At 44.1% G+C, this 288,358-nt stretch overlaps 1 protein-coding gene across 1 annotated transcript; it reads left to right on the top strand.

Moving 5' to 3' along the window:
- Positions 1–66,014: 66,014 nt before the first annotated feature.
- LOC124716938 (alpha-(1,6)-fucosyltransferase) lies at positions 66,015–280,999 on the top strand. Its single transcript, XM_047243520.1, has 14 exons — positions 66,015–66,086; positions 148,295–148,355; positions 185,737–185,880; positions 185,956–186,056; positions 208,958–209,103; positions 211,127–211,334; positions 216,461–216,626; positions 220,597–220,783; positions 235,261–235,498; positions 246,273–246,452; positions 247,210–247,360; positions 260,251–260,361; positions 270,856–271,011; positions 277,136–280,999. The coding sequence occupies exons 2-14, from the start codon at positions 148,335–148,337 to the stop codon at positions 277,211–277,213; spliced, it is 1,887 nt and encodes a 628-aa protein (XP_047099476.1). The 5' UTR covers positions 66,015–66,086; positions 148,295–148,334; the 3' UTR covers positions 277,214–280,999.
- Positions 281,000–288,358: the final 7,359 nt, after the last annotated feature.

Raw genomic sequence — 288,358 nt, 5'->3', positions numbered from 1 at the left:
GAGACGTTTTATCTTTGTCGGCAATTGGTGGCACGCGCACGAGGCTTTTGATGCGTCTGATAGTGGGTTCCGTGTAATTGCGTCCGATCGCACGCGCACAGAAGCAGTGCGTGGTCTCGCTTGAGTTTAGTGCGCGTGTGCCTCGATTGTCCTTGCTGTTCCTCACATTCACAAGCTTCCACTGGCTCAGGATAACTTGCAAAATCGCAGTTTGTCGTGCCAAAGCTGTTGTCGGTTCCACTCCTCTGTCAGTTCGTTCAATTTCTGCGCAATCTTGCCAATCGCTCTTGCGTTGTGGCAGGTTGGTTTACACTGTTTTTAGTTTCTGTTGTAAGAAACAACAGACACCACATATAAATACGCGTTATGAGCCAAAACATTATGACTACCTGCTTAACTCCTAGGCTGTTTGTCTTTCGAACGAAATACATCACTCGTTCTGCGATCATGGGTCCACCAGTTTGTTGGTAGGTTTGTGGAGGTATGTGGCATTAGACGTCTACGCACAGGTCGTGTAGTTCGCGTAAATAACGGACCGCTGCTTTGCGTGCGCGCTGATGGCGCCCGTTGGCGACGCAGATGGGTTCCATAGGATTTACGTCAGGCGTATTTGGTCGCCGAAACGTCAACGTGAGTTGACTGTAATGCTCCTCAAATCACTGTAGCACAGTTCTGGCTCCGAGACAGGAATGCTGCCGAAGGATGACATCGTTGTGCGGGAAGACATCGAGCGTGAAGAGATGCAGGTGGTTCGCAGCTGTCCGCGTGTCTTCAATTACTACCACAGGTCCCATAGCGGCAAGCGCAGGAGAATGTCTCCCATAGCACAGTACTGCTCCCACCGGCGTGCGTCCGTGGCGAGCTGCACGTTTCGAGCCGGCCGGAGTGGCCGAGCTGTTCTAGGCGCTACAGTCTGGAACCGCGCGACCGCTACGGTCGCAGGTTCCAATCCTGCCTCGGGCATGGATGTGTGTGTTGTCCTTAGGTTAGTTAGGTTTAAGTAGTTCTAAGTTCTAGGGGACTGATGACCTCAGATGTTAAGTCCCATAGTGCTCGGAGCCATTAAAAAAAATTAAAACCCCACATTCTATGACGATCCGTGGACGCCCCACCATTTAGAGGGTAGTGGTAGTTCCACTGTCCCCCTACCTCTCTCCGTACATGCTCACGACATTAGCACTTGATCGTTCGACCAGCGTCGCCGTCGCTCGTTCACATGCTCTGGGTAGTAATAACCTGCCCTTTGTCACAGTCGCTTACCTCAGTAGGTTTTCCGAGCTGCAGCCCGTACCTTCGCTAGGGTGATCCCCCGCCTGTGTACTTTCGTTACCGCTTCACGTGCCTAGAACGCTACCTGGTGACATCCAGAGTGACGCTGGGCAGAGCTCATGTAACGTTTTGGCTAATCAGTGTATATGCGCCTTGACGGCAATTAATGATCCTTCAGTTCAGATGCATTCTTCGCCCAACCTCTGGTGGGAATCAGCTTGAGACTGCTAGCCTGGAGGGCACTAAATGTGAAGGGACACTGCGTCAGTAGCGCGCGACAACCTGGGAATTTGGGTTGGTCGTGAGGCGTGCTCGGATAGCCAAGAGGGCGAAGCGACCGGGAAATGCAGTTTAGAGTCCCGGTCCGGCGTCAATTTTCACTTGTCATTGAACTTATTTAAGTGCTCGATTGCCGCTGAGGTCAGAATTTTAATTTCGCCTCATATATATATATATATATATATATATATATATATATATATATGGTGAGTCACCTAACATTACCGCTGGATATATTTCGTAAACCACATCAAATACTGACGAATCGATTCCACAGACCGAACGTGAGGAGAGGGGCTAGTGTAATTGGTTAATACAAACCATAAAAAAATGCACGGAAGTATGTTTTTTAACACAAAAATGGAACCCCGTTAGTTTTGTTAGCACATCTGAACATATAAACAAATACCTAATCAGTGCTGTTTGTTGCATTGTAAAATGTTAATTACATCTGGAGATATTGTAACCTAAAGTTGACGCTTGAGTACCACTCCTCCGCTGTTCGATCGTGTGTATCGGATAGCACCGAATTACGTAGGGATCCAAAGGGAACGGTGATGGACCTTAGGTACAGAAGAGACTGGAACAGCACATTACGTCCACATGCTAACACCTTTTTATTGGTCTTTTTCACTGACGCACATGTACATTACCATGAGGGGTGAGGTACACATACACACATGGTTTCCGTTTTCAATTACGGAGTGGAATAGAGTGTGTCCCGACATGTCAGGCCAATAGATGTTCAATGTGGTGGCCATCATTTGCTGCACACAATTGCAATCTCTGGCGTAATGAATGTCGTACACGCCGCAGTACATCTGGTGTAATGTCGCCGCAGGCTGCCACAATACGTTGTTTCATATCCTCTGGGGTTGTAGGCACATCACGGTACACATTCTCCTTTAACGTAACCCACAGAAAGAAGTCCAGAGGTGTAAGATCAGGAGAACGGGCTGGCCAATTTATGCGTCCTACACTTCCTATGAAACACCCGTCGAACATCCTGTCAAGGGTCAGTCTAGTGTTAATTGCGGAATGTGCAGGTGCACCATCATGCTGATACCACATACGTCGACGCGTTTCCAGTGGGACATTTTCGAGCAACGTTGGCAGATCAGTCTGTAGAAACGCGATGTATGTTGCAGCTGTTTGTTACAACACGCAACTGAACGTCGGAGGTTTCAAGCGTCAACTTTAGGTTACAATATCTCCGGATGTAATTAACATTTTACAGTGCAACAAACGGCACTGACTACGTATTTGTTTATATGTTCAGATGTGCTAACAGAACTAACGGGGTTCCATTTAAAAAACGTAGGTTTGTTTTAAAAAAACATACTTCCGTGCATTTTTGTATGGTTTGGGTTAAACAATTCACTAGCCCCTCTCCTCACGTTCGGTCTGTGGAATCGGTTCGTCAGTATTTGATGTCGTTTGCGAAATATATCCAGCGGTAACGTTAGGTGACTCACCCTGTATAAACGGCTGTCCCCAAGAACAGGCATCGCACACGCAAATACACGCAGTAGAAACGAAAGGTCACCGTTATACAGTGCCAGTGAAGAACGGCTGTAGCCTCTACCTTGACATTTCTCCGCTTGCGCCCAGTTGTGCAGCCAGGTCGCCGCCGCGAGTCTGCAGCAGGCCGACCCGACACCGGGGTTGCCGGCAGACTCCTCTGCTGGTCGCCGGCGCACCCAAGTCTGTACCCGAAGAGAGCCCTCTCTCAACACAAAATTTCCAGAGGCGCTCCCAATTCGGATTGTATCCACTTCCAGATATTTTTCTACAATAGATAACTGTTTGAATAACACTCTGTTCGAATCTTGATTCTCTGTTCCATTCAATACATTGTACGCTTTTCTGAGCGTAACTTTTGAGTCGTCCTTAGTCGTTCCAAGTGAGCTTTCCGTCGCTGCTGCATCATTTAATGGTACATTAATTTCCTCGAAATTTGGCAGACCTGTGTGATTCTACAGCCAGAATATAGTGCTCCAGTGTATAAGTCCTACCTTCAGCTACACCGACATCTGCATCATACGCCGCAAGCCACCTAATGATGTGTGGCAGTGGGTACTTTCGGTACCACTATCTGATCCCTCCAACCCTGTTCCACTCGCGAATAGTGCGTGGGAAGAATAAGTGTCGGTAAGCCTCTGTATTGGCTCTAATTTCTCGAATTTTCTCCTCGTGGTCAACACGCGAGATGTATGTGGGGGGAAAGTAATATATTGTCCGACTCCTGAAAAGTGCTGTCCCGAAATTTCAATAGCAAATGTCTCCATGATGCACAACGCCTGTCTTGTAACGTCTGCCAGTGGAGTTTCTGTAGCATCTCTGCAACGCTCTCTCGCCAGCTAAACGATCCCGTGACGAAACGCGCCGCTCTTCGTTGGGTCTTCTCTGTCTCCTCTATCAGTCCTATCTGATAGGGATCCCAAATACATGAACAATACTCAAGAGTGGGGCGAACAAGCGCCTTATAACCGACTTCTTTCGTGGATGAGTTACATTTCCTTAAGATTCTTCCGATGAATCTTAGTGTGGTATCTGCTTTTCCCACTATCTGTTTTATACGATCATTCCGCTTAAGGTCGCTCTGGATAGTTACGCCTTGATGTTTTACTGCAGACTCTGTCTCCAGCTGTTTGTCATCAATAGTGTAGCTGTACAGTAGTGGATTTCTTTTCTTATGTATGCGCAATGTGTTACATTTATTTACGTTCAGCGTCAACTGCCAGAGACTGTACCGATCACCAATTCTCCGTCGGTCGTTGTGTAAATTGTTACTATCTTCTGGCGTTGCTACTTTGGTATAAACAACTGCATCATCTGCGAATAGCCTTAAAGAGCGTCCGACGCTTTCTACTCGATCATTTCTTTAAATATTAAACAGAAACGGTCGTACCACGCGTCCCTCTGGTACTCCGGACGTTACCTTTACATGTATCGATTTAGTTCCCTCAAGAGCGACGTGTCGAGTTCTGTCGGCAAGAAAGTCTTGTATCCAATCGCAAGTCTGCTCCGATACTACGTAAGCTCGTGTTTTTCTCATTAAACGGCCATGCGGGACGGAGTCAAATGCCTTACCACCAACCTGAGCGCCGTTGTCCACTGCGCTGTGAGTCTCATGGAGGAACAGAGCGAGCTGAGTTTCATAGCACCTCTGTTTGCGGAATCCATGTTGATTTTTATAGGGGAGACGCTCATTTTCGAAAAAAGTAATTCTTGAGCATAAAATATGTTCCATAATTCTAAAACAGATTGACGTCAACGATACAGGCGTATAATTGTGTGGATCTGTCTGACGGGCTTTCTTAAAAACGGGAATGACCTGCGCAGTCGTTTGGTACCTTTCGTTGCTCAAGCGACCTTGTCCCTAAAGGGCTGATAATTTGTTAAATTTTCCATGTTCTTTGTTAAATTTCCAATGTTCTAGAGCAGAATTTACAATTGATCGAAAAACTTGAAACATACGACTTCGTAACTCTAAATATGAGCACATCTAAATTTTTTTTGTAAAGTATCGATTTGTGTGGAAACTGTTGATCTGCAGTAATTACTTTACCACGTTTCTGAATCATTTTAGGAAGAAATTAATTTTAAATCGTAAGAATTCAAGGGAGGGAGGAGGAAGTATCTCTCTCTCTCTCTCTCTCTCTCTCTCTCTCTCTCCTGCACTTGGTGCTGACTTGCCGTAGCTGACCAGCTATCCAACTCACTTGTTTCTCTCACAACCTGATTACTTCTCGAGCCTCGCAGGATCCTAGAGTTGGGGCAATACTCAAGAATCGGTCGAACATGGATTTTGTTAGCTAATTGTTTCGTGGATGAATTACGGTCGTTAGATGTGTTCGGCCTACCATCAGCTTTTCCTGCATTTGTTTTATGTGGTATTTCACCATACGTCGTTGACCCCAGGCGGTTACCCCTAGAAACTTTTTTCATTAATTTGTCGCCAGTAATTTAATGAAACAGTACTGCAATGTTTGACGTATTCATGCTCGGCACGTTACATTTGTGTACGCTTAGGGCCAATGCGAGTCCCTGACCTGCAGATATCTCATTGTTTTACTACAGTCCTGTGGCGTCGTAGATTTCGGACAGGCCATTGGCACCTGTCGAATTGATCCAGTTGAGGACGACATATCGATTAGTATGCGCAGGAGCAGGCGGCGTGGTTCGGGAGTTGTTGTGCACGCTGAATGGGGGGCTCAGTGTTACAGCCGAGCAGCTGTTGCCCCCCCTCCCCCGTGTGCAGCCATGGCCTGCCTGTTGAGCACGCAGCTCGCGTCCCGCCTGGCCCCGGAACAGGCGGCGACACACACACACACACACACACACACACACAGAGATAGAAGGCGAGAGCGCGGCCGACTTACACACAGTCTAGTCACGCGGCGCGGCGGCTGTGTGTGTGTGTGTGTGTGTGTGTGTGTGTCAGCGAGGCCTTCCAAGGCCTTGCCCGCGTAATTACGTGCTTAGACCATACATGACACAGGCCGCGCGTGACGTCATTGGGTTGAAACCGACGCGCGTGCGTCACGAGGGTAGGCCTCAGCTCAACATTCGAACTGCGTTTCTGAACCTCCTGACTTTTAACTCGGTATTAACGTACAAACGAGATCACATGTTCTACTGGATTCAGTTATTATGTAGTCTTACTGTTTATTAAACCTACGGTAATGGGAAGTCCATAGGGTTACTAATGATCCGTTACGACTGGACTGGGGTAAAATTAAATTAAAATTGTCCTAAACTGAGGTTCGGTTGCACGAGGCACCACATGTACGAAGTGAGTACGGTTAAACAGAAGAGCCGTTATACCATTTATGTCGGGCTTATACCTTAAAATACAGCATATTGCAATCAGTAAGAGTTCATAATAACAGATTCCAATAGAAGATGTAATTATGGTTAGTATGTTAACACCCTGTTCAGAGTTAACAGGTCCAGAAACGCCAGCTGACCGAGGTCAGGCCTAGCTTCGTGACGTACGCGACGCGGCCCGCCTTTCTCGTGGGCCTCGACTCAACAAACGTGTCCACGAGTGCCCACGAGACCGAGGATTTTTCACTGTGCGTTCTAACCTAGCCCTCATTTCTCGACGATGTGAGCAGTCGCCAGAAACTACACGTGGTTGGAATTTCGCGTTAGGCTGTATGTCGACATTACCCGGTTGGTTAACTGGGGTGGGTGAGCGACATGCAAATCGCCGAAGTGGTGTCCAGTAGAAGGACGTGCAACAGGTACGTGATCCACACGAAATCATAATCATTATCATTATTATTATTATTATTATTATTATTGTTATTATCATCATCATCAGCTGGCTGGTGGCAGCACCCATGAGCAGGCGACTTCTATAATGCCGTTCGACTTACCTTAATTGTTGTGTTTTCATTACTGTACGGCGAAGTCTTATGCAGCGTTTGGTTGCAGGTGAAGATCTGTCAAAAGAAGTAGCAATTCGTTCCACTGGTAAAGTTGTTTTAAAACGAGGCAACGGTTAAGGACTGGTGTAGTTAACAAACAAATGCGAATGGTGTTCTATTTGAGAGAACTTATTTTTGTGTAAATATATAAGGATAAAATGTGTCTCGTAAAAATACGTGCATATTTTTACGTGATATTTATTGCAGGAGCTCTCTTTTTACACGCAAAACCTTTTTTACCTAATGACAAATCTGGTTGTACGAAGGGCTGTTCGGACTGTCGATTTGAAATGAAATTGCGAAAAAAAACAAAAAAAAACTTAATCAGATGTATGGTGCAGACATTTTTTGCCTCAGTGTTTGAACCCCGTGGCGTTTGCTACCGGAACAACGAACATAAAATCAGACGGTATGCCATAAGTTTTGGATTTCTACCGCACCGAGCGCGTAAAGAAAAAAAGAAAGGGGGACCACGAAACTACAAGCATGTTGCCGAACTGGTATTTGTTCTTCTAGTTCTGTGGACACGGTGAACTGAATGAATCATAGTGGCACAGAACATGTATTCACTGAATAAATGTAAGTCTGTCACTGGTTTGAAAGTGTTTGTTAAAACTACCACGTTGCGAAATGTGAAAACGTTAACAATGCCATTAATGTTGGGAATTTGGGGGAATTGAGGTTAACTGCATAAGCACATCTTTGACACTAATGCAACTAATCGTTCAGTTGTTCAAATTACTGATTGATTTCAGATATAAGGAAGGAAAAGTAGAACTTTCGGCTTCGCAGAGCACATGAAAAACGATAGAAAGTTGGCATCTTGCCCTGCGTCACCCAGACTAGATTTCGATTTCAAACCGTGACATGCAGGGGATAGATCGGTGTGTGTGTGTGTGTGTGTGTGTGTGTGTGTGTGTGTGTGTGTGTGTATTGTAAGGTAACTGCAGACACTGACACTCGCTGAGGCTAGAACTCTCCCCGCATATGTATTTTTTCATTTACGTATTTGTCTATTCACTTGCCGCGCGGGATTAGGCGGGCAGTCTGGGGCGTTGCAGTCATGGACTGGGCGGCCGGTGCCGGCGGAGGTTCGAATCCTCCCTCGGGCATGGGTGTGTGTGTTTCTCCTTAGGATAATTTAGGTTAAGTAGTGTGTAAACTTAGGGACTGATGATCCCAGCAGTTAAGTCCCATAAGATTTCACACACATTTGAACATTTTTTTCTATTGACTTACTCTGTAGTGTAGTCTGTTACCTAGTGATCTAAAGTATACCGTATTTTCTGTGTTCAGTTACATTGTACATTGACTTAAAGTTAAATAAGAACGACGCTGCAATTTAAAGATAAAATATTACTGGTCGTATTACTGTCACTACTTTAATGCTGCCACCATCAGCATTGTTAACACCACATCTACTGCTAGCACCACCACCTGTGTGTGCCTCCGCCATTGCTATTTGCACCAGTCACCGAGGTGCCTGTCACCACAAAACTGCCTGCATAACAGCTTGTGCCTGAGGTCCTCCGCAGAGTGGCTGAGTGCGTGGGCTGCCGACCCGCACCGTCCCCTCACGGGGCGCACCGGGGGCGAGCCCGAGTCCGTCGTCCGCCAGCAGTCGGGCGTCAGATGGCCGCGTGTGGCCGCTCTCTGGGACTCCGGCACGCTGCAGAGCCGCGCCGCCGTGGCGCTAAGAGGGCAGCGTGGCGTGCCCCACCCCACGTGCCGCTTCGGCTGTCTGTCTGCCTGCCTCGACTTGTACCTCCGTGCTGGGTCGGTTACCTCCAGACTACACCCTGCGCAGCCCTTTCGCTTCCCCCTCCTCACCTGGCCTTCTGAACGGCAGCTCTTCGCACACTAGGTCACACCTCTCGAGTGGTGCAGGTGTCGTTTGAGGCTCGGCATGATGCGTTGTAGATTCGTCTTCCTTCTGCGGTGTCGTCGCAGCGTATTAGCAAGATTGGGAGATCTCGGTTCCTTTCTTTTTTCTGCTTTGTAGTCTATATCCCCGTGAGAAGATTCTTGACTTCGCGGCAGTCGTTGCTACTCAACCAGTACTTTGCTGTCAGGTGGACACGTTACGAACATTTCCCGAAGTTCCTTCGCAGATACGGTGGCAAAAGCTGGAGACGGCCTGTGCAGTAGCCACGGTTCTAATCTTTCTCAGTTCCGTCGCCGTCCCACCGGCACAGCCAGTGGCCGCAGTACATAGACTTGTGCGCGGCTGAGCGAAATGCGATCCCCAAACTAACAGACCTCTGACGCGCCCCCTCGGGCTCGACGCTTTGCACTAGTGCCGTAATAACGCAGCTGTCACGGCCACCTATTTGTGTGCGTCTTCGCTATGCGCTGTGCAGCCTTTCTACACTACTGGCCATTAAAATTGCTACACCACGGAGATGACGTGCTACAGACGCGAAATTGAACCGACAGGAAGAAGATGCTGTGATATGCTAATGATTAGCTTTTTAGAGCATTCACACAAGGTTGGCGCCGGTGGCGACACCTACAACGTGCTGACATGAAGAAAGTTTCCAACCGATTTCTCATACACAAACAGCAGTTGACCGGCGTTGCCTGCTGAAACGTTGTTGTGATGTCTCGTGTAAGGAGGAGAAATGCGTACCATCACGTTTCCGACTTTGATAAAGGTGGGATTGTAGCCTATCGCGATTGCGGTTTATCGTATCGTGACATTGCTGCTCCCGTTGGTCGAGATCCGATGACTGTTAGCAGAATATGGAATCGGTGGGTTCAGGAGGGTAATACGGAACGCCGTGCTGGATCCCAACGGCCTCGTATCACTAGCAGTCGAGATGACAGGCATCTTATCCGCATGACTGTAACGGATCGTGCAGCCATGTCTCGATCCCTGAGTCAGCAGATGGGGACGTTTGCAAGACAACAACCATCTACACGAACAGTTCGACGACGTTTGCAGCAGCATGGACTATCAGCTCGGATACCATGGCTGCGTTTACCCTTGACGCTGCATCACAGACGGGAGCGCCTGCGATGGTGTAGTCAACGACGAACTTGGGTGCACGAATGGCAAAACGTCATTTTTTCTGATGATGCCAGGTTCTGTTTACAGCATCATGATGGTCGCATTAGCGTTTGGCGACATTGCGGTGAACGCACATTGGAAGCGTGTATTCGTCATCGCCATATTGGCTTATCACCCGGCATGATGGTATGGGGTGCCATTGGTTACACGTCTCGGTCACCTCTTGTTCGCATTGACGGCACTTTGAACAGTGGACGTTACATTCCAGATGTGGTACGACCCGTGGCTCTACCCTTCATTCGATCCCTGCGAAACTCTACATTTCAGCAGGATAATGCAGGACCGCATTTTGCAGGTCCTGTACGGGCCTTTCTAGATACAGAAAATGTTCGGCTGCTGCCCTGGGCAGCACATTCTCCAGATCTCTCACCAATTGAAAACGTCTGGTCAATGGTGGCCGAGCAATTGGCTCGTCACAATATTCCAGTCACTACTCTTAATGAACTGTGGTATCGTGTTGAAGCTGCATGGGCAGCTGTACCTGTACACGCCATCCAAGCTCTGTTTGACTCAATTCCCAGGCGTGTCAAGGGCGTTATTACGGCCAGAGGTGGTTGTTCTTGGTACTGATTTCTCAGGATCTACGGACCCAAACTGCGTGAAAATGTAATCACACATCTGTTATAGTATAATATATTTGTCCAATGAATAGCCGTTTGTCATCTGCATTTATTCTTCGTGTAGCAATTTTATTGGCGAGTAGTGTAGTTCTGAGGCCGCCACCGGGCTAGGTTGCATCGCGCGTGCCGAGACGAATTTCTTTTTTGAGCAAGTACGGAACCTCACACCAGCAATCAGACTGATGACGGGTGACCAGTATATGTGTTCATAGTCCGAAATATACTTACATCTTAACCGTGGTGCACCCAGGAGGGGGAAGCGGGCAGCGATACTGCCCCTCATTCCTCACCCAGCTTCGATCACGGACACGCGTTACAGTTTGAAGAGGGCCACAGTAGGTGCTGACCAGCAGCGAGTGAACACAGAAGAGCCGTTTATCGCGGAACCCCAGCAAGTGTTCCGCCGTCGACCGAGAAACTAACCTGAACCGCCGCCGCCGCCGCCGCCTGCTGCTCTTCCTTTCACCGTGCTCAGTTTCTGCCTACACCCTCGGATCTCGAACGTGACACCTTCAGGCAACGGGGCGAGTTCCAAATCGTCCGCTCCAGTCCTGTGCACGGTATTTCGGTGGGCGACCCAGCCGTTTTCGTCGGGTGCTGCGAAGTGCTGTTCACTGTACTCGGTGTCTGGCGCCCGAGCAGACTCTTTGGACTCCGGGTACCGACTACGAGTAACAGCACACGGGGAAGACGGCTGAGTCACTCGTCGAAATAGTGTGCGGAACGGTGGAGCTAACAAGTTGCCTGATCGCCCGGTAGTTAAGCGAAGAAAACTTAAGCGCGAGCTCGTGCGAGTAACAGATCCCATATTTTTCGATGCTTCTTCCTCAATTTATTGCATTGGTGACATGCTCCGGCCACTGCCGTAATCAGATCCGAAATTCGGAACTTGTATCAGTTGCAGTAAAATATTCAAGTGCTTGTATTAGCAAGGTACACATGTCACATTCGATCCACGTCGCATTGATACACGCTGTTACGCGACATCCTTAGCGGTAGCAACTATCAGTACAGCACAGACTGGGTGGACTGTCCGGGAAAGCCCTCAGAAGCCGTCCACCGTGCTCTGGTGGACGGCACACGTGCCGATGCTGCACGGCGCCGTTACCTCGCAGTCTGCAGTTAATGGCGATGCGTGTGTCTGCTGATCCTCCTCTGCGAAATGACATCCTACAGCTCTTGTTCTGCGATTAGTTACGTAATTGTACGTAGCGTGGCGAAATATCTTCGCTAGTTAAGATTGTGTCTCCTGTACGAGAGGAGTTTTCTTTTCACTTTTCATATCCGACAGAACGGCGAGACATCACAGGGTCGTAAAATGAGGAAAGCGTTGACGCCAGAACTTGTGTTTAAACTATTGTCTCGCCAAATCAATCGTCAACATTCGGGCAGTAAATCATTTTGGCGGAAGCACATTTGCGTTTTGCTGACCGCACGTGTCTTTATGAGTAAGGAAAGAAAAAGTTGCTGTAGACGTCATTCAGCAGCCGGACACCGTGGGCTTTGTGTGGCGTGTCTCTCACGGCCACTACAAGCCCAGCGCCCCATTAGCCGGCCGGCACACGAGAGAGCCGCCCACCCTTGTGACCCGCCGACCCCGGCCCCTGAGCTCCCACCCACATCTGCACTCGGGCCGGCTCCTTCAGTGCGTGCCGCAAATCGGCGGAGTTTCGAGCTCCGTCCGCGAATCCAGGGCTGTGGGCCAGAGATGCGACGCGACGGGCTTCACCAGTTGTGGCCGGCTCTCGTCTCGGCGAAAGTACTGTGTACAGTGCGTCCTTCATAGGCACTGTTGTATTCTAGTACATTTTTGAGTTTTGAAACACACTTATATCGTGGAGATGAAGTAAGTATGGACGATAGTAGCGAGAACGCAGTGGCAATTTTGTACAGTAGGGACTCACATTTGGTTCGAAATAAAAGTAGCACAATATGGGCGAAGAAGTGGATTGCGGAAACACAACTTTCCAGCCGTACGGCTGTGATTCACAATCGTGGGCAGAGAATCGTGAAAGATCGACATTGTAGGAAGGGGGCGTTGTCGATCCTTCGTAAAACAATGAACGTAACACTGTTACGGGTAATATAATAATGAAGGTAGTACATGCCGCTTTTTATTGACACGCATCGTAGCGTTGTTTCGTACAGTTACTCGCCCTCCCCCTCTTCCCCCCCCCCCCTTTTGCTTCCTTTTTCGGTTCTTTCGGAGAGTTGCAACTCTGTCTGCTATTTTCTGAAACTTGATTTGAAATTTTGTAGCTCGCTTTGTATTACATGTGGGTCTGTAGCTGGGATACCGTTTAGAAATATTTCAACCACCTGTTCGTGCGACCATCCTTTCTTTTTCTTCCTTTTTACATTCTTTTTCGTTTTACGGTCGGTGGTCAGTTCCCACAAAGACGATGATTTGCAGTGTAACTGTAAGTTCTTCGGGGTTGCTATTGGTCCAGTCTATGTGACCACATTTTAAGCAAGTGACAGTTGCTGTCACGTGAATGGCACAGGGAAACTAGCGGATTTCATCACCGCGGCGCAGGGCAGGAATGAGCTGGTGTGTGTGTGTGTGTGTGTGTGTGTGTGTGTGTGTGTGTGTGTCGAGAGGTGGGGCTGGTTCCCCAGACCCCTGGCCGAAGCAGCGCAGCGCAGTCAGCGGCCGCGAGAGGCGGTGGGCGCACTCGAAAGTCAGCGATCGCTCTGGTGCGAATATTAAAGTGCCGTTATGAAAAGCTTTGTGTCTCCGATGATGTCTCTAGTAGTTAGGAAGAGAATGCACGTCTGAAGGACATTTCCATCGAACTATACAGAGACTGTCAAATACACACACCGCCGCTACAGTCTGGAACCGAGCGACCGCTACGATCGCAGGTTCGAATCCTGCCTCGAGCATGGATGTGTGTGATGTCCTTAGGTTAGTTAGGTTTAAGTAGTTCTAAGTTCTAGGGGACTAATGACCTCAGAAGTTGAGTCACATAGTGCTCAGAGCCAAATACACGCACCGTACCAACTTTATTTAGTGCCAGAGGAAGGCAAACTGAGGAGAAAAACATTGCAGGAAACAGTAGGGGATGTAGATAGAATGACATACGGAGGTTCGGATCGATCCGAGAGCCGTGCGCCGATAGCCGAAGTGGTGGAGGCGGCCGCTCGCCATAAGTGCGGAATCTGGGTTCGACTCCCGGTCTGGTACAAATTTCCGTGTCTCTGTAGTAAACTGTACAACTCATGTAATGTGGTATTCGAGATTTGCGAATACATTTCGTAAATAAATGACCACGTTTTGTTATAGCTACCTGAAGTAACTGTAACCGGCCTGGCAAATACTTCCCGCGCTGCTGCTCGTGTGTCGCTCACGGCGTGCCGGGGTCAGCCGTGTAGGGAGACCGTGTGTGTACGCGTGGCCGCCTCAGCCCCCGCTGCCACACACACACACACACACACACACACACACACACACACACACACACACACACACACACACACACACACACACACGCGCGCGCGCGCGCGCGCCGGTCTCTCACAGTACGCCACGCTCTGCACTCTCCAGAATCTCCTACAGCCGCAGCGTAGCCAGGCCGTACTTGTTGCGAAATGTTCCGATAAAATGAGCACAGGGCGTGTGGGGTGCTCGGTGATTTAGATAAGCGAGTGCGCATTCGGTGGTGGACAGCTGTCACCGAGCCGAGCCTCGGCCCTAACACGACACTGGTCCCTGCTGTGTGTACGCTAGTCCCCCTGCAGCCAGTTGACAGCGGGACGGGCAGTACTCGCAACCACGGGAACCATTCGTCATTCTTCACGTCGGCAACTCATTCCCTGTGATCACCAGTTTGAGGACAGTTAAAAGATGGTACTCGGTCACTCGACTGTAACTGTCTGCTTCTACCAGCTCGTCGTTTCCATTTCCAGGAATGACGCATTGGGCTCCCAGCTGTGATACGTCTTCCGTCGAGTCTTATACGCTCGTGGACTGACGCCTCGTCGGCTGTAGAGGTAGCTCAGTCGTCCAGACACTGGCTGCGGTCGCCCGGGGTATCGTCCTGATCAGCCAGGCACACCTGCCGTTGCCGTTAACTGCCTCGCCGGCGTCACCTCCCTGTTCCTGTCACAGCTGCGCACAATCGCATCTTCCTTCTTCGAATCACCGATCGCACTAACCTTTTCCTTCAACATGTAAAGTTTTTACATGCGACATTCTGCTTCCCTACTGCCATCTGACGTTTGTTGAAATCACGTTTCTGCATTTGGGAATAGATGAGAAGCTGCTATGTGAGGCAACTGTTGGTAAAATCCTTCATTTGTGTCACGCTCTTACTCATTTTACAATTACTACAAGTATTCAAAATACACCGTGTTCAAACGTTGTGAAATACCTCGAAGAAAATGGTCTATTGACATATACTCAGCACGGACGCGGAAGATGTCGTTCTTGTTAAACACCCCGTAGTTCTTTTTTTTTCCAGGAAGTAACGAGTGCTATCGACAGGAAATGTCAAATTCATTTCGTGCTTGTAGATATCCAGAAGGCTGTTGACACCGTTCCTCCCAAAAGACTTATAATTAAATTGGGTACCTATCGCTTCACTTGTGCGACTGAATTCGGAATTTCCTGTCAGAAAGGTCACAGTTTGAAATAACTGACGGAAAGTTACCGAGTATAACAGAAGTAAAACCTGGCGTTCCCCAAGGAAGTTTTGTAGACCCGCCTTGCGCTGCTCCCTCTCTATATAAACCACATAGGAGACAGTCTGGCTAGCCCTCCTACATTGTTTACAGATGATGCCGTCATTTGCAATGTAATAAAGTCATCAGAAGGCCAAAACTAATTGAAAAAATCATTTTCACAAGATATATGTATAGTGAGAAAAGTGGCTATTGAACGTAAATTATGAAAAGTGTGAAGTGATCCACATGAGTGCTAAAGGTATCCTCAAAATTGGTCTTTCACCATAAATCACAACCTGAAGGCTGTGAATTCTGGAGATTACGATTACGAATAACTTAAATTGGTACGATTACATAGATAATGTTGTGGGGAAAGCTAAACAAAGACACAATGTTATCGGCAGAACACTTATAAGAGGCAACAAATCTGCTAAAGTAGTGGTTCCCAAACTGGTAGTGGTTTGTTTTGACCTCTCAGAAAAGAAAAAAGGGTCCACTTGTGTTTGGGTCACGAAACTAAATTATTTTTAAAAGATCTATGTTTCTTAAGAGTGTAATATAGATAAATAGGTCATTAATAATTACATAGGCTTCTTTCAAATAGTGGTATTAATACCTAGCACGATGTAGTGGGAGGTAGTAGCTGGTGAAACGAATGTGTAAACAGTATCGGGGCAAAGTGGGTTCTGCCCCACTTACCATTGTTACCAGATGTATCCTAGATGGCGGCGTTGACGTCATCCAAGATGGCGGCGTGTAGACTTGGCAACAGCACATGACATCATCCAAGATGGCGGCTGTGAAGTCATCCAAGATGGCGAATTTTGGCGGGAGGTTTGAATTTTTTAGGTCAATCGGGCTTCTTTCACTAACCTAACCTCCATTTCCTCCCCACTCTCAAAAAAAATGGCGGTAAGTTCAAATTCCAACAAGATAATGCATCACACCAGTTATCCCTTCTAACATAAAAAAATAGCGGAAAGATATGTCAATTGGGCTACCTCCACAAATCTGTCACCCGATTGCCACCTCTTCCTACGGATTGGTGAGAAAAGGACTCAGCCTGCACTGGGCTGGTGGAGAGAGGAAGGAGTGTACTTTATTTATATTCGAACAATTTATTTAGGGAGGGACTATATTTATTACACTGATACAAAACACACGCTCTGACATCCTTACGGTCACATCACACAGTCTGCAGACCTGCAAACTACTCGTAAATGACGCAACAGACACACTTGCTAATGTAGACTGTTTATGTAATGCATTCCAGAGTCTACACTCATGCAAACTACTACACCGAAATAACTTCAGTACAGACCTGCAAACTGCTCCTAAATAATGCAACACAACGATGTGTAGACATGCTCAGTAATCGTAAACTGTCCAAATAGCACATAGCACAGCCTACAGAACCGCTTGCAAAATAATGCAACAAATATGCGCAGGCACCGCCCGCCGCCCCTGTGCATTAGACCGCAGATGCTCCCAGAAGTCGGGGTGCACCGACAGCCCTGCGAAGCGATGCGGCCGTCAGCTGTCAAACCACACAGAGGTGCCCCTTCGGGTCCCGCACACGTGAGGTGGCGGCATCCCTTTCATACTCAACACCTGAGAAATTCCTCTCAAAATACGTGTTCACCTAGGCACCGTTGATGACCCTAGCGGATGTGAGCAAAGATCTTTATACAAAGTGCAGACACTTCAAGATGCGTGTTCACCACTGCTGGCATGAACGCTCCCTCTACCTGCAGTCTTTATGGAAAGATGATGTTGAACAGTCAAACAAGGCACTGCTAGAGTGCAGAGTGACCCCTTAGCAGCAGCCAGCCGCGGCCCAAGTTGAGGACATGGCGCGAAACACGAGCCAGCCCGACACTCAACGGCGAGAGGGGACGTGGCGGTGTAATCGCGCACCCTTAAGCTTCCTTTAGGATTCTCCAGTTAAAACTGGGTCTCGCAACCTTCCCTACAGCCAAATTTCTGTCAGAGGATTTTTTTCTAGTTTAAATCGCTTCGGAGAGAAACTCCTACTTACAGGAAGGTTCTCACAGATTCCTGTCATTAGTCACCATAAGCACAGCCAACACGACATGGCACGTCTTAAGCGCATTAAGTTATATTTTATAGACTTTTAGAATGTCGTATTTTACGGACATGAGTTTAGATGAAGAAAGCTGGTCACCCAGGGTTATTAAATTTCTCTTTTGGGTCATGTTGGAATATATGTATTCATACTCAAATTTAAAATAGCAAAGTGCGTTTATACACGTACCACACCTGTAAACCTGAAAATGATTTATGATATTTCGCAAGTTAAAACTGTGCATGTGAGCAACATTGGATCCTAGATCCCTGTCTTCTGTGAGAAGTGTACTGTAAATAAGGATATCTAGTATCTACGTTGGTCGAGTTTCGCACTGAAAATGTAGAAAGTCAGGGTCTCCACTGTTAGCCAATAGCATAATTGTTGTGTGTGTGGCATAACGCTGCGATTGTGATTGGAGGTCTTTTCCGCCCTCCCCCCTCCCCTCTCTCTCCCGTCCCTGGCGAAAGGCATGTAGCAGATACACGTTTCTCTTAGTGATGTAGGGATTTTACTCAACAACTTTACTATTTATAATTGACCCTGTTTCGATGGACAAAGACTGTCATGCTGAAGGGTAATACTTGATAATTTTCGACCTTTCGTTTCTTTTTCTTCTTCTTCTTCTTTTTTGTTTTTTCACGCAATGAAAACGTATCTTGTATCTCTTGCCGTTAGTCCGCTATGTTCACTTTAAGCACTGTCTCGTACGTCTATTCGATGAAGCTCACAGGACAACGATTATATGTCGTGCTGATTAAGGGTATAGTAATTATTTTCCCTATTATTTTTGTTAACTGTGTAGATCGACCACTTCGATGGAATGTTGGTCTGTAGTTGCCCATAATATTTCCCTTTCCTAAGTATTGACCCACGATAGTCGAATTTCCATTCATCTGCTTTACGGTACAGTCTTTACGTATCATGGGGTACCACGTTTAACTACATCCATGTATATAGCTGGGTGAGTGCGTTACTTCGGGCTCATAAGGAAAGCAAGGCGCAACACTGCTGATTGGCTCGTACTATTAAAACTAATCTTTGGCCAATTGCTAATTTGCTAAATTGAACTACAGGTTTAAGACGATTTGTTTTGATGTATCTGTACACTGGAAGGTCCGGTTTGCAATAATTATCCGGTCAAGACAGAGATAAGGCTTAGGTGTGTGCTTGGAAATTGTTGTGACATCGCCAGGCCGTCCTCTGCTGATAGTCCGAAGCGTCGTTGGTGGTGTCGGAGTCTAACGTTGGCGGAATAATTACTCGTCTGTGGGTTTGTCCGTAAGGGGCCCCTGACAGGTTGAAAGAAACTTTCAAAGATTTATCAGATGTAAGACTTCAAGAAATGTCTTCATGACCGCACCCAGAATTCTAATGAGTCCATCAACAGCGCAGACTGGGCCAGAGTTCCCACGGCAGTCATTGTGTCAATTAGTACACTACATTTTGGTGTCTTTGATGCAGAGGCAATGTTCACTAAAGAAAGTGTTGCCAAGTGTGAAATCCTGAAAGACTACTGCAAACTGTTGGTTGTTCGACAGTGAAATAAATGTTAAATTTAGATAGAAAAAGAGTAACAGCATCAGAGGCAGCTATTACAGACCTTAAAACCGAGGCAAGAGGGCGCAGACAAACTGTAAAATTGAAACTGCGAGGTAAGATGAAAGAACCTGCAAACAAGCCATCATATGGAGCCGGGACGCATTGACGTCTCTTTTCCGGAAGTTGTATTTTGTAAGAATAAATTGTAATTTTTCTTACCTCGTAGTAGCTAAAATTTGTTCAAAATTGTAGGGAGTGTTGTTCATATTTTAAGACAGGTGTTCTTATTTTTTAAATCTCGAAGTTACAGACATATATGCATAGAAAACTATAGACAATTTTTTTGTTTTTATGTCCACTTTTTACATGGATAATAGTTACCTTACAACTAGTCAGCACTTCTAGAAATCTTTCTGTTAAAGTGGTTAAAATGTGTAACCTAAAAGACATATTCTTTTCAAAATTTTGCTCCCAATAGTTGCTGAGAATGGGTACCTTTTGCATGAATAAATTTTACGGTGTTGAAGATGGGGATTTTTCCAACCTGTCCGGAGCCCCTTAAGATTGACACCGCCGGCGCGATTTTGTAGTAGCCTAGCGTTTAGTTAACACTTCCTCGTTGGAGCTGGTTTCCACCTATGAGAGTGCCCAACGTCGCCGTTGCCAAACTGCCAGAACACACGGTCAGAGCACTTGAGCACTTCCAATTCCTTATCCGGCATTCTTTCTTGATTTGTGTGGCTACTATATCGTGGCTCTGCGATTTATAGTCACGTATACAGTTTCCATAATCACAGAGATAGACTTACATTAAATAAGCTTCGTATGGCATTCAGTGAAGCTGACTTTTTTGAGGCTCCAATTCATCACTCAAATGGGTCACCAAAGACGTAAGTGTAACTGACTTAACATTGTCATGTGGCATAGCGCAATCGTTAGCGTAATAGTCTGCTGTGTTGGAGATCGTAGGTTCGAACCTCATCAACTGTTGAGGAATTTTTTATTTCTAAATCTGACCAAAAGATTTATTATTTTTATTCACTTAATTGGTTTAAATGCATTTTTTTAAATTTTGTGCTGCTTTACTTTTCATCATTTGCATTTTTATTTGCTCTTTTTTTTCTTCGTATCATTCTTTTTCGTTTGGAATCTGCCAGTGTTGCCTATTATCTGCAACAAAGTGCCAGACGAGACTGCTGATCTGTCGATAAAGCAGCGGTTCGTGTAGCCAGTGCAGGGATAGTTTGTGATAACGAAAGTGAGCGACAAATTACGGTTTGCTTTTAGCGCAGAAACTTATTTTTTTCTTTCTTGCGTTTGCTGTTAAAGGTGAGCTTTAATCACCGTGAACAAAGTGACAGTGATTTTGGTTCCGCCACAGATTGTTGACCGTCGTTTTCTGGACATGAGTTTAAATTCATGGCTACAAAACGCGTCGTCTGCCGCAGTTCAGCCATTGGTCACTTTAGATCAGCAGTCGACAGAGCATGTCGCATTTGCGACGTACCTCGCGGCGGCCGCTTCCGGCACTGCTCCACATTACACACTGACGGCATTCGTGAAGTACGCGGCGCGTTTGAGTGTCGCCAATAACCGAGCGGTAGCCGGCAGCCGATGTGGCAACACTGCAAGCAGCGAGCGACACGTCAGCTGTCAAGTAATTTTAATCGGCCTATAGTGGATAACAGACAAATTTCTTGGCGAAAAAGAGTTGTTGGAGTCAGTGCAGTCGCACTACCCTCTATGTCCTCAGTGGCTCTCAGCGTCTGCCATGTAAGCAGGAGATCGTGGGTTCGAGTCCCGGTTGGGGCACACATTTTCAGCTGTCCCCGTTGACTTATATCAACGCCTGTATGCAGCTAAAGGCATTCATTTCATTGTAAAAATTCGTTTAATTTAAAGTGTATTCAGTGATTTAATTGTACTTTTAAGCATTTAATCTGCGTTGCATTGCGTGACGGGTGTGGTGTTACTGCAGGATAGTCAGTCAGTGTGTGGTGTGAGGAGATGGCGGTATACCAGACATGGCCTACATGTGAATAAGAGAAGAAACGTAGATCGGCTGAGCTTCTTGTAGAAAATGTACGAGGGGACCATCACCGTGCTAAGCAAAAACCCCTGTGGCTGCGGCTGTTAGACAGGGCAGAAGCAGAATTCAGGCACCCTGTTATGAAGGAGGTTAATAATAACGGAAGAACCCCATAAAATGCTTAGGAACGCAGCAGGACGCCCAACAACTATCAGTCAATATCACGCCAAATAATCGGCTGCCTAAGGGACAGAAGTGGACCAGCGCGTTATGGTTCAAATGGCTCTGAGCACTATGGGACTCAACTGCTGAGGTCATTAGTCCCCTAGAACTAGTTAAACCTAACTAACCTAAGGACATCACAAACATCCATGCCCGAGGCAGGATTCGAACCTGCGACCGTAACGGTCTTGCGGTTCCAGACTGCAGCCCCTTTAACCACACGGCCACTTCGGCCGGCCCGAGCGCGTTATGACGTGATCAGTTTCTTGTTTAAATCAGGCAGTTTTTCTGAAGTTGTAATCATTTGTTTGTTTGTACGCGTACATGACGTCTTAAGATTTCCGTCGCTTCGTTCTTTATCTTCTTTTTTAAATTAATTATTCTCTCAAAAACTCATTTCAGTTTAACGGGATTTCCAACAGAGTACTAAAGACTTGTTCCCATACGATAATTCCTTTTCTGTAATATGTTGTGGATCATTAATCAGTGCATGTTGCCGGAGAGATTCAAATATGCCCTTTTCAAATCCCTGTATAAGAAAAGCTATAGGAGATGTGTTGCCAACTACTGACCTGCTTCACTTCTGACATTTTCCAAAAATTTTGAAAATGTGGGTATATTCTAGAAGTAATAACCTCAGTAAGTCACAAGTTTGATTTCATAAGAGTTGATCAACTGAGAATGCCATTTATACATTCACTCCACAAATTTTACAAACAGTAAATAGCAAAATTTTCTGTCGTCTGTGTAAGGTATTTGACTGTGTAACAATTTTCTACTAGATAAGCTGAGGTTTGTGGAACTGATGGTATAGTCAAACCGAGGATATCATACCAAACTAAAAGAACGAAAAAGTTATACTTCATAATACAGAGAATGTAAACAGGGAAGATGTTTCTGACGGGGAGAAATCGTATGTGGGATTCCGCAAGGATTAATCTTGGGTCCAATATTGTTCCTCATATGTGAACGGCCTTCCGCCTAATATACAGCAAGCATACTTCGTTCTTTTTGCGGATGGCACTAGTATCGTAATCAATCCAAGCATACATAAAGCAACAGAAGGAACAGTAAATAAAGTTCGTCAAAGTACTATTCAGGGGTTTTTTTGTTTTCAGAAAGACAGTATATTCAGTTCTGCACATCTAGAAGTACTGCACCAATGATACCTGTTACCACATGGTCGAGGAACAATAAGTAAGGTGGAAACTTCAACATTTTTAGATGTCAATATTGATGAGAATTTAAACTTTAAAACGCACATTTTCGAACTCCTAAGAACACGTAATTCATCAATATTTTTACACTTCGAATCATTGCAAACCTTGGGAAGAGACAACAGTAAGATGACGTATTTCGCGTATTTTCATTCAAAAATGTCGTATGCAATAATGTTCTGAGGTAACTGAATATTGAGGAAGTAAGTGTTAACTGCTCAAAAACAAGCTGTAAGAATATTATGTGATGCTCACCCATGATATCTGATTAACGAGTTTGGCGTTTTGACTATTGCTTCACTGTGTGTTTATTCCCTCATGAAATTTGTTCTGAATAATCCACTACAGTTCAGAAGAAACAATAATGTACATAATTACAGTATCAGAAGAAAAATGGCATTAATTTGCCACATTAAGGTTGTCTTTGGCACAAAAAGGGCTGCAAAATTCTGCAGCGATAGTTTTTGAACACTTACCCAGTGATATCAAATGTGTGACAGACAGAAACTTAAAGACAAACTGCCAAATGAATACGAACTGAAAAAGCTTCTCCTTGACAATTCTTTTTGTTCCGTAGAAGAATTTCTATATTTGTAATCTCTGGAAGGTAGTGGCTAGGAATTGCTGACGCAAATCCGCATTTAAAGAGTGTCATTACGATTAATCTTACAAATTATATATGAAACTGTCTTTGTAATTCTGTCAGAAACCGAAAAGGACTGGAAGAGGAGTTAAACCGAATGATAGTGGTAATAAAGTGTAGTCGAATTAAATCAGGCATCAATTAGATTGGGAACTAAGGCACTATGATGATGATTTTTGCCATTTCGGCAGCAAAAGAAATGACTGAGAGTAGTAGAGGAGGATATACAGACTGGCTATAGCAAGGATATCATTTCTAAAAAAGGGGTGTTTATTAACATTAGATATAAACTTAAGTGTCAGGAAGTTATCTCCGAAGGTATTTGTCTGGAGTGTAGTCTTGTACGGAAGGATGATAGGCACTTCACATAACAAGAACATGTCAGCTTTAGAAATATGATGTGCTGTATAAGAATGGCGAAGATAATTAGACGCGTAGTCAGAATAACCAATAAGGAGGCACTTGAATCGAATTGGTGTGAAAAAAAAGAAATTTATGGTACAAAAAAAATGTAAATAAGCGTATGGAATCGTTGGCTGGGAGGCCCCAGTCGGGAAGTTCGGTCGCCAGGTGCAAGTCCCATTTCATTCGACGCCACACTGGGCGACTTGCGCGCCGGTGATGACGATGAAACGATGATGAGGACAACACAACGCCCTGTCCCCGAGCGGAGGAAATCTCCAACCCGGCCGGGAATCGAACCCGGGCCCGCTTGCGTAGCATGGGAGGCAAATTTATGGCACAATTTCTGTAAAAGAAGGGGTCAGTTGGATACACGTCCCGAGCCATCAAGGAACCGTAAAGTTGATGAAAGGAGGGGGGAGGGCAAAATGGCGAGAGACCAAGGCTCTCGGATACACAGAGCGGGCTCAGATGAATGCAGGCTGAAGAGACGATGGAACAGCGCGGAGAGCTGCTTCAAGCCCTGAGGTGTAACACCGCTACACCGGCTACTACTTTAGACACTCTTATAAAGATATTGTCAGTGGATGTTTCGGAGCGGTTAGCTGCCCTAGTTGGAAAATATACAGAAGGAATTAACTCTTCAACTAACACTGGTAAATAGATGTATAGATGCCACTGGAATTACAACGTATAATTGTTTTACCCCTGATTTATGGGGTGGTAAATATACATACCAATAAGTCATGGTATACTTGAACTACATAATAAATTCAGCAGGTTTATCCATTTTATTCCCAAAGAGCACATACTGACATATATTTCTTTGGTATGGTGGATAAAAAAAAGCCTTTCGTCACTTAGAGAGTTAAATTGGATGTTAATGGCAGTGACAGCAGTAAATCGTTACTGAAATAATTTGTAAGGAACATATCGTTCCAGCGCGGAAGTGCTGTAACAAAAACGTATTGTTGCGGCCACATGTAGTAAGTGTTGCTTCGTGCAGTGGAGAATGGGGTAACAGAGGCACGCCGGCGACCGAGGCGTTGCGAAGTAGGCAGGCACAGATAGCCTTGCTGACAGCTGCAGTCTACCAATAGACTGACGCTAGGACGCACACAGACAGAGTGCCGAGCGAAGCCTGGAGACTGCCGAGTAAGGGGAAGTGAGGCCTACACGCTAAGTTACACTGCAATATACTGCGGGAGTAATAACAAAGAGCTACCACCGAGGGTAAAAAACGCCCTCCTGCCGGATATAAATAGTGGAGCGCAGGCAGCAACGAACAGAAGCCATTAGGAAGCAGTTCGGATCTGAGAACGGACGTGGTCCATGTCCGAATGTTCAGTCTTCGTAGGTGACGATTCCGGAAGTCTGTTCCAGCTCACAGGAGTCATCCGTACACCGTCATATGTCAACTTCAGCTCTGGGGGTCGGCCCGAGTTAGGTAGGCACCACGGCTGACTGACTACAGCGAGAACTTCCAGCCGGACCGGCCACAGCGCGGTCTCGGTCACAGGCGCCGCCGGGGACTGACGTCCGGACTTCACGGCAACCCGGCCCCACGGCGCGTGGTCCGTGCGTGACGGGACCTCGCAGACATCGCGACTGGCGGCTTCCCAGCCGCCGGTGCAGCAGGCGTCGGCAGCTGGCCCCACGGCGCGTGGACGAGTTCATCTCAGCCACAGGGCATCCTGGCTTCAGCGGAGCACTGGTGGCTTGAGGCTCCGAGTGCGATCAGCGGCGCCCGTTGCGCGCATTGTCGGAGAATCTACACAGCAGCAGCCAGGCGGAGGGATCCGCAGGGCTGGGCAGCGACGACGAGGGAGAAATTGTAATGAAAGTTCAATAAATACCTGTAAAACTCCACGCCGTCTCAGTCTTTGGCGCAGCCACTGTGTCTGCTGCTAACAATCGGTGCAGAAGGCGTAACAGTAGGAGTAGGGGGCGCGCAGAATGGTGGTTTGGGGGGGAGGGGGGGGGGGGAGGGTCGTTGTGGTCGATTCCTATTTGAGCAAGGAACATGGGGTCAAATGTTTTTGATTTAGGCTGGACCAACGACCATTTGCAAAGGCATTCGTACATCTATCTGCCTGTGTCACAGTACATCAAGCACTGTTCGAACGACGAACCGGAGCCGGCGCCTAGACAAATTGTGCGAGTCGAGTAATTCCTTTTGCAAGAGATTTTATTTGGGCTGAAATTAATGCTTAACCAGTAGTACCATTTGTAGGCACACGGTTCGGATTTTACGTGTAAAAACGTGCAAAAAACGCGTTTTCTGGGTTGTTTTTTAAGTGCGCCACTTGTATATATTACTTGCATATGGACACTTGTTTGCAGTGGGCAGTTTCAGTTCTCATCTACATGGATACTCTGCAAATCTAATTCAAGTGCCTGGCAGAGGGTCCTTCGAACCACCTTCACAATTCTCTGTTATTCCAATCTCGTACAGCGCGCGGAAAGAATGAACACGTATATCTTTCCGTACGAGTTCTGATTTCCCTTATTTTAACTTGGTGATCGTTTCTCCCTCTGTAGGTCGGCGTCTACAAAATATTTCAGTGCTTCTTTTCTGCTCACGAAGCATCCTCTGTTGATCTAAGACATTCTCTAGAGTTGTTTGTTTGGAAATTGCGGTGTTGTAAAGTCAGCAGGTCGAGAGTTACCGAACGTCTTCTGACTGTCGTGAGATCGTGTGTCTGTTTTCGTTCGTGTATTTCTCGCATTCGCGCTCCTATTTTTGTGTGAAAGGAGAGGCGAAGCGTCTCCCGTGTGTTTTACGAACACAGTCTCTTATTGACGGTTTGCGAATGTGTGGCTGTCTTGCAAGTCTCTGGCTTTCTGTGCTGCCAGCTGTCTGGTGCGTCTTGTCAGCCAAAACACATCCACATTTACGATATTTGCTCGGTAACTGAGTACGTGTTTATCTGGGCCGCGACTTTCCAATCGTGGAAGTGTTTTTGATAAACAATCCGTTCAAACTTGCTGCTTCCTCAGGGATTGGAGTGTGTTGTCTATTATTTTTTTTATTTGTGGCTGTGGCCATTAATCATGTAAGTGGGTATGGAAAAGATAGTATCAGCCAGGTTATTTCTTTGTATTTATACCGTTCTGCGAACGTCTTGGCCACCATCCATCTGTTGGTCGGTGGAGATATCACGTAAAAGTTGATGGATGACAGATTTTTGTAAAATATGTTCGCCTGAGTGACTTAGTCCGTGTAAACATGAAATCTGACCAGGGGTAAACTATAGATACACAAATTGCAGGCTGAATTAGCAAGAAAATCATTTCTGAAGAAAACAAAATTATTGATATCGAGTATAAATTTAAGTGTTGGGAAGTCTTTTCTGAAGAAACGTATAAAGAGTGTAGCCTTGCACAGCTGTATGTGAAGACAGACGCAGGCCCCGTACAGAACAGTGTAAACGGTGGGAAGAGTACTTTAACAGTAGCTACTGTAGTAATGTTCGGTGCGAAAGTATCATCACGCTACGCGGTTTATTTTAGGAGGCACTGATTTTAACTCAAATAAGAAAATCGCGTTTTGTTCTAAATTCGTCATTGCGCAAATTGTGAACGGCGTTTCAAACTTTGTTTGAGAAAGTTTATGAAATTTGTGAAGAATGACAGTTTCATTTCTGAGTTTCTCGTTTAGTGTTTTCTTGTAATTTTTCAGGGTGTATAAGCAAATCATCGAATGTAAATTAACAGCTTTCGCGTAATGGCAGACCACAGTTGTACGGAAATCAAAATAACGTTCTGTCCGTGTATGAAAGTGAGTGACATGCATTAGCACATCCAGACGCAATTGTGGATTCTTCGATGGGCATTTGTGTGTTTCTTTTCAAAATATAAAGGGTGGCAATTCAGTGAATTTGAAATACGCGGGCGCTACCTTACTGGTTTATATCAGGTTTGTTTGATCGTGTTTTACCATTCGATCACCGTCTTTCCCGCGCGTCTGTATCCATTGCACCCACAGATCTGTACGAAATGTCCAGAACATGTTAACTACAACAATAGCTAATGTCAAAGTAGACTTATACTGACGTTTCTTGTCGCAATGCATTTTTTTTTCTCAAACTGCAGCAGCAGCGTCGTAACTGTTGCCAGATCCAGAGACGCGATTTCGACTAATCGTTCCACGGTTGTAAGAAAGCGGAATGTCACATCGTTTTGGGTGTACATGTTGATGACAACCTGAACTGGAAGAAGCGTATTTCTCAGCTTTTCAAACTACACTCCTGGAAATGGAAAAAAGAACACATTGACACCGGTGTGTCAGACCCACCATACTTGCTCCGGACACTGCGAGAGGGCTGTACAAGCAATGATCACACGCACGGCATAGCGGACACACCAGGAACCGCGGTGTTGGCCGTCGAATGGCGCTAGCTGCGCAGCATTTGCGCACCGCCGCCGTCAGTGTCAGCCAGTTTGCCGTGGCATACGGAGCTCCATCGCAGCCTTTAACACTGGTAGTATGCCGCGACAGCGTGGACGTGAATCGTATGTGCAGTTGATGGACTTTGAGCGAGGACGTATAGCGGGCATGCGGGAGGCCGGGTGGACGTACCGCCGAATTGCTCAACACGTGGGGCGTGAGGTCTCCACAGTACATCGATGTTGTCGCCAGTGGTCGGCGGAAGGTGCACGTGCCCGTCGACCTGGGACCGGACCGCAGCGACGCACGGATGCACGCCAAGACCGTAGGATCCTACGCAGTGCCGTAGGGGACCGCACCGCCACTTCCCAGCAAATTAGGGACACTGTTGCTCCTGGGGTATCGGCGAGGACCATTCGCAACCGTCTCCATGAAGCTGGGCTACGGTCCCGCACACCGTTAGGCCGTCTTCCGGTCACGCCCCAACATCGTGCAGCCCGCCTCCAGTGGTGTCGCGACAGGCGTGAATGGAGGGACGAATGGAGACGTGTCGTCTTCAGCGATGAGAGTCGCTTCTGCCTTGGTGCCAATGATGGTCGTTTGCGTGTTTGGCGCCGTGCAGGTGAGCGCCACAATCAGGACTGCATACGACCGAGGCACACAGGGCCAACACCCGGCATCATGGTGTGGGGAGCGATCTCCTACACTGGCCGTACACCACTGGTGATCGTCGAGGGGACACTGAATAGTGCACGGTACATCCAAACCGTCATCGAACCCATCGTTCTACCATTCCTAGACCGGCAAGGGAACTTGCTCTTTCAACAGGACAATGCACGTCCGAATGTATCCCGTGCCACCCAACGTGCTCTAGAAGGTGTAAGTCAACTACCCTGGCCAGCAAGATCTCCGGATCTGTCCCCCATTGAGCATGTTTGGGACTGGATGAAGCGTCGTCTCACGCGGTCTGCACGTCCAGCACGAACGCTGGTCCAACTGAGGCGCCAGGTGGAAATGGCATGGCAAGCCGTTCCACAGGACTACATCCAGCATCTCTACGATCGTCTCCATGGGAGAATAGCAGCCTGCATTGCTGCGAAAGGTGGATATACACTGTACTAGTGCCGACATTGTGCATGCTCTGTTGCCTGTGTCTATGTGCCTGTGGTTGTGTCAGTGTGATCATGTGATGTATCTGACCCCAGGAATGTGTCAATAAAGTTTCCCCTTCCTGGGACAATGAATTCACGGTGTTCTTATTTCAATTTCCAGGAGTGTATTTTTTAGTCCACCGGTGGAACACCTCGTTGTCAGTTCATTAACATACCAGCTAGCATAAAGAAAAGGCTTGCGACACAGATTTGACGAATACAGTTGTCTAGCTCAGCAGGCCTCGGTTGTAGAATTCATTACAAGGTTCCCTATGTTTATTTACAAGCCAGAAAATGCATCCGGTACACAAGCGATGGGGTTCAGTGAAGTAACAGTAAATTGGTATTAAGCATTTAAAAAGTGTACAGTTTTCAAAATTGCATTGAAATATTTTCTTACTGTTCACGATCTTATAGTGATTCCATATTACTTATTTTTAATTGTTTAGTAAACAACTTGGGTTTAAGATGATATTCATAATAACTACAAAGTTACGGAATAATTTCACAAAAATTAAGTTATCCCGTTCTGTCCAGTGGAGTATATGAAAGTGTTTCTTCGAAAAAAATGTAAAAAATAACGTATAGTTTTTAGTGGTTTTCGTGTAAAGTCCGCTAACTTAGACGGCGAGGTGATTTTTTTTTTTTATTCCTTTAAGAAGTGTTATCTTGTGTTCGTTTATTTTAGGAAGATTGTTAAACGGGAAGTGTCGCGTTGCGCCCCCTAGTTCCCCTATCCGTCTAACACTACGAGAACCGTTACATTGGAATCACTGTTTCCTTCCACGGACTTGGTTGCATGTGGGAAGGGGTAAAATTTTGAGGGTGAGGATGGGAAACTGTTCTGGATCGGCTGTTCAATTATTCGTGGTGACGTGCCTGCTGTATTTCTTATGTCAACCCTTACTTCGGCATCTTCCTCCATGTCGCCACTGATGGGTCATGATAATCCGCTACGTTGTGTTCTCTCGTGCTTATGCTAAACGTCATTAACCAAACATTCCATATTTATGATAGAACGTGTGTGTGTGTGTGTGTGTGTGTGTGTGTGTGTGTGTGTGTGTGTGTGTGTGTGTTTTAGTCATTGGAAAACTCTCTCCTAACACACATGGCTTTACAATAAATACTCTCTCCAAACGCACTCTGAAGTGATTTAGAAAGCACGTGTGGTCAGGAAGTGAGCCTTGTTGCGGTGTCGCGCCGGCGGCCGCCACCGACCACGGGAGGCGCGCCGCTTTCCCGGCTGGGCGGGCTGTACGCGGGCCACACGAACGGAACGCACCACTTTCAGCAGCACCTGCAGGCTGTTATCCTGTCACCCCCTGTCCAGCATCGTCGCAGCCAAAGTACGACGAATGCAGTGGATACTGCCGGAACTAGTTTTTCAGATTCCTCAGTTTTCCCATCGCTACAGCGGCTCTACAAGCGGGCGCTGTGCCCTGCCCTGACCCGATGAAAAACGACCCTTCTTTTATTTCAGTACGTAGAGCTCTTTCCACGTATTTGCTTCATCCAGCTCCGTCTTAAAGACGCACTGGTTCAAATGGCTCTGAGCACTATGGGACTTAACATCTATGGTCATCAGTCCCCTAGAACTTAGAACTACTTAAACCTAACTAACCTAAGGACATCACACAACACCCAGCCATCACGAGGCAGAGAAAATCCCTGACCCCGCCGGGAATCGAACCCGGGAACCCGGGCGTGGGAAGCGAGAACGCTACCGCACGACCACGAGATGTGGGCAAGACGCACTGTATTCGAAAATAAGCTTCCGTGCCAATAGAGTGTAGCCAGCCTTTAACGGTACAGCGACAGCTGCTTCCTCTCTTGGCTGCGCCTACACTGGACACACGCGTCTCCCCCGCTGCACACGATGAATTAAAATTCCTCCAGAATTCTGAGAAATTAGTTTGCGCCGTTGGTTTTCGTCGCACGACGGTTGCTTATGAGTACATGTCTTGTGACGGCCCCCAGCAGCAGCTGCAACTGCTGCTGCGTGGACTTCCTCCTCGCTGTTTTCTACCACGGAAGTTGCAGTTTCGGTAAGTCCTCCGCGTGGATCATCTCCCTCTATACATTTATTAAGCCTCTGCCTTTTACGAGTACTTCGAGACAAGCCATGCGACACAATCCGTCGGCGGCTCTCTCGCTGCTGTTCGAGAACACTAGGCCGTGTGCCGGCACCGGGGTTCGCCCCGTCCTTTGTCTCATCAGCATCACACACACGCACACACACACACACACACACACACACACACACACACACACACACACAGTCAACTACACCATGTGATCGAAAGTATCCGGACACCGGGCTGAAAAAGACTTAAAAGTTAGTGGCGCCCTCCATCGGTAATGCTGGAATTCAATTTGGTGTTGACCCACCGTTAGCCTTGATGACAGCTTCCACTCTCGCAGGCATTCGTTAAATCAGGTCCTGCAAGACTTCTTCGAGAATGGCAGCCCATTTTTCACGGAGTGCTGCACTGAGAAGAGGTATCGATGTCGGTCGGCAAGGCCTGGCATGAAGTCGGCGTCCCAAAACATCCCAAAGGTGTTCTATCGCATTCAGGTCAGGACTCTGTGCAGGCCAGTCCATTACAGGGACGCTACTGTCATGTAACCACTCCGCCACAGGCTGTGCGTTATGAACAGGTGCTCGATCGTGTTGAAAGATGCAATCGCCATCCCCGAATTGCTCTTTAACAGTGGCAAGCAAGAAGATGCTTCAGACATCAATATACGCCTGTGTTTTTATAGTGCCACGCCAAACAACAAAAGGGCTGTAAGTTCCCCCCATGAAAAACACCACCACACCATAACACCACCGCCTCCAAATTTTACTGTTGGCACTACACACGCTGGCAGATGACGTTCACCGGACATTCGCCATACCCACACCCTGCCATCGGATCGCCACATCGTCACTCCAGACGACGGTTTTCCAATGTTCCATCGTCCAGTATTCCTCTCCTTACACCAAGCGAGGCGTCGTTTGGCATTTACTGGCGTGATGTGTGGCTTATGAGCAGCCGCTCGACCATGAAATCCAAGTTTTCTCACTTCCCGCCTAACTGTTATAGTACTTGCAGTGGATCCGGATGCAGTATGGAATTCCTGTGTGATGGTCTGGATAGATGTCTTCCTATTACACATTACGACCCTCTTCAACTGTCGACGGCCTCTGTCAGTCAACAGAGGAGGTCGGTCAGTACGCTTTTGTGCTGTACGTGTCCCTTCACGTTTCCACTTCACTGTCACATCGGAAACAGTGGACCTAGCGATGTTTAGTAGTGTGGAAATCTCACGTACATATGTATGACGCAAGTAACACCTAATCACCTGACCACGTCCGAAGTCCGTGAGATCCGCGTACGCCCCATTCTGCTCTCTCACGATGCTAATTACTACTGAGGTCGCTGATACGGAGTACCTGGCAGTAGGTGGCAGCACAGTGCACCTAATATGAAAAACTTAACGTTTTTGAGGGTGTGCGGACACTTTTGATCACATAGTGTACACTCAACACGTACCCACACAGTTCTGATACATCGCGGAGGATACGGAAAATCGTTTGAGTCAGGCGGCTGAACCTGCCCTTCGGGGTCTCCCAGGTATTCATGTGACACGACTTTGCTTCGGTTACTTCTACGTGGTTACTCTATTCGCAATAAAGTGCATGGCACTTTCGAACGGCGCGCGGGAAAAACGAGCACTTAATTTTTTTGTGCGAGCCCTGATCTCTCTTATTTTATCGTGATGATCATTTCTCCCTGTGTAGGTGGGTGCCAACAGAATGTCTTCGCAATCGGAGTAGAAAACTGGTGATTGAAATTTCATGAGAAGATCCCGCCGCAACGGAAAACGCCTTTGTTTTAATGGTAGCCACTCCAATCCACGCATCATGTCTGCGGCACTCTCTGCCCTATTTCGCGATAATACAAAACGAGCCGTCCTTCTTTGTATTTTTCGATGTCATCCGTCAGTCCCACCTGATGCGGATCCCACACCGCACAGCAGTACTCCAGAATAGGGCGGACAAGCGTAGTGTAAGCAGTCTCTTCAGTAGACCTGTTGCACCTTCTAAGTGTTCTGCCAGTGAATCGCAGTCTTTGGTTTGCTCTACCCACAACATTATCTATGTGATCGTTCCAGTTTAGGTTATTTGTAACTGTCTCGTATTTAGTTGAATTTACAGCCTTAAGAATTAGGTGACTTATCGCGTAATCGAAATTTAGAGGATGTCTTTTGGTACTCGTGTGAAAAACTTCAGACTTTTGTTTATTCAGGGTAATTGGCACTTTTCGCACCATTGTTGTATTACGACGCAAGTTTCTGCCTAATGTATAAACTTGCCAGCAATTTTCTACAGGTTTCTTTCTTCACCAGTTCTGCGGGCAACTTCTTCGAATCGTATCAGTGCACGTAATCAACATCTTTGTGTAGCAGCACATCAGAAACGCTTCGATTCTCTTTTTCTCCTGTTTTCCAAGAGTCTGTCATCCAGTTACATGCTATTTTGCCTCGCAGACATTTTTAGAATTTTTTAGTAAATTTAACGCCTACAATAATAACAGAATTAGTGTAGCGATTAGTTCCCTTATTGGGCATTCTTCTCAGCGCATTCTCTCTTTCTTGCTCCGTCCGCCTTGGGTTAGAGTGCCTGGAGGTAGCAGAACTGCATCTCTAGTACTAGAAATAAAAGTACCGCCACTACCACAGAGAGCATACGCGGTTAGGGGAAGGCAGGGACAGGTATCATCCTCTACAAACTTTAATAAAAAAAGAAAAAAAAGTCATCCTCCCCGTACCCACAGACGGACGTATCTGCTCGGTATTAGTTGCCGATCGTTAGCAAGTGCGCGCAGAGCCTCTTGTCGCGAAGTCTGAAAACTACTTGGACGTTCACCGCGAGTCTAATGTGAGTCGAGTCCCCGCTCAGTTCTCGTTTCGTGTTCGGAGCGCCCTCCGGTAGAGCACATCCTCGAATGCGAGTATTGAGGTAGCCGTTTTAAAGAAACAGAGGCCACCGTACAACAGTTTATTCGTTTGACGAAACGCAACACGATATCTTAGAAAAGAAACATAGGAACGCAGACACTTTACACCCGAGTTAAGTTGTAGGACATAATAAAAAATGGAATCAGAGATCTCTACGACTACCTTGTACTGTAACCTCCCGCCGTGGGTGTCGGTAACAGAGAACGGTGCGTACGTTTGGAGAGACTCTACTATGACAGTGCCTAACTGCTTCTGAAAACTAGAGTCAGTCTCTCTCCCTCTCCCTCTCCCTCCCTCCCTCCCTCCCCGACATTCCTGAGCAGCAGCCTCCTCTCTGAGCCGGCAGCCAGATGCGGCCGGATAAGAATAGCAGGCGACGCGCCCAGCTGGCAGCAGGTGCGAGCTCACTGGCTGGCCGGAGAGAACAGCGGCGACCAGTGGTGTGGTCAGGTCAGGTCAGGTCAGGTCAGGTCAGGTCGACTGCACTTCGGCCTGCATCTGGCTCACTGGATTTGCTGTCATCCCGGTCGTAGCCGAAGACTTGACACGTTCACTGCTCGATGCCGGGGATCTATCCTTGTTTGGCTGTCCTAGATAGACCTGAAAGACACGAGAAGATTCTGCCTGACAAAGAGCACGTTGTTCCAGCGGCGTTGTAGAGCTGCAGCCAGGATGCCGTGAGTCGATTCTGTGACGTGCCGCACTTCTCGGACAAGTTACCGCGTCTAATCGGCTGTAAGCCTGTACGTGACAGATGGAATCTCCTCTGGTGTAGCAGCATTCGGGCCTGCCCAGATTCTGCTGCCGCGTGAGCGAGCCTGCAGCATAGGTGGCGTGCGTAGTACAGGAAGCTCCGATGGTAGCTGTGTGCAACAGTCGCGGCCAGTGAGTCCGGCTGCAGGCGGCGTGGCGAGCGAGATCCCGTGTATAAACACCGTGCAGGTGGGAAGGTCGGGACACACAGCAGCCGGCCGGCCGGCCGGAACTTGGACACGCGGGTGGTGGTCACTGTAGTGAGACTGCGTGCGCTCTGCTGGAACGTGGCGAACTGTGAACTCAGCGCTGATGTCATCTCTGAAGAAGACCTGATCACCATTACTCTGTTATGCTGGTGAAGACTAGCGGACAGAAGTAGGAAAACCGTTGATCGGCCAAGTGTCACTCATCGCGCGGTTTGCATTTTCAGTAATGTGGCACGTGTAGTTTGGAAGTTAGCTCGCAACCTTGTTTTGTCACACTGGAGTCGCATTCGGGAGGACGACGGTTCAATCCCGCGTCCGGCCATCGTGATTTAGGTTTTCCGTGATTTCCCTAAATCGCTCCAGGCAAATGCCGGGATGGTTCCTTCGAAAGGGCACGGCCGATTTCCTTCCCCATCCTTCCCTAATCCGATGAGACCGGTGACCTCGCAGTTTGGTCTCTTTCCCCAAACAACCCAACCCCCTCTTGTTTTGTCGCAGTAGACTGTCCTATGCCTTCTAATTTCGACAGCAAAATAACTCAAACATTTTTTTCTAATCAAAGCGGGAGAAAGTTTACACCGCACATCCGTAGGCCAAATGAAAGCTGATAGCATTGTGGGAGGTAAACATAAAATATACCTACATTTCCCAGAGCGGTGTTACAGGTCTAACTGTCAACGTAACAGTGAAGCGAAACATGTGGTATGTGTCAGCTACTAAGTAGCTGAGTGCCTGGCGTTACTCCGCTTCGTATTTGTTCCAGTCCATCTCCTCCTCGTCCCCCCTCCACTGTCTGCCCATCTACTGCTCCCTGTGTTGTCTCTGCCCATCTCCTCCTCCTCTTCCCTTTCTCTGTCCGTTTCACCGTCTCCCCCCCCCCCCCCTCTCTCTCTCTCTGTCCATCTCAGCATCCTCCATATTTGTGTCCATTTCCTCCTTCCCCGTCTCTGGCTGGCTGTCTTCCCACCCCCTCCCCCCCCCCCCCCCCACCTCCCGTTCTCTCTCCACTTTATCGGCCCCACACCATAAGGAGATTGCTGGATCTTATCCCCACAATATTTCTTTCTATATAGTCAGTGATATCTGTACCAGACTTTGTTGAAATGTACCCAGGCGCCTAAGAGTAGTTTTTTTTTTTTTTTTTGTGTGTAGCTTACCCCGCATACGCACAGATTACATATACGTATTTCGCACGTATTTGTACACATATTTCACCTTCCGTGTCTAGCGAATTTTCCCGTGCGGTTTCGTTTTCATACAGTTCGATTTTTGTGACGTCATATCTGCTGAAATACGTGTCATACAATGATATAATTTTGCTCGTACATTATGCGGCATTTGTGGTAACCGTCTCCGAAACGTGTTGCGAATTATGTTAGGAGCAAAGATATAACAACGGAACAGCGAAAATGAAGTAAACGATCAACTTTTTTCCTTTCCACATTTTGTGGGGACTGTCAGCCAGCAAAAGTTTTCTCAAAATTTGAAATTACGTGTAAATGTAAAGTCTGTTGCAAGTAACTAAGTGCTCTGAGTCTCAAATACTGGATGAATCAAGTGCTGGCATTCGCGCATTGTGGCTTACACCCCTTCTTCGCCCTCACACCTTCCACAGGCAGGACTTTCTGAAACCCGGTCTGCAGTCATCGCATCGCTTATACTCTGAAGAACTAGATTTCGCTATCGTACTGACAACCAACCTGCTCGACATTCGATAGTTACACTCGACGGTTCGGTTCTCTTGCGCAAACAACATTCGTTAACTTTCCATAATAAGAAATTATTATACAATGAACATTGGACTACGATGTAAGTTTCGAAAGAATAATTATTATACAGACTAAAACTGTGGTGATCATATTGTTGAGACATTAAGAAGCAGGGAATCTCGGGGCAAAAATCGCAGAGGGAGTGGGATGCGTGAGCGCGGCAGGTGGTGCAGTACAGTACAGTACAGTACAGTACAGTAGAGTACAGGTGGCGGGCGGGGCGTGCTCTGTCTCGTGTCTGACTCAGCGCTCTGCCCGTAACAGCCTCTCATGACGCACTGTGACGGTGTGCGTCAGGGACCGCGTGTGTTTGCCGTCCGGAGTATTTCTCCTCTACTGCTCACGTTTGTCTTTGTTTCTGTACTCAAGTCGGCTCGTGGAAACAGAGCACAATATCCCATACGCAGCGTTGCATTCGAGGTTAGTCTTTTGTGTTCGGGAAATTGTTAATACGTTGCGGTACTATCAGTTTCGATACTTCCTTTGCGACAGCATCGTCGTATCGATACAGTTATAAGTGTTGTATCCATTCCAAAAACTGTACCGGATCTCGTTAATGGAACGACGCTTTTGATTGTCCGGAATGTCAGCTGTTGGAGGCTGTCTCTAGTCATACAGCCGACGGGCGCTGATGAGCGCGCAGTGGCGAGCCCCACAAACCAATCATCATCATCATAATCATCATCATCAACCGGCCGACCCCGGAAGCTGTGGACCAGGCGGGACAGCTTCAGGGCTACCGTCTTGAGTCAGTCTCAGTGCAGTACGAGCCATGGGATGCGGTGCCAGCCTGTCCGGTGGACCTGGCAACCTCCAACCTCTGCTAGGCGATGACACTGTTCTCCGTACATTGGGGATGCAGAGCCCGTGCAAAGGATTGCCAAGTTCATGAGCTCAGCACGGGTCTCCGGTGTACACGCACACACACTTACTCTCTCTCGTGTGTGTGTGTGTGTGTGTGTGTGTGTGTGTGTGTGTGTGTAAGGAGGGAAGGGGGTTGATTTCTGTTTGTTGTGAGGTCACTGTCGAATCACAGGACGGTGCATCATTGCAAGATCGAGTGACGTACTGACGAAAGTCGATCGGCATTGAAGAAACGTTCGCAAGCGAAACACTATTCAAGTTGAAAAACTCCAAGTAGAGGAACAGCTTGACAGCTTGAAATTAGTACCTAACCAGTACGTATATCGGGACAACGAGTCAATAGTAGACACAGTAGGAAAAAGGACAAACTTTTTTCGCATATAGTACGAGGGACCGCCTGCTGAAACTAATATTCGAGTGATTATGAAAAACATAATACGAAGAACAACTATTTTAAAGACATCGAGGAAGATTTGGAAGAGTTAAAGTAAGAGACTGCAAACAGGAAAGAAAAGAAGATCGTAAGGAACAGACACACGACACACGAAGTAGAATTCTTTAAACGAAAAGAATACGTCATAACGTGGGGAATAATAGCAAAGTTTTGGCAGCAAAACTTGAAACTGGAAAAATCAAACCTGTTCTTGCAAGACTTAAGTGTGTAGCTATTGATTCATGCGCTTCATCGTGGGTCCAAACTAATGTATTTAACGGCGATGCTTCACTGCCTGGAAAAAAAAAAGAAGCTCGTGGAAGGGGAGGAGGGAACGAAACGAAACTCGACGGCTTGAGAGGAGAGGGTCTAGGAAGAAATCGAATACAATTTGCAAAGAAGTTGGCCGTATCGCTCCACCTGGCTTGGGTCCAGACACTGCTTCGGCTATGGGAAGCGTGTCATAAAAGTGTCGTTTCCTCATCTGAGAGACAAGGGTTGTAACTAGTCCTCGACATTGCGAATACTGGCGCCAGGACGGAGCTGACGCTATAGCTGATTGGACAGAACGTCTATCACACACACGCGGGCACGGCGTTGGCCGCGGGAACGCACGGGCGTCACACAGGTGCTTGATAGAGACACGTCCAGTGTTTGGACGAGAATTGTGCTGTTGAAACATGGCAGCAAAGGTGTTTTCCACGACGACGCAGGCTGCCTGCGACGTCGCAGTTTCCTCAGTCACCACCAGCCGTGACCTGGAGTCAGACCCGCTGCCTTCCGACACCACTGTGGCTCTGCAGAATATGGGAAGAGTGGGACCTGTGCCGAGGTCGCCGGCGGCAGGCATCCGGGGCGGTGCAGAAGCGCGATTCGTCTCTGAACAGAGTCCCGCGCCATTCGGCAGCAGTGCAAACGCACTTGTTGGTTTTGTCGTGCCGACGGCAGCCTAACGCGTGCTGGAGAGGGATGACAGAACGCTGCAGGGAGTCCGAGTTACGGTGTGCTCGGTGCGCTATACGGCGGTCCCCCCTTGTGGTGGCCACGCCTTCACGACGAGCACGACTGCCCTCACATTCCCGTCCAGTCGGACGCCTCGCTGCCGTCACGCTCGAGTGCGGACATCGCACGATTTCAAAGTGTTAGGCGCTGGTACAGCTGTCTCACACTAGTACGTGTCTTACCGTCACGACTCAGTACCTTTCGCTGTTAACGCACCATAACGAGGGCCGATAACAACAGTGAACTGCAACTGTAATCGTACAGATACCTGGCGACGGTGTGTACGTGTGCCAGGTTAACACTCACTCCTGGATGGTCGGCTCCTGCTGTGCTGGAGTGGTCCGGCAGGTGCCTGCTGCTGCTGCGCTGCCCCTCCTCCCCTCCACCCCCTCCACTCGCGCCTGCTGCGGCAGCTGCTCCGCTCCGCTCCGCCCCGCCCCGCCCCGCCGTGCTGTACAGGAATGCCGCCCAAGGCCGCCGCAGCCACAGCCGGGCCTCCCCCGCGAGGTCAACGCACGGCCCGACAGCGCTGTACAAACACCTCTCACCCACCACCGGCACGACAAGTAACGCCGACTCCGCTTGTCGCGATAGGCCAATTCTCGCTGTTCTTTCCCTGTCTGAAACGTACCTGTGCACCGATAATCACGTCGGATATTCATTCTGTTGTCAGCTGTCGGAAAGGTAACACGTATTCTGCGACCGTCGACGATTACTTATTTTGTATGAAAGTGGGTCAGTTAACCTGTACAAAATTTTACTACAGGAAGAGAATAAAGTGCAGCAAAGTTTTATAAATGTTAAATATTGCTTTTGCGGAGTCCGCTACGACCAAAACACGGCTTCACGGGTGCTGTAGGCGTCTCGAGGAGGACTGTGAATACTCTGGTGCGGCGTCATCCGATGAAACGTGGACAGAGTGAAAGAAGCGATTACGGGCGATCGCAGAATGGCACGGTATTGCCGCATCGATCGGGTGAGACCGTGGAATTCCTTATCACGTGTGGGGTGGGAAATGCTTGACGGCAAATTTTGTCCGAAAACTGACAAGTCGCTCACGGGTTCCCAAATGAAGTCAGAAACGACGCACAACTACCGAAACGTGTCACAACGGCTGATCAGACACGGATTTACGTACTCAGTTGCCCGAGTGAAAACATTCTCATTCGAGTCTGGCCAAATGTGAACGTCGTACTCACCGCTTTATTGGATTTTAACGGCAGACTGCACGCCGGCTGCTGCCACGAAGTCGATCGCTGAAGCCGTCCGCGCACGGGACGAGGCAGTCGACGTTCAAGTAGGCCGACTTCACCACACCGAGCACCGTCAGCACGAGGGGACGAGATTAGCGCTCTCCAGCTCTATTAAGACGCACGTTTCTTCCTCCACTGTCCAAATACTAGCCCCGTTTCTCTGCCTGTAGTATACATTAATAAAAATTTCGGTGTCCGTGAACACGTTATAAACCAAAACGGAAAGTTCAATGTTCAGTCAGTAAGAACATCAGCTCGTAAAACTTAGCAAAATCGGAAAAACTCGTGAGAGACGCGTTTTTGGTGAATTTTCAGTATGCAACTGTCTTAAAAACTTCGTACTTTCATAACACGCGAGTTCCAACACAACTAAATACGAAAATTCTTATATCACGACTGTGACGTTTCCCGTCATTTTATTAAAATCAGTAGCGACGCATTTTCGGCACATCCTCAACGTGCTGACGTTTACAAACCGCGTATATTCATAGGACGTAAGTTATAACGCCCACCAAATATGGGCTTCAGCAGGTGCCGATCGCGTCTCGCAAGTTCTGCCTGTGACGTACAGGGAGAGTGCTCTTGCTGCTTCTTGGCTCTGCTGTATGTCGCACGTTGCCGAAATATCGCAGAACTTAACTTTGTGTTTCAAGAGACGAAATGGCTCCTCAATGTGAAATAACGGGAGGTGACGTCTCTCAAGTCGTAGATCGCAAAGTCAGCGTTTGTAGCTGACTTTTCCCTTGTGAGGACAGCTTAAGGAGTTCTGTTTAAAAGTTAAACACCGTTTGTATGAAGCAATCCGAAAGAAAAAAACGGCGCGTTCTCCAATTCCGTGGTTATGTGCTCGTGATAGTCTACAGGCTCACACTTTGTTCCTTGTTTGTCAGTTTTTGGCCAAAAACAAGAATGAAATGTTGCTCCCGTCTCCATATTCTCCCGACACGAACCAAAGTGACATTTTTCTGTTTCCATAAAATAAAGAAAAGTTTAGAGGCCTGCGTTTTGTTAAATATACACTAGATAAAGAACGCATTGCCAGAGAACAAAAAGACGAAAGAATTCCTGAAGTGACAAGGGATTGTGAAAAGCGCTGGCGTAAGTTCAGAAGACGTTATGAGGACTATTTTGAATGGAGTAACGTCGATGTAGACAAATAATATTTTAATTTTTAAAAATAAGCTAGTACGATTCGCACTCTGAGGGTTACGAACAAATGTAATTACGTATGTATGTAGATGATGGTGATGGTGGTAGTTTCGAGTGGCTCAGGGGCTTTGCTAAAAGGAAGACTGAAACTTCCTCCAGCCGTCTGAGATTCGATGACGCGACCCCTCCGTGTCGCGGGACGCGCTCCAGCGCTAGACCACCAGGCGTGCGTAGGTGGTTCATATGTGGTGGTTTGCGATTATCAAAATATGTGACACAAATTGCCGCATCTTTTGATTGCACTGACATCGTAAAATTTTCACATCGGCAAGGGAACGCAGGTCGTAGTATGTGACATAAATTTCGGCTCGAGACGTCTGTCTGCTCCTGACAAAAAGGGACTCAGCAGTCGGATAGGCAGACAGACGAACAAAGAAACGCTTCTACGAGAGTTCCGTTTTTACCGACTGAGGCAGTGTGGTCTTAGCGCGCCCCTGTTTGTATCCTTACCACTCGGTATGTGGCCGCGGCCCCGTGACCTTTTACTGCCAGTGTTCAGCTCGGGTCGCTGTATTCCCTTGGAGGCGGCGACGTGTGTCGTCCACCGCTGTCTGGGACGTGAGGCGCGAGTCCAGCAGCAGTTCCCCAGCGTTTGTTTTCCGGACTGAGCGGAGCGATCGGCAGATGATCGGACCCTACGCCCGTCACTCGAGTATTACGTTTACTTGCGACGAGCTCCACCGTTTGCGTTCTTCTGGGAAAAGTGGAAAGTTGTGGACAGCCCTGGTGCAGGGAAATTAACTGGCGACAGCCGTCCAACTCGACAGCTTGCTGTAGCAGTGTGTGGTCACACTCCTGCACGGAGGCGGACGTCGGAATATCCTCTCCCTCCGGTGGTCGCCGTGCTGGCCGGGGGCCGCTTGTCGCCGTCGCTCGTAGTGTTGGAAGCAGTGCCGCTGCTTGCTCCAGCGGCCCAGTACCGGCACAAGTGTTTGTGGGGCCTTTACATTATGACGCTACTGCGTGTATTCTTCCGCTGTGGAGGTCGCACTGGTAAAAACGGCCGTCCTCGTACCGCCATACCGGGAAAACGAACGGCGTAAAACCCTCGTGCCAAAATCTGTGCACAGCGGTTGGAAGAAAGCACAGGTGAGACGTGACTGCCACAAGGGTGGCCGCCGTCATCTGTGATATACGCCTACTGTGTAATATCATAACATATTGAGAGTTAAAGTGCAGTAAGGTGTCTAGAACAGAATAAGCTGCTCCACACCGACTAGCGTGTCCGCGTGAAACGGAACTCGCACGTGTATTGCACGACCTCCCGAAATGCGTGGCTGGAGGGAGTCTGGTGGCTGCGTATCTCGCGGCTTCAGAAAAGAGTTTGACGCGGTACAACGGCAACGATAATCGACGATACGACGGTCACACGGGGTGCCAAACCGAGTTTGTGAGTGGTACGGAGGACGCAGCGTGTCATCTGGGGTGACAAGTAACCACAGACAGCTCCGAGAGTTTACACAGACCTGTCCCTGGCACCTGTGTTGGGACCATTGCTGTTTGTGTTCTGTTTTAACGACGTACTGCTAGGCCATATTAGTAATATCTGCAGATTACAGAGTTACACTGCATAAGTATCAAATCCGATCTTAGCACATTTCGAACTGGTTGGAAGACTGGCAGGTCGCTTTAAATAATGAAAAGTATAAAATTGTGCACTTCACAAACGGCACTGTCAGTGAGACGCAAGTGGAAACAATCGACTCGTACTAATACGTGCGCGTATACGAGGGCTATCCACAAAGTACATTGCGTTTTGGAATTTAAAATAAAGTATTGGAATTTTTTTATTATATACAGATGAAAGCCACACTTAAATACTACTTTTCTACAGAGTTGCCATTTAAATTAAGGCACTTATCGTAGCGATTGACGAGCTTGGAAATTCCTTCGTCTTAAAATTCGGCCGCCTGCGCCTTCAACCACGTGGTTAATTAGTAACCCGGTAGAAATACGATTTTTGTGGATTTCCTGGAAAGAGGCACTACAATAAACTCTCAAAGGTATTGCCAAACTCTGCACAACCTCAGAAGAACAATACAAAACAAGCGCAGGGGAAAGTTGGGCTCAAAGATCTTGCCGATTCACGACAACGCCCGGGCCCACACGGCAAATGCCACTCGTGAAGTTCTCGAATCTTTTAAGTGGGAGTTGTTTGCTCGTCCGCCGTACAGTCCCGACCTGGCTCCGAGCGACTTCCACTTATTCCCAGCAATGAAGAAGTGTTTGGCTATGCAGCGTTTTGATGACGACGCACAGCTTCAAGAAGAGGTAACCACGTGGTTGAAGGCGCAGGCGGCCGAATTTTACGACGAAGGAATTTCCAAGCTCGTCAATCGCTACGATAAGTGCCTTAATTTAAATGGCAACTATGTAGAAAAGTAGTATTTAAGTGTGGCTTTCATCTGTATATAATGAAAAAAATTTCCAATACTTTATTTATTTTTAATTCCAAAACGAAATGTACTTTGTGGATAGCCCTCGTAAAATGGAACGACCACTTGAACTTAGTTGCATGTAAAGCAGTTGGCAGACTTTGGTCGATTGGTAGGACGCTGGCAGCGCTCTACCGGGGAGACTGCGCGCAAAGCAGTCGTGCGCCCAGTACGAGAATATTGCTCGAGTGTGCGGGACCGCCGGCTAATAGGACTAACAGGGGATACGGAGAGAGGCACTCCAGACGGTTGCGGGTTCGTGTGTCCCGTGTCAGACTGCCTCAGAGTTGGGGAACGAACTGAACAGGCAGGCGCTTGAAGCGTGACAGGCTGCTCGGTAAGTTTGGAGAACCAGCTTCTAAGTGAGGAGTGCAGCGAGGTACTGCGGCCCGTCTCTCCCGCGCACACGGAGGCGTTCAGCCGGTCGCCGCCCTCGCGCTCCCCGTGTGGGTGGAACGACAAGCAGGCTGTGTGCCACGCCGCCTCGCGTGCTCCTGGCAGTGTTTCTTCGGGCTGTAACGTATATCTTGATGATGCATCAGTGCTTTTATGCCCGCAGCCACACTGTCATCGACGTCGGGGCATTCCGCCGACGACAGACATCGGCCGAAGACGGCCGTTCTTTTCAGATCAGTGCGCCAGTTGTTGTGCCGTCTCTGTGCAGAATCGGCGGAATTCAAATCAGTTTATTTTCTTCGGTCGAGTCGGCCGGCGTCTCCTCGCAAAGTATGCACATTTTTTGGTTTAGTTCAAGAAAGGCGAAGTTTGTGCCATCCTGAGAGAGAGAATACAAACCTTAAGATTGGAAGGAGATAAAAAAAATTAAATAACGATTGTGGCTCAGAAGAGACAGGTGGCGTATGTCAATCTTTATGCTTAAAGTTACTGTAGTTCGTTATTTGGGTTGTGGTCGGTCGCCATTAGCTGTCTACGAATTGTTACTACTGCTTAATGCCAGTAGAACGGTGACTGTTCTCGTAAGAGGGCGTTCGCAAATGTGATCTGCGTTTGTACTGTTCAGTGCTTTGCTATTCAGAGTATCTTATTCTAAAATTTATGTCTGTCGTTTACACTTGGGCTGAATGACAGTCACTCGGTGTTAATTGACATACCTCTGTTTTGCTCAGTTTGTTTGAAGTTGTTTTTCAATGTCACAACGAATCGTCTCCATTAGGTATTAGGAAGCGCCTTCTTCCTTCATCTCGTATATTCGTAAAATTTGTCTGCCTATTGTAGTAACTGAGCATAGACTGTAAAGAACTTGCGACGTTGTTTTCGGGTCAGATACAGCTCAGAGTAGGTTGTAGCCGCTGGGACCCGCGGGAGGCTGGCGGAGGAGGTGGGGGGCGCTCCGTGACGGAGGCGTCGGCCGATGTTGTCGCGCGGGGCGTCTGCCAAGCGTCGCCGGTGCCCTATTAAACTGCGACGGGCCGGCTGCACCGTAATGCGGCAGGCCACGATCACTGGTAGAGAGGCTGCAGTGCGTCCAGATGCCGAATGTTTGTAACGAATGCAGACCAGACTTGGTCGCACTTTCTGACCCTCCCTCGGCCACTGGAAAAATTATCAAGTATTCCTGATAAGAGCAAAACGAACAAAGAGACAGGCAGCCTCGATACTTTGTCCGCTGCAAAATTGATTGTAACTACTGTTCCCTACTCGTACCAGATCCTCTTTTCTTCCTAGTATTAAATGATTTAAATAAATCTCTCCTTTGGTGTTACTTTTGAATGTGAAAATTGAAACTGACTTTTCCATCAGAAATAAAATATTTAGTGCTGTGGATCTTCGTTACTGTCTTCTCGACTGCAAAAGAGTGCCGCCTCCGGAGTGCAGTCGAATCCACCCAAGACTCAAGTTGTTGTTAGCAGCCAGCGTAATAAACAGCTTTTCAAGATGTGCGTCGTACTGTAGCTCTGAGAAATTCTTCACGCTGTTATTAAAGAGCAAGTCAGACTGAAACGATTGTGAACAACTATGATACTATATGTCAGGGCAAGTTCCACAAATTTTCGCTTTTCACAAAAGAGAATCTGTTCATTCCAAAAGACTGTGTTATTAAACGTGGATCACACAGTAATACCTAGCATCCAAAATCCCAAGTCTTCTGCTTACTTGCAGTTTGTGTCGTAATTACTAGGAGAGGAAAGATGAGCATAATATTCACTTCAGAAATGAGAGAAATTTTACCTTTTAAGATAACAATTATTATCTCCTAAAAACGTTCTTGTCAGTATATATTGAGCTTCTTACAAGAGCGTATATTGACAAAAATTAATATTTTCTGGTACCTCGCAGGCAATGGTGGCTGTCGTTCCTTTTTTTTAACAATAGAAGTACACCTCCTTTGAAAATACGTCCTTCCGTAGTCAAGTCTGTTATCAGAAAAAAATCATTAGTAAAGTCACGGAGTACACAAGTTTGTTAAAAATCGCGGAACGCTAACAAGTCAACGATGTTACTTATAATGCTGCGCTCTCGCAGACGAAAACGATAATTCAGGCTATTTGCAAATGAGAGTTTCTCCGTTACTTCTGTTAAACAGTGTTCCCCAAATTACGAAAGTATTGTTCGGCTCCGCTAAATAGATCCGCTTACAGAACTTCACTGGCAGACGAACATAATATTACTATTAGATAATGTTCCTTGAGCCGTCGCAGCGCTGGTTACCCAGATTTATTTCATAGCGTGCGTTACACGTTGTAAAGTGATAACTACAACTTGTGCTTCCACGTATATGTTAAGTGCAGTGATGTGCAATAAATAGGCACGTATCATTGCTGTCACCACTGGCTCACGACGTGTACTTGTGTACTGCTTAATAAGTAAATCTCACCTACTTTCTGTCCTACTAACACTTATTCGGTCTGTGGTTGATGTTTTGAGCGTTGCAATGCGTCTGTTTTCCATTTAGGATCAGCTATTCGAATGATGTAAGCGTTGAGTTTCTGCGAAGCCGTCCGTCTTCAGAGGTTTTGGGACCCACCACAGCAGCGTCGTCTACCCTTCAACGTAAGACTTTGCGCGCGTGCGTGCGTGCGTGCGTGCGTGCGTGCGTGTGTGTGTGTGTGTGAGAGAGAGAGAGAGAGAGAGAGAGAGAGAGAGAGAGAGAGAGAGAGTTGGAGGCGGCAGAGAACTGACAAAGGGACGAAAGCACAATAGGGCTCTGGTAGAGAAAACGAAAATTAGGTGGCAAATGTGGCGACCCTCGTTTAAAGCTGTTCTCGTAATTGCTGTTGTCTCACTCTTTTATTTTAGAAGCGGAAAACAGAGTGAGGGAAGAAATTTATAAATAATGTGGGACTTTCCGTTCTCACAGGCCGCTATTCAGTGCGAAAGGTGAAGGGGTCCCGGCCGCTGGTCCGGCCCGAGTTCTCTGTGCGAAGTACAAAGCCCGACACCAAGTGTCACAGGCCAGCTCTCCGTACAGCCAGGCGGTGGCCCGTCCAGGGCCACTTAAGGACGGACGGTTACTTGGAAGACGAGGTGCTTGAATTGCCAGAACTTTTTAGTAAAGTATGTTGTGTGAACAGAGATGAGGAGCTTCCGTGTATTTAAAGAACGGCATCACGAAGCGACCAGAAGATACTACGCTGGTGTGTTCAGTCACGGACAAGCAACTCGGGTCAAGCGGTGCCTTCAGGTATCGGGTGCCGTCAACATCTGGTCAGATACACAATCACCAGTGGCGACGTCTGTCTGTCTGTCTTTCTGTTAGACGCTGTGTCCACAAATCGACAGTGCAGTGCAGCATTCCGCCCACTGCCTCACCAGACTTTCGTGACAGATTCGGAGGACTGTACACTAGACTGCCAATTTGTGCACTTGGCGGCTAACAGAAAAAAGTGCAAGTAACAGATGTTGCCAGTGATTAATATTAGGTTGGTGCAGAACTTCGTAGCATTTTCCAAAGTTTGATAAACGCAACAGATACACTCAACGGAGGCTCTAGTAATGAATAATGTATTCACCTTCCACTATTTACAACAGTCTACCGACGTTGGGATATCTTTTCCATTCCGTGCCTGTAGAGCTCACGTGGTTTTGAGGCGAACAATTCGCTGATCCGTGTTCGCGATTTTCCATCCGCAAAGGAGATTCCTTGAAGGTTGTTCAATAAAGAGCGTAGAAAGTAAACTTCTGAGGCCACAGTATCAGGTGAGTAAGGTATGTGCGGAATGACTTCCCAAACCGACTCGCGTATATTATTTCCTGTCAGTGCAGCAGAATGCGGGCGGGCGTTACCGAGGAGTGTAGCACCACTTCGCGCAGTCTTCCTGCGATGCGCGCAGGTCTGTCTTTGTACGGGCAGTCGCTGCTCTGTTTGCGCTCAGCCATTCCTTTCTTTTCCTTATGTTAGCACAAAGATGATACATGACACGAATGGTCGGTGTTGTTCACTGGCCTTTTATGACGAGCAAGCAGAGACGCACATACAGCCACACACTGATTTTTGTGGTTTTGGCTCAGAGCATGAGGCACACGTCCAACAAATTTTTGAACCTTCCCCATTATATGCAAATTTCGCACGATGGTGCAATCATAACAGTTCATCAAATTTCCTGGTTCTCGAGTGCACTGGCAAGGGTAATTGTGGACTAATGCGTTTAAACGACCAAGCCCGAAGGTCTTCCTGAACGTGGAGATTCACTAACGTCGAGAAGATCCTCCTTAAAAATAGAAAAACTGTTTTCTTGGCGTACTCTTTCCAGTGGCATGACACTCGTACACTGAACAAATGTTTCTGGCTGGAAGCGATATGCAGGGTGAGTCAGGAGGAAAGGTACATGATTTGAGGGGTCATACTAGTGGTGATTCTGAACAAAAAACTCCTAATAAACATATCCCTTTTTCTAAACCGTTGCGGGGTAAACCAATGAAAACAACTAGGAAAACCGCAGTTCACTTGCGCGTGGTGCAGTTGTTTACCTCAGGTCTCAGTCCGACAGTGCTTGTCGTAGTACACGGTACTGCAGTGTTGTTACGTCAACAACGAATACAGTTTTGTGCAGTGGAAATGCCACGGATCTTCACACATGCAGACTACGCTCACATGGTGTTTGTCTATGGTTTGTCCAATGGGAATTTCAGAGCGGCTGTGCGACAATACCAACAACGATCTCCGAATCGCAGAGTGCCAGATAGCAGGGTGTTTCACGGATTACGTGAGCGTGTTACCCTTCCCAGCGTAAATGTTGTCTCCGAAAGTCCCGTACAACAAACTCTTAATGAAGTTGAGAACATTATTCAAGTCGTGGAAGGCAACCCTACTACTAGCTCTAAAAGAATTGCTGCCCAACTTGGTATTCCACAAACACGAGTGATACGCGCAGCACACGAGCACCGTCTGTATCCCTTTCATCGGCAGAGTGTCCAACATCTGCACGAAGGAGATGCTGCCGCCGGGCAAGAATTCTGTCAATGGATCGTTGCCAATGAGCGACTAATTCCACGTATTTTGTTCACTGATGAGTCAACATTTACCAACGGAATCAACAACACGCCCAACTCTCATGTATGGGCAAATGAAAATGTGCGCGCTGCTGTGGAAACGAATGTTCAGCGACGTTTCTCAGTCAACGTGTGGTGCGGTATTACTGATGACCAACTTATCGGGCCAGTTGTTTTAGATAACCGTCTTAGTGGGACACAGTGTCTTGAGTTTCTTTAATATCGTGTTACCAGAATACGTGGAGGATATCCCTTTGGCAACACGAGCTCGTGCGTACTTACAGCATGACGTAGCTCTACACGTTCCGTACGGCCCCTGACACAGTATCTCAACACAACGTATCCTGGTCGTTGGACCGGTCGCCGTGGAATCATTGCTTGGTCACCGAGGTCACCCGGTCTCACCCCACTGGATTACTGTTTGTGGGGGTGGCTGAGGAGCGACGTCTACAAGAACAGAGTGGACACAAGAGAGGAACTCCTCGCTCGTATTTTACACGCTTGTGCCCAGGTAAAGGAATGCAAAACTGAGCTCCGATCGGCGACACACCTGTCTACAAGAGCAGCAAAATGCATTGATGTTGACAGTGGACTGTTTGAACATCTTCTGTGAGGAGCCGTACACAGTTAAACAAACCGTAGCATAACGGTATCTTAATTTACCGTCACCTGCACCTTTCCCGTTCCTAGCTGTTTTCATTGCTTTACCTGGAGACGGCTAGGAAAAGGGAATATGTTTATTAGAAGTTTTTTGTTCAGAATCACCCGTCAAAGCATGAACCTTTCCTCTTGCCTCACCCTGTATATAAATGCACACTGTCGCGGAGAAAGATACCGGTTTTGTCTACAGCGATCGGAACTACTTCGACAAAAGACAAACGATATGAATAACGTTGGCAACGACAAAAAACAATACATTAAAATTGTCCACTGACGACATTAAATGTACTTGCCGTACTAGTCATCGCCGGCCGGGGTGGCCGAGCGGTTCTAGGCGCTACAGTCTGGAAGCGCACGACCGCTACGGTCGAAGTTTCGAATCCTGCCTGGGGCATGGATGTGTGTGATGTCCTTAGGTTAGTTAGGTTTAAGTAGTTCTAAGTTCTAGGGGACTGATGACCTCAGATGTTAAGTCCCATAGTGGTCAGAGCCATTTGAACCGTACTAGTCATTGATATCTTCGTCCTGGACAATTCGAAGTAATTTGTTTGCGTTTCCAGAATGAGATTTTCACTCTGCAGCGGAGTGTGCGCTGATATGAAACTTTCTGGCCGAGACTCGAACTCGGGACCTTTGCCTTTCGCGCGCAAGTGCTCTACCAACTGAGCTACCCAAGCACGACTCACGCCCCGTCCTCACAGCTTTGCTTTCGCCAGTACCACGTCTCCTACCTTCCAAACTTTACAGAAGATCTCCTGAGAGCAGGAGCTGGACAGCTCAGTTGGTAGAGCACTTGCCCGCGAAAGGCAAAGATCCCGAGTTCTAGTCTCGGTCCGGCACACAGTTTTAATCTGCCAGGAAGTTTCATAATTTGTATGCTCCCGGTAGAAGTCCTTTTTTTCCATAGCCGGCCGCACTTTAGCAGTATCTCTTAAGAAAATTGGCAAAGTCTCACAGGGAAGTTTTATACCATGTATGCGCAAATTATGGAAGCACATGTATTGAAAAGTATACAGCTCATCTCGGTCTCGTCCTCTTTTTTAATGGCTGATTTGAAGGATTTTCATAGTCGCTCGATGTCCTGTGTGTGCCCAGACTGGTTATAAGAAGAATGGTTTACAAACTTGTGGTGAAATCTGTATTACTTCAAAGCGTTGTAAGATTTCCATCCATCTGCGATGACTTTGATGTCGGGCAAGATGAACTTCTTTGTAAGAGGCACTAGACTTTTTTAAATCCTGTAATAAACTTTCACAATGAAACATTTTCTCGAGTGTCTTTCTATGCATCCGAATACTCAAATCTGTTCAGTTTCGCTCATGAGAAGCGGTTCTTTCCCGTATTTTCGGGTTGTTGTTTGCGACTCATCTATTTCCTCAATCTTGTTGACACCATTTATTCGACCACTGTCGCTAGTCACAATTACAGAAACCGTGATAGTCACAACCAGTATTAATCGACAGTCCAGCTTCCGTCGCTGTGTTTTCCAGTATGCAATCTTTAATTCAGTAGGAAACCAAGATGATGCTCTGCTGTACTGTCAGTTTAGAACGATCAAACCGTGTGTTTAGACTTGTTCTTTTCCGACATTTGCTACAATACAAGTGTAATATAAACTCACAGTCGCTACTTTTTTTAACCAATTTTGACGCAATTCTCCCCATAACAAACCACAGAGTTTCTAGTGTGATCCGGCAGCAGATGGTGCTCGCAAAATAATTTTCAATGGTACTCAACGTAGGAATCAAATCCCGCCATGTGAGACTATCACTACTAGAAACTGTAGCTGCTTCTGTCATTTCTATGAGACTACTGTAAGTAAATATTTTTTTACCGCTTATTATGTGTAAGTGGTGTTGCTCGAAGCTAGATTCTTTGCCGCAGATTGTAATCGCTGCAAACAAAATCGATATCTCGCTCCGCGACAGTACGTTCGATATGGGTCCCACATATCTTGACCACCCTAAATAACCGTTTGTCCAGATGCAGGTTACAAAATGTTTCAAGCAAATGTTCTTTAGCCGTCAGGGGGAGATGAATCAGCGTGATTGCCTTCGTTGCAGCTTTGTTTTTTACAAAGATCTGAACAGCGGTATGACCTTTTTAAATGCCCCCTGCATTTTTTTCGGTAATTCATTTCCTCTCCCAAAGAGCTATTCAAAAATGTATCACAGTGTACTATTCACTGAAACACAACGTTGTTAATTGCCTAACACAACATTAACTTTGAGCCCGGGATCACAAACTCGTCTACTTGCTGGAGTTGTCAGAAAACAAATGAAAACCAAGTGAAAACATAACACAAAAATGACTGACTCTCCTGTGCCATTGCCCAGGCGTAGAACATTCAAAGGTGCTCGAAGTGGTGACCCTGGACACCGATACGCTGGTGCACTCGTCGAATGAAGGAATTATTGACTGCTTCCAGTGTTGCCTGCTGAAGAGAATTACAAGCAAGCACGATACGTTCCTGCTTGTCCTGTAGAGTTGTTGGAATATCACGATAGACAGCGTCTTTCATGCATCCCCAAAGAAAAAAAGTCCATAGGATTTAAATCAGGAGACCTAGCAGGCCAAGTAACTGTTCCTCCTCGACCAATCGGCCTGGCAGGATACCTTTGGTTCAGAACAAGACTTGCAGGCAAGGCATTATGTGCTGGACTTCCATCGTGTTGATACCACATAAGTATTTTGGTTCTTAGCGGCACTTCATCCAGAAGAGAAGGAAGAATTCGTCTTAGGAAGCTGGCATACGCTGTGCCGTTTAGACTACCATTGATAAAATAAGGACCAATAATTGTACCAAAATCCCACACCAGACGTTAACTCTCCAATGACGCTGATGTTCCACCTGCCTAAGCCATCGTGGGTTGTAACTGAACCAATAATGCTTGTTCCTTGTATTTACCTGTCCTTTGTTTGAGAAGGAACATTCATCGGTAAATGGAACATTGGAGAAGAAGTTCGGGTTGGCGAGGATTTGCTGCTGTGCCCACTGAGAGAAATGTACACGATTCTGGAAATCATTTCCATTCAATTCTTGGTATCGTTGTACATGGTAAGGACGGAACCGGTGGCGTGTAAGAATACGATATACGCTGGTTTTAGGAATGCCAGTCTCGTGCTTAAGCTGTCGTGTGCTCACATGTGGATTCAAGGCAACGGAAGCGAGAACAGTAACTTCGGCAGCTTCGCCTGTGCGACTGCTACGATGATTGCGTTGTCGTGGCTCAAAACTTCCCGTTTCCTCAAGCGTTGCAACAAAACGAGAAAACATCCTTTGGGAAGGTGGGTTCTTGTCAGGATATCGCTCCCTGTACAGTTCCGCTGCCTGCGTAGCATTTCGCCTACCTTCAACAACAACAATAAAATAAACGTTATGTCGATGCAATTTGCAGGAAGGACAACCTTTACTGTACGTCTCCTCTACACAGCAGTATTTAAAAGGACTAAACTGTTGTACGAGTAAATGTACACGTACACAAGACAACAGTATTGCAATTGCTGTTCTGCTAACTTACTTTCCCCGTAGATAAGCATCAGACAACTCTTCAACTGACGATGGTTGACGGAGTGACGGGTGTGCATTCTACTTATGTTTACATTTGTCCTCTGTCAACGTGAGCACGTGGGTGTGGTCCACTACCCCGAGTACCTGCACTAAGCGCTGGGAGCGTCAACGTCGATGTTGTGTTATGCAATTAATAACGTTGCGTTTCAGTGAATGGTACACTGTGATACATTTTTGAGTAGGTCTTTAGGAGGGGAAATGAATTACCGAATAAAAAATACAGGGTGTTATTTAAAATAGTCATGCCGCTGTTCACATCTTTGTAAAAAACACAGCTACAACGAAAGCAATCATGCTGATTGACGTCTCCCTGACGGCTAAAGAACATTTGCTTGAAACATTTTGTAATGTGCATCTGGACAAACGGTTATTTAGGGTGGCCAAGATAAATGGGACACTTTGTATATCGCGTGGAAGCGTTCTTGGAAATTACCGTTTCTGGTAGCCTCCGCTTCTGTCAGCTCTCTGTCGAACCCAAACAAACGGATATGTCAGAAATGTTCCGATATTTCCACTGGGGTCTCCATTTTCTAGCGTCCACAGCTGCACTGACGATCTCCAAATGACAGAATGAGAACATGTAAATTCAAGTAGTAACAGTAAACTACAAATAAAAAATGAAAATCGATAAATAAATCCGTAGCAACCGGAATACCAACATCCAGAATTAAAAAGTGTACGAACTCAAGCACCTACGTAATAGTTAGGTCAACGTGACTCCAGGGAACATTCTTTTATCCTGTTGTAATGATGGCTGTGGCTCGGAGAAGGTCGCTTGATCGAAAGTAAATACACATTGCAGCAGCTGTTTCTGCCTTCTTGAAGCTGTCGTTTAAAATTGCTGTGACAGCGTAACAGCTATTTTTTTATTATTTTTATTTTTTTTTTACGCCTGTTCAAATTGTTTTAATGAAATTGGCATGGGTTCTGTATTTAAATCGAGCGATACTGACTTTCTTAGCTCAGAAACTATTCAAAGTAAAATTCTCAAATAACTTACAAAATGGCGATATTTTGTATGTTGAGGTAATATTGATGCGATGTTTTTAGAACTTAAATGTTATGTAATTTTCAACATGTGGCTTTTTCTGAGAAATACAATTTTAAATGGCATAGAATTGTGTTATACTGAGTTAAAAAACAGTATCAGTAAACTATTTTATGGTTTGTTCGATGGAGAGCAGTAAAACAGCTGTGAATGAATTGTGGCGAGGCCGCTGTTGGTCGGCTGCTGCTCACGTTTGACGGCAGCCCACCAGAACCCAGGTACAGCGTCAGCGTAAATGTACTTGCCATTCAACTATTTTTTTCCCCACACATTTCAGACAAGAGGCCTAAAACTGAAATAATAAAATGGTGTTCGGACCTTTAATATTTATGAAAATTGTACTTATGCTTAAAACACTAATGAAAGATTTCTGTAACTAGCATTAATTGTGATATACCTGCAGGAACAACAGACATTCAGCTTCAAAATGAATCACAGTTCACGGAAATCCGATGACATTCAGCTTCAAAATGAATCGTAGTTCACGGGAATCCGATGTAGGGTTTCTAAAGTACACGCGTTGGGAAAATACCGCAAACTTTGCCGAATTTTAACGGGAAAGGTAGTAAACATTTGCAGGTAAATTTACGAAAGTTGTTTCCTGTTATAGTAATTAGCACGTGTAAATATTATTAATGATTTTTAGAAAATACGAGATCGATTTTGTCATCTTTTCGCCCAATTTGAAATGGCAACCACCGCGAGACACAGAACGCCGCAGAGCTGTCTGGCTGTGGCCGCCGCGCCAGGCGCCGGCTGCTGCTGCTGCTGCTGCTGCAGTGCAGGTGGTGACTGCGGGTCGCAGAGCGGAGCCCGACGCGGTGGCGAGCGCCGGGGTTAAAAGGCAGCGCGCCGCCGGCCGCTCCGGGACACTCGGTCAGTCCCCGAGCTGTCTGTCCACTGCAAACGACAGCGCAGACCGGGGTCCCTTCAGCGCTGGGAGGTGCGGAGGCGGGCCAGCCAGGCGGCGGAGAGATGGGGGGGAGGTCCGCTGTTCGTTTCTATCTACATAAATGATCTTTTGAATAGAATGGATAGCAATGTGCGGCTGTTTGCTGATGATGCTGTGGTGTACGGGAAGGTCTCGTCGTTGAGTGACTGTAGGAGGATACAAGATGACTTGGACACGGTTTGTGATTGGTGTAAAGAATGGCAGCTAACTCTAAATGCAGATAAATGTAAATTAATGCAGATGAATAGGAAAAAGAAACCCGTTATGTTTGAATACTCCATTGGTAGTGTACCGCTTGACACAGTCACGTCGGTTAAATCTTTGGGCGTAACATTGCAGAGCGATATAGAATTTTGGGAAGATGTGGTTCATGTGTAAAGGAGACTGCTTATAAAACACTAATACGACCTATTCTTGAGTACTGCTCGAGCGTTTGGGATCCCTATCAGGTCGGATTGAGGGAGGACATAGAAGCAATTCAGAGGCAGGCTGCTACATTTGTTACCGGTAGGTTTGATCATCACGCTAGTGTTATGGAAATGCTTCAGGAACTTGGGTTGGAGTCTCTAGAGGAAAGGAGGCGTTCTTTTTGTGAATCGCTACTGAGGAAATTTAGAGAACCAGCATTTGAATCTGACTGCAGTACAATTTTACTGCCGCCAACTTAACATTTCGCGGAAAGACCACAAAGATAAGAGAGATTCGGGCTCGTAAAGAGGCATATAGGCAGTCATTTTTCCCTCGTTCTGTTTGGGAGTGGAACAGGGAGAGAAGATGCTAGTTGTGGTACGAGGTACCCTCCACCACGCACCGTATGGTAGATTGCGGAGTATGTATGTAGATGCAGAAGCGTCAGACGTGTTTTTGCGCCCGCACTGCCGGACGCCTCCCGCCGTTACACTAGAGAGGACTGTGCCGTGTCCAGGTCTACAGGCCACACACACACCACATACCCCCCAGGGGGCTCTCCACTCTTTGGCACGTTCGTGCTTGGCTACTACGGGGTCCCCAGCCTTTGCAGCACTTTTTCCCTTCCGTCCTGTATGCATATCCTGTTGCTGTTCTTTTTCCCCTCCCTTGGGGAACATGTCTGGGATATTATTGGGAATGTTATGCGTTCTGTCGCTGACCTGCGAACAGTCTCAACTTTCTTTTTGGCTCCCTTTTCCTTTCTTTGTTTCCCTTCTCCTCTCGTTCCTCCGCTTCGGCGTTTGAGGATCCTCTTTTTTCTTCTTCCTCCCTGTGCACTCGTGAAGGCCGGCTCATGCGTCTGACGCGTAAAAGTTGCCTGGGTAACGCGTAATTCCCAGCCTCAGGCCGACAGGTAGGATTCGCACGTACCCCCTGGTACAGGCCAGGCCCAGGGAGAGATGATTGCCTGAGCTGTATCCTTCCCAAATTGCCCATCGGTCCCTCTGTCAGGTGTTTGGGAGGTGTGACCTGAGGTGTGAACAATTACCTAAGGTGTGTGAAGGGGGCGCCCAGTTGGAAGGAGTGCGCCATCAGAGACACTGGCAATCATGGGGGATTTCCTCGTGATGGGTCAATCATCCTCTCCATCGACGTCGACGAAACGTAAACGTAATGAGGCAACTGATTCGAAGACCCTTCCCACTGCACCACGGTTACTTGTGGTATCACCTACTGAAGATGGCCAGTCCTTCACCATGGTCAATCCGTTTATTATTCAGAAAGGTGTTAATGCCATTGCTGCCCCTGTGAAATCCTGCTCTCTTTTACTCAATGGCACTTTGCTTTTGGAGATGGCCTCTGGTTCTCAAGCACTACTTGCTGCTTCACTTCTCCACAGCTACCTTGTTTGTGTCGAGGCACATAGAACTCTGAATTCTTTCCATGGTGTAATTTACACCAGGGTGCTTGACGGTCTAACTGAGGCTGAAATACAATCTTACCTATCTGGTCATTGTGTCATTGCTGTCCATCGTGTAATGTAAAAGGTTGATTCCTCCTTAGTGCCCCCCACACTCTTTTCCTCACCTTTGATAGGGTGGTGCTGCCATCCAAGATTAATGCAGGCTATGAAATCATCACAGTCCGGTCGTAAATTCCGAATCCGATGCGCTGCTACCAGTGTCATCGGTTCAGTACACTAGAACATCTTGTACACACCCAGCCACGTGCGTAACATGTGGCAGGGATGCACACGTGGGCGAATGTCCACCTCCTTCTCCCCGCTGTAACAACTGTAATGGTGGTCATGCCGCCTCTTCCCGGGATTGTCCTGTGTATCTAGATGAGCGGGCTGTTAAAAAGATTCGGGTAAAGGAAAAAGTGCCTTACCCAGTAGCCCTCAAGTTACTGGCTAGTCGCATACCCTGTGTTCTCCCGTCTCGCACCTACAGTTCTGTTCTTATTACCCCTCGCTCCATGAAGGACACGGCCACGCAGACACGCGGCATGAAATTTGGCTCTGAGGTTGTGAAGTCGCCCAGTGTGAAGGTAGCATCGCCGTCCCCCTGTCCCGCTGTGCCACAAACGGTCACTCTCTCGCCTAAAGGGACGAAGCTACCCACTAGGCAACTGGCAGGCAGGAAAGGACAGAAGGAGTACTCCCAAGACGACTTCCTCCATCCCTCCAGCCAAACAACACCCAAGTCTTTCTCTAATCAGAAGGGCTCGAAGAAGTCCGCTGAAGACAAACGGTCTTCTCCTTCATCACCTCGAAGATCCTGCTCCACGGTATCGCCACGTGGTCACTTAGCCCGGTCTCTCTCTCGCCGGTGCGCACCACCAACCGTTTTACAGCGTTGGACTCCACAGACCGACCGCACAAGCACGCCGATGCTTCTGCGGACCCCATGGAGCAGGATCCTCCTGATTCTGTGCCCTTTAGTAGCGACTCTACACCGGCTGTGGTTTCGCACGTCTGATTGTCGTGTTCTTAGACCTATAGAACGCATACGATACCATCTGGCGACATCACAGCCTATCTACACCGCACGAGTGGAGCTTCTGTGCAGTTTACCCATTTTTATCCAGAATTTCCTATCTCTCCGATTTTTTTCTGGTCCGGTAGGTTCGACTCTCAGCAACCAATATGTACAGGAAACTGGAGTCGCTCAGGGATCGGTGCTTAGCGTAACGCTGTTTACTATTGCCATCAGTGGTATCGTAATTGTAGTGGGCCCCATAGTCTCTCCGTCACTGTATGTGGACGATCGTTGCCTGCAGTACGCTTCTGCATCACTGCGGACTGCTGAGTGCCAACTTCAGGGGGTTGTCTGGAGAGTCCATGACTGGGCCCTGAATCACAGCCATCAATTTCCTCCTGCAAAATCACGAGTTGTGCATTTTTGTCCAAACTGTGCACCGGCACCCAGAAATTTGTCTTGGTGACCAGTTACTTGAAGTCGTTCAAACTTTTCAATTATTAGGTATTTTATGTGACGACAAAGCAACCTGTATGAACAAGCTGAATTCTGTCCGTTTTCCTAGTCACTCCTCTGGGTCGCGGACCGCACAGTTCTTCTGAGATTTTCCAGAGTGCGGATTTTATCCCGCTCGGTCAATGTATTGCCTATGGGCCGGCAGTATCGACCATATTGAGCCTGCTGTACCCTGTTCACCACACTGGCGTGCGGTTGGCAGCGGGGGCCTTCCGTACGAGCCCTGGTGACGGCGTCCCACTGCTGCGGGACGGACGACAGCAGGTTGTGACGAGTCGAGCTGTCACGGCCTGTCAGGCGCCTGCTCGCTGATGCCGCTCAGCTGTGTTCCGGAACCGACAGCGCAGGCTGTTAGCAAAACTAAGCAGACCAGCGTCTACTGAAGGACCTCAAAGAGCCTCAGTTAATATGTGATGCTGGAGCTTTCCCTGGTCACCCTGTGCTGTGATACGGGTGGTCCCAAGAGGGATCCTGATCCCACCCTTCTCAGACAGCTGTTTCTCTCGATCGTCGACGATTATTCTGATAAGGTATACATCTGCGTAGATCGATCGAAAGTCAACGACAGGGTCGGTTACGCTTTTGCACGTACAAGGGGACGCGAGGAGCTCTCTCTGCACACTGCAGAATTGGTTCCCGTCTCTCAGGCTTTGAGGTAACTCAAATCCCAGGCCACGACAAACTTTCAGATCTGTAGCGATCTCGTGAGTTGCTTAAAAGGCATAACGCTCTCCAATTTCAAAAATCTTTCGATCGCCAACATCCAGGACCAACTGGTTGACCTTTACAGCTCTGGAAAGACAATGACACCGAGCCACATAGGCGCTTGCCGACCGTGTAGCTGAGGACGCAACGACAGGAGGTCAACTTGACGTCGGGACACCGGGCACAGATTTGGGATTACAACTTGGACACAATATTTTCAGGTTCTGGGAATTGGAATGACAGGCTACTACGACCCAAAAGAAGTTGAGAGCGGGAGAGAGTGTGGCATACATCTTTCCAGACCTCTCGGAAAGATGCAGTTGTGTTGTGCCGACTGTACGTGCATGAGGAGAATCCTGCTCACTGCAGCTGCGGCAGTCCACTGACGGTGGCGCCCTGCCGGCTGATCTGCGGCAAGCTCTCAGCTCGCTTGCCTCATTACCTCAGATACCTGCAGTCGACGAGACAGCCGCTACGGTAGTATTGCATTTGCTGAGGGAGAGCGGATTTTACATTAGACTATAATGCTCCTCGACTTCCAGCGTAAAGGGTGGTTATGGGATGGAGAGTCTCCCCCTGTGGCGGGTACCCCCGTGCGACCGCTAGTTACTTTCTTCCCCCCTCATCTTGTTGTGCATTTAGACCCTCTTGTGCCAGTTGCTGCCTGGGTTTTTTCTCTCACCTATCGTGTTATAACTAGTGTCACGCGCCTTTAAACTCTTTGACTCGCTTATGTAGTTGGAGCGGCCAAGTCCCCACTTTCTTCACGTGTTTCTCTCACGATGAGGAGGGACTGATGGACCAGTAGACACGTAATCATCCTCGTCATCGAAATCGAACAAGAACGAGTGAACGAAATGAAGAACGAGTGAACTACGAACGCCGGACATGCAATAACGAAGAAATGGCCGCTCGATAAAGGACGAGGCCGACGTGTGGAGGGAGCCGGTCGGCCCTCCCGCTCCTCCCCGCGGCCGCTCTGTGCCCTCCGCGGCCGACCACAGCCGCCGCTCGCCGCTGCCGCCAGACGGCGCAGTCGCTACCGCCTCTCTCCCTGGCGCAAGTGGACCAGGTCTCACGTTCTCAGTGGCTCTGTTAGTCTTACTCGACCTGTGTACAGCAAGCAGTAAACGAACTGAAAGAAAAGTTTGCAGAAGTGAGTATCGGGAAGAAACAAAAGCCCCTAACTTTGCCGATTGCATTGTGATTCTGTCAGCGCCGGTAAACGACTGCGGAGGTGAGTTAAACGGAATGGGTTCTGTCTTGAAAACAGTTTATAAGATCAACGACAGCAAAATTAAACAAGTGTGACAGTGGAATGTAGTCCAGTTAAATTAGGTGATGCAGAAGCAATCGGAAGTGGTTGATGAGTTTCCTTATTTATGCAGACAAGTGAGGATGTCTCGAGTAAAAACGATGTGGAACGCAGATTAACTGTAGCGAGAAAGCCTTCTCAGAAGAAGAGAAATTTTTTATTACCTGATATAGATTTAAGTGTTAGGAACTCTTTTCTGAAGGTATCTGTACGGATTGTAGCCTTACACGGAAGTGCAACATGGACGAGGAGGAGGGGCTTTTGAAATGATGCGCTGCAGGAGAATGCTGAAGATGGAATGTGTGGATCGCGCAATTAACTGAATAGAACTGGAGAGGAAAGAAGTTTGCCATACCGTTTGACTAAAAGAAGAGATTTGTTCGTTGCAAATAACTCAGCCATCAAGGAATCATCGATTTGGCAGTGGAGGAAAGTGTGGGGAATAATTGTAAAAGGGAGAGCTAGGTTCCAATACACAACGTAAGCAACTCCAAATGGATGTGGGTTGCAGCTCAGAGACGAAAGAGCCTCGCAAGATCAGCGCGGACAGCTGCAGGGAACCAGTCTTCGGGCAGAAGACAGCAACATCGTTTATCTGCAATCTGGCGTATAGTCGGCGCTGTGTGTGTGTGTGTGTGTGTGTGTGTGTGTGTGTGTGTGGTTTTTTTTCATGTCGATAGGAGCCTAGAAGACTCTGCGCTGTGCAAAAAATAAACTTGCGTAACTCTGAACGTCCGCGTTTGAAACAAAGTACATCTGCAGCAATTTGAACCTCCGCCAAGCGGACAAAAATACATTATCCGAGATAGCAGTCGGCGCTTTATACTTTGTTTCCGCCTTATGCAATAACTGCAGTACGGTAAGCAATAATTTCCTCCACCGTGACAATCCGCACGTCCCTGGGAAAGTGCTGATAATTAAACACGATTGCGCTCTTAAATGTGTTCATAAAGTCTCGTGCAGTTTTGAGAAATCTGTGAAATTGAAAATTGTTCCTTTCCCGATAAGAGACATTAAATTGTGTTCTTTTTTGTGCAGGCTTTGGTTTTTGTGCCTGTCTACTTGCCTCTCCGTTGGAACACAGTTTGTGTTGCATTTGATATCCAAGGTGGTTTCCCCAATTCAGTCGTCTCACTCTTGTTCTTTACGTGTGTGTGTCCTGTACCCGTGCAGGGTGAGACAAGCGCTGACGTGGCGACTACTCGCTCGAATATCGCGCAACGGGGGCCACACACTTCCACGTCCTCACCCTACGCACGCACGCACCTCCGCCAGCGGCGGTAACATGCCGCGCAAGCCATTGTACGGTGTGCTGTGGAGGGTACTTCATAGCTGGATCAGCTCTTCGCGAGAGCGGCGAGGTAGAATCTACTGTGTGCGCTCCAGTCTCTCTCATCGTATTCGCATTTACAATTGCTCCAGGCGGCAAGGGGAATGCCTTGCAAAAGAGTTAGAATTTTTTGAGCTTTTACTATGTTGCATGTCGTTGGTGTGTATTGTGGAATCAAAGTTTTCGACTTTTAGTACCATTTCGTAACTTGGGGAGAAACGAAAAACCACGAAATTTTGACCCTTTTTCGTATTTTTTCCCTTGTGTCCTAAGATAAAAAGCGTGTAGAACTGTCTTGTACAGAGTTAAATGTCAGTCCGTTTGTGCTGGTTAAACTTACCGATGCACAAGATATTTTGCGAGGTATAGAGCTTCAGAGGAAAGACAAATCTGTGAATTAATCCACGTGTCCACACTAATGAAAAAAACTGTATTAAAGCTGAAGCCATGTGGGACTTTGAAACTGATTATCGAAGTGTCCAGAAAATGATGTCGTACTTCCGTACAGCAGGTCATGCGAATCATGCTAAGGGTGCACATCTGTACTGCCCGGGCATAGTCAAACTGAAAGAAATAATCGATCTTCAGGAATTCCGCAAATTCAACGTTGAAAGCTACTCAAGTATTATTAATAGGTACTAAGTCGTTGGCTGTCCGTGACTTTAACTTCTAGGTTAATCAAGTCTTTTATAAATAATATTCCATCTTCAGTCACAAAATTTTTACTTTCTAAGTGTTTTCCAACACGTTTCGGAGCTACAGCTCCATTTTCATGGACGGTACAGATACAATGAGCGTTGCCACTGCTACTGTTTTTCACCCCAACAGTAACAGAACGATACAGTTGATAACAAGAAAACGGTCCCAGGCGGGATTAATGAGGACAGTAATATATTCTGACGTATTACCTGCGTTTGACCACATAACATTCGTCTTCAGCACTAGTGAAAATCATAGACGCTTGCACTCACATTGGTTGCTACGGTCGCAGGTTCGAATCCTGCCTCGGGCATGGATGTGTGTGGTGTCCTTAGGTTAGTTAGGTTTAAGTAGTTCTAAGTCTAGGGGACTGATGACCTCAGCAGTTAAGTCCCATAGTGCTCAGAGCCATTTGACCTCCTTTTTTTCCACTCACATTCAGTTGGATTTAGCATGTGTAACACAGTACTGCAGGACTCAAATGACGCACATTTAATCTGTGTCACAGAGATGCGATGGAGTATTGATTTTGTGTTATTTTACGTTTACGAAATGAAATAAAAAATAATTCGAGGAGTGACCGTTAGCAAATTTTGTTTTACATTCCTACTCAAATATCATGGCATTTACTGTGATTCTTAACGTATCACTCGAAGTAATTTTTTTATTTTATTTCGTCAGCGCTTAGAAAAGGAAATAAATACGAAATTCAGTACTCCACCACATCGCTGCCAAGTATTGGTGTATTTGACTCGTGTAATACTGTCATAAGCATGCTAAGTCGTTCAGAATCTAAGTGCAAATGTCAAGTTACAATGCTAAAACCTATCCTTTTTGCGATGTTTTCATAGTCTGACAATTTTGCCATTCGGAAGCTCTGTATCTCGGTTTGTGTGTGGTGTAGAAATACGTTTGTTCAGTGAAAGTTGTAGAAAATTTTAGACACAATAAGAAAGCTCTGGTGCTCGTAGGACGCAATGAAAAAAAAAGATTAGAGGGGAAAAAACTGAAATAAGTGAGAAAAGTTCGACTACCACAAAGTTAGCATAGTGTTCTCGAAGTTTAAAACATACCTTATGCACTAAAGGCCACCTGCATACAACAAACTAAAAGTACAAAAAATTCAGATGTATTTTAAGGTATAGTGTAGCTGCCGACTATACTAAATGTCCGTACGCGAGACTTACGTTAAAAGTACCATAGCTATCGGACAGCCTTACCCTAATACCGATTTTCAAATTTTTTCCAAAGATTTTTTCGGGAGGAGGACATCATCCAATCATTCACCTAGCCTTCCTACAAGTCTCCCCTACAATACTTAATTTCCATTACGGTCGTAATTACGTTTTCCACTCCATTCTCCATCACGATCTATTCTTTGACACGGACCTACTTGTAGATAAGTGTCTATGTTCATCTAGTTCTCTTCATTCTACACTCGTCCGTCGCAACACGATACTACACCAACATTCGTCGGAGGTCGCATGTTTGACAGCACTGTGGGGTTCCATTAATTATATCAGCTGCATCGGGACTTTATGCGGAATCAGAGCCGACGAGTGAAAAAGTGTGCCGAAAACCTGAGCGCCAGCTGTCCGCAGTCGCAGCGAGGCAAGTCAGTTGCACCAATACGCGGTGTATGCTCTTTTTTTCTTTCATAAAATTCCTTACGACTGTCGTGCGACTCTTACATCTCCACTACGTTGCTGTACATGTCACATACCTACATCTACATAACTAACCTACAGTACACACTTGAGGGACTGGCAGACGGTTCTTCTGACCACCTTCAGGCTATTTATCTACCGTTCCTCTCTCTTAACAGCAAGTTAGAAAAATGAAAACTTAAATCATTCTGTACGAGCTCTGATTTCTCTTCTTTTATGACGTTGGTAATTTTTCCCTATGTAGGTTGGCGACAGTACAATATTTTCAAGTTCAGCAGAAAGGACAACTTATCTAAATTTCATGAGGAGGTCGTGCCACAGCGAAGAACTCCATTGTTTGAATGGCTGCCACCCCAGTTGATGTATCATATCTGTGGCACTCCATCCACTGTTTCGCGATAGTACAAGACGAGCTGCCCTTCTTTAAAGTTTGTCGGTGTCCTCCGCCATTGCTATCTGATGCAGATTCCTCACAGCGCAGCAGTACTCTAGCAGAAGACCAACAAGCGTTGCAGCATCTGTTGTAGACTTGCAGCATCTTCTAAGTGTTCTGCCAATAAAACGCAGTCTTTGTTTTGCCTTCCCCAGAACGTTACGTATGTGATGTTCCAATATAAGTTGTTCGTAATTGGAATTCCTAGGTATTTAGTTGAGTTCACAGCCTTTAAATTTGTGTGTTTTATCGTGTAACCGAAATTTAACGAATTTCTTTTCGTACTCACGTGGATGACCTCTCACTTTTTTTTACTGACAAACAATTGCCATTTTTCGTACGGTGGACATTTAGTGTCTAAATCATTTTGCTGTTCGTTTTGATGACTTTACTGGACAGGAAGTGACAACACAATCAACAAACAATCTAAGATGGCTACTCAGATTGTCTTGTAAGTCATTTACATAGATTACCACCAGCAGAGGGCCTATAACAATTCCTTGGCGAACGCCAGATACCACTTACGTTTTACTCGATGATTTTCCATCGAGTACTACGTACTGTGATCTTTTTGACAGGGAATAAGGAATGTAGTCGCATAACTGAAGCGATGCTTAATAGGCACGCAATTTGATTGGAATCGTCTTTAGTGGAAATGTAGAAATAGGGAATCAATTTGAGATTTCCAGTTGATGGCGCTTCTTGCGCATGAATACTTAGTTGTGAACGGAATAGAATAAAGTGGGCTATTGTTAGGTGAAGGCACTCACAGTGTTGTTTCCTATTTTGCAGGTAAGGAGGTCCCCAGAGCATCAGCTCCGCGAGCTCAACGTAAGAGGAGGCAGTCCAGAGCCGAAAGATTGCTACCCGTAATCACAGCGCGAGTGGTTGGCGGTGAGTACCTTACCCTTTTAAAGCTGAGCGTTCGTATGTCAGTAAGGACGCAGTGTAAACCCTCGGTAGAAAACGGGAAAAAAGGTTTTAGGTTCACTGAAATGTATGCAGTGTGATCAACATTTTTGTGTATTTAGTGGGAGACATCAGTTTCTTCATAGTTGAGTCGTCTTCCTTTACATCTACACTGCCAATTTGCCACATAATTGCTCTCACAGGTTTTGTCACTTGAGTGATTAAAGTGGGCTTTCGGGCATTCAGCGTATTATTTTGTTCAATTTTTCTTCTCTATAGATTATCTCTTGAAAAGTATCGGGACACGTATACGTAATGAGGAATTGACCACTAGATCCCACGAGATGGGTACCCGCCACTACAGAAGAAATCGGAGTGTACGGTGTTGTCTGTAGAGAAGCAAAATGGGTACGTTATCAGAACCGAGTCACTTGGAAATTGGTACAGACGATTGGATGTCACATGAGTAGCAGATCCATCAGGGGCATTTCGAATCCGCTAAAACTGCCTAGAGGCGGCTGGGAAGAAGGCGGTAGAAAGTCGCAGCAGCCCCTGGCAAGCCGGTGGCTGAGGCAGCGCAGAGAGCGACGCTACTGAAAACGAGTGATTTTTTTTGAATGACGAATCGCGCTGTAACCTGTGGCAGTCCGGTGTGGGCGCTCGACTGGAGAACGATAGCTGATGTCACTTGTAATGCCAGCGGTGAAGTACGGCGGAGGTGGTGTCACGTTATGGGTCTGTCTTTCCTGGTTATGGTGTTCTCCTCTCATTACGTTTAAGAGAACGAGGAATTCGGAACGATATGAACACATTTTACAGTATTACGTAGAGCAGAGGCGACGATCGTATTAGTATGTCAGTGCGGCGCGTCTGAGGCAGTAGTTTGTGGACAATAACACCACCGTAACAGACTGACCTGCCCAGAATACCGACCTGAAGCCAGCGGAACACCAGACGCCAGCCTCCAACATCACCACCTTCTCCGGTTTCCCGCTCTCGAGGAAGTACGGGCTCCCATCCCTCCACAAACATTCAGAGACGTCATCGAAAGTGTCCCCAGCAGAGGTTAAAGGCAAGACGAAGGCTGCAGACGCAGCGTGTTTATCTTCTCCAGGCGCTGCGAGTTGCGCTGTTACGCGTGCTCGCTGCCGACACTCCAGCCACACCCTCAGGTACTTCTGCTCTCTAGCGACTGTTCGTAGCAGAGTGAGACGTGGCTCCCGCCACATACGCTGATGTCCTTCGTTTTCGGAGCCGCTCCTATAATCCGTGTGAGATGCACGTTGTGTGTTAGCTTTTCTCGCGGACAAGGTGGCCGGGAATGTAACAGCGCGACTCCGGCAGCAGCGGGCCGTGCGACGCGGCCGGGTACCCGCGACACAGCGCAGCCTCCGTGAGCCGGACAGGTGGGGCGTGTCGCTCACCGAGGTCGCTGGACACGGCCAGTGCCTCGTCTGGTCGACACACACACACACACACACACACACACACACACACACACACTGAGGTGACGAAAGTCACGGGGTGTCGGACCTCCTCTTGCCCTGCTGTAGTGCACGACTCCACACAAGTCGTCGTTCAGGTGTACGAAACTCTAGAATTTATTTAATTTATGAAAAAACGAATGAACTGTTATATTTTAAACTTCATGTTTAGAAAAACCACAAATTTCATAGTTAATTACCTCAATTTTTAGCACAGTTTTTAATAGATTTGGAAAATTCTAGAGCTTAAGTATGGTTTATGTGCTGTGCAAAATTCATCGAAGAATCTCTCTTACTTATGAAGAAATGTGTACCTATAGCAACAAATGCTGCCATTAGTAAGTGAAAAAATTATGAAATTTCGCACGTAAAAAAAAATTACTTCGTTACGTTTTAGAACTTCCACTGCTATGAGTGTCAATTGTGAATCCTTCCTGCTCATGCTGACAAAGTTTTACAAATTTAATTGTAAAAGTATAGACAGTGTAAATTGAAATGTCCTGTGGTGCCTCTCCTGCTCCAAGTCGGCCCGTTTGACGTCCTACCCTCCTTAACGGATACGTTCGTCATACGTCCCACATCGAATTCTGCGGTTATTTCGCGCAGTGTTGTGAGTGTGTCAGCACCGACCAATGTCCTGCTCTGCTGTTCTCTACACACTCTCGCCGCTGTCGATCTCGCAATATTGAATTCCCTGACGATTTCCCAATTGGAATGTTCCGTGCGGCTAGCTTCGTTACCAATCCGTAGTGCGGCCACGATCACGCCGGAAACCTTTTCGCACGAACCAGGTGAGTACGTATCAATCACTTGAGAACAAACGACAGCTGCGCCAGCGCACTGCACTATTACAGCTTGAGCACACGACATTGCCACTAATTGTGTGTGTGTGTGTGTGTGTGTGTGCGCGCGCATACGGCTGTCCCATTACTTTTGCCATCTAACTGTTTACTCAAAGTGCTGTGGTTTTCGTCGTCTTGGTCTGTGTAGTGTTTTGGGCTCGAAGGTCTTTGTTTACTTGGCGTGTAGTTGCTCGAGAAGAACCGTGATTAGTGTTCTCGCTTAGAGCAGCGAACACACACTGTGGCTGTTTTTCATAACAGAAATGGCGAAACCGAGGGAACTCTTTAAGGAGTGTGAAGACAAAGTTAACAGATTTTGCCAGAAATGTATAGTTGTTGGTAAAAACGCGTGTCTGATTTTTCTTCGTGTTGTGAGAGCTGTTCTGTTTGTGGTGGTGAAATAACACTAAGAGTGTATGAGCACGGAAAGTACTTTTCTCGACGTGACGTATTTGTTGGAATGAAGGCAGTGAAATAAAGGAGCTTTAATTACGTCCGATAGTGAAGGAAGTGATAGACTAGCCACGATACGGTAGCGTTGGAGGAAGTGTGTTCGGGCAAACGCACAGTACGGCGAGATTACAAACTGAACGCAGCTATCTTAGCGGAATAGAAGGTTTTTCTGTGCGATCCCGACACGAATGCGTAATACATAAACACAGCTATTTCAACGCGGGCAGAACAGTGAATGAAAAGAAAATCGAGAACAAGGAGGTCCGGGTACATACAGGCTCTAAATCCAATAGGCAGAACGGCTCGACTGACAGCTCATCGTGCAAAGAGAACTGTACTAGACTCAAACACGGCAGCCAGCGGGTCGGCCAACGTCACGCGACATGCGTGCCCCTGTAGCCGACTCGTAACCTGCATTCACAGTGGCACAGACGAGGTCGGCAGAAGCCGTTGCCAGGGAGACGGCCCGCTAACCCTGGTCGTCACCTTGCTTACAGTACGTCTGATCCCCTCCTCCAGTTTTTGGTGGGATCACGGAGGTTGGGACGGTTCAGGTTAGGTTGGACTCTGTTCTGTGTGTGGAGTAGGTTAGATTTTAACCTCCTGCTGTGTGATGGATACTACGACGCGTCTATACTTAGAGGCGACTGTTGCATTCCGGCTTTTGCTCTTACGGCGCCAAGTGCATGTGGTGTCTGCCTCGAAAAGAATGCGGTGAGTGCCGTACTGTGCACACTGCCCTCAGTTATCGCAGTAATCAGACAAGTTCTACGAATATTATTACACACTTCATACGACAGAATCACCACACTGCTGTCACAAAAAAAAACCAGTAAGCAGTAATAATAATCTGTAGACGGCTAATGGTCACGTACGACAATACAAAAAATATGCACGACAATAACTATATGCATTCATACTCGAACACACTACTTTTTGAAGTTATAATTTACGCCTAAATTTTCAGACAAAGATTCTGTCTACTTATGGTTTCTAGTAAACCTCGATTTCAGTCCATTGATTCCGAACTACATCGCAGCTGTAATATTTTTCATCCTTAGGACGCCACAAACTCTCCCTCCTATGGACTAAACTTATCAGTTTCTCACAATTAGTATTTCGTGTGTGAGAACGCCTGTCGATTTCACCGAAGAAAACAAATTGATTTGAGTTTCACCGATTCCCGTCCGAAGTGTGTGCGTTCGGGCGATGATATCGGTGACAGGGTGACCGCGCACGTAGTCGCGTGTACCGCTTTGGAAAGATCGGCCATGTTCGGCCGATGTCAGTCGTCGCAGGAATCCACCGATATCGATGGCACTGTGACCGCAGCCTTAGCCGCTGTCGATGTCGGCCGTTGGCGGTGATATTTGATAATAATAATAATAATAATATCAGAAACAGAACCGCCTGCTTGGTGTGGTGAGTACCTTCGTGTAAACTATATGAAAGTGCCGGGCCGAGTTGGCAGTAAGCACCTCGACTTTTCCTGCGGTGCAAAGGTCAGTCCCCTGAGTCAGCAGGCAATGTGATTGACACAAAAACTGTAAAGTGACGTGAACTGGAATCTGAGGTGGAATGGCAGCAGTGCGCCCGGTATTGTTTTCGTGGCTTCACATTTCTCCTGTGGTCTACAGTCCCCACTCCACCCTGCCGCGCTCCGCTCCCTTACTCTGCTGCTCACATGCTCCACATTTTATGGAATCCGGCATTCTCTCCCCCTCTTCCTTGAAATCTTCCTTTCGATGGCTCTTCGTAATCTGTCGCCCAGTGAGCATATTTTCCTCATTCTTATCGTTTCCATTAATTGTGCTTCTTCTCTGTGTGTCAGTGCAGCACACGTTAACAATTTTTCTCCACAACACTTAAATATCATCCCCGTTTTCTCGCCCATCAGCCATTCGCTGCTTTATAAGAACGTAGAACATCCCAAACCAGAAACTCGGTGAATGCCCTCAGCCCGTCCGCGCAGACGACCTGTCCCCACTTTGTGCCAGCAGATCCTCCCGCATTGCCCTCGGCCAACCGCCGGTTTGTGTTTCCGGTCCGGTCGCGCGCGTGCGGCCGCGATAACGCCGGCGAGGTTTCACGCTCCGCGGCCCCATCACAGCGCATTGTTCCACCGCCGGTTGTCAAATTAATGGCGCGGCCGCCGACCGCCGGCCGGACAATGGCGCGTCCGCGTGCGCGCATCAGGCCAGGTGCTCTGTCCCTCCGTCCATCCATCCCATCTCTGTGAGCAGAGCTGCATCCCGGCTCAACGTGTACGTCGTTTCATCTCTTACGTGCAAAACCGTTTCCCGAAACTGATTTCCCCCCCCCCCCCCCTCCAGTCTCATGTTGTTCTTATACCAAATACTTGAGTGACGCTCGCGTAGTGCCAGCCAGTTATCTCATTCCAGGTTTTTACTCGTCTTCACTCCTGCGGGTGGTTTGATGCGGCCAAGCCCCTACCACGCCGTAGCGGAGAAGCGAGGCAACTGTCCCCCAATTGAAGCAGCTGATCGCCGCCATTTGCAGGGATGAATCCTAGTACTGGAGTTGTGATTTGAGGTATATGAGACGCAACAAGAGCAAATTGAAGCACAAATTAAACACATGTTTGTTTAAAAAAATACTGAGTATTCGAATCTATTTTAAAAGTATACTTAAATGAATGAAGTTTCCTAATTTCCGAAATACGCCTGCATAGAGACACGAAATTTAAGAATGTAAGGCTCTTTCCTGACAAGGTGGAGCGAGTTTACATCGAGCTATTTGCATTAGATAATTACATGAAACTTTTAAAGTAGCAGACAGTACGATTATTATTTAATTCACATAATTTTCCTGTCAGGACCTGTGTCGACTACTGTGTACATTCTGCACGCTTAGGCCTACTTTTGTTTAGCACAGTATTGTCTACGCTCGAAAATATTGGTACGATTAATTGTAATAATCCATATCACTTTAAATACCGTAGGAATTTCATTCGCACATTAGTTTTTAACACTGATAGCACCTCTGAAAGTGGTTGAGTTTGCAACATTTGATCAAATATTTGACCATTTACGAAGTATAATCACCACGTGACAACACATGTTAAATATCTAAACGCAATTAGTCGACCTACCTCTGATTCATACTTAATATACATTTGATTAAAAATCTAAATATCTATCATGTGCTTAGTTCTTCATTCAGTTCAACTTAGTACATTAACCCTGTTAGTATTTTTAGTAATTTATATGCAAATACAATGTAAGTACATGACATGCAACAAAGTACCTTTGTCTGTAATCTAACACTGCAACTTTTTCCCTATGCAACTTAAACAATTTTTGCAGCAGAAAGTTTATTAGATACAGTATAAGTTACAAATATAGACATCAGGTTAGGCTATAGAACAATCTGCTGTCACCTACATTTAGCATTTGCCTTAATTGGCTTTGCAAACACTATACCTTTTTCAAATGAGTTGGAAATCCAAATACTGTCGATATAGCGTCGTCCTTCAGTCGAGGTCTATTTACATAATTTTCCGTGTAACAATTCTCTTCAAAATGAAGAGAGCACAGCAAATGATTTGCTGTCGCTCTCCGAGTAGCAACAATCCATTTCCGATTTAGAAAATCATTTGTAAGGGGAATTCTAAACAAAAACAAACGATCATGATGTATTATTTCTCCATGAAAATACTATATACAAGTAATAGAAAGTAACAAACAACCAGAAATGACCGACCTGTGAAATGTAACATTGTTTCCGTCTTCGTCTTTGCTTCCATTCTTACTGTTACAGTTAAAAGCAGCAAACGAACGAACCATGTTTACGCACTGTTTCCCTGCAAATGGCGGCTTCTGTCACGTTCAGTGTGGGGACGCGACACTAGCGACGATGCGCGGTCCAGTTTTTATTTAGTGAGTCTACGGATGCGGCCCGCCACGGCATCCTTTCCGTCGCGAGCCCCCACACCTCTTGAGTAGCACTCCCTCGATTTAATTTGAAGCTGCCGCCCAGATGTAGCGTCTACCTGCCAAGTCGGTGCACCTCGGTTGTTGGCACCCGATTTGGAGACGAAAGTTCAACTCTGCCTTGAGTTGCTCAAAGATTTTGAGTTTAATTAAAAGTAGTTTCTTCCGTTCATAGGACAAGAGAGGAAAGATCGTAGCGGCCGACCCAACAGAGAGCGCTGTTCATTGATTTGTCTCTCTTTTTTCAGCTGTCATATAAACATTTTATCTTTCATAAACAATTTATAGGTTGCCACAGGCAACGTATTACGCTATATTAATTTGTTGACCGTAAATTCACCATAAAAAAGGGTCGGACCTATACTCTTCATATATTTCCTTTTAATAATTTTACATGGATAACCGCATTCATCTTTTAATGTATCACAATTGGTTTCTATGATAGTCATAAGTTTTAATAAGTCTGCTACACGCATTTTATCTAATGTGCTTTTATCAGATTATGTTTTTGCGTAAATGATGACTGCATATAGGCAAGCCCACAGTAGCGACATCTAGGAAGGGCGTAGGCAAACAGGTTTCTGGATGCTACTGTACTTATGTAGCCAGTTGCGATAAGCACTATGTGGACAATGTGGCCTATTCTACACCTTATTTTAGATCTGTGTGGCGATGATGTGCTGATTATATTTATATCTTTTGACGATGCCATTATGGCCGTATCACTTTAGGACATGGTGTGAAAAGTATTTTTTGCCGTATTTTATCTGTACATTTCCTTGGTTGTATGATAGTATATTGTGATACGTATTGCTGTTTTATATTAAAAGGCATACTACTCACTAGATGTATATGTTTATATATTTTAGATCAGAAGATGGTCATTACAGACTGAAACCGGTCATCGTCTAAAGAATGAATTTGTGGTCAGAGACTGGAATAAAAAAGCATTTTACAGTATTGGATCACTTTTTGTACACGCGATTATGTCGCAGTTGGCGAAAAGAAGAAATGAGAGTATATCCTCACGATGTATAATCACTCCGTCGAATAACATCACAACTCTCCTCGAAGGTGCAACAAGTTTAACAAGTTTTCAAAGCCAGCACTCCGTAATCGTGGCTGTTGGGAGGGTACGAGATTTCCCAACGTTTTTTAGGAAAATCGTTTCGTTGATCGAGGGTGAAATCCCGTACTATTTTTTATTGTAAATGAACAAGCTTTATTAGCAGATATTTTCGTTTATCTAGAACAGTCGTCCAGAAGTTAAATGTTTAATCACTACGTAAGAGGATTTACTAAGGAGCAAGACTTGTTTGTGTTTTTTTATTTTCGTCTGAGATATTCTGCACGAGCTGCATGCCGTACCAAGAACATTAATGCTGTAATTGGCATCTTGCCGTGCAAAGTAATCGGAGGAGCAAAAGAATCTTCTAATACCAACGACCAGAAGATTATAATGATGATGTAAATACTGATGTACTCATACTTTTGTTTTTCCTTCGATTGTCTCGGAGTTCGTTAAAAACTAGGTGTACCTAGTGGATTAAACTCGGATCACGTTTTGTAATTCAACCCATAATAAAAGCCGTACTCAAAATCATTGTTGATGAGTCCTTGTTCTGGTAATAATTGAAATGTTCTACAGACATGAGAAGTATTATTGAGTCGGGCGTTCACAGACTTCTCGGAGCTAATACCGGCAACGAGATAATTTATAAATTAAACCAACCCACCCACTTTTCTTCAGAACTAAAAGGGTTTCACTTTTCGTTTTTTTTTTTTTTTTTTTTTTTCTTCTGGAAGGAGTTCGTTACATGAATAGTGAGTGGTGATTCTGATATTTTTCTCTCGGTGTTAATGTTTCCGTCTATACCAAACGCCCTCTACAATTTGTTTCTCGTATTCCCCCCACTACTGCTCCTTCTACAGCGCGGGCAACTATTCCTGGACGCCATAGCACACATGCCACTAAACTGCCTCTTCTTTTGGTTGTAGCACTGAGTTGTTGTGAAGAGATGCAGATTGGCGGCATAATCAGCTGTCTTGACTGTTGCAGTTATCTTCCGTCCGCTGACGGCGTAGACGCCGGGCCCCTTTTCCGTACTACAGGTGTTTCTGTTATCAGAGTAAGTGATACTAAGGAAGGTCATGGCGTGGGGAAACTGCAAACAGATAGAGCAGTGAAGGTATGTGGAGCGTGAAACACAGTTTGAATGCGAGGTAGCCTAGTTACACTATGAAACGAAAGCAACCCACAATTGTGGATTACTCTTCATTATGCTGTTCATTATGTACTAAAAGTTAACAAGATGGAATCACAATAAAGTAAAGAATGGTAGAACGTCCAGCTCCCACAGAGTGGTATGCACTGAAACGAGATGAACTGTTGGGAATAGCAAATAACCGAGCCAGAGCGTAGCTGGCCAGAAGTTGGGATACGGACGCAAAGCGGGACAGGGCGTCGTCTCCCGGGACGCCGCCAGCACCGTTGGGTGCGTCGTACCGGCAGCTGCCGAGGCGGAACACACACACACACACACACACACACACACACACACACACACACACACAGAGAGAGAGGGAGAGAGAGAGAGAGAGAGAGAGGGAGAGAGAGAGAGAGAGAGAGAGAGAGAGAGAGAGAGGCACCGCGTCCTCTAAGCCGAAATCACAAAAATCAGCATCTGGAACGGCTTGCTCATCATCAGTTGGCTCGTCAACAACACCCACTGCTCCTATGCTGTGTCGTTACTGCTGACCTGACAGGTGTCTATGTAAGCAGGTGTTGGCAGTGAAGACGGGTTCCAAGTCAGTCACGAGAAACAACCGCGGGAAGAAAAGCGTTTGTGGTCTGCCTTAGCGACGGCGTGTGTGCAGCGCAAACTTGCACGCAGCAGCTCCTGGCGCTAACGATTTACGCCGCCTTATGGCTTTCTGAATTTAACTGGTGGAAGGATGTTAAATGCGACTCGCCCCCACCATCGTACGGTCCTTGACCTGGGAATTACATCACTGGGTCCACATGACTGTATAAATATGCCGATCAAATTTACTAACCTGTTAACCTGCAATAGTCTCTTAATTCCTATCATTGGATTCGAAATTAAGTATACTGTATTAGTTGTTGTTGTTGTTGTTGTTGTTGTGGTCTTCAGTCCTGAGACTGGTTTGATGCAGCTCTCCATGCTAATCTATCCTGTGCAAGCTCCTTCATCTCCCAGTACATACTGCAACCTACATCCTTCTGAATCTGCTTAGTGTATTCATCTCTTAGTCTCCCTCTACGATTTTTACCCTCCACGCTGCCCTCCAATACTAAATTGCTGATCCCTTGATGCCTCAGGACATGTCCTACCAACCGATCCCTTCTTCTAGTCAAGTTGTGCCACAAACTTCTCTTCTCCCCAATCCTATTCAATACCTCCTCATTAGTTACGTGATCTACCCACCTAATCTTCAAAATTCTTATGTAGCACCACATTTCGAAAGCTTCTATTCTCTTCTTGTCCAAACTATTTATCCTCCATGTTTCACTTCCATACATGGCTACACTCCATACAAATACTTTTAGAAACGACTTCCTGACACTTAAATCTATACTCGATGTTAACAAATTTCTCTTCTTCAGAAACGCTTTCCTTGCCATTGCCAGTCTACATTTTATATCCTCTCTACTTCGACCATCATCAGTTATTTTGCTCCCCAAATAGCAAAACTCCTTTACTACTTTAAGTGTCCCATTTCCTAATCTAATTTCCTCAGCATCACCCGACTTAATTCGACTACATTCCATTATCCTCGTTTTGCTTTTGTTAATGTTCATCTTATATCCTCCTTTCAAGACACTGTCCATTCCGTTCAGGTGCTCTCCCAGGTCCTTTGCTGTCTGTGACAGAATTACAATGTCATCGGCGAACCTCAATGTTTTTATTTCTTCTCCCTGGATTTTAATACGTACTCCGAATTTTTCTTTTGTTTCCTTCACTGCTTGCTCAATATACAGATTGAATAACATCAGGGAGAGGCTACAACACTAACTCCTTTCCCAACCACTGCTTCCCTTTCATGCCCCTCGACTCTTATAACTGCCATCTGATTTCTGTACAAATTGTAAATAGCCTTTCGCTCCCTGTATTTTACACCTGCCACCTTTAGAATTTGAAAGAGAGTATTCCAGTCAACATTGTCAAAAGCTTTCTCCAAGTTTACAAATGCTAGAAATATAGGTTTGCCTTTCCTTAATCTATTTTCTAAGATAAGTCGTAGGGGCAGTATTGCCTCAGGTGCTCAAACATTTCTACGGAATCCAAACTGATCTTCCCCGAGGTCGGCTTCTACCAGTTTTTCCATTCGTCTGTAAATAATTGGTGTTAGTATTTTGCAGCTGTGACTTATTAAACTGATAGTTCGGTAATTTTCACATCTGTCAACACCTGCTTTCTTTGGGTTGGAATTATTATATTCTTCTTGAAGTCTGAGGGTATTTCGCCTGTCTCGTACATCTTGCTCACCAGATGGTGGTTTTTTGTCAGGACTGGCTCTCCCAAGGCCGTCAGTAGTTCCAATGGAATGTTGTCTACTCCCGGGGCCTTGTTTCGACTCAGGTCTTTCAGTGCTCTGTCAAACTTTTGACGCAGTATCGTATCTCCCATTTCATCTTCATCTACATCCTCTCCCATTTCCATAAATTGTCCTCAAGTACATCGCCCTTGTATAGACCCTCTATATACTCCGTCCACCCTTCTGCTTTCTCCTCTTTGCGTAGAACTGGGTTTCCATCTGAGCTCTTAATATTCATACAAGTGGCTCTCTTTTCACCAGAGGTCTCTTTAATTTTCCTGTAGGCTGTATCTATCTTACCCCTAGTGAGATAAGCCTCTACATCCTTACATTTGTCCTCTACCCATGCCTGCTTAGCCATTTTGCACTTCCTGTCGATCTCATTTTTGAGACGTTTGTATTCCTTTTTGCCTGCTTCATTTACTGCATTTTTATATTTTCTCCTTTCAACAATTAAATTCAATATTTCTTCTGTTACCCAAGGATTTCTGCTAGCCCTCGTCTTTTTACCTACTTGATCCTCTGCTGCCTTGACTACTTCATCCCTCAGAGCTACCCATTCTTCTTCTACTGTATTTCTTTCCCCCATTCCTGTCAATTGTTCCCTTATCCTCTCCCTGAAATTCTCTACAACCTCTGGTTTAGTCAGTTTATCAAGGTCCCATCTCCTTAAATTCCCACCTTTTTGCAGTTTCTTCAGTTTTAATCTACAGTTCATAACCAATAGATTGTGGGCAGAGTCGACATCTGCCCCTGGAAATGTCTTACAATTTAAAACCTGGTTCCTAAATCTCTGTCTTACCATTATACAATCTATCTGATACCTTTTAGTATGTCCAGGATTCTTCCATGTATACAACCTTCTTTCATGATTCTTGAACCAAGTGTTAGCTACGATTAATTTATGCTCTGTGCAAAATTCTACCAGACGGCTTCCTCTTTCATTTCTCACCCCCAATCCATATTCGCCTACTATGTTTCCTTCTCTCCATTTTCCTACCCTCGAATTCCAGTCACCCATGAGTATTAAATTTTCGTCTCCCTTCACTGCCTGAATAATTTCCTTTATCTCATCATAGATTTCATCAATTTCTTCATCTGCAGAGCTAGTTGGCATATAAACTTCTACTACTGTAGTAGGTTTGGGCTTTGTGTCTATCTTGGCCACAATAATACGTTCACTATGCTGTTTGTAGTAGCTTACCCGCACTCCTATTTTTTTATTCATTATTAAACCTACTCCTGCATTACCCCTGTTTGGTTTTGTATTTATAACCCTGTATTCACCTGACCAAAAGTCTTGTTCCTCCTGCCACCGAACTTCACTAATTCCCACTATATCTAACTTTAACCTATCCATTTCCCTTTTTAAATTTTCTAACCTATCTGCCCGATTAAGGGATCTGACATTCCACGCTCCGATCCGTAGAACGCCAGTTTTCTTTCTCCTGATAACGATTCTTTGCAATGTATTAATTAGTGATCGGAAACAGGACTCTTACGCGATAAAACACCCTTCCTTTGTATGGGACTGGAGTGGACAGCTGTTGAAGCTTCTACATGTCAGTATGATACATCACAGAAAAGTCGCATGTTTTCCTCACAATCCTTTCCTCACTCAGTGTTCCTAGTAGTAGTCCACTTCGTAATTTACCTTCCACTCAATTAATAATAATCTTCGACAGCATCTCCACAGGAGTGTGGGGTAACAGGGGTGCGAGCACAATTTGTGGGTTGAATACATTCGGGGGCAAACTGTTTGTTCTCTTTTGATTGACAGGTCCTAAACCTAAGTTGTTTATGGCCCTCTGGGGATAATCTATCTTTCTGAGAAAACTCCCCCACCACCCTTTCCCCCTTCCAATCCCCACCCCTCTTTGACCTCCCCTCGTAAATACAAGCACCATTTAGACATCAAATTAACCGATTAAGTAAATCAATTAATCAATTAATTAACCCCTGCTGTTAAGTGAAGACGGTTCCAAACCAATCTTACTGACGGCACCCATCTGAGTGCACAATCATTTCTCCAGATGTGCGCTTTTTGAGTATGGTGGCACCCCTTACCTGTGTATAGTAGACATAAGAACGGTGTGATGATATGACGGACAGTTAAGAAGAAACGCGTGCTTTACGCATGTTGGATCTCCAGACGGATAGAGTTTGAAACATTTTATTTAAATCCAACTGCACTATCAATTCTGAAGTATTGCTCCGGTGTTTGGTGTCCGTATCGAGCAGATATGAGAAAGACAGAAATGATCGTCGAACATAAATACATTCCAAAGGCTACACAGTTCGCCACATAAACGGGCTATAATGCTTGAGCTGTGCGGTTTCTGACCAACTAGTCATGTGGAATGCAACACTGTTAATATTCCAATGTAAGAAATATATTTCCAGCACATGACGTACAGTCTCCCTGCAAGTTTCTAAACGACAGACTGTCGTGACGAACTGGAAGGTGATAAAGCAACTGCCTTGCACATCAAAGGAAACATCAATTCTTTGTAATGCAAACACTGCGTAGATTTCTGGAGCTGTATGACGCCTGCTGTTTACAAACTCCAACCCTGATTATGGCTCGGACATTATGATATGTTCAAAACAGTCCGGTAAAATGATCATCAGTAGCTGAAAATGCGTAGAAAGAAACAGTGACATCTTACAGTGAAACACACACACGATCAGTAGCCAGAGTAGATGTAACAGTCTTACAGCAGTTTATCACCGGCCCTGATAACCCTCTTGTTCACTGAAGTCGTGGCCCGGTGTTAGGTTGTATTGCTGAAGTGCGGCATAATATTGCCGTTTCACCTTGACGCCACGTTTCTAGAATGCCTCCTCTTCCCATTATTAAGGTGAGTGTATATGTAGCATCAGTCTACTTTCCTCCTCCAGAAAACACAATTTCAATGATTTTCCTCAGTACTCATTTCATTGTATTTTTCTCTGATCTTATGTATTCTCAGTCAGTTTCCATAATTTCACTAGGTTTTCGCGGTTTTACATGTTTCACATAAATTTTTCGTGATTATGGCTTGTTTTCCACGAATTTGTCGATTTTATATCATTTTCCATATTTTTTCACAGTTTCCCCATATGTATATGGTCAGATTGCTGACATACCCATGTGCTGTTCAATTTTCTATGAAAATATTTGGATATTTTATACACTACCCTACTAAGAAATCCTAGGACCTGCCCTCTGCCCGATTATTCACAAGCACACATTTTGAATTGGACGACCATGAAAAGTATAGTAGCAGTCGCTTTGTACCTCGATTTACGTACAAGGTGTGATCGAGAGATACATGTTCGTTCACCTAGAGGAGAGTGCTGAAATAGGTTTTCCATCGATGAACATGATTCATCTTACATACGTGTTACGGAGATGTTTGCTGTTAACGATTGCAGGTAGACAGCACTCTAAATCACACACAGTTGTATGCAGGTGGATAGCAAGTTATACCACACAACTGACACACCCTGAGAGAACAACAGAAAAAATGGTTAAATGCGTGATAAATACCTGAAGCAACATTTCCCGTCTCTAGAATGCATCATCAGTCTATCATTAAATCATACTCTGTTACAACCGTTCTCAACCTGTCACTCCTCCTACTGTCATCCTTCAACGCAGATCCATGTCAGCTTACAGACATATGGTTCTGTTTTCAATACAGCAGTCAGCTAGGATGTATCACAATTACCTCAACAGAAACACGGTAGAATGTTGTTAAAAAACCACATAGCAGTTGTTCTGTAAGGTACGAGTATTTGCTAGCTGGCACTGCAGGGCTGTGATTGGTGGAGAGGACAGAGTGTAAATACTGATAGTTAGGGTCTTGCACTGGGTCAGACACACGACCCATTCCGTAGTTGTATATTGCAGTCCCACAGCTGGTAATGCAGTGCTCTTTAGCTAAGGACGCTGTATGAAAACCTGTGTTGTCATTAACAACTACTATAATGGTGGTTCAGTGGTTATCAGTACATTGCAGTGCGCGCTGTCTTGTAGTGGCATTTGTTGTTACTGTCCTGCCACGCGGTAGGCGCTTCCTCCTCCCCCTGGCTCCAAATGTAGCGCGAGAGACTCAAGTTAGGAATTGTATAGTGCTGTAATAACCCAACCGCGATGTCAAATTCCCAAGTGATAGCGATCTCCGACATCTAGCCATGCCAACAACAAATACTACTACTACTACTACTGTGGATTGGATCGTTGTTGAAGTGTGTCGTGTTTAGTGCTCCTCAGTACATCACAGTGGACTCTCTCTTGCAGAGATGTGGTGTTGGCTCTATCCTGTCACCCAGTAGACCCTTCCTTCTTTTCCTCCTGCTCATTCTTAGTCCTGGTGTAACTGAGAGACCATCTTAGGCGTTATTTAGTGTTGTAAAAACCCTATCGCAACGTCAGATTTCTGACAGATCAATTTGTTGTTTCTGATGGTTGTACTGCCAGCACGTATCTGTGCAGCTACCTCCAACGTAATGGACTTCCTACAAAATGACTTAACTGTACCAGTATCCACCAGTAGGAGGTAAGGGGGGAAAAAGACTCGGTGGGGTTTGTAAACGGGCTGGCTGAATGATCGAATGCCTCCAAATATTCCAATCCTAGTATCCATCGATAGGGAAAAAACTGTCCCACACGAGGTGTATCGATTTATTTAATTAGTCAGTCAGTCTGATAGAGCGAGGCAATATTTCCGAGACGTCCACAGCTGGGGGTTTACGAGGTGAACGCTGCTTTGTTTACAGTTCGATCCGACCGGGAGGGATGGCGCGTGAAGGCCGGGACGTCAGGCAGGTGTCAGTCGTCAGAGGGGTGCGTGCCGTGCTGTGCGACCGAAAGATCTTCAACGGTGTCATTACCTGCGATGACTTATGTTGACGGTATTCCTTGCACGATCGAGATAAAAAAAAAAGTGCTGCAGTTGTTTAAATATTCCATACTGCCTTGTCATCCTCAGAAATTTTAAATAAACAGTACCTCATACACTGCAGGCAGTTTCCCCACAAGTTCTTTAAATAAGTAAATAAACTATCTTTCAGACACTGCCTTCTATACCATGAATTGTTGAAACAAACGATATTCCACACATTGCCTTGTCTACCAGAAATTGTTTAAACAGTATTCCAAACACTGTAATCGATTCCCTATCAAATAGCCAATGAACTGAGTCTTTTTCCTATCAGTTTCCAGATGGGGGAAGGTGGGGGGTATGCTAGAAGAGGAGGGGTTAACTAATTGAGTGATTTAATTAATAAATTAATTTGATATCCAAACTGTGCTTGTATCTACGAGGGGAGTGGGGGAGAATAAGGGGGAGGTGTGGTTGCAGGTTTCCCAGGAGGACGGATTATCCACAGGGAGTCATAATCCACTTACCAGAACATTAGGTTAAGGTCCTTTCAATGAAGAGAGGACAATGGGTTTGGCCCTGGATGTACGCTGTTTCCTGAATGTATGCAACCTGCACTAAAAAATTATCCTCGCACCCCTACTACGTGGCTACTCGCATGTCTAATGGTAGTGCTTTCTTTGTGTCTGGTTTTTGATGCTCCCCTTTTCACTTCCACACAGCGCCGTGCTCTATATTCGGATCAGAATAACACACCAATCGACAGATCCTTCTTTACGGAGCGGCTGCCATAGCAGCAAGCAATCAAGAAACGCGTGTGGTGGTCCAGTATGCGCGCGGTGGGTAGTGGCGGACCGACAACGTGGCTGTCTTCCTTGCTCAGCTGTGATCCACAGTCAAGCACTTTGTTGTTGGGATTCAGGTACAAAGCTATAGTTTCAGAGACTTGTTCCTCATTTCCGGATCAGCATCTGGTGCCGATACAGGTCTTTTGTTGCAGACAATTTGATTCTCCTTTGCCAGTTCAGACGTCTCATCTTCCTCGCCCAGTGGCAGGACCAGCGTTTCACTTGTTACAGTACTACATTCCCTGTTTCGATGTTAAACACGAGTCGCCTTTGTGCTCTCTAGTCCTCATTACATTCGCCGTCGCTTCGTTTATCCTGAAACCCTAACCTGTGCCACGTTCGCTGTCCAATCCTTTGATCGGGTCTCCTGGAGCTTCTGTACCGCAACCGCCAGTAGCGGCTGTGTGTTCTTTAGCGGACCTTAGCGCTAGTAGCTGTTTGCCTTGAACTTTGATTCCTCTCAGGGAAGCTACTAGCAGAAAGAAGTGACGCGTGCATTTGGAAGCGATCCAAATCCATCCGAAGAGCGCTCGGCAGCACAGCGTACGTCTAGGGGACCGCGTCTCCTTCGAGAGGCGATTTGAGAGTAGCTCTGAGCAAGTACGTACGACAGTGTTCCACTGTTATCCTCTTAAGGTACGTACTCACGAAGTGAACGAAGACCGACGAACGATAGAGACTGGATTCGTTGCAACGTTGCTCGGCAGTGCGTTGGCGTCGGCTTCTCATTCGCACCAAACGAAGAGCTGAGGGATCCGGCAAAGTGGAATCGCAGTTGGCTCTGATATCTTACCGACGTTTCTCTCATTTTGTTATTGTTATAAACTAGCGTTTTAATTACAATTTGACCGGCCTGTATTACGAGGGAAGAAGAGGATTTAACAGTCGTCGCGTGTGCTGCACGTATTTTGCTGCAACAAGCTGATAATCAACAAAAGAAGAACCTACGCTGGTGGACGACCTGTCTTCGAAAAAGTAGGAAGCAGAGCGGTGGCACAAAATTAATCTACACGCTAAAGCTGAAGCTGTTCAGGACAGATACAGCTGCAGTACATCGCAACAGAGTAAGAAATCGGAGGGTGTGGTCGTGTGGCACAGCGTTGCAGGACCACGCGAGTAGTAAACTTCGAGAACGTCGACCGGAAACGACGTACGTGCTCAGGGCGACAGATCGTGTTTGACGTCCACAACACGGGACACCTCAGCAGTCGACACGCCATCCCAGTGTTGGATTCGGCGGCGGCGCAAAATGTGTCTGTCTTAATGGAGGCGTTGTAGGGAGAAAGTACCCACTCCAGCTGGACACTGTAACACGTGTACATGAGTCAGTACTACTGTTCGTAACATTTGCTTTAATTTCGAGGTACACCTGGTCAGGCGGTCACGGTTTCTCTTCTTGTTACACCTCCGACGAATTTTGACCAGTGACACCCATTTCGATGTCGGAGCTGACTTGTGACTTGTTATGAATTAAGATATGTTTATCGCATGGAGACGTCACTCATCGTTGTTGTTGTCGTCGAAATAATTTTCGCTGCGAGGCGCAAATACATTTGCGTTTCTAGAGTACCTGCTTCGACCGCGTGACTGTCGCGTGCAGCACGTTGATCTGAGGATCACTTTTCGAGATTGTCGAATGTGGCAGCAGTGTGAAAACGGGTCCTGTAAGTCGCACAGTACTAGCCTCTACTTGTTGTAATTATTTAGCATACAACGCAAAATGCTGAAGCTGGCGAGCGGGGCAGTTCGAACATCTACCTGTTAACATCAATTTTTGTTTGTGTAGTAGACAATTATAACATATTCTAAATCATTCTTACCACCAGACCTAGAATCTTTATGCACGACAACAGGTATATTTGTACTAGAAGAACTTCACTTAGGTGGGATACAGTGGAGTTGGTCTACGAGATGATACTACGTTTATTTATAAATGTACGCGTGTGACAGTACTGACGCACTGGCAACTCTGCCTTCAGACTCTTCGGTCGAAAATGGCCGGCCCAGACTCTCTGTGTGTGCTGGAGAATACTACCGCTGCTGAACAGTGGCTGGAGTGCAGGCAGCCGACGTTAGGCGGAAATTTCTGGTTCTGCGATGACGGCATGACGGCGCGGCCGGTTCTCCGCAGCTGCTCGGAGGCGCCCGTCCCTTCACGCCGCCGCCGTCGGCCGTTCTGAAGCTCTGTGCAAACGCCGCGGCGTTCTTTGAATCCGACATATTCTTCGTTTCCGAGTGGTCTCTCCGCTACACTGAGTCCTCTTCCTCAGAAGTAGTAAGTCACAGGAACGGTGACTATGCACACGACGTTGTTCACATCGTTTCGTTTAACAAGTGAAAGCCGAAGAAAGTTGCACCTGCGAGAGTAAGAATGAGGCGAACGGCCGTTCCTACCGTCAGTGGAAACGAATTAGTACAGGAAAAACATTGAATGGAATGAACAGCCTGCGATAAACCACAGGAACCGCTGCAGGGCCTCCGCAGCGGTGCTCGGATTCAGGGGGAACACGGAGTGGGCTGCGGCGTCGACTGAGGAGGGGGGCGTGGTGGGGTAGGCCACAGTCCGTGTGGGCGAAGGTAATGACGACTAAGAGAAAAGAAGTTAGCGATAATAGAGTTAACACCAAAACTGACGGTCACGGACGAAGTGAGGGAATACTGTTACTTGACGGTTGCAGTAGTAGTGGCGTGCCAATACATCACCACAAGTAGCTCCTTAGCGATACGAGCTGTGTCGTTGCGGTGCTCGTAACGCAGGTGGCAGACACCTGTCCAGGCAGCCGGCACCCAGCGCGGCGTCGCGCTCCGTCCTAAATAGGGGCGGGAATCGAGCAGTGGCGGGTGGGTGGAGATTCTCCAGGCCGGACCACAGTCGCGGCACTCACTCGATAATTCAGATCTGTTGTGCTCCAAAGAATTACGTGTTCTTAAGCACGCTGAACTCGCTGGAAGAGCGTACATTTCTTTCGCTCGTAAAGAGCTGTGAGGAGCGTATTGGTGTAGACAGTAACATGTCAGACAGTAGATTGGAGTATGCAGGCACGAGCTGCCGTGGCGCAGCGCAGGGCAGGTCCTCCGCGGCCAGCCACGTGCTGACTGCTCCATCACACTCGCAGGTAATGAGAGTCCGACAGCCTACTGTCGCGGCGCCGGTGTGTTTCCTGCTGCCACCCAAAGTGGACGTTGCTCGCAAAAAGTTGATCCGTTCTTAGAGTGTTCCAGAAATCTGCCACACCGCCGTTGCCTGGCTGTTTCTTATCGCCAGGCGTGCTACCATTTCCTTGCGCAAATGGCGTCCTCCTACACACCAATGAACTTCTTTAATAGTAGCCGCCATTTTTGTAACGTAAATAATTATTAATTTGTAAATAATAGATTTCAGCTATCAGTCGTCCTTTGGAACTCTTATTGGCAGATGTAGATTTCAGCTACAAACTAGCCATTCTCAATGCAGTATTCTTTTTCTGGTCAATGCGTGTAATGCCTGTTGGTCTGGCTTTGTACACAGTTCACTGAACCTATTGTTTACAAATCAAAATAACGGTCGCTGCGTGCAACAGCCTCTGAATGGAGGGTAACCCGATGAATAATTATTAAGTTAGAAACGAACTGCAACAAAATTAAAACCACCCAAAACTACTTTCCTGCCCAACGATTAACGTGCTACAACTACCATCTCTCCGTCATCTTTGAAATACACAGAAAACGTAATGGAAATTGTATCACCTACTGTTTAATAACTTTCTGGGTGAACTTTTTCCTGCAATTAACACTGCAATAAAGTCTCCAGCCCCTCGAGTGTCGCAGTACAAAATCATTTGAAGCTACCGGTGTTCTGAGCCCCACATCAAGAACTATACTTTCGGGTGTTCCCGAGAGAGGCACTTTTGATCTGCCGCGTGGTCGTGCCAGATGCAGACGCCTGCTGTCAGCCGCCGAAGAGTCTCCCTCCTACAGGGTGACATTAGTTCAGGGATGACAGCGTGCGTATACACACAGTAAAAAAAAAAAAACTTTTGAATTACCTCCGTTTCCGAGAGTTCCGGACCTGCACAGAAAATTGGAATAGAGATCAACATAAACGTCATTTCCGGCCTTTGTATTGCTTACGAAAACCACACGTTGCATGTCGTACCACCATACAGCGAGACCTTAAGAGGTGATGGTACAGATTTCTGAACACACCGGTACCGGTACCTCTGATACCCAGTAGCACGTCCTCTTCCATTGATGCACCTATCCACAAGTTCATCAAGGCATTGTGGGTCCGTATTCTCCCACTCCTCAGCGGCGATTCGGCGTAGATCCCTCAGAGTGGTTGGTGGGTCACGTCGTCCATAAGCAGCACTCTTCAGTTCATCCCAGGCACGTTAGATAGCGTTCATGTCTAGAGAACATGCTGGCCACTCTAGTCGAGCGATGTCGTTATCCGGAAGGAAGTCATTCACAAGATGTGCACGATGGCGGCGCGAATTGTCGTCCTTGAAGGCGAATGCCTCCCCAATATGCTGCCGATATGGTTGCACTATCGGTCGGAGGATGTCATTCACGTATCAAACAGCCGTTACAGCGCCTTTCATAATCCGTAGGTAGCGGTCATCCACTGCAGTAGTAGCCCTTGGGCAGCCTGAGCGAGTCATGTCGTCGACTGTTTCTCCCTCTCTGTATGTTCTCCGTGCCCCAACAACATCGCTTTGGTTCACTCCGAGACGCCTGGACACATCCCTTGTTGAGATCCCTTCCTGGCACAAAGTAACGATGCGGACGCGATCGAATCGCGGCATTGACCGTTTAGGCATGGATGAACTGCAGACAACACGAGCCGTGTGCCTCCTTCCTGGTGGAATGACTGGAACTGATAGGCTGTCGGACCTCCTCCGTCTAATAGGCATTGCTCATTCATGGTTGTTTACATCTTTGGGCAGGTTTAGTCACATCTCTGAACAGTCAAAGGGACTGTGTTCGTGGATCGATATCCACAGTCAACGTCGATCTTCAAGAGTTCTGGGAACCGGGGTGATGCAAAACTTTTTTTGGTGTGTGAATTATAGTCGTCAACGAAGGTAAATTAGGAAGACAGCGTCACATGTTATAGTTGTCAACGAAGGAAAATAGGGGGAAAATCGTGTAGTTGCTAATTTTTGTACAGTGGTAGGAAGGAATGTCATGAAGAACGTACTAAAAATACCGAGCGGTAAGGTGCGAGCGTGGGTGTGGGGAAGCGTCGTAAAGATCTCATCTTAACGTTTTTCTTGAATAATTTGTTGCTTCTAGGGAAAATGTTTCCTGGTAAAAAACTGAAGTACATAAATTATTTTTCTAGGACAAATAGTTTTTTGTCGGAGGCGATGGAAAAATTGCAGTTATTAAATATACTGTTTCAGTGATATAAAATTACTGTTTACTGTTAAACAAATTGTGTTGAGAACAAATATTGCGCATATGTAGAAATTTTAAGTGCAGTAGGCAGTAGTAAGGGATAAATTGTATTCTGGAGTTGTAACATCATATTCGAGTGTTCGATGTTCTTCTTAGAAACGCAGGTACTGCAGTACCACCGTGTTTATCCGGCGACACCTTACAAGCGACTTCCAATTAATATGTCTGCCCTGTACGGGAATACGCACAGTCGATGTAAGAGTGCAGGCTGCAGATACACGGCTGGCGACATATTATCGAAGTTTGGGTCTTGCACTGACCTGTGCTCGGATAGACTAATGCCGAGACTAGCGCTCGCGTGAGCGGGAAATCCGGGTTCGATTCCCGGTCCGGTACAAATATTCATTGTCGTCTTTGCATTACAGAGCTCCGGATCGTCCATGTTCGCAACTGCGATTACATTTCATGGACCCGTAACAGGTTGGAGGAAGGATGGAGGATGGAAGCGCGAGAGAAGATAGGTCGCCGGGTTGTGTTTCTACACTTCCCTCTTTCGTAGGTCTGCGAAATGAAGAGCGAGCAGGCACTTCCCTATGCTCACTACCAAACTACGAGACAAATAACAGCCGAATGGCACTTCACAAAGTTATGCCGGCCTTTCCGCCGCTCGCCTTACGTATCACTGGCGACGCAGTGCGCAAACGTCGTTTGTTTTCCACAAACGGTATTCACACTACGTGGAATGCAGACACCAATTACTGACAGTATTAATGCAAGAAACAGATACGGGCAGCGTCTGTGTAAACATGTGCACACTGTTGTGCAGTGCTAGAAGGGAAGTTCATGCAGTCGAGCTGTACGGGAAAGGCACGTTGCCCCCACCGCGACCTCTTTCTCGCTTTTCAGTTTACACACACACACACACACACACACACACACAGTACCTCCCCAGGATCTCCTGTGCAGTTGTCTGTACATCTGCATCTACATCCATACTCCGCAAGCCACCTGACGGTGTGTGGCGAGGGTACCTTGAGTACCTCTATCGGTTCTCCCTTCTATTCCAGTCTCGTACTGTTCGTGGAAAGAAGCATTGTCGGTATGCCTCTGTGTCGGCTCTAATCTCTCTGATTTTATCCTCATGGTCTCTTCGCGAGGTATACGTAGGAGGGAGCAATATGCTGCTTGACTCCTCGGTGAAGGTATGTTCTCGAAACTTCAACAAAAGCCCGTACCGAGCTACAGAGCGTCTCTCCTGCAGAGTCTTTCGCTGGAGTTTATCTATCATCTTCGTAACGCTTTCGCGATTACTAAATGATACTGTACCGAAGCCGCTGCTCTCCGTTGGATCTTCTCTATCCCACACTGCTGAGCGGTATTCAAGCAGTGGGCGAACAAGCGTACTGTAACCTACTTCCTTTGTTTTCGGATTGCATTTCTTTAGGATTCTTCCAATGAATCTCAGTCTGGCATCTGCTTTACCGAGGATCAACTTTATATGATCATTCCATTTTAAATCACTCCTAATGCGTACTCCCAGATAATTTATGGAATTAACTGCTTCCAGTTGCTGACCTGCTATATTGTAGCCAAATGATAAGGGAACTATCTTTCTATGTAGACGCAGCACATTACACTTGTCTACATTGAGATTCAATTGCCATTCCCTGCACCATGCGTCTATTCGCTGCAGATCCTCGTGCATTTCAGTACAATTTTCCATTGTTGCAACCTCTCGATACACCACAGCATCATCTGCAAAAAGCCTCAGTGAACTTCCGATGTCATCCACAAGGTCACTTATGTACACTGTGAATAGCAACTGTCCTATGACACTCCCCTGCGGCACACCTGAAATCACTATCACTTCGGAAGGCTTCTCTCCATTGAGAATGACATGCTGCGTTCTGTTATCTAGGAACTCTCCAATCCAATCACACAATTGGTCTGATAGTTCATATGCTCTTACTTTGTTCATTAAACGACTGTGGGTAACTGTATCAAACGCCTTGCGGAAGTCAAGAAACACGGCATCTACCTGGTAACCCGTGTCTATGGCTCTCTGAGTCTCGTGGACGAATAGCGCGAGCTGGGTTTCACACGAACATCTTTTTCGAAACCCATGCTGATTCCTACAGAGTAGATTTCTAGTCTCCAGAAAAGTCATTATACTCGAACATAATACGTGTTCCAAAATTCTACAACTGATCGAGATATAGGTCTATAGTTCTGCACATCTGTTCGACGTCCCTTCTTGAAAACGGGGATGACCCGTGCCCTTTTCCAATCCTTTGGAACGCTACGCTCTTCTAGAGACCTACGGTACACCGCTGCAAGAAGGGGGGCAAGTTCCTTCGCGTACTGTGTGTAAAATCGAACTGGTATCCCATCAGGTCCAGCGGCCTTTCCTCTTTTGAGCGATTTTAATTGTTTCTCTATCCCTCTGTCATCTATTTCGATATCTATCATTTTGTCATCTGTGCGACAATCTAGAGAAGGGGAACTACAGTGCAGTCTTTGTCTGTGAAACAGCTTTGGAAAAAGATATTTAGTATTTCGGCCTTTAGTCTGTCATCCTCTGTTTCAGTACCATTTTGGTCACAGAGTGTCTGGACATTTTGTTTTGATCCACCTACCGCTTTGACATAAGATCAAAATTTCTTAGGATTTTCTGGGAAGTCTCGTGTGAGTACACAAATTCACTGAACTCTGGTTCGTACGGGCTGGTCAGAAAAAGGCCGAAAAACTTGTTAGAGTGTTGCGGGGGAGATTGTGCTGAGAAATAACTGTTAAGAAAAAAATTGTATACGTTGCGCCGTTTCAGAGTTATCTAGGATTGGAGTTAGCTGGTCAGGTCGTCGAGCATCCTGCCAGAGGCGCTGCCGCAAAACGCGCTCCTCGTCTGGTTTCGTCGAACCGAAGAGACGCAGCTTTCGCTCGCCTACTTTAAATTAGTCACCTCCGAAAAAGGCGCATTTTAACTCGTAATGAGCATTTCAGCAGGTGGTAAGTCACGGACCCACAGACGTCCGTGCGTTAGAGCGCTGCAGCGCGCGCTCTGCTTGAATTTGCGCTCACAGCAGCCTGATTGGCTGACTTCGGAAGTAATTGACTCGGAGAGGGCGCAACATATGGAATTTTTTTCTTAACAATTATGTCTCAGCACATCCTCTCCCGCAAAGTCTTAAGAAATCTTCAGACCGTTTCTGACTACCATGTGTACTGCAATTATTTCCAGTTTATTCAGTGAGCACGTATTTGCAGTTAATCAGCTATTACATAAAAAAGCTCATCAGCTGGAGCTTTCAGTGGTTTACCACTCTAAAACACCTGCCCCAAGTGTAACATGCTGTCAGTATGTATTCGAGAATGTCGATTTTACTGTCTCCACCATCACTGACTCGAATGTTGACGATAGCATGAGGACATCAAACGCTTTCACTCCAGCCTATGCTCTCCTAACGTGTGAAGAGGCCCAGAGGCTTAAATTAGCTCACTGTGCAACTGAGTCATGGAACTTGTGCAGTGCGGTACAGGGGAGTGCCCCTATAGACTCGAACATGGTCAGTTCCAAGCCACCAGCGCATACTCACATCCAGCTCGGCAGGTATGCTAAGTGGCCGCACTCGGTGGAGCCGTTCCCGTTGCAGGCTGCCCGTAGTGGAGTTAATGGCTAGAAAAGTGCATCAGCTCGCTGATGACTCATTAGTACGCCAGCGGGTGACTGAATCGCAGTTACACGGCTGTACAGTCTGTACTGTCAGTGATTAGAGCAACGAATCGCAAACACTGCAAACGTCACTGACAACTAAAGGCTTAGTAAATTTTACACTTCTCAGCCATTTTTATAGCAATTCGTTTTACATTCTTAACAACTACAAGCAATTACTCAATAAACTCAAATTAAATCCACTATACAGACACGACCTAAGTGAGGTTATTTTGTCTACTCGCACAAGAGAACAGGGCACGAATGCTGGGGAGGTACAGTCCGTCTGTAAACTAAAAAAGTAGCAGGGCTCGTGACGAGCAAAAGAACACTCCAGCTGCGGTGCAGCACGGCTACGAACTGTGTGAAACAGTATGCAGAGATTTACCTGAAATATATTGCGTTAGCGCAGTAATTCCAGTTAGCATATCATACCTGTATTTAGTGTATGAGCTACGGAAGAATCGCTTTAGCTTTGTGGAACAACCTGCAGTTGGTCACACAGAGAGGGGAACCACCTGTTCGCTCTTAATTTTGCAGACCTCTAGAGGAGGGGAGTGCATGACCACGGTCCGACGCCGCCGCCTCTTACAGCCTCAGCACACAGTTTGCCCCTGCGTAAGGTTCTAGTGCACTCACATGTGGTGCACACACTTAATATTTGTTTTTAGCGCACTCGATTTAAAATAAACATTAATTTTATACCTTCGAAACACTGTCTCCAATTTCTCCATCACCAGCAACGCGAAGTCTGTTACTCCTAGAGAAAAAAATGAATAGGACCTTTTTTGTAGGAAATATAATGCATAGGGTGGTTAGAATTACACTTTGGCTGCTTGAGCGAGTGTGGACGGAAAAGGTATGGATAGCCAGCTTTATAGGGATTATGTTGAGACTGCGCGCCGTGGGATTTGCGTTGCTAGTAGTGTTTAGTGTCGTGACTTGCCGTTAGTGGTGCGGCGGCGACGTAGGGCTGAAACACGAGCGTCAGTGTGTGCTACAGTCGCGGACAGTCAGCGTGGTTCTGGACGAGGTGAGCAGGTCTCTACTCGTAAAGTTGTTTTATCAAAACAGCACCTCTTCGCGAGTACCGCCGCATTAAAGGAAATACAGGGAGGTCGTCTTTCCGCATCGCGATTGAAGAAAATGGTTTGGGACTTCCGATTAACTGGCGGTTTGTGAACTGCTGCTGCGAGAGCCTGACAGCCGATCGGCGTCACAAGTTGTTGGCTGCTGGGCGCAGTGTTCGATCTTCAGCGTACGAGCGTGTCGCGACAGTTGAACGTTCCGTGATCAGCCGTCGTTTAAGGCAACAGCAGAGCAATCTCCCTCCAGCGCCGTTCCAGGCTGCCGTGGATGCAGGTGGCCGCTACAGTGAGCGACATTCACAGCCTGGAACGTAAACATCGTACGTGGAAGCTGAAATGCGATTATTTTAATCGTTTATTCGCTATTCCTCTTCAGCATATCACGAAAAATGTTTACACACAGTTTTATTGTCCTACGATCACCCTTTTTTGATGGGGTTCTCTCAAGTAGCGAAAGTTAAATTGCAAACGCGCAGTAGTTTGATTTCGCGCTCTGAAACATTTTCGCTAGTGCATGCGGTTTAGAGTTACTCGAGAAAAACGTAACAAAGTTGCCTTTCAACTTCCCCCTCCCCCGCGCTCATACCCGACCTGTTGGGACTTTCCACATATTGTTCGTAGACCTCTTTTGGTCTTTCCTGACTAGGCTATCATTGCGTGAAGGAAGGATGGGTGGGCACAGTCGTCAGATGTGTTTGTCGCCGCCCGGCCCAAATCTGCTTCTGCAGCCGCGGTGCCGTCTTCGACCTCGCGCCACTGTTTCCTGGCGCGGTCGCCGTTTGCGGATCGCGCTGATTGGTTGATGGGCCGCGCGCAAACAGCCAATTGGCGGCGCGCCTCGCGAATTGTCCGGCAGCGCTTCCCTTCCCACCCTCCAGCTGCACGCCGGCCCGTCTCCTGATTACACTCCAGTGCCGTGGCGAGTGCTGCTCACTTAGCACTCCACACTCCACGTGATCCGTATTGCCTCCACCGTCATACCTACCCTCAGTTAGCGGGCACCCGGTGTGAAAACGTGCCTTGCTGCCCCAGCGGTACTTAATGTAGCCAAGCAAGTGGTCTGCATTGTGTATTCAGCTGTGGAACCCCCTGACGCTGACAGCCTACTCAACTCCCAGGTCCCATAGATAATAGGAACATCCTCCCTGAAAGCTCTAAGTATTATGAAAACCTCACTTCGAGAAGTAATGGATCTCTCTCACTAAATGACTGGCAGGTTGCCTACCTAATGGTTTTCTGGAGCAAAGTAAATTTTATTTTCTCTGTTTCATACCTTTACAGAACTTTTTCTTCGCTGAGACCCCTCACAGAACAATTTTAAAGGAAAAAGTTTCTAGTTTATTAAAATTTCGCTCTTCAGTCACTAAAACGTAAACATCAGGCATGACGTTTTAGTTTGTCTTCTTTACTGTTAACTCTTGACTTTGCAGACGATGCCCACTTTTCGCCTTCCCTGGCACCCTTAGTGCTCCAGGAGCTCTGCGTAGCCTCCACCCACTTCACTACAAAGCACACGACTTTCACACCACCGGGCGAAACTGTCAGGAAAGTCCTTCTTCGGGACTTTATTCAACACCCGCATCACATTACCTTGAATGTCGGTTACGTCTCCAAAATGTACACACTTTGTGTCAATTTATGTACTTGTAGTTTTGTAGGAGGTTCCTGGTGTTTTTGCAGAATGTCTTGAACGCTTACTGTACAGTTATTGCGATTTGTGACTCAAACAACGTTTGACGTACTACGGCCTTAACGCTGCCTCCTCACCACTCACTGGTGGAATGCACACCTGTTGTGTACAGTTGTAAGTTCACTTTGCCACCGTTCTCTCACAGCGCTCACATCTCTTTCACGCCAGGAATAAAATCAGGCTCAGAACCTTTTGGACGGCGGCTGTATACCACTGAATTCACGTGCAAAATTATTTCAAAGTGCGAAAGACAAGCTTTCTAACAACTACTATTTGCTTAAAAAATGCCAGACTTGATCATATAAAGGAGCTTATTTTTTGGTGTAACACTTTTGATTTTGGCACCTAATGTAATAAAACCAACATAATGTTTTGCGTCTTGATCCTCAAAGATTTAATATGTTAAACGTAACATATCTAACACATCAACTCATTTGTAAAGTAATCAGACGTTTGAAGATTCTATAAAGAAGAGTTTGATTCTTCTAAGGATCAGTGGTGGCGAGCGTGTTGCTTGTAGACTGCTAACACGAATTATCCAAAGTGGAATGACACGACTCGTAGAACGCAACCGCCGAAAAGATCGGTTTGAGTTCCGGAGAAATGTAGGAACTTGAGGCAAAACTCACCGAATGACTCATTATTTAAAATAGGTTGAAGAAAGATTAACTGACATTTATAATAATTTTAAATTTAAAGAAAACTTTTGACTTGAGTGGACTACAGCTTTTGAAATTCTGAAGGTTGCGGGGATAAAATACAGTGAGCGAAAGGTTATCTGCAACTTGTAGAGAAACGAGAATGCCGTTGCATGAGTCGAAAGACTTGCGATGGAAAGCAATGTTTGAGAAAAGACACGTGAGACACGAATGTAGCTTGTCTCCGACGTTGTTCAATCTATGTATTGATCAAGCTGTGAAGGAAACCAAGGAAAAGGAATTAAAGTTCACGGAGAAGTAAAAAAAAAAAAAAAATTAGATTTGCCGATGAGATTATAATTTCCCACATAACGTTATTTGTAAACCAAAACAAATGAAGCATATAATATGAACATTCCGCCACTTTTACACGTATGGTACGTCTTTCCAGCTAAACGCTCGATAATGGATTAAGGCGAATCTAGAAACGAAGAAAAAGTTGAAGTAGATAACAGCCAAAGTGGAAAAATGCAGTGTTCATTTCTGTCGGAGATGGCAGAGCACCTGGAAGAGCAATTGAAGGAAGTGGATGGTAATCTTGCGATTTAGCGCGATGTGAGGAATGTTTCCTGTTGGTTGGGTTACAGCAAGATGTACATCTGTATATCTTTGATACAAAACATACATTAATTGCTGCAATATGCGTATCAGCGCTTTTTTAAGTTAAACTAATTATTTTTTGCCAGAGTAAAATATCTGCATGATGAAATTTTGGGGTTATTAGTCTGTTGTCGGACTGACAAGAAATTACGGAATGTAGAGATGTTGAATGTGTGGGAGTTCCTGTAGTGCTGTAGCGACTGTTTAGGTGTTGCACTCGACAAAGTTGGAAATTTTTTTGTACCAAAAAACTGTTATATCGCTGAAAGCCCTTGAGCCTGGTTTGTAGCACGTTGAGGTATCTGTCGTCTCGACGACGCACGTTTAGGTTTCCGTCAAGAGAGTGGCGTGAACATGACGTAATGTGGAGTCCGCGCAAAATACCGTGGCCGGTAGATGCACAGTCGGCACGGAGTAGGGCATGCGTGGGGATTTTCCTCGAGAGTGGGAGCTCCACCCAAGTCTAAAGAAAAATTCTATATGTTTCCTAGATTTCATAAGCAGCAACATATTTTGTAATTGCACCAAACGCGAAATCATAATGACCGCTATTTTTCATTGCAAACTTTTTCGAATTTCTCGCAGTGTCTTTACTTTCACGTGAATATCACAATAACTATGACCATTAACGAAATGATGGTCACAACATCATAAACGTTACATATAAACCTATAAGTAACACAAAAATGTTTTTTACCGAATAGTTTCCTTGAAATCGTTTGAGAAATATTGCAGGTCGTGTGCCACACACTGTCGGCCTCCCCTTGTGAACAAACGGATGAACTCGTCCAGCGCTTTGGACGCGACAGCACTGATCTGTGGAGCAACTTGGGGGCGGCGAGGTATTCGGGTGGCCGGAAATCCCAGAGTGTTTTCACACTCTGTAATTTCTTGTCAGGTTGAGGAGAGACTCGTACCAGCGAATTGATGTCTCGCAGTTTTGCCAGTCTGGAAGGAAGAAGGTAGTTTCGTAAACAAAAGTGAAGCCATTTCTCTGTGTGATTAATGAAGATGCGAAAACTCTTGGATCTCGGTTTCGTGAGGTGAAGAGGCATTATAAATACCCTTACCATTTACTGGTTGCACATAGAACTGTTGCGAAGAAAAAAATATCAAGTACTCGTAATTTAAACTGGAGGTAAATGTTCATGCCAGCAGTTGCGGAGACATTTTTTTCCCAATAAAGGCCTGTAAGCATTATTGCCCGTAAAAGGTGCAATGTTGTTCCTGTGTCTGAAGAAATGTTTGCATCTTGCAATAATTCGTGTGAGATGTCTTAACGATTTGCTTTTTGGTGCAAAAGAGAGATTCCACATTTTACCGTCGAATAGCGTGGAAAGCAAAGCGTAAAATCCTCGCTATGGCGCATATTCTGGACGGCAGCCAAACGTGTCATGTCGCGCATCATTCACTGGCACGGGAGGTGAGAAAACGTTACTCCATCTGCAATGTCCGACGCAAGATTTCTCTAACGTATTTGCATGCTGACTCACCTTCGAGACCTGCTCTTTCCAGTGGTAAGCAGTTCTAGTTGCACGAGGTAAAGCAGTATTACAGAATCCAAAGAAATTGCTTCACTTGTAACAGGTAGATGATCATGTAACTTTTAACCATGTCTGCTAAAGAGGCACACTATTCAGAAACTTCGTACCTAGAACAGAATAGTCTTAGATGAGAGAGGTTAAATGTTACGTGCATCAATGCCAATCCAAGGACAAGGCTTGAAACGTATTGCTGTAATCAGTGTGCAATTTTGACTTTGCTCGACAGTAATGTTGTCTAATAAAGGATGAAGGAGTCGAAAGTTATGTGAGCCCGGCGTGTGCGCAGTGAGACGGGAGACGCGGCCGCCCGCGCCTGTAGTGGCCTCTCTCTCCCTGCCCGTCCTGTTAGCGCAGTCCTGCCACTCTGCTAACACTCTGCTCGACCACCTGCTGTGTACGGTGACGTAACCGCCGCAGACGAGGCAGCCATTAAACGGTTTGTGTGAGCGTTCACGGTGAAATAAGCTTTATACGCTATTAAAAATTGATGTGCTCGTTGCCGATAACGTTGCAAATGTGGATAATCTGAGGCCGCTCTTTTGCTTGCCCGTGTGACATTACATCTATTGAAACGACATTCCGTTTGCGACGAGGTCCAAAAACGGCGTTTTCTCTCGACAGCGAGTGTCGCACGAAGTACAGCGTCTGGTCGAGGTACCTCCACTTAGACGCCACAAAAACATAACTGCAAACATCACTCGGTATAAAAGAGGAAAAGCCATCTGACGACTCTTAGGAGGGACACCCCGGGGGTATTCTAGTGATTCCTCTGGAGGGAGCCATCCACTTGCAGACAAGGGCCGCTTCCGTCCCTACTAGCAATCATCACGCAACGCAACATTCTCTGCAGTCAGTTCTGCATCTCCCACTCGCTGTCATCCCCCCCCCCCCCTCCCTACCCACCCTGTACTGCTGCAGGCGGTGACAGGTTAACCGCCGCCGGCTGGACGCACGCGTCGCTCCGCTAACTCGCGCCTTCCTGTCGCAGAGCTCCCCCACACGCGGGCCACAGCTCCGATGCAAAGGCAGATTGTACGGGGACTGTGCTCTGGGTGGTTTGTTCAGACTCCGTAACCTAGTTTTCTGTAAAACACGTCCGTCGAAGTAGATATGCTCCATATTACCCTCTGATGTCGAAAGTTATTCATCCCGTTTGCCCTAAGTTCTCCGGCATTTCCGCAGTTTCTCCGTCCTCCCCAAGTAGCCCCAGGCCTTGTTTATTAGGTTTTCCGACGTATTTGTTTCGGCAGGTTTCAATTTAAACAACGCTTGGGGTCCGGCATTCAGTTTATTAAGAGCTAACAGGCCATCTTATTCGCGGAATATCGTTGCGGGCTCCCAAAGAAGGGCGTAGTGCGGATGGAGTCCAGGCAGCGAGTACACCAAAAGTCGCAGCACCCGAAGAACGTGTGGCTGCGTCGGTCGTCGAAATATCGCGCAAGAAAAATGGAAACAGTAACTCGGCATAACAGCCGAGAGTGCACCGCGAGTATTGCTTCAGCTTTTTAAAAAGTTGCAAAATTGAGACTCTCTCCCTATTATACAATTGTGAGTAGACCTTATTAAAAAAAATCTGTGCGCAGTTCGGGACCGCCTCTTCGATACGTCGTGAAAACGTCGATGTGAAATCATAGCCTGGCCGGTGTGGCCGAGCGGTTCTAGGCGCTTCAGTCTGGAACCTCGCGACCGCTACGGTCGCAGGTTCAAATCCTGCCTCGGGCATGGATGTGTGTGATGTCCTTAGATTAGTTAGGTTTAAGTAGTTCTAAGTTCTAGGGGACAGATGACCTCAGATGTTAAGTCCCATAGTGCTCAGAGCCATTTGAACCATTTTTTGAAATCATAGCTACTCTATCGTATTAATATGTACGTAATTTATTTAGCCGTCACTTTAGTACAGTATAATGATAACGGAATTAAGAAATCACAAGTTTATGTCATGTACCATGGGTCTGTGGGCTCATTAAACGGAACAAGTGTACCGGGCATGATGAGCAGCGGCACCTTTCATAAAATCGACGACCGCCTGAAACACGCTACAGGCGTACACGAATGAAGTGAACTTCGGTGGGTGCCACATGATATTGGGCGGTGGTACTCCAACACGAGCGTCTACAAGGCACCAGACGATGCCGATAGGCCAGCTGTACGTAATCGCTTCGCCCCGTTTTGTCCATTCGCTCGACAATGGACTTTTTACGGTTTTTTATTCCTTCCGACGCGTACCCTTTTTGTAATTCCGAGCATATCTAGGAATCGTATGACACATCTTTCAGTATTTTATAATTTTGAATTTAACACCGATTTACACTTAAATTCCTGGGAATATTCTTATGGCTTGTTTTGGGTCCCACTAGTGCTGCGGAAGGTCTTAAGAACGGAACCCGAACGGTTGCCCTTCCTAAACGCGTTTCCGTGCTACACAACTTGATAACTTTACACAATCACGTGCATGTGTCAAGACTGGTACGATGACGTCACAGGCGAAGCTAACACAGTGTGACAAACTCGGACAGTCGTGACCCGTCCGTTGAGAGCTCGACCATTGTTTGTGGATTATTAGTCTCGTAGTTACTAGCGATTCAAATCTGGCAGCACATTCGTAAGGCACGAGAAGTCCACAGATGAGGTTTCCAAGTCGAAACAGGGATGGGCGGAGTGGAGGCAATAGAGAGTATCTACTGTAACTTTTTTTTTTATCGTAGACAAGTCTCGATACTTCTCTTCCGATACCCTTACGAGTACGATAATTGTCTTAGGACACTACTCGTGAGTAGTGCTTCCTAGTACAGACTGACCGGGCAGGAGGTTTCGACACGTGGTGTATAGTGCTGAGGAAGCGGCACCTGAGCAGAGCTGACGCGTATTTTGTCTGCACGCGCTGCTAAGCTGCTTCAGTCAGTCAGTAACCGGCAGCCGGCGAGAGAGGACCTCCGCACTCCCTGCGTAGAGGGGTGTGTGTGTGTGTGTGTGTGTGTGTGTGTGTGTGTGTGTGTGTGTGTGTGTAGTGTGGTGGCTGGCTGCCCGTCCGGCACGCGGGACTGCTCTTCTAGTGGCGAAGGACAGGACCCCTGCGTGTGTCTAGGGAGGCGACGGCGGAATGGCTCTGTCCGCAGTCCAGCAGGTACGTGCAGCGGTGTAAATCCGTCGGCACACGGACCGTGCATTCGAGCGTTGAGCGTGCCGAGTTTCTGACGTCATGGCGTGGAATAGCAAGCTCGGGAGTCTTTCCGAATGTGCAGAGCAATATTTGGCATGTCAGATATTCTGAGCGTTGACCAATCAGATGGCACAACGCCACCTACGTCAGAAGCACGCCGTCTCCCTTCAGTATAGAGTTGTGAGGCGCCATATTGGCATTCATTTCAAGCCTGTACGTATATATGCCGTGTCTAAGCACCAGGAAATTGAGAATCACTGGAAAACCCGTTGTTAACAGTGTGATTCGTTCCAATAAAATAATGAGAAACATCATGTTCGTGGCAAAAGAATTATTGTAACTTGCGTATTATGAGAGTAGGCTAATTGAAGGCAGCGACACACTGAAGATCCACCCAAAACGTATTGTTCTTGGTACAATTTGTTACAATTAAATTTCAATTAGTAACATTATACGATTAAGGTTTTTAGCAAGGGGTAACATGACATGATAAGATGCAAAGGGTGTGATATTGGTTTAGTGTAATGAATATAGTCACTGACCTAGAAAGAGTATTATGGTGGGGCAGAGGTTCGCGTCTTGACACTCCCAATTTTTTTTCCCCAACATTTGCGTTTTTATTAGGTTCTGATACTTTATTATTAGTTTAATATACTATAATATTTTATGTTATGTAGATATAAGTTCACCTTTTTTTGAGGGGTGACTTTGTTGGATTGGCTTAATCTACAGGACAGCTTGCGCTACTTGTGTAAAGATATTTTTCTCCTTTTTCTTTTACGCCTCATAATTCACATGTTGCAAAGATTCTGCTACTGCGTAGGAACAGTGATTAAGTAAGACTGACCTTGGGGTTTTACTAAAACGTGGGAATGATGAAATAATGTTTTTGTAATGCGGAGTAGTATTCCAAATTTGTAATGCACTGTTTGTAATTGAACTTATACAGTATAAGCCTGTGTCCTTATTAATTGGACATGGTACTTTCCTTTTCGTGGACGATGGAGGAAATGTGCGTTTTAATAGAGCGAGCGTAGGAATTTTACGCGCTCCCGTTGAGTAAACAGTGTGATTTACGAACTAGAAACATCCCTCAACTGCCGCTGGAGTGCGTTGCGATCGCGTATACCACGTTGGGGCCCACGTACCGTATGCACTAATCGCATCGTTCCTGAGCGTTCAGCAGCACGTCGAACTTGGAACGCTCAACGTCGTTCGACAGCACGGTCCGTGTGCCGACGGCTTTATAAGGCGTACGGCGCGCGTCTCAGCACGCCCGTCTCTCACTCGCGTAACGACTGCCTCGACACGTGCTACCTGTGTCTGCGTTGGCGATTTCTCTATCGCGCGTAAATGACTTTTATTTTTACACTTTCTTCTTATTCTTCGTACACATTACTTCAGCCGCGTCTTTCCCTTAGGCCTGCCTCTCAGCCCGAAGTCGAGCATTCCTTTTTCGGTGGGCTTCTCTTCCTACTAGAGCCGGTGACCTGTCAGTTTTCCACATTTGCTTTTGCTGCAAACGCTGGCGTGTTCCGAGTTTCTGAAGCTCACGTTCCTTCCACGATGTCTTCAGTTGTGGTATGAGTCAACGGATCGCCGTCGGTGAGGCAGAGCCCTCGGCTATTTTGTCCGGAGGATAGGCCAACCCGCGCCTCCTCATCGGTTCGTCCAGTGTGGCCCGTTCCTCCGAGTTCCGGGAGCAGTAGGCGTTGTTGCGCTGTCCTCTGAACCCACCGTTCTGTCAGTCTACATAAGATCACCCTTTCCTTTACTACACTTCCAACTTCTCCTCGGAACCTTTCCTGCAGTCGATCATTCTAAACTACTGCGTACACGTACTGTTCGTGGGAGTTAGAAATAATTCCTAATCTAGATCTTTTTCATTCTTGTGATTCAGAGGACGACAACCAGCGGTTTACCCTAACGAGTAGCGATTGCAGCAGCCGTGTGCAACTAGTTTGAGCGTAATGCTGCGACGTAACGCAGAACCGCGGTAGCTGCTATAACTCTCCGGTTTTAACAGTGACGCTGATCTCGACGCCGAATTAATTCCGTGTTATACCCACAGAACTGCGGAATAGTGTCCGTCACTGAATGTCGGCGCTGTCTTCGCCTGCTAATCGGCATAGCTGGAACACAGTTTAGGATCACTGGCAGTGTCGGTGAGGCAGAGGTCGGCGGAACAAACGGGCCAATGCCGTAGCCGGTGACTGCGGCGTTCGCGAAGCTACTGGGGAGTCGGAAACTTAAGTCGACAGCGGAGGCAGCAGAGTCTTAAGGCCGGTTCCCACTAGAGCGCGGCAGCGCGGCGTGCGGCAACGGCAGCGGCAAGCGTTTTCCGCGTTGACGCGGCGGCTCGCGGAATTGGCGTTCCCATCTGGAAGCGGCAGACGTTAGCGGTAGCCAATGACGGACAGCCACTGAGGTACGGGGCAGGACCCACTGAAACGCGCGGTGCGTTTGATTAACTATATCTTACACCTACATGAAGGAAAGACGAAGTTGGCTGAAGACATACCAATTTTTCATTTTCTGTACAATGTACTCTTTCACATATTTCATTATTCATGTTTTCTCATTTCACCATAAACAGATTTCATGACTACCGTTCACGATTGTTCACTATCTCCTAACACATTGAAACAATGTACAACAAGAGAGATTATTCAGATAGTTAAGCGAGACAAAAATTTAAAATGTACGTTAGCAGGTACACGAAAACAGTAAGAACACAAAGGCTAGGTGGAAGGGATGAAAGTGGAAGCCGCCTGATAGAATTTCCCACAGAGCATAATGTAATCATCGCCAGCACCTTGCTTAAGAATCACGAAAGAATAATATATATTTGGAACAGTTTTCGAAACCAGATTTTAAATTGTAAGGCATTTCCTGGTGCAGACGCAAACCTGACTGAAGACTGTCAATAGCAAGAAAAGCGTTGTGAAAAAGAAAATTTGTTCACACCGAATATAAATGCTAATGGTTGGATACTATTTTACAAAGGTATTTGTGTGGAGTGCAGCCTTGTATGTAAGTGAAACGTGGACGATGAACAGTTCTGTCAAGAAGACAATGGACGCTTTCAAAACGTGGTGATTCATAAGAATGCTGAACATTAGATACGAGGATCGTGTGACTAAAGAAGAGGTACGGAATTAAATAGAGGAGGAAGAGGAAATTACGGCACAACTTTGACAACAATAGGGGTTAGTTGACAGGACGTATTATGGGGCGTCAAAGAGTGAGGACAAAGGGGTTGGGTGATAGTATTCTGATAATAATCATCTGTTGAAATACTATTCTACTATTTTATCTATTAATGTAAGCAGTGAATTTACTCTACCATGCACTCTTTAAAACATTTAAACCAAAACTGAAATCAGCTGAACACCAAATCTTTCAACCACTGTCTGACAACTACTGGATTCACTTTCAACTTTCTATAACTATCACTGGCTAGCCACACACACATACAGATATAAGGAGAACAAAAATAAACAAACATTAGTTTTCAGCATATAAGTCTGCAGGTTGGCAACATGTACATAAACAAACCAGACAGGAAGGGACATGAGGTGAACACACTGTAGTTACGACTTTAAATCAGAGTTTTCGGTAAAACGTCTACTGCTAGTGACAGAAGAAAAAAGAGCGAACATGAAGATGTGCTTATGTTCCATAATCTAAGTTTTAGTTCAACCTCCAGCATGTGACCAGGTGAGGGGAAACGTATATGTCCGCCAAAAACTCAATTCACTGTAAGTAATCAGTCACTCACGTAAAAAAAGATGTGAACTGTTTTATAATCTGCAAGTATCACAGATCAAAACAAAACTGAGTCATTCTAGATTCCACCGAAGATGCCTTAAAGTAAAAGGCGAAACGCGTCTTGAATCAGTAAAGTACACTGGATAAAGAAAAAAGAAAGGAAATATTCAATAGCTCTACATATTTAGTAAATTACATCCTATGACATACCAGCAAATTAGTTTCGGTTCAACTTCTCATTCGACATGCTATTAATGCCATTTAAAAAAATTCATCTATCCCTTCTGAAAAACTGTAGTTACTTTCATATCTCGGTAGATAAACAGATTTAGGATATTTATCATGCGACGAAATACATGACTTTTCACAAGTTATCGTTTGCAAAAAACACGTTTCGATTTCTTGAACCGTTTACGAAATTTGCGGTTGATACAACCACATGGTTTACGACGAGCAGGACGAAGTACCGGTCGCGTCGCGAGCAACCCGCTGCGGTCACGGCACAGCCCGTCCGCCGACGTATCAGTCAATATCTCGAGAACGGTGATAGCTATCGATCTGCTCTCAGCTTTAAAAACAATTTCGATATGTTGACTAAATTTCATATGCAATAATGTATTACCTAAAATGAACTGTACGCAAAGTCCACGCAATGCGTTTTTACCTCTGCACGCTCATTAAAATTTCGTGTAAAGGTTTACGTAAATGCGATACACCAAGTAACCACGACGAATATCGAAAAGAAATTCGGCCCTTTATCGAGAGAAGATATCAGGCTGTAACATGCCCAAGAATCAAATTTTTCTACCGAATAGTTTCGTAGGAATCGGATGATAAGTATTTCATAGCTGCCGCCGCGTCCGCGCCAGCGGTTCGGCGGAAGTTCTTGTGGCCCGGGGTTGCGTACCTGACGTCACGCTCAGCGCGGTCTGTGATTGGCGGCGCGCACCTGGGGCGCGTCACGCGGCAGCGGAAGCGGTTCGACATGGTCAAACCGCGACGCAGAGCCCGCCGCGCCGTGCCGCTGACGCCGTTTCCATGGCAACCACGCCGCTGACGCGCGGTTTTGACGCGCGGCAGCCCTAGTGGGAACCGGCCTTTAAAAAACCGTCACTGAGCGGGCGGCGCTGAGCCCTGCCGCCTCGCCGTCCTGCACTCGGCACACAAACCTGACTCCTCATCCAACTACAACAGCTACTCGCTATATGCGACGTGTGTGAGAAAACTAACGAGACTGACTTTTTAAAAAATTTTCAAACAACAGTATTGTCCACTTCAAAGTAGGTACTTTCCGCAGCCATACTCCGGCGGAGCTGCTGTTCCCGGTCTCGGTGGCAACGCTGAAAGGAACCAGCTGGTCTGCGTCTTTACCACGTCGCTCACATTCTTTTTAATGTTCCACAGAGTCCCAAAATCACGTCCTAATTCCTCAGACTAGGTGACTAGGGGTGCTGCAGAAATAACAACAATGCCTTTTGAGGTCAAAAATTTTCGAGACCTAAGGGAGTGTGTGACACGGGGTGTTGGCACGATGCAGAATCCACTTGTCTGTAATACGAGTATGTGGTCCCACTCGATTCGTCCATTTCCTGAGCTTTTCGACGGCATCTTTGTAGAACACTTGGTCGGTAGTTTGTCCTGGAGCAACAACCTCGCAGCAGCGTGCACACGTTCGACTTTTGCGTCGGTTTTTTAAACTGAATAAGAATGCTTCCCATAGGCCTGTTTCAACTTTGCAGAGGCCACACTCGCGTATTCCCCAAGTTTAACACAAATATTTGAGGCTTAATGTTTCTGTAAATTCCGCTGTTACATTTTCGTGACACAGAACAAAAACACAATTTCGGTGATGACGCTCTGAAAAATGACGTGGTGATGGCTGCACGGAGGTGAAACTCGGGCCGACCACCTGGAAGGGGTGAGCACACCGCTGTACACAGCGTCGCCAGGTCACTCGCAGTGTTGCAGCCTCGTTGCTATTCTCACACACCTCGTAGACGCGACACGACAGTTTCCGGTTCTCTGTACTTGGGCGATACGAACGTCAGTGCCTGCAGACAGTTGGCGAAACCCAAATAGAGACAGAGGTCACTATTGTTCTTCTCAAGCCGTCCTGTAATTCTTTTTATACAAAAATTCTTTTGTAGAAATGGCATCTTAAGTTTTTGTTCCCTTCTTTAACTGTATTCTGCATGTTCCGTTCGTTAGTCGTATTCTTCTTCATTGCGCAACTCCACTTTATGTTTCCGCAACTTTAATTCATTTCGTTAATGTGTACAGCTTTAGGAATCGTATAAACTATACAATGTCCCAAAATATGTGAGTAAAAAATTTGAAGAAACGCAAATCTCTGCAACTGCAATAGCAGAATAAATGCTCTGAAATTGCCTAAAACGTGCAAAACCAAATAAAGTAAGTCGCCACTTTGCCTAAAGATGGTGTAAGAAACAGACTGAAACCTTGCTTCAACATGCCACAGACGCTCGGATGAAAACCCACTAACAATTCTTCGAGCATCTTTCAGGTGAGGTGCTGCACACGATTTGACATCTATTGCCTTCACCCTGACCTGTTAGTGGACGTTAATATGCGCTATGTCGGCCCTTCGCCTTCTATGACGCGTCGAACTCTGCTCGGGACTCCCTTAGTGAGGGGTGGAGACGTGGCAGCCCATTATTCCCCAGGAGACGAAACCAGGGAAGGCGGCTTGTGGAGTGAAGCCGACAATCTAAATGATCCTGAAGGCGATCCGTTGGGTTCAGATCGGGTATCTGGGCAGGCCAGTCCAGTTCAGGAGTGGTTGCTGTCCACAGACCATCGCCTCACAGATGGTGCTTTATGACAGATTGCGTTGTCCTGCTGATAGTCGCCATCTCTTGAGTTGTACAGTACTGTAAAACGTGTTCATATCCTTCCGCATTTAGGATTTCCGTAAGCAGAATAAAGCGACCACAGCCTGACTACGAAGAACACACCTTACCGCAACAGCGCCTCCGTGATGGCAGGCAGGTAACGCCCTCCAGGAACTCGTCCGACCCGGACCCCTCCATCGGATTGCCACGGGGAACAGCACGATTCGTCACTCCAACTCAGGCGTTTGTTAGCATTTGGGAACTCGAGAGAGATTTCTTCCGCCTAATTCATACGACATTTTTCAAGCAGCCTCTTCAGCGCTCGATGGTCCCTCTCCGTCAATAGGTGAGCCGGGGGTTGGAACAGTCGCCGGGCTAAACAGCTGTTCGCAGGTACGGGCAATTGGAGCACAGGTGCTCGTGCGAGCCACAGCGTATCGCTTCAGGGTGGCTCACAGACGCGTCTCGTGGCAAATTTATTTTTAACACCTGTATTAATGACAACTGACAATGAAGTTCAACAGAACGACTACTGACAGTCAAATTTAACATCGCCTTTAATATTTTGATGTTGCTAGGGACGGCGGGACAGCTGAGTAAGAAACATGCTACTTCGTAAGATTATTGCAGCTGCCCTTTGAGGGCGAAATTTAAATTGACAAATTTATATTTCGTTACCCTTCCATTTAAACATTAAACATAAGAACACAGAAGATTAATGAATATCACTAATGCTTTTCACTAAAGGACCAATGTCTGATACCACTCTTCGTTTAATGCTAATTCGAAGACAAGCTCTGAAGCTGAAGTCTGCGTCTGTAGCGTATTTGGTTCCTTCATTGCGAAAAATAAGCTGCGCCTACTTGTAATCGTAGCTGCAGACTTGTTAGGTCGTGAAAATGAACACTGAACAAACAGAAGTCTACGAGACTAATTTATCTAATCACGCAAACTTCACACAGTTGCTCTAAAAGTTCTAATTGTACCAGAGTTTCCACACTCACGACACGGTCTCGAAATGAGTGAGACTGCGCAACCCTTTGCAAGGTGAAAAAATAGTATGGTAACTTGAACTAACTGCAGGTACTGTTGAAAACAGAAATGTGTTTTCATATCGAAAAAGATGGGAAAATTATTGAGACGTTTATTTCCGTTTATTTCTCTGCTCCCTTCTGATGAATACTTTCTTGAGTCATATCGCTTCCAAGCGTTTTTTCGTGTCCAAAGTTTTTGAAGCACTTTAATGGAGCACCAAGTGAATCAAGATACCATCACATACAATAAACAAACATATAGACTACGTATGCTGGAGTGATACTTTGACGTTGATGTGTCCAACCATTTTGCATTTCTTAGCCCGACCATCATGCTACTTTTCAACCCTTTCAAAAGAGCTTCTCTTCATTTTAAGTGGAAAGGTCACACTAAAACTTCAATTTAAAAAAATCGCTAGTTCACATCTTTAGAGTGTTTGTTTACTGTTAGATCACAAAACGACGTGGCTGTATTCGAATTACAAGTACGTCTAAGAGATGTTTCAAATACGGATTGCATAAAGGGCTGTGGCACACCTAAAAATGCCAAAAATAATTTTTCATTTCCATCACGAACAGAACCATCTTCACTCCGAACTTGGCATACACTCAGACTGGGAAAAACAAGTTACAAGATTTCCAGGAAAACTGAAGCCAAACAATTGGCAGCCAGTTGTTGGAAATCGGTTGCTTTGCTTGTTGACCGCGTAAATATGAATTTAGGGAATATACTGAAGTCCTGTTCATTACAACCAAGAAGCTCCGAGGAAACAAGCAGTGGCTTACGGTCACGTATCCCTACCACCTCAAGAAGACTGAGAGTAGGTTTTTATTTTGAAAATTCGAGAAAAAGAATACCCTGATCTTCAGATTACAAGAAGCAGTACCATGTAAGGAGGAAGAGAAAATATTATGGTGCCGGTGAATTGAATAGGTATACCGGCGATAGGCAAAATAATCTCAACATCTGTACTTACTTGGGAATGGTTTATTAATAAGAGGCTGGACCCCCATTTCGCCCTTAATACAGCTGTGATTCTTCTTGGAATACTGGCATATAATGATTGTATAGTCTCCAGTGGAATGTTATGCCACTCTTCGATCAGAACGTCTTACTCCTGTATTTACGAAGGAGGCGGAAATCTGCTCCGAAGTCCGCCCTCGGATACCACCCACAAGGGTTCGATCACGTGTAGAGTCTGGGGACTGTGTTGGCCAAGGAAGGCGCTGCATTTGTTCTGTCTTGGCTATCTGAATGGGTGCATTATCGTCCTGAAATATGGCATCATTGTTGGGGAAGAAAATTTGAATCATGTTGTTCACCTGTTCACCTAAAATGTTCACACTATCGTTGGCTGTAACACGGGCTTTGAGAGTAATGATGGGACCAGCAGAATACCATGATATGGCTGCCCACTCCATCACAATTCCACCTCCGTGCTCAACCATTGAAACCAAGCAAGCGGGATTCTAGCCTTCTTTTGGTGTTCTCCATATGTAAATCCGGCCCGATGTTGGAAATAACGAAAACGTTGATTCGTTGGAGAATATGACGTTTGATCAGTGATCAGTCGTTCAGGATTTACGCTCTTGATACCGTGTTTTAGCCCCTCCCCCCCCCCCCCCCCCCCACCCACCTCGCCACCACGGGGGTCCACAACTCTTTTGTGTATACGTGCGTGGCGAGCACGGGACTCCGAGCTACTGCAGCTTTCTTCCCTTTCCAGGCTGCATATCTTCCCTTTCCACATCTCTCCCTGCCACCGATCCTCCCCCGCGCCATTGCGTCTACGCCCGGAGACTGACGCTTGTGAATGTAAGGCGTGGTTTCTCTTCTTTTATCTCTATAACGGAGAGTCTCTGTCCTTACTTTGTCCTTCTCTTTTCCTTCATTCTTCTCTTTACCGTCTTCTCCACTACGGCGTTCGAGAATTTTTCTCTTCTTTCCTCTTCTTTGTTCCTCCCTTTCCCTTTTCTTTCCTCCCTGTGCGTGTCTGAAGGCCGACATACGCGTAGCCGGTCACGGGGTAACGCGTAATTCTCCGCCCTGGGTAGACAAGTAGGACACATACGTACCCCTGGTAAAGGCCAGGCCCAGGGAGGGGTGATTACCCGAGCTGGTAGCTTCCGAACGTGCCGATTGGTCCCTCCGTCCGTTCCTCGGGAGGTGTGACCTGAGGTGTAGACAATCACCTAAGGCGGGAGTGCCCTCAGAGAGGGCCCCCACAAGGAAGCAGCGTTACATTGGAGACGCCGGTAATCATGAGGGATACTTTCGCAGTGGTTTCGTATACTTCTGCAACTTCAGCCTACAAGGAAAAGCTAGGCGAGTCTCAGTCACGGACGATTCTTCAATCAGTGCCAAAGTTCCCAGTTGTTCCTCGCTCTGACGAAGGTCAAGACTTCTCCACAGTCAACCCTATCATTATTCAGAAAGGTTATCGACGCAATTGCAGGTTCTAAAGTCTTGTTCTTGGTTACGAAATGGCACCTTGTTAGAAACAGACAGTGCCCTCCAGGCACATAAATTGCTGCGAACTATACTGTACACACATTCCCTGCCCGGGTGGAAAATTCATCGTGTGTGGTGGTTTATACAAGATCAGGTGACGGATTATCCAATGAGGACATTCAAAACTCCCTGTCTTACCAGGAAGTAACGGCGTACTTCGAGTAATGTAAAGGGTTGAAAAGGAGTTGGTACCGACTCGCACTCTCTCCTTGACGTTTGACAGAGTTCAACTTCCATCGAACATTAAAGTGGGGTATGAGATAATTTCAGTTCGCCCTTACATCCCCAACCCTAAGCGTTGCTATCGGTGTCAGCGGATTAATCATACCAGCCAGTCGTGTTCCAATCTGGCTAAATGCGTTACCTGTGGCAGGGGTGCCCATGTGGCTGATCATCCACCACACTGTTTCGTCGAGATTGCCCTGTTTTTAAAGATGAACGAATTATTCAGGAAATACGAGTGAAGGAAAAGGTGTCTACCTTTGCTGTTCATAAGTTATTCGCCAGTAGAAAGCGCAATGTACTGCCAGCGGGTAAATATAGCACTGTCCTCGCCTCTCCTTGACCTACTAAGGAGGTAGCCTCGGAGACTTGCGATCTCACCTTTAGCGCCACTGTCTTCAGATCGGTCAGCCCAAAGATCGCCCGTTCAACCTCCACACCATCATCCGCTCACTGTAAGGCTCAACCTTCATCAGCTCCTACTAAATCACGGGGCCCCAAATCGGACGCCCGGATTTCCAAAATAGAGCCTACTCACGAATATTTTTTACGTACCCAGACCTCACAACCATCGACTCCTTCCTCATCTCAACGTTCTGCTTCCAAGAAGGCTCATAAGAAACACAGCTCCTCCCCTTCTCCACCACAGTGTGTCTCTTCTCCAGCGCCACACAGCGGTAACCGCACTCGTCCATTTTCCGTGTCGCCGAGACGCACCGCTGGCGGCCGATCAACCAGCCGATCATTGGCGACAGGAGCTGCCCCCGAACAACCTGTGGGTCAGGGTCTTCTGCCTGGGGATGAATGCCATTCCACGCCGTCGGCCACTGACTTTCAGCGGTCGCTGAGTTAATGGCAACCGTGGTGAGATTTTTCCCTTTTTCCTCCACCCTATGTCAATTATTCATTGGAATATCCGCGGAAGTCGCTTGAGCCAGATGAACTGTCGATCCTCTTACGATCCTATTCCCCGCCATCCTCTGTCTTCGGGAAACAAAGCTACATCCCCATGATCGCTTTGTCTTCCCTCATTTCCAATCAGTCCGATTTGATCTCTCCTCTGTTGCTGGCGTTCTGGCACATGGGGGACTTATGATTCTTCTCCATGATACTATCCTTTATCACCAATCCATTTACACAGTTTCTTCCAAGCTGCCGCTGTACGTTTTTCCTTTTCTGGATTCACCTTTTCTCTTTGTATTATATACGTTCCATTGTTCACACAAGTGGCAAGAGCCGATCTTCATCTCATTGGTCAGCTTCCACCCCCATATTTGCTGTTTGGGGACTTCAAACCACCCCATTTGGGGATCTTCGCGTCCTTGTCAGAGAAGCTCACTATTGATTGACTTCTTCGACCAAGCGGATTTTGTTTGCCTCAAGACTGGGAAACCTACGTTTTTGGCTGCCTCCATATTTGGACCTTTCGGTCGGTACTGTTCGGCTAGCTCGGCGCTTTAAATAGTTCGCTCTTGCTAATACACACTCGAGTGACCATTTTCCATGTGTCCTTCGATTACAGTCACAACTACCATCTATGCTCCCAAGACGCTGGATATTTTTCCCAAGCTTTTCTCCTCTCTAGCAACATTTGATGATGACGGTCAGTTTCCTAGCATCGACGATCAGATCACTCATGTTACGGAAGTTACTCTTACAGCTGCGGAACGTCCAATACCTCACACATCCCCTTTGCCCCGGTGCCTCCAACTTCCTTGGTGGGACGAGGCGTGCCGTGACGTAATACGCGAGCGGAGACGTGCTCTTCGCGTTTTCCGCCACCATCGTACGTTGGCCAGCTGTATGCGCTATAAGCAGTTACGTGCAGGTTGCCTTCACATACGCGACAGCAAGAAGGCACGCTGGGATTTCTTTACCAGCTCCTTTAACACCTTCCCTTGCTCATCTGTAGTTTGGAGTCGAATTCGACGGTTATACGGCACGTCTAGTTGCTCTCGGATCTCTGGGCTAACTGTCGCGCAAGATAACTTAGTGGACCCAGTCGCAATTTGTAACTCATTATGTCAACACTTTGCTGAGATTTCGAACTCTTCAAATTACCCACCAGTCTTTCACCCGAAGAAACGAGCAGCGGAAGTGCGACCTCTTGCTTTCTCCTCTCAAAATCGCGAAAGCTATAATACCGTTTTTCTGTGCGGGAACTCCAAAACACACACTCTCTTCCTCTCGCTCTTCCGCCCAGGACCGGATGGCATCCACGTCCAAATGTTGCTATGTTTATCATGCGTAACCTCCTTCGCTTTAAAATCGAATTTGGACCGACAGTACCTTTCTCAGAAGATGGAGGGGAGCTATCGTCATTCCTGTTCCGAAACCTGGGAAGGACAAATATCTGCCCTCTAGCTATCGCCCAATCTCTCTCACGAGTAGTGTATGTAAGGTTTTGGAGCGTATGGTAAATTGCCGTTTAGGCTGATGGCTGGAGCCCCGAAACCTTTTAACCACTGCCCAATGCGGTTTCCGAAAGCATCGTTCCGCAGTTGACCATCTTGTTGCCTTCTCCACTTACATCACGAACAATTTTCTCAGGAAACGCCAAACGGTAGCAATATTTTTTTTTTATTTGGAGAGGGCACGAGATACCTTTTGGAGAACAGGCATCCTCCACACACTGTTCTCTTGGGGCTTTCGAGATCGGCTACACCTCTTCATCCATGAATTTATGGCAGAGCGCACATTTAAGGTGCGGGTGAACAATACTGTATCCCGCACTTTCTCAAAAAAAAAAAAAAAAAAAAAAAAAAAAAAAAAAAAAAAAAAAAAAACGGGGTGCTCCAGGGCTCCGTGCTAAGTGTTGTACTGTTTGCCATTGCCATAAATCCAATTATGGATTGTTTCCTTCCCGATGCCTCAGGCTGCCTCCTTTTCGACGATTTTGCGATCTACTACAGCTCTCAACGGACCAGCCTTCTTGAACGACGTCTTCAACGATGTCTCGATCGCCCCCACTCATGGAACATCGAAACCGGCTTGTAATTTTCTCCCAGGAAGACCGTCCGTGTAAATTTTTGGCGTCTTACAGTTTTCTACCCGCCTTCCCTACATGTAGACCCTTTTTGACCTTCCGTTCGTGGACGTCGCCAAATGCTTGGAACTTAAGTTTGACAAAAAACGGTACTGGACTTCCCACGTTTCCTATCTTTCGGCTCGCTATTTGTGATCCCTCAACACCCTCCGTGTTCTGAGTGATACCTCCTGGGGAGCGGACCGAGTGGTCCTCTAAATGGCTCTGAGAACTACGGGACTTAACATCCATGGTCATCAGTCCCCTAGAACTTAGAACTACTTAAACCTGACTAATGTAAGGACATCACACACATCCATGCCCGAGGCAGGATTCGAACCTGCGACCGTAGCAGTCGCGCGGTTCCGGACTGCGCGCCTAGAACCGCTAGACCACCGCGGCCGGCGAGTGGTCCTCTTCCGCCTATAACGCGCATTAGTGCGCTCGAAATTGGACTATGGGAGCATAGTCTACTCCTCTGTTCGGCCGCCAATTCTTCGGATTCTAGACTCTGTCCACCACCGTCGATAGCGTTTAGTGTCTGGATCTCTTTACACTAGCTCCGTGGACAGCCTTCACGACGAGACTGCTGAACCTCCGCTGTCCAATCAGCGAGCTGTCCTTCTCAGTCGTTCCGCTAGTCATGTCTTCCATGCCTGCTCATCCGACCCATGGCCATTTTTTCGACGCCTCCTTGGATTTAGGGAATGCAGGCAGCCCTTCCTCTCTACCACCACAGGGAGTCCGCTCCCGGCAACTATTACATTCCCTTTTTCTTTCAGTTTCCTAAAACTTTCTTGACAGATAGGGGTACGGCGCCACTTTGGCTTCGCCCCCGGACTTGCCTCCTCTGTGACCCCCCCCCCCCTCCCCCCCGCCCTACAGTTTACCGTCAGGCATTTGCTGCTGTATGCGCACAAGTGGCGATCCTCCCCCACTCTGTCCCCACGGCTCTCAACTGTGGACGCTGAGACACCTTTTACTCGAGTGCCCCTATTTTACTCCGCTACGCGCCCGTCTACAGCTGTCGCCTGATGTATCTTCCATTTCAGCAGGTGACGCACCCTCAGCCGATCGCGTCCTTGAGTTTGTCAGTGTTAGTGAGATGACAGCGGTCATTTGAAGGTCTTTTCGGGGAAAACAACCTCCCTTCAATAGCAGTTCTCTAAAATTTCCTTCTATTTTTAGTTTCCTTCCGTCTTGAGTTTTGCTCCCATTGCTGCTGATTTAAATTTCGGGTTTTTACTCTTCACTAAGCCACAGAATGGGCGCTTATGACCGTCGCAGTTTTGCGCCCTAAAACCATAATAATAAAAAACCATGTTTTACGCTTCTTTGCAGTGGTTGCAGTCACTAATGGTTTCGGTGTAGCAGCTCGGCCATGAATATTCGCTGTATGGAGTTCTCAACGGACATTGTCGACAGATACGGGGTCTCGAAGATGGCTATTGAGCTCTGCAGTCACTTTAGCCGCCGTAGTTTTGTGTTGTTGTGACACAATTCGTGTTAGCGTATGACGATCTCTGTCATTTAGTTTTGTTTTGCGCCCACTATTACGTTTACACGATGATGTCTTTCCATGTTTCGTGTAGTCTGTTATGGCTGTTTAAACAGTTGCTCTTGAAACATTCAGTAAGTTGGCTGTCTCGGTTACTGATGCTCCAGCTAGCACCCACAATATCTCTTTGGAACTCTGTTATGTCTTTCATTGCACGTCGACCTCGGCCTCTGAATGCAAATACCAAGTGTGCTCTACTCGTAAACAACCTGCACTGGTACGTAGTCCGTACTGAACACGCGCTACCCCACTACTGCCACAGTTCACATTATTTTGGCTATCGCCTGTGTGTCTTGTAGTAACATTAATTTTTTGATAAAATGTTAAAATCCCTCATAAATTTGTTATTCTAAGCTCAATGCCAAGTTTTTGTCATAAATAGTAACCAGTCTGAATGAAATTTTTGTTGGAAGTAGTCTTGATGTGTTTGCATACTTCTGTGCATTAATACGTAGAATCATTGAACTGTGCTTTGTCAATGTACCTACAAAATCAGGCTTGTGAAAAATGTGCTGTGAATACGAAACGTTGGTTTTATGATTAAAATCATATTAAAAATTCCAAACTCGAAAACCAGTGAAGTTACGGACTTCAAAACTTGGGTATTGCTATGTCTTTACATAGTATATACGATTTTAAAATTTGGTTGCTGTTCGCAAAATAGAAAAAGAGTTATATTTTTGGGTGGAGTTTCCCCGTAATCACTGCGCCACAAATGCCGTATGTTCGTATGCGAGGCTACGGTGAACGTATTCGTGTTCTTTCCTCTGAAGGGAGGACATTGTCGGCACTTCCGCGCAGCGTAACGCCTGGTTATTACGGGTTTATGTTGTGGAACGATAGGGAGAACTTGTCACCTTATTTTAGTGTCAGACTTATCAGAGTTAATTCTGGACGGAAAATAATCACCGTACTTTCGTAAATAACAATTCGTTTAACCGACGCAAGCGAGTTGTTCGGAGTCAGCGGTGATTCTACAACAACTCGAACATTCGCGTTCGCAGTCAGCCATCCCTGTGTAGTCAGGTACAGCGAAGCGCGGCTGGGAGAGTGAATAATTTACGTTCACGGCCGATGACTCCAACTAGATGCACCTGTGTTGCTTAGGGGCCCGTGGGATGGCGGAACAACTAATCAGGAGCAAAACTGGAGCACGGAGGAAAGGGGACGCCGCAACGCTCGGGCGTCTATGAGCAACTCTGTAGCCTAAACTGCTGCAGGCGTCGGCCGTCGGACCGACATTACGTGCGCGCCTCGTTTCGCGTGAGACACTGGCCGACTTGCGCCGAGTGAAGCACGGAGGGGCACGACTGCGTGCCCCCGGCCCCTCCCTCCCTCCCTCCCTCCCTCCCTCCCTCCCTCTCACCGCACTGGGGGGAAGGGGACCAAACGGCGACGTCGTCGGTCCCATCGGGTTGGGGAAGAATGGAGAAGCAAGTCGGCCGTGTCCTTTGAAAGGAACCATCGAGGCGTTTGCCTTAACCGATTTAGAGACATCACGGAAAACCTATATCAGGATGGCCGAACGCGGGTTTGAACCGCCGTCCTCCCGAATGCGAGTCCATTGTGCGCCCCCCAGCTGCTACGGATGCCATACCGCTTCTGCGGACGTGACCCCCCACCAGCTACATGTCCCACAGAACTTCTGAACGATTCTTTTAACGAGATAACGTGGAAAGAGTCAGTTTACAGGATGTGTATACATGTCTAGATTTAAAATTTTATTCCTACTCAGGCAACTACACTTTGAAATTTTTTTTTTTTCCTTCTCTACTGCCTACCAGCTTTTAAACAGAAATTCGTCAGTGGAGTAGAAGGAGTTGTCCAGCAGAAATGATTTTAAGTTAGATTTAAATCTTGCTTCGCTGCCTGTGAGACTGCTATTGTGCAAACGATCAAATAGTTTTACTGCTGCATCTCGAACTCCTCACTGAACCACTGACAGCGTTAACAATGGATAATAAAGGTCATTTTTCCCTCTTACTCTTATAGGTGTGTTCGTGACAGCAAGCAGCCTGCAACTTTAGCCGTTTAGTACCGCAGAGTGCACACACAGACAGACGTTCGCAGCGGTAACGCCCCACGACAGGGCGGGCGCCGCTACTCGCGTGCTGCACGCACCGCCCAGTCTGAGCGCGGGCACTCACCGGCGAGTGACTCGCTGCGGCGCTACGTAAACCTCAGCTCACCTCACCTCACAGTCTGCGGCAAAACACAGGTCGCAGTGCTTTTTCCAATCTTACAACCACCTCCGGAACTCTTGTTTCGTTATTGTCTTCAGCCCTTTCACGTTGTGTTTTTATCTCCTAAACGGTTACAAAAGGACGTCCTTCCACTGTCCTCTTCACAGCCTCGGGAATAGAAAGAAGTCGCTGGGGGTCATGGTTCGCGAAAAGGGTGGCTGAGGCAGCATAACGGTTTTGTCTTTCGCCAAAACCATCACGAACAAGCACTGAGGTGACAGCAGGAGCACTGTCGCAGTGGAAATTGCACGAATCGTTTTGCCACAATTCTGGTCTTTTCTTCGGGTCGCTTCACACAAATGCCGCATAACTTCCAGGTACTATTCCTTGTCGATCGCACGATCATAAGGCAGGAACTCATGGTACACCATTTCATTGTAATCGAAGAAATCAGTGAGAAGAACCTTCACATGTAATCGAACTTGTCGAATTTTTTACCGTCCTGGCTACTTGACTGAGAAGTAGCGGTTCCGGTCTCGTAAACTGACACACGGCCGGGCGAGCGCCATGCTGACCACACGCCCCTCCATATCCGCATCCAGTGACGCCTTTGGTCTGAGGATGGCACGGCGGCCGGTCGGTGCCGTTGGGTCTTGATGGCCTGTTCGGGAGGTGTTCAGTTCTTTGCTCTTTGGGCAGTTTCCGCTGTGACGACTGCGCCTCGCTTTCAGCGCCCATGCACGTTTAGTCGCCTGTTGTAACCTTCTTTACAAACTCTCCAACGTTGTCCACTTCACTGAGCTATTCCTGAACTATGTCTAAGCGGCGTTGTTTCTGATCTAAATTCAACAATTTCGCAACAAAACGTGCTGCGAAGCGTTTCATGCGCGAAATATCCGAAAAAATTGCTTAGCATGAGCCATAGGATATGCCGACATCATCAGAAACCTCTCTGATGGTGATTCGGCGATTTTCCAGAACCATTTTCTTCGCCTCTTCCGCACTGTCGCCAGTACTTGACAAGCTAGGGCGTTCAGGGCGGTCGTTGTCTCCGTCTTCCCGACCCTCTCTGCAACGTTTCTACTACTCGTAAGCCGTCTTCTTACTTATAGTAGTAAGAGTCAAAGGCCACAGAACTTTATTCCACTTTTCAAGCAAAATTTAATGTTAATCCATATTTTTCGAAGGTAAAAATTCGCCAAGCACTGAAAAACGCGTATATCTCTTTCGACTGTTAAAAATAAATATTCAAAAACGAAAATGCAAAGATACATTAGGAACGTGTGTACCGACAAGATTTAATTACTATTTTTTAACACAGATATAAAAAAGCGGCGAAATGAAAAAAATCCCGTTACTTTTTGACAACACCTTGTATAGTGCACTATCAGTTCAAGCGTATCCGGTGACGGCTATGTAAGGCGAAACTGACGAAGTGCAGCCGCCAGTGTAGGAGGAGGCGGGGACTGTTGTGTCGTCAGCAGAGGTGGGCTGACAGCAGAATCCGTCAGTCAGGAGGGCTCTGTCTCTCACTTCAAACGTGGACTCGTCATTGGATGTCACCTGAATAACAAACCCATCTAAAACCATTTACCCTGATGAAGCTGCTCACGTCGACTGCATGTCACCTGAGCAACAAGCCCATCAGGGGCATTTCACCCTCTAGAGCTGTTGCTAAGCACTAAAGCGAGACCAGCTACACCTCACGGAGTTCGTGACACCTGTACGGAGGGCCCAGGACACTGCAGCTAGTGCACAGGAGGTTCCAGAACTGGGGCACACCAGCCCGTCCGCCGCTACGTGCGACGTATTCTGGAGAAGGCCGAAGCCCATTAAGTTCCCTATCCCCGTGGCTTTCTCCCTGAGTTCAGTACCGCAGTGACATCTGACTTGTGAGCAGTGTTCTGTGTTTTAATGCTCAGATAAACGAGTTCACCGAGACCACCTAAGAGAAGCCTTTACTGATTTACAACGGGCATCACTATATACCGGACTACACAAACACACAAGAGGTGACTCAATGGCGCTGTGTTAACTTTAAGAAGAATAAACGCAATGGAAGACTAGTCACAAAAATAACAGTTTTAGGGAAAGCTAGCCACATTTGCATTCCAGAAGAAACAGCAAATGAAGAGGAAAACATTTTGTCAGCGTAAAGTAGCGGGCAAAAGAAACAGGCGTTACAGTTTCATCAGTTTACGTTGAAGAACTATAGCAGCTCTTCAATCGGTGCTATGACTTGATAACACCGTTACCATCATACAGAAGTGCGAAACAATAGTTACATCGAATTAGGTGAAAATGCGACTATATGGGATCTACACAATGTCCTGCCGATTCTGGAGGAATATTTTTCCAAGAAAATGATTTACTGATGAATGATGGTAGCAATTTTTTACTTGCAGATTATAACAGGGCACCAAATGACATAATACTGGTGTTTATTAGCGAAAAGGGAAAAGCGCGTTTATCAAACTGTGAATCACAGTTTTTGGACAGAACGTTCAAGAGTTCGAGCAAGCAGTTTGGAGAATTGTTTATACTCCACGCCGACCTTAATAGTTCTTGAGAGGAAAGAAACACTTTGCTGACAAATAAAAAGCGAGGAATAATCAACATTTTTGAAGCTATTGAGACTAACGTGCCTGGATGGAACCGCGAATCTCTGATGATGGACTTGGAAATTGCCATCGCCCGAGCAGCTAGCAGTTTGTTTCCAGGAACAGAGAGTATTGGTTGCAATTTAAGTTTTAATCAATATTTGTGGAAGCAAGTTCAGTGTTGCGGCCTCGTTCCAGCCTATAGGGAAAAAGAGGAAAACCGCTGTCACTTATGTGTTATGTCCTAGCACACCTTCCGTGGAAATGTTGGACGATGATTGGCTGTGTATTCAGGAGCGCACGCTTGAAAACCAAAAGCTTCGGGGCTTTTATGACTATTTTTCGACCAATGTCTCAGTAACGAACATACACTAAAAGAGATGTGAATCTGCACTGTAAGCTGCTGTCGCACTAATAACGTCACGGAAGGGTGGAACAGAAGAATAAATCCATTAATATCAAAAGTTCATCCGAATGTTTGACCTTTACCGAAAAATCTTCGGTAAGATGCAGAGTAGCACCATCACCACTTTGACGGACTAATTTATAACTTTGATGGAGAAAGAAGAAAAAAGTCAGCAATGAAGACTGGCGAACGATTTCAAAGCCTTTTAAAAAGAAACTCCAAACTGACGGAAATTTAAAATCATTTCTGACTTGTGTGGCCTACTCAAATAAGTTACAATGACGAGAAAACATCAGATTCATTTAAACAATTGTAAAGTTTGAAAATAGTTTAATGTAATCATCGTAAATGTTGTAAATAAATTTAATCTGGGACTGAAAGAGACTACCTCTTCTTGCTGATCCCTGGAAACGACACAGTCGGCTAAATGTCTCCTGAAATTTGTAAAATATTCCCTAACCAAGACTGACAAGACTATCTCAAAGGCCACGCATTTTCTAAGGAATAGTCGCAGCATTCGCCTTGAGAGGTTCTTAGAATCAAAATCTGTACGGACGGACACCGAATACAAAATCTTTGCAATTGAAACGCAGGCAGATCACATGCTATTAAATCCATGCTTCCTCACTCAGTTAGAAAACGAGCAAACCACGGTGAAACTGGTAAAGACAAAGTAAATGATCATAATAAAGAGAGTGGTCGTAGTTTTGCAACCTTTGAGCATACGTCAAAACTAATCTGTAGTAACCCATGTGGTGGACTACAGTAGGTCCGTCGAGGATGCGGCTGGGCGAGCAAGCGCGCTCGCGGTGAAGTGGCGGGACGGGTACAGGGGCGGCGGTCTGTGTTAAAAGAGTCCCGCATTGGCACACACTCCTAATCTGCCGGGGAGGTGTGCGTGACAGATTCTTCTGGAATGTTCGGTTCGCGGCGTGGAACGCGTGGTACACACGAGGCCAGCGTTCAATTCTGTTCGATGATAAACAAACATTTCTGCAGCGAAGGTGTGCTGTGTGTGTCTCCTCTGTTTCCCTACACAGATTCGTTGCGTTTAGTTTACGCCATATCAGCTGAAATAAAAACTGCTTACCGGGCTGTTCCAAACGACGCGCCCCCCTGCGGGTTCGGGGGTTAGAATAGGCCCGCGGTATTCCTGCCTGTCGTAAGAGGCGACTAAAAGGAGTCTCACACGTTTCGGCCTTATGTGATGGTCCCCTCTCGGGTTTGACCTCCATCTATCCAAATTATTCCGAAGAGCGAGCCAATTGGGGAAGGGCACCTTACATGGTGCACTGTATCCTTCGTGCAATTAGACCTATTGCCGTCTTTCTCGTCGTTGCGATGGCGTCCCGCTCGTTTTCGATCTCATGGGCGATTACCACGCTGCACTCTGCAGTGTTTCTTTTAACTGTGACGACGACCTTGGCCATTTTTGCACCTAAGATCCAGCACGGTAGCCAGTCCGTTGTGGTGGGGTCGCCATGTACCCTCTTGGTTGTAGCCCCCTGACAACACAGGGATCGCTCTACTGATGCCTGCGCCGTTCACTCCCCACGTATGCCAAGGAGTAGATGCCCATCTCCCTGGGGCATCGGGACTCCCGGCAATGGCCATCCTGCCAGGTGGCCTTTGCTGTGGCTGGGTGGCGCCCGTGGGGAGGGCCCTTGGTCGGAGTAGGTGGCATCAGGGCGGATGACCCGCAATGAAGCGTGGTACATCATCTGTCGCTGGCGGCCAGCCGTCAGCAGTCTCTAAGCGTTCCAAGGCTCAATTCAAGGCTAATGTGTATGACCCCAAATCGTTCCCCTCCCTGGCCACACCATGGGAGGAACGAAGGGCTATGAATGAGAGCGAAAGATACTCGCCCCGGTATCTCGTCTGTACCAGAGCTGACGGGGAATCTTTTATGTCCGTGAAGCCTCAGTTCTTTGTAGAGCATTTAGAGGACAAGTTTGGGGAGGTGGAGGGCTTGTCTAAAATGCGCTCTGGGTCAGTACTGATACAAACGGCATCCGCCGCCCAGTCCCGCAGGTTACTTGCTTGTGACAAGTTGGGGGATGTTAACGTTTCTATTACGCCACATAAGAGTTTAAATATGGTCCAGGGTGTTATTTTCCATAGGGATCTCCTTTTGCAGTCTGATGACGAGCTGCGCGCCAACTTAGAACGTAGAGGTGTTCATTTCGTCCGGCGCGTTCATCGGGGTCCGAGGGACAATCAGGTTGCTACCGGTGCCTTCATCTTGGCCTTCGAGGGTGATACGTTACCGGAAAAGGTCAAGGTGATGGTCTACCGATGTGACGTCAAGCCCTATATCCCTCCCCCGATGCGGTGCTTCAAGTGCTGGAAGTTCGGCCATATGTCTTCCCGCTGCACTTCCAGCCTCACATGTCGAGATTGCGGACGCCCGTCTCATCCCGATACTCCATGTGCCCCGCCTCCCATCTGCGTCAACTGCGGGGAGCACCATTCACCTTGCTCGCCTGACTGCACAGTCTTTCAGAAAGAGCGCAAAATCATGGAATATAAGACCCTGGACCGGCTGACCTATACTGAGGCCAAACGGAAATATGACAGACTCCATCCTGTGAGAATGACATCTTCGTATGCAGCTGCTACAACAACTGTGCTAGCTCCATCAGTTGCGAGACTTCCAGCCAGCTCAATAAGCAGTACGACTCCTTCTGCCCCCTTGCCCGTGGGGGGCTCTCCCCAACCGGTTGCTCCTGCACCACCTACCTCAGGAGCAACCTCCTCCCACCCGTCGGGGACGTCCGTCCCCGCTTCTCAGCCGGAGAAGCGCCTAACTTTTTCGGCTACTCTCGCCCGTAAGAGTTCCCTTGGGACGCTCCCTTCCCAGGATTCCCCCAGCGGGAAGGATGACGGCCACCAGTGGCATAAGTCCTCACCAGCAGCCGGGCGTAGGGCTTCACGATCCTCCTCTGTCCCGGAGACTGAATCGGTGAAGCCTTCCCAGCCGGTGAAACCCAAGGTTCAGCGAGAGAAGTCCAAGAGAAAGACCTCTAAGGCTAAAGAACTTGCGGTGGCACCAACCCCACCGCACCTTTCGCGCTCTGCGTCTGAGGATGAAGTCGAGATTCTAGCGTCCGCTGAGGACCTTGATCTCGCTGGTCCCTCAGACGCCATGGATGCCTCTCGTCCGGGTACTGAATCGGTGGCAGTGAGTGAACAAGCGGCGTAAATTGCCTTCCCAGTCCTTTCACGCCTTTCTCAGCCATGGACAATACCATCCTCCAGTGGAACTGCGGCGGTTTTTTCCACCATTTAGCTGAGCTCCGCCAACTTCTCAGCCTTCGCCCTTTCTTCTGCATTGCTCTCCAGGAAACTTGGTTTCCGGCGATGCGAACCCCCGCCCTCCGTGGCTATCGGGGTTATTACAAGAACCGAGCAGCTTATGAAAGGGTGTCTGGTGGCGTCTGCATTTATGTCCTTCACACTCTGCACAGCGAGTCTGTCCCTCTCCAGACGCCTTTAGAGGCTGTCGCTGTACGCGTGTGGACGCCACAGGCTGTTACCGTCTGCAGTCTTTACATTCCACCGGATGGTGATGTCTCGCAGCATGTCCTGGCTGCACTGGTCGCCCAATTGCCGCCACCTTTCTTGCTATTGGGCGACTTCAACGCTCATAACCCTCTGTGGGGTGGGTCAGTGGCAACAGGTCGAGGCGCCATCATTGAGCATTTCTTGTTGCAGCTCGATCTCTCGCTGTTAAATGATGGTGCCTTCACACACTTCAGTGTGGCGCATGGCACCTACTCCGCCATTGACCTTTCAATCTGTAGCCATAGCCTCTTACCGTCTGTCCAATGGAGTGTGCATGACGACCTGTGTGGTAGTGACCATTTTCCGATCTTTTTGTCACTACCACAGCGCCACTCTTCTGGGCGCCCTAGCAGATGGGCTATGAATAAGGCTGACTGGGACTTGTTCTCCTCCACTGCCGCTTTTGAGCCTCTCTCTACCGATGACATTGATGCGGTGGTTCAATCGGTCACCACCGGCATCGTTACTGCCGCCGAATCTGCCATTCCCCATTCCTGTGGGTCCCCTCGGCGGAAGGCTGTGCCTTGGTGGTCGCCTGAGATCGCTGAGGCGATTAAAGATCGCCGGCGGGCGCTCCAGCGTCACAAGCGACACCCCTCCCTCGACCACCTTATCGCCTTCAAACGGCTGCGTGCGCGGGCCCGCCTCCTTATCCGCCAAGGCAAGAAGGAGTGCTGGGAGCGGTATGTGTCCACCATTGGCCTCCATGTCACTCCCTCGCAGGTCTGGGCCAAGATTCGACGCGTCTACGGCTATCGGCCACCTGCCAGCGTCCCTGCGCTCTCACTGAATGGAGCAGTTTGTACTGACTCCGACGTCATTGCCAATCGCTTAGCAGAGCATTTTGCTATGAGTTCCGCTTCTGCGAATTACCCCCAGGCCTTCCGCTCCATTAAAGAGCGGATGGAACGTCGGAGCCTTTCGTTTCGCACCAACCACCCAGAATCTTACAATGCTCCATTTAGTGCGTGGGAATTTCGCAGTGCCCTCGCTGCTTGCCCTGATACCGCTCCTGGGCCAGATGGCATCCACTGTCAGATGCTGAAACACCTTTCAGTGGACTGCCAGCGGCGCCTTCTCGATCTTTACAACCGTCTTTGGGTCGAGGGGGAGTTTCCGTCGCAATGGCGGGAAGGCATTGTCATCCCCGTTTTGAAACCTGGAAAGAACCCTCTGGAGGTGGACAGCTACCGTCCCATTAGCCTCACCAACGTTCTTTGCAAGTTGCTTGAACGGATGGTGAGCCGGCGCTTGCATTGGGTACTGGAGTCTCGGGGCCTTCTGGCTCCGTCTCAGGGTGGGTTCCGTAAAGGCCGCTCCGCCACCGACAATCTGGTGAGCCTGGAGTCGGCCATCCGTACTGCCTTTTCCCGCCGTCAGCACCTGGTCGCTGTCTTTTTCGACATGCGGAAGGCGTACGATACGACGTGGCGTCATCACATTCTTTCTACGCTCCATGGATGGGGTCTTCGGGGTCCTCTGCCGATTTTTATCCGCAATTTTCTGTCGTGTCGTACCTTCCGCGTGCAAGTCGCGGCCTCGTATAGTTCCTCCCACGTCCAGGAGAACGGTGTGCCACAGGGCTCTGTTTTAAGTGTCTGTCTGTTTTTAATAGCCATTAACGGGCTTGCTGCGGCCGTGGGAAATTCTGTCTCCGCTTCCCTGTATGCTGACGACTTCTGCCTTTATTACAGCTCTACTGGCATTGCAGCTGTTGAACGTCAGCTACAGGGCGCTATCCGTAAGGCGCAGTCTTGGGCTGTAGCGCATGGGTTTCAGTTTTCGGCAGCCAAGACCCACGTTATGCATTTCTGCCGGCGCCGAACAGTCCATCCTGAGCCGCGGCTTTATCTTGCCGACAAACTCCTTGCTGTGGTGGAGACCCACAGGTTTTTGGGGGTGGTTTTCGATGCCCGGTTGACTTGGCTGCCTCATATCCGGCAGCTTAAACAGACGTGTTGGCGGCATCTAAACGCTCTGAGATGCTTGAGCCACACCCGCTGGGGCGCCGACCGCTCTACTCTGTTGCGGCTCTACCAGGCGTTAATCCAGTCCCGTCTGGATTATGGGAGCCTGGCTTATGGCTCAGCATCCCCATCTGCGTTACGGGTGCTGGACCCGATTCTCCACAGCGGGATACGCCTTGCCACTGGTGCTTTCCGCACCAGCCCTGTGGACAGCGTACTAGTGGAGGCAGGTGTACCTCCGCTGCGGTTCCGACGCCAACGTTTGCTGGCCGCTTATGCTGCCCATGTTCTAAGCTCGCCCGGGCATCCAAACTATCGTCTCCTGTTCCCGCGGTCGGTCGTCCGTATGCCAGAACGTCGGCCCCGGTCTGGTTGTACAATAGCGGTCCGCGTCAAGGAGCTTCTCTCTGGGCTCCAGGGTTTCACTGTTCCACCTCCTTTCCGGGCTACTTTGCATACACCCCCATGGTGTGTTCGTCGCCCTAGCCTTCGGCTCGACTTGGCACAGGGCCCTAAGGACTCAGTCCCTCCAGAGGCCTTCCGCCGCCGCTTTTATTCTATCCTGGCTACGTATCAGGGCTCTGGTGTTGTTTACACTGACGGTTCGATGGTTGCTGGTCGTGTCGGATATGCGCTCACTCTAGGGGACCTTTCCGAACAACGTTCCTTGCCGGATGGCTGCAGCGTTTACACTGCTGAACTGGTCGCCATCTTTCGTGCCCTAGAGTATATCCGCTCCTGCTCAGGCGAGTCCTTCGTTATCTGTAGCGATTCCCTGAGCGGTTTACGAGCACTCGACCAGTGTTTCCCTCGTTCTCGTTTGGTAATGGCTATCCACGAGTCTCTGCATACTCTCGCCTGTTGCGGCCGCTCTGTGGTCTTTGTGTGGACCCCCAGTCATGTCGGTATCCCGGGTAACGAACATGTTGACCGCCTGGCGAAAGAGGCCACCAGCAAGCCATCTCTGGACCTTGGCCTCCCTGCGACTGATTTGCGGGCAGTCTTCCGCCGCAAAATCTTGGCGCTATGGGACGAGGAATGGCGCGAACTGACAATGTCCAATAAACTCCGTGCTGTCAAGGAGACGACGGCTGTGTGGCGGTCATCCCTGCGAGCCACTCGCAGGGACTCGGTAGTTCTTTGCCGGCTCCGCATTGGCCACTCCCGGCTGACACACAGTTATTTACTGCGCAGGGAGGACCCTCCTGTATGTCGCTGCGGGGCGGCTTTGACAGTGGCCCACATTCTGTTGGCCTGCCCCCTTTTAGCTGTGGTCAGGCAGACATTTGCGCTGCCTGATACGCTCCCTGCCCTTTTAACAGACGACTCCGCTGTGGCTGACTTAGTTTTACGTTTTATTCGGGCAGGGGGATTTTATCATTTAATCTGAGTGTTTCTGTTTTATTTTATTGTTTTGTGTTGATTCTGGCCTTTGGCCTATGATTTTACACTGATTTTTTAATGTGTTTCTAAGTGGTTGGCTTTTCCTTTTTTATTTCTATGGTCGGCCAACCACCGTCAATTTCTATGTGGTTTTCGTTCGTTTTGTCTTGTCTTTGTCTCAGTCTCTCCTGTTCTGTATCGTCTGTGATCTCTTCTGTTCTTTGTTTTTATTCTCTTTGGGTGTTCTTTGTCTTTGGAAAAAGGGACCGATGACCATGGCAGTCTGGTCCCTTTAATCCCCCAAACCAACCAACCAACCAAACGACGCGGAGAACCTTGGGAAGGCGGCGTTCTCGTTCCGATTACAACAACAACAACAACAACAACAACAACAAGTGACTACAAAATTCTGTTCAAACTGTTGCTTTGACTGGCCAATCCATGGTGCAGAACGAAGCATCAAAGAAAGGACATTTGGCTTTCGGGAGAAAGCTAAAAGGGAAGCAGCGAAAAATCTTTATATATTTCCAGGAGTTTGCGCCCCCGGAGCTCTCGTATATTTGAGAAATATCATGATTACCGCCTTGAACTGCTGGTGAAATACTTTATTCGCACTACCAGTTTCAGTCGTCTGACCACTGTCACATTGCTATATACCAAATAGAATGATACATAAGTAACACTATAGGCTTAAACTGTCACGACTCTGTTGACTGATGTAAATGTTAACACCACCACACACGCAGTGGAATGCTGTGAATACTTTTATGTGAGTTCGTGATATTCCGTTACGTGTGTGTATGTGTGTTTTGATTGCGCATGAAGCCACAGAGGTCGTCGTCTTACGAGTGAGGGAAAGGTCAGACAGCGGTGTCCGATACTTCGGAGGCGGCTGTACAAACGTGGCTGGCCTACTGACCAGAAGCTTGCAGCGAGTGACACCACCAACTGCCGTGCACACCTCTACTCGTGCGACTGCCACGGAGGCACGAGAAAAACTCCAGTATCGCAAATTGTGTACCAGTGGTGTACCGAAAATGCTTACCGACCAAAACAAAGAACAAATGGTGTCAGGCGGACGAGCGGTTTTGGACGGCTGTCGGGTCTACAGAACACAGTGTGAAGCCACCCAGATAGTCGATAAGTTTGTCATTAAAAAATAAAATTAGCTCTCACAAAACCATTTTAAAACATACCAATCCCTCCCTCTATTCCTTATCGCGCGGATACCGCAAGGTGACAAACTCCACACCGTGCTAGAAGGTGTTGGTCGGTTAGACCGCTGCCGATAAAGCGGCTATGATTTTCTTTTAACAAAGACAGCAGCCAGACACTGTTTATGTATATTTGTTTCTACCAATAGGCGTTTCGGGTTTCAGCCCGTCTTCAGTTGGCGTAATACATATATTCAGTTAACATAGGTTCAAAAACGTACGCTGCAATTTGGATGCTGCAGCAATCATGTGCAGAGTAAGAACTCTGTTTCACTACTGTACTTCACGAATTGTCCATTAACAATGTATTACTCGTTGGATGCACTTGCTTTGTTTTCGGCTTCTTCGTGTTCCAATTTCTCGCATTTACCAGCTTTGGCACAAACCAGCTTAAACCAGCTTCTTTTGTGTTTTACACAAAAACAGTGTAGCACGCGCCTTTTTTTCGACTGACGTGTTTGTTTGCATCGCGAATCAACGTCCGTGCAGAGTTACGTTTTGCTTACTGTATCTGAAAGTACTGCTGAAGTCAGTTGGGTGTATACATTAAATATTTTTAGCTTAATGTAAATACATAAAACTGCAACAAATCACTTTTTTGAATAATTATTTATTATTCCATGAGCCGGTTTTCGAACCTTTTCAGGTTCATCTTCAGGTGGTTTCTGGAAGTTGCATTATTATTTCTAGCTTAATGCTGGGTGCTGGCTCTGTGACAAGAATATGGAACGCGCTTTAATGTATCGCCATGACTGTTGTTTATCTGTCGATATGGATGTAAATTTAGTTTTTTACTTAGTGCGACAGTATGGGCGGCGTTTTTTCTTTAGTGTCCATCTGTCTGCTTCCCTTCTGTTGGCCAGTTGGTACAACACTTCACACACTTTTACACAATCCGTATTAATTTATACTCCAGCATATGCTATACAACTGTTGCTTGTAACAAATATCTTTACAAAAAGATACGGCATAGGCCTATTTTGCTCAGATGTGTAATTTGTTCTTGTTTACTTGTATTATAGTCTATATAATGGCAAATACTATTGTTTTGGACGGGTTTGGCTTAACAAAGTTGTTTCTGCAGCTTGTGTTCTACATCCTCAAAGGCCCTCCCCTGTGCTGTAATTGCCTGGTCATCCGCGTACAGAAAATGTTTTGTATGCTTAGGCATCGGTTGGTCGTTGGTGCACAAATTAAATAGGGAGGGCGCCAAAACGCTTCCTTGGGCCAGACCATTTTTCTGGTTTCTCCATCTGCTCTTTTTCCCATTGAGGACAACATAAAACTGTCTATTTTGCAATAGGGACTAGATAATCTTAACAAATTGATAGTCTCTGAGCTTCTGGAGCAGCAGCCTGTGGCTAATTGCATCATATGAAGAGCTAAGGTCGACCTGTTATCTTTTTATTTTCTTATCCTTCCTCTATGTGTTCGGTTAAGAGCAGAATTTGGCTAGTCGCATGATTTTCCAGGTCTAAAACCATCTTGTTTAGAAATAAGCTTGTTGTCGTATGAAAATAAGTAACCCATTTGCGTCTTGACTGTTTGATAGTGTATCATGTAAAACTGTGAAGTAAATCGGTCAAGAACTGTTAGAGATTTTTAGTAATGACGTTTCCCCTTTATTTATGTGGTAGTTCATCCGAATGTTCATTAGATTATCGTGGAAACATTTCTAGAACATCAGTCAAGAATTTTTCTATGTTTTTCGTAACAACGTTTTCCCTTTATGTATTACATAGATATTCATATACAATATATACAGGTTTGTCAGATACAATTTGAAAATCTTGGAACAGTGTTGCGGTGTAGGTTGTGCTGAGAAATAGTTATTAAGAAATATATATATTGCTCCCTTTCCGATTTAATTAGCATTGAAGTTGGCCAGACAGGTTGTTGCACGCAGAAATTCAAACGACCTGCCAGACAGTGTCGTGAAACGCGACCTTCCTTTGCTTCCCTCAAACAGAAACACAATTTGCTTTTGCTCCTTCCGGAAGAGGCGCATTTTAGGTGGTAATTCACAGAGCCACAGACGCCTGTGCACTGCGCCAAGTGCCCGAACCTGTGTACGCAACAACCCGATTGGCTGACGTCAGTGCTAATTAACCCCCTCAGACCGTCTAAAGTTGTGTACATTAAATTTTACTGACTCTTCGTTGCATCAGAAATACTTTTCCCAGTGGAAACCTCATGCGCGCACACACACACACATTTGTGAACGTTTAGTCGTTTTATTACGCACAGGTGCTACCAACTGTTGGACTTCTCTTTAGAGATATCACCAAGTCAATGTAGAAGTCGCAGCAGCGCTTGACCGCCTTAACAAACACGCAAGTGTTTGATTAGTTATATTCCACTGTATAAGTGAATATTATTATTATTTTGCATGGTAATTATTGAATAGGCAGTTTATTATAACAGTGAACATTTCAAAATTAGTTTTTGCAGTCTGTAAAAAGAAACAAAGTTTACAAGGTTTGTTTCGAAAACTGGTACATGCTTTTGTTTAAATCTTCAATCTGAAATCATGGAAAAGTCACCTAAAAGCAGTAAAGCAGAAAGAAAAAAAATTCCTTTCTCTAGAAAAAATTCAAGGCTGAAAGGGTTAAATCGGAAACGACACAAAGTATCGAACTTTTTTCTTAACAATTATTTCCCAGCACAACCTACCCTAAAACATCCTTACAAGCTTTTGAGGCTGTTCCTGGCCATCCTTTACGAAAGCAAACACGCGTGTTCAAATGTAGCCCTCCCCACTCGTCTTTGCACAGACCACAGCCGTATGGGGCGTGGCTCCGTGCTCCGGCGACAGAACCAGCCAGTGGTGCGGCGCCCGTGGCGTACAGATGACTGTAGAGACACTTTCTACTACAATAAAGTGTTTTATTTTCTAACCAGGGGATAGCGTGAGACTTGCCGACAGAGCTGCCCTCTATTTTAAGGGAATTTCCAACGAGTGTGATTAAATCTTTCCGTGTTTTGTCAACTGTCCCAACGTTTTTCCCGAGAATGTTGGCAAATGAACTTATGTGTTGACATGGGGACAGGATCATGTATTTTTTGTAGGTTGTCAGTCGGTCACATTTGCCTGTGCGCTTCTTTCAGCTCATCTGTCGTTTTGCGTGTATTTTAATTTGTGTTACAGAACCTTTCACCTTCTCCGTTGTCTTAAGACGCGTGAGGTAGTGTGACTGTGTGAATGAATGCGTGGGAGGTGGAAGTGAGTGCTCGAGTCTCCTTTCGTGGGTTTCATCCTCGGTGTGTGCAATAATTTTAGCGATTTCATCCGCATTTGTGACTTGAGAAAATCTTTCAGGACGCTGATAACCTTGCCGTTGAGCGCCCGTAAAGTCAAAACACAACACAACACAACACCACACCACGCACACATGAAAACACGTTTGTGTCAGGATTTCAAAGCAATCGGTGAAGAATTTTAGCAGGTTTTAGATTCTGAACAAACGAACATATATATTTTTTATTTATATAGATGTACAGCTCGCGAAGTGTAGCAGTTGAATAACATTGCTGTTTTGCGAAGGGCAGCTGCAGCATCCAATTTGCAGTAAATATTTTAGACGATGTGTCGATTGAAGATTTAAATACGTATTAAGTCGATTGGAGATCGGTGGAATTCCGAAAAGCGTATCGATATGAATAGAAATAATTGAAAAGCGGCTCGGCGGACAACGGTCTGTAGGTGACGAGTACGCCGAGGAGTGGACAAGCTGGTCGAACGTTACGAGAAGTCCGTAGGAGTGAGCGGCGGGGGAAGTGGGCTTCGTGGGAAATCAAAACCACGTGTAAAAGCCTTCTGTAGCGACAATATTTTCTCATGGTAAGACACTGTGTACTTGTGTTCTGGACGTTGGCGTATCGGGTCGCCCTGCAGTGCGTCGCGTCGGTGTTGGCGATGGCGCAAACTCGGGGTCCGCCACACTGCCTGGGGTGTTAATTAGCAGCGCAGCACGTGCTGGCGGTGACGTGTGTGTGTGTGTGTGTGTGTGTGTGTGTATGTGTGTGTGTGTGTGTGTGTGTGTGTGTGAGACAGGCTGCGCCGCACACTTGCAAGTGTCCAGCCAGGCGTCACCCCGAGGCAAACCGGACGAAACTGCGCCATGTTGTGTGCGGACTGCATGACGGTACTAGGTAATGTCTCGGTCCCGGCATTCAGCTGTTAATGATCAGGTGCGAAACTACCCACCATTGTAGAGGACAAACACTCGATGTAGTCAGTCTTGCTGCAGCGGTCACCGGCAGGTGCTCTGCAAACTGAAATACTCGAGCACGGCTTGCAACCCGTCTCCACATCTTTACTTCTGCCAGTCTTCATCTCGTACCTTCTTAACTTCACATTAGTTCTTTTGACTACGTTGCAGGACTAGCACTGTTGGAAGAAAGAACACGTCGTAGACGTGGCTTAGCTTCTCAGCGCATCTCCGAGGCTGTGGCTAAGCCAAGTCTCTGGAGTATCTTTTCTTCCAGGAGTGCTAGTCGTGCAACTTACGCAAGAGAACTTGTGTGAAGTTTCGAAGGTAGGAGATGAGGCACTGGCAAAAGTAAAGCTGTGCGGACGGGTCGTGAGTGGTGGTGTTTGGATGACTCAGTTGGCAGAGCACTTCCTCACGAAAGGCAAAGGTCCCGAGTTCGAGTCTCGGTCCCACAGGCAGTTCCAACTTACCAGAAATTTTCGTATCAGCGTACACTCCGCTGCAGAGTGCAAATTTCATTCCGGAAGGACTGGTATTTATGCCTCGATGGGCTACAATGACGATAGTAAAAATATCTCTCTCTCTCTGGGAATCACGAAGTGCGAGCATAGAGGATCCGGACGTATACATGATATGAAAGGTTGGGAGTCGGTCTGGGAGGAAGCACGCACAGATAGCCGAAGTGCTTATGGCGACCACTCGCAGTGAGCGAGAAATGTGTGTTCGAGCCCTGGTCTGCTGCGCACTTTTTCACATCTCACTAATGAAATGTAGAGCTTATGTGAAGCGCTATTTCTGTTTGGAGATGCATTTCGTGATACGTGAGGAATCACTGCTACATAGAAAGGACAAGATTACAGATCATGTGCTAAGTCATCGGGAAATAGCTTGTAGTAGAGAGTGAAAACTGTATGGGAAGACAGAGTTGGGAATATATCCAACAATAATTGAGGAGTGGATGTGTAAGTACTGCTGTCAGATGAAGAGAGAAAGTGATGACCCAGGTAGAGCAGAGACGAATGGGGACCCATTCCAGTGACGGTATGGGCCGCAAATGGGAAAAGCCACTGACACGAGCGACTCTGGCGAAGCTGTGGCCCGGCCGGCACCTGGAAACGGCGAAGCCAGTCGGCCATTCCAGCGCTGCTGCTGCTGGGAATGGGGCCAGGTGCATGTATGAGCGTGACTAGGTTCCTGAATAAATCGTGTAACTGATGATGAAGAGCTTTGCATACAGTTTTAACATTCCATAGTCATATTAACAAAAATACCGTTGTGGTTCCTGCAGATTTAAGTGAGTTTTCTTTGTGCACGGTTGGTAGCCATTACCATGTGCTTCGTTCGTGAAATTCTGCTTTAGTATTCTGTGCTTGTAAATGAATGAGTCTGCTCTCTCTAATAAATTCTGGTTCTTTATTCTTTGATTTCGTGATCTTTCTCGTCGGGATTTATATTTTATCGATTTTTCTTTGGAGTGCATACCCACGATGTTACTACTGATTTTAGAGGGCGCCTATCTTTTGGAAGAATTGTTGACAGGACGTAGTTACTATTCATTGCTCTTAATTACAGTCTCTCGTAACTTTTTTATGAGTTTGGGAATAATTTTCTGTTAAAGTACCCGACCATCTCCCTCTAATCCTATGTAGATCTTGTTTCCTTTATTAAATTGTTGATTTGGTTCATTCTCTGCGATAAATGGTTAGTATGAATGTGTGCATGTTTAATCCATCTTTGCCACAGCGCTCCCGATTTAAAATGATCGTGCTATTCAAGTATACATTTCAGTCCGTTTTACCAGGACTATTCAGTACCAGCACTCACTCCATGGTAGATTAAGATTTTCCCGTTAAATGTACGTTTGTTCATTTGTTTCCCTTTTAAAGAATTACCACGAAATAAATGTATAGTAAAAGATATTCCTGATGTTCAGTAACACACTCGCTGTTTATGAAATTTCCTATCGAGGCCCTTCCTGGCCAGCTCTCACTTGTCTGATTTTGAATGCAAGCGAATGTTCAGGTTAATTAAATGGTAGGTCGATTCAGGTGGCGACTCGAGATATCTTCTGTAGTAAATTCCCTATTTAAATCCACATAGTAATGTACAAGGCTACGTAACAGAATAATTTTGCATCAGTCAACAATCTAACTATATAATTGAACAGATACGTTACAGTTTGACTCCGCACAGGTGTCACAAACTCGTTGCAAGGACTGAAGACTGTAGCGAAATGCGAGTAACAGTAATGCGTTAGGCAGGCAGACCCACTGCTGTGCGATTTGACAATTGGCGATATCGACTGGAGGCAGTCGCAGTCGCTAAACGTATTGCGGCGCCTCGGGAGACGGGCGCACCAGAGGGCCGGGCCGGGTCCCGCACGCCGGTGTTCGTCGCAGTCGCCGCGAGGCCGTTGCTCAGCTACCGACAAATCACTGAGGATGGATTTCAGACCGGGACGTTTTCCGCATTTCTACAACTGGCAATAATGTCCTCGGAAATGGCAGAAAATGAAGCACGTAGTTGCACGTAATAGAGGTTCGAGTAATACTCGTGTCTAAAGCTTTAATCCACTGGAAAATCCTGCCGGTCTTTCTCTGCCGACGAGCTCGGTACGCAGTCAGTTCTCTGGCGTAAGAGAGCCGCTCTCGCGAATTGAGCCGCACTTAGTGGCAGGGGAACAGGGAGTGTGGTGTGTTACGTGTTCGTGCCTTGCCAGCACGCGGTCCAAGACGTGGCCGCTGCGGTAGCGAAACCTCGTGACTCACAAGAATCTCCCGTGTTGCGTGTGCCACTGCAGTTCGTTGAACATCCGTGACGCTTTGGTGCTTACTGAATGAACCTGTGGTGAAATGCGCTGCTCTCCTGTTGGTACTTTCTCTTTGTTCTACCAGTCATGTCTGATGCGGATCCCAGTATTCGAGTACCGATCGATCGAGGGCTCTGTAAGCCAGCTTCTCTTTTTCATTAACTGTGCTTCCTGAGGATTCCTCCAATGAATCTGAATCTGTCCGCCATCTGCCTTCCACGCTTGAAATCGTTCCGTACACCTACTCCTACGTATTTTATGAAAGTAACTGTTTCCAGTGAATGTTCTGTAATTGTGTAGTCGTATAATAAAGGGTCTTTCTGCCTGTTTATGAGCAATGCGTTACATTTGTGTATGATGATGGTCAATTGTCACTCCCTCAAAAAGCTGTCGATACTCGGCAGGTGCTCTCGTATTTCGCCAAAATTTCTGGAGTTATGACTTCTCTGCATACATCATCTTCCGCGAAAAGCCTCGTGGCACTTCCGACATTGTGTAGTATGTCATCTATATTACACTGTGAAAATTAATGGACCTCCAACACTGCCTCGGGGTGCGCCCGATGTTACTCTTTATGTGTGAAGACTTCTTTCCGCTGAGAGTGACATGCAGTGTTCTGTTTGCCACAAACTCTTCGATGCAGTCACACAGTTTTTCTGATGTTCCTTACGCTCGTATTTTGTTCATTAGGCGGCCTTGTAGAACTGTATCGAAAGCCTTCCGGAAGTCAAGGAAAACGGCTTCCACGTGGGCGCCGGTATCCGTCTGGGTCTCGTGGGCCAAAAGAGCGAGCTGGGTTTCACGCGACCGTTGTTTTCGGAACTCATTTTGATAACTACTCAGGTTTTCAGTCTCACGAAAGGTCGTAATACGCGAGCGCCCAACATGCTCCACAGTTCTACAACAGACTGACGTCAGAGACAAATTTTATCGTTTTGTGTGTCTGTTCGATGACCCTTTTCGAAAACGGGAATGACCTGCGCTTTTTTACAACCACAAGGACGGCTTCGCTCCAGCAGCGAGATGCGGTGCACTGCTACTGGAAGAGCAGCAGCTTGTTTCGCTGACTCTTTGTAGAATGGTACCGGCAGTCCGTCAGATCCAGTGGTCTCTCCTCTGTTGAGCGATTTCACTTGCTTTTTGTCCCATGGCCACTTATTTCGACAGGCATCATTTTGTCTTTAGTGCGACGATTTAAACGAGAAACTACAGCGCGATTTTCCTCTGTGAAACAGTTTTGGGAAAAATACATGTAGTAGTTCGACCTTTTTGTGTGATTATCTGTTTCATTGCCGTTACGGTCAGAGTGTGCCTGGACAGGTGGTTTCGATCTGTTTACTGATTTAACATCAGACCAGAATTTCATAGGATTTTCCCTCGATCCGATATTCGTCGAACGCTTCACGCATGCCCCTCATTATGCTAATTTTGGCTTCGTTTCGTGTTCGTTTGTCTGTGAGGCTTTGGCTGCGTTTGAATTTGCAGTGGTCATTGCACTTGCCTAACACGGTTGCCCACGACAGTGAGTCTTCTCCATCCCTCACAATTTTGCTGGGAACATACTTATCTAAATTGTATTGTATTTCTCCGGTGATGCTCAACGTTGTCAGTTGTGGAGGTGAAATTTTCGTAGCGATATGTCGGATAGTCTCAAATCAGTCTCTTGTCGCTCTTGCTAAACAGAAAGACCTTCGTGCCTTTCTTTGTATTCCCGGTTTCACCCGTATTCACTGACGCTACTACGGCCATACGATCCACGTTTGTCTGTTGTACGATGTGTCTAAAAGTTCGGACCTGGCTGTGACGAGGAGATGTAAGGCGTGAGCTCCACGGCTGGGCCCGGCATTCGGGAGGCCTGCTGTTCGAATCCCCGTGCGGTCAGCCACACGGAGCGCTTTCCCTAAAGCCAAATTCGGGGACGTTTCCTTCGAAACGGCCGGTTGCCCTGTCGATTCTCGCTCGGTCCAGTGCCGTGTTCCGGCCCTGGCGCCCTCTCCGCCGACGGCGCGACAGACCCTGACCTCGGACTCCTAGCAACGAGCCGCGGCTCTCGTGTCGCCTGTCCCCCACTGTAGGCTGTTCAGCTCCCCTGTGGCTGACTGCAGACGCCTGCGGAACCGCCCCGACGTATTTCTGAACGGCTGGCGCGCCGCCCTGGTGTCGGCGTGCGGATCAGTGGTGAGCCCAGCAGCTGCCGGCGGGCACCAAGTCTCTCCAGGTCCGTGTAGCGCACACAGGTGCCTCGCTGGATGCAGGGCAGTGTGGCGGCATTCTTACTCGAACCCTCCTGCCAGAAACAAAGGACACTCTGTGCCTCCTGCGGCCATCACTGCCCGCCCGAACAGCGGAGGCGACTGCCGTACTACAGTGTCTCCAATTTGCCTACCGACGAGTGGGAGAGGGAACGGATCGTTTCCGGAGAAGCGCTTGCTCAGCTGGACCATCTACAGAACGGAAGCAGTGTGCACCCCGTTTCGTGCGATGTACGGGAGCCGACCATATTCCTCTGCTGCGTAAATACGCTTTCCGACTTTCGAGGAAGGAAGAAAGGAAGGAAGGAAGGAAGGAAGCAAGGAAGGAAGGAAAGAGGATCAGAATCCAACGTCCCCCTTCAACAGTGCGGCCCTTAGAGATGCTCGGATTACGGAAGTGTGGGGAAGGAAATCGGTGCGCCCTTTTCAAAGGAACGAATCCGCCATTTCCCTGGAGAGATTTAGGCAAGTCACGGATTGATGGGCAGGCGGGGTTTTAACATTCGTCCTCCCGATTGCGAGTCCAGTTTGCTGACCACTGTCTCAGCCACGTCCTCTACGGATTTTAGGCAAACGAAACGGTAGAGTTTTCGCCCAAGAAGGCTGCCCGCGATGGAGAAATTAATCATTGCGTTATAGCAACTAGATTACCGATTTCTTACTAAAAGTTTCAGGTAAGGAAATGTCTCAGAGAGTTGTACGAAGCAGGGGACAGACCTGTGCGCAGGTATAACGTGGAGTCTAGCGCTATACTAGGAACTTCCGTACCGGGCGTGGTAACCCGTTGCCTTCGTGACTTAGCGAGCCAGTTTTTGTATGCGAACCTGCTGTTTGACGCGAACTCCGTAGCGTGATTTCCACATTTACGAATTAAGACGCCATAGTGACGAAAGAAAGACTGTAGTACTCATTGAGTATTAACGGGCAGACCATACTGTGTTTAGTCGTGCAGTTTCACACTCAGCAGCCGAGCTCGGTAACGAATCTCGTGTTGCGGTTGTCGGATGCTTATATACGCAAAACTAGCAATGAAATAAGTCAAATTCGGCGATGTCTACAAAGAAATGCGCAGAAACTCTTCGCGATATTAGGAGAAAAACAGAAAAGAAAGCAGAAATGTCTCTCGGACTCTTGTGTGTTGACCAGGGCTGTGTGTTCGGCGGCAGTTGTTATCTCTGTTAGTCACACACTGGAGCTCTCAATTGTCATATCTGCATCGAACACACTACGCCCATGCAATCCGTTTTTTTACCTTCGTACCGCTAGTATACGGACTTGCATTGCTAACGTGAATAAAGTTGTAGCAGGTTCCTGTTCTCTGTGCCTTTTTTTCGCAGTCAGCTCTGTTTGCGGTTTACTTACCTGCTGGATGTCAATTTGCAGTCTCTGACTGTTCCGTTGAGCCTGTCATTTGATTTAGAAATGTAACACAGCTCCTCAGTGAAAAACATTAAAATATGGTGGAATTTTACACATTACTCTTAAGCTATTTAAATTCTTTTTTCACGTGAGATGGTGTATACGGAGTCGTGCTGAAAAGTAATGCCTCTGAATTTTCGTATGAAAACTCGTAAAGCTTAGTAAATAAAAGAAACGTTATTCACATTCTACATCCTCATCCTTCACGTCTGCATATATTTGCAGCCTTCTGCCGCTAGGGGGCCCCGAATTGTAGCGGTGTGTAGCGGAGCTACGCTGATGCGTGAGAAACGGCGTGCTGTAGTGGACTTGATAACTGCGGGCAGGAAGTGTCCGGCCGCACGTGGAGGAGTCTCGCCTCCAGCACGACAATGCCAGACTACAGGCGAGCGCTGGGGCGGCTGCGGCGGCCCGGCGCCTCGGGTTCGTCCCGACCTGGCCCCATCCAGTCTCCATCTGTTTCCAAAACTCTGAGAACGTCGTCTAGGGCGTGGCTGTGACGGTGGTGAAGCGGTGCGAGCAGAGGCGAGGCGAGGCGCTGGCTCCGTCCACATAGACCGGGCGGCAGGGCTGGTGCCTTGGACGGCTGCCGGCCGCGCGCCAGCAAAACTAATACCGTTGGAGACCAGTGCTGAACACTGTTTTATTTTCGCTCTGAAATGTAAATCTGTTGAGGTTCCGTGGGTATTGAGAACATGATAAACATGGTCATTTATTACAACATTTCACACTGATACACTTTACTACATGTTGGCGCGCACATAATGAAGATGGACGGAACGGAACTGACCTGAACAGCTTGTAGGAACAAAGATGTAGAAACAGTCAGAGAGAACACACACGTAGTTCGACACTTATCGATATCATTTAAATGGGTTCGACCAACTTAACAAAATCATTGCTTGAATTGTCAGAGGTAAGGTGACAAGAAAGATTGTATGTTCGTTGCAGATGCAACTCCGTGGCTGGGTATATTGGTTTCATGTAATAGTCCCGATCGTAAAGTTTTTTTTAAACGAGACTACCGGTTTCAACTGTGCAGTAACCATCTTCGTAATCTACAAGAGAAGTAAAAGAGAAAAATCGTTATTGTTTGATTCCTAAACACCATTGGTAGTTCCCTATGTAAGGCAGTCGCCATCCGTTGACTGCACGAGTTGTTTTTTGTAGTGTCTATAGACTAATGGCAGTTGTTACTGGGAGATGAAGAGACTTGCACAGGACAGAGCAGCGTGCAGAGCTGCATCAAACCAGCCTGTGGACTGAAGACGACAACAACAACGTTAAGCCAGTTAGGCTTAATCGATGTCGCAAAGCCCTCTCTATGCCAAATTGTGATCGAGCTGACATCGTGTTGTGTTTCACAAGGTCCAACACGTACAGTTGGTCTCACGTGGACCCAAAGCTGGGCCAAACGAGGACATACAGGCGCTATTTAGCCCGACCTGACAAATGAACCGTGTAAAATAGCGGCCGTAGAGTCGGCACAGGGCGAGTGCTTTGCCGTTAAGCGAAATTGTGGATTCTCCTGAAACTGCTCGTGCTATGTTGTTGCTCTTCAGGTGTCAGTGGAAGACAGAGCTTTGAGCCGGCGGTTCGGCCATCGTGATTTAGGTTCTCCGTGCTCTCGCTACATCGCTTGAGGCAAATGACGGGTGTTTCCTTTAGCAGGTCACGGCCGCTTTCCCTCCCCATCCTTCCGTAATCCGGGCTTGTGCTCCGTCTCTAATGACCTCGTCGTCGACGGCACTTTAAACACTAATGTCCTCTTCCTCCAGGTTTGAGTTCTGAACGGTAACCTACATCGTCTTCGTCCTCGACAGCTGAAAGGTGGAATTGGAAAACGTTAAAACTGCCACGTCAGACATTTGTCAAGAGAATGAAGAAACAATGCCACTATGTTTGTGCATAGTGATGTAGAAGATTCTCTGATGCCCAGAATTACCTTGCTCATCGCATCACCTCAAAAAATGAGACAAATTAGAAATTCGTGAAAACGTTCCAGGTGGAAGTAAGTGTTTACAGGTTGAGTCTTTGCTAGTGATGATGTTCGTTTACGCGAATAGCGCCGTTAACGGGTTCGAAAGACTGGTTCCTCTTTAGACAATACATTTGTCGTTGCTTACGTTAGTAAACGTCAACACCAGTCTGAGGATGAACCTGTCTGTTCTGAACCGCTAACGGAGCTATTCGTCTAAGTAAACAGCATTATTATTACCAGTGGCGGCTGGTTGCTGCTTCCTTCTTTGCGATGCTGTACAGTGTAAACAGCGACGGTCAGTGATCGATAAAACAGCAGGAAGGAAGTATTTGCTCCGAGTGCCATTAACACTGACGCACAGCGTGTTATTTCCGATAACACAAGCACAGAACTACAGCATTAGGTTTCAACTATTAGAACTGTAGTCCACAGAAACCAGTCCGCGTATTTTTAAAGTTTCCGAGGTCCAGAAGAAAACTCAGCTAGGCACAAAAACCATCGCCGTCTACTGACGTACGTTTGAAAGGCTTTGTGCGCGTATTGGCGCGTGGATCAGATCTAGCGACATGCAACAGGGAACACTCGTTGTGTGGGGAAAAAGAACGCTCTGAACGTTTTCCATTTGCACTCTGCTGCACTGGCGTGGCCTCGTAAGCGGTTCACTCACTTTACGGTGTCGATGTCCGCGATGTACGGCTGTTAGTACACATCAGCTCTGACCACTTGCTGCTGCATGCGATGTTATATTTCTCTTTACGAATCTAATGCCGAGGTTTTGTCTCCTTGCTTTATTTATCGGTATTTTCCAGAGATTCCGCGGCAGATCTCGCTCCGCTTGCGGCGCAGTTTACCGTAGCTGCTACGGCGAGCGAGGATGGCACGCCTCTGCCGGCTGCAGGAAAAGTCGTCCGACAGACGCACACACTTACCTCCTAACCACACTGACACTAGTACACTGCCACACCGAAGGCAGAAACCATCTCAAACTGATTCTCTTCAATGTTGTTACGGAATGGATAAAAGAAAAGGTGGTCTCACTAACAATAAATACTCTAACGTCGAAGAGAGACGAAAGTAACAAGAAGTAGCAGAAATTACGACACCGAGAAACTCGACATCAGAACTGGCGACCAGCCATTCGTGTCCAAGAGAAGCCAACTAGTACGATTCATAGGTCTTAATTTAAGGAAGAAATTTCTGAGGATGCGCGTTTGGAGCACAGCATTGAGAGGCAGTGAAACGTGGAGTGTGGGGAAAATCAGAATAGAATAGAATCGAAGCATTTGAGGTGTGATGCTACAGGTGCTGTCGAAAATTTAGTAGACTGACAATGTATGATGTCAAAAATTTAGTGGACTGACAATGTAGTCTCCACAGAATCGGCGACGAAGGGAATACATGGAAATGACTGACAAGAAGAAGGGAAAGGATGAGAGCATATTTGTTAAAACATCACTGAATAAGTTTCGTGGTACTAAAGGGAGCTGTAGAGGCTAAAAGCAGTAGAGGGCAACAGAGATTCAAATATATCCAGCAAATAATTGACGACGTAGGTTGCAAGTGCTGCTCTGAGATGAACAGATTGCGCCAGAATTCGAGGTAGCAAAAAAAAAGTTAACAACGGCCATTTAAACAGAGAAAATCTACTGGAACACTGTTCACGAACATGTTTTGCAATCAAATAATGTTCACCAGAATGAGATTTTCACTCTGCAGCGGAGTGTGCGCTGATATGAAACTTCCTGGCAGATTAAAACTGTGTGCCCGACTGAGACTCGAACTCGGGACCTTTGCCTTTCGCGGGCAAGTGCTCTACCAACTGAGCTACCGAAGCACGACTCACGCCCGGTTCCCACAGCTTTACTTCTGCCAGTACCTCGTCTCCTACCTTCCAAACTTTACAGAAGCTCTCCTGCGAACCTTGCAGAACTAGCACTCCTGAAAGAAAGGATGCTGCGGAGACATGGCTTAGCCACAGCCTGGGGGATGTTTCCAGAATGAGATTTTCACTCTGCAGCGGAGTGTACGCTGATATGAAACTTCCTGGCAGATTAAAACTGTGTGCCCGACCGAGACTCAAACTCGGGACTTTTGCCTTTCGCGGGCAAGTGCTGGTAGAGCACTTGCCCGCGAAAGGCAAAGGTCCCGAGTTCGAGTCTCGGTCGGGCACACAGTTTTAATCTGCCAGGAAGTTTCAAATAATGTTCAATTAAGTAAACTATAAGAAAAAAAATAAAGACTTCCAGTAAAAAGTGACACTAAGTACGTGAGCGGAGCAACTAAGCACTTTTATTTTCATTCATCAGTCACCGAGCAGTCTAAGGCGCTGCAGTCATGGACTGTTCGGCTGGTCCCGGCGGAGGTTCGAGTCCTCCCTCGGGCATGGTGTGTGTGTTTGTCCTTAGGACAATTAAGGTTACGTAGTGTGTAAGCTTAGGGACTGACGACCTTAAGATTTTACACACATTAAATTACATCACAGTCAAGACGTACCTTTTTCCTAATAGAACGCATTTTGCAAACGTATTTTTCACATTTAGAATCTGTTTCGGTAGTTTCGGGTGCCTTTAAAGCGTTGACATACGTGCCATCGCGACTGACACCGCCTAAATTTTTGGCTCACTCTGCCCCTCTTGCACGTGCACGGCCGATTCGTCGACCCTGCTGTCATATGGAAAATTTTTGGAAAGAACTTCGTTAATTACAGTCTGCAAGTCCCGAGAAAAAAATAGTGGAATTCATTTTCCTACCTTTGATATTTGGTTTGACCAAAGCCATCCCGAGTTGTTTTATAAAATCTCGGTGCGACAGCTTGCTATTCTTATTTACAACCAGACCGATACCCTTACTATTTCTAGATTTTCTCCTGCCTTCTTATCGTCCTTTATTTCTCCCCGTGACTTTCATTGTCAGATATTTCTAATCAAATGGTTCAAATGGCTCTGAGCACTATCAGACTTAACATCTAAGGTCATCAGTCCCCTAGAACTTAAGAACTGCTTAAACCTAACTAACGTAAGGACATCACACACATTGATGCCCGAGGCAGGATTCGAACCTGCGACCGTAACGGTCGCGCGGTTCCAGACTGAAGCGCCCAGAACCGCTCGGCCACACCGGCCGGCTATCAGATATTTCTGTTTCATTGTCATTAAACTCGGCTGCTTCTTGAAAAGAATCTACTGAATCCGTGAGTCAGTCTTCACTGGCTAATAACAACTCCACACTTACATTCTGTCTGATATAATTAAAAACAATATATGGTGACAAGTAAGAAAAGTAATGTTTATAACTTCGTGGGGTAGATTTGTACGTCTACGTGATTACTGTGCTTCACAATAAAGTGCCTGGCAAAGGGTTCAATGAACCTCCTTCAAGCTGTCTCTTACCGTTCCACTCTCGAACGGCGCGCGGGAAAAACGAGCACTTAAATTTTTCTGTGCGAGCCCTGATTTCTCTTACTTTATCGTGATGATCATTTCTCCCTATGTAGGTGGGTGCCAACAGAATGTTTTCGCAATCGGAAGAGAAAACTGGTGATTGAAATTTCATGAGACGATCCCGCCGCAAAGGAAAACGCCTTTGTTTTAATGGTAGCCACTCCAATCCACGTATCATGCCTGCGGCACTCTCTGCCCCATTTGGCGATAATACAAAACGATCCGTCCTTCTTTGTATTTTTCGATGTCATCCGTCAGTCCCACCTGATGCGGATCCCACACCGCACAGCAGGGCGGACAAGCGTAGTGTAAGCAGTCTCTTCAATAGACCTGTTGCACCTTCTAAGTGTTCTGCCAATGAATCGCAGTCTTTGGTTTGCTCTACCCACAACATTATCTATGTGATCGTTCCAGTTTAGGTTATTTGTGATTGTAATCCCTAAGTATTTAGTAGAATATTTGTGTGACTTACCGCGTAATCGAAATTTAGCAGATTTCTTTTGGTACTCATGTGAATAACTTCACACTTCTCTTTACCCAGGGTCAATTGCCACTTTTCGCACTGTACAGATATATAAATCATTTTGCAATTCGTTTTGGTCATCTGATGACTTTAGAAGACGGTAAATGACATCACCACTTGCTAACAATCTAAGACGGCTACTCAGATTGCCTCCTACGTCATTAATATAGATTAGGAACGATAGAGGGCCTATAACACTTCCTCGGGGAACGCCGGATATTCTTTCTGTTTTACTCGATGACTTTCCGTCTATTACTACGAACTGTGGCCATTCTTAGAGGAAATCACGAATCTAGTCGCGCAACCGAAGTGATATTCCATAGGCACGCAGTTTGGTTAGAAGACGTGTGAGGAACGGTGTCGAAAGCCTTCTGGAAATTTGAAAATATGGAATCAATTTGACATCCCCCGTCGATAGCACCCATTACTTCATGAGCATAAAGAGCTAGTTGTGGTTCACAAGAACGATATTTTCTGAATCCATGCTAACTTTGTGTCAATAAATCGTTTTCGTTGAAGTAATTCATAGTGTTAGAACACAGTATATGTTCCAAAAACCTACTGCAAATCGACGTTAGTGATATGGACCTGTAATTCAGCGGATTACCCCTATCTCACGTTTTGGGTGTTGGTGTGACTTGAGCAACTTTGCACTCTTTGTGTACGAATCTTTCTATGAGGGAGCACATGTACATATTTGCTAAATATGGAGCTTTTGTATCAGCATACTATGAAAGGTATACAATGTGGACCGGAGGCCTTGCCTTTATTGAGTGATTTAATCTGCTTTGCTACACCATGGATATCTACTTCTGTGTCTCTCATCTTGGCAGTTGTCCTTGATTGGAATTCAGGAATATTTACTTCGTCTTCTTTGGAGAAGGACTTCCGGAAAACCTTGTTTAATAATTCTGTTTTAGTGGCACTGTCAACAGTGACTTCACCGTTGTTATCGCGCAGTGAATGTATTGATTGCGTCTTGCGACTGGTGTGGTTTATGTATGACCAGAATCCGTCTGGGGTTTCTGGCGGATTCCGAGACAGTTTCCTTGTGGACATTACTGAAAACATCTCGCATTGAAGTACGCGCTATACTTCGGAATTCTGCAAAACTTTGCCCATCTTGGGGATTTTGCGTTCTTTTAAATTTGGCATGCTTTTTTTCGCTGCTTCAGCAGCAGCGATCTGACCCGTTTTATGTATCAAGGGGGATCAGTACCATCACTTGTTAATATATGTGGTATATATTTCTCAGTTGCCGTCGATACTATCTCTTTGAAATCATTCCACATCTTTCCTACACTTACGTGATCAGATTGGAAGGAGTGGAGACTATCTCTTAAAAAGGCGTTAAGAGCATTTTTATCAGCTTTTTTTAAAAATAGGTTTACTTTGCATTTAGTTTTGATGGTGGTAGGTGTTACGGTATTCAGCCTAGCGGCAACTGCCTTGTGGTTGCTAATCCTTGTATTCGTCGCAATACTCACTATTTGCCCAGGATTGTTTGCTGCTAAGAGGTCAAGTGTGCTTTCGCAACCGTTTACGCTTCGAGTAGGCTCATGAAGTAATTGTTCAAAATAATTTTCTGAGAAAGCATTCAGTACTATTTCGGATGACGTTTTATGCCTGCCACCGGCTTTAAACGTTTAATGTTTCCAGCATATCGAGGGTAAATTTCGACCACAAGTGCTACGTTTCTACAGAAAGAATGGTCGCTGGTTAGCACAGTACAAAACTACAGCCGGTAGTAAGGTTACATCGGAGCGGAACTGGGAACAAAAGAGCGACGCGTGGGGTAATTAATTGCTGCACGAATGTAGTTGAGGGTTAGTGGGCACGCCTGTGTCGCTGACGTTAGCACAGTTATGGAACGTAATTTATATGCTCAGGCTTAATGACTCCTCTGGAAGGAGGAGGGGGCAAGTCTACGGTTTAAAAATCAACATGGATTGCACAGTCACAGGTATCACAGTAGTTCCCCTACTCACAGAAATACCGATTCGTATTTCCTTTAGTCGAAATTACGTAAAAAAAGTTATTAAAAAGCTATTGTGTATGCAGTCGGATGCTTGCTTGAGATACAGCGCTTTCTGTATGTTTGCTGTTTTTATAGATCGTAATATGTGTCCTGACGGCCGAAAACCCATCATCATCATCATACAGTTCTTACGGACGCGGCGTACGGTGTTGTTTCTATCGGCCTGCTGGCCGCTGGAGCGCCAGTAGTGTGGGGAATTGTGTCCCGTAGGCGGCCGGCTATACTGCTGTTTCAGCGTTGTCCCGTCTCGTTTACACGTACACTGCAAATTATATCTAATTACCGCAGAACGCGCTTGTAGCAATTTAATCGTAAACACTCGAGTAATGTACTGTTTTCATTGTTTGCAGGTATGGAACGAAACTCGTCGTAGGGACTGGAATCAGCTGGATGCATCACCTGTTTCATGCGGTAGGTTGGACCTTCATATGGCTTTTGCTGTCTTCTTGCGCAGTCAGATAACAGACATGTGATGTGAGCACTGCGACGGTACTGCCTATCGGTTTCGAAGCTATAATTTTAGCAGCGAAACTGAACAACTGTTTCACAAGTTTCTAGGGTCGGTGTCTTTCCGAGGCAGCAACGTGATCAGTTCACAATCGGTATACGCTCTTCCCGCGCTGCAACGTTCATATTTATTACCGGAGGCGCTTGTCGCTCCTGCGTGACAGGCATTTTCATTACGTGTTCCCACATTTTGTACTGTTTCATTTTAACGCAAGAACCATTCACTTCCTGATTTTTACGTGAAATAAAGTGGTACTTGTTTTTAGCTTACGTGTCCTGCCCACATTCGTGTTCTCTCTCCAGGTGGCCAAGTGTCAAAAAGCCAAGACAACGATTTGCGAGTATTCCACCATATTTGCGACGTTCCCTGTCTTAATTTTCCTTTCTTGTTCTACCAAACATCTGCACAACTGCTCCGCAATTCACACCTAAGTGCGTGGCAGAGAGTAATCGAACGACTTTCACTCTGTTCCTCTCCTGTGCCACTCTCGAACAGCGCGCGGAAAAAATGAACACTTAAATGTGACCGTTAAAGCTCTGATTGTGACGATGACCAGTACTCCGTATGTGGTAGGTGTCAGTAAAATATTTTCACATTGGGAGGAGAACTTTACAGATTCAAATTTCGTGAAAAGATCCCGCCGCAGCGAAAGACGCCTAAATTGTTTCAATGACTGCCACCTAACTCTCCTATCGTATTCGTGACACGCTCTCCTCCTTGTTTCGCGATGATACAAAAGGAGCTGCCCCAAGCCGCTGCGGTCACTGCAGACTGCTACCTGTTGACACACAACACTTGGTATGAAGACGATATCGTTTTCGTGAAAGGCTTCTTTTTCTTGTGTTTTTATTCCGCAGCTGCGCGGGGTCGGCACGGTTACTATCGGAATGCGCACGGTTAATTTAGAAGGTGTCCGGATTGCCTTCGTCCAACCGCCCTGTTGCCTCCGGGACGGAATGTGTGTACCCCAGCTGTCTGCGTGCAGTGTTGTTCGCTTGGATGTGTGCGAAAGTTTTCTAAACCTTCCCATATCGTGTAACGGAGGCGGTACTCGGGTAACAACCCGGTATTCACCTAGTGGTATGTGGCAGAGCGCCTGAAAACCGCGTCCACGCCTGGCGCCGCCGGTGGGCTTCGATCAGAGGCCGGCGCCGCGCGTCCCCGTGTTTTCTGGCGAAAACCAGTCCCGTGCACTCAGAGTGTCACTATTCGAAAGTGACTGTGCGACCATCACGAAGCCAACAGTCTCTACAGCACACGTAGTGATCGCGAGGGAGATGCGGGCGGGTACACTCGCGTGGCCCTCGATGAACACAGGAATGCGGTAGACCAGGAAGTCGATAATGTTGCAACAAGGTACCCTCCACCGTGGACCGTATACAGGCTTGCGGAGTAGGCTGGTCTGTTACATTGGAGGGCACGTAAGATGCAGCGTCTTTCACGTAAACTATCTTCTTAATTATCTCGAGTTTGCTCACTGGTTCAGCATAACGTCATTTTCCGAAGATGTATAAAGGCTGAAGGTTCACACTTCCTAAGTTCTTAAAATGTTCATCGGAGTCACGCAAGATTCTTGCTACCGTTGATTTTCTTGTTGTGATTTCCAAAGACACTCAGTGACTACACTGCAACGACCTGATATTATCCCTGTATTTCAGATTCGCTCTTCATCTGAATTCCTAATAGAATTTTAACTTATCGATGTTTTTCTTCCCTGATCGGTTGCTGAAATTAACTTAGTGCTTTCCGTAATACACTACTGCCCATTAAAATTGCTACACCACGAAGATGACGTGCTACAGACGCGAAATTTAACCGACAGGAAGAAGATGCTGTGACATGCAAATGATTAGCTTTTCAGAGCATTCACACAAGGTTGGCGCCAGTGGCGACACCTACAACGTGCTGACATGAGGAACGTTTCCAAGCGATTTCTCATACACAAACAGCAGTTGACCGGCGTTGCATGATGAAACGTTGTTATGCCTCGTGTAAGGAGGAGAAATGCGTACCATCACGTTTCCGACTTTGATAAAGGTGGGATTGTAGCGTATCGCGATTGCGGTTTATCGTATCGCGACATTGCTGCTCGCGTTGGTCGAGATCCAATCACTGTTAGCAAAATATTGAATCGGTGGGTTCAGGAGGGTAATACGGAACGCCGTGCTGGATCCCAACGGCCTCGTATCACTAGCAGTCGAGATGACAGGCATCTTATCCGCATGGCTGTAACGAATCGTGCAGCCACGTCTCGATCCCTGAGTCAACAGATGGGGACGTTTGGAAGACAACAGCCATCTGCACGAACAGTTCGACGACGTTTGCAGCAGCACGGACTATCAGCTCGGAGACCGTGTCTGCGGTTACCCTTGACGCTGCATCAGAGACAGCACTGCCTGCGATGGTGTACTCAACGACGAACCTGGGTGCACGAATGGCAAAACGTCATTTTTTCGGATGAATCCAGGTTCTGTTTACAGCATCATGATGGTCGCATCCGTGTTTGGCAAAATCGCGGTGAACGCACATTGGAAGCGTTGTATTCGTCATCGCCATACTGGCGGATCAGCCGGCGTGATGGTATGGGGTGCTATTGGTTACACGTCTCGGTCACCTCTTGTTCGCATTGACGGCACTTTGAACAGTGGACGTTACATTTCAGTTGTGTTACGATCCGTGGCTCTACCGTTCATTCGATGCCTGAGAAACCCTACATTTCAGCAGGATAATGCACGACCGCATGTTGCAGGTCCTGTACGTTCCTTTCTGGATACGGGAAATGTTCGACTGCTGCCCTGGCCAGCACATTCTCCAGATCTCTTACCAACTGGAAACGTCTGGTCAGTGGTCGTCGACCAACTGGCTCGTCACAATACCCCAGTCACTACTCTTGATGAACCGTTGTATCGTGTTGAAGCTGCATGGGCAGCTGTACCTGTACACGCCGTCCAAGCTCTGTTTGGCTCAATGCCCAGGCGTATCAAGGCCGTTATTACGGCCAGAGGTGGTTGTTCTGGGTACCGATTTCTGAGGATGTATGCACCCCAAATTGCGTGAAAATGTAATCACATGTCAGTTCTAGTATAATATATTTGTCCAATGAATACCCGTTTTTATCATCTGCAGTTCTTGTTGATGTAGCAATTTTAATAGCCAGTAGAGTAGATTCCTCACACACCTATTTATCTCGCAACACAGTAAACTATTGTTTTATGAAACTCAGCCCTCGTAAATTTTACGGATCACAGATACTTTTTACGTTATTTCCGCGTCGAATTCGAACTTTCATCATCGTTCAGTTGTGCACGGATCAGCCAGAACATTGTGGCCGCCGACCTGCTGCCGACATAGAATCGTCCAGGCGATGGCAGCGTCGCCTGGCGAGGAATGGCTGCTGGTCAGACAAACGCACGGTACACGTAGTACCACTGAGCGCGTTGTCCGCGCTCGGAATCTGCACGGCTTGCCGGGTGTTGGAGGAGTGCCGTGGTGAAGGTCTTCAAAGCGTTGGCGAAGTGAAGGTGAAGCCGCGTCCAGGCGTCTTGGGCTGGCTGGTCTGTAAAACAGGGCGGCGTACAAGTGTGATGGAACACACAGTGCGCCCAACACTCCGGCTCCAGCATGTTCTGTGGAACATTCACGTGGGCGTCCGTGGCTCCAGTGCAGCTCGTGCAAGGCACCGCCGGCAGTGGCATTTTCCAGCAACGTAATGCGCCGTGCCACGAGTCAAAGAGCGTGACGAGTGGTTCGAGGAATACAGCGGCGAGTTCCAGTTGGTGTGCTGCCGCCACGACGCCTGCCCCCCGCCCCCTGAACGCGATCGAACACATCTCGGATGTGACTGAACGTGGCTTCAGAGCCCATCGCCCCATTCCCTGCAATCTGCGGGAATCGGGTGACACGGGTGGGTGTGCAGACGTGGTACGAACGACGTACCGAGGCCGCAATGCATCCGTGCCGCGACGCCTCGCCGCTGTTATTCGCGACAGAGGTGGACGTGCCGGCTAGAGGCAGGTGGTCACAATCTTCTGGCTGGTCAGTGTGAGAATGCTTGTAGAACTATTTCTTCAGTAGACAAATTTCAATCGTTTCGGGTAAAAATGTCTTCGATAACAATTCACCGCGCAACAACAGATTAATATTCGACAACTTCGCAAAGATTTGTTGTAGTTTCGCAATATTCGTACTACTGCCACGTATTTGAAAGTCACAGTAATCGACGAGGCTCTGGAAGCAAACTTGTCTGATACTGAACTGATGCAACATTATTACAACATGGGACATATTGTTCATTTTTTCGTTTCGTAAACCTTTATGAGCGGCATTTTGACACACTCGAGAGCATCTTTCTGCGAGACACGGCTGTCTTATCGACAATAACTTGATCCGCCATTTCAGTGTCTGCAATTGCGCCAGAAGATTCTTTCGCTGATTCCCGAATTCTGTAATGAACTCGAGAGAAACAGAAAAAAAAAACAGAAAAAAATTGCGGTATCCTGCGAAGCACACTTGGTATAATAGAATGATTTATCCTTCGTTGAAATAAATGTCTTAACTTACTGCAACATACGTCGTGAGTGAGGCACAAAGCGTAGTGGAACTGGTTCAGATGTTCAAACTCTATACTGTATGTAGATGTATAAGCAGTGTGACGAGGTAAGTCAAAGTGCAGAGCTGCCGTTCGCCTAGAAGCAAACTGCGCACTGCAGCTGCCTTGGCCCCTTCAAACTTGTCACAACATAGGAGTGGCCGCCTGCTGCTACTGCTGGTGACGAGGTCAGCATAGTCACTGTTTACACGTGTACGCGTCTCTGCTCCTACTGCCTCCAGCCGGTCGGGCGGTAGCTCAGGGCGGCGCGTAGTTAGCAAAGTTTGTCGCAGGCCAATTCCCACATTCGCATAGCTGATGTTCTACACTCAGCTCTTATCATACCGAGAATGCGATAAGACGTTGTAATGATCGCCGACAGCATAATTAGTCTACAGTTAGCTAATCGGCGACGCACGGAGCTGCGCAGAGTACGGCGGGCGCCGGCACACTTGGAATTTTAGCAGCTCTATCCGATCCTGCGTCAGCTGATGCTTTCGTACACCGGCAGCGCATTTTGCACCGTTACACTTTAAGAAGTCGCACAGAAATGGTGCGTTTTTCACAGACGTGTACTTTTTTTGTTTACTCGCTGCGCGTAACTCAGGATCACATTTGAACTTATTGTTCGCCCCCAATCCTCCTTCGTACGTTCACTGGCTTTTGGCGGTGACGCTACACCTACATCGTACTCCGCAAGCCACCTAATGGTGTGTGGCGGAGGTTACTTTCGGTACCACTATCTGATCCCTTCAACCCTGTTTCACTCGCGAATAGTGTTACCAATTTCTATTAGGTCTTCGTGATCTCCTTTTATCTAGCTGTTGTAATTTTTTAACAGTAAGGCCGAGTTAAGAAATTAGTGTATTGGCCTGTTGTCCCTTCTCTGAAGCTAACTTTGTCTGATTTTTTTCTTCTTTTGATACGGTAGGTGTTCTGTGAGTTATTTTACACAAATTCCATTGTCTCGGTTTTGTGGTAAGATTTTGTGTGAGAATTTTTCGTTGTAGTTTTTAAATAATTTTTATTCGCGGTCTACCACCAGTTATAGTGGTTTCACATCCTTGAAGAGCTCCAGTTTTAACAGTTGTGCTGTAATATCCCCTTTTCCTCATATACCCACATTTCCGCATTCTCCTATCTCACGGTACATTTGATTTTAAATTCACGTTCATCCACCTCTCTTTGTTTTCTGGAGCCACGCCTGTGTGCTCCTCGCAGTTGTGTACTTTCTCCTGTAACTGACCCATTTACCCTCAGGGACAGAACAATTTGCTCTAGATACTTCAAGCTGTTTGCTTCGGAGATTTTGCGGAATTCGGTGATTAAGAATGTTTACTCACGAATTTTTAACGCAGAGCGTCTTGTAGTGTGAAATTAGAAGCCCAGTTTTTGCCGCTTTTCCTGTCGTTTCCCTACAGACTTGATTGTTGCGGCTGGCATTGCAGTGTCGTCAGCAAATGTTAGTGTAGGGGAACGTGGCTGTCACGGCAGACAACCTGTGGGACGTCGCGTTAAGTAATATTATGCTCATCGCCAGAAAGCGATGGATAACCTGTTGTTGTGTTGTTGTTGTGGTCTTCAGTCCTGAGACTGGTTTGATGCAGCTCTCCATGCTACTCTATCCTGTGCAAGCTTCTTCATCTCCCACTACCTACTGCAAACCTACATCCTTCTGAATCTGCTTAGTGTATTCATCTCTTGGTCTCCCTCTACGATTTTTACCCTCCACGCTGCCTTCCAATACTAAATTGGTGATCCCTTGATGCCTCAGAACATGTCCTACCAACCGATCCCTTCTTCTGGTCAAGTTGTGCCACAAACTTCTCTTCTCCCCAATCCTATTCAATACTTCCTCATTAGTTATGTGATCTACCCATCTAATCTTCAGCATTCTTCTGTAGCACCATATTTCGAAAGCTTCTTGTCCAAACTATTTATCGTCCATGTTTCACTTCCATACATGGCTACACTCCAGACAAATACTTTCAGAAATGACTTCCTGACACTTAAATCAATACTGGATGTTAACAAATTTCTCTTCTTCAGAAACGCTTTCCTTGCCATTGCCAGCCTACATTTTATATCCTCTCTACTTCGACCATCATCAGTTATTTTGCTCCCCAAATAGCAAAACTCCTTTACTACTTTAAGTGCCTCATTTCCTAATCTAATTCCCTCAGCATCACCCGACTTAATTAGACTACATTCCATTATCCTTGTTTTGCTTTTGTTGATGTTCATCTTATATCCTCCTTTCAAGACACTGTCCATTCCATTCAACTGCTCTTCCAAGTCCTTTGCTGTCTCTGACAGAATTACAATGTCATCGGCGAACCTCAATGTTTTTATTCCTTCTCCATGAATTTTAATACCTACTCCGAATTTTTCTTTTGTTTCCTTTACTGCTTGCTCAATATACAGATTGAACAACATCGGGGAGAGGCTACAACCCTGTCTTACACCCTTCCCAACCACTGCTTCCCTTTCATGCCCCTCGACTCTTATAACTGGTATCTGGTTTCTGTACAAATTGTAAATAGCCTTTCGCTCCCTGTATTTTACCCCTGCCACCTTTAGAATTTGAAAGAGAGTATTCCAGTCAACATTGTCAAAAGCTTTATCTAAGTCTACAAATGCTAGAAACGTAGGTTTGCCTTTCCTTAATCTTTCTTCTAAGATCAGTCGTAAGGTCAGTATTGCCTCACGTGTTCCAGTGTTTCTACGGAATCCAAACTGATCTTCCCCGAGGTTGGCTTCTACTAGTTTTTCCATTCGTCTGTAAAGAATTCGTGTTAGCATTTTGCAGCTGTGACTTATTAAACTGATAGTTCGGTAATTTTCACATCTGTCAACACCTGCTTTCTTTGGGATTGGAATTATTATATTCTTCTTGAAGTCTGAGGGTATTTCGCCTGTCTCATACATCTTGCTCACCAGATGGTAGAGTTTTGTCAGGACTGGCTCTCCCAAGGCCGTCAGTAGTTCCAATGGAATATTGTCTACTCTGGGGGCCTTGTTTCGACTCAGGTCTTTCAGTGCTCTGTCAAACTCTTCACGCAGTATCGTATCTCCCATTTCATCTTCATCTACATCCTCTTCCATTTCCATTTCCATAATATTGTCCTCAAGTACATCGCCCTTGTATAGACCCTCTATATACTCCTTCCACCTTTCTGCTTTCCCTTCTTTGCTTAGAACTGGGTTTCCATCTGAGCTCTTGATATTCATACAAGTGGTTCTCTTATCTCCAAAGGTCTCTTTAATTTTCCTGTAGGCAGTATCTATCTTACCCCTAGTGAGATAGGCCTCTACATCCTTACATTTGTCCTCTAGCCATCCCTGCTTAGCCATTTTGCACTTCCTGTCGATCTCATTTTTGAGACGTTTGTATTCCTTTTTGCCTGCTTAATTTACTGCGTTTTTATGTTTCCTCCTTTCATCAATTAAATTCAATATTTCTTCTGTTACCCAAGGATTTCTACTAGCCCTTGTCTTTTTACCTACTTGATCCTCTGCTGCCTTCACTACTTCATCCCTCAGAGCTACCCATTCTTCTTCTACTGTATTTCTTTCCCCCATTCCTGTCAATTGTTCCCTTATCCTCTCCCTGAAATTCTCTACAACCTCTGGTTCAGTCAGTTTATCCAGGTCCCATCTCCTTAAATTCCCACCTTTTTGCAGTTTCTTCAGTTTTAATCTACAGTTCATAACCAATAGATTGTGGGCAGAGTCCACATCTGCCCCTGGAAATGTCTTACAATTTAAAACCTGGTTCCTAAATCTCTGTCTTACCATTATGTAATCTATCTGATACCTTTTAGTATTTCCAGAATTCTTCCAGGTATACAACCTTCTTTCATGATTCTTGAACCAAGTGTTAGCTATGATTAAGTTATGCTCTGTGCAAAATTCTACAAGGCGGCTTCCTCTCTCATTTCTTCTCCCCAATCCATATTCACCTACTATGTTTCTTTCTCTCCCTTTTCCTACTGACGAATTCCAGTCACCCATGACTATTAAATTTTCGTCTCCCTTCACAATCTGAATAATTTATTTTATTTCGTCATACATTTCTTCAATTTCTTCGTCATCTGCAGAGCTAGTTGGCATATAAACTTGTACTACTGTAGTAGGTGTGGGCTTCGTATCTATCTTGGCCACAATAATGCGTTCACTATGCTGTTTGTAGTAGCTTACCCGCATTCCTATTTTCCTATTCATTATTAAACCTACTCCTGCATTACCCCTATTTGATTTTGTGTTTATGGATAACCTAGTGACAACAATTCCCAGTCTGCAAGTCCACGTTATACCTGTACTCATTGAAGGAAAATGTTCCTACTATCTATTTCTCAGCAGACTGAGACACTGCGAGTGTAAACAAAAGTTTTGCGTTCTAACTGACTGATATATTCAATAAAATTTCAGACGCACAAACATAATAATAATAATAATAATAATAATAATAATAATAATAATAATAATAAAAACAGATGCCTATAAATATCTAGGATACAGACAAAAAATAGGAATAGATACTACAAATATTAAAGAAGAACTAAAAGAAAAATATAGACAAAGACTAACAAAAATACTGAAAACAGAATTGACAGCAAGAAACAAGACAAAAGCTATAAATACTTATGCTGTACCAATATTGACCTACTCATTTGGAGTAGTGAAATGGAGTAACACAGACCTAGAAGCACTCAATACACTTACACGATCACAATGCCACAAATATAGAATACATCACATACATTCAGCAACAGAAAGATTCACATTAAGCAGAAAGGAAGGAGGGAGGGGATTTATCGACATAAAAAACCTACATTATGGACAGGTAGACAATTTAAGAACATTCTTTCTAGAACGAGCAGAAACTAGCAAAATACACAAAGCAATCACTCATATAAATACATCGGCTACACCTCTGCAATTTCATAACCACTTCTACAACCATTTAGATCACATAACATCAACAGGTACGAAGAAAGCGAATTGGAAAAAGAAAACACTACATGGCAAGCACCCGTATCATCTAACACAGCCACACACAGATCAAGACGCATCCAACACATGGCTAAGAAAAGGCAATATATACAGTGAGACGGAAGGATTCATGATTGCAATACAGGATCAAACAATAAACACCAGATATTACAGCAAGCACATTATTAAAGATCCCAATACCACAACAGATAAATGCAGACTTTGCAAACAACAAATAGAAACAGTAGATCACATCACAAGCGGGTGTACACTACTAGAAAATACAGAATACCCCAGAAGACATGACAATGTAGCAAAAATAATACATCAACAGCTTGCCTTACAACATAAACTTTTAAAACAACACGTTCCCACATACAAGTATACACCACAAAATGTACTGGAGAATGATGAATACAAATTATACTGGAACAGAACCATTATAAGAGATAAAACAACACCACATAACAAACCTGACATCATACTCACCAATAAAAAGAAGAAATTAACACAACTAATCGAAATATCCATACCCAATACAACAAATATACAAAAGAAAACAGGAGAAAAAATTGAAAAATACATCCAACTGGCTGAGGAAGTCAAGGACATGTGGCATCAGGATAAAGTCGACATTATACGAATTATAGTATCAACTACAGGAGTCATAGCACACAATATCCACCAGTACATCAATGCAATACAGCTACATCAAAACGTATATATACAACTACAGAAATCCGTAATTATTGATACATGTTCAATTACCCGATAGTTCCTAAATGCAATGTAACATATACCATACTGTTAAAAGGAAGTCACGCTTGATCAAGGTCCGCGTCACTTTCCATTTTTGACCAGACATAACGCCTGAGAAATGAAAGAAATAATAATAATAACAGTAGTAGTAGTAGTAATAGTAGTAGTAATAATGTTCACATCATGAACAGCACTATTAGCAGTTCAGATGCGACCTCTACGGTAAGTTTCAAGTAATATGGTCTGTCGTCCTGACCTCCGATGATCAGTGTTAATTGCTCGCCACAAAAGTGGAAAATAATCTCACCACTTGTCGAGCGATTTTGTCAACATTACAGGTGGCACACAAACGGTTACTTCCGTGAAATCTAAGCCATCCAGGAAGGTGTACAGTCCTTGCAACTTCAGTTCCTACTTGTACCGAAAACAAGCGCTTCGTAGGTGCCTAGCTCTGACGTCATCCGAGGCTTCTTCAGACATTTATTATTTAATAACTCTGCCGTGAAACAATTTGCAATCTTCATAAGTTTTATGTCAATGAAATTAAGTTGACTGTAATTGCTGAAAAAGTTTCAGTTCGACTGCATTCACACTTTGCCGGCAGCAATTTTTAGAACGGAACTGACAGTGGAACATGACCTCTGGACTAGGTCTTACTTGTTTAACAGTCCTTCTATTGATTGTTATTTTCACTAAAGTCTTTAAACTTGGTACAGCTATGTTATTTATTGAATGTAATCAAGTGCTGCCATTAGAAGTTTATCATAAATACAAATTGTACTTAACCTATTAGATTAGAAATAAGGATGTTCTTGTTCGAAATTTAGTTTTTGGTATATTACTTGAAAACTATTTGAGGTAGCTTAATGGAGTCACGCAGTTATAGTTTCTATATCAAACGAAGCTACATAGGAATTTTCATCTTTCTGGGTCTAACATTTAGCGCCTTCAATTTCTCGTAAAAACGCCGATTCTGACCAAAATATTGCTCCGACCAAGTTGAGACTCGTAACTGTTGATTGTGACATAGATTTGCACAATCTGAACAGTCTTTAGCTTTCTAGCTGCATTATTTAGTGCCACATATTTTTTCTTAAAACAGTGTATTTAGCGAAACATATTCATCTGATCAGTCTTAGATTTAACAATTTAAACATTAATATACGGAAGCAGATGGTGACAAAGTTCGGAAAAGCTACTTTATGGTGTAATTCCATTCTTAATTACGGTGCAATACTCGTGTGCTATGACGACGTGGTTGTAGTAGCAGTGAACTGGTACGAGTCCCGGCACACTCGCCCGCCTCTGTATCTCTCAGATGATACAGCGCTCAGTCTGCATTATCAAACCGAATGTGACGATTGCCTGGTCTGTTCTCCGTCAGCCAGTCGCGGCACAGATAACTGCAAGTTAATGTATACGAGGTGTCGCTCAGGCGTATTTGTATTTTCTGTGGCGTTTCGGCACGCGTTTGAAATTTCGTTTTTGCTACGTGCGCCTGGTGTCAGCCCAGACAAGTGCGGCCCGTCGCGTCTTCCATGCGGCGCCCAGTGCCGACATAAAGTGTCGCTTTGTTCCCCGTTACGAGCAGAATGATTTTTAAAGCCGAATTTTAAGTGCCCATTCGATTGACCGGTCTCAGATTAGTCTAGTGCGATATTTGTTTTATCGGTACGTACTAACAGGGACAGTAAAAGACGAAGAAAACCAGTGCTCGAGCAGCAGTAAGTGAGCAGCACTTCTCCATGGCGGCAGTACTGGCTATTCCTCGTGTTCTACTGCCCCTGTTAGTACATATCGATGACACAGATATTTCACTTGAATGATTTTGGACCGGTCAATTGAATGGGCACGTACAATTCGGCTTTAAAAATCATTCTGCTCGTGTCGGGAAACCTGCCCACAGCTTAAGAGCCCACTGGGCGCCGCATGGAAGACTTGATGAGCTGCACTTGTTTGGGCTGACACCAGACGCACGTAGCAAGAACGAAATTTCAAACGCGTGCCGAAATGCCACAGAAAATACAAATACGCCTGACATCTCTCACGACATTCGGACAGTGGACGGGACCCATTAGCGAGCGACCCCTTGTGAGAGAAGCGACCTTACATACACCCACATTGCCAGTCACGAGTTCGGGATCTTCTCTGATTTACTAATTATTGTAATCAAAATGGGCATTGGCGTCGGGATCCCAAAAAAGCCTGAACTTCCAGTGTGAAGTATAAATTTCAGTCCAGTCCTACAGTCATGTGACGTGTTACTTCAACGTGAACACACAGTGAACGCGAAGTGTCGGTTTAGTCCAGTTGAGTCGTTACTTACCGTGTCATTGTCCGTTACTGAGTGAATGTTCCGTTATGAATGTTCACAGTATCATCATCTCTTTTTACGACAGCCAGTAAAGTCCTACGAGCTGTTCAGAGGTCTGTTGAGTAAAGCAGTATTACAATAGAAATAAATAAAATCAATGAAAAAGGATTAGCACACTGTAATACGGTTCAGAAATCAGCGGAGGCGAAGTACATTTTCGGGGTGTGTGTAGTGACATCGGACTGGGAGCTACTCCGGACGAGAATTACCCATTTGCGAGCTTCGCTGGGTCGAGAAAATCATTTGCGACGTGCTACAGTTTCCTTCTATGCGCGAGATCGGGAGAAAGACACTGGTTTCACTGGGTGATCACAATTATTTTAGTTCAAAGTCAGTTAACTGGTAAAACTAGATGGCTCGAGCCCCCACGTGCTTTTGCATGAAAAAGCAACAAAAAAAAGAAAAACACGATTATCACTCAGGCACGTACATAGCATGGATCCCCTTGGGGTCCCGTAAAATGTGGTTCGACTTGTTGTTAACTAAACTGGCTACGTTAGGTCTGAAGGGTGCCAACCACATCCGTCGCACTATCCCCAATGATTTTAAAGTGGTGAGTTTATAAAAACATGTTAGCAGGCAGGAATAATTTTTAGTGAACACAACACAGTTTTAACTAATTGGAGTTTATTTTAACTTGTCCAGGACAGATTTGACTGAAATACTGTTAAGTGTTCTTGACTTGACCTCAGATATTTACCGAGTTAGTTCAACAGCGCCACTCAAATATTAATCGCAATCATTCAGCAATTATTCACTTAATGTTTCTTTTAAAATAGCTGAAACCCCAAGATGAACAAAGTTCCGGGCGGAGAATACGTCTCGAAAAATAATAATAAACCAAACACAATCCGAAGTCCAACCGCAAGCTGAAATCACTGTGTCCCACAGCGGTTGTTCTGAGTTAAAGTTCGAGACGACTTCGCGGTACTGAAATATTCAAAGTTCATCTCGTGCGCGAAATTTTCACAAGTGTCACAAACTCACCACAGAGAATTCTTCAAAGTCCAGCAACACCCAGCTGATGAAAATCACAAGTTCCACGCGACTCCACGGTCCGAAAATATAACAATTCGTGCGCGGACTTTTGCCAGTCACACGTGCTACCCCTTTCAACTCAACTGAATGACTGGCCCATACCACAGAAAATGGCCGCCCTTAAAAGCCCTCGGTTTGAACACAAAATATACTTTTACACTTAATATAGATAGAATAAAATGCATGTAACACTTCTATTCAGACGGAAATTTTCCGCTAAATTCGGATTCATCATCAGAATTTCTGTACGGGATCTTATTCTCATATTATTAAAATTTGTGTTTTCTTCGTATAGAACTTTTCATTATTTAAAATACTTTCAATTTATAAATAACTGATAATATTGTATTATCTATTTCATTATGTCTACTTGTCTGTACTGGCGCTATCTTTATAGTTCCTGTTTTTATTGATCAAAATCCTGCGTTTTGAATCACGAAAACAACATTCTGGATCCCCATTAGAATTTTTAAAAACTGTGAAAAAGGTTACATAGATATCTTAATACTACTCATTCAGACCTTTCATTTGACACCTCGTTCATAAAATTTTGTCAAATGGCCTCCAAGGTGTCCAATTTACAATCTTACTTAGTTATTAAAATATTCAATTTATCATAATTCATAAACTACCACGGCGACTGGAGGCGGGTTTATAAGAGCGCAACTGGCTAATTTTCTGCTTTAAAATGAGCCTGCAAGCTCCTTTATGCCACATTGCGTTCAGTTTTTATTTATTTCTACATCATACATTCACTTTAGCTCCATGCTAAAAGCGGCCCGGAGAAAGTCGGCCGTTAGGTTTCCCCGTCACGTGGCCGGACGCCATATTGACCGTACTCATTTTCATGTACCGCCATCTGCCGGTCAGTGTCGAAACCAGGACGATTCTGCTGCTGTCCAGACGCCTCACACACCCCCATCTCAGATGTAAACAAGCCAGGTTCTCGACCGCCACTTTGCCGCGATTTTTACCACAGGAACTGCGGTCTTCACATCCGCCCCCCCCCCTCCCAAAAAAACCTGTCACCTCACAAGATGAAATATGGTGACTGGTTATTAGTGGCCGTAGGTAAAATGTGGTCACGGCTGTTGAGCCATAAAGCAAGTTTTAACGCCGTGCAGTCAGAAACATACGACGCGTGGCGACTTAAAGTTCAAAAGTTTCCAGCCACAGCTAAGCGATGTTCAGCATCTAGGAATAACTTTATGCGTACATGTATTCCGAAAACGGCCATAGTGATTTTAGTCTGTGGCATGAGAAGTTGGGCTAGCTATAGGTCTCAGTGAGCGCGTCAGTTCTGTTCGAAGGCAATTGGCCACCACAGTACGATAGTGTAGACACCGCCATAGACAACGGCCGGGGCTGCTATTGAGGAGGTGGAGCAGTGGTGGCGTCAGGACTGTGACGATTATACGGCAGAAATGAAATATTTTAAATTTTCATTCTACTGGCGCGCCGGCCGCAGTGGCCGAGCGGTTCTAGGCGCTGCAGTCTGGAGCCGCGCGACCGCTACGGTCGCAGGTTCGAATTCTGCCTCGGGCATGGATGTGTGTGATGTCCTTAAGTTAGTTAGGTTTAAGTAGTTTTACGTTCTAGGGGACTGATGGCCTCAGAAGTTAAGTCCCATAGTGCTCAGAGCCATTTGAACCATTTTCTATTGCCGCAGATACGAATTAATAATTTGGTTTTAGCGTTCGCAGCTGTAATTGTGCTTCAAATAAAAGAGACGCGACAATACGGCAGTGTATCCCCTGATGAGGCTGGAGTGGCCACTTGTAAGCGAGCTTATCTGCCTCTGGTTTTTAGATTAGATACGAAATGGAAGCGGCTAACAGCTGCGGGCAGACGTGGGCTGGCCGGCAGTGCGTGGCGGTCGCTGTTGGAGGCAGGATGACGGTAAGACATCGGCCGGCGGTGTGACGTTCAGGCCGGCCGGTGTGGCCGTGCGGTTAAAGGCGCTTCAGTCTGGAACCGCGTGACCGCTACGGTCGCAGGTTCGAATCCTGCCTCGGGCATGGATGTGTGTGATGTCCTTAGGTTAGTTAGGTTTAAGTAGTTCTAAGTTCTAGGGGACTGACAACCTCAGACGTTAAGTCCCGTAGTGCTCAGAGCCATTTGAACCATTTTGTGACGTTCAGTTTGCCGCGCCCCACCGAAATGCGTGTGAAGCTGATCAGTGACGTTACTGATCGCCGGCGCTGCTTTTCTTCACCGCTCGTGCTGTGCTGTTTATTCACATCTGTACTCCACAAACCACCTTTCCTGTTCCAGGTCGGAACCGTGCCTGGGAGTAACGGCCGTCGCTTAAGTTCCCATCAGCATTAATTTCTCTGATTTTCTAGTCGCTGCCGTTTCGCAAAAAGCATGGTGGGGAGACGTTTGCGATGGCCGACTCCTCTCTGAACTTGAGCAGTAATCGTGTCCCCGATGCACACCACCTGTAAAGTAACTGTCCTTGTCGAGGCTTCTGTCCTCCTCTTTGTTTTAATTAACATTCGCGGTTACCGGGAGCGTGACGTAGAGGACACGCTTCGTTACGAAATAAACCTGGCCATTTGCTTAATACCGACACGCGTCTCTTATACTTTACAAATATTAGTCTTATTCGGTAGAAAAATGGAAAATTTCGCCTCCAAATAATACCAGCACAAGTGAAACTACGTTGCTTAATGGTCTCTTTAGTACATAAAGAATTTCCCTTACACTGCCTAAACTGGTGAATCAGTTCTTCACTCTGCCGCCAAGTCTGCGCCGATGCGGAAGTTGTTGGAAGATTACAGCTGTGCGCCGGACCGAGACTGTTAGTAGGGACATCGGCTTTCTGCGAGCCAGTGCTCTGAACTGCTGCCCAGGGTCGGCGAAGTCGAGCTGAGAGGACGGGTCGCGAGCCGCGCCTGGATAGTTGGCGCACGCGGGTGCCAAAGGTCCTGAGTTCGAGTCTCACTCCGGAACCCAGTTGTAATCTGCCAGGAAGACCCGTCCAGTCTTGTCCTAACAGTTTAGCTCATTTCACATTCATACTCAACTAACCGTTGCTACGCAGCTAATTAAACTGGCGGTCATTGATCACGGAAGCCTTTACGTCCTGTTTAAATAGTAACATGTTCCGATCACGAAGTTACTGTTTAACCACCACGATACTGATTCAACCATAAATGACGTAACTAATCCCACGTGAAATTTCGCGAAAGGGCCTTTCTCCTACGAACCGAGGTAAAAGTTGCAACCGTGTTGTAGCATATTCGTCACACTACTGGAAGTCATCCGCGACGCGGATGCGCGCGGCGGCTTCGTGCTGAAGACCGACGACGGCTCTACAGCGGACACTAAGATGGCGCGTGACCGAAAATTCCAGAAGCCAGCCACAAGCAGGGAGTACAGAAGCAACATCAAAGACAGCACTACTCCTTTCACGCCTCTCCTGCGACGCCTGCATCGTAACGCTCTTCAGAACTCGCTGCCCCAAATCGCGGAGTCCTGCGTTCGATTACCGGTCGTGGACAGGGTACTTGTGTTGTTCTAATCATTGCAGCTCGTCTTCAAAGACGCCCAAGTAGCCGATGTGGCGCCAAGCACAGAGGCGTGCACCAGCAGACCCAGGAGTCTCCCGGCCGACAGTCCCAGGGGTACCATCATTTCATTTCCGTAACGCTCCCGCGCCCAATAAATCGGAAAGGTAAATTTTGAGATTTTTGGTAACAATGTCTTCGCAGGTACCTGAAATACGCTCATATTAGAATTCAACGCTGTGCCAAAATTTCAAAGCAATCAGTCAAGAAATTTCGGAGACTAACGATTTTGAATTAATCAACATCTACATTTCTATAATGTTTTCCCTTTTATTGCATGTATACACTGAAGACCCAAAGAAACTGGTACAGCTGCCTAATAACGTGTAGGGTCCCGCTAACACGCAGAAGTGCCACAAAACGACGTGGCATAAACTCGAGTAATGTCTGAAGTAGTGCAGGAGGGAACTGGTTCCATGAATCCTGCATGGCTGGAGGGGTTGGAGATCTCTTCTGAACAGCACGTTGCAAGGCATCGCAGATATGCTCAATAATGATCATGTCTGGAGAGTTTGGTGGCCAGCGGAAGTGTTTAAATTCAGGAGAGTGTTCCTGGAGCCACTCTGTAGCAATTCTGGACGTGTGGACTGTCGCGTTGTCCTGCTGGAAATGTCCAAGTCCGTTGGAATGCACAATGCACATGCTTACGCACTTATCACCTGTCAGAGTCGTATCTAGACGTATCAAGGGTCCCATATCGCTCCACTGCACACGCCCCACACCATTACAGATCCTCCACCTGTTTGAACAGTCCCCTGCTGACATGCGAGGTCCACGGATTTATGAGGTTGTCTCCATGTCTGTACACGTCCAGCCGTTCAATAGAATTTGAAACGACAGTCGACCGACCAGGCAACATGTTTCCAGTCACCAACAGGCCAGAGTCGGTGTCGACGGGCCCTGGCGACACGTAAAGCTTTGTCTCTTGCAGTATCAAGGGTACACGAGTGGCCTTTCGGCTCCGAAAGCTCATATCGCTGATGTTCCGTTGAATGGTTCGCACACGGACACTTGTTGATGGCCAGCACTGAAATGTGCAGCAATTTGCGGAAGGTTTGCACTTCGGTAACGTTGAACAATTCTCTTCAGTCGTCGTTGGGCCCGTTCTTCCAGGACCTTTTTCCGGTTCCAGCGATGTCGGAGATTTGATGTTTAAGCGGATTCCTGATGGTAGACTAGTGAAATGGTCGTACGGGAAAGTCTCCATTTCATCGCTACCTCGGAGATGCTGTGTCCCATCGCTCGTGCGCGGACTATAACACAACGATCAAACTCATTTAAATCTTGATAACCTGCCATTGTAGCAGCAGTAAACGATCTAACAACTACACCAGACGCTTGTCGTCTTACATAGGCGTTGCCGATCGCAGAGTCGTATTCTGCCTGTTTAGATACCTCTGTATTTGAATACGCATGCCTATACCAGTTTTTTTGGCGCTTCAATGTGGTTCAGCAAAATCATTCTCCACCTCCAGAGCCTCTTTCTTATTGGCAGCAAGCAAACATAAACGAGTAGTCGATTGCAAATTATTCCAAGATACGCTATAACCTTTCAGAAATAGGATCCGATAACTTGCGGTGAGTATATACGTTTATTAACGTCAACACACTTCTGATATTCTTAACTGATGACGTGAACAGATTTCCATAAACTGAGATAAACCTTTTGATAGTAGCGAAGTTGTACAGTTCTCAGGCGGCATCTGAGAGGCTTCGCGTATTCTCCTGATGCTCGGTAGTAACACGAAAGAAGACACCGTCATTTTGTAGTAACACAAAAAATGATGTACCCCTATTTTAAAGCACATTAAATGATGAAACAAACTCTTTCGGTGGCAGCAGAAAAACAATTGGCTCGATAGACCTCACGGAAATGTAATTCATCCACGAAAGAAGTGGCTCAAAATCACTGATTCGACCTAGTCTGGAGCGCTGGGACTCTCAGCAAATTGTATTAATAGTAGGGATAGAGCGTGTTCCGTCAGGTGATGAAGAGAGAGCGATCCGCAGACGGCAAGCGCGACGAGAGAGGCGCTGTACGTAGTGGAGAGGTTCGTTGTCACAGTTCCCAGCTAGAGTCTGGCGCCATATTGCTGTTAAAATGAGGGAGGAGGCTGTGCGCGGTCCTTGTAGCGGCTCTCCACCAGCTTCCGCGTCACCTCGGGTACGCGTTAATCCGTGTCTCTCACGAGCTGTTAAGTTGGCTGCCCTGGGAGAGGGCCGGAGCGCTCGCCGTGCCACCGGTGTGCAGATCTTTTCTTCGGAGCAAATAATCAAAACATTGATTGCCCCGTAGTATACGAGCGCAAATCAGCAAGCAGAGAGGATTTTTTTATCAGCTCAGTAGGCTGATAAATCCGACTCAACAATGCCTTGCCTTGACACTACTGCTGTTCTTGTACCTTAACTGTGTTGTTGCAGCGAATAGCTCTGCCCGTAGTCATTCCAGAGCATTTCATTATACACTGATAAGTGGCGCTGCGGACACATAGCTGACTAAGAAGAGTGTGTAAGCTGGGGAGAGGTAGATGGGAATTACGCCAACGAAGATATACGCTGCAAGTGGAGACATCCACTGAGATAAGCGACTTAGCCGGAGGACGAATCACTGTTGTGCAGAGCCTATGAACGACTATCTCGAAAAGGGCTAAGCTAGTCGTATGTTGACGTGCTACTGTCGCGAGCGTCTATGGAAAAAGATAGGACGGTCAAACTGCCACCAGGCGCTAAACGGTTGGACGTCCGCGACTCTTCACAGAACGTGAGGAGCGGAGCCTCGTCTGCTCTGTAAAGCGGCATCTCTGCCGAAAGAGCACAACGCTGGTGGACGCGCACGTGTTCAGCGTACGTTTTTGAACACGGAGCTCCGTAGCAGACCATCCCTACGTGTTCACATGTTGACCCAACGACATCGTCAGTTGAGATTGCAGTGGGCACGGGACCACCGGGATTCGACCATCGATCAAGAAAAACGTGGCGGCTCTTCAGGTAAATCATATTTTTGCTACACTAGGTCGCTGATTACCTCCACAAACGCAATCATCTAGCTTAACGCCCGATCGAAACGTGCCTCGCGCCACGAACGCAGGCTGGTGGGAGCGGTATTATGCTGCGGGAGACATTCTCCTGCGCTCGCATGGGACCTGTGGTAGTAATCCGAGACATGCCGACAGGTGCGTAGCACCTGCAGACACCTGGTGCCACATAACTCCGCAAATCTACAGTGAACTGTAGAATCTGTATACTCAGACTCGGTGATACATTGGGTTACGGAGATGAAACAAGTGGTCATAATGTTTTGACTGGTCAGCGTAAATACCCCGTTGTCCGTACGCACCACGACTCACGAGAGAGATTAGGGGAGTGGTTAACTTGGTACACTCTGAACCGTCGACAGCTGCGGTATAGTCATAGTTGTCTTACTGAAAGGTAAATTTACGAGCGGATAAACGCTTTAGCAGTCGAAGAGTATCTGCCTACGACGAGGAGCATTCAGCTACACCGTCCACTCTGAGAACGGACTTCACCATTCAGACAACTGGACGATGACGGCTGTGCCAGAACTGCTGACACTTCCCACGAGTTGAACATCAGCCATGTTTCAATGTTTGCAGTCGCCCAGGAACCTCTAAGCAGTCGCAGAGGTACCATGTTTACCAACAAATACGATCAGAAACGTTTGGATATGTCGAAATCACATTTAGACTAAGGGCTTTCGAAGAGGGTACATTTTCTGTCACATAGGAACTCGTAATGAGACGGACCACAAAGTCACCGTAATCTAAAACAGTTGCTCCTAAACTAATATTCTCAGAAAGGGCTCCCTAACGCTTAAATTCATGTTGTTGTTGTCGTGGTCTTCATGTTAGAGATTAACAATTCCCCCTCCTCCGCCCCCCCCCCCCCATCTGATACGCTCTTCTTGGTATTGACAGTCACCATTTCATATCCTCCTTACCACGACCATCGCCAGTTATTTTGCTGCTCAAATAGCCAAACTCCTCTACTACTTTCAGTTTTTAATTTCGTAATTTATGACTTAATTCGACTACATTCCGTTACTGTGGCTTTATTTTTATCTGTGTTCGTGTTAGTATCTTTTATTACCTATTTTCAAGAATACCTCCAGATAATCTTACAAATCCATTGTCATCTCCGATAGCATTAAAATGTCACCGGCAGACGCAGCTTTTGAAACTTACTGGCAGACGAAAACCTCTATGGGGAACCGGGACTCGATGCTTTGCTTTTCGATGACAAGTTCTCTACCGACTCGACACGATAAACACGGTTTTAATCTGCCGTGAAGGTTCGAATCAGTACACACTCCGCCTCAGAGCGAAAACTAATTTTTGAACAGTTAGTATCATGTCATTTCTCACATTTCTCACGGGTTTCGTGTATTACTTGTTCTACACGCAGAATGAATAAAGCTAGCGATACGCTACAAACCTGCTTCTCTGGCTTCTCAACTGCTCTCCTCATTTTATGTCTTACAACTTCGGTTTCTATTCAGGTTCTAGATAATCTATGCGTCCTCTATTTTATTCCTGGTAACATCTTAAAATCAAACTGCGTATTTCGATAAAAACTGTGAAAAGTCTTTTCTACGTGTAAAAATGCTATAAATATGGGTTTGTCATTGTTCAACCTGTACGTACACTCTTGAGAGATCCTTCGAAACTGATCTTCCCCCAACTCAGGTGCTACCAGTCGTTCCATTATCGTACAGATAATTCGTGTAAATAGTTTGCAACCGTGACTTACTAAACTGATGGATCGGTGATATTCACACCTGTCAGCTTCGTCCTACATTGGTATCGGCATTCTTAAGTTTCTCGTTCAATCTGATGGTTTCGTGGTGACGCCAACTGGCACTGACGGCGAGGAGGGGCAGTCCTCTCCCGGACCCCTGGCGGAGGAGGCCTACACTACAGCGGACACGGCTGGGTGGATAGGGGAGGGGAGTGGCAGAGGTGTCCACCAGCGAACAGAGGTATGGCTGCATCATCGTAGCTCTGTTTGTCAGTTACCGTATTTTTGTTTACTTTAGAAATACGTGTTAAAAGGAATTCAGTTCTCGCAAGATTTCCATACGAACTATCTCTTACAAGGGAACTTCCCCATCGCACCCCCCTCAGATTTAGTTATAAGTTGGCACAGTGGATAGACCTTGAAAAACTGAAAACAGATCGATTGAGAAAACAGTTGTGTGGAACTGTGAAAAAATAAGCAAAATATACAAACTGAGTAGTCCATGCGTAAGATAGGCAACATCAAGGACAGTGGGATCGCAGGAGCGCCGTGGTCTCGTGGTAACGTGAGCAGCTGCGGAACGAAAGGTCCTTGGTTCAAATCTTCCATCGAGTTAAAAGTTTAATTTTTTATTTTCAGTTTATGTGACACTCTTGTTTTCATCACTTTTTTGGGAGTGATTATCTCATCCACAAGAAAACCTAAATCGGGCAAGGTAGAAGAATCTTTTTACACATTCGCCAAGTGTACAAGTTAGGTGGGTCGACAACATATTCCTGTCATGTGACGCACATGCCGTCACCAGTGTCGTATAGAATATATCAGACGTGTTTTCCTGTGGAGGAATCGGTTGACCTATGACCTTGCTATCAAATGTTCTCGGTTCCCATTGGAGAGGCACGTCCTTTCGTCTACTAATCGCACGGTTTTGCGATGCGGTCGCAAAACACAGACACTAAACTTATTACAGTGAACAGAGACGTCAATGAACGAACGGACAGATAATAACTATGCAAAAATAAAGAAAGTAAAATTTTCACTCGAGGGAAGACTTGAACCAAGGACCTCTCGTTCAGCAGCCGCTCACGCTACCACGGGACCACAGCGCTCCTGAGCTCACATTGTCCACTATGTTGCCTATGTGGCCCATGGACTACTCAGTTTGTAAATTTTGCTTATTTTTTCACAGTTCCACACAACTTCTATCTGTTTTCTCAATTGATCTGTGTTCAGTTTATCAAGGCCTATCCACTGTGCCAACTTATAACTAAATCTGAGGGGGGTGCGATGGGGAGGTTGCCTTGTTAGTAACTTTATTAATTCACCATTTCTTCCTCGTACATTAACATCAATAAAACAATGTCATCCACACGTTTAAGCATTTAAAATTGGGATGTGTCGCTGTGAGACAAAAGAGAGAGAGAGAGAGAGAGAGAGAGAGAGAGAGAGAGAGAGAGAGAGAGAGAGAGAGCGAACAGCGTTCTTTTATTTTTCAGTGCTCATCTTTTGTCGATGACAAATCATGTCTTGGCAGCAGAGATGTATTTGCTCAAGTTAACGCTTAATCGGTTTGCAGAAGAGATGAAAAATAGTAAACGTTTACCTGATGTTTAGCAAAATATTAATTTGCTCGCTAACCGGCTTTTGGTTTCTTAGCCACCGCTATGTTACAATTGAATGTCGCAAAGACAGATAAAAATGACATGCGACTTATATTATGGATACTGAAGACACGCGAAAGGTTCAGATATAGAGTTTTTACAAAGGAAATCTTTTACATATAATTAAAATTGGAAGTGCATATCGTAACATTTGTAACCTAATATTTGCATAACTAAATCCTACATTAACTGACAAGGGAACCTCCCCATCGCACCCCCGTCAGATTTAGTTATAAGTTGTCACAGTGGATAGGCCTTGATAAACTGAACACAGATCAATTGAGAAAACAGGAAGAAGTTATGTGGAACTGTGAAAAAATAAACAAAATATACAAACTGAGTAGTCCATGGGCTACATAAGCAACATAGTGGACTGTATGAGAATAGGAGCGCCGTGGTCCCGTGGTAGCGTGAGCAGCTGCAGAACGAGAGGTCCTTGGTTCAAGTCTTCCCTCGCCTGAAAATTTTACTTTCTTTATTTTTGCATAGTTATTATCTGTCCGTTCGTTCATTGACATCTCTGTTCACTGTAATAAGTTTAGTGTCTGTGTTTTGCGACCGCATCGCAAAACCGTGCGATTAGTAGACGAAAGGACGTGCCTCTCCAATGGGAACAGAACACATTTGATCGCAAGGTCATAGGTCAACCGATTCCTCCACAGGAGAACACATCTGATATATTCTATACGACACTGGTGACGGCATGTGCGTCACATGACAGGAATAAGTTGTCGACCCATCTAACTTGTACACTTGGCGAATGGATAAAAAGATTCTTCTACCTTGCCCGATTTAGGTTTTCTTGTGGATGTGATAATCACTCCCAAAAAAGTGATGAAAACAAGAGTTTGTCACATAAACTGAAAATGAAAAATTAAACTTTTCATTCGATGGAAGATTTGAACCAAGGACCTTTCGTTCCGCAGCTGCTCACGTTACCACGAGACCACGGCGCTCTTGCCTTTCTCTTGTCCTTAATGTTGCCTATCTTGCCATGAACTACTCAGTTTGTATATTTTGCTTATTTTTCACAGTTCCACACAACTTCTTCCTGTTTTCTCAATTGATCTGTGTTCAGTTTTTCAAGGCCTATCCACTGTGCCAACTTATAACTAAATCTGAGGGGGGTGCGATGGGGAGGTTCCCTTGTGAGGAAAAAGGGCATTCTTAAATGCAGTTTCAGTTACGCAAATATTAGATTAAATTTAAAAATTTAATTTCATTTTGGTATTATATTTCTGTTATCTGTTATATTTAGTAGTAATGTTTACATAAAAGCTCAGTTTTTCATTTTTTAGTTAAATACAACGATTTCCGTGCGACAAGAGGATACGACGAACTTCGGAACTAAGTGAGATGGGGTGGCTTGTATGCCTCGACAACACAGATAGTCGTACTGTAGATGCAACAACATGTGGAGAGGGCGGCAGCCTTTCCAGTAGTTGCAGGGGCAACAGTCTGGATGGATGGCTTGGTCTGGACTTGTAACGTTGGCCAATTCCCGCGAGGGCGTGCAGGTTCCCTGTACGGCTAACCGATGATGGCATTGCTCTTTCTTTGTTTTAACTGATCAAGGCTATCGTCGCCTCTGTGCCTGCGCTCTTGGTGGGGGTGTATCTAGCTTAGTGTTCTCCTCCAACGTGGCAGCTTCACAAATTACCGAGACGCACCATGCGCAATAACTCACTTATATTAAATGAAAAAAACAGGTATTACTGCTAAATTAGATTGAAGCATGCATTTCAGAATAATTATAGGGGATTTGATACAGTGAGAGGGAGGTAAAATGACGTTTACAGGTTTACAATATTCCTGACTCACATTACAAAATGGCATAGAATTAAAAGTTATTTAAGAAAGGTTGTAAAAAGACATTCGAATGGGGTTGCCATCACTACATTACAAATTCATTGTGTTTTTAGTGTCATAAATTTTACTGAGAGCAGTAAAGACATACATTATTGTAGGATGAGGAACTTGATCTGCAGACGGGTGGGAAAACTGTATTTATTATATTGTATGGAATACACCTTGTGGGAGGTTGAATTTGATCAATCGCGGAAGTTCAAGCGGCCCGCCACATTTCTCGCAGCGTAGAGTGTAGACGATAGCACATGACACTGGTCAGCCCTTGGCTCGCGTTCCACCCTTGCTACCGTCCGATGTCCAATTTTTGTATCGCCCTCGTGTTGGATTTTAGGAAACCAAACCAAGAATACGTTTCGCGGCTCCACCCCTGGGGATTTTGCGCGCACAACGGCCCGATTGGCTAACTTCAGTGCAAATTAACAATACCAGATGCGAATGCAGATTTGTGTAAGTTATGGACTTGTGAGCATACTGTAGAGATTTCCGCACTTCGTGACTGTTGTGGATTAGGTTCGAAATTGTCTGGATATCATAGATTTCCTTAACAAGGGGGCCGCGTAGTTGCAGAGCATTGTTGCCGGGTATAACAGGCGACTTCATTTCGCCAGCGACCAGATATACAGGGTGTTTCAAGAAGAACTTTAGAACTACAACAGTTTATTGAAGGAAGATATAGAGCTGGGTTTAGTGTTATTTTGTAGGGAAACACATCAAGTTTTTTTTTTACCTTAAACTAAAGATGTTGTATGTGGCTTCCGTTCGTTATCCTGTACACATTCCATCGGAAGTCAGTTTCTTCCCAAACTCGCTGTAGAATTGCAGGTGTAACTTGTTCAGTGGCGGCGTAAATAAATTCTTGCTCTATGTTCAGGCAGAGAAGCCGGCACAGGAGGTACAAATATGATGTCCTTGATGAATCGCCATAACAAAATCGAGTGGTGTCAGGTCTGGGGAACGTGGGGGCCATGTAATTCGCGCATCTCGGCCAATCCATTGATTGGAAAGCGGCCACTGAGAAAATTCCGGAAGTCAGCTAGATAGTGGGGTGGTGCACCATCTTGCATGAAGTACACATTTTTCTTGGTCATCCTCATCAATCTGTGGTATCAAAAATTGTTGTACACTATCCCTTTGATGGTTCTCTCACGGAAAAAGGGCCGTACACTTTGTTCTTGCACCCTCTTTGTATAAGGGGAGTTCAAAAAGAAACTAGCCGGAGTCATAATTACAGAAACCAGCACCTGTATGTTAGAAGTATTGACCCTGGCTGTTGAGACACTTGTCCCACTGTGACGCAAGGCGGTGAATGGCTCTCTCATAAAATTCCCGGGGCTGCAATGTTAACCAGTTCCGCACTTACAGCTGGACGTCGTCGTCCACACGAGTGTTGAAGAGAATGAAGATGAATTTTTCGGTTACACATAAACTATAGATGAGACAAACCACAGACTACCTTAATCATCATCATATCGCTCCCATGTAAAACGTTTTCTCCCAGGCAGATAATCGCAGGAAAGACTCCTTAACACTTAAATTCGCACTCAATGCTAATATTTTCTTCTCCTTGTCTGTTATGCTCTCCTTGCTATTGACAGCCACCATTTCATATCCTTTCTACTTCGACTACTGTCATTTATTTCGCTATCTACTTTGCAAAAGTCGCCTTCCACTTGTACTTTCTCATTTTCTACTTTAATTTCCTCAGTAATTTCCTTGTACAGCTACTCTCTAGCATTGTTTTAATCTGTGTACGTCTTATTGCATCTTTCGAAAAACTATAGATTCCCGTCACCTAATCTTTCAAGTGTTTAGCCATCTCTCAAAGCATATCAGCTTCACCTCCAAACAAAGCTTTTGAAACTCCCTGGCAGATTGAAACAGTGTGTGTGTGTGGGGGGGGGGGGGGGGGGGGGGGCACTGTGACTCAAACCTTGGACCTCCGCCACTCGCTGGAAAATGCTCTGCAGACTGAGCTATCACGATCCGCCATCCCACCTTTTTTTACTTCCCCCACTAACACTAGCTCTCCTGCATACCTTGCGAGATTGACACTCTTGCAAGATAGGGTATCTCGAAGAAGTGGCTTAGCCACAGCATAGAGGACTGTTTCGAGCATGAATTTTCGCTCTGCAACGGAGTGTGTGCCGCTTTGAAACTTCTTTACAGTTTTAACCTCTGTGCCATACAAGGACTCTACCAGTGACCCTCCGAAAACGCAGTTTTAGTCCGGCTGGAAGTTTCAAATCAGTACACACTTCGCTGCAGATTGAAAATTCAATTTGGAAACAGTTTGTATTCCTTCCCTTGGATCATAAATTCGTTCCCAAATTTCCCGTGGATTTCGTATTCTGTGTCTTCTGAACAGAAAATGAGTAACACTGAGATGGACCTCAGTCGTGTCCCACTAGTTTAGCATCTTCCTTTTATGCCCAACTGCTGCCTGCTTTCTGCTCGAGTTCTAGATAGCTTTTCATGCCCATATCGAACTGCAAACCTTGATGAAAATGAACAAAAAAATCTTTCCTACATCTAAAAATACTAAAATGTGGCTTTGTCTTTCTTCAACCAGTCTTCTCTTAACAGTCTGCAGCGCTTTGCGAGTTCCTTTCAGACCGACACTCGCCCAGGCTCACTGCTACCAGTTGTTCCACTCTTCTGCAGATAATTCGCGTCAATGTTTTGCCACAGTGACTCACAGTTCGGTAATATTCACACCTGTCTTAGCTTTCCTTCTTTGGTATCGTGATTATTGCGTTCCTCGTTTAGTCTGATGGTTTTGTGGTCATGCCACCTGCTAAGACGAGGGGTGAAGCAGCAAACTCTACCGGCGGAACTAGCGCCATCTGGCAGGGAACGCCTGATTAGATACCGGACCAGCAGAGACCTCTACCAGCGGAGCGGTGAACAGCAACAGGGCTGCCAAAATCGAGCGACTCGCGTTGGTTTATATGATTATTACAAAACAAACTGCATCGTCGTTTCAGTGTTTACCAGTTACCTCATTCTTATGTATTTCGCTTATTACAAAGTACTTCTGTGCTCACAAGATTTAATACAAATTTTACCTCTTAACGTACACAGGACTTTATATTCAACATTCTTTCCACGTAAATTAATACTAACGCAATTCCATTGTTCATTTTGATCTGCGCTGTAGAGTGAAGGTTTTTTTTTATACATTAATCAGTATCATAATAGCTGTACTGCATTGTGGAATCAACAATTTTAAAAAGAATAATTAACTTTTTCGCAGTGTAACATCAATAGTAGAAACTTACGAGAAATCCGTCAATATTTTTAATTTCATTTATTGTAGATAGCAGACGTCTCGCAGAGATATTTGAAATATTTTCCATGCTTGGTGAAGGTTGTGACAGTCTGTTTCATTAAGCTCAGTTTGATGTTTGGACGTGGTAATATATATAATTTCTTTTTCTTCAGATCCACGAGAGAAGAGCCAAAGAACTTGTCATAGTAGTTACGATATATACTAACCAGTTCAACCATTGCCAACGAATTAGTAGCTGTATGAAATATATGGGTCAATTACTAAAATCGCTTAGAATTTAGAGTATTTTTTAAAAACTGAGCGATAATCGTAAAACGGTATTTTTGTTATATTAGCATTGAACGCACCGAAAAGAGCAAGAGTAAACTACTTAGTTACCAAGAGAACTTGTTTTCATCTTTGGCCTATGTTTTATCATGCATTTCGTTGTGCTACAGAGATAATTTAAGAAAAAATACTCCTTATACGTTTTTTGAAATTTATTCAGTAAAGCATATGACATGAATTAGTAAAATCGGTGAAAAAATAAGATTTTGATATATTCAGTATGACTGTAAAAAGTCTTTAATGCAGTATTTTTCCCTTTCTTTGGCAACCAGTACTTCTGCAAGTGAAGATTTGAAATTCCGTGCAACGTTTTGACAGTGAGATGTTTCCAAGGATAAAAATTTATTAAACTACCTAAAACACACAGCGTACATTTTCAGCACACCCTTCCCTTGAAATGACACATCTCTAGGATTACACCAATATAAAAACTTAAAAAAATTATTTACTCGTACGATTTTCACCGATTTTACTAATACATATGTCATATGCTTTACGGAATAAATTTCAAAAAACGTATAAGGAGTATTTTTTCGTAAGAAATTGATTACTCGTACGAGTAAATCAGTTTTTATATTGGTGTAATCCTAGAGATGTCATTTCAAGGGAAGGGTGTGCTGAAAATGTACGTTGTGTGTTTTAGGTAGTTTAATAAATTATTATCTTTGAAATACCGTTGCACGGTATTTCAAATCTTCAGTTGCATACACAAAAACATAATTTTAGGAAAAGGAAAAAAATGAAACTTATTATAATGATCACTGTTTGCAGCAGCATAATCAGGCTGTGTTTTGTAGTTTGCTGGTGTGGTCCACGTGGGATCCGAAGCCCGGACCCCACGGGGGTTCCCGGCATGCTCCACATGCCAGGGAGAGGTGGAGGCTAGGGGCCAGGGAGTCTGAAAATTCCAGCGCCGGCCGGGGATTGAACCCCGGCCCGGCTGGGGCTATACGCCCCAGCCGAGGCGCTGGAACGTTCCAGACTGTAACCGCTAGACCACCGAGGACCCCGACCGTGTGGGGCTCCGGCAGTCTGACACTTCCTGCTGTGTCTCTGTGTTTACACCGGGCACAGGCCGAGGTATGGCCGGCTGCACTGCGGGCGGACGCCCTGTGTTTACCTCTGCCTGAAGCGAGGAAGGCAGACTGCGCCGTGTGCGTGACGTCACACTGCAGGTCCCCATACGAGTGCCAGCAGCCGTCTCCGTTGGGAGCGAGTAGCCGTTTCAGGCGGGGGGGGGGGACGGAAGGAAGAAGACTTTGTGACGTCACGAGTTCGCTAATGGGGGTCGTCACCATTGCGACTCACCTGCAAGTTTTGTTCTTTACTTTGCAATTGTTAATGGTACTGGAAGTCTTTGCAGCAAAGTGGTATATTAAAGAAAATCTCTTCTCCCCTTGTTTTTATTCAGTTTTCAGTGGCTGGTGATCGGACTGTCCTTGAAAGTATGTCAATAATGTTTTCGGATACTTGGAAATGTAGGCAAAGCAATTACGGCAGATGTATTGTGCGCGAACTCGTCTAAGGTATGGGAGCAGTACCTGACTTGGTTCACACGATGAGACTGCCATCAGGTAAGAGAAATGATGATTATTAATAATGACTTGGAAACAAATATTTATATGGTTAATCGGTTTGGCGAAGTCAGGAACGAAAAAACTACGATGTCATCTTGTTAGGTGGCATTCGTCGTTTTCTGCAAAATATTTTTTTGGTCAAGAGCTGTATTTGCCTTTTTAGGCCAGGTGACAACAGAATATCGCCAAAGCAGATAAAATGACGTGCGAGCTACGCAGATATTACTGGTATAGGTAATACGTGAAAATATCTCGAGTGTTTACAGTGAACGACAGATGAAAAAATAAAGTTGAATTTGCATTTGTAATCTAATATTTGCATAAATGAAAGTTAAATTACCAAAGAAGGTGAAACGAAACTTAAATAAATTTTCAGTTACACGGTTAATACATTTGTAAAACTTTATTCTTTATGTGTGTATGAAATTTAAGAATGTCCACACCAGACTGTATTTCTCGGTTTCAGTTAAACGTAAAGATTTGTGTGTGACATACAAATGTCATGAACCATGGACATTGCGGAGGTTCGGTGTGGGGTGGCTTGCCCACCGTGGATGCACCCAGAACGGACGGGTATCTAGACAGACCAGTAGTCTGGACGGCTGACTAACGTGGCCTCGCTGTGCTGCTACTGCAAGGGGGAAACTGCAGCCGTCGTTTCTTCCCCGATGGCGTGTACTCGCTACGTTGACGCCTTGGTTCGTCGTCTGCGATACATGTGCTGGTACCTTCTACTGCGAACACATTGATTTTCATGTCGGGGACTAACTGTACATTAGGTGGCAAAGGCCGGCCGAAGTGGCCGTGCGGTTCTGGCGCTGCAGTCTGGAGCCGCGAGGCCGCTACGGTCGCAGGTTCGAATCCTGCCTCGGGCATGGATGTGTGTGATGTCCTTAGGTTAGTTAGGTTTAAGTAGTTCTAAGTTCTAGGGGACTGATGACCTCAGAAGTTGAGTCCCATAGTGCTCAGAGCCATTTGAACCATTAGGTGGCAAAAGTCATGGGATACCTCTTTTTGCCCGGCGCAGTGTAGCAACTCTACGTGGCACGGAGTGAACAAATAGTTGCAAGTCCCCTGCAGAAATATTGAGCCATGCCGCCTCCATAGCAGTCCAAAATTGCGGAAGTGTTGCACTAACGGACCTGTTCCATTAATGTGGGGTGATGGTGGGTGTACAAATGAATTTTCGTGGGAAGTTAGGATAAAGCCGTAACGAGTGTTTCGTATTAATATGTAATTTAGTTATCAATCTTTTTAATGCTTGGCTTACAGTGATTAGTACAGTGCTTACAGAATGGCTAAACCAGAAACTTGGACTGTCTTTAGGGGCTGTACGCTCGATGAGTGGTAGTACGTACGTAATGGCTTTGCGCCGTTTTTTTTCCGACGCTTCCATAGCTCTTGCCTTTCTCGGCACTGGAGAGTCTGGGCTTTTTGCATTCCTTTCGATGCGAGCTTTCGTCTGACTTGGCATTTCTGCAAGTCCGAGCGTATGAGACGGCATCTTTCATTATTTTGTAATTTTCAACATAATACCGATTTTTATTTATAATGCGGCGAATTATGTTATTGTCTCACTTTGGGTCTTGGTGGTGCTCTACAAGATCTGCACAGTAGCAGCCAAATCAATGATCCAGCTAAACGCCTTTCCACGCTACACCGGTTTATAACTTTATGCAAAGCTAATTCGTAACAAATCACGCGTATGCGCCTAAGGTTTTACGATGACGTGACAGCCAAACCAGTGCTGTGAGACGAACTTGCTGCACAGACATGGTCTGTCTGTTGTAGCCACAACCATTGTTTACGCATCATTAGTCTCGCAGTTGTTAGCGGTTCAGATCCGTCGGTATTTCCCCACACAACAAAGTTCGAACGAATAAACGTTTTACGTCAAAAAATTTCGGGTTTCGTGATGACTCCGCGAGTCAGCCAGAGACGACAAGGGACTGGAAAGATTAGTTGAATGGAGTAGAAAAAGTCTTGAAAATTGATTACAACATCGACATCTATAAATGTATAACACGGGTAATGGAATGTATTCAAATTAAACAGAGCGATGCTGTATTAGATTAGGAAGTGAGATGCTGAAAGAAGTATCAGTAGACGAATTTTGTTATTTGTGAAGCAAAATAACCGACGATGGCCAAAGTACAGAGGATGTGAAATACAGACGGGCAGTAGCGAGCAAAAGTTTCTTGATAAAGAGAAACATCGAATGATCTGAAAAGTGTTCGTCTGGAGTGAAACATGGATGACAATAAACGCTTCAGACAAGAAGAGATCAGGAGCCTTCGAAACGTGGCACTACAGAAGAATGTTGAAGATCGTATGATAAGATTACTAATGATATACTGAATGCCGGAAAAGAAATTTGTCGCATACTTTGACTACAAGCGAGGGATCGGTTGATAGGGCATCGTGAGGCGTCGGAGTGTGGTGGTTGAAATGTGTAGAGGCGTGACTACAGCTAGGAGATGTGTGTCTGTGACCTGAAAGTAGCCCTTCCTATTGTTGTTAAAATGGCTCTGAGCACTATGGGACTTAACATCTGAGGTCATCAGTCCCCTAGAACTTAGGACATCACACACATCCATGCCCGAGGCAGGATTCGAACCTGCGACGTAGCGGTCGCGCGGTTCCAGACTGTAGCGCCTAGAACCGGCCGGCCCTATTGTTATTGTCAGCATTGTTATGCAGTGCACTAATTTGCGATCGCGCGCCAGTGCTAAAGCCAGAATGTAATACTCCTCATATCTCACAAATGGTTCGAGGTATCGAAGCAAGATTTTGACATGTGATAGCAAGCAAAGAGGAGAGTATTTCACCATATGGTAAACAAGCGGGACTTTGTCTGCCGCGACATACGAGTAACTGCACACTCTTGCAGTGGAATGATATATTTTTTTGTCGCCGATAGCTGGTGAAATGTGAATTACTGTGGCTTTGCGACAAGATAAGTGAAAAAACTAGACGTTTATAATTGTACCGAGAATGTGCTTCTTCATACTTTTTTGGCCTGAGTTCCGCATTTAATAAAGCACTGTTTCAGTATTCTGTTCAAATGTGTGTCAAATCTTATGGGACTTAACTGCTAAGGTCACCAGTCCCTAAGCTTACACACTACTTAACCTAAATTATCCTAAGGACAAACACACACACATCCATGCCCGAGGGAGGAGTCGAACCTCCGCCGGCACCAGTCGCACAGTCCGTGACTGCAGCGCCTTAGACCGCTCGGCTAATCCCCCGCGGCAGTATTCTGTCGGAATTACGTCTGTATTAGAACGTTACCGGGGTGTGACCTTCTGTAAACTCCGATTTGTTTTACCAAAAGAATCCACGCTTAACATGGCAATGAGAGTAATGTAGATTATGCTCGCAATTCGCCACTCATGAGTGAGCGGTTTTCAAGTTATTGCAAGCTTTAGTTACGAAAAGTATAGTAAAGGTGTGTGTGTGTGTGTGTGTGTGTGTGTGTGTGTGTGTGTGTGTGTGTGTGTGTGTGTGTGTGTGTGTGTGTGTGAATTCCTAAGGGACCAAACTAATCCGTGACATGACGCCTCACACCACGCGGCATAGTAAAGGTGGTAGACCAATGACCACATCGAAAAACTTACACAACTGTACCAGGCAATACATTCTTTTTGAAAATTGACTCATGAGCATTACACGAACAAAAATGTAAAAAAAAAAATAGTAGTTCGTACAAAGAGATGTTTGAAACATTTCTAGACATTATTCCAACTATGGACGGAAGTGATACAAAAACGAACAACAGTGCCAAACGGGGGAATACGTCAAAAACGTGCAAGCACAGCGTTTTCTGATGTGAACGTAAACCAGACGTAATATATCGTAAGTAACGTCAACATCTTTTGTAATAGATTGTTTTTAATGTAGAAAGGAAGCAGGAATGTAAAAATGTTTCATTACAGGCCACTGATAATGATTTATTTTAGTAAAACAAAACGCATTTGGTGACAGAAATACGTATTTACTTGTAGTTACGAAGACGGAATTAAAATAGCTTCAATAATTGTTTCTGAAATAATCTCAGAAAGGTGTAGGGCTGTTCCTAAAAGAAACGTAAGTGGTGGGAGAGGGGGGGGGGGCAGGTGAGTTGTATAAACCAACATATAAGAGTGAGCGCCAGTGAAATGTTGCTCGTACTGTGTTCATTATTGTAGGCTATTCCCCGTAACTGTGTTATGTCCATTACAGTTAACAGGTAGTACGTACTGCACCAAGTTTGGTTTCTCCTCCTGTCCCATCGTGGAATACTGTTTATATTCGATGATCCTGATATTGATGGATCGTCCGTTCATTCCAACATAGACTTTCCCACCTGCACGATATATTCCCGACATAGCGAGTAGGTCCATTTTGTCCTTTGCCGACCTGAAACACACTTTGATCTTCTCGGTCGGTTTTAAAATAGTCTACATCTACATGGATACTCTGCAAATCACATTTAAGTCCCTGGCAGAGGGTTCATCGAACCACCTTTACAATTCTCTATTATTCCAATCTCGTATAGCGCGCGGAATGAACGAACACCTATATCTTTCCGTACGAGCTCCGATTTCCCTTATTTTATCGTGGTGATCGTTTCTCCCTGTGTAGGTTGGTGTCAACAAAATATTTTCGCTTTAGAAGGAGAAAGTTGGTGATTGGAATTTCGTGAGAAGATTCCGTCACAACGAAAAACGCCTGATATGCGCAGGAAAGAGGTGGAGCAAATGATAGTGGTGCTAAAAATACTGAGACCCTACTGTTACAAGCAGGTACTGAAGGCGTAAGGGTTAGTGCAGCTGTAATGTTTCAAAGAGGTTTCTGGGAATAGGAGTGCGAGTCATCCGTCGCTGTTACGACGTGTGTTTCGCGACTTGTCAGACGTACCGGTAGTCACAGGTGGGGAGGCGCGAACTACTCGGCTGTCACTCACTCACTCACTCACGAGCCGCACCCCGCGGACCCAAGTTGCTGTAAACAGCACTGCTCTCCCTTAAGATGTGCGACATTTGTCCGATTGACTTAATGCTGAAGTTAGGCAGCACGGTTACGCGTTCCGTATTGTATCCCGGTGTGATGTGTGACGGTAACATCGTGGCCGCTGTATGGTGACGTACGGAAGTACCGAAAGCTAATAGCACTGTCTCGTTGTTAGTGGTATTCCCAAAACCACTCCCTTGTGATGCTTAGTGGCTGGGAGCAGCAGACTCCAGGTACTACATCTGTATTCTGCAAATTGTTGTGAAGCGCTTACCAGAGGGCACCACCCATTGCACCACACATCACGATTTTTTGCCGATCCATTTGTGAGTGGAATGTGGGAAGAACGGCAGTGTAAACGCCTCTGGCGAGTTCAGAGTCCCTACCGTAGCGATACTTAAGATTTACTACCTCCCGCGACTCGTCATTTGATGAACGTTCCTGAAAACTTGCAAGTGGGCGTTCAGGGAATAGTTGGAGTCTCCCTTCAAGTGTCTGCCAGTTAACGTTTTCAATATTTCCGTGGTGCTCACGCATGTTCAGATAACGACATCGCCTGTAAACATCCCAGAAAATTCGTGTCTAATGTAACCAGCCGTAGGTAGGAAATCAACCCTCTAGTAAGCACGCCGTTTTTCGCAACACGAGTGGGCGCGCGGCGCACTTCGTGCGCGTGGAAAGAATAGCTGTCATTATGTTACCGAGTTACCTCGCGCATGAGCAAAATTACAGTTTAATCTTAGTTTCACTAAACGGTGATAAAATAAACGTTTCATTGCTCACTCATTGCCGCACACGAGAGTTGTGCCACCGTAGTGAGCCACTCGAAGCGTTAAACGGCACAGTTCCCTCAGATCCGTACCAACCACTTATTTGATTACGAATTATGTTGCAGGTAACTCCTCGTTGTGGAACTTTGCTGCTAGCTCAGAATCTGGGTTTTCCTCGGATGTATGAGAACACAACTTATTACCATGTTAGCTGAAGCAGTAATGAAGGAATAGGAGTGAGCTCGCAATTGTAAAACGACTCGGGAACCGTATATAACAGTGTTGTCTGTGATTGGCGCACTTTATACACTGGCGCGCCCACTAGAGGGTTAAACTCCACTCAGCTTCGACTGTTCTTTTAATTATGAGCTGCACTCCCTACGGTAACAGATATTAACTGGAACGAGTTACTTCAGATCCGCACACTTCTGTACACTCGTCACCCGTCGGCTACCATTTTACAGCTGCCGCTCGACATTGCCGGGTTTCTGGCCTACGGTCATCCGGAAAATATTACTCGATGTGTCCATCTTGTGCTAGGTCGTTCTTGTCCACCCCATATATGGATCCACAGCTATTTTGTGTGCACTTTTCTAGCTGTGTCGTGTTTAGATTACTTGCTTCGGTGTGTTTCTTTAATTATCAAAATGCTACTGTGTAGATGTGGTGTGGTCGAGCTTTCGGTGAGGCGCACGCGCGCCCTTTGTCGCAGCAGGCGGCCGGAGCGGCGGCCATGAAGCTGGGCCGGCTGGGCGTGTGCGGGCGCGCGCTGGTGGCGCTGCTGCTGGGCTGGCTGCTGGTGCTGCTGCTGGTGGCCGTGCCCGCGCTGCGCGCCCCGCCCTCCGCCCCCGCCGCCCCCGCCGGCCTGGCCGCCGTCGGGGGCGGCCCGAGCGCACTGCTGGGCGGCGGCGGCGGTGCCGCCTCCGCCGACGAGCGCCGGCTCGAGGAACGCCTGCGCCGCGCCTTCGCCGACCTCGACGTGCTCAAGCGCCAGCACCTCGAGCTGCGCGACATCCTCGCCTCCGTCAACATGGGGTGAGTCGCGGCCGCCTGCGAAGCGTCTGGAGGGTAGCGGCTTAGGGGGGAGGGAGAGAGAGAGAGAGGGGGGGGGGGCGAATGGATAGTAGGGCTGTTGGCGGGTCCGCACTGCAGATACTCCTCTGAGCCATTGGCAGCGGTCTCGATTCTGTGACATGCCAAAGTACGAGTTTCTCGAATACCTCCAGTATCGTCTCGAGGCGGGATTCGCTGTTCCCATTCACACTGCGCGCGTGTCCTGGAGCACTGTCGGTCTGAATCACCTGCAGGTGGCGCAGATGAGTTGGAACAGCGAATCAGCAGACTGCAGCAACGTACGACATCAGTGGTCTGGTTTTGGGTCAGGCGTGTGTGCGTGGGTGCTGGATCAGTCGACGCACATTGCCTTCCAGTGAGCAGTTTCCAGTTCAAAGATCTCTGTAACCTCGTCATTACTCTCGAAATCTTTACTGATATTCGAGTTCTTAGTTACGGAAACAATTGGAAGTGGTCAGGAGGCTGTCAAATGTTGTGAGCAGTATGATGATCCAATGTAGCATGTTGAAACTTCCTCAGATTTGGTACTGCCAAATTATCTCTCTTTGGACAGGTGCTTTTCTTTTGCAACACACCCCTCATCTCACGTGTTTTACATTTAGTTGTCACCTGTGGGCGATGCGGTGTGCAGGGCGGCCCGCTCTCACGGCCGTTGCCGGCTCTCCTGGTCTCGGAGCCGCCACTCACTGCACCCCCACTGCCTCCATCGTGCTCTGAGGAACATTCACGCCGGCATCCGTGGCTCCAGTGCAGCTCGTGCAAGGCACCACGACGGCCAACGTGTACAGCACGCTGCTTGCATACCACGTACATCCTTTCGTGACGATCATGTTTTCCGACGACAGTGGCATTTTTCAGCAAGATAATGCGCCATGTGACAAGGCTAGGAGTGGTCCAAGGAACACAATGGCGAGTTCCAGTTGATGTGTTGACCCCCCCAACTCGCCGGATCTGGGATGTGATTAAACGTGGCGTCAGAGCCCCATCCCCCGGAATTTACAGGAATTAGGTGATCTGGTGTTGCCAACTCAGCGTGGAATTCGTGAAAACAGCAAACTGAAGCGTTTTCTGCGACAGAGGCAGAATCCGTGGCAGAGCAGTTGTGTCTTCAACAGCTGCCGACTGATCTCGGTCTATGAGGGAATACCGCACTAGCCGTACACTGTGCCAGTCGAGGCGCAATAAAGCTGCCATCTACAGATTACTAGCGACCGAGGACGAAACATGTAGATGTCTTTCTGCACTTTATCAGAGAGAACATCGTGAGATCAATGTTGGCTGACAATTGGCTAAACTAACAATGTACGAGAAACATTTCTATTGTGTTAAAAAATGGTTTGCATGAGAGGTGTAACGCACACGATGCAGGCTCACCTGCAAAAATAAAAATTCAACCGCCCCCCCCCCCCCAAAACAAAACATATAACCTGTCAGTAACTATCACAACTTTAATTACAGCAGGTGTATGTAGAAATTATTGGAATGCGTTTTACAATCTCACGCAATATAAACACATTGATTATTCTCTAACTGTTAAACAAAATTATTAAAACTGGGAAATAGTGCTAAAAATTAATTTGACACAATATCAATAAACATAGGCCTGTAATTGTATCTGTTACCTGATGCACTTGTAAAAGGTCTCTGTGTTCACCTCGATCTCTAGTGGAACTGGACCATTGCGGGGGGGGGGGGGGGGGGGGAGGAGGGGGGGGGGGTTGCCGTCTGTGATGCGGAGGTACTGATGATTTCAGCGGCATCAGTGGATTTAGCTCTTTCAGTTTCGGTACTAAGAAGGCCGAGTTCACTAAGTCTTTCTTGGGTCATAGAATTCCGCAGATAGTTCTTTATATTTTTGTGCATTGAAAATGAGCGATCAGCGGAAGAAACAGTAACAGGCTTGGTTGAAAACAGGTAATATGCTGTGCATACAGCTGGAACAGTACCAACTACGACGGAATTCTCTGTTACTGATACTTTTGTTGAGTCCAACTACACAGGTGAATGAGGCCATTTTTTTTTCTTTTTCAGAGAATTTTTGAAACGTATTACGTGGTCTGGTAATTAACTGGATAAATCCTCTTCAAATTAATTTTGAAGATTTACTCATGGATTGTAAATATCTTCGCTGGAAGCAGAACACTTCTGGGAAAATAATATCGAGGAAATGGATACCATTACGCATACCCTCAAATCTTTGTAGCTGGGCTACAATAATGCCCAGTTAGTCATTAAAAACAGTGGTTCTGAAATACATATTTTGTTCCTCGAGCCTCTCATCCTGACACAATTCACCAAAATGTTTCTTCACTATTTGAATTATTTTATTTTCAAATTGTGATGAAATGCCCCCGTTATTGCCAGGGATGTAACTGATGGCATTGCTTCGTCAAAATAGCAAGATAAGTTATCATGTACCTTCTGAAGAAGAGAACACGGTTTATCAAGCTCTAAATTTTCCAGTTTTATCATTTGAAATGCGAAATTGGTACACTCTGCCTAGAGTCTTTGATTGGAGCACTGTCTGAAAAATGAATTCAAATTTCTCTAATTGGTTTTTCAAAATGGCGTATTCTCTTTTCTCTCCTTTTCTTGGATATCGAACATTATTTCTGACACAGCCCTAAGTACATCGACATAAGCATAACAAAGGGCTTCAGCAGATTGGTATCTCGAAGACCAACGTGTTAGGTAAACCTCTTTTAAAAGCACAAGAAAATACCAAAACCCCAGCTTTTAAAACTATGGTGAAGGAGAGATACAGCGTTTCTCCTGCGTCGTACCTGTATACGCCGTATGCGTGACATATTGGCAAAACTGCCGTAACCCTCAGCACGGCATTTAGTTAACAAGAGTCTCTTTTCGTCTACTTCACTTAAAAGTTAGTATTTCCTTTTAATATATCTAATGTACTGATCTGCAGTGGATAGGCACTTGGTGCAGGGAGTGGCAACTGGCCCTTAACATAGACAAATGTAATGTATTGCGAATACATAGAAAGAAGGATCCTTTATTGTATGATTATATGATAGCAGAACAAACACTGGTAGCAGTTACTTCTGTAAAATATCTGGGAGTGTGAGTGCGGAACGATCTGAAGTGGAATGATCATATGAAATTGATTGTTGGTAAGGTGGGTGCCAGGTTGAGATTCATTGGGAGAGTCCTTAGAAAATGTAGTCGATCAGCAAATGAGGTGGCTTACAAAACACTCGTTCGTCCTATATTTGAGTATTGCTCATCAGTGTGGGATTCGTACCAGTTCGGGTTGACAGAGGAGATAGAGAAGATCCAAAGAAGAGCGGCGCGTTTCGTCACAGGGTTATTTGGTTAGCGTGATAGCGTTACGGAGATGTTTAGCAAACTCAAGTGGCAGACTCTGCAAGAGAGGCGCTCTGCATGGCGGTGTAGCTTGCTGTCCAGGTTTCGAGAGGGTGCGTTTCTGGATGAGGTATCGAATACATTGCTTCCCCCAACTTATACCTCCCGAGGAGATCACGAATGTAAAATTAGAGAGATTCGAGCGCGCACGGAGGCTTTCCGGCAGTCGTTCTTCTCGCGAACCATACGCAACTGGAACAGGAAAGGGAGGTTAATGACAGTGGCACGTAAAGTGCCCTCCGCCACACACCGTTGGGTGGCTTGTGGAGTATAAATGTAGATGTACTGTCATCTTTTATTTGGCGAAAACCTAAAAAGCTTTCATTTATATTCATGTCACATGGCTTTTCACTGACACCACGTGAAACTGTAACATATTCAAATATCTGAGTTAATTGCTGTCTTTTTGTAATGTCCTGTGTTGTATCTGGAATAATAGAAAAGAATGGGGCAACTTTCTTTTCAACTGCGCAGGATAGTACATTTATTAAATCATAGGGTCTTTGCTGTTTCCTGTAAATCGTATTAAATGGTTTTAATTATGTCATTTTTATGCTCATAACATGCTTTTTTCCCCTATGACCTTCAGTATTTAAAAACAATGAAATTCAGTTACTTTGAAAGCCCGCTAAAACGTTCCATTTGAGTCGTATGATGCCTTTGACGTCTCTAGCTAGCCCACGGCTCCTGCTTATTGACAGTGTTGTCACGTTTTGCGATTTACGTTTCGGAAAATGAGTTACAGAGGGTGAAAACTCCTGATGATTTTTTTTTAATGTTCCGAACAATGAGATGATGATACCGAATATGGTTGCAACGCGCTTGTAGAGATCTACGTCAGATAGTAATCACTACGTGTGCGTATTTCTGTGAGGATAAATGAGATGTAAGTAAACACGTCCTGTGAACACATTGTCGCTTGCAGCGTGATAGGAGGCGTGTCGGATTTCTAATGCCAAGTTCGCAAGAGCGATTCTCATTCGGGACAAGGTTTTTTGTCCGTTCTCTTCACTTAATAGTACTACTATCTCCTGAAGTTTACTTTATTCCTCATGCCGTCATGTAACAGCTATAAATTCTAAATCATACATTTTAATATCCATTTTCATTTATTAGCTTCATTTTACCCTATGATCAATTTGAGATGAATGACAAGGACAGTGTTAAGAATTTGTATTTCATGCCTGTTGTAGCTCTTATTCTGGAGAATAAGACCACATTATTGTTCCCAAACAGGGCGTTGAAGACAATAATTTGCCACACAGGCATTGAAATAAATCGGCGGTGAAGACTGAAAATTTGTGCCGGACTGTAACTGGAACCCGGACGCTCCTCTTTTGTCCAGAACGGTTGCCTTAGCCGCCTCGGCCATCCGGACACGCTTCCGCCTTCCAGCGCAGATTCTCAGTTGTCAGCGTGCCACGTGCAACTAGCGCCCCCATCCTGTAGCCCCACTGTTCGTAGCATTCGCCAAGTCCCGCAGGGGTTCAGAAGATACGGTGCATCCGCACTGAAAGCGCCTGCAGCCACCCGCTGATACACTGAAGAGCCAAAGAAACTGGTACACCTGCCTAATATCGTGTAGGGGCCCCGCGAGCAACGCAACACGACGGGGCATGGACTCGACTGGTGCATGGAGTAGTGCTGGAGGGAACTGGCACCTTGAATCCTGCAGGGCTCTCTATAAATCCGTAAGAGTACGTTGGGGTGGAGATCTCTTCTGAACAGCATGTTGCAAGGCATCGCAGATATGCTCAATAATGTTTATGTCTGGAGAGTTTGGAGGCCAGCGGAAGTGTTTAAACTCAGGAGTGTGTTCCTGGAGACCCTCTGTAGCAATTCTGTACTCGTGGAGTGTCGCATTGTCCTGCTGGAATTGCCAAAGTCCGTCGGAATACACAATGGACATGAATGGATGCCGTTCATCACACAGAATGCTTACGTACGTGTCACCTGTCAGAGTCTTGTCTAGGCGTATCAGGGGTCCAATTTCACTCCAACTGCACACCATTACAGAGCCTCCACCAGCTTGAACAGTCCCCTGTTGACATGCAAGGTCCTTGGATTCATGGGGTTGTCTTCTTATCCGTACACGTCCATCCGCTCGATACAATTTGAACGAGACTCGTCCGACCAGGCAATACGTTTCCAGTCATCAACAGTCGAATGTCGGTGTTGACGGGCCCAGGCGAGGCGCAAAGCTTTGTGTCATGCAGTCATCAAGGGCACACGAATGGGCCTTCGGCTACGAAAGCCAATAACAATGATGTTTCGTTGAATGGTTCGCACGCTGACACTTGTCGATCGCCCAGCATTCAAATCTGCAGTAATCTGCAGTAATTTGCGGAAGCGTTGCACTTCTGTCACTTCGAACGATTCTCTTCAGTCGTCGTTGGTCCAATTCTTGTAGGACCTTTTTCAAACCGCAGCGATGTCGGAGATTTGATGTTTTACCGGATTCCTGATATTCACGGTACACTCATGGTTGTACGGGAAAATTCCAACTTCACCGCTAGCTCGGAGATGATGTGTCCCATCGCTCGTACGCCGACAATAACACCACGTTCAGTCTCGTTTAAATCTTGATAAACTGCCATTGTAGCAACAGTAACCGATATAACAACTGCGCCACACACTTGTCTTATAGGCGTTACCGACCGCAGTATCGTATTCTGCCTGTTTACATGTATCTGACCTGTCGGACGTGTCCAACAGGCCAGACACCATATATCAATAATTTATCACGTGCAACTGTGTGATAAGACTAGGTCATTATTATAGAGTGAAAGCTAGTTCTCCTTGTAATGTTTGTATGCGGTAGAACAACAGATACTTAAAACTGCTTATTAATTTTCCGGTAGTTTAAATTATTGAGCAGGAGGAAAAGGAAACACACAAAGTGTAAGGCTGCTGAAGGCAAGGGCTATGACGTTCTGTAGCTTCCGACGAGAGTTACTGCGTGCGCTGCCTGGAAAACACTAGTAGTAGTTCTGGCAACGACCACAACAATTGACAATCAGAATTATCTTCTGAATGAAAAAGTTTCCACTGTTTTTTATTTTCAACGTTTTAAGTATGATTCGAGCAAATAATGTCATAGCACTTCAATCCTAGTCGCCATGAAATACACTTCGCACGTTTCTTATGGCCGGAACGTAAAAATCTGAGTTGTTTTTGAAGAACGAAGAGACCATAAATGCATCAACTGCTGGAAAGTTCAACTGTCAGCCTTCACAAAATTCCTTTCCAGTGTTAGGTAAAAGTTGGAAATGCGTTTTCCAACGAAAAATAACTAAACAGTTTGCAGAAATAAATACAGAAGACGGGTAACTTTCTATAACACACATAAGGCTTCATCTTACTCCTATTTTGTGACGTCACTAGAGCTTCAGCCAACAGTAACAGAGCTTTTTCGATCTCGTGACCACACCTTGAAATTCTATGATTGTTTTAGCATTAATTACACAAAAACATTGTGGGAATCCTTCCCGAAAATGCTACTGGATTGTTAGAATCATCCCAAATAACAGTGATCCGAACCACATTTGTAATGTAGGTAAATAGCCTGTTGAAGGGCTAAAGTACTTTTGCGTATATTTTGGTTTATTTATTAGATCACATACTATCGCATCGTACTTTTGTTCCCGGAAGTTGTGTTGCTGGATGCCAGAGTGAACGTTACATTCACAATACTTTCAAGGATCTGTTTCCACATGTTTTCATTTTTCTTTTGTTCTGAAACCATACCCGCATCAACTATGTTTTTCTTACGCGATGACTTCAGAACAACATAAGCGTTCAGCTGTGCATAGCTAATTTGGTGTCGCACTGTACTTTCGTTTAGCGACGTCTGTTCTCGATATTAATAGATCTAGCCAGATTTATGACGCTTTTGTTACAATCTTCCTTTTTGTTCTCAGAATTACTGGTAACACTTTACACTTCAGAAGCGTATTCACATCTGACTCTACAGTCTTCTGAAACCGTTGAGCTAGGAGTATCATTACTAAGAGAGAGAAAAAAATATTTTCAGTAATTTACTCGTTTCTAAACTCTCGCTTCTTCTTTCGTTTTTGTTAAACTTCAGACTGTTAAAGTCTGAAAAATATCACACCACTTAACGACACACCAGTTAACAATTTCCCGCGAAGAGAGCTCGTCTGAAACTTGAGTCGGCTGGTCGTTACTGTGCCGTAATTGACATCGTTGTCGGGTAGAGGTGTGACAAAAGTTAAACGTGTAGACAAAATGTGCATAATACGATATCAGCTATACTGCACATCAAGAAAGAGCAATTTTCTACCTTAATATGACAATTTGGTACACATTATCATTGTTGTCATTGTTTTTATTAACTAATATGCGCCGCCCTTCTGTGACGAGCGAGCAACGTGCTGCAAAGTAAGTGTTACCGAGAGACGCAGCTGTACTAAACTCAACTCAACGGTGACCGATTGTACGAAACCGTTTTGACATGCCCATTTCTCTGTGGACTGTAATTTGACTTTACTATTTATCGTACACACATTTCCAGGGGCTGTGGCATGGGGGAGGCTACCTCCCCCCCCCCCACCCAATGGTGTATCATCTTACACTGGATAAAATGACTTGAAAAATCAGCGAATAAATTACTTCAACAGATTCAATCGTTTTTTTGTATAAATATGTAGCAATATAGGTCGCAGTGTATTTCAAACACATTTTAACAAAAGAATAACAGCGGCAAATAGCTTACTGTCTAAACCAATAAATATCGTTTAACTTAAACGGCCGTCTTATTATTTATTAATATACATTGGATGCATATTAATGTAAGAGTACCACTTACAATATTCAAGAAAGCTTACTATGCCGGGTATGTCCTCCAACACTTAAATTGCTGATTACAGACAAAAACTTCGAAATCGCCGGACATCAGGGTCAAATCGTATTATTTTCCAGGGCGCACACATTTTATAGAAACGTTTTTACCCTGAACTCCAAAACAATTACCAAAAACTACTTTAAGCAACACCAAATTTTACCAATTTGTCGGTGGAGGACCTCAACTCTCGTTTTGTTAAGCGGTAGCCCATTCCCCGAAACCCCCCCCCCCCCCCGCCCTCCCCCGCCATTAGCCCCTCCCTCTCCCCTTGACGGACTTCTAGAATCGCCTCTGCATATTTCTATATTTATGTTTGTGTATATTTTATTTTTTTTATATTCAATTTTAATCTTAATATCAATACTTTGTTCGGCCTTCTGTGGACCCCCAAAGTTTCGGGCCCCTCTTATTGAAGGCCGTGGCTTGCATTCTCATTATGAGGATATTGTGTACTAAAGTGCAAATTATTACATGCTCTCGCAGTCTCATGAAATTGCTATATTTATGTAAATACTAGCGGCAACACTTTTTGCTAAATATATATGTGAATTGGATATATTAAGTAGGTGCATACGCCCCTAGCGTTTTTGTTTTGCGTATTGTTTTTCGTGGTTCATTTATCGATTGTCTTTTTTTTTTATCTGTTACTGTTTGAGTCTACATGTTGTGAATTTGGGATGGGGAGTGGAGCTGTGGACACTAGGAAACTGAGTGCCAAGTTGAGAAATCGGAACGTACTCGATGCATTCTTCTGTTTGGGTGCAGTACAGGGGTGACATTAGCGGAGGCAGCCGCCGTCTATACCACTGGACAGAGTACGTCAAGAAAATGGTTTTCGCTTATTATGGAGGATCCTTTCGACAGTAGTGACTCTCCACGTTCAGGAAGACCTTTGGGATTAAAGGCATTAATGCGCGTCATTGTACTCAAGAACTGACAAATGTGATGGACTGTGCTCATTCCACCGCCGTGCGACATTTGCTTGCAATGGGGAAGGTTCAAAACTCGGGACTATGGGTACCACATGGTCCAAGCCAAAATCACAAAGCCGGCCGCGGTGGCCGTGCGGTTCTAGGCGCTCAGTCCGGAACCGCGTGACTGCTACGGTCGCAGATTCGAATCCTGCCTCGGGCATGGATGTGTGTGATGTCCTTAGGTTAGTCAGGTTTAAGTAGTTCTAAGTTCTGGGGGACTGATGACCACAGATGTTAAGTCCCATAGTGCTCAGAGCCATTTTTTGAACCGAAACACAAAAACAAGCGGTGGTCATCTTAGCTCGCTCGTCGTCAACTGGCTGGTGAACAACGCCTACCATTCGTATCCTTTAACATTGCTGGTGTCTTCATGCTAACATAAGGAAAAATAAGGGAATGACTGAGCCCAATATTATGCCTCTGGTGGGACAGAGACGGTGCAGTGTACTACGAATTGTTTCCCCGAGGTGGTAGCCATCACTTCTGACGTCTATTGTCAACAACTGAGACGAAATCCAGGAACAACGACCAGGAAGGCTGCGCGGAGTGATACTACTCCACGATAAGGCCGGCCGCGTTCTGCTAGAGCTAGACTGACAGAAAACACTATACAGTGGGAAGTCATTCCTCATTCACCTGACCCTGCACCGTCTGATTTTTCACCGTTTCTGCTTTCTGCCGAACAACTTTCAAGAAACCTCCTTTCCGGATGGAAATGCGCTCTGGACGTGGCACGACCAGTTTTTCCCCTCAAAACCAGACGCACAATCGAATAGTTATCCCAGCCTTGGCAGACTGTTTTAAATACTGAAGGACAATACATTGTGATGACTATAGCGTATGTTATGAGTGTCTGTTATGTTTCTTACTGTTAGACGTGTGGGAAAACGCTACGAACTTGCGCACCAACCCAGTACGTCCTGATCTCCTTCTCCCCCCTCCCCTCTCTCCCTGTGCTCCTCCTCCCCCCACCCCCTCCTCACGCATTCTCTTTTATGTGTAAACAGAAAATATATTTTAAGTGTTTTCTTGACTTCTCAATTAAATAAGTGTGTATCATCATGTTGTAACTTATTGTCTTTTTCAAAAAAAAAAAAATTATTTATGGCAGTGTGGCCTCAGCTGCCTGAAGCTGCAGTCCTGTGTGTGTGTGTGTGTGTGTGTGTGTGTGTGTGTGTGTGTGTGTGTGGTCTAATTTTGACGAAGGCCGTTCTGGCCGAAAGCTATATTTGTGACAGTTTTTTTGTTGTGCCTATCTGCGACTCAGCATCTACGCTATATGGTGAGTAGCAACTTAGCTTTTCACAATATTGTAATTTTATTCTTATACTCATCAGTTTTATATTGTAAATAACGTGTTGTCTTCGTTGGAGTTTACACCAATTGCATCAAGTGCTTTTAATTCCTTGTTAATAATTCGCAATGTAGGCACTACATTGGTCAATTATTACTTTGTGATTATCTTCGCTGATGCGTCTCGTTTGGTCTTAAATAATTTTGGAGATTTCAGAAGTAATTTTCTTTTGTTGTACAGGGAGGAGTTCGTCCATGTCCATGGCTATTGTTGTAATAAGATTTTTAATCGCACTACTATGTGGCATGTAAGATAGATTTAGTATGTAAATTTCATCTACGTGTACGCTCTGCAAGCCAACATTCGGTAGATGGCGGAGGGTGCACTGTATCGCAGCTAGTGATGCCTTTTCTCCTGATCCTCTCCGCCAGAGGGAACAAGGGCGGCCCTTCCACGCTCATGACGACACCCTTGTCTCTGATCAACACTCACCGTCCACGGCAGCGTACTGGGTTCTCCTACTTGGAACGTCTTAGAGTCTCTCACATATCTGGGAGCCTGTTCCGCATTTTGCGACCCCACCGTGTCAAACGCTTTTCGGAAATCTGGGAACATGGATTCAACCCGTTGCCCTTCATCCATAGTGCGCAAGATGCCGTGTGAGGAAAGAGCAAAAAGAGTTTCTCATGAGCGATGCTTTCTAACCCCGTGCTGATTCGTGGACAGAAGTTTTTCTGTCTCAAGGAAATTTATTATGTTCGGTCTAAGAATATGTTGAATTCTGCAGCAAACTGATGTTACAGATACTGGTTTGTAATTTTGCGAGTCCATTGTTTTATCCTTCTCGTGTACTCGAGTCACCTATAATTCTTTTCCGGTCACTTGGGTGTTTACACTGGGCGAGATATTCGCGATAGATGCAAGCTAATTAAGGGGCCGAAGAGTAGTCTCTGTAGAACCGAACTGGCATTCCATCCGGACATGGTGACTTACTTGTTTTCAGTTCCTCCAGCCGCTTCTCAACGACATGGATGCCTTTTTCTGTGTGTTCCCTACGGGAATGGGTGTAACCTTCTAACGATGGTATGCCTGTACGATGTACTCGCGTTACGCGAAATTGAAAACTTCAGCTTTCCTTATGGTGTCTTCTGTTAACACACCAGAATGGTCGACGAGTGTCTGAATAAAGTCTTCGACCCACTTGGTGGTTTTATGTTCGACCAGAATTTTCTCAGGTCGTCGGCAAGTTCTTTCGCTAAGATATGACGGGGGAAGTTGTAGGTTTCGCGCATCTATCTGCTTGTAGACGCACGAATTTCTGTTAGCTGTCGCCGGTTTACATTTCTGCATTCTTTTATGAGTCGCGATGGCAATAGCCTCTGCTTCATCTACATTTTGTGCTGTCTTTTCAGTCCTCAGTCCAAGTGCTTCTCCAGAGCGCGATCTGCAATCCGTACAAACTTTGCACATAAGTACTGCGTGCCGATCGTACTGGATATAAATGGTATCCATTTATGTTCTGAGTAGGATGCTAACCACTGTTTACCTGCTCTTTCCAACATAAATACTGTGCTAGCCTTCTTTATGGCTTTATTAACTTTGTATTGTATTAAACCCGATTGTCAGGATCAGTAAATAATGCCCTTGTATATCTGAAACTAGCCTTTACAAATAGCTTCAGCTACACGAATATGTCACTCGCTTCACCAAAAGAAATAACTTCCATAATAAAATCTTTGAAAACAAAGCATTCTAGTGGTTACGATGAAATATCAACAAAGTTAACTAAGGCATGTTCTTGTGAGTTTAGTACAATTCTAAGTTACTTGTGTAACCAATCAATTATAACTGGGACATTTCCTGACTGGCCAAAATATGCAGATGTTAAGCCTCTATTCAAGAAAGGGGATAAAGAGATACCATCAAACTACAGACCGATTTCACTTTTGCCAGCATTCTCAAAAATTTTAGAAAAAGTAATGTACAGGTAGCTTCTCAACCATCTGACCACAAATAACATATTATCAAGAACACAGTTTGGATTTCTGAAGGATTCTGATATCGAGAAGGCTATTTACACCTACAGTGAAAATGTACTTAATTCATTAAATAACAAATTACAAGCAGCAGGTATTTTCTGTGATTTGTCAAAGGCATTTGATTGTGTGAACCACAACATCCTTTTAAATAAATTAGAATTCTATGGTGTCACGGGCAGTGCTGCAAAATGGTTCAAGTCATACCTAGCTAACAGGAAACAGAGGATGTCAGTACAAGAGACTAGTGAATTAAGTAATCAGTCATCATCAGAATGGGAAGAAATTACATGTGGTGTCCCACAAGGATCCATCTTAGGGCCATTGCTTTTTCTTGTGTACATTAATGATCTCTCATCAGTTACACTGCCAGAAGCAGAGTTCGTTTTGTTTGCAGATGACACAAGTATTGCAATAAATAGCATGTCGAGTGTAGTTCTAGAAAGATCTGCTAATGATATTTTCATGGATATTAATAAATGGTTTAAAGCCAACTCCCTGACATTAAACTTTGAAAAGACTCACTACATGCGATTCAGAACCTGTAAGAGGTTTCCACCCAGCATATGCATAAAGTATGAAGAAGAGCAGATAGAAGAGGTTGACAGTCTCAAATTCCTGGGATTACAACTTGATAATAGATTCAGTTGGGAGGAGCACACCACAGAACTGCAGAAACGCCTTAACAAATCTGTATTTGCAATTCGAGTGTTAACAGACACAGGCGACATAAAAATGAAAAATCTTGCATACTTTGCCTACTTTCATTCCATAATGGTATAATATTTTGGGGTAACTCTTCAAGTCAAACAAAAGTTTTCAGAGTCCAAAAGCGTGTAATACGTATTATTTGTGGAGTAAATTCACGGACGTCATGTAGAAACCTCTTCAAAGAACTGGGTATACTAACCACTGCCTCTCAGTATATTTACTCCTTAATGAAATTTGTCCTAAATAATATATCTCTTTTTCCAACAAGCAGCTCAGTTAATACATACAATACCAGGAATAAAAATGATCTGCACAAAGACTTAAAAGCACTTACTTTAGTTCAAAAAGGGGTCCACGACTCAGGAACACTCATCTTCAATAATTTGCCAGCAAACATAAAAAATTTAGTTACAAATAAAGATCAATTTAAAAGGAGCCTGAAAGACTTACTAGTGGCCAACTCCTTCTACTCCATTGCCGAATTTTTTAATAGAAACAAATGATGTATTGTGTATATTCATACTATTAGTATTGTTATTTCAGCTAAAAAAAATTGACATGTTCCACATCCACAAGGATCTCCTCAGAAACGAAAAACTAATCTAATCTACCTAGAAACGACGGAGAGGCTTCATCCCTCCGTGGTTCACAACAAGCCACAGCAATCCAAGGTTATTATGCGTTTCGGCCTCCAGTGCCCCCCCCCCCCCCCCCCAACCCCCTCGGGGGGACGTCTCATACCAGACGAGTGTAACCCCAGATGTTTGTGTGTAGAGGAAGTATGGTGTACGAGTATGTGGAAACGGTGTTTCGCGCAGCAATCGCCGACATAGTGTAGCTGAGGCCGAATAAGGGGAACCGGCCTGTATTCGCCGAGGGCAGATGGAAAATCTTCTAAAACCATTCATAGGCTGGCCGGCACACCGGATCTCGACGCTAATCCACCGGGCGGATTCGTGCCGGACATCGGCACGCCTACCCGCCCAGAAAGCAGCACGTTAGACCGCGCGGGCTTATAACTTTAGTAACTGTCGTCGCTGTGATGACATGTATGCTCAATATTTCACAGTGTACTGTGCTGTTTGATGCGTTTATCAGTCATAGAGCGTGTTTGACAGAAATTTTGACAGACTGAAAATTTGACAAAACAGCGGACGTTGTGTGTATTGAAGTTTCTCCACGTATGTTTAGTAGATAATAGTTTTATTACAATTTCTCTCACCACGTCGTTAGTTTCCACAAGTATAGAAACTAAGATGAAGGATAAAAACCAAAAAGTATTGGCAGTTACCGAAATGGTAGAGGCGTTACATCTTTTCCAGCCATATACGAGGGCTATCCACAAAGTACATTACGTTTTGGAATAAAAACAAAGTATTGGAAATTTTTTTATTATATAAAGATGAAAGCCACACTTAAATACTACTTTTGTACATAGTTGCCATTTAAATTAAGGCACTTATCGTAGCGATGGACGAGCTTGGAAATTCCTTCGTCGTAAAATTCGGCCGCCTGCGCCTTCAACCACGTAATGACTGTCTTTTGGGACAGAAAAGGTGTGATTTTTGTGGATTTCCTGGAACGAGGCACTACAATAAACTCTCAAAGGTATTGCCAAACTCTGCACAACCTCAGAAGAGCAATACAAAACAAGCGCAGGGGAAAGTTGGGCTCAAAGATCTTGCCGATTCACGACAACGCCCGGGCCCACACGGCAAATGCCACTCGTGAAGTTATCGAATCTTTTAAGTGGGAGTTGTTTCCTCATCCGCCGTACAGTCCCGACATGGCACCGAGCGACTTCCACTTATTCCCAGCAATGAAGAAGTGGTTGACTATGCAGCGTTTTGATGACGACGCACAGCTTCAAGAAGAGGTAACCACGTGGTTGAAGGCGCAGGCGGCCGAATTTTACGACGAAGGAATTTCCAAGCTCGTCCATCGCTACGATAAGTGCCTTAATTTAAATGGCAACTATGTAGAAAAGTAGTATTTAAGTGTGCTTTCATCTGTATATAATAAAAAAAAATTCCAATAGTTTATTTATTTTTAATTCCAAAACGTAATGTACTTTGTGGATAGCCCTCGTATTACGCAGGAAGAGGGTAAGAAGGAAATATATGTTCTACGCACATTATACAAGCGGGTGTGCAATAAAATAAAAAGTTCGAGCTTTTCCGGTTCTTCCACGAACGATGTAGGCTATATGTTCCCAAAAAAATGGTTCAAATGGCTCTGAGCACTGTGCGACTTAACTTCTGAGGTCATCAGTCGCCTAGAACTTGGAGAACTAATTAAACCTAAGTAACCTATGGACATCACACACATCTATGCCCGAGGCAGGATTCGAACCTGCGACCGTAGCGGTCGCTCGGCTCCAGGCTGTAGCGCCTATATGTTCCCATGTTGTAATATTTTAATCATCTTTCATTAGAGCACCAAGTAGAAGAGAATAACTTTTCACATGTTTGCCTTGTTTTTCAATGTGAGGGCAAAGTTGTAAAAAATTCCACTGCCCTTTCGGAGAAAGTAGATCTTATCTTCAGGCTCCAAATGTAACATTGTTTTCATGTGTGTGTTTCTCATTTTAAACCATACCCAGGCCAAGTGTATTGATTACTTATTTTTCTTAAAAAGGTGCCAAAGTCTAACGGTATGTTAGAAATGATTTATTTGAATTTGTAGCCATTCCAACTAGCGTCAAACTACAGGATACACGAACTGCGTCTGCTTCAAAAGTGAGGCTAAATAGATAATCTTTGTTGGATTGTGTACGGGTCAAATGGCTCTGAGCATTCGAACCTGCGACCGTAGCGGTCGCGCGGTTCCAGACTGAAGCGCCTAGAACCGCTCGGCCACAGGGTCGGCATGTACGGGTCTATTTGACAGATCCGTCCTAGGTAAGAGTAGATTTGACAAACAAGTTTGATCGTTTACGAGCGCCTGAACGACCACCATACCCCCACCCCCCTTTCCCCTACTCTGTTCCTGTGGTGTGTAATCTGTCTTTTCGATATACGTTCCGTACGTCGTTGAATATTTCAAAGTTTTCGTCTTCGAGTTTCACTCAGCCATCGGTACTGAGTATAAGTTGAGCGAGACATTGTACGTAGATGGCAGTAAATTTAGGACTTTCGTACGAATGGTTCTGCCATTTAGTGTCAAAATTTTGACATTCGAAGGCGTTTTCCTTTGTGCGCAATATTATTTCTAATTCTGCGTATCGACTGGTGAGCGTCTATCCCTCGAGTTAACGTCTAGCGTTCTTAAAGGAAAAAAGCACTCGGTAAGTACTCTGCTGCCCGAATAGCTGCTTCTCCTGCTTAGTGCACCATCACAGAGTCTCTGGTTTAGTGGCAGAGGCCGCTGCGCATGTTCTCAACAATCAAACCGGGCTAATCATGTTGTTTTGGGACGATGCTGCTTGTCTGCAATTTGCGGTAATAGCACAACTTTGATATTACACGTATTCACCTTGTTTTATAAACGTTTCTGCACTTTGGAGTTTTGGTGCTGTATTGTCGTTGCTACTGATGTAAATAGAATTATGTGAAAGTAGGGACAGTTACTTTTCATAGGTATGTACAGTTGTAAATGTCATATCAATATGAGGCACTTTATAATAGCGTGCCTCGATATTTTTCAACATATAAAGTCTCGTATTGTAGAGGTAACTTCTGCGATTTTATGGCAATGTGTTTACGAGACAGGTGCTAGATAAATTTGCAAGTGTGTCTGAGTGAACTGCCAGTCAATGTATACATACTGATCCTATGTTCATATGCGTGTAAAAATTATATACGGACAGTCTGGTTAATGTTCTCTACATCTACATCATACTCCGCAAGCCACCTAATGGGGTATGGCGGAGGGAACTTTCGGTACCTCCATCTGATTCCTCTAACCCTGTTCCACTCGCGAATAGTGGGTGGGAAGAACGATTGTCTGTAAGCCTCTGTATTCGCTGTAATTTCTCGGATTTTCTCCTCGTGGTCAATACGCGAGATGTATGTGGGGGGGAAGTAATATATTGTCCGACTCCTCCTGAAAAGTGCTGTCCCGAAATTTCAATAGTAAATCTGTCCGTGATGCACAACGCCTGTCTTGTAACGTCTCCAATGGAGTTTGTTTAGCATCCCCGTAAGGCTCTCCCGTCACCTAAACGATCCCGACGAAACGCGCCGCTCTTCGGTGGATCTTCTCTATCTCCTTTGTCAGTCCTACCTGATAGGGATCCCAGATAGATGGAAAAATACTCAAAAATAGGGCGAACAAGCGCCTTATAAGCCACTTCTTTCGTGGATGAGTTACATTTCCTTAAGATCCTTTCGACGAATCTGAGTCTGGTGTCTGCTTTTCCCACTATCTGTTTTGAATGGTCATTCCACTCAAGGTCGCTCTGGATAGTTACGCCAGCTGTTTGTCATCAATAGTGTAGCTGTACAGTAATGGATTTCTTTTTCTTATGTATGCGCAATATGTTACATTTATTTACATTCAGGGTCAACGGCCAGAGTCTGCACCATTCATCAATTCTCTGCAGGTCGTTGTGCAAATTATTACTATCTTCTGGCGTTGCTACTATGGTATAGACGACTGCATCATCTGCGAATGGCCTTAAGGAGCTTTATACTAAGTCATTTATGTATATATTGTTAACAGCAATGGCCCTATCGCACTTCGCTGTGCTGCTCCGGATATTACCTTTCTATTTGTCGATTTAGTCCCGTTAAGAACGACGTGTTGAGTTCTGTCTGCAAGAAAGTCTTGAATCCAATCGCAGGTCTACTCCGCATTTTTTTTTTTTTTTTTTAATGTTGGTTCTCAAACCCTTGTGTGTATTTCTGGTCGAGACAGTTTCCTATAGTGTGATTGTAACGCAGTTAATTAGAACAGATTTAGCAATATGAATCGGTGCTATAGAAAAAGTAAAAAAGTATTGTAGACTGTTACGTCTTCTATTACTCCAAAATTCGAGCATTGATCTCGTGTTTTTTTACTTTTTCCTAGTGTATGGTTTCACTTTTCCGATGAGATAGCAAAAAAAATGTTGTAGATACTTTTCTATAAAAATCAGAATGGAAAATAAAGAAAAACTGTAAATGGTAATGGACGAGCATTTACTGCAAATCGCTTACCAAATTTACTGTAACAATTTCATTGTTCCAAATGCATTTTTTTTCTTTTTTCCTCTCCCGCCGCGACGCTTCTGAGCTGCTTACATTTATATCGTAACGTTATTAATTAGAAAATATTCGACAATAAGTGCACTGGAAAACGCAGAAAAAATCGTTGGCTGTAATGTAAATAAAGTGAAATGTGAGCTATGATACTGGACGAAAAAGCAGAATACTGTTGCTCTTCACATCTTGGAGCCAAACTCACGAGACTTGAGCTGAAGCAGATGTTGCGTACAGAATTCTCGTTCTGCGCACATGAACGCTAACTACACAGATATTTATACTCTGTGGATGAGACCATCCACTCTCACTCGATTCTGAACCAAAGAATTTCGATCAATTCTGAGTAAGATAATGCAAAATTTGAGCTCTGCTTGTACCCGGAGCGAGGACAGCAGTGTTCACGTCCGCCTCTGAACCCAAGTGACAGGCGTCATTAGTGCCAACATGAGCCCCATCTTGAAGGACACGGTATCGCTGCTTCGCTGAGTCAGATGGTGCATTGGTCTAGACCAAAGAGGTAGGGTGAGCTGCGGCACGATATTTAATGTCGCGCTGTGCTATTGTATAGCGTATTTTCGGAAGTCACTGAGACCGAATGACAAAAACGAGGAAGTACCACGGCATGCACATGGAGTTCGGCTGAAATCTGTCACGTGGTGCCCATCGTTCGCTCTGTGGCGATCTCTGTCTCAGCGGCCAAGTTTACGAAACCGTTGTTAAGGATTCGAGTGTAACTGAATGTTTTTGAAAGGTAAGACTACAAAGATGATTGTTGCTCTTTTCATTCGCAGCAATTTAATCGGTGCTCTTAGATTTCTACCTAACCACACCCTTGGAAATCGTGAAATATTCGGAAAAAAAGTGTAGTTGCCGGTTGTTTCACTCACAGTAATTTCATAGCCCGTTTTTTTTTTTTTTTTTTTTTTTTTTTTTTTTTTTTTTTTTTTTTTTTTTTTTTTTTAACAGACAGGGATTACAGACCTGAAGAAACTAATTCCTGATAGAGCACGCTTTTATACGTAAACTTTCTTTTAAAAAAACGCCCGCTGCTTCGCTCGCGTAGACTGTATGTATGGTCTGCACAGATTTTTTATCGAATTTTTATGTTCACAAATTGCAATACCTTCCACACTATTTAAGCCCACAGAAGCAGGTACTTCTGACCAAAAACCGATTCAAGTAGCTAGAGTACAAGGTTTTGTTAATTATGCCTGTGGCGTTCTTTTGGGCGTATTTCCATGGAAACTTGTATCACTTAATATACATTTACTTATAAGTAACCGAGAAGTAAAATAACAATTTCATAAATATAGCTTTAAAAGTTTTTAATATAACGAAATGTTTTCATCCCCTGTTCCACCCATATAAGGGCTTAACTTCCAAAAAGCAGTTATTTTTTAATCACAACCGATAAGTCAACAGATGTAACCTTAATCATACTTTAGCAGTTTTTTAATAATTTATTTAAAAAAAAATCATTTCATCTCTGTAGGGATTATATTTCCAAAAGTGCCAAAACATATTTCTATTTTTTGTGACCGAGAAACCAGAATCTAATTTTCGTCAGTCTAGCTTCAAAACTGCCTTAATAGCGACATATTTTCAAAAAACTTTTTCCTCCTCGTAGGGATTTAATTTCGAAAAATTTCTTCTTAAGCGATGCCTACAGCACACCACCCACACCCTCTCCAAATTAGAAACTTCTATCCTTAGCCGTTTTGACTGTGTGATCTTGTGTCAGTCAGGACTTCTGTAGACCATACATACATCACGAGAATAAGAAAGCCCCAGAATGTGTTACAAACATGGATATCGCAGGGGGTTGGATGTACCAGGACGCGAATGTACTTAGTACGACGCTAACCACATGACCACAAGTGCTTATAGTATCGAACATTATTATTGTCCATATGAGAATCTGTTAATGAATTTTACAAATGATTCTTTTCTAAATCGTGCCTAACGTGTGCACAGTGTATAATTGCACACGCAAAGGAACAAACCTATGAATAATCTTGTGCATAGGCTACTGTTTAAAGAAATTATCCATTAGTGTTGCACATGTCTGTTAAGTTTACATGAATTTATTATTTTATCCCGTGTTTCGTAATTTCCTTGTGCAGTGCCCCTATGTTTCGACTTCAAAAACATGGCCGAGGGCTGTTCAGTTCACTCTGCTATTCTATTTTTGGTTTAAAGAATGAACTTGGGTTTAGGGGGATGGAATCCAAATACTAGTTCACCCACCAAGATCTGAATTTTTCTCTAAATCAGTTACGATAAAAAGTGAGTTTGTGTATTTGGAACTTGTGCTCCCATTGGCAATTGCTTCTCTTCCTTCTTGAATTGATGAGTATTAAAACGGGATAAATATATTAAAATTTCTTAACCCCTCATTTCAGCCACTTCTGCATTTCATGTCATTGGAAGTCTTGCAGAGACACAAATCAGTAAGTTTACTAATGGCACTCCTATTATTTTCATTGAGTTATGTTATATGGGATAGCCTGTGTTTCAGGCAAAGTTTTCATTGCAAAGAGCATCCTATAAGAATAATAAGTGATCTGACCTGCACCACTGATCATCTTGGTGACAGCTGTGGAAGGAGTATTCTCAATTTTCGCTACATAACCCCAGTGTTTAAGTTAAATTGTGAAATTAGTTCTTGATTATTTGTTGAGAAGAAATGGAGACTATAAGTGCAACACTAGAAGAAGAAAATGGACTGTATTAAAGTTGACTTCAGCCCAGAGGGGTGTGGATATCAAGGTTTCTGATGACATTGGTAAGTCATTGAGTCTCAAAGATATGAAATCTGAATTTGAAACTAAGCTGAAAAGCGTGTTGCTTGTGGGCAGCTTCTATTCTATAGAAAGTTTCATTTAGAAATGTATGATTTGCATGGTGTAAAGGTGTTATCTACTTACTTGTCATTAAACTGAATATTCATCTTACACACCCGTATTTAAATAGAAATGAAGATTATAACCTGTAATTTGTCACCTCCCATGTCATTGCAAAAGCCTGTATCAGATAAGCGAGCCATTGGACAGCTGTCCAGCTCGCTAACTAGCCTAAGACTTAAAAAAAACTATCTCTCATTGTGTTGTCCTGTTGAGAAGACGGTTAGTCTTGTTAAGTGTGTGCTATTCTTTTGTGGCAGTGCAATTAATATGATAAAATGTATTTATTCTACAGAAGCAAGCATTAAGAATATTGTTAAAGTTGACAATGTAACATCTTGCAGAAGCCTCTTCAGGCATCTTACACTCAGTCACTATATACTTTTACTCCCTGCATTGTATGTTTGGTTAATAATGGTAGTGAGTTTAGGATGAAATGCAAAACGCCTACTCCACAGAACTAGAAGTACATATAATATCTGCGTAAGACTGTGCGTCTCTGTCTAGTGTCGAGAGATGAGTTTTATAGTCTTGTGCAAAAGCCGTAACATGTCCAAGAATATCTCATTAGCTACTCTTATTTACTCTCAGGAGTGTAAATTCCAGTAAACAATATTTATTTAAACAGGTTTTTAACTTTACCAATGTACAAGAAGTTCGCAGTGGTTTGAAGAATCAGTACAATTACGTAAATGTTTGCTTAGTATGCAGTAGTGGATAAAACTGTGTGTGTGTGTGTGTGTGTGTGTGTGTGTGTGTGTGTGTGTGTGAAGTACTGCCACTGCCATCATAGGAGAATATGCTTGTTATCATCATTCTTCCTGGTGAGTGCTATAGTATTACCATAAGAGCAAGTGAATGCAGAATGCCAACAAAAGCCTTTATTAGTAATTGATGATGACCAGACCCTCATTGAAAGGTGTGTAAAGTGACACATGAATACTGTATCTGTTGTTAGCACCAGACATAGGTACCACAGAAGTTAATTACAAATGTAGTAATTAGAATAGTCGTCATAAATTTCTGCCTGATGCAAGTGATACCTTGTTGTGGACACAACTTATTGGCTGCAGCTCCTTGTGAAGAGGAGCTGCATTCTGTCTATAACAAGGGGGTTGAGCCATCAGTCAACTGATTAGTCAACTAATCGGTGACACTGGGTAACTCTCAGCCTGCCTGAGACACCTGACATATGTGACTGCCCTTCTTGTTGCTAGCAGTGCATATGAAGTGTGAATCATCAGTTAAAAATTGTGTGCAAAAGGGTGGTCGGATGTACGAAAGAAACCACCATTGTATTTGCATGGGAGAGGTGGCCACGTGCATATTGTCAGAGCTGGGCTTCACATTATCTACTCTCTCTTCGTAGAAATTCTTCAGTAAACTATATTGTGTGTCACTGCAACTCGGCGACAGTTGGGAAACCTGATTGTTACCTAGATATTTTCAGACAGTGTTAGCACAAACATAGGCAGAAGTGACACCCTGTCACATTTTTTCCTCTTTTCCTCCGCAGGAAGGACATGTCACTGAGGCCAGAGGAACGGGAGGCAGTGCTACGTGACCTTCAGGAGAAGTTGCGCCGCGCAGAGTCGCTGCTGGATGGGCCGGCAGCCACACAGCCGCAGCCAGCGCCCTTCGATGACAAGTACTCCGACATCGGTGAGCTGCACAGTTTCTCCTCCTCACCGCCATTTATTTACTTTTGTAATGTGCAGCTTAAAGGCTAGTGCAGCAAATATTGTAAATGATTTCAGTTGACACTATTTAAATAATGTAAGACTGTAGAACATTTAAATCTGGAAGGCAAAAGTGGTAATTTCAAGTGTAATACTCCCGGACACAGCCAGTTTAATTCCTTATCCTTCCCTATCGAGTTTCAGTTCTGCCTCTAAAGGTCATTAAATTTTCATCTCACGCCCCCCCCCCCCCTTTCGATTTTAAACTATTTTGACACAGAAAAGACCACTGTAGCAACATATTCTACTTTCTTAATGAATCTGGCTATGCAGCATGTTATCATGTATTGATTGTGTATGTCTGCCTGTATTTATTGCCATTTTTCTCTCTCTTTTGTTCCCATGCTTAGTTTGGAATATAGGTGTAATTTGTTCCAAATGATACATGTATTTTGTTCTTTAAATATGCACATCATCTCTTGAACTTTGCTGTGCGGGAAATTCAGTCAATAGAAAAATATTGTGTTGCTGGGTAACTGACAAAAAAAGGGGCTTCTTTGTCTTTCATGTGCACCTGTATTTTATGTATGTAAAATAGGCTAGGAACAACTGGTTCTGTAACATTTTGTCATGGTTGCTGTATATACCATATTTTTAATTTCCTGTAATGTTTACCATTAAGACATCTGAAGCTTCTACTTTATTTGTAATGCATTCTTAGCCCTGTAATGGTAAAGTTTTTCACATAATAAGTTGTTCTTTACTTTACCACATCTTATTCTTATACATTGAAAGACCTGAGTTGACTCTAGTCATTTGTCACTGTACACGACATGGAATGACACATTACTTGTAGAGCAGGAGTTTGTGGAAGTTGATGACGATATGCAGGAATCCAGGAAACTACCTGCTACCTGACCATATCATACCTCCTTCCAGCTGCCTAGCTTGGGGGGGTTACTAACATGGAGGAGGAGGAGATTTAGTGTTTAACGTCCCGTCGACAACGAGGTCATTAGAGATGGAGCGCAAGCTCGGGTTAGGAAAGGATGGGGAAGGAAATCGGCCGTGCCCTTTCAAAGTATCTATCCCGGCATTTGCCTGAAGCAATTTAGGGAAATCACGGAAAACCTAAATCAGGATGGCCGGAGACAGGATTGAACTGTCGTCCTCCCGTTACTAACATGGTACCTAGTGATGGTGTGCCATGACTAACAGATTGCTAGTGTACTTCAGGAACACATTGATGTGCATATTGGTACAGCACCCGTTGCTAATTTCAGGGAACGCTGTGAATTAAGTTAAGCTCTTTTTCATTTTGATAGATTGCTATAAAAGTATGAAACATGCTAAACATTTGTTTGTTTATTTTTACCAACTCCTACACAAAATGTTAAGAGTGAAGAACTTCTTGGCAAATTGGAACTGTCTGCCAAACTGGGTCTCCAACATGGGACCTGACCGTTGGTATGTTTTGCTCTTCCTGACTGAGTTATCCAAGCATGGCTTGTATCCTAATCCCAGTAATACCTGTTCCCTACTGTACAAACTTTATTGCAGAGAAATGGCTGAGCCACAGCCCAGGATATTGTATCCAAACTGAATCCTCTACCCTGCATTGGAGTGTACACTGTTTCGAAACTCTGACACACACATTTTAATACAGCACAGACTGATATTCGTAGTCTTTGCCTCCATGTTCAGGCTAATTAGCCAGCCATTGACAGTGTCACATTTTTTTATCTTAATGAAAAATCCTAACAGTTATTGTCCAATTTTGATTTGCAATAATTCACTATTGACTGATGTCATTTATTTATTTGTGATTGGTTGCTAGTGGCTTTATGTTGTGGTAAGATCTAAATGCCAAACCAAACCTCACATTTTGTTGCATTATATTTAGCCTGAGCTTGTAAGGTTTCCATACATGCTTTCAGAAAAACTGAATCTCTGTGTCATTTGACCAAAAACAGTTTCGATAGCAACATGTAACATTTTGCCCCCAGAGCAGCACGACGAGCCGGAGCAGCGATACGAGGTGGCACGGAGGCGTGTGGCACAGGGCTCTCAGGAGATGTGGTACTACGTGTCAGCGGAGCTACGGCACCTGCAGAAGCAGCTGGCCGAGATGGGCAATGCGCTGGGCGGTGAGCGGCAGCAGCAGTTAGCAGACCATGTGGGACACGTCCTCGACATGGCCCATGAGCACCACAGGTGACAGCATAGTGTATGAGCAAATGGGGGGGGGGGGGATGCCAGAATACAGGAGATGTGCTTTGTTGGCTTCACAATTTTCTATATTTTTGGTGAGGAAAAAATGTCACTGATCTGTTTGTCTTTTGCGCAGTTGTGTAGAAGTTGCTGGGACACTTGTTTACTGTAGCATTTTGTTGTATGTTTCATGTAAGTAAGCTGACTTTTGATATTTCGTTTGTGTACAAGTTGAGACCACATGTGCCAGACATATTTACTTCATAAATGTAGATCGTAACATGTCACATACAGTTTAAATGTCCTCTTTCTGTCCTTTGTCCTATTATTTTTGACTGATAGTATCAAAACTCGTGCATGTCTCATAATATATTGCATGTGTTCAGATGCTGAATGCAAAAAAAAAAAAAAAAAGGTAGTACTATATTGTCTGTTTAACCTACATGTTTTATAAATAGATATGTAGGTATTTGCTTAAATTATGCTTGGGATCTTGTGCTGTCTCCCTGGTGAAACAACTGAGGGATGGAGTTAAAGCTACTTGATTACCTGTTATTGGATAATGTATTGCTATTGATGACATCTGACGACCAGCATCATTGGTTGTGTAAACTTGCTACAACAAAGTCAGTGAAAGAAGGTCCCTGACAGTTGCAGTGGGCTCAGTGTTGCTCTTTCATGCATCTACTTCACCCAGTCATGTAATGCTATTTTGTGTATATGGAAATAACAATGAGGTATCTCAGCTCTGTAGATGGCTATTGTTTTCCCCTGTAGCCATTTGCACTTATCTGCCATCACTGCTGCCAGCTGTCAGGGATATTCTTTCACCAACTTCTTGATTTTCTCATTGGTACAGCCTCAGCCATTAAGGTTTTAAATTGTCATTAATGTTCAATAAAAGTGATGGGGCATTCAAATGTCAAAATATTGGTGCGCGTGTGTATCGACAAAGGCATTGGTGGCCAAAAGCTTATATTGTGACAGTCTTCTTCTTGTGCCTATCTGCGACTCATCTGTATGGTGAGTTAGCAACTTTCCTTTTCATAATATTGTAGCAGTTTTAGAGGCTAATATGCAAGTAAGTTACAGAGGCATTTAAGCATTCTTCCCATTCACCATGTGCAAATGGAGTGGAAAGGAACACCAGTATTTGGTACAGTGAGAAATACCCTTCCCATGCACTCCATAGTGCTACACAGTGTGTGGATGTGGATAAACTGTCACACTCATTCTGCAACTGCTGCTGTTAAAATTATTTCAGCCTATTTCATTGTTTATTTCAGCCCCAGGTTACACAAATGCTATTGTTATTGGTTTTGATGTCTTTGACAGTCAACATTGGGTGGTCTATTGAACTCGAAACAGAAACGGGGATATCATAAATGTTTTTAAAAAATGTCATAGTTCCAGCACCAAGAGCTGCTGAGAAATATGCATTTATTACAACCAGTTTTAATCCTTAGACCACCAGGTATCCAGTGTATGCAGGGAGGAAATCTGTGGAACACGTTTCAATATTTCACTGTCAATATAATGCTACCTGGTGTACATGCTTGTGATAATTCACATATTAAGATGTCACATATTAACACAAAGTAATTTAAACAGCTTACACAGCAGTAATTACCCTATGGCATCAAACAGCATAAAATTCATCATGAGTCAGTGAAATTAAAAGTACATAAACTGATTACATTGTCAAATAAAAAATGTACCAAACACTGTTAGTGTATATAGAATGAACATTAATTCCAACATTTGGTGCAGAGACATTCTGTATACCAGTGACTACACAGCTGAGTTATGTTCACAAGTTGAGCCAAAAATTATACAGAGGGTTTTGCATACCACAAGTATTTACAGTCCCAGTGTCCAGTATCATACCACTTATATGTGTTGTGTATCATATGAAACTCAAAGCATTAATGACAGTTTGTATAAAAACTTAAGTGATCTATACGTTGTATGCAATATCATATTACGTGTATATAACAACATTAATGTTAACAGTAGTGAAGTGCTAATAAGTAGCAACTCGTCCATTTGAATTTTCTGCTCTGTACATTTTGTACGCTCGCATCTCGTGGTCGTGCGGTAGCATTCTCGCTTCCCACGCCCGGGTTCCCGGGTTCGATTCCCGGCGGGGTCAGGGATTTTCTCTGCCTCGTGATGGCTGGGTGTTGTGTGCTGTCCTTAGGTTAGTTCGGTTTAAGTAGTTCTAAGTTCTAGGGGACTGATGACCGTAAGCCGGCCGCGGTGGTCTCGCGGTTCTAGGCGCGCAGTCCGGAGCCGTGCGACTGCTACGGTCGCAGGTTCGAATCCTGCCTCGGGCATGGATGTGTGTGATGTCCTTAGGTTAGTTAGGTTTAAGTAGTTCTAAGTTCTAGGGGACTGATGACCACAGCAGTTGAGTCCCATAGTGCTCAGAGCCATTTGAACCATTTGATGACCGTAGCAGTTAAGTCCCATAGTGCTCAGAGCCATTTTTACATTTTGTACACCAATGTGTTTTTTTTTCCCCTCCACTGTGGCCTTGAGGAAACAACACTCTTCAGTTTTTATTTAAGAGGAGTGCATGAAAGCTACATTTTTGTGTGTAGTACATCGCTGACTTGATGAAGTATTTACATTAACATTTAGGTTCTAATTCATTGTGGAAAAAATTAAACATCGTGAATATATAATGTGTTGCCTGATAATACGTAGGAATATAGTTACGTGCACAGTAAGTTATTAATGGTAAAATGCACACACAGTGAAAATTAATTCAATGTAATAAAACAACAGTTGCATACAGTGTACAACTAATATGAATTGACTGAATGTTGTACAATATAACAGAAACACTACATCAGCTAGCATTGTATTGACAGTTAAATATGAAATGGATTTCATGTGGTCTTTCCCTCAGTATACAGGATACCTGATGATGATCTCTTGATAGTAGAACAGTGACATATTTCAAATGCTTATGAGCTGTGTGCCACCACTGTCATAAAATGTATAATAAAAGTATTTTTTGTACAATATGGTTATCGTGTTCCTCTTATGCTCTCGATTTGGAGAACTCCTCGCATGTGTAATCAACAAAGAGGAACAATACGTGTATTTGATGCACTTCATAATGAGATAGGAAGAGCTACAGTTTAAAAAAAAAAAAAAAAAAAAAAAAAAAACAGCTTTACTCTTTATAAAATATTTTAAGTATGGAATGTATTCCTAGCTGAGCTGGTCTTTAAGCAATTTTGGGAAATATAACAGTTCCCTTTAGAAGTTCTTGTGTGCATTCATGAGCTAGGAGGAAGAGGTGGCCATGTTGCAAATGACACTGTCTCTAGAGCCATCAACTACTCTTTCTGTTAGCTGCTCAAACTTCATGTAGTGAAGACAGCCCACTCTGTCAACCTGTGTTTGCCAAGTTCCTATATGATTTCTGATACTTTATGATGAGGTGTGTGTTTTTGTTCCCCTATATCTTTTCAGTGCTCGCTCGTATAAAACAGGCTCTTGTTGCGTTTTGTGAGACATCTGAGGGAGAAAATTGTGTCCAAATGTGGAGTTTCTCAATGTGTTGGTTGAAGGTTAATGTTTTTCTTCATTTGGCAAAGTAGTAGCCCAGAAGAGAAAAAAAAAAAATCGACAACAGTTTTTAATGTGTATTTTTCCTCAGAGTAGTGCAGGGCGAGACAGCTAAGACAGCCCATCCAAAATGTATAAAAAATGAGTAAGTGAATTGCATTAAGTTATAGCAGGGAGTGTGGTGAAGTACCTAACAGTCAAGTAATTTTTAATGTTTATAATTGCCGAATTATGACACCCTCCTTCTTTTTCTTTTTTTAGTGAAACTGTGTGCTTAACTGCTGTGACACTGGAAAGAGCCATTGAGTAGGACTTCAACTGTAAAACATAGGTGGAACGTGTTACTATTCGATCAAGACAGCAGCATCATGATCAGTATCACCAAACTGTTCGAGGAGCGGTGCAGTTATATATTGAAATATATCGTGATTGCGTGAAACTCTTATCATCTGCAGTTGCAAACATTATTAAAAAATTCAAGAAATTGGAAACATGAAGCCTTGAAGTAAGAACAGCAATATATGAGAGAAATGTAACTAACATACCCGCGGTAACACAAAATTCACACATCACTAGAAGTCGGCTCCAGTGGGTGAGTGGGATCAGCCAAAGGAGTGTTCTGCGAATGCATGCGAGACATTTCACCCTTTCCACATTTTTTTGTTTTTGTTTACAGATGAAGTATCATTTACAGATCATGAGCAAATAGATTTTCACTACATGCACTATTGGTGAGTTGAAAATCCACACTAGCGGAAAGAAATAGATGAACAATGACCTCAGTCACCTAATGTGCTGTGCAGGCTTTCTAGGATTCATATCATTGGTCCCTGTTTTGTTGATAGCAATTATAAATGCTTCTCCCAGCAGAACTGTTCTGGCGGTTATTGGGAAACGTCACACTTGACATAAGGCAGTCCATGTGTGTGGTACCAACATGATTGATAGCGTGCCAGTTTCATCCAGATAACTACAGCCCTTTACAAATCCAGAAGAAATTTAACAACATTCTGAGCTCCTGATGTAAACGCCATAACAATATGCACCTGAACTAGCCCCGAATTAAGCGTCTGCTGACATTTGGACCACTAGGGCAAATGATGCTGTGTTGTTACAAAGTTCCATACATTATGTTGTTGAAGTCCCCTTTTGAGCCACAGAAAAAAAATCTAAGTTCCATTTTAAAACAACAAAGTTACTGTCATAATTTGGCAGCAAGAAACATTATAAATTTCTTCTTCATCAGAAAAATCACCACATTGTCTATTATAACTTACAGAAAACCACACTTCGGTATATTTATTACTTCTGTATATGTTTTGGCTGCTACATCTTGTATTTTTCCTCATTTATGATTTGTACTGTGTATGTTAAGATGATGAGACCCAATGATGCTCCTGTAGTTTAAACAGACAGCACAGTAAAGAGATTCATGTAACAGATGTTTGTATATGTTCCAAAACATCTTTGATACCTCCTATTCCTGAGGTGTTTTTGTTGTGCACCATTAACTTTTTTCAATGCGTAACTGTATCCTTCGCACACAGGTCCCTGCAGTCGGACATTGACGAGTTGGCCAGAGTGGACGGCTACGAGGCGTGGCGGGAGCGAGAAGCCGCCGAGCTGAGTGACCTGGTCCAGAGGCGGCTGCACAGTTTGCAGAACCCACAGGACTGCAACACTGCCCGCAAGCTTGTCTGTGCCCTTAACAAGGTGGGTAGACGTGTCAGTAAGTGCGTGGCTGGTGCTGGACTTGCAAAGCACTGTAGAACTGTCCCAAACACTTGGCACATTTATAATTAACTGCTTAATTGCCTGGCATTATTTTATCAGAATTGCATATTAGTAAATGATGCAGTACAAATAATGGAAAGAGGAGACTTTACTCACTATAAAGTTTACTTGTTTAAGGTAATAACTCTCCATTAGAGGTCAGAAATGAGCTCCATGTACTCGCCTTACACTCGCCAGCAGGTCCTATGATGTCATCTGTGAACTCGCCGTCTCCATGCACTGGGATACGCGTAGAACACTTGTTCAAAACTACTGTAAATTTTTAAAATTTTAATCTCTTTGTAAAACTAACAAGTAACATAAGCTGTGGCTTGGTGTGTCAGAGCCACCACAGCTGTAAGAATTCTATACAGGATGTATCACAGTTAGTAGCAGAGACTTCAAGAGTCAAAGTGTATGATGGAAAAATGTGATGGTGGGTTGATAGATCGCTTATGTGGAAAAAGTTCTCGAACCAGCTCTGCATCACCAAGTCCGTGATGACAGTACAAGAAAACTGGACGAGAGGATGAAGTGTGTTCTCTAAATGCCGATCAGTTATGAAGATACATTCACAACAGTTGTCAAAAAAATTACAGAGATGGATGATAAGCTACACAGCTCAGCAATTAGTCCATTATTGCAGGTTGTCGTGACCAGAAGAATACATAAACAGTGTGCCTTTTGGGTCACAGGCATGTTGCTCTGTGCCAAGTTTTTGTTTGATGGAGCATAATTGTTTTCTTGTGGTGGAAGCGGAATAAACAAGAATTTTTTGACGAATTTTGTATGTTTTTCGTCTTGGGGGGGGGGGGGGGGGGTCTGCTGCATTAAACTTTATCCAGGCATCACTCTTGCTCTTATGGAGCATATTGCTACTTTACGACAATAATGTCATGGACTTATCTTCTGTACTAAATGACATTTAGCCTTACTCTCCTGCACACCTCAGTAAGAGAGAACGAGTAGTCAAGTAGGAAGCAACTCCAATGCCACCATGCTCAGAATCTTCATATATATATATATATATATATATATATATATCACACACACACACACACACACACACACACACACACACAAAGATGATGTGACTTACCAAATGAAAGTGCTGGCAGGTCGGCAGACACACAAACAAACGCAAACATACACACAAAATTCAAGCTTTCGCAACAAACTGTTGCCTCATCAGGTAAGAGGGAAGGAGAGGGAAAGACGAAATTATGTGGGTTTTAAGGGAGAGGGTAAGGAGTCATTCCAATCCCGGGAGCGGAAAGACTTACCTTAGGGGGAAAAAAGGACGGGTATATATATATATATATATATACACACACACACACACACACACACACACACACACACACACACACACACACACACACACACACACACACACACACACACACATCCATCCATGTGGATGGATATGTGTGTGTGTGTGTGTGCTAGTGTATACCCGTCCTTTTTTCCCCCTAAGGTAAGTCTTTCCGCTCCTGGGATTGGAATGACTCCTTACCCTCTCCCTTAAAACCCACATCCTTTCGTCTTTCCCTCTCCTTCCCTCTTACCTGATGAGGCAACAGTTTGTTGCGAAAGCTTGAATTTTGTGTGTCTGCCGACCTGCCAGCACTTTCATTTGGTAAGTCACATCATCTTTGTTTTTAGATATATATTTCCTACGTGGAATGTACCTGTTAATTCTGTACCTTACACTGTCATTGTTTCATCCTTAGTCTTTTAGTACTATTTTTTATACTTTAACTATATTTTTGTTTATAAGACTGGCATGTAAAATAAAACATAGCAGTGCCGTCTAATATTGTCACATGCAAAATTTGCAATGATTACTTTCTTTCTCAGTTTTCATTGGCAAGAACTAATTATTATCTATCGTATAATCTATACAAATGGATGTCTCTTGTTACATCTTGAAATTGTATCTGTACAGCATTTACTACAACACATCAGCCAATGATTTTTTGCAGCCTCCTTAATTGGAAAGCACCCTGGTAGAGCATCTATAATTTTCATAACTACATGCTGCTGTTCATGGTACGTCATCTGACATGACAGTATTTGCCTATCGATATTACAACTACCTAGTTGGAGAGTAGCCTGCTGCCCCATCTTTGGAATTGCGTCTATACTTACCATGGCAACCAGTGGCTTCTAAATTGGTTCTCCAACAGGCCCTGGGAGGGAATCCCATGTACTGTCGAAACGATTTTTATTTCTCTCATATGTTTAATATTTTTACATATTTTATCTGAGAATAGCTGTTGAACCAGCTAAGTTTCATGTATTTGTATTTTTCATTCTTGTCATTGTTCTTTTAATTACGAAATTTTACGTTGTTATTTGGCTTTTGACCCTTTGGTTAGACATCATTGTGTCAAAAGTGGACGGAGCCTCCAGTGTGTGTGTGTGTGTACATATATATATCTAAAAACAAGGATGATGTAACTTACCAAACGAAAGCGTTGGTATGCTGATAGACAAACAAAGAAACACAAACACACACACAAAATTCAAGCTTTCGCAACCAACGGTTGCTTCATCAGGAAAGAGGGAAGGAGAGGGAAAGACGAAAGGATGTGTGTTTTAAGGGAGAGGGTAAGGAGTCATTCCAATCCCGGGAGCGGAAAGACTTACCTTAGGGGGAAAAAGGGACAGGTATACACTCGCACATATCCAGACTGCTTGTGTCTGTATATGTGAGGATGGATATGTGCGAGTGTATACCTGTCCCTTTTTCCCCCTAAGGTAAGTCTTTCCGCTCCCGGGATTGGAATGACTCCTTACCCTCTCCCTTAAAACCCACATCCTTTTGTCTTTCCTTTAAGTTACATCATCTTTGTTTTTAGATATATTTTTCCCACGTGGAATGTTTCCCTCTATTGTGCACTGCTTTTTCTAGCAGTGATTTACCACCAGAAGGAGGCTCCTGCTCATACAGCATTTTGGTAATTCATCATTTTATATAATTTTCTTTAATGTATGTAGCCCTATGATCAGACTTTGTATTTGACTTGTAGGCCTGAAGATAACCACATGTGTGGTCAAAACCAGTTACCAGAATAAATAATCTGTGATCAAGACTGATTTTAATAGTAACTACTAGTAATAACATTGATCACTGGCTGCTTCCACGACATATTCAAAAGTAATACCAGGATTAGTGAACAGGTGATCCAATGGAGCGACATGAATAGCTTCATCTTGTGCACTGCACAGTGTGTTTACATCTTTGTACTGCCATTTATTGGAAACAGTGAGTAGTGACCACACACATCACTCACTCGGAGCTTTCCAGGTAGGCAGTCTCATGACTGAGTGGTGGTGGGACTGGGGTGAGGTAAAAAATTCTGGAGGGTCACCTAGTCAGGGTCATTTAGACTTGATTGCAACAGGCAGGTTCAGATGGATGGTGGTTGGACTAAGGAGAGCATCAAGGAAAGGATGAAAAAATTGAACTGGCAGACATTTGACAACAGGTGCAAATTTCCTTGCGAAAGCCAACTTATGCTGGTTCTTCACACTATGTAATTGAGATATCTCAGAATGTGCTACAGCCCCCACCCTCATCTTCCCTCCGCAGTATACCACTCCTCCAGGGACTGCAAAGACAAGACTGATCATAGTACTAATAATAGCACTACATACATGAATGGAATAGGAAGAAACATTGACCTGTAGTACATGGTAAGTACCCTCTGTCATGCACTTTAGTTGTTTGCAGATGCAGTTATGAAGAGTGTTACACAGGATAGACTAGTGTAGAAAACTGCATCAAATGAGTTTTCTGATTCAAGACCACAACAACATGAAATTTTCTCATTGAATGGTGGTTGCTTATTTGCCTTTATTGCTTGTATTACCTCCCTCCTGCTACCTGTGTATTGCTGTACAGGGCTGTGGCTACGGCTGCCAGCTGCACCACGTGGTGTACTGTCTGTTGGTGGCGTATGGCACCCAGCGGACCATGATTCTCAAGTCCAAGGGCTGGCGGTACCACAAGGGCGGCTGGGAGGAGGTGTTCCTGCCTGTGTCAGAGACGTGCACCGACGCCGGCGGCAGCTCCAGGTCTCACTGGCCCGGTGAGTAGCCACATCAGTCAGCTGTGTAACCGATTAGTGCTGCAGGCCTCTTCTTATGAAGACAGCTCAGTGACCTCCAATGTGGACTAGTCATCGGATGTCACCTGAGCTTCAAATCTGTCAGGAGTACGTCAACTCTTCTCAAACTGCCCAAGTCAACTGTTGGTGAGTTATAGTGAAGTGGAAACATGAAGGAACAACCACAGCTAAACCAAGACCACTGTATACTGACAGATAGGTACTTTCAGGCATTGAGGAGGGTGGTTGTAAAATTATTATTATTTCTGGATTTACAATGTGAGTACATTTTTCCAGCACCTATTCTAGATTACAGTAAGTCACTAATTATTGTTCTCCACTCTTCTCTATTTGTCCATAAATCTTCAGGAATGTTGTTCTTCCTCATTGCTGACTGAACTCCCTGCATCCATGTATCAGGTGGTCGTCCCCTTTTTCTTCTTCCAATTGGTACCCAGTCGATTATGCGTTTTGGTAGCCTTTCTTGTTCCATTCGTCTGATATGTCCATACCATTTAAGTTGTTTGTGCTCGATGAAATCAATAATTGAATTTTTACATTTCATCTTGTCTCTGATTACTTCATTTCTTATTCTTTCTCGTCTTGATATTCTTGCTGAACGTCTCCAGAAATCCATTTCTGTCTCTAATAATTTTTATTTCAGTTGCCATTTTGTTGTCCACACTTCTGAACCATATGTAATAATGCTCCTAACTATTGTTTTAAAAATCCTTATTTTGTTATCAGTTGTTATGTGTTTGTCCCAGAGAATTCCATTCAATAAAGAGATTGTCGTCTTTCCAGAATTTATTCTTGATCTAATTTCTTTGTCCTGTTTCCCATCATTTGTAATTTTCACACCTAAATATTTATATTCCTCAGTAGCTGTTATTGTTCCCATCCCTTCTTCTAATATTAAGTCTCCATTCATTCCACCAATTACCATGTACTTTGTTTTATTCATGTTTACATTTAGACCTGATTTTTTTATATTCTTGAATCAATTTTCTGGTCATATACTCTATGTCCTCACCGTCTTGGGCTATAATCAGTTGGTCATCTGCAAATTGTAATGAGTATATTGTTCTATCATTTATTGGTATTCCCATAGCGTGTCATTTTTTCTTCCAATTCTGTAAAGTTACTTCTGTATATATTTTATACAATGTAGGTGAGATGCTACATCTTTGACGTAATCCTTTTGTGACTTGGAATCCATGTGATAGATATTTACCAATTTTTATTTTTGAAATAAATTTTGAATTGCTTTAATTATTCTTGGATTTATTCCTATTGATATTAAAGCTTCCCATAAACTGGATAAAGGCACACTATCATAGGCTTTTTCTATATCTATGAATACTAAATGTATAGGTTGTGCCCGAACCATTTTTTTTTTTTTTTTTTTTTTTTTTTTTTTTTCCCCCCTCAATAATTTGTTGTAGGTAAAAGATATGATCAATTGTTGATCTTCCAGCTCTAAAACCTGCTTGTTCTTCAGCCTCCTTTTCTTTGTATTCTTGTTCTAACAAATATTTAATAATTCTTCCATATAATCTACTGAAGGTATTGGTCACTGTTATTCCCCTATAATTTTTACACTCATCTTTCGCTCCTTTTTTATGTATCACTGAAATATATCCTACTTTCAAATCATTTGGGACATCTTCCCCATTTAAACATCTTTCGAAAAGGTTTCTTAACAATTCCATTAACTTCTTTGTTCCTAATTTTAATAATTCTGCAGGAATACCTCCAATGCCTGTAGCCCTTCCATTCTTTAAAGATTTTATTGCAGTTTTTACTGTCTCTATTTCCAAACGGATGTAATTCTCTGCTTGTAGATCTATCATTTCATTATATTCAGTGTTTCCCAAGTATTCTTCCCTGTTTTCTGTTAATAAACTTTTAAAATATTTTTCCCAAGAGTCATGAGTAATATATTTAATATGTGTTGTTTCTTTGGAATTCCCTCTTAAATTTTTTATAGTTTTCCATGCTTCTGTGTTTCTTTTACCACCAATATAGGATTCAATTTTTTGACATGACTGTTCCCAAACTTTGTTTTTTGCTTCTGCAACCTTTTTCCGGATTTTCGCTTGTTGTGCATTAAGCTCTATTTTATCTTGAAGATTTCTGGTATTTAACAATTTTAAATATTTTTCGTTCTTTAATTTCACTTCCTTTTTAATTTCTTCATTCCAGTAGTATAATGGATGGTTTGTACGTGTTTCTTCTGTTTCTCCTAAAGCTTCCTTGGCGGCTTCATGTAGTTTATTTACAATATAATGATATTGATCTTCTGTATTATCAAACTCTGTTTCTACCAGTTTTTCATCTAATCTCTTTTGATATAAAAATATTGTGCTTTCATTCTCAAAATTATTCAAATTATATTTAGGAATTTTGATTTATGTTTGTATATTTTCTATAGGACAATTTCGATTTTCTTCAGTGCTTTTTTTCTCTGAAGGGGAATAAAAATTTGGAATTTACCAAATAATTTGAATGTATTTCTTAAGCACTTAGATTCTTTATTATCCATTCTGTACTCAAAGTCCAAGAACTTGATAATTACTGGTGACTTTAATGTTGATTTCCTAAATGAGAGCAATAGTAAAGCTGATTTAGTACATTTAATGGAGTCTTATAATCTGATGGCAATAGTAGATTTCCCAACTAGGATTACTGTTAACAGTAAAAGTCTGATAGATAATATATTTATAGATAAGTCTACATGGAATGAGATCACTGTAAATCCAATCACTGGCCTTTCTGATCATGGTGGTCAATTGCTTAGGCTCAATTACATCAGTGTGTGCAACAGTTCCGAGCATTCTTGGAAATCTTTTAGAATAATAAATGAACAGGGCCTTAAAAAATTCAATGATAGCCTAAAAGAGATAGACTGGAGCCGAGTTTATAGGGAAACAGATGTAAACAAAAAGTACAATTCATTTTTAAATGAATTCATGTCTGTATTTGAGTCCATCTTTCCCAAAAAAGTAGTTAGAAATAGTCATATAGGCAATGCCAAGAAGTCTTGGATCACTACAGGGATAATAACATCTTGTAGAACAAAGAGGATGTTATACAGTTCTCTCAGGACTTGTAATGATCCAAAGAAACGACAACACTACAAACTTTACTGTAGCATTCTCAAGAAGGTTATAAATAAATCTAAAAGTATGTGCATAAAATCAGAAATTGAAAGCTCAGAAAATAAAATTAAAACTATATGGAATGTAATAAAGAGGGAAACTGGCAGGACAACAGGGAACATGTCTCAGGTAGAGATTAATACAGGGGACAGTATCATAAAGAAACCTGAGTTGGTTGCAGAAATATTTAATAACCACTTTTTGAGAGCAGCAGAGAAGACAGGCTGTAATGGTTCTATGGAAGAATCATTGTCCCTCTTACAGAAAGCTATTAGCAACAGAATCCCACAGTTATCCTTACCTCCAGTTACTGTAAGCGAAGTCATAAGAGTAATTAGATCATTAAAAAATAAAAATTCTGCTGGTGTGGACAATATTTCTAGTAAAATACTGAAACACTGTTATAAATTTGTTAGTCCCGTCTTATGCAACATATTCAATGCATCCCTACAAGATGGGATTGTCCCTGACAGACTTAAGTTGGCTGTAGTGATTCCTCTCTTTAAAAAAGGGGATAAAAGCATTGTTACAAACTATCGCCCAATATCCCTATTAACTACCTTCTCAAAAATTCTAGAAAAACTCATGCACAGGAGGATTGTAGACCATCTCAACATCCACAGTATCTTAAGCAAAAATCAGTTTGGGTTTCGTGCCGGTCTTTGTACTGAACAGGCAATATTCTCTTTCAGCAACCAAGTTTTGGAAGCCATTAACAAAAAAATGTCTCCAGTGGGTATTTTTTGTGATCTTACGAAAGCCTTTGACTGTGTAAACCACCAGATTCTTTGGAAAAAGGCAGAATACTATGGTTTAGGTGGTACTGTTGGCTTGTGGCTACAATCCTATCTACAGGATCGGAAGCAGACTGTAATGCTAAATGGCTCTTCTGGAGAACCTGCCTCGTCTGAATGGGGCACGATAACGTGTGGTGTGCCTCAAGGCTCCGTTTTGGGCCCACTGCTTTTCCTCATCTTTATTAATGATCTTCCTCTTTGTTCTGAGACAAACAGCAAATTTACCCTGTTTGCCGATGATACCACAATTCTAATTGACGATTTGATTGATCATGATCTTGAAAAAACTACAAATACTGTTTTTAATGACATCTTAAATTGGTTCTCCTCAAATGGTCTCTCGCTCAATGCAGATAAAACTCATTATATGAGGTTCCATACATCACAAAGTAATCCCGATGAAATTAACATAAAATGTAGAGATCAACCAATACAGAAAGTTGAAGACACAAAATTCCTGGGTGCTTACATAGACAGTAAATGTAATTGGTCGGTTCACATTCTTCATCTATGTAAAAAACTTAGCTCGGCAACATTTGCATTACGGGTAATTTCTTCAGTGGCTGAAGTTGACACTATTAAGGTTGCCTACTTTGGCTACTTCCACTCATTGATGTCATATGCTATCATATTCTGGGGGAACCAACCACTTGCAAAAAAAGTTTTCACCATCCAAAAAAAAGCAATCAGAATAATGTGTGGGGTCCATCAAAGACACTCTTGCAGGCACTTGTTTCGGAAGATAGGTATCCTAACAACTGCCTCACAGTATATTTTTTCCTTGCTGACCTTTGTGTGCAAAAATTATTCCAGCTACCAAGACAACAGTAAATTCCATGGTTATAATACCAGAAACAAAAACAATCTACATTTAGAAATGAAACGTCTCACTCTGGTACAAAAAGGAGTTTACTACTCCAGCATTAAGCTGTTCAATGCTCTACCACTACATATCAAATGTGTTCATACAGAACTGCCAAAATTTAAACAAGTTCTCAAAGATTACCTGACAGAGAAATCTTATTATACTGTGGATGAATACCTGAAAGAAAATGTATACCATCACTAAACTTATTGTGTCTAGAAGTAGTTCAATTGATTTTATTGTGCATTTGGGCATTAGCGCACTTTTTGTAACAACAGATTGGCTGTACATGTATTTACTCTTGTAGGTCTAATATCTGATTTAACTTTGTGCTCTTATCTTTAACCTTTATTTGAAACTCCTTTTTCTGTCAAATGGTAGTAATGTTATCTAGCTGACATTGTATCTGTTACTTTATTTATAGTATGTCTTACTTAAACTATGTACAATTTTCCATTGAATTGCCCTTGTATTTATTGTAAGTTTAAATTGAAACCTGTACAATTTGACACGTTCCATATCCTTGTGATTGACTCACTAACTGGATCTACGGAACAAGAAATAAATAAATAAAATAAATAAATAAATAAATAAATAAGTATTTTTATCCTCGTTTGCTGTTTAATTATAATATAGTCTATTATTGATTTTTGATTCAATGTATCTTTATGCCATGTGTATTTATGTATTTCTTTATGTTGATAAAAGCCATTTAATATCTTCAATGAATTTTGTTCACAGATATCAATAAGTCTATTACCATTATCATTTATAACATTTTCTCCACATGGTCCTATAATTTTATTTCCAATTTTACTTCCAGTTCTACTGTTAAAATCCCCTGCAATAATAATCTCCCTGGTTTTCCCGATATCCTCTATGATTCCATTTAAATTATTATAGAAATCATCCTTTTTACAAATTGGTTCATCTTCGCTTATTCCATATGCTCCTATAATAGTAATTTTGTATCCATGAATATCAATATTAATTTTAATCAGATTTTCATCAATAGGTTCCCAGTTTGTGACCATTCTTTTGAATTTGTTTTTCATCAATATCGATATCCCCCGTTTTGCTCTTTGATTTTTTGGGACACCACTATAGAAATGTGTATATGATCCTATTCGTTCAATACCTCGTCCATTCGTTCAATACCTCGTCCTTTTTTCTTAGTTTCTGGGAGTATAATAATATCTTGATTTCTAGCCTCCATTTCTTTAATCACTTCTCCTACTTTATTTTGTAATCCTTGTATATTCCATACACCAATTAAAACAGTCCGTTTTCTTAGCCTTTTTCGTCTCCTATTATATCCGTCCTGCTGTAATCTTATAGGCTTTTTAACCAGTGAGGTTTTTCCAATGAATGGGGAGTTGGCCCATCGCATTAACCCCCAACCTGGAGGACCAGGTAATTTTTGCTCAAGGTTTTCTTCCTTTAGCCTTTGGTAATCCAATACCTAAACTACAAGGCAGTAGTTGCTAGTTTTGGTCCACCCCGGGTATTTTATTTCCCCGGTACCCTCCATATCTGGTGGGCATTCCCCTATCCGCCACCTGGGGAGGCGCCCGATGGGAGACTAGCAACTCCACACGGGTGGTTGTAAAAAAAAAAAATGTATAAAATCAACGGAAGTAATCTTTTGTGAATTCCAAAGTGCTACCAGCAGCCCAGTGATGGTCGATCAGCTCATCATAAGCCATACATTTCTGTAGTCAGAGCTGAGCAATGCTTGATGTGATGAAGAACACCACCCCTGGAAACAAGTGATTTGGAGTCATGTATCAGAGTACTCCCTGTGGCAATAGTTAAAAGTGTGGTGAATGCTACTTGCCATGAAGTGTGGTAGCAACAGTGAAGTACGGGGATGTTTTTTGTGGTGGTCCCCTTACAGCGCATAAGAAAATGCTAAATGAAGGAGGATATGAATGCATATAAAACATTGTGTACTGTGTACCGTAGAGGAATAATTTGGGGACGATGATTGTATCAGTGTGACAAAGCACCAGAGTCAGAGGTGTGTGGGCAATAACATTCCTGAAATGGACTTGCCTGCCTACAGTCCCAGCCTGAAACAGATGGGTCCTATGGGATAGGATCGAACACCAACTTCGCTCCAGACCCCAATACCCAACACTCAACAAACTACATTATCTAGTTTCAGAACTCGAGGAAGAGTAGGCTGCTATGCCTCCACAGACAGTGACACCTCTTTGCAGGCATAAAAGAATAGCCTGGACAGAATGGGAGGGGATGTCGGAATTACTCCTGGTACTGCATACTAGCTGGTCATCCTGACTCCCTGCCCCCACCCCTCCCCCATATTCTTTGAGGAGGGGAAGGGCACAGCCATCTGTGGTTCCACACAATTTATAGACAGACAGGTTTTAAAAATTGTGGAGGGGTGTATTACGATGGATTTTCTTTAATGAAAATGGTAGGGTTCTTATAATTACTGTATTTGTATGTCACAATTTTGCCAAGTACAGAAATATTAAATATTCAGATTGCACACGAAACAGAAAACTAGGCTGATCAAGCAGGGAAGCAATTCTCATTCACATGCCACAAAGTTGCTTAATTCCGAAACAAAATTTGAGAATAAATATAAGGAAATAAACCCTAGCAATCAAAATGCACTACATTATATTTTTAGTTTACTTTGAAATGTGTTAAAAATCCATAATTTATTCATATAACATAAAACACGGTTGTGATATGGAGGCAATTATTAAAAGTGAAAAAACTATGCATAAGACATCATAAAAATATCCATAGGGTCTACACACTTCTAATCCTTGTGTAACTTTTTTTAACCATAATTATAGACCCATATCAATAACATCGATTTGCAGAAGGAGTATGCAACACATACTGTGTTCAGGCATTAGGAATTACTTCGAAGAAAATGATTTATTGGCAAATAGCCAAACAGATTCAGTTCAGTTGAAGACAACTAGCTGTCCATTCACAGTAATGAATGCTATCAACAGTGGATGTGAAATTGAATACATATTTTTAGAATTCCAGAGGGCTTTTGACACCATTCTTCGCAAGCGACTTCTAATCAGTTTGTGTGCATATGAATTATCATCTCAATTTTAATGAATTCAGTTGTTTCTCAACACCACTGACACTAACATTGACTTCACTCACCTTTTCAGTGGTACGAGGATTAATTTGAGGGTAATTCTGGGTTTTACTTTGTAAAGGAACATTTGAAAACAGAGGTAAGCATTTCAGCTTTTGCGTTGCTACCCTCAGTTTCATTTCCTGCCTCTTTTGTGAGTGACTGAAAACTAAGTTTTGTGTCACTAACAGTTTCACATACGAGCAGAATTTCTTTGGATTTTGTGGAAAGTCTTTTAACAATACTCTGATATAGTAGTCATTGTGAAGGCATCTCACAGGGCTCTCTTGACAGCCAAACACATTTCATTCAGCATCTCTTGCTCTATGGCCATATGCTTTATCCAGTGCATGTCCACCAGTTCTTTAAAACATGAGCCATAGTTCCTCTACATGCTTCTGCCCTGTGCATAAACTTCCAAGTTCCTCATTAAGATATGACGCTACCAATTTTTTATCTAATTTACTGAACAGATCTATTTTTCTGCTTGTTTTATTTGCTTTGTACATTGGTAACCATTGTTGTCACAACTGCCTCATAGTCATTTATACCAGTTCCAATGTGGACATCTTCAATAAAGATCATGTCTATTTGTTGCCACTAGATCCAATGTACTTCCTTCCTAACTGCCTGTTGTAGGTAGTTTTGAGAGAAGGCATTTAGTAAAGTTTTACACGATGTCTTATCATACCCACCACTAACAAAACTGTAATGTTTCCAATTAATTGTTGGGTGATTAAAGTCTCCACCAATGGTTACAGTAGGACTGGGGAACTTACATACAAGTGAACTGATGTTTTCGGTTACGTCAGGATATTAGTCTTGTGGGCTGTAGAACCATCCAATTAGCATATTCTGCCCACCCCTTATACTGAGACTTGCCAAAACAATCTCACATGCAGCTTCAATTTGTACCTTGGTGGATTTGAGTTGCTTGTCTACTGCGACAGATACACCACCTCCATTTCCCATTAGTCTGTCCTTTCAGTATACATGTAAATTTTCCCTAAAAATTCTCACTGCTATCAATTTGTGGTTCCAACCAGCTTTCTGTACCTAGTATTATGCGATATTCATTGCTTTTTCAGGAGAACTTCGAACTCGGGCACTGGGTGGTCAACACACTGGGCTCGCATTCGGGAGGGTGATGGTTCAAACCTGCATCCGACCATCCTGATATGGGTTTTCCACGATTTCTCTAAATTGCTTCAGGCAAATGTCGGGGTGGTTCCGTTGAAAGGGGACAGGTGATTGCATTTCCCATCCTTCTTTAATCTGAGCTGTAGTCTGTCTCTAATGATCTCATTGTTGAAGGGGTGTTAAACACTAATCTCCTCCCTGAATGCTTTGGTAGTTAACCACTAGGATTTCAGTGTTCGTACCTGCTGTAGACATTTCTTTCAATATTATACTGATACTTCTGAGTTTCCTACAGCTACCATACCTGGATTGGGTGCAGAGTCACCTGATAAAAAAACCCTTGTGTGCACCCCACGCACAATCAGCTATATGATATGTGGCACACACCTGACCAATTTAGGGGGATCCTACAGTTCTCAATTCTGTGGCGCAAGTCTAGGAAGTCGCAACACCTTTGAAGTCTGAAGTCTCTGTTGCAGTCCTTCCTCATGACTCGGAATTGAGGGGCCATGGTCAGTTCTGGGGACATTGCTGCAAATTGAGCTTTGTGGAAACTCCGTGCATATGTCTGGTCTTTGCAATCTTCTCTGCCCGTGTTGGAATGGTCCTAATATGAACTTGGAGCCCATATGACAAGCATCATTTGTTTCAGTGTGTGCCACAATCTGTAGTTGCTTTCACCTTATTACCTCAATGGCTGCCTGAATAGCCTCTTCAACGTGTTGAACGGAGCCACCAGGCATACACTCTGAGAGCCCCTGGTGTCCTTACCTGTCCCTTGCTGCCATTTTCCTAAGGGGTACCATCATTTGCCATACATTTGAACTGCAGCAGTTAATATACCTCTACCCTTTTGTACTTGCCACCTCATAAAACAAATTTCCGTGAAACAGGTGGATTGAGTACCATTGGCTCACTTTCGATTTCACTAAAAGACAGCACCTCAAACTTGTTGGTTAGAGGGATCAGGTACAACAACCTGAGTGCTCTCACACCCTGTACAGGACACCTAGCTCTACCACTGAAATGCCACTCGCAGTCAAGTCAACGAAAGTCAGTCAACCCATTTCTTGTTCAAGAACAGTATTCATTGTGGGGCTGCATTTTGGCTGGTAAAATGTATTACAGGACAGTAACTTTAAGCTAAGCCTGCTGATTATCTTTTAATTTGTTGAGCTTAAAAATTGGCAATTACCTATAAGAACTGAAGCAAATGAACAATAAGAGACTTCTATTAAGGCAACAGAAAAAGCGATAGTAAGAATCTCTAGTTTCCTAGAACTCTTTGAGGTTAATTACGGTTGTTAGGAAACTTGCAAACAGAGTTAATTTATGATAAATGTGGATAATATGCATTGCTCCTAAGGGAAAATTAGGTGTAACACAATTTGTTAATTACAGCATCCACTACAATAACTACATCACAAACACTGATTTACTACAAATGAGACTATACACAAGACAGTGATAAGTTCTCAAAAGTGCTTGTTTATTTGTGGTGGTACACAGTGAAATTTAGGGTGGTATATTCTTTGGCAGTAACTGTGAATTACAAACTTAAGTCAAAGAGGTAATTATATAGGAAGGTAAAACTGAGGCAAAGATTTAAGATCTTTCTCGCATTCTTTAGAGATTGTAGCATTATACACTCCTGGAAATTGAAATAAGAACACCGTGAATTCATTGTCCCAGGAAGGGGAAACTTTATTGACACATTCCTGGGGTCAGATACATCACATGATCACACTGACAGAACCACAGGCACATAGACATAGACACAGGCAACAGAGCATGCACAATGTCGGCACTAGTACAGTGTATATCCACCTTTCGCAGCAATGCAGGCTGCTATTCTCCCATGGAGACGATCGTAGAGAGGCTGGATGTAGTCCTGTGGAACGGCTTACCATGCCATTTCCACCTGGCGCCTCAGTTGGACCAGCGTTCGTGCTCGACGTGCAGACTGCGTGAGACGACGCTTCATCCAGTCCCAAACATGCTCAATGGGGGACAGATCCGGAGATCTTGCTGGCCAGGGTAGTTGACTTACACCTTCTAGAGCATGTTGGGTGGCACGGGATACATGCGGACGTGCATTGTCCTGTTGGAACAGCAAGTTCCCTGGCCGGTCTAGGAATGGTAGAACGATGGGTTCGATGACGGTTTGGATGTACCGTGCACTATTCAGTGTCCCCTCGACGATCACCAGTGGTGTACGGCCAGTGTAAGAGATCGCTCCCCACACCATGATGCCGGGTGTTGGCCCTGTGTGCCTCGGTCGTATGCAGTCCTGATTGTGGCGCTCACCTGCACGGCGCCAAACACGCATACGACCATCATTGGCACCAAGGCAGAAGCGACTCTCATCGCTGAAGACGACACGTCTCCATTCGTCCCTCCATTCACGCCTGTCGCGACACCACTGGAGGCGGGCTGCACGATGTTGAGGCGTGAGCGGAAGACGGCCTAACGGTGTGCGGGACCGTAGCCCAGCTTCATGGAGACGGTTGCGAATGGTCCTCGCCGATACCCCAGGAGCAACAGTGTCCTAATTTGCTGGGAAGTGGCGGTGCGGTCCCCTACGGCACTGCGTAGGATCCTACGGTCTTGGCGTGCATCCGTGCGTCGCTGCGGTCCGGTCCCGGGTCGACGGGCACGTGCACCTTCCGCCGACCACTGGCGACAACATCGATGTACTGTGGAGACCTCACGCCCCACGTGTTGAGCAATTCGGCGGTACGTCCACCCGGCCTCCCGCATGCCCACTATACGCCCTCGCTCAAAGTCCGTCAACTGCACATACGGTTCACGTCCACGCTGTCGCGGCATGCTACCAGTGTTAAAGACTGTGATGGAGCTCCGTATGCCACGGCAAACTGGCTGACACTGACGGCGGCGGTGCACAAATGCTGCGCAGCTAGCGCCATTCGACGGCCAACACCGCGGTTCCTGGTGTGTCCGCTGTGCCGTGCGTGTGATCATTGCTTGTACAGCCCTCTCGCAGTGTCCGGAGCAAGTATGGTGGGTCTGACACACCGGTGTCAATGTGTTCTTTTTTCCATTTCCAGGAGTGTATTTATATCCAGAATGAATCTTCAATTCTGCAATAGTGCATGCACCATTTTGAAACTTCTTGACAGCTTAAAGTTGTGTGCCAATTTGGGATTTGAACTCACACCTCACGTTTCGTGAGCTATCTGTTGAAGAGTCACAGCTTCCCTTCTGGTGCTTTCCAAATTTCACATAAGTTCTCGTGCATGTCTTACGGGCTAGGACTACCAGAAAAACAGATATCATAGAACATTGCTCTAAAGTTTCCAACATAGGGGAAACAGATGGAAAAATTTGAAGTTGAGAGGGCAGTATGTGGGTTTTCACTTGATATTTCAGTGAGTAAAGAGCACCGTCACCAAAACGGAGGGCTCTTGATTCAATACTGTGTCCTGCCAGGAAGTATTTATAGCCTAACATGGGTTAGTTTCTGGATGGTCACCATACGTTAAGTAAGTTTTGTTCAAAAGCTTCCGCTAATGAACTGTAGGTGGGAACACTGACAGTGTTTTGAAGATTTGTGTATGTTGAGTGCTCTTAGGAGTGAAAGTGTCGTAGTTACAGCACACACCAGATCAATCGAACTGTTATAATTACAGCACGCACTGAACAGTCGGACATCTCCTTTTGTCAAGCACTGCCGTGAATGACTGAGCAAAGTGGTGCAGTGGTTGATGATATGGTTCAGACTTCCACCTCGTCATCCAGAATTGGGATCCCAAGATTATTGTAAATCAATTAAAACAAATGCTCTATTGGTTCCTTTAAAGAGAAACACAGCCAGTTTCATTCCTCACCTTTTGTGCTGTTGAAACATGTGGTGCCTTTAATGATCTCATCACCAGCTGGATGTCAAACCTTTTATCCCCCTCGTGAATGAAATGACTGGATTAGAGCTGCCAGAGGTAGTGGTAAGTGTGCATGAGCTGTGCTTGCTTTTTTGGAGATGTTTTTGGCCAAAAGCTATAATGTGTAAAGTCTTTCCATTGTGCCTGGCTGCAGCACTCAACGGGTCTTCTTTATGATGAGTAACAAACTATTGTTTTCCTATTATTGCTGATATTCCTACCTGGAGTTTCCATTGTAATCAGTGAGACATAAGTCACCCTGTAGACAATAAGGATCAGAAAAATAAAGTTTATAAAAGAATTTTGACACTTCATGTAAATACTGTATGTAGATTAGATCAGAATAAAGGAAGGAAAAGTGGAGTTTTATGTTAACTGATACCGTACAAAGTGTAGCTATTCTTCCTGCTATGCCTTTTGATTGTCAGCTGTGTTAGTAGCATGATAAGATTACAACCATTATCCATTTTTCACTTTTTTTTTTTTTAATGCTGTTTTTCATTGATGCACCATGTCCAACATGAAAGTCATCTGACCATTTGGCACCAGTGTCTAGGGTTGTCCCAGACAGCATTGCGGCTATATTGTGAAAGTGTCCATGTTGTATGTATGGATCTTCCTGCTGTATACCCCTTTCCTCTAGTTCTTTTTAACATTAATGAACAACAATATTCTTGTTTCTGGTTTTGGGCAAAAGATACTGATGGTGTGTTTTGACCAATTAGTCATTCTTATGTGTCTATATAAAGAATCTCTGCATTATGTCCACAGTTTTTCTATTTTAGAGTAAATTTACTGTTTTAATCGCTCTTAATTCTGGTTCTGCAACTAAACATCTGATAAAGAGGATAAGAGACATGGGGGCATATTGACACACTCATTGCATGACAGAGTTGTAATGATAAAGTTCGCTATTTATGGAAAAGTATTTTTCATTGTAAATGTTTCATCTGGTTTGGAGAGCTAATTCCATTTTTCTAGCTCTTGCTTCTAAACTTAGCCCAATGACTGTAACTAATTTGTTCAGGTCTTAAAAGCTATTTGCACAACTTGTTGTTCTGTATCTTGTATTTAACTGCATTGCTATGTCCTTGATATTTTATGTCAATCACATTTTTAAACAGACATTTCAAAACCAGTTTTTTCTGATGTATTGAAAAGAACATCAATTTGTTCTGTTGCTGTTTCGTATTATTCTGTCATTGTGGCTGTATCAGTTGCAAAGATAAACATTCTATTTCCATAGTTTCCTTCTCAGTATCAATGCTTAAATTTTTAAACAGATTCTGGCCTTTAATTCCTTGTGCCTTTTTTGTATACGTTACATTTTTTTACATTTTATGTGTTATTATATAATTCCCATCATTATTTAAATAAACTGTGATGAAGGAGCTCCACATATGAAATCTGATCCAATGTAAGAGATATGACAGTGTCTGGTAAACAATGTCTTGTTTCCCGCAGGCAAGTCACACACACAAGTGGTGGAGCTGCCCATTGTGGACTCACTGTCCCCGCGGCCGCCCTACCTGCCGCTGGCCATCCCCCGAGACCTGGCACCCCGCCTCGCCCGCTTGCACGGTGACCCCCCGGTCTGGTGGGTGGGACAGTTCCTCAAGTTCCTGCTGCGACCGCAGGAGGGTACTGCTCGCATGCTGCACGAGGCCGCTGACCGCCTCAGCTTTGTCAAGCCCATTGTTGGGTGAGTTGCAAAGTTTGAGAGTAGTCTGGCAGCCACACTTTTAGTTTATGCATACCATTCGACTAAGTCAGTTTAGCAGAGAAATCTCATCTTGTGTTTGTGCTTTAGCAATGTGAAACATAGTGATGTGGAGTACTTCCATTTGCTTTGTTATCACTTCCTTACTGAATAAATGCTTGATTCACATTCGGGAGGACAACGGTTCAATCCCGTGTCCGGCCATCTTGATTTAGGTTTTCCGTGATTTCGACCTGCCAGCGCTTTTGTTTGGTAAGTCACATCATCTTTGTTTTTAAATATATATAAACAAAGATGATGTGACTTACCAAACGAAAGCGCTGGCACGTCGATAGGCACACAAACATACACACAAAATTCTAGCTTTCGCAACAAACAGTTGCTTCGTCAGGAAAGAGGGAAGGAGAGGGAAAGACAAAAGGAAGTGGGTTTTAAGGGAGAGGGTAAGGAGTCATTGCAATCCCGGGAGCGGAAAGACTTACCTTAGGGGGAAAAAGGACAGGTATACGCTCGCACACACATCCATATCCAACCGCACATACACAGACACAAGCAGACATTTGTAAAGGCAATGAGTTTCGGCAGAGATGTCACTTGAGGCAGAAGTACAGGGGCATAGATGTTGTTGAAAGACAGGTGAGGTATGAGCGGCAGCAGCTTGAAATTAGCGGAGGTTGAGCCTGGCGGATAACGAGAAGAGAGGATATACTGAAGGGCAAGTTCCCATCTTCGGAGTTCTGACAGGTTGGTGTTAGTGGGAAGTATCCAGATAACCCGGACGGTGTAACACTGTGCCAAGATGTGCTGGCCGTGCACCAAGGCATGTTTAGCCACAGGGTGATCCTCATTACCAACAAACACTGTCTGCCTGTGTCCATTCATGCGAATGGACAGTTTGTTGCTGGTCATTCCCACATAAAGCTTCACAGTGTAGGCAGGTCAGTTGGTAAATCATGTGGGTGCTTTCACACGTGGCTCTGCCTTTGATCGTGCACACCTTCCGGGTTACAGGACTGGAGTAGGTGGTGGTGGGAGGGTGCATGGGACAGGTTTTACACTGGGGGCAGTTACAAGGGTAGGAGCCAGAGGGTAGGGAAGGTGGTTTGGGGATTTCGTAGGGTGAACCAAGAGGTTACGAGGGTTAGGTGGACGGCGGAAAGACACTCTTGGTAGAGTGGGGAGGATTTCATGAAGGATGGATCTCATTTCGGGGCAGGATTTGAGGAAGTCGTATCCCTGCTGGAGAGCCACATTCAGAGTCTGATCCAGACCGGAAATTATCCTGTCACAAGTGGGGCACTTTTGTGGTTCTTCTGTGGGAGGTTCTGGGTTTGAGGGGATGAGGATGTGGCGTGTGTGATAAGATTTCCTCTGAAACTTTACAGTCTACCTACAACGGATAGGTAGGAACCCCACTGGCAACAAATAGACCTGACCTCTTTGAAGACATTCACACCGAAACTGGTACCAGTGACCATGAGGCAGTTGTGGCAACAATGATAACCAAAGTACAAAGGATAACTAAAACAAGTAGAAAGATATATATGCTCAGTAACCAGAGAAATAATCCATAGTGTCATATCTCAGTAACTTCAAAATTTCAGCATAGGCAGGAGCTTGTAAAGGAACTCTGCCTCTAGTTTAAAAGAATAATTGACAATACACAGGATAGTTATGTACCCAATAGAACAGTTAATAATGGGTGGGAACCTCCATGGTGTCCAGTCACTGTGATGAAACTTCTAAAATAACAAAGATAACCACATAATAGATGTAAAACAAAACATAGTTTCGTAGATAGAGAAATGCTGAAAGAAATGTGTTTGGTTGTCAATAGAGCACTGCATCATGCCTTCAATGACTGCTATAACAGAGTATTGTTCAACGACCTTTCACAAAGTCCAAAGAAATTCGGCTCATGTGTGAAACTGTTAGTGGCACAAAAGTTAGTTTCCAGTCACTCACAAAAGAGACAAGAACTGAAACTGAGGGCAATAGCACAAAAGCTGAAATGCTTAACTTCGTTTTCAAATGTCATTTACAAAGGAAAACCCAGGAGAATTGTCCCAATTTAATCCTCGTACCACTGAAAAGATAAATGAAAAAAATATCTGTGTCAGTGACATTTGAGAAATAGCTGAAATCATTAAAATTGAACAAAGCTCCGTGGCCCAATGGAATCCCTATCAGATTCTATTCTGAATTTGTGACTGAGTTAGCCCATCTTCCAACTATAATCTGCTGTAGGTCCCTCTAACAAAACTGTGCCCAGTTCTTGGAAAAAGACACAGGTCACACCGGTCAACAAGAAGGGCAGTAGACGTCATCCATGAAACCACACCATTGACATCAATTTGTTGCAGAATCTGAGAACACATTCTGAGCCAAACAAACATGAATGTACCTCATTATCATTTGAATTTGCAGCTCCTTGTGTTTACCACGTTTGCAGTTAAAAGTGTTGGTTGTAAGGTCCACCAGTTATGCAAAACAGCATTTTTTCAAGTTCCCAAACATGTTTCAGAGACACATTCCATTGAAACATTGCTATGAGACAACGATGCTAGTCAGCTGACAACCCGTGAAGACTTCGTATACACTTGTGTATTATTTATTACAGGTAGCTTGTCATCTGCAACCAAACGATGTTGTTGAGAAATTTTGTTGGGAGTTAAACCAAAATTACGTTTTAGAGCATAAAAGATAGGTTGTCGCCATATTTCGTGCCTATATTCGTTTTCACTTACATTTTTGTGTGGCAAGCCCTTTTATTCTCAGCCTCATGGTGAGGTGTTGTGAAGCACCCTTGAATATAACATCTATTTTCACAAATAGGTCATAAAAACAGTTTGCATTTCACCAAAACACACTGTGATTGTGGTTGTGGTTGTTGTGTGTCCCAGCCCAGTTAGTGTTCATTTGTTCACCAGGGAGTTTGGCACCAAATTTGAATTTTGTTTACATTTTTTCTTTTTCTTTTTTGTGTGTGTGTGTGTGTGTTTTTTTTTTTCTGTACGCTTCTTAGCTGTTTGTGTTGTCTTTTTTGTAAAGTTCCTTTAATGTGTTAAATAGTGTGCCCTTGCAGAGTGTAGTGTATTCATGTATGACCTTTTTGCTTTCTGTATGTGGAAGTTTTCTACAATGGTCATTTTGCTGTATGGGCTGTGGCTGGGTTTTAGTATTTTTAAGTCTGTTTCTATTGTAGTTGTCGGTGTGCTATTAGGTGGTCAGCAAATGTGCTATGGGAGCAGTTGTTTTTTTAAAGCTCTTGAGATGTTCTGAATATCTGGTTTTGAAGTTTCTGCATGTCTGTCCTATGTACACTGACTGGCAAGTGTTGCACTTGAATTCATATATTCCTGATTGGTTAAATTTATTCGTGGGTGTTTCTTGTGTGCTGATCTTTTTCTGTGTTTGTCCTCAGTCTTGTATCCTATTTGGAGCCCCTATTTCTTTAACATGTTGCCTATTCTGTAAACGATCTTGTTCTTGTAGGTGAGTATGTACCATTTCATTTTGTGTGTGTGTTGTTGCTCTGCCGTGTCTTGTGTGTGGTCATTGATTGTGATTTGTGTTTTTCTGTATTGGGTGAGGACTTCAGCATGTGTGATATGTTCATTTTTGTACTGTCAACATATTTTTTTATTTAATTTGTCTACCACATGGGTATCATAACCATTTTCTACTGCTATTTGCTTCATTGTGTTTAGTTATGTTTGTTCGTGGGTGTTCTGTTTAATCTATGGAGCAAGGGGGACTGGGAAACTTTCACCTCTGCTGTCACCATTAAATCTTCCCCACACGGTAACATTGATGTGATGCTTGAGCAGGTGACTACAACAACTGTTTCAGCGAAAGAAAACGCGATCCCTCGCTCTTTAGGGTGCCCCCGGCGTAAGGCAGTCCCTTGGTGGTCACCAGAAGTCGCTGAAACAATTAAGGAGCATTGGCGAGCTCTACAGCGGCATAAGCACCACCCTTTCCTGGAGCACCTCATAGCCTTTAAACGACTCCATGCCCGCATTCACCAACTTATCAAACAACGGAAGCAGGAGTGTTAGGAGAGGTATGTCTTTGACGATTGGGTGCCGTACATCAGCTTCCCAAGTCTGGGCAAAGATCATGCGCCTTTTCGGGTACCAGACCTCAACAGATGTTTCCGTAAATGGCATGTTATCTACCAACGCAAATGCAATTGCTGAGCACTTTGCTCGAGCCTCTGCATCGGAGAATTACCCTCAAGCCTTTCGCACTCTCAAACATCGGCTGGAAGGGAACGTCCTCTCATTCACTACATGCCACAGTGAATCTTATAACGCCCCATTTACAGACTGGGAGCTCCTCAGTGCCCTTGAACATTGTCCCGACACAGCTCCTGGGCCTGATCGGATCCACAGCCAGATATGATTAAACATCTCTCATCTGACTACAAGCGACATCTCCTCATCACCTTCAATTGGATCTGGTGTGATGGCGTCTTTCCATCACAATGGCGGGAGAGCACCATCTTTCCGGTGCTCAAAGCTGGTAAAAACCCACTTGATGTGAATAGCTATCGGCCCTTCAGCCTCACAAACATTCTTTGTAAGCTATTGGAACATATGGTATGTCGGCAGTTGTGTTGGGTCCTGGAGTCACGTGACCTACTGGCACCATGTCAGGGCGGCTCCTGGCAGGGTCACTTTACCACTGATAATCTTGTGTTCCTCGAGTCTGCCATCCGAACAGCCTTTCCCATATGGCAGCACCTGGTTTCTGTCTTTTTTGACTTACATAAAGCATACAACACGACCTGGTGACATCATATCCTTGCCACATTGCATGAGTGGGGGGTCTCCGAGGCCTGATCCCACTTTTATTCAGAATTTCCTGTCGCTTCATAGTTTGTGTGTCCAAGTTGGCACCTCCCATAGTTCCCCCATATCCAGGAGAATGGGGTCCCGCAGGGCTTCGTATTGAGTGTATCTCTATTTTTAGTGGCCATTAACGGTCTAGCAGCAGCTGTCAGGCCCTCCGTCTTACCTTCTCTCTATGCAGACTTCTGCATTTCGTACTGGTGTTTCTGAGCGGCGCCTACAGGGAGCCATCCAGAAGGCATGGTCATGGACTCTAACCCACAGCTTCCAGTTTTCAGCTGCAAAGTCATGTGTCATACTGTTTATCTGGACCCAGAACTTCACCTTCATGGTGATCCACTCACTATAGTGGAGACATATTGATTCTTAGGACTGGTTTTCGACGCTTGATTGACTTGGCTCTCTCATCTTCGTGAGCTTAAGCAGAAGTGCTGGCAGCACCTCAATGTCCTCTATTGCCTGAGCAACACCAATTGGAGTGCAGATCACTCTACACCTGCGGCTCTACAGAGCCCTTGTCAAATTCCGAATTGACTTTGGGAGTGTGGTTTATGGTTCAGTATTGCACTTACTCGACCCTGTGCACCGCTACAGGGTTCGACTGACAACTGGAGCTTTTAGGACGAAACCGGTCACCAGTGTACTGTTGGAGGCTGGGGTCCCTCCATTGCAAAAACAGACGTGCACAAGTGCTTGCCAGTTACGTGGCACACATTCATAGTTCTCTGAAGCATCCGAATTACTGTCTCATTTTCCTGCCCGTGGCAGTCCCTCTCTCACATCGGCAGCCCAGGTCGGAGCTAACGATAGAGGTTCACGTGCAGTCCCTTCTCTCCGAAATGGAGTCCTTCCCTTCACCACCTCTACTTGCGGTCTGCTCACATACACCTCCATGGTGTACGCCTTGGCCACAGCTTTGTTTGGACTTTTCCTGTGGCCCTAAGGACTCCGTTAGTCCTGCAGCTCTCCACTGTCACTTCCTCTCAATTCTTGATGTGTTCCGGGGCTCTGAAGTGGTTTACAGCGACAGATCAATTGCTGATGATTGTGTTGGCTTTGCCTACGTTCACAGTGGCCATATTGAACAGCATTCCTTACCCGATGTATGCAGTGTATTCACTGCAGAACTGGTGGCCATTTCTTGTGCACTTTAGTGTCTCGTTCATGCCCTGGGGAGTATTTTCTTTTATGTACTGACACCTTGAACAGCCTGAAAACTGTCGACCAGTGCTACCCTCATCATCCTTTGGTAGCGTCCATCCAGGAATCCATCTATGCCCTGGAACGGTCCAGTCATGCAGTGGTGTTCGTCTGGACCCCTGGTCACGTCGGAATCCCAGGAAATGAACTTGTTGACAGGCTTGCCACACAGGCTACATGGAAACCACTTCTTAAGATGGGCCTGCGTTCGTTATTACGCCGCAATGTTTTTCAGCTTTGGGAGACAGATGTGGTAGATTTTTTTGTGTGTTTGTCTATTTTTTGTTTGTCTGTTGTCCATGTATTGTGCTTGCAGTAAAAGGTCGTAACAACGTGATAAAATTGTCTCTGATAGTGCTGTTAAAAGAATTACTGTTTGTTGTGCATATGAAGAGTCTTGGGAGAGATGGGTGGACATTTTTAGCAACTATTCATACATGAGATTGAGATTGCAGGTTCGAGTGCTGTTGTCCACGTCTCTTCCCGTGTATCTGAAACAATTCTGCTATTTCAATACTTCCAAAAATACTAATAAAGGTCGTGATGCTCACCTTTGTTCTCGTGAAATAATAACAGTTTATTGTGTCTCTTGTACAATTCTCCACATAACATCAGAAGAAGCGAACAGAAAACTCTAGTTACCCTTAGTTACGAGTAAACCACAGAGAAAGTAATATCCCGAGTCAACGATATAATTATCATAGAGTCTCACAGATAACGGCTTTGCCACTTAGCTTTCTCACAGTCGCACAGAGTGGCAAAATCTAAGTACCACAACAAACTGCGAGCCATTAAAGGGACCACAAATGTGTGGAAGTCCTTGATGAGGGCCTCTTGCAGGGACTCCATGGTTCTCTGCCAGCTCCGCATTGGCCATGCCTGGGTGACTCACGGCTACCTACTGCACTGTGAAGACCCACCTGAATGTCGGTGTGGCGCCCAGTTGACAGTGGCCCACATCCTTCTGATCTGTCTTTCTTTGGCTGCCCTCTGACTTCATCGTCGGTTGCCGGACTCGATATCATTTATTTTAGCAGACAATGCCTCATCGGCTGATTTGGTTTTACGTTTCATCCGTGAGGGTGGGTTTTATCATTCGATCTGAGTTTTAGCGCATGTCCTTCATCCTTCTGTGTCCTTCACCCTAGTGCTTTTAAGGGGGAGGTTTTAATGTGTTACAGGGTGGCCGGCTTTTCCTTTTTATTTTCGTGGTCAGCCAGCAACTCTAATGTGCATCCTTGTTCTACTCTCTTCTAACTGTTTCTTGCATCTCTGTTGTTTTTTTGTCCTTTTGTTCCTTTTAGTGTTCGTTGCCTTTTCTTCATTCTTGTGGTCTTTCCTTTCTTTCTGTTTTGTGTTGTATGTCTCATCTGTCTTATTCTCACACTTGTGGCATTGTTTTATGGGGAACAAGGGACCGATGACCTCGTAGTTTGGTCCCCCTCCTGCCCCCGCCAACCGACCCACCTTTGGCTCAGTTTTTTTTTTTTAAATTTCAACATGTGCCATTGTTCTTTTAGAACACTTCCTTTAATTTGTCATCAGAGCCTATGAAGTTAAATAGTGAGACCTGCAGCAACAAGACGGTGCTTAGTGGTAAGAGATTTTTATTTCTTATCCAAGTATTTGGTCATGTTTGTAGCATTCTGTAAGTTGAAGTTTTTTTGAATCCGATAGTTCTTTGAACGTCTCGGTGCTTTAGTAGGCATGGTTCGATTGGAAGTGGTGTGATATTGCTTTCCTCTGACTTACCCAACCTGATATAGGGAACCCACAGTTTAACGTGAACTCCAAACTAGAGCCCTGCAGGTGTGTGTCCCATCTGAGTGGCTGGCATGTAGATGCTGTGCACAGGAGAGAGCACAAATACACTTTTTATAGGTTGGCATGAAGTTTGCCAAAGGTGACAGATATTCTTATAAAGATGCTTAACTTCAGCCAGTCTGAAAATGATCCACTGATACAAATAACTGAAGATAGAACTCATCTGGCATGGACACCCTTGGGTTAACTTTGTTGATACGTTATCACACCAACTAGAATAACAGATTTTAAGAATTTTATAATGGATGGTACTTCTGTGGGAGATGTGTCATTTCCATTTTACTGGAGTTATTTTTAAAGACTGGTCTCAGATACTCAAGTGCACTGTTCCTGGACCTGATAACCACAGACGGTTAATAACAGAAACAAAGTAATTGTTTGAAAGGTTTGCAACACTATATGCACTTGGTATCAATGTCTCATATATTTTTAGAGCTATCTGTTCCTCTTCCTTTTTGGGCCCACCTTTCTCTGTCTTCACTATATCCCATGCAGTTTTCGTTTTGTTGCTTATCTTTTTCTCATAATAAAGCTGCTTTGATTTCTGGTTTACTTGCTATAATATTTTGCAGAATTCTTTGTAATGCATTACAACGGTAACATCAGAGCTATTCCTAGACAGCAGAAACAGTCTCCTTTTTGTCCCACATGATATCTTTATTCCTTGTGTAATCCATGGTTTATTTTGTGACTTCTGTTTGTTTTGAGTTCTTTAGGGGAAAACAATTTTCAAAAGCGGAAGTAACATTATTAATGACTGACTTATATTTTCCATTTGAGTCAGAAGTATTGTAAACATCTATCCAGTCTTTAAGTGATGAATAAGACATTGCTGCAATAATTGCAGACTGCAGTTGTTTACTCACATAGAAGCAAGTTGAATCAAAAAAAGGATGAAGGGATAAGTGTCAGAGAGAGTAGGGAAGCAGAAATACCACATTGGTAAGCACTGTGCCAGATTTCGTCCATAGATGATGATGATAGAATGATATGTAAAGAGGGATTGAGAGAAAGAGACATGAAATGAGTACCATATTACAATTGGAACTAGAAGAAAAGGAGATTGTGGGGTGGGGATTGAAAATGGATTGAAATGAAAAAAAATTAATTAATGCTACCAAACAATGGAAAATCCGGGATGGAATGTAACAATATTCTCACCATGCAGCAGAGATGCTCAGTCGCAGATAGACACAATAAAAAGAAAAAGGCCTTATGGGCCAAAAGCTTTATTTGTGACAGTCTTCTTGTCGTGCCTATCTGCAACTCAGCATCTCCGCTATATGGTTAGTGGCAACTTTCCTTTTCATAATATAATTGATTAAAGAAATATTCACCATGCGCCAATAACTTGTAAGCTGTACTATTAATTAATAATAATAATAATGAAAAAACAGAGGGAAGGTTGTTTGTTAACAGGGTTTAAACACAGGTGGCTGTCAGAATGTGAGGCCATATTGGAGGGCAGATTCCCATTTGCAGAGTTCAGGTTCAGAAAACCTAGTATTTGATAAGGTGATCTGTATGTACTGCGTGGTGCACTCTAGTCTCTGTAGAGCAAGCTCAGCAACTGGGTACTGGGTGTTCTCAAGACGGACAGTCCTTCTGCGTCCATTATGTTCTCAGCCAGTTTGATGGCAGTCATTCCTGTACAAAACATCTTGCAGTGAACAACTGTAAGTTGGTAAACAACCTGTGTTGTTTCAAAAATTGCTTTGCCTTTGATGTCGTTGGATTTATCAGTGGTGGGACCTGAGAAGGTGGTAGTGGGTGGGGTGTCCAGTGCAGGTTTTACAGTGGGAACAATTGCTGTGGTAGGGATAATGGTCTGCTGTGGAGGGATAATGGTCTGTGAATGTCATGCTGTTTGTTATGGAGGTTAGCAGAGCATAGACCTATGGGAGAGGATCTCATGTCAGTGTGTGACTTGGGAAAGTTTTAGCATTGGCAGAGTGACATATAGAGGCTTTCAAAGCCTGGGTTCTGCACAGTGATGGGGAAGGTCTTCAGAGTTTTCTTACACGTTTGCCATCTGTGGTAATGCTGTAGGGAAGAGAGTGTTTGATGCAGAAGCTTTCAAACTGTAGGTATTGTTGCTTATTAGTTGGTTTTTATTTGGACTGTGCATTGTGAGTCGTCTTTAGTGAAGTCGAGGTAAATGTCAGGGAAGGAATGAAGTGGGGGTGACCTTGGATTTGTGTAAGGAACTGGTGAATTTGAGTTAGGAGAATCAGTTAAGCTATTGTACAAAGTGGAAGACATGATCTTTGCGAATCTAGACCAAGGAATTCCTTTCATATGTTGCTCACGAAAAGATTGCCATCATCTTGGTTCCCATGGCAGCCTGCCTTGATGTGTTTGTATTTCTGGCCTTCAAAGAAAAAGAAGTTGTAGGTAAAGATGGAGTTGGGAAGACCTTCAGCTGGTAAATTAGGAGACCTAATGATGGGCTGAAAAGCCATGTGTGTGTGATATGTAGGTGAGGAATACAGCAATATGACAAACAGGCAGGACATTCGTTTGTGAATAATTTTAGAGGTAGCGTCTATAGAACCACATTGAGTGCTTATGAAAAACTAATCTCAAAACAGACTACATCAGTTTTCATTTATATTTCAACATGTCCTGGTTAAGCTATCTCTAGTTCAAAATATCGGTGTATAAGGTACTGCTTGATCAGTGCTTAAGCTGTGGAAATTTTGCTCTGAAGAAGATTCTACCAAAACCATTGAGAAAATGAAAATTAGAGCCAATTTGGACTACCTGAAGATTACTTCAGTCACTTTTTACTTTACTTTCATTATGAAGAGTGGATATCCTTTACTTATAGGAAATGTGTACCCTGTACCCTGAGGGCTGCCTTTGCCTGTCTGCAGGGTGCACGTGAGGCGGACAGACAAGGTGGGGACAGAGGCCGCCTTCCACCACATTGATGAATACATGGGCTACGTGGAGGACTACTACCTGAAGCTCGAGCTGAAGCAAGGCAAGACCGTCGAGCGGCGTGTGTACCTCGCCTCTGACGACCCCAAGGTCATCGGTGAGGCCCGCAGCAAGTATGTACTGGGTCTTGATCAGTACCCCACTTTAGAATTATCTGTTTGAAATTTACAGTGTGTAAGGGAAAAATTTTTAAATCTGCAGTACAAATATTCTAATAATGAGCAGAACATCTGCCTCTCTGAGACTGAACAAAAGTCCAGGTTTGAAATGAAAAATGCAATTAAGAGCTAGGAACATAGCTCATGGTTCTTAATTGCACGATTAATTTCCACTTTTAATTTTACTTCTTCTTTTCTCCTCTCCTTTTCTATTATACCTGAACTGAAGCCAGTATAGTGCTGATCTCCGTCCTCCAACTGTGATGCCTCCCCCCTCCCCCCTGTCTCCCCTCGTTCTCAACACCACTTGTCTCTCTCTCTCTCTCTCTCTCTCTCTCTCTCTCTCTCTCTCTCTCTGTCTCTCAACGTGAAATCTGAGTGACGGCCCCTTTCCCAGCATCACCAAACCTATTCCTCTTTCCTCCCAGAGGAAGAAATACACATGTTTTTGCCATCCCAAATGACCTGGCTACATTTATAAAATTTTGATAAAACACGTCAGAACATTGTTATACCAGTACTGTTTTATCATTGTTTAAGAAATTTATACTACCTAACCTTGAGAGGTAATAAGCAAGCAGCTCATTGATATTTTTGGTGAAGATATATGTGCCACTCTAGAATCATACCTTTTATCTGTATAATTGTATAAATAATATTGGACATAGTGAATGCAGATATAGAGGACTATTTACCTGTTTCCTGCCCGCAGGTATCCCCAGTATGAAATTCTCGGAGATCCATCCATTGCGAGGACTGCTGCAGTTGCCACACGCTACTCTGACTCTTCACTGAATGGCATCATCATTGACATCCATTTCTTGTCACTCTGTGACTACCTCGTCTGTACATTTTCATCCCAGGTATGTATGCATTTCATTACTTGTTCTCTCACTGAAATGCGAGTGGTGTGTATATGATGATGATCTATGAACATTGAACATCTGCCGCATCAGCAGTTAAAATAAACTGGTAACAGATATTTAATGTGCCAAGATACTTTGGCAGGGATAATACAGATGTGTGCTACAAAGTGCAATAGTCGACAAAGACAATATTGCCTCCCCGTATTCAATAAGTCTCCACATCATGAATTATTTTTGTAATTGGAAGCACAGCATTGAGTTCAGCCTTCCATATAACTGGGAATATGAAATAATATCCTGCACAGCTGAAAACAATTTCTTTTCAGGTAAAGAGAGGCAACAGAGGTAAAAGCAGCTGTTGGTACTTCGTTCCTCATCATGAAAAAATGAGTGAAATGACACAGTAAATGGGACTTGCACTCAGGAGGATTTGGACGAGTGGGAGGGTGGGGTATTTAACATTCCAAAGGGAGAATATAAGTTGAGACTACTGTCCAGATCTTCAGTGGTTTTTCTAAATCCCAGGCAAATCCTGAAATGGTTTCTTTAAATATGACACAGCAGATTTCCTTGCCTATGCTTGTCCTATCTGATTTTGCGCTCTGCTTTAAATAGCTGCATTGCCTGTGAGACTTTATGAGCTGCTGACTTTAGTTTAGTCGCTGGTTAGCATTGCTGACTCTCAATCACGAAGTGCCTAGTCAGGGATTTTCTCCACATGGCAGTGTGTGTGTGTGTGTGTGTGTGTGTGTGTGTGTGTGTGTGTGGTGAGAGAAATCATCATCTGCACGCAAGTTTTCCAACTGGCACTGAATAAAGAAAACTTTCACTAGATTGTAAAAAAATGGTGTTTGTGAAAGTGTAAAGGTGAAACTGAGAAGATAAAATGAATTTCAGGAAGTTGTTGATATTGTGAGGTGAGAAAACAACGGTGTTAGTTTTAGTTTCTATCAGCTACAAGTATTGATTTTGAACAGTATCCGAAGCAGTTTACCAGGTACAAAAGCAATATGGAAAACCACAAATGATCTGAAACCCATATGCTGAAGTGGTTACAGTGTGCTAGCGAAGAAAGAGGCCACAAGTGTGCAAGCATCGACTTCATAAATGTTGAAAATTAACCTTCCAGCCAGTGTGGAGAAATGGAAAGTTGCAAAAGTAAAATCAGCATCAGTCACATACGATGGGCAAAGAAATGCAGTGTGCCATTTCTACTAGACAACCGTGGAAGAAAGCAGCTAGCATTTTGCAGGACATGAATGTGGAATTCTGTGCAGTGGGCACCGTGAAACCTGACATGGGGATGAAAAATGTTATTAAAGTCCTCTTGGAACATAAGAATATACTGAAGGACAGTGACTTCATTGTTTGTTTGACTGCTGCAAATGACATAGCACATAATGAAGCTCAAAATTGTCTAACATGTATGAAGAAGTTTTTAAGTGTAAATAAGATGAAATACACAGTCATTGTGACAATAGCTCATAGACGTGATCTTATCTATAATTCATTTGATAGAGAGATCTGCCAAACCCAACAACTATGTCCCACTAATGCAAAATGCAATTTAGTAGATGCTAGTAGCCTAGAAAAACCTCTGCACACTGAACATCTAAATTACCATGAGAAGAAACTTCCTGGGAGATTAAAAGTGTGTGCTGGACTGAGACTCAAACTCGGGACCTTTGCCTTTTGCGGGCAAGTGGTAGAGCAGCGAGCAGCAGTATTACAGTTATCCAAATATAAACAGCATAAAATATGGGCAATAGTAACATAGATATAAGGTCAAAGGGAAAAATGTGATTCATATCGTTAATTCTTTGAAGTCATTGAACTGTTACTGTCGCAATGAAAAGCCCACCAGACTGGATGTCAATGTACACAGTGTCATTCTTGAATGTGATGTCATACAGTTAGACATAACAGATCATGAAGAGCTCTTGATACTGGAGATAGACAAGTGACATATAAACTTCTAGGAGAGTTAAATGTAAATAGTATAATAGACATGGTAAGGAAATGGATTGGTCTCATATAATGTATAATAATAAAATAGCTGATAAATGTTTTTCCATTTTCTTGATAGAGATTAAGTGCATATCAGAAAAGGCGTGGCCCAACTGTAACCAAAAGGTGTCATACTAATATTATACATAAGCAACATTATACCAATAATTGGTACACTCCACAGCTCAACAGACTCAGGATACCATGATAGATTCTTACGATAAGACTCATTAAAGTGATTGGACAAGAAAATTACACAAATAGGCGCAAACTCTACAGATCCAAAATAAAAAATGCTAAGCGCAGTGCAGATGATAAGTATTTAAATTCCAAAAATAAATGTAAAGCAGCCTGGAATTTCATTGAAATGGAAATTAATAATATCAATAAAGGAAACAGTATCCCTATTGACTGTGATATGCTCAATGAATATTTTGTAAATAGTGCCAGCACCATCGATCCACTTAATAATTCTACTTTAGATGCAGAAGCCTTTCTCACTCATGCTAAACAAACAAGTGAGCAATTCACTTGGATCCCCAATAACTTTAAATGACACTTATAAATCAGTATGCACAGAGAATCACGGGAATGCTTTATTAGCAACAGAGCTTTTGACACTTGACCACAAAATATTGCTGGAAAAAATAGAACACTATGGTATCAGAGGAACTGCAAACAATTGGATTGCTTCATTCCTAACGAATTGGATGCAGAAAGTCAGCATGAAATACGCTAATAGACAAACCAACTCAATAACCGAAATCCTGTCGAGTAATAAAACAAAGCAAGGTTGACTTAGTAGATAGTGTCGGAAGTTCCATGCGGCTTTTCGCGGATGATGCTGTAGTATACAGAGAAGTTGCAGCATTAGAAAATTGTAGCGAAATGCAGGAAGATCTGCAGCGGATAGGCACTTGGTGCAGGGAGTGGCAACTGACCCTTAACATAGACAAATGTAATGTATTGCGAATACGTAGAAAGAAGGATCCTTTATTGTATGATTATATGATAGCGGAACAAACACTGGTAGCAGTTACTTCTGTAAAATATCTGGGAGTATGCGTGCGGAACAATTTGAATTGGAATGATCATATAAAATTAATTGTTGGTATGGCAGGTACCAGGTTGAGATTCATTGGGAGAGTGCTTAGAAAATGTAGTCTATCAGCAAAGGAGGTGGCTTACAAAACACTCGTTCGACCTATACTTGAGTATTGCTCATCAGTGTGGGATCCGTACCAGATCGGTCTGACGGAGGAGATAGAGACGATACAAAGAAGAGCGGCGCGTTTCGTCACAGGGTTATTTGGTAACCATGATAGCGTTACGGAGATGTATAATAAACTCAAGTGGCAGACTCTGCAAGAGAGGTGCTCTGCATCGCGGTGTAGCTTGCTCGCCAGGTTTCGAGAGGGTGCGTTTCTGGATGAGGTATCGAATATATTGCTTCCCCCTACTTATACCTCCTGAGGAGATCACGAATGTAAAATTAGAGAGATTAGAGCGCGCACGGAGGCTTTCAGACAGTCGTTCTTCCCGCGAACCATACGCGACTGGAACAGGAAAGGGAGGTAATGACAGTGGCACGTAAAGTGCCCTCCGCCACACACCGTTGGGTGGCTTGCGGAGTATCAATGTAGATGTAGATGTACCACAGGGCTCAGTATTGGGACCTCTACTTTTCCTCTCGTATATTAATGACTTGAGCCTGAATGTAGATGCAAACAAAACAATAATATTTGCTGATGACACAACTGTACTCAAAAGGGAGAATACAGAGGCTGTGAACTTGGCCACTGAACAACTCAGCAACTGGGCTAATATCAACAGATTAGCTATCAACACAAAAAAGGCAGCATCCATGAACTTTCCCACAACACAAAATGCAAATTCCTCTCAGCCACTTGTCACAGTAAATAACCAGCCAATAGATACTGACACTGATCCAAATTCCTGGGTCTGTGGGTTCAAGATAACCTGAAATGGAATACACATACAGGAAAGGTAAGTGCCAGAATTAGTACTGGCTGTTATGCATTGAGTGTACTGAAATTATGTGCTAGCCTGAAAACAATAACCAGTGCGTACTATGCTTACATACAAGCCCACCTAAAATATGGTGTGATATTCTGGGGAAATTCTCCAACTGCTCTGAGCACATTCAAATTCCAGAAGAGAGCAATGAGGATTATTATTGGCAGCAAACCCATCTTCATAAAGTTGGAATTACTTACACTGCTTTGCCTATACATTCTTGAGACTGTAAAATTTTTCTGAAACCATGTAGTGCCAACTGACTCCAGAATCGTAAGAAATAATGAAATACATAAACACAACACAAGGAAAAACTCAAATCGGCATGTTTTACATACAAACACTCAACTGTGGGCCACCAACTTTTCGACGTTATTTTCCACTAGTATTAAGTCCATCGAAGACAACATAAAATTTGCCAAGGCTGTGAAGTCATATTTGTTGTGTCACTGTTTGTACTCTGTAAATGAATACCTAAAACAGTAATCTTGCTATTTATGTTAATGTTAACTGATATTTTCCGACATCTGTAACACACTGTGTACCATCAGATCACATGGAATAAATAAATAAATAAATACATGCAAGAAAAACTATCAGTTATAAAATCACTCAACAGACAAGAAAATGATTGTATACATCTTCATAATATAGGACAGAATGAATGGATAGCTCATTACAAAAATTAGTCGTATGATCATACTTTAATTCAGATATTACCTGAGCTAAATGACACAAACGGCCTTTACGGTGTTGATATAGAGAACTGACAGAAGCTAAAAGAGAAAAAGAAGGAAAGAAACTGGTTTAGATCGTATTAATAGGAAACTGTGGAAATACGGAGGGTTATTCCTGCATCTAAGACTTCTCCATGTATTTTAATCAATGTTGGAGAAATAAGAGGATACTGAAAGACTTGCCGAGAGCCAAAGTAATATCTATCTATGAAGAGGGCAATAGAAATAAATGTAGTAACTATCAAAATACCAGCCTCCTGGACTCAGCCCGTAATTTATATGCCAAAATCCTGAATGCAAAACTTAAAAAATTATGGAAAAGTTAATATCTGAAGAAGATTCAGGTTTTAGAAAAGGACGATCAACTATTGATAAGGTTTTTATACTGCAACAAGTTATCGAAAAGACATGAGAGTTTAACAGGGAAACGCTTCTTGTTTTTGTGGATTTTGAGAAAGCTTTTGATAATGTGAATAGAGAAATGCTGTGGAACATCATGGGTTGACAAGGTTACCCACCTCACCTCACCTCACCTCACAAATGCTATTAAGAGTCTAATCACAAACACCAAAATTGTTATAGATATGGGAAATATAACAGCAAAGCCAATGAACACAAACAAAGGAGTCCGACAAGAATGCTGGAGGAATACAGACATGAGGTGAGATGGATAACCTTGCTCAGCCATGATTCACAGACTTGCCCTCACCCTCCCCTAAGATCGTAACACTAGACTAAATGTAATTTTGTATGCATCTACCTCTTGTTACAGAGAATGAAGATGACCTTCAAATGTGAGTCTATAAGTTGCAGGGGAGAGCCTCAAATTACAACCCAACATTGTCGGCAGATAAAACAAAATGATGGCGTTTCAGGGAGGACAACCAGAAAGATCAAAAACAGTCTTGAATAATAAAATCTTGAAGCAAGTAAAACCTTTTAAATATCTAGGATGCAACACCACTTACGAATACAACCGTGATGTGGACCAAAAATGAAATAAATTTACTTCCATATGTGGAACATAGTAAAAAGTTTGTAGAATAAAGCCAAGAAAGAAACCCATCTGAAGTTTTATAAAACAACAGCAGTATAAACCCTCATTTATGGAAGTGAGGCATGGGTGCAACAACAAGACACCAAGAAAGTAGAAAACAGGCTCAAGACATGAGATTTCTAAGAGAAGTGGAAGGATGTACAAGGGAAGATCAAATAAGAAATGAAGATATAAGGAAACATTAGGAATATATAACGCAAATGAGAAAATAAAAGGAAAATAGGAGAAAATGGAAGGAACATGCAGACTGGATGGGTGAGGAAAGATTCCCAGTAAAGGCTCTAAATTATAAATGTTTTGGAAGAAGAAATGAAGGAAGACCACGCAAGTTTGTCAAGGCCTATCCACTGTGACAACTTGTAGCTGGGTCTGAGGGGGGTGCGATGGGGAGGTTCCCTTGTGAGAAAATTTAGAGAACCAGCATTTGAGGCTGACTGCAGTATAATTTTACTGCCGCCAACTTACATTTCGCGGAAAGATCACAAAGATAAGATAAGAGAGATTAGGGCTCATACAGAGGCATATAGGCAGTCATTTTTCCCTCGTTCTGTTTGAGAGTGGAACAGGGAGAGAAGATGCTAGTTGTGGTATGAGGTACCCTCTGCCACGCACCGTATGGTGGATTGTGGAGTATGTGTATAGATGTAGATGTAGAAGAGATGGGTACCGTAACAGGCAGTTTGCCTAATACGTGAAATGATGATGATGAAGAAGAAGAATTTCATCATAAAGTATATAGCAAAGAAAATAAAAAATGCCACCTCTCACTGTCTAACAGAGTTCTAGAAAAGGAATTTTCCTGTAACATCATATGCTCACAGTTGGATTACCTGTGCATAAAAAAGATGGCAAAACCTCCCAAATAACTATAGACCCACTGCAGGAGTACTATTAACATCCAAGATGATAAAAAAACTGTATGCATAAACAAATGTACAACTGCTTTGGAAGGACAAAAATTTTAAATGAACAACAGTTTCGGTTCAAGTCTCAACTGTACAAACAATTGACGTTTTGGTGAATAGGAAGGGTATGAGAAGAGGCTATGTCTGGTACACTTATTGATTTAACCAAAGTGTCGCAGTTAGAATTTTATGGCATAGAAGATAATACTCGCAGTAAAAAGAATAATACCCGAAGGGCCTTTTCCTGGGCCTTTCCTGTTTATTATCTACATTAATGATGTTCTGAATTATATACCATGTAAGAAATTACTATATGCTGATGACATAACACTAATGATCACCGGTTAGAATTTACAAAGTGTACTAGCTAACAATAGAGAAATGATGCAGACGACCAATCATTGGTGTCAGGCGAATCAGTTGTGCATAAACCAAACAAAAACAGAAGAAATATGAGGGTTGTCCACAAAGTAAGTTCCGTTTATATTTCTATCTGTGGCAGCGTTAAGATTGCAATTCCAAGCATGCGCGGCAGTTACTCTGACTCAAGGAGAAGACATGTACACCATTTTCAGACTGCTGCCGCCGACATCTGCTTTGTAGTGCTTTTTTATAATTTCAGTCGTAATTGAAAATGCTGCCACGTGTGAAACCAGATCTGTGATCCGTTTTCTAAATGCAAAGAAAGTTAAAGCAAAGGAAATTCATTGGCAAATCTGCGAGGTTTACGGACAAAATGGTACGAGTGATTGAGTGCTTAGAAGATGGGTCAGACTGTTCAATGAAGGATGTGATCAAATGAAGAACAAAGTGGACATCTATCTGTGGTTACTGATGAACAGGTTCACACAATTGAAGAGCAGATTAAGCACAATCGTAAGTTTACAGTTAGTGCCCTTGCTGTGGAAGTTCCACAAATCTCATGATCACTAATTCATGAAATTGGTACTGAAAAACTGAAATTTTGAAAACTTTGATCACATTGGGTACCCAGAACAACACAAAAAACAATGGATGGGCAGTGCACTTCAGTTTTTGACACTCTACATTGAAGAAGGCGATGGTTTTCTTTCTTGGATAATGATGGGGGATGAAACTTGGGCATCGTATGACACCCCTGAAACAAAACGGCAATTAATGGGATGGAGGCACACTTCATCCCCAACAAAGGTTGAGCCTAAGCAAATCTTGACACCTCGAAAAGTCATGTGCACCATTTTTTGGGACAGAAAAGGCATTTTGCTGATTGATTTCTTACCACGAGGCCAAACAATCGGTTCTCATGGTTACTGCGAGATCATTAAGAAATTGCGCCACGCTATACAGAACAAGCGCCAAGGATTACTGTCAAAAGGTGTTGTTTTTTCCACGATAATGCACGAACTGACATGGCGGATGTGACCAAACAACTCTTACAGGAATTTCACTGGGGTACATTTGATCATCTTCAGTACAGCTCGGACCTTGCCCCTAGCTACTTTCATCTCTTCTTACACCTAAAATCTGTCCTTGGTGGTCAACACTTCAACGATGATGACGAGCTGATAGAACATGTTACCACATGGCTGAATACACAGGCGGCAACCTTCTATGAAGAAGGCATACAAAAACTTGGGCCACACTATGATAAGTGCCTACGAAATTTCAGAAGCTATGTAGAAAAGTAGTTTAACAGTTGTAGATTTTTGTACAATAAATTTTTTTTTTTCTGTATCTGTACACGTTTGTTTTATGTAACCAAACGTAACTTACTTTGTGGACATATCTCATACTTTTTAATTGAAAGGTAACTAAAAACGAAAATAAAAAAGTAAAAGTAGTTAGACTGTTCATAGACCAAAAACTTTCTTGGGAAGAAGACACTAATTCTCTGTGCAGCAAACTTGCTCATGTACTTTTTTTATTGTATAAATTAAGGAATACTGTGAGTAAACATTTGTTACTCCAATCATTTTTTGATTTCTTCCATTCCCATCTGCACTATAGAATTCTGCTCTGGGTAAATTCCCTAGGAGCTGAATGTATTTTTAGATGACAGAATAACACAATCAGATGTTTAGTAGGATCACCACCACCACCACCACCACCACCACCACCACCCAGGGTGTCCTGTAGAATCTCACAAAACAAACAACTCAGTACAAAAGCACATCCCAAAACCTAAATCAAAACCAGACAGATTGTTAAAAGACATATATTGGAATGACTGGCAGGGCATTCAACATAAGATATAAAGAATGTGCCAAAGCATTTAAATACAGTACAAATCATTCTTGAAAGAGAGATAACATCATAAGAATCTGTCAAGTCAGTCGCCTGCTCCCTTTCCAAGAAAATTCTCACATACACAAAGCATTAATAAAAACATAAACAGTTGCTCAATGACGACATAAATATTGGAAACCATACTCCCAGTTTCATGTTACTTCTTGCGCCTCGCCTTCTCCTCCATCTCGCACTACTATACACTTACGTCCACTCATCATCATGGCTTCTCCCTCTCCCACAAAAAAGAGAGTACAGGTCAAAGACAAACCAGTGGCAATGGAATGTTCACAACACTACAAAACACAATACATACTTAGAAGCATAAAAACAAACAGAAAAGAGTGGTGTACAAAAAAGTGTGCTGTGTAAAACATAAAAATGCATATAAACTAAAAATTAGGCTACAACTATCAGTGTCCAAAGAAGAAAAACATCGACATTCTAGCAGAGAGCATTTCCGTATGTAGGCCTGAAATCACCATAAGTAAAAACCAACATAGTGTTAACAAACTGTATTTCAATCTAAATGCAAATAATTTGATTACAGACCACTGATTACGCCTTTCCTCAGTAAAGTGAAACACATTTGCTGAAAAAAAAGGGCATTTTTTGTAGTTCAAATGACAAAACAAATACACCCTCAAGAATAACTATAAATACTTGAGCATAAAATGTTCAGTACATTACCATTCTCAGCCCACACAGTCCCACTAAATAAATTTAAGAGTGTGTTACAAACTTGGCTAAAACACAGTGAATTCTCTTCAACCTAAGAACTCCCAACCCATTAATCATTATAATATTGTGGCTCGAGCTGCCAGAGTTGGCAGTCATGTGTGCGTGAATGAATGGTGAGTGTATTTATCTTTTTTGCAATAAAGTCTGTCGCCGAAAGTTTATGAGTAAATGTCTTAACTGTGCCTGCCTGCAACTTCACTTGTTATCTTTACTGTAAGTGACAATCTATCTTTTCTACAGTGTTGTTAATCATTATAATATATACATGAAATGTATTTGCAGTTGCAAATATGAACAACCATCAGCTGTATGAGGGAATGACAACAGTGAAAGTCTGTGCTGGACCAGGAGTCAAACCCGGATTTCCTTCCTTACATGAGCAGTAGCATTAACTACTTCGGTTGTGCATGCATGACCCATACCCAGACCTGAACTTCTATATGTCACTGTTCTTGCATCACAGTCTGTACTCGTACACACATTATGTAATTCTGGTACAGGAATGATGACGTAGTTTAGGTCTGAACATGGGTCATGCATCGATAGCCAAAGCACTTAAGGTGACCATTCCCATAAATTTCTGGCTCAAATTTTCATTGTCTATATGCTCTTATACATCTGAAGGTTATTCATATTTGCAACTATGAATGCATTTAATGTATTTTGTAATGGCTGTAGTGCCTGTTCCTTTGGACATGCATGCATGTTCGAAGGAATATTGCCCTGTTCTTAACAGCACAGGCACTGCAATGTCATATTATATTATATGTTTTTCCTAAGTAATAAAGAAAATCTTTTAGTTCTTACACAAGCTAGTTGAATTCTGTGAGAATTGATTATTGTGCAGATCTTAACTACACTGTAAACTTTGATGAAGCCAACTGTATGAAAAATACTGAAAGGCAAATAAAATATTCTGTTCAATTCCAGGCAGCTGAGAACCCCAGAAGGGCTCTTCTGGCTAAAAATGCCGTACACACATTTTTTGAATCTGCAGAATTCTTTTTTTCCCATACAAAGTTGTCATTGTGAACCTTTATGATAGAATTCAAACAAAAATAGTGATGAAGTTTCAAAGTTTCCCAAAATGACTCAGATTTTGGTCATCTTCACCAGAAGAGAGCTGTAGATTAGTTCAACTTGTTGGGGACAACACAGAGGAGATTAAAACTGTGATATTGTTTACATTCCAAGAAGTGATGAATTGTAATTAAGCACTGTGATCTTAGGAAGTAAGTGTAACTTATAAGAATGTCGGCCTTCACAGCCATTGTCAATGAAGATAAAAGTTCTTGGATTTTGGCACCAGGTCATTCCTCGAAAAATCTTTGGATTCGACACATTTCAGCCCCCTCCTGGGAACTGGCTGCACTTTCAAGTGTAGCTTGCCACTTTGACAAGGCAACTATGCTTCTGGAATGCAGGTTTTTGTAATTATGTTTATGTTCTAGAGAGAAATATGGAAACAAGTGAGGCCCTTCCCCTCTCCCCCCTCCAAGTTAATGTTAGATTGTGCTAGTTTTCCCATGTTACCAATGTTGACTCTATAGCTTTCCAGTTATATATAGAGTAAAGTAATAATAATAATAATAATAATAATAATAATAATAATCATTTATTGCATTGACAGGTCTTTGATGCCTACAGCACAGAAGAACAATAGGGGGTGGGGGAACATTACAAACACAAAAACCCCAATAAAAGACATGTCTATCAATCACAAGGGAGGTCCAGGTATTTGCTGCAGATGGCACTCCATATTTTTCAGTTTCTGTTTCCACTTCTTGAAGGATCATCACCACTCGATCCTTCCATCGCGTTCTTGGGTGTCCCCTTGGGAGTTTTCCCGTGGGTTGAGAGTGGAGGACATTCCGCATGTAAGATGTGGCCAAACCATTGTAATCGCCTCTGTCCCAATATTCGTCCAATGTGTGGCTGTCCAAACCTCTGATACAGGTCTTCTTTCTTTCTTCTTTCCCATTTACCTTCCATGTTATTGTAGACGGGTCCCTAGATCTTCCGAAGTACATTTGTTTCAAACGCACAAATTGAATCTTCTGTCATTACTGATGTCGCCCAAGTTTCACAACCCTATTAAAGTACTGGCCTATACCAGTGTCGTGTACAGATGTATTTTGTTCTTCTGAGATATCAGACGAGATTTAAAAAGATTGTTCAGACTTAAGAACATGTGATTAGCACTTGTTATGCGTCGATGTACTTCTTTCGTCACTTCACGTTGATTAATATCAAGCCCAGGTACTTGAACTCTTCAACTCGTTCGAAGGTATGGAGGGAGGGAGAACTCAACGACGTGGTACTCAAAGATATTTAGTTTTGTCCTCATTCACCTCCAGCCCAATTTCCTTTGCATTTTGGATGAATCTGGAAGTATCAGCACACATTTGTTCTAGAGTGTCACCAAGGACCACAACATCGTCAGCAAATGCCAGAATTGTGTCTGTTCCCACCATCTCCATTTCTCTGGTTCGGCAAGTGTCATGACTTACTTTTTTCCAAGGCCCAGTTGAATAATATTGGCGCCAATGGACCTCCTTGTCTCAATCCATTTTGCCACACTGTACTTTAGAAGTTGACTGGGAGTAGCAGGCTGCAATTAGATGGATGTATTTCGATGGGATGCCAAGTTCCTCTAATGTTTCCCATAATGTGACGCAGTCAATGCTGTCATAAGCTTGCCGAAAATTGATGGGGAAAGATGAGGTGTAGTTCCTGATTGAACTTGTAGAATTTTTCAGTCAGCTGCCTCAAAGTAAATATGTGCTCAATAATAGACTGTCCGAGGATGAACCCACATTGATATGTGCCTACAATTCCTTCAGCCAGCAGTTTCATTTGGTTTAGCAGCAAAGTTGTAAAGACTTAGTATCCAATTTCAATAAGTGAAATTCCTCGGTGGTTCGATACTTAGGTAGCATCACCAGTCTTGAATTGAAGATGGGACATATAATTGCTTCCTTCATTCTTCAGGAATTATTTCTGCTGCTCAAAGGTGGTGGATATTAATTGTTTCAATGCACAATTCTATAATAATAGTAGTATGTGCACCCATTTACTGGGTGTCTTATCAGAGATGTAATTACACTGTACTACTTTTTTTTTTTTTTTTTCCCGCAGGTGTGCCGGGTAGCCTATGAGTTGATGCAGACTTTGCATGCGGATGCATCGGACCGCTTTAAATCACTGGACGACATATATTACTATGGGGGCCAGAACCAGCACACACAGGTTAGAACTACATTTAATGTTCTTGCAACAAGTCTACTTACACTGGTACTCCCTGAAAAGTATAGCTCTCCCCCACCCCTCTCTTCAGCTGCCAAGAATATCCTACAGAGAACAACAGCTGCTACATTGTTCATTAGATGTTGATCAGAAGAGAAGTAAAACAGTAGATAAATTTGAGAACGAAACATTGCTTAGGATATTATCACCAAAATCCTTCTGGCGTTTGTCCACATTATCTTGTAAAATATTTACAGCAGATTGCATAAACTTGATTACTGGATAACAGTTTTGACCTTAGTTTCGAAAATGAACCTACATCATAAACAGTTGCATATATAACACCAAACTCGGATCAGAATGAGGTTCAGTGTTGATCTAAATTTGCTAGAGGACTGCATCACAATTATCATGCTTCAACTGAAGATAAATGGTGTGTATTGCTGGAAAGTGTCTTGAACCAGTATCCTATAGCTTAAAATCCAAATGTTAATAGTAATATGCACACTGGAGTCAGTGATTGGTTTCTTTTGGTTTGTTTCAGGAGATGTTGTCTCTCTATAGTTGTAATTCTTGCACAATATTTTTATTATGCGAAACCCAGTTTAAATTTTTTATCGTTTAACTTCTATATTTGGTTTTGTCTTTTACAGAATGCATGGTGGGCTCATTGGAAATCATTGTTGGCTTCAGATAGTTGGCTATCTGTAAAGTAAACAAAAGAACAATCTAATTCTCTCTCCAATACAGATGCTGTTCACCCCAGTGGCCCAGATGGGAAGAAAGCAGCATGTAGCATATTCAGGCATCATGATTTCAAAATGACAGACACCATAGGGAATACATCATTCGGCAGTTGATAGATAACATCTACAAGGTGCTGGCCACTTGACTTCAAACATGAAGAGTTACCAACCTTGGCATCACATTGAATTGGGCTTTCAGCAGTTTGCTGAGAATGATGCAAAACACATATTACTTTTTAATTGGATAGATAAACAGTCTACTCACTAAGCAGCGGCAGAACACAGATAAAAGGCTGTTGCGATAGGCAAGCTTTCGGAGCCAGTGGCTCCTCCTTCAGGCGGAAGGGTTGAAGGGGAAGGAAGAAGGGTGAAGGAAAAGGACTAGAAAGGTCTAGGAAAAGGGGTAGATTTTGTGAAACTCACCCAGAAATGCAGGTCAGGGGAGACTTACCATATGGGGTGAGATGTAAACACTGATTGTTGGGGACTGTATTGGACGAGATTTGAAAACCTGGGAGCTTCAAGGTGGAAGACACGGTAATATGCACGACAAAGATTACTACTAAGAGTGAAAAGCTTAGTGCCTTGTACATAACAGCGGTGGGATGTGGCGGTGAAAAATAGATGGGAGAGACAATGAAAGATGTAAAAACACTAAACCGGAGTGCAGGAAAGAGTAGTTGCAGTGAAGGAAAGCTGAGACGGAAGAAATTGACATAAATTAAGGCCAGGTGGGTGGCGAGAACCAATGACATGTTGTAGTGCGAGTTCACACTGGTGGAGTTCTGAGAAACTGGTGTCTGGGGGAAGAATCCAGATGGAACGTGTGGTGAAACAGGCACCGAGGTCATGAATATCATGTCGTAGAGCATGCTGTGCAACAGGATATTGAGTTGCCAGTATATACCCTTTGCCTATGTCCATTCATCCTAATTGATAATTTGGTGGTATCATGCAGATATAGAAGGCTGAACAGTGTTTACAAAATAGCTGGTGTGTGACTTGTTGCTTCGCAGGTGGTGCTCCCTTTGATAGTATATGTTTTGCCAGTTACAGGGCTGTTACAGGTGGTGGTAGGAGGGTGCGTAGGGCAAGTCTTGCAGCGGGGACAGTCACAGGGCTAGTAGCCATAGGGTAGGGAGACGGATGCAGAAGTAGTAGAGTGTCTGACAAGAATATTGCGGAGATTTGGAGGACGATGGAAAGCTGTTCTACTATTCTAGGTGTGGTGGGCAAAATTTCAGACAGAATGGATCTCATTTCAAGGCCTTATTTTAGGAAGTCATGGCCCTGTTGAAGTAGCTGATTAACACATTCCAGACTAGGATAATACTGAGTCACCAATGGTGTGCTCCGAAGCTGTTTTGTGGAGGGATCAGCAGTACCAGGATTGGATGTGATGGCCTGGGAAATCTGCTGTTTAACTAGGCTGGTGGGGCAATTACGTGCAGTGAAGGCTGATGTGAAAATGGTGGCATATTGCTGTAAAGAGTCTGCTTTGAAACAAACATGTTTGCCTTAGCAACTATCAAAATGTAAGTACTGTTGTCTGCTGGTAGGTTTAATGTGGACAGATGTGTGTAGCTGGCCTTCGGTGAGGAAGAGATCAACATCGAGGAAAGTGGCATGGGATTCGGAATAGGACAATGTGAAATTTAACTGGGAGAAGTTATTCAGACATTTCAGGAATTTTAGCAGATTAGCCTCACCATGAGTCCATATGGTAAAAATGTCATCAATGTATCTAAACCATGGATTCCAGGAAAGCCCCTTCCAGGCAACCGATGAAAAAGCTGGCATAGGAAGGAGCCATCCTGGTTCCTATAGCCATACCCCAGATCTGTTTGTATGTCTACCCGTCAAAGCTGAAGTAATTGTTGGCAAGTATGAAGTTGATTAAGATGTGTAGGAAGGATGTCATAGGTTTGGAATCAATTGGGCACTGACTGAGGAAATGTTCAGCAGCAGGGAGACCATGTGGGATGTTGGTATAGAGGGAGGTGGCATCAATGGTGACAACAAGGTGTGTGGTGGGAGTGAGATGGGCACAGATTTCAGACAATCTAGGAAATGGTTGGTATCTTTGGTGTAGGAGGAGAGTTTTTGTACTATGGGCTGCAGGTGTTGATGAACTAAGGCAGATATATGTTCGATGGATGCTTTGAAACATCGACCTTCACTAATATACTCCTTTCGGTCAAGTACTACAGTGGTAGATCCTTTGTCTGCTGGGAGGATTTGATGGAGTCATCAGCTTTTAGGGAACCTAGAGCCTGGAGTTCTGCAGAGGACAGGTTAGGGTCATGTTGTATGGACCTGAGGAATTCTTGAAAGCCCTGTATGGGATGATTTTGAGGTAGTGGTGGTGAATCAAGTTGGGATTGTAGTCTGAACTGTTCAAGCCAGGATTTGCTGTTGGAAAGGTTTTGGGGTTGAGTTGCAAAGTGATATTTCCTATGGATATTACGTGTGAAGGAAAGGAGGTCCTTCACCAAAGCAGCATGATCAAATACAGGTTTAGGGCTGAAGCTGAGGCCCTTAGATGATACGGATAATTCAGGAGGGGAGACTGCTTTGGATGAGAGGTTAAGGACACTGTACTGTTGTGATTGGTTCTTGGTATTATGGGTTATTCTTGGTCTAGGAGGCAGTGGTGAAGGCTGTGGGATGTTAAGGATATTGGCCAAGCTGGTTTGTAGGAGAGGAGTGGTGATTGATGGTGTGGATATTCGAGTGGTTGCAGAGCGACATGAAGGGAAGCACTACTGTTGAGGTAGTTTATGAGAAGGAAACATGAGGGGCAGATAACATCAGGATTTTGTAGGGGGAGAGAAGTCTGGTAAAGTAGAAATTTGCTGATGAGTCATATAGGTCACAGATTAGCCGGGTAAGAGGAAGAGATTGCTGTATTTGAAACTATAAAAGAGCCTGGTATAGGGTAGGATTGCCGCCAGAACCAGGGACATTCAATGTTAGGCCTTTTGAAGTAACTCCGAGAGACAAGCAGGTTTCAAGAAACAGAATATGGGACCTTTGCTTTATCAAAACTAAGACATGTTTTCGAAAGGAATGGATGTAATATGAGATGGGATTCATCATGGGAAGAGAGGACAGTTAAAAATTGTGAGAGTGGCAAAAAAATAAATAAGCAGAGGGTGGAAAAGATAGGAAAATGGAAGAAAAGCAATGAAAAAAGATGGAAAAATTAGAAAAAAATCTGTACAGAAATCATTAATGAGAGGTAATGAATGGGCACTCTATGTTGATACAAAAAAATCGATTGGGAAAGCCTTGAAAAACAGACTAAATTTTAGAAACTGGGTAAACAAAAAGTGAAAGTCATAGGAGAAAATGTAAACTACCAAGCTTGGCAATGAAAGTGACAAAGGAGAACGCAATAAAAGTCGATCAGAGCGATTTGCCGAAAAACAAATGCACAAAAACGTGAAAGAATTATGTATAAACAAGAAAAGTGGATGGTGGAAAGGAAAAAATGTCAAATTTGCTCTTTTACAGTTTCAAATACAGCACTCTCTTGCTCCTACCTGGCTAATCTGTGACCTATATGCCTCATCAGCAAATTCCCATTCTACCAGACTTCTCTCCTTCTACAAAATCCTGCAGTTATCTGCCCCTCATCTTTCCTTGGATGGTATCATCCGCCAAGCCACATGCCAGACTTCACCTCAAAAAGCTATCCCACCTTCTCATAAACTAGCTTAACGGTGGTGTTTCCCTTCCTGTCCCTCTGCAGCTCCCTAAACAGCCACACCATCAACCACCACCACCTCTGTTACGTACAATTCACTTAGCTTCTCACTGTCTTGCATATTACTGTGTCTTCCACCTTTAAGCTCTCAGGTTTTCAAATATCGTCCAATACAGTCCCCAACAATCAGTGTTTCCTTCTCATCCCGTACGGTAAGTCTCCCCTGACCTGCGGTTATGGGTGACTTTCCCAAAATCTACCCCTTTGCCTAGACCTTTCCAGCCCTTTTCCTTCCCCTTCAACCCTTCCGCCTGAAGGAGGAGCCACTGGCTCCGAAAGCTTGTCGATCACAACAGCCTTTTATGGTTCTGCCGCTGCTCGGTGAGTAGATTTTTTACCTATCCAATTAAATAATTTTATCAATAATTGATTGTTTTTGTTGTTATAAAAAAAACATATTACAGATTATTGGTCATGGACGTAGGCAGATTTCTGTGTGAACAAAAGTTTACAGGTTTTAAAGTCATCGTAATCCAAGGCTAAATAAACTATTGTCACAGAGCAGCAGAAGTATACATCTGCATGAGGTCAGCCTTCATTAATCTGGAGGTTGTTTTGAATACCACATCATTTACTGGGCATGGCCCTTTTGGAGGTGGTATGTCCTTCCATTCTTCTGGCTTTTGAAACTGACTTACCCATCTAAATGTACAGGAACCTATAGTTTAATATGGCCTCCAAATCATGGTGTAGCTTGGCATTTTTTACATTAACAAATTGTACCAGAGGTGGAAGAAGAAAGGGTATGGCAGTGATCAGGGATCAAACTCTAGACCATTGGTTCCCAACCTCTGAATTACCCATGGAAAAGAACAGGTACTATTTGATAACACTAACAAAGTTGGACATAACACCCACAGGTTGTTCTGGAATTTTGTTATGTTCCTTGCTTCTCTTTTCATTCATACACAATAGGCTCTGGTCTTCACAACTGTAAATAATGGTAAATTAATGTGATACTCTTCAGACATTTTCCGATAGAAATGAGTACTAGCCACTGACCATTCGAGAGGGATGTGGGAAGGAAAAGAAAAAAGGTAGTTCTGTTTTATGAGACCTGTTTTTCGTGGGGTTCGAGACTGATTGCAGTTTCATTATTTGAAAATATTTGTTCCTTCATTGGAATTGGTCCCAGACATTTCCTTGTCAATCTATAAGAATTAGGAAAATAGTTGCTAATATAATTTACTATTGATAACTGTGAGAGGATTTATATCAAAAGAAATAAAAATAAGCCTAACATTAACCTGGAGTGATTTTAGTAAACTAAATTAGTTTTGAAAATGAAGTTTCAGTGTGTCTCACTCAGAAAATCTACAGTCCATTTTTATTAATAGCAGTGAGATGCAGACTTTAACGGGGGCTATACTCAATGGTGGGAAGTGCATGCTGGGGGTTAGTAGGGAGACAGGGAAGCAAAAGAAACTGATCAGGGGACAAACTGGAGGTGGGTAGCAAAAATAGACAGATGAGTGTGTGGAAGATGAACTGAGTAAATTCTGTCCTAGTTTCCACAAGGTAAAAGAAAACAGAGATGAAGTGTAACGTAAGGTGGATGGATTATTAATAAATACATTTCTGACTGTTAAAATTGCACTACCAGGAAGGACAGCAGGTAACTAAATTTTAGTTGTAAGTATACAGTATAGTATGAAGAATACATGATCATTCTAGGTAATTTGGAGGATACACAGGGTGCGAAATTGAGTACGTGGAGCTGCCATCTCTGGCACTGACAACAGCTCTAACCTGGCCACTCATCAGGTGGAGCTGAGCTCAGATGAAAGGTACAAGTATGCCATTCCCTCCTGCTTCAGCCCTGTGCTGGAGTGTCTGGCGGGCCAGTCTCTCGGCAACCTGCGACCGGGTGTTTTCAGCAGGTGAGAGATACAGAGGCCATGCCATGCCATGCCGTGCTGGGTGAGAGCCGAACACCTTCTGTATTGAAATAGAATGTGACACAACTGATGACATGCAGTCTCAATTTGTCCCCTCTTGACAGGAGGACTTCATAGAGATCTCAGATGTGTGCCCAGCTACGGGCCTTCACAGAAATGTGACCGCTGCCATCCAAATTATTGGCTGTGTGGACTGGAGGTGACAGTGGTGTGTGCTCATTGGCATTCTGTATTGTCACTCCTGGTGCCGAGTTTAAGTGGCAGTGACGGATGCAATGTAGTGAAATTTGTTATACACTGGCACGTCCATCACGACACAGTGCACGGAGCTGGGACTCATCCGAAAAGATGATGACTCATCCGAAAAGATGATGAGCTGTCACTCCCATGTCCAGTTTTGTCGTCGGACACACCATGTCTGCACAACTTTCTGCTGTCATGTCAAGAAAAAATGCAACAGTACTGTGGCCGTGCTGACAGTCCACAATGTTCAAGCCATTTCCCACTAAGACAGTGGGAATCCTTATCCCACTATAAATAGGCTCATTTCATGAATTGTAGCTGTTAGTGCTAGGCCACCGAGATCCTACTATGAGGCTTCGAGTATGGCCTTTTCGACCTGTCGATCTCTTAGTTGTGTGACAGCATCCATCGGGGTCCCACATCACATCACAGAACAGTGAGCTGCAGTCTATATAGTCCACAGTTCTGACAGTAATTGTTTCTCCTTCTATCACTATGCGTAATATAATGTTCATTTGTGAGAACGAGTTTAAAATGTGACTTGGTGTACGAGATACCAGCTGCGTATGGTATTTTACAGACTAGAAGACACTATGGACTATAAGACATACCTCAATTTTTAAGCAATTAAAAAGAAAATACACTTTTTTACCATTAATGTTAGTGGATTGCATAAATAGACTGAGAAAAACTCTTAGTTTACAAAACCAAACTGACCTTAAAAATTATCATCTAGTTTTCACCATTTAGCATTCAATCCTCTGTTTGCACATTTAATCTTCATCATTTTTTTCAGTTCCTCTTTACTACCTCACCAATCACGAATGGGTTTTTCTGTTGGTGGAGGGTCAAAATGCTGCTATGTTTCCATTTTGTTCTGCATGTGCTATTACTTTCATTTTATAGCCTGCATCCTAAGAATACCTTTTATTTAACACAAATCGTTTCTTACTGACCACAAAGTGTGTATCGAGTGCATTAAAACATATCCACATTAATTAAGAGTTGTGTACTAGAATTATTATCTGCACTCATTACTTACATTCCTAATAATCTTCTTAACCAAACCTTACAGATCAAAAAAATTATTTTGAACTGCAGCAGTGTTCTGATGACAACTTTTCCTTTGTTCACTTCTTTTAAAGTGTGATCTGTGCAAACTGAAATCCATTATTTTATAGTGTCTCTAGATTGTGAGCTGTTGACTGTAGACAAATTTTTTGCTTGAAATTGGTCCCACTTCACAGTAAAACAATCTGTGATTAATGTCTGTACAGGGGATTCTGTCTTTATAGCTGGATCTGAGTTCACTTGCATAATTGAAGATCAACTGGTTTATATAATCAGTCCTTAAATACTAATAAACACAGTACAAAGATAATGTGCTGATCATATTATCTTTACATTTTATGTGTAAAGGTTGATGCTGGCATTAAAAAGTTTATAGGAAAATATTAGTTAATATAGCCACATTAAACCATTATTTCATTGCCAAGTAAAATGTAGCCTTTTTCTCATATTTGACTTCCCATATGGTGGTAAGTGTAGAGATGGTGAGAGCAGCAGCAGAGTTGGGGATACAGTGGCTATATTGAGTAATGAAAATTGTGTGGAGACAGATGATGATCCCAGAAGACTGGAAGAAGGGAATAATTGTCCCGATCTTTAAGAAGGGGAATAGAAAAGAGTGCAAGAACTATCGGAGGATAACACTGATGAGTCATTGTGCAAAGATTTTGGAGACAGTTTTGGAAGCACGAATTTGGGCAATATTAGAAGGAAGAATGAGAGAAGAGCAACATGGCTTCAGAACAGGAAGGTCCAAATTTTTGCTGTAAGACCACTGCAGGAACAGCACTATGAATATGGAGTAGATCTACTAATGACCTTCCTGGACATTGAAAAAGCGTATGTAGGAGCAAAGTGTGGAAAGCCCTCGAGAACAGAGGAGTAGCAAAACAGATTATTTTTAGGATAAGGAAAATGTACCATGGAAGTGTGAGCTGTGTGAAAGTGAGAGAAGAGAGATCAGCTTGGATTGAACAGAAGAATGGCTTGAGGCAGGGAAGTGAACTTTCACCATTGCTCTTCACTGTAGTGATGGATGATACAATGAGTACAGTAGCACAAGTAATTGGTGAAAGGAAGACGAAAGCTATGGTATTTGCAGATAAACTGGTGATTTGGGGTAACAAGGAGGAGGAAGTACAAGAGCCGCTGGACGTATGGGAACGAACAGTACAAGAATATGAGATGAAATTTAGTATAAGTAAGAGTGAGATGATTATCACAACAAGAAAGGAGAGGAACAACTGGAACAACAATTGGTGGGGAATGATTGAGGAGAGTGGAGAGTTTCAAGTACCTCAGAAGCCTGATACAGGAAGATGTAAAAACGACAGAGAAAGAAATGAGTGGGGGAGAAAAGCAGAAGCATTTTGGAAGAGTGTCAGAAGCCTGATATGGAGCAAGGATATACCCCAAATCAGTAAAAAGGTTATATACCGGTTATACTATGTCCCGATCCTGACATATGCAACAGGAACCTGGATTATGAAAGGAAGAGAGAAAAGCAAAGTACAAGCTAGTGAGATGAAATTCTTGAGAAATGGTATTGGAGTGACAAAGATAGACAGGTTAAGAATGAGAGGATCAGAGAGTTAATGAAGATGGAACCATTACAGGAGGAGGTAGAGAAGTCAAGGCTGAGATGGTGTGGACACATTAAGAGAATGGAGGAGAAGAGGATACACGAGATGAGAAACTGGAAGGAAAAAGACCGAGAGACAGATCGCTGAAAGGAGTAGAGGAATGCGTCCAGAAGAAAGGAGAGGACTGGACCAGGGTGAAGACAGAGAGGCCCGACCGGAGGCTGGAAACTGTCCAAGATGATGAATGATGGATTATGACATACACAAATCACCATGTATTAGATACAGTGATCAGTTTAATGAGGTAATCCCATACAGTCTATAATGGTACTATGAAATGCATGCCTCACAGATACACACACAAGTTAGTGTATTTAGTGTGTGTAGAATCAGATAAATCACAACATTAGGAATAAAATTAATGTCTTGTGCCAGAACTGTTTTATGTGTAAATGTGACTGAAATATAATGTAAATTTAGGCTATGAAAGCACAAGTCATACTCTTGAATTAACAGGAACTTGTATGTTCCTCCATACTATCCTCTCACTGGATGAGATTTTCGCCCTCCCGACATGCAGGTGGCACAGGTAGCAAGCTCACAAACTTCATTGATTGGATTCTGTATTGCCAGGTCTGGAAAAGGTCTGTGATGGTTGACAAAACATCTATAATGATGTTAAATTTTTTTATGACCACCAGTAAACGTCTAAGAACAGAACTCCCTTGTGCATAGACAGCTTTAGACGACGTCTGATTATGATTGAGTTAATGTGTTCAGTATTTGACTTTAAGGTCTAAGTGAGAAAAAGTCTGAAATTATGTTTAAAGTTTGTTGGAAGTTGCTAAGTGACCTCAGTAAAGTCCATGTATTTCTGCACCGTCAGTTATGGTGCCTCAAGACAGACACACAATCTCCAACTGTAATAGTTGTATTAATGTGTTAAACTTTTAACATAAGATTATACCTCCAAATGAGTAGATTATGGCACCACTCTAAATTTGGTCAACAGTTATACGACACATTAAAAATCAGACATTTGTAACTTGTGGAAGCTGTTAGGTGAGCAAAATATGCAATTGGTAGTGAGTTCTTTCTCCCTCTCTCATGCACATGCATACGTTCACTTCTGTATCTGTCAATTTTTGGATATGAAACACATATTATGATACTCTGACTTGTGTCAACAGGTTGCTGTCATCCCACATAAGCCTCGAGCCGGCAGCCGAGGTGAGCTGGAACTGAGGCCGGGGGATGCAGTCAGTGTTGCGGGTAACCACTGGGATGGCTGGAGCAAAGGCCGGTCCATTCGGACTGGGCAGATTGGCCTTTACCCATCGTTCAAGGTACGTCTTGCAGCACAGACTCCTCAGTTTCTGTAAGTCGGTGTGATCTGAAAAGTCAAAAATGATTTACTGGAGATACACAGAGTAAGGTGGTTGGGCTACAGGAAGAACTATATTTCACAATATTTTTTAAAATAAATGATTTACAGTAGTTCAGCTGATTGCCGTGACCATACTGTTGTCTTTTCTTCTCATTATACCTACTTTACTACAGGTGCTAAATGGGTGCCCTCCAATTTCCTCTTCGTTAATTTGCTGCTAACTTCATCCATTTTTCATGTCATCTGAAATTCTGGGCTTTAGTCTTCCTCTCTCTCACACGTCTGTGTGATATTTCGTTTGGTGTCTTCTCGGCAGAACTCCTTGTTCTCGCTCCTATCATTTTCTTTGCTTCCTAGGTCTTAGAATTACTTCCTCTTTCATCATTATGTTAATTGTTTCACCTCAAGTATTTGTTTCCATAAGTACATTTAATATCTGTCAAAATATTTTTCCTCTTTCTTTTTGCCTGGCCACCATTTGCTGTTGTATAATACTCTGCCTCAGTCAACTTCACTGTGTCAGTCTCGTACTTACAGATCAGTGTGAGAAAAAACAGAACAGGAAAAGAAAAGTTCTGTTGCCTAGAAAGCAGTCATGTGAGGGGTGTAGTCCAGCAGCTACAGGAAAAATTAGGTGCAGTGTACAAAGTCACAAGTTTTGTGAAAAAAAGTGTTAACTCCAGGCCAGTAAAAGATTACTTAGGATAAATGTGGAAGGAAATCAGTAAAAATAAGATACAGCTGGTGGAACTGGAAATAGCCTGGCTAAAAATGAAAAATAATGGGATATGAGAGGTTATCTGAACAACATAGGAGCAGCTACTGAGCACACAAGTGTGGGTTTCGTGGAGCCATGACCAGTCCTTGGTTAACTATACTGTAAAGTGAGTAAACATGGCGAATTAGTGTGGGGGGGGGGGGGGGTGCTTGAAATGCATGCAAAATCCTATATTGGTGCTGTTCCAGTAGTTGCTATAAGATGATGTGGATATACTTCTAATGACCTATACTTAAACAGAAGGATAAGGACAAATCAACGAATTAGTTAGTGGAAAGCATAACAGGAAGTGTCCACTAACATACAAAGGCAGATCCGTGTTATTGGGATCAGGTGAGACATTACTCTAGGTTGAATTCGGTATTCAGCCAGACAGTATTAAAGGAAATTAAATTGATGGACTCCCTGTTCATCTAATAAGACTAGAGATAAAGGTGAAATCAGCTTGCTTCATCATAATACTGACATGGTAAAAATAAAGTAAATGTACTGTTGATTTTTTGGAAGACGTTAGTGTTTGGAAAGAAATTGATGTCACTTGTCTGCCTGAACACCATATAACCACAGGGGTAGCAAATTTTAATGCAAGTTGTTTTCTGCATGTTCATGTAGATTCAATATGCATGAATGAGGAGTTCTCACATTCATAGAAAAGGAATGTAAATTCAAAAAAATTTTGAACTAATAAATTCTCTGTGAGTCACAATGTAGAACAGTGGTTTTCAACCTTTGGATTTCATTATTCCTGAGTGCAATCAGATATTATCAAGCACTACAGGGGGGCAGGGCTACCAGGTGTAGTGTCGGGAGGTCATGTAGGAAGAAGAGAAGAGGAGGGGAAATAGGGAGCAGACAGGAGAGGAGAATAAAAGGCTGGTGGGTGCACCAGCAGAGCAGCACACAATGAGGTGAGAGAGGAGGCAGATCATGAGGAAGTGACATGACATAGGGGTGGAGGATGTGGGGGCAGTAGGTTATCATAGTTTGAGGCCGGGATGATTTCGGGAGTGGAGAATGTGTTGTTAGGATAGCTGCCATCTGTGTGGTTCAGAAAAGCCGGCAATGGAGGGGAGGATGCAGATAGCCCAGGTTGTGAAACAGGCATTGAAAGCAAACATTTTATGTTCAGTTGCGTGTTGTGCCACAGAATGGTCCACCCACTTTGCTCTTGGTCACAATTTGGCAGTGACTGTTTGTCCTGGTGGACATCCATACCAATATAAAAAGTTCAAGATGACGACAGTTCAAACCCACGTCCAGCCATCCAGATTTAGGTTTTTCATGATTTCCCTAAATCACCCAGGCAAGGATGGTTCCTTTGAAAGGGCATGGCTGATTTCTATCCTTGACGCAATCCGAGCTTAAGCTCGTCTCGAATGACCTAGATGTCAAACGGACATTTTAATCTTCCTTCCTTCCTTCCTTCCTTCCTTCAGTATAAAAAACTGTGCAGTGATTGCTGCAGAGCTGGAATATGACGTGGCTGCTTTCACAGGTGGCAAAGTTCCTGATGCGATAGGATAAGCCTGTGACAGGACTTGAGTAGGAAGTGCTGGGTGGGTGGAGTGGACAGTTGTTGCACATGGGTCTTCCACACATATATGATACCTGTGGCAAGGGGGAGTAGAGTGGCATAGGGATGGACTAGAATGTTGTGATGGTTGGGTGGGCAAGGGGACACCACTTTAGGAGGGGTGGGAAAGATCTGGGGTAGGATGTCGTTCATTTCAGCTGTTCCAGTCCAGAGTGGTATCAGGTGATGAAGGCAGATGTGATGATTGTGTCAGGATTTGTTTTGAGGCTGTATAGCAGTGTCATTTCTTCTGCTGAGAAGTTGGTGTTCGAAGGGCCAGTGGAAGGTTAGTAAGGCTAAGTTGGAGATACGGAATTCCTGAAAGATGACCAGGGGTTGATAAGGTGGAACCAGGAAAGGTGAAGGTCATTGTGAAAGGAGGGTTTGGGATCCAGAGAAAGGAATTTTTATGGTCAGGCCATTGGGGAGGGGAGGAGAGATTCCATGTCTTAGGGAGTATATAAGGAATAGGATGTGGGGCTGAGTTTCAGCCAGGAAAAGGGATACTTTTCTGAACTGGTGCAGTAAAGATAGAGTAGGGTCCATTGTGGCAGGGATGGCATTGGGGAAATGCGAAATGACATAAGAAACAGGCAAATGGAGACATTAGGTGGTTATGAGGGGAACTGGATAACAGGAAAAGACATGTAAAAATGTATGCAAATATGTGCTAAAAAGTGAGGGGGGGGGGGGGGAAGACGGAATGCCTGAGGTACAAGAAAAACTGCATGTTGGGATAAGGGAGGAGGGGGAGGGAGTATTGATTAGGTTCACAAGTTTCTGTGGGAAAGGTAGGTATAGAAAATAACAATACGAGGGAGGAAATGTGATTAATAGGAACAATTATAATTATTGGGCAGGGAAAATGCGAGGCACAAGAGGCTGCAATAACGATCCAAGTGGTTATGCAGCCATGTGTTGTGTGCAGACAAAACTATGGATACACAGCCGCTGCTTCTGAAATCATCCCAGCCTCAACCGATGGTAACCTACACCCTCCACCGACCTGCTTCTGCCTTGTCACTACCTCACAATGTGCCTCTCCTGACCATCATTGTGTGCTGCTCTGCCCACTGGTCTTTACCCTTCTCTGCTTATCACTCATCGCGACAGTTTTTCAAATGGTTAAAACTTGTCTTAATAAGGTCCACTGCACCGGTGGGCCACATCTGAAGTATCAGTCTTGTTCCAATATGGAGTTATTTAAGGGTGACTGTTTGTGCACATAAAATCTGAATGAGGCTTGCTCATTTTCCATATAAAATCCGAATGGTGCACATACAAATGGTGCCATTAATTGAGCATCAATTTAAGCTGAATTAAAATCTTTGCAAAAAGTATTAATCTGTTTACATAATTTTCATGGACTCCAGCTCTGGTTTTTCATTCAAACTTTTCTTAACCTGCTGTAGCATAGCTATAGTAAAACAAATGTTTCAATAGCTATACAAATGGCTGCAGGTCTGGGCTAGACCAAAAACTCTTTACCCCACGTTTCTAATTCAAATAGGAACTGAGCACCAAAACCCCAATTCTGCGCATGGCCTTTTAAGTCATACTTGTTACAGTGGTTCTACTCTGTAATAATAATAATAATAATGATGATGATGTGTACTAGCTATTACATTGTTACTGTTGAGCTGTGCAGTCAGTTTATTCCTTTATTGCAAAGTGAATAATGAAGCAATTTCTGGTGTATCGTGGGAATACCTACAACTGGGAAAAGTCATTTTCGTGAGATATTTAGGCACAAGTGATCCACATGTCTCAGTTGTACTGCCATAGGTACATGGAATAAAATACAGACCATATGTGCAACAGGAAGACTATGCATAGAAGAAGTTGTAGTATATTCACTTCACAAGCTGTAACTCCACAACATTGTTTAGTGCTAGTATTTGAAAAACATTATGAACTTACACAGTCAATATTACAGTCTTATCCGGATGGGGTGGCCGACCGGTTCTAGGTGCTACAGTCTGGAACCGCGCTACTGCAGGTTCGAATCCTGCCTTGGGCATGGATGCGTGTGATGTTCTTAGGTTAAGTAGTTCTAAGTTCTAGGGGCTGATAACTTCTGAGGTCAAGTTGCATAGTGCTCAGAGCCATTTGAACCATTACAGTCTTAGGTAATAGTGATCATTACTATTAGCTTTTAAAAGTAATTTAGTTTTGTGACTGAAACACATTTGAGCTCTGTTGTTTTTACTGCTCAGTGGGTAATTACCTCCACGTTGGGAACTACTCATAGGGAAGCATGTGCTTATGAATTAGTATTGGCAAATGTACTATTACAGTATAAAAGTTTCCACTGGATTATTGGTAAAAATTCTAATGGTTTATTGTGCTGTCTGTCAGGCTTAATCCCTTCTTTATTAATTTGTGACAATTTTAATACAAAATTATTGAAGGAATCTCACAGGAAAAGTGATCTAGAGATGCTTTTAGCCACTTGTAAGTACCCTTGTAGATAATGTATTCGAGTAACAAGGGCAAGTTAATTAGCAGAGTGTCAGAGAACGATGCATAGTTACTCATATTATGTAACTAACCTAAAAAATCCACTACAATTCAAAAGGAACAATGATGTACATAATTACAATACCAGAATGGAAAGTTATGTTCATAGGGTGTATTTAGTTCAAAAAGGGGTGTACAATGTTGCAACTAAAATTGTGATTACTTACGCAGTGATACAAATGTCTGACAGGCAGCAGGATAAAATTTGAAAACAAACTGAAAAAGTTTCTTCTTAGCAACTCTACCTATTCTGCTGAAGATTTTCTATTATTGTAATGTATAAATGGTGGTGGGTAGAGCATGTACCTATAGTCACAAATTAACTTGTGATGTGAATGTCTCATTCCACATCATTACATTTTATTGTGTAAAATGATCTTTGGAACATGAAACAAACAAACTTGTATAGTTAAGAAGCACTCATAGAAAATTATTAATGACAAAACAAGATTTTAAGAAAGCTTAAAAATTTTGATTGGGGTGAAGTTTATAATGCTAGCTCTCAATTCAACATTTTTTTTTATTGATTTTGTACCTGTTGCATTGCAGAAACACTTGGACCAAAGGAACTTAACAATGAAAAACATTAGATGCACAAAATAGGCAGTACAGACAACGATCCAAAAATATTTTCACGTTTTAAACAGGATTGTAACATATTAAGAAAAATGGTAAAAACCCAGGAGGATGCTCATTTTATCTGTAACTGACTGTTCACACAGTAAATAGTCAGTGTGGAATATTGTTTAAAAAAAAAAAAAAAGCCGGGAAAAGCTATAGAAAATGACATTTCGGTTACAGAGAATGGAAGCTCAGTAAAAGAAAGTTTATGCGTAGTACATAGTTTTAGAAATAAGGAAAACAGTGGTGCAATTAGTGCAGTAGAGAAACCGAAAAGGACACTAAAGAAGTGACATGGAGAATATTTCACAAAATAAAAATTAATCTCCTATTCCCATCTGAAGTGAGGAAGATAATCATGACTTTAAGAATCCAACATGTATAGTAATGTGATACTTAGCCAATAAATTTAGATTTGCATAGGATCACGCAGATAGTAATTTTTCGTTGCCATGAACTCTTAAGAAAAACACATTATTTCGTACTCACATGTATCAATTTTTGTGCTTACTATTGCTCCATATTAACAGCCCTCTTTCACCTCTAAGCATATTGTTTCACCAGTTTTAATTAAAACTTGTGTGTTTGTAGGTCAAAGAGAAGTTAGATGTAGTGGACTTCCCAACATACCCAGAAGTACCTCTAAGGAGACAAAGGTTATTGTCTTGAAGATGAGCAGCAAAGAAAGGAGGGTCACTTCAAGACAAATTGTTTAATTCTTCCTCTGAAGTGTCAGCGCGTTACTGTGAATGGACAATGTTCTGTCACTCTGAGGTGTGGGTTTAAAATGGATTACGCTTATTGTACAGTGTGTTTATGTCTCTCTGTTGTGTGCTCTTGTTCAGAATTCAAGAGTAATAAATGTACAGTGTACAGGAATTGTGCATCTTTATGTTGTACAGTTATCTGTGTGATGACAAATTTGTCTTTAAAAAATTCTTTTGAGCAACAGATAAGGGTGTTATCCAATGTAAGTTGTGTATAACTGTAAGTACAATGGAAATAGCAATAAGCCAACAATTTATTAATTTATTTGTGCTGGTAGGCTGCACAGCAGGACAGTATTCAAGTAACCATTGCAAAAAGGGTAGCGACATGTGTTGTAATGTAATGTGTCAGAGAGAGGAAATTCACACCAAGTCATTGTAAATTATTCTTTTTGTATTGATAATGCTGTAGGAGAAAGACAATTGTGAAGTGACTTGTTGGCAGTGCTTAGTACAGTTTTAAGATACGGGCTTGTACATGTACTAAGGTGTTCCTGGGGTACTGGTGCTTTATCTAGGACTTTAAATGTACACTTTCTTTATCAGTGTTTTATGACACAGTATAAGGAATGTAAGTTAATGTGAGATGTATGATTATCTCCATTAGTTTCAACAGTACAAAGTATAGTGGTGCAGAAGTTGCTCCATATCTTGTTTCCATGACAAACCCACTATGAAATGGAACAGGTAGATGTGAAATCTTGGCATTGGTATTTCTGAAATAAGCAATGACTACTTGAAATGGGTATGTTGGACAAACTTTACAAATCTACACAAATTAATCTTTTAGTTTATATACTGAGGTATTCATGTGCAATATTTTATATCGTACATTCTGTGTAGATAAGGCACTGTGTGGCAGGGGGGGATAAATGATTCTGTAAAAATCAAAGAGTTACACAAATCCAGATAAGTACTAAAGGTCATATTTGTTGAAATGTTGTTTGTTCAGGGGTGGAGTGAGGTGGGGGCAGAGAGAGGTATGGATTTGAAATGAATCTTGTGTGTGTAAAGTGTTAGTTGGTAATTTTATTAGCGAGGAATTAAAATATTTTATTTTTGTAATCAGCAATGGTATTAAGTGTAATCAGCTTTACTTTACTGTTTATTCAATAGTATATGTATATGTAAAGTGCCCCTGTTATATATAAAATGTATATTTATGTACAGCAGATGTATTGTATTATATGACACTTGTTATGATGAACAAAATGAATATTCTGGGGAGATTTAAGTCACAGGATACCAGATTTCTAAATTATTTAGTGATGCTAGTATTGTGTAAGTTCAGATCACAGTGCTTATAACTATGCTGCACTTTTTAAATAAGAACTGTTTGAAACAAATCACTTTACATTGAAAACCCAGTGGAAAGTTACTTACAGAGCTTTTAAGATTTTGAGAGTCTACAAAACCATGCAATTTCTTCTTTGAGAAACTTCTTACATTAAAATTAACATTTTTGTAATGCATTTTCTGACATTTCAGTAAAAATGTATAGAAAGACACGACACAAAAAAAAAAATTCAAAGCAGATCAGCTACAATATTCTACACAGTAGAAGCAGCCCATGTAATGTCTCTTTAAAGTATTTAAGAGAGTACTTCTGTACATAATGATCGTTTCAACACAATTATTACTGTTTGTACAACACTTGCCTCTGCTTTTGAGGAGTGATTTTGCCTACGCTTTTTCACCAGTTTTGATTATGTTCCATGGTACATGCTGTAAGCCTTGTAGTAATTAAAACTGAATACTTTCATTGTTGCATAATGCCTTTTGTATTCCAGTGAAACTAGTTGGCCTGCATGACATTTGCAGCTGTCTATGTTCCATGATGTTTCTCAGATTCATTCAAATAAAATGTAATGATACTAGTTTCAACACAATTTCGTATGTTAAATCACTGGAGAGATCACATAAATTCAGGGCCATCAGGTAGTACGATGGCTAGACTTTAAATGTGACAGGAACAAGAACATGTGCTTGTACTATGATGTTTCCCTGAGTTATAAATGTTTGCACTAAGAACAGTACTATTGTGCATAAATGACTTTGATTTGTAACACTCAAACATCTAATGAAATTTCTATATTCCATCATCTTTTGGGCATGCATCCAAGATATTGATTCTTTGTTTCTACATTTGGCTATATTCTCAGGTTGGCACACTTGCAAGATTTTTAAATCGCTGTACACAATACTGTGGAGTAAACACTTATGTGTCATATATGTACAGATGTTATAGTATAGCTGAAACTGCAAGAAACACATCTAAGGAACTTGTCAAAATTATCTTGTTGGCACCATAGTGTAGGAAGAATTGGAAATGTCAGCTGTTAAGATATTTTATTACATAGAATAAGTACTATCAATTATCTTATTTTGTCTGTACTTTTGCTAGGTAATCAGACTCATATAGTATTGTGCAAGCATCTCTGTCTGGTTATCATATTATATATTTGATACTTGTGGTATTGAAGCTTAGAATTTCAAAATTGCTAGCAAATGACAAAAAAAAGCAATATATGAAGCTGGTTGAAGACTAAACAGTAAGAGAATAAACTGTCTTCATTCTCTATAATAAAATTCGTGTGTTTGAATACAACAGAGCTGCTTATTGATGATTGGGCTGTACTGGACCACACAGCATAAATTTTTGACGTCTCTCCTGTATGCAAACCAAATGGATTGCAAATGTACGTCATGAGATGAATGAAACACAATTCCCATTTCAGAATTTTCTGTCTGCACATATTACTTTCATTCTCTTTGAGGTTCTCAGTTGCATGGGCACCTCTCGCAATTTATTTGGGTAAAAATGGTTACATGATCTTTAGGTGAGGCACTGCTTCTTTGTACTATGTGTTACAGAGCATGCTATATAGTTTTGAATAAAGGGCATGGTTAACAAATAAAGAGGGATGTAAACCAGAAGATATGCAGACAACAGAGCCAGCTTTGGTCCTGATCATGAATTAAAAGTGAACAAAAAAATTGTTTATGAACTGCCGAAAGTCTCTAAACCTGATGTGTAACAAACTTGATCTGCATTGTAACCATCTAGATTTCCATTACATTGTTTTTAATCTTGCATGCCTGCAGAAAAAAAGGGATTGCTTATGTCACTCTGCAATAATTCTTAGCTAAGTGTACAATTTTATTAACCAGTTTCAATTGTTCAACAAACTGACACTCATACTTAGCTCAAAGACTCATATACGCAACTACTTACGGACAGTATTAGCACTAACAATGCACTAGCGTGAGCTAGAATTTAGAGTGGCCTAATAACAGAAAAGGAGTGTTGATAGTTTTCTATTTGTTATGCAACTATATCATTGTGCATTATGTGAGGTATTCAACTGTATCTGAAGGTTGCACATACAACTGTGTGCTTTTTGTTGTTCAGGAGATTGTATTATGTGGATGGTGGTTTAAATGGTGCAAATAGTGTATATACAAAGCTGTCATTATTACTGCCAAAGAGAGAGCTGAAGAAACAGGTTGCATTGTGACTTCTGTAGTTTTGTGAAGAGACCTTGTGGCTGTATTTCAGTGTAGTTCAGAATCTTTCTCTGTTCCTTTATTTAAATGGATTTTCATTGAAAAAAATGTTATTTGGTTTTGTGAAGTTTTGTAAAATTGTGGGAGAAAGATGGAAAAAAAATACATATTCTGAAGTATATTTGCAGCAGTGTTCTTTTTAATGAGGTGTATTACCCAAACTGTCCATAATTATTTGGACATTCTGAAGACCAGCAGTTTTTATAACGTGTGACAAACACACTCAATTTTCCTTTCACTCCCTGCACTTTATCTTGCTACCTTCACATTTACATTACAAAGAAACCAGACTGCAGTTCAAAGATTTAAAGGATGTGAAAGGGAAACAGTAGTTGAAAGGGAGTGAGACAGTGTTGTAGCCTATCCCCTAGTTAATCCAATTCAGTAAACAAGCATTAAAGGAATCAATTGACTTTTAGAAATGGAATTAAACCTTAGGGAGAATAAATAAAAATGTGAGATTTAACAGTGACATTGTAATTCTATTAGAGCCAGTGGAACAGAATGAATAGTGTATTTAAAGACACCAATAAAGGTAAAACAAAGGTAATTGAGTGTACTTTGAGTCTGATGACACTAAGGGAATGGGATGCAAAGTAGTGGAAGAGTTTTGCAGTAAAAGAATTAAACTTTTTAATTATTGCGTGAATGAAAAGTTTACCACAAGCATTTAAATGTGCTACATAACTTAATTTATTGTTAGCTAAACTTTTTGTGGTTGCCTGCAAGTTATTGATAATGTGCGTTTGTTAATAATAATGGACCCATTTCGGGACCAACCCTTGTGGTTTTATGTATTTATGAAGATTGTTCTTATACCTGGTACTCAATCTGGGGATTGAGCTGGAGATTTTTACCGAATGAGGCATTGCAATGGTCAGCACATTGGACTCGCATTCGAGAAGATGACAATTAAAGTCCCCACCCAGCCATAGATTTCCCTAAATTGCTTAATAAAAAATGCCAGTATGGTTCCTTTGGAAAGGGTAGGGCCTATTTCCTTCCCCATACTTACCTGATTTGAGCTTGTGCTAAATCTCTAATGACCTCATCAATGAGGTGTTAAATACTAATCTTTTTTTTCCTTTCTTCCCAATGATTTGAAAGTGTGATACATTACGAAAGACGACTTTGATAGACAAGTAACTAGAATGAGCAATAATTTCAACAGTCTTTACAAGATATTGTTTCAGACGTGTGACAAACACACTCAATTTTCCTTTCACTCCCTGCACTTTATCTTGCTACCTTCACATTTACATTACAAAGAAACCAGACTGCAGTTCAAAGATTTAACGGATGTGAAAGGGAAACAGTAGTTGAAAGGGAGTGAGACATAGTGATTTACTCCAAACTATGATACTGTACAGGTCGCACACTTTAACTTGACCCCTGACCGGAAGATGCTGGGTGGGAAAGCTTACGGTTGTACTGCAGTGGTTGTTGGGACAAGCCCCCCTCCCTCCCTCTCTCTCTCCCCCCCCCCCCTCCCCCTCCCCCTCTCCCTCTCTCCCTCTCTCTCCCAGGGGAGCCGGTTTATACCTTATAAAAGGAACAGACATGTAAAAAAATACTGTTATTAAATACCACAAACATGTTATTTTCACAATGGCTACATATTTCTACAGTGCATGGTATTGTTAATGTACATAAGGATGGCAATGAGCGCAAACATTCCTTAGTGGCACGAAGTCCGTCAACATTCACTGATTAGAGAAGGACCAAGTCAAAGCGTATGATCTGTATGGCATTGTGGAAACATTTTTCAGAATAGCAAATTTCTCTTACTAGGCAACCTGATATACATATCAGCCTAATGACACTTCTGTCCACAATGCAAAAAAACTCTGCTTTTGGGCTTGTAGGAAATAGGGTGGATTTACTTTACTGGCACATCCAGAGGCCCAAGATAAACACCAGATATTTTTGGAATGAAAGCATGTTAGTATTCAACCAACCTATTCATTGCCAATTACATACACCATACTTAATGAAGACTGGAAACAAATTAGTGAACAGAATAAATGCCTAGAGTATTGGACTTGCTTTCTGGGTGGATTTAGGATTGCATAGCATATATAACCCAACATGTCATTCTTAGTGGGGAATCATCAGATGTACCTTGAGACAGGGTTATATGCTCATTACTCTCCACATTATTCATAAATTATATACTTTATACCATCAGAAGCTCCACAGAAGTATTTATGGACAATACCATTTTATACATTAAAGTCGCAAAGCAAGGTAAGTGTAGTAAAATGCAGGAACGCCTAGAGAGCAGTACTGCAAGATACATGGACTAGCAGTTTACTCCAAACACAAATAAATGTAATTTATTCCATATAAATAGGCAAAGTGTCCCACTACTTTAGCTGGAAAATGTAGCAGCCATAAAATGATAGTAACTGTTTGTAGTAACCTAAAGTGGAGTGACAACCAGCTGTAGGAAAAGCAAATACCAGACTGACATTAATTGACAGAATCCCAAGAAGTCTTAATGCATCTATGAAGGAAGTGGTATACAAAATATCACTTGTTTGATCTACAACTTGCTAAATGAACATGATGGAAATATCAGAGAAATTAGAGTTCAAACAGGTACTTGGCAACTGTCACTCTTTGCATGCACCATTTGGGAATTGACTAGAAAAGAGAGTTGGTCACATATTGTAACTCTCACAAACACCTTGGTGTAACAATTTGTGGGGAAATGAAAATGGCCAGATAGTCTGTCATGGGTAAAGCAGGTGGTAGGATACCGAGACAATGCAGTCAGTCTTTAAAGGAGATTGTTTTGTAAGCAGCCTTGTGACCAGAGTAGAGTGTGTGGGACCCCAAATAGAGTTAACATGGGAAACACAAATACAAAGGACAGCACAAAAGGTCCCTGGTTTGTCTGACCCAACGGAGGGTACCACAGAAGTGCTGAAAAACCTGAACTGGCAGACACTCAAAAATAGGTACCAGCTATCCTGCAAAGGCAATCTTACAAAGTTTCAAGAAGTGAGTGGTAAGTGAGAAATGACACCTGTAAGGATTGCAGAGAAAATATTATACTAAATACAGCATGCACAGAGGCACTTACACATTCATTCTTCTGATGCCCTACACACAAACAGAATTCAGTTTCAGTTTAGTTTATTCAGTTTATTCACCATTGACCACTTACAGCGGAATAGGTCTGAACATTAAATATACAATTAACAACAACTTTACAGTAAAGTTTTTACAATTTAATTCCTTTTCTTTTAGGAATATTCTTATATACTAATGTCAATGCTTATTTCAAAATATTCTGTTATCTTATAAAATGGGTGTTTGAGAAGCCAGTCATAAACCTTACGTTTGAAAATATTATTGGTCAGTGACCGAGCAGATGCTGGAAGTTTATTGAAGAGTTTTAAACTCATTATTTTGTGTGAGTTTGCAGTCTTTGTGAGTCTGTGTCTTGGTATGTCAAAGTCCAGTTTGCCTCTGGTGTTGTGGGGATGTATGTTCTCTCTGGTCTCGAACTCATTTAAGTTGCTTTTGACATAAAGCAGGGCTGTGTAGATGTATAGATTCACCACAGTTAATATCATGTGCTTGATAAAGAGGGGATGGCAGTGTTCCTTGGGCTTAGCTTTGCTTATTATTCTAATTACTTTTTTTTGAATTTTCAGAATTTCACTGACAAAGCAAGAATGTCCCCATAACAATATGCCGTAGGAAATGTGTGACTGAAAGAGGCCAAAATATACCACCTTTAGATACTCATCAGTGACTATATCTGTCAGTCTCCAGATGAGATAACACACTCTTGCTATTCTCTTGCAGATATGGCTAATGTGTTCCTCCCAGTTTAATTTTGAGTCAATGTGGAATCCTAATAATTTTATTGATTTGCTTTCAACAGCTGTAGTTAAACCCAGAATTAGCTCTTGTGTTTTATCAGGATTACACAGGAGTTCATTAGAAGAAAACCAATCCATTACTAGTTCTAGTTTTTCCTGTGCTGCCTGATGCAGTTCTGTTGTGTCATGGTTTGTATTGAGCAACGTTGTATCATCTGCATAACACACAACTGAATTTGCTCCTACATGGTAAGGTAAGTCATTAATTGCAATGATAAACAGAAAAGGACCTAGGACCGAGCCCTGAGGCACTCCAGTCCGAACTTCCTTAAGTGAGGAGCATCTATTTTTAATTGATACATACTGTCTCCTGTTACTTAAGTATGATTCGATTACATCCAAAGATGGTTTGTGTATGCCATAAAATTCCAGTTTTGCAAGTAGGGTGTTAGATGGTATGCAGTCGAAGGCTTTGCTAAGATCGCACAGTACGACTGACACTAGATCCTTATTTTCGAATGCAGTTATCACCTGGTTAACAACTTCAGTGACAGTGTTTTTACCATGCTGATATGCAAATTGTCTGTTGGAGAGGAGATCATGCTTATCAAAATAGTTATTTAGTTGACTGTACATTACATATTCAAAAACTTTAGAAAAAATTGGGACAATAGAAACTGGTCGATAGTTTTGGGGCAGATGCTTATCTCCCTTTTTAAAGACCGGTATTACTTTAGCAGTTTTGAGTGCATCTGGGAAAACTCCAGATTCTAAACAAATATTAAAAATAAAAGAAAGAGGTTGACAGATAAGGTGTATTATTTTTTTCATTAGATAATTAGAAAACCAATAACAGTCCATGCTTTTGGAGTTGGTGAACCTTGCCACAGCTTTTACAATATCCTCTTGGGTGACAACATTCCAGTGGAAAGTATTCATACTATGGGGCACAGCACAAAGATGATCTAGTGCACAAGTGCCATTTTGTTTGATTTTGTTTTTCAGCTCACTCACTGAGGTTAGGAAGTAATTATTTACTTCTTCTGGGACCAGCATTGCATCTTGTGTATGGGTTTGTGAATTATATTGGTTGATGATATCCCATGCTGCTTTACATTTGTTGGGAGCACTTTCAATGTAATGTTCACATGCTTGTTTTTTGGCCAAGGACAGTTTGTCTTTGTAGATTTTTTTACATTTTAGATAAGCTCTATAAGAAGTATTATCTAGCTCAGGTCCTTCTTTACAAGAATTTTTATATATTCTGTACAGTTTGAGCATCTCCTCCCTAGTGAGAGCTAGCTCATCTGTATACCATTTTAGCTGTTTGTTTTTCTGTTTATGTTTAGGGCTACTTTTGATTAATGGTGAGCAGGAGTACCATAACTCTATGAGTATTTCCAGGAATTTGTTAAACACCATTTCACCAGCACCCTTTCCAGGTTGTGTGTTGTATACAAAGTCCCAGTTAACATAAGATATTCTGTCAATAAATAAATTAATATATTCATCTTTCTGCCCTCTTACCCATGTGGCATTAGATTTGATTCTGACTGATTTGTCTGATTTAGGCAACTGATCACAGGAGAATGTTAAAATCAATGGTTCATGATCAGCTAGGGCTCCACTGGCAAGTCTGACGTCGTACATATCTCTAGAAAAATTTACTATAATATTATCTAAGCACGCCTTATCCCGTGTTGGTGTGTAATTTGTACATTGTAAATTTAGTGATCTTAAGATATTAAAAAACGTTCTAGTAACATGTTCATCACTGTTGGCCATTTCAATGTTGAAATCACCACAGATAATTAGTTTTATGTTAGATTTTAGTATTTTCCTCATAAGCAGCTCAAATCTTTCGAAAAATGTATTTACATTTCCTCCTGGTGATCTATATAAGCTAACAATTATGGTATTCTCTACGTTTAGTCTTATACAGCTAAATTCTCCATCTAGTTCTGCACAGTAAGAGCTAACATCTATTTTAGTAAACATTATACTATCTTTAACAAATATTAGGGCACCTCCATTCTTTCTTTCACTTCTACACATAATGTCTCCAACAGCATACCCCTGAGGAACAAAATATTGTACTTGATCGTCTGTCAGCCAATGTTCTGAGATACAAACAACATCAACGTTTTCAATACTGCACAAATGTTCTAATTGTAATACTTTGTTCCTAATGCAGCGAATGTTCGTTTGCATCACAGTAACAGATTTATCTTTATTGTTTATTGTCTGAGAACACTCTCTCATTCGAATGTCGCTTTTAGCAGCTAGTTCAAGTACAGGAGGTTTATTACCCGCCGATTCACAGACTTTTATACTAAAAAATGATGTACATTCCAGGTATTACTCAAACCGCTACTTTCGTAGATCGTTTTATTCCGTGTGAGTCTTTCTTTAATTATTTCATTGACACGATCGCAAACCAACTTTCTCCCTTCATAGTTTAGGTGGCGCCCGTGTCTGGTGTGAAGGTTACGCTTAAGTTTACTTATATCGACCACAGCACAATTTGCGTATTCAGAGCACAGTTTCTTTATTTTAATATTCGTTCTTCGAATTTCTTTATTAACGCATGAACTATAGATTAGATCGTGCCTATGATGGTACAATGAGAAGTAGCATCTTCTGCCACGCACTTCACATTGGTTTGCAGAGTGTTGTGTAGATGCAGAACATGTGTGTCCACAACACTTCATTACTGTCTCTGTGCTCCCAAACAGTTGATCTACAGAAAGAGATCCTAAGCTTGCAATTACCTCTGCGATACTTGCACATTCACCAGACACTACCGACTACTGCAGCCCTACCACAAAATTAAAAGCAGAACCACTTGTGAAACTTCACTATTCGTGTACCAACCAACATACGTTCATTGCATGATGCTTTTTTTTTTTTTTTTTTTTTTTTTTTATAGGAATGACCATCACTAAACTGGCTCAGTGTGAATGGACACAATAGTAGTGTCTGCACTGGGGACACCCAGAACTCAAGATGCTGAGTGTGCTCTACAGCATGAGCTAATGAACCTGACGGCCTTCTACACCACAATAGGTTCCTTCCCCCTCTGTCCCCACAGTCTCCTTTTCCAATTTCGTTCTACCTGTTAACCACATTATTCGTTTCACTTTCACCCAGTACTTTTTTAACGTCTGGACTGAAATTCCACAATGCTTACTAGTGCACAATTATTGATCTATTACTCTCTGAGACACCAAATTACTTCATATTTGTCTCCTTCTGTCCTAACAACAGACTGGTTTCCATCATTATGACCTGCCCCTCCTTTCCAATTTCCCCCAACGTGTCCCTTTTTCCTACTTAAGGAAGCAACTAACTTTCGCAAAAGCTAGGACAGTTCTGTCTAGTTTTGTGTGTGTCTGTTGATGGTTCTTGGAATTTCACGTCCTGAGGGCAGGTAAGTAATGGCCACCATGCTCTCTCCTTGCAATTTTGGCAGGTAAGTAATGGCTACCATTCTTTCTCCTTGCAATTTTGACAAGTGTCATTTATCTACATAAATTCATGTCAAGCTCTCAAACAAATGGTTTTGACTAGCCAGTATATCTAGGAAGACCACACAAAGGCATAAGAGAGATTGTTTTATGTATATACACTAAGGTACTACAGCC

Source organism: Schistocerca piceifrons, chromosome 9 (assembly GCF_021461385.2).
Source record: "Schistocerca piceifrons isolate TAMUIC-IGC-003096 chromosome 9, iqSchPice1.1, whole genome shotgun sequence".
In the NCBI taxonomy this organism is placed as follows: Eukaryota; Metazoa; Arthropoda; class Insecta; order Orthoptera; family Acrididae; genus Schistocerca; species Schistocerca piceifrons.
Note: the sequence above shows the minus strand (reverse complement) of the source record. Positions and strands in the feature narration are given on the sequence as shown.

What these genes read in the sequence shown, in the direction of transcription:
- LOC124716938 (XM_047243520.1), top strand. Translation starts at nt 148,335, where the DNA reads ATGCATCACCTGTTTCATGCG. An exon ending in CCTCCGCCCCCGCCGCCCCC is followed by an intron (nt 185,881 to 185,955) that starts GCCGGCCTGGCC and finishes TCCGCCGACGAG; the next exon opens with CGCCGGCTCGAGGAACGCCT. An exon ending in ATCGGTGAGGCCCGCAGCAA is followed by an intron (nt 246,453 to 247,209) that starts GTATGTACTGGG and finishes TCCTGCCCGCAG; the next exon opens with GTATCCCCAGTATGAAATTC.